Here is a 288358-nt window from a genome sequence, read left to right as displayed (position 1 = left end):
CTGATTGATTGATTGATTGGTTATTCTGAATCGTCCCTTTCTCCATTTCCCAGCAGTGGACTGACCTCCAATTCAGAGGGAGAGCAGTTACATGTTCTTAGTCCCACCTTGCAAGCAGCACATCCCGGATGATCTCTGGCTTTTCATACCCCTCACTATGATAAGTGCCCAAAATTGTTAGATTACAGATTTTTAAGAACACTGCGTAAATTCTAAGAATTGAATTTGAAATATCTCTATTTTGATTATTGCTTCCTAATTAGTTTTCAGGAGGAGGCTGTCCATATCTAAGTAGCAGACGACTGCAGAAATACTGAGTAGGCAGATGTAGCACTAAATGACCAATTTCAGCATCTTTGAATTCCATGCAGCTCTAATTGTCCTAATTGTTTTATTTTTAGGTCCATTGCTCAAGGTCAATGAAGATGAGTTACTGTAGACGATCCAGGAATCCATTGAACCCATAGATTGAGAAAATGAATGATTTTAAAGAGATGAAGCAGGGCAAAGTCAAACTGAACTACAATTCCATGTTCCACATACATGTCTGAAAGTTTTGTTTTGCTAAACACCACCTTAACTTATACTTTGCAACAACACAGAGCAAGTTGGAAAAGCTTGAAACCTTTTGAAAACATTCCCCTTATTGGTCACACCTCTCAGTGCTGGAAATATAAGACTGTTTGGGAAAACACAAGACGCTGTCCTGCCTAAACATAAAGTTCCATTATGCATTTCTGTTTTAGCTATTGGCATGACAGAAAATTACAGGGAAATTACTTAGGACATTTCCCTAAGGGCTGTAAATAAATAGAGCTGAAATCTGTTGGAGCAGGGTTCGTACTTCGTACATTCTTTTGTGAAATGTTAATAAACTGCTACCAAAGAAGGCCAACAGGATTAAATATATATACAAGTGTAACAGCCCTGCTACACAGTACTGTCTTAAAATGTCTGTAACCAGGAGCTACTTAATACTAAATGCATTTAGAGAAGATGTAAATAAACAAGTTATTTTTTCCATATTTGTTTCATATTACATCTTCTAAGTAATATTTTTATGCCAGATATGCTCAAGGTACAGTAGTTGTCAGTCAGCAAGCCCAGAACTTTACACAGGAGGTAGTTGAACAATATGGTGTTGGTGCAAAGAGTAAGGACCAAAAGAAAGTGGAAGGTAGATTACCTTTTACCAGAACAATACCTTGACTCACTAATTCAGGTATTAATAAGTAATGTTACTCTAAATAGTCTGTTTAAAACACATCAAATCATCTTATAAAGCTCTTAGGAGCTGACTTATGATTTTCTAAACTTTACTCTGTCAAACCTACTTTTAAATACACTTGATAGGTTTATTCCATGCTAAAAAGAGAAGAAAGAAAACACAACGTTTCAGCTGTGGAGCCTTCTTCAGGTGTGAGCTCACACCCGAAGAAGGCTCCACAGCCGAAACATTGTGTTTTCTTTCTTCTCTTTTCAGCATGGAATAAATCTATTACTTGTTCCATTGCAGCCTGCGCATGTTTATGCAGCTACCCACCTGAACTACTTTTAAATACTGTGAGATATACCGTATACAGTAAGTGGAGGTTCATTGGGTGAGAGTGGCTCTTTTATCTGTGGCAGAAGTGAGCTCAGCCATTAACCGGGAATTTGTTTAACTCTCTGCAGTCTTGTTACATAAGCAAGACAATTCCAACTGATACTTCACAGCTGTGGGTTTGTGTGCCAGAAAACTCTATTGAGCTATAGCTCATTATTCAGAGAAGTCAGTTTAATGGATGGCTAATGTATGTGAACTAAAAATCCTCAACAAGAGGAAGCTAGGTCTGTCTTTGACATGTGACCTAACGGAGATCTGTTTTATTAATATTTATAGTGGTTCATATTAGGAAAATGTATCTTGTCACAGCTGTTTCATTTGAAATGTCTAGGTCTGTAATTCTTTCAGAACAAAGCTTCAACTGCAAGTGATGGCAGGTGTCAGGTGCATCCCTGACCTCTTGAGATGATAAGGCTAAAATAAGTAGAAATAATTGAACTGCTCTTGATAATCATAAGTGGGGAAAAAATGTTGGGAATTTACATGTAAATTAAACAATTATGAATTAATATCAAAATCTGTGAGGATGAAATTGCAGTATTATATAGAAACAGCTGCAGGATCACAATCAAACATTCTGATCTACCCTTGTGAGTGTCACGATTGTAAACCCCTCCTCTGAAGGAGCCCAGCCCTTCCTTGTTTTATACTCATCTCCCGCAGCTGCCTCCGGTTCCAGCCCCCCGTGCTATATAAGCCAGACGTTCCTGCCTATCGGGGCTCAGCTTTCTGTCACGAAGCGTTCTTTCAGGACCCTACGCAGACAACACAACCTGGGGAGGAGTGAGGAAAACACGGGGAAAAAGGCATGCAAAGGGGCTGGAAGGAAAACAGGGGGCGTGTCCATGGTGCGCTGGTGTCCGGGGGAGGTGTGGCCGAGGCAAACAGTCCAAGGGAGTCCGAGGCAAATCCAAGAGTGTAGCAAATGTCCAAGACCAGGTAATCCATCCTGACAGACATACAGAGTTAAAAGCCGGAGTGGGATCCGGCTGAGGGTCAGGGGAATAAAAGGGGGTAACGGGACCAGACTCTCCCTAATCCTGGACTCTGTAGGTCAGGATGTTGTGATGAAGCCTATGCCGTCGAGTCACTCCTGGACTCACGGGTAGGCGGGCTTCCGGGCGTCCATCTTCCAAAGGTGAGCCCCGATAGGCAGGAACGTCTGGCTTATAACACGGGGGGCTGGAACCGGAGGCAGGTGCGGGAGATGAGTATAAAACAAGGAAGGGCTGGATCGTCCTTAAGAGGAGGGGTTTACGATCGTGACAGTGAGATATGCAAGCAATGTTAACCCAGTCTCTAAGTTCTTTATTATAATAATAATAATTGCTTACACTTATATAGCGCTTTTCTGGACACTCCACTTAAAGCGCTTTTTACAGGTAATGGGGATAATTCATAGATGGGGATTATTAGGAGGCCATGACTGGTAAGGGCCAATGGGAAATTTGGCCAGGGTGCCAGGGTCACACCCCTACTCTTTTCAAGAAATGCCCTGGTATTTTTAATAACCACAGAGAGTCAGGACCTCAGTTTTACGTCTCATCCGAAGGACGGCGCCTGTTTACAGTATAGCGTCCCTGTCACTATACTGGGGCATTAGGACCCACATGGACTGTAGGGTGAGCGCCCCCTGCTGGCCCCACTAACACCTCTTCCAGCAGCAACCTTAGTTTTTCCCAGGAGGTCTCCCATCCAGGTACTGACCAGGCTCATACCTGCTGAGCTACAGTGAGCAGCCAGTTGTGAGTTGCAGAGTAATATGGCTGCTGGCAGTCACTTTATAATGCACCCTTCTGTGGAATACAGCTCCCTGCCTCACAATGAATTTAGTAAACATGCCAATATTAAGGTGAAAATGAATTGTTTTTAGCATAATGTCTTAGAAAGACAGAGGACTTGGAATTTTGCATCATTTCCAACATCCATCTGTTGAAAAATGGGAAGTGGCACAGAATGACCAAGCCATAGGGAAGGATGAACTGTGAGAGGCTCATTTGCAATTAATTCAGAAATGTGCTTCTGAACAAAGTGTGGTAATTACATCAGCAAGGAGACTGAAGTGTACTATAGCTAACAAGCTAATGAAATATAGCTATTTATCTTTCTTTTCGTTTTTCAAGTGGTAGGAGTAGCTATCCATAATGTTTTAATTAGTGTCATTACTTTTCAAATACAATAATATGACACATAGAAATGTTTTCAAAATGTGATTTTCAAAATTGGAAAACTGCTTTGAATGATTTGTTGTGTACTTGTTCATTTCCATTGGAATTTCTTTCAAATTAACTACATACAGTACGTTTAAATGTGTAAATCCAGTAAAGAGACAATAAAACTGTGATATTGTTGAATTAGTACAAGACAAAGGAACTGGTGACTTTGATAAAATAGCATAACAAATCAAAATAAACTGATTTGAGTAAATAATCATAGATACTCAGTGCCAAAAGTAACTATGAAAACAGAAGTTTAGCATTGTTTGAGCTTGCTAACTGTATATAAAATATTAAATGATATTGATTAATCAATTCTCTTTAGTCTCTTTAAAGGGGTTTTCACATAAGTGGTTTACTAGAATAGTAAGTGGTAGGTTATTATTGGATCATCATCCATAGATAAAATAATAATTGTAAAGTATGGTTAAAAACTATTCTTTTGCGCTGGTGCACTGAAGATTGAACAAGCAAGAAATTGTTTAAAAATTTTATTGTAACATTTTACTAAATAAATATTCACAGAAAAAATACAGCATTGTTTATTTGCAGGTACAATGATAGCCATTATATCTTAAGCAGAGTAGTTATTTATAATCCTAATTATATGTCAGACTTTGCTAACAAATCTAATTCAATAATTATAGGAAAGAGTTTGATACCCCATTTAGGAATTTCTAGATGTTCTCTTTTAAAAGAACACAGAATTCATAAAAATCGCAGTAATGGGTGATGCAAAACTGGATTGGTATTTCTGCATAAAATTCAAATACAATAATATGGCACTTTCATAAAAAAATCATTTCAAAATTTGATTTTCAAAGTAGGAAAACTGCTTTGAAATTGGTTTTGTTCGTAAACCAGATTCATTTTTTTTCATACAGTAGATTTGCAGTTTATTTAAAAACACGAGCTTTTGCCAAACGTCTTATAGTACCATACATATCCACAGTTTCCAAGTGGTAATAATATTAATTAAATCTCTTTGCACCAAAGAACTTAAACATTGGTCCATGACTGTTCTAGGAAAGCCCCAGAAAAGACCGTTCTTCTACATACAGAACATTGGCACTGAAATGAATCCTAGAGTGCTTCAGCTGATAAAACAAGTCAAAAGCAGCACCACTAAAGACATCTGGTTATTTACTGTACATTGCATGAGGTACATTCTCATATTTAAAAGGCAATATATATTATTTTTTAATCATGCTTCCTTGAACTGTGTAAAAAAATTAAACACATTTAAAAACATGTATTCCATATTAAAGCATTGGACATAAAAAATAAGCATTTCCATTCCACAATTTTAAAACGTATTATGTATTAAGTCCTTGCATTTCTTATGTTATCATGCAAAAGGTGTCTAACGTGGTACTTAGTTTGTAACGTTTGCTGCAGTTATGGACACCAAGATTGGATCAAATCCAGAATACAGGACATTTAATTTAGTCATGCATCCCGGAAAGCCCTGCTTTTTGTGCAGACCTAGAATTGGTGTGAGTCATATTGTGAATCGTTTTGCTTGTGTAAATACAGTACATACTGTAGGTTACTGTTGCTGTAGGTTGGAAAAGTGCTCTGCAGTAATTTAATGTGGAATCACTGCCGTATCAGAAAATCATTAAAAACCTGCTGTACCGTAGCACTGTTTCAGAAAATGATTATGCTAGTACATGCAAGAACTAGTTTTGTTTTGGATTTTTGTATTATCTTAACACACTATTGTTGTTTTTGGCAAAGTAATAGCCTTGCTCCTACCGAAGGTTATTTATAAAAAGCAAAACTTCTGATGTGTCTCCCAAGTGATAGACCTTTTTCTAACTTATGGAATAAAAGGAACATTCAATATTCAGAATACCATTTTTGTCTATCCCAGATGGATAATATACGTATATAATGATATAATGCTACGTATTTCATTACGTTTCTGTTACTGTGAAAGAATAAATTAAAATAAACGCAGTCAGCTGCCATATTGTATTTGTAATAGGACTAAATTCAATATTCTACACAATACAGTTTTGTGTTCTTGCTGAACAATAAAGCATAAAATAACACAAAAAATAGTGCAAATAATTACTCCACTTAAATGATAAAGGTAATTGACACTTAATATTCTTGAAATAATAAAGACTTTGAAATGATTCCAAAGATGCTATTGAGCATTGTGCAGAAGAGAGGTGTTTCAGGGAAATTCAATGAACTTGAAGCAGTTTGTGGGTCTGGTGCTGCATTCATTATTTTTGACATTTTTCTTAATGTACCCACCTGCTTTAGTGACATCTTTGTGGGACTTTGTGAGAATTTTCCACCTGTTACCATCGCTAATACTATCTGGACTGGTGCAAAAATCCAAGGAAGGCCACCTACGAAACTGCCTCCCTCAATCACTAGGATTGATAACGTCCTCCTTATTTCTTCTTCATGTTTTGCTTTCTGTGGAGTGTGATGTTATTTCTAGAAGTTAACCCCCTACATCCCTTTGTCATCAGAGCCTAGTAGTGTCTGTGGAGGAGCGCTGCAGCTCTCTGTGACGGCACTGCAGGCTCACAAGCATCAGCAGGGCTCACTAACAGTGACAAATGTAACACATGGCAGGTCCAGAATACTCTGGCCCATCGAAACCATGTGATAACTGGAAAAGCTCAGACTCAAACCAGTCATGTCTGGATTCTAGGCCCAACCTTTAAAATGAACCATTTGTGGAGCTCTATTGCATTCATTTCCCTTGCATATGGCAACTTAGCTGTTCTCAGGAAGAAATATCAATATTTCAATCAATAATGGCTCTATGACTTAAAGCACTAAAAATGATCACTTATGGTAAATACCCCCTCACAACATCTGAGAATCAGCAGAAGTAAGGCAGTGTAGTTGTCACGATTATAGTTCCCCCTCCTTAAGGGTGCTCCAGCCCTTTCACTAGACTTTATTCTCTGCACCTGTTCCCTATTCCCAGCCCACCTTAAAAGCCAGGCGCTGACGCTCATCCGGGCTCTGCATCTGATTTCCATATCGTGCGAGTCCGGGACCTGGAAGCGCCTGGTCCCGTTAAGGTTTTAACCTCTGTTCCCGTTCCTGTTCCCCGTCCGCCGGTTCCGACCCGGCCTTCGTGGTTTTTATCTTGTTCTGATGGATCTCCTGGTTTTGGACTTACCCTTGCGTTTTGGATTATCCCTAAGGACTACTCTCTCGGATTGTTCGCCTCGGCCACACCTTCCCCGTGCACCAGCGCACCTTGGACACGCCCCCCCGTCTTCAGCCCCGTTTTCCTGCATGACATTTCCCTAGTGTTTCCCCCACTCCGTCGGACTGTGTCGTCCGCATAGGGTCCGGAAAGAACTGTTCGTTACAGTAGTGGTGCAAAACACTCATTTAAATCACAAAAGGAATGGGCATACAATCCATAATCAGTCAGGAATTTAATAAGAGCTTTCAGCAGGATGTTAATTTTATTACTGACTGGCACTTTACTCAATGAACACTAAAATACTAAACTGTCGTAAGCTGTTAACTTTTCACATTACATATTCTGTATACAATACCTATTTTCTTCAAAACAAATTTGAGCCAATTTTTAAAAAAAGTTAACTTTTCTTTTCTGAGTAAGCTGAGTAAAATCCACTGTGGGATTAATGGTTTTGAGATTGTTTTTTTCCTTTTAAAAATGCTTTTTTGTAGACAATAATATAGTACATTTCTGAGCCTTAACCCAGCACTTACTAGCAGAGTGCATCAGTTACCTGGTAAACTGATGCTTTATATATTATAACTCATATTATATCGGGGGCTTCACGCTTGGTCTGACTGAAGGCAACCCAGTGTTCTACACAGAGTTACTCCTACAGCTCAGCCTCAGTGATGTCTTGGACACCTCTGTGTGCATGGTGGACAGGGGAAAGTGCTCATAGTCCTCTTCCACAGGGCTACACTTGCAGTGCAGCACCACTGATTTCACCTCCTTTTTGAAGTTGTTGTTCAGGAAGCCATAGATGATGGGGTTCACACAAGTAGAAACCATGGCCATCAGGTGGCAGAGGGAGAAGATGAGGTCATGGTGGCAGTACATGACCGCCTCATAGTTCCAGTCTGCCACCATGTTGAATGTGTTGAGAGGCAGCCAGCACACTGCAAAGACAGTGACCAGAGACACCAGCATGACATTTATCCTCTTGCTGTGGGTCATACGTCGGTTGTCTTCACAGGTTCTGTCCAGCATGTCCTTGCGCTTACGTAGACGGGCATAGATCCTCACGTAGCACACCAGGATGAAGAGCAGAGGGGCACAGTACTGAAAGACCAGTAGCCACATAGTGTAGATCAGCTTTTGCTGATGGGAGGGCCAGTTTTCCTTGCAAACTGCCTTGTCTTCCAAAGAGGCAGTGAAAAGCGACAGCATCTTGAAGGGCTCATCGGTCAAAATGTGGAAGGCCAAGAATGGCAATGAAATGAAGCAAGCGAGCATCCATATGATGACGACAGCAAGGTACGCTTGAGGCACTGTGGGCTTCCAGCCAGCCGGGTTTATGATGAGCTGGTGCCGCTCCAAAGCAATTAGAACAAGGGACAGGATGGAGACAGTCACGGACATGCACTGCACAAATGGCATCATCTTACAGAGAACCTCGCCGAAAATCCAGTAGTCCATTAGGGTGTAGACCACTGTGAAGGGCAAACAGAATGCACACACCATGATGTCTGAGAATGAGAGGTTGGCAATGAAGATACTGGTGACATTGGCCTTCTCTTTCTGCTTGGCTATAACGCAAATCAAGCACACATTTCCCACCAGCCCCACGGCCATGACACTGCAATAGGAGGCCACCAGGAAGACAGTGACCCCAGGTGAGACGTTACAAGGCTCTTCCAAAAATGGAGGCAATGCATTAGTTGAATTGTTGAAAAAGAATGACTTATTTGTGGAGAAACCTGGAGGGACCTCATCCAGGCCAGGGAATCTGGTCCTGTTCATGGCACCCATCAGGAAAATTTCAGAAGACACAAAACCGCTTCCTCATTTCAAAGACCAGTGCAGAAAGGGAATGTCAGGGTGCAGGAAAGAAAGCATCTGCAGGCGGAGAAAGAAATAATGGATTAAAATGTAACTAAAATATTTTTAGGTTGTAAACACAGTTTTAAGGTTAAATTTGTGCTTTTAACATTTTTAGCATTGTTTTGTTCTGAGAGGTTTTGTGCTCACTCAGTTTTGTTCTTCCTTGACCAATTCCATAATATTTTCGATAATTTAATCTGCCTTAATATTGTTTTGCTTGTCAAGTACAGCAAACTTTTAGTAGATGGATGTCTACCAAATATCACTCACAAAAGGCAGAGAACAATATTGATTTTGTATGCGTGATGTCAAATGTACAACCTTTAAGTCATATTTATTTGATGATAGGTTGTCTTTATCAAAGACATTACAATATCTTTTACGATTGACATAAAAGAATACAGTAGGTTGCCACAGAAACTGCAGCTACTGTATCATGCCTTTTATTTTTGTATTTTATTTTTTTAACTTACTGGACTGTACGTTACTTTAAGTTACTATTTTTTAACTTTAAGTTACTACAATATGAAAGTTTTTGGAAGATTTGCAGAGGAGTTCTGGAAGAAATTGTTTAAACCCTCCATTGTAATGACTTTCACATGTTAAAGATGTTAAATGTCAAAAGTCATGTTTCCCTAGAAATAAAAGCCGGAATGTCAGCAATGTTTAAGGTTAAGAAGTGAGCCAAGAACTGTGGAAGGAAGGGAAAACAGGCTTCAAAATTTCATCATGTTATTGGGGGCTGTTGAATCGGAATGATGTAACTGTATTTTAGATACAATTAAAAAAATACAGACTGTCAATAATGTTGTAGTGCAAGTAGTTCAAAAATGAATATGAGGCCAAAGGTATTATAAACCTTCCAATAAATGAATCACTGGATTACAACTTAATTATTTAATTAATCCAGATGCATAAGATGAGTTGGATAATTATAAATTAGCTGGAGCAAAAACATAAAATGCAATGGAAGTGCCAAGGTTTACCGCTTCTGTCACAGGCCATTAGAGGGACACTGCAAATAACCAGCTGGAATTTCCAAAGAGAAATGAAACGACTTGCAGCTCTCTCTGTGAAGGAACTGTTCCAAGAGAGAGTTAACAGTTTTGGGTGAATAATTAATAACTTTAAAAGGCACTTCTTCCCATCCAGTTTACAAACTCACTGATGGATTGTATGTATTTTTTCCCCAGTCATTTTTTTTCTTGGTAGTTCAGGTGGGTAGCTGCGTCAGCAGGTGTAGGCTGCAAAGGAACAAGTAATAGGTTTATTCCACGCTGAAAAGAAGAAGAAAGAAAACACAACGTTTCGGCCATGGAGCCTTCTTCAGGTGTGAGCCTCACACCTGAAGAAGGCTCCACGGCTGAAACGTTGTGTTTTCTTTCAGCATGGAATAAACCTATTACTTGTATTTTTTTTCTTGGTACTTCTTGCCAAATACACATTATAGATTGATTATGACTCTTTTACAAAATACTGCATAGCCTTATTACCTCACAGGCACCATAGTTTATGAAAAGAAGATTCAAGTTTGTAAATGGGGTTGCATTATGACTTCAGCTCATTTTTCTGACTTCATTGTACTTAGTGAATTTATTGACCTTAAAGCATCAACATTATCGTCAAGCACATAACGTAAAATCCCGGCCATTAAAAACTTTTGTATTCCCTGTACAATGTTTCTTTATTTTTAATGGTACTGATGATACTTATGTTTACTAATGATACTTATTTGTATGTTTAAATTTCTTTAAACTTCTACTGCGAGTCCATTAAATTATATTTTAGCTTGCTAGAAGTACTCTGCCTAGATATCAACTGTTTTATCACTTGAGCCTAAAATATATTGAAAACAACTGATAAACCATTAATTAAGGTCCTTCAGTTTGAAGCATGTTTTTTTTTTTTAAATGGGCAGTAAATTACAGTCTCAAGCCAAAAATCTCAGAGTACTACTGCAAAGCCATACTATGAACATTCATACCCTGGAGGCTTCTAGAGTAGGCAGTAATCATATTTACAGAATAACAAATGTGATTTTTTTCACATTTTTATGAACATGCCAGGCATTGGAGCACAGTGGATTATTCTACCGCCCTGCTGGCAGCTGTAGTTCAGTAATTCCAAATATAAATATGAATATAACATTACTTCACACCTGACTATTTTATTTATTAGCTTTTAGCTTAACACATCAGCTTGCAGATGCAACTATTGTTCATGTTATTGAAATAAAAAATATACTGTCATAAACTATCCAAAGGCTAGTGCAACATAAGTTTGTCATTTGCAGTCTATTATCCTGATTTCTAAGCACTGCATAAATAAATCTGTTACAGCCTCTGTTTTGATTTGTAAACATAGTATTAAGAACAATCACAGTTCGAAATCATACTGTGTTCTCAAGCTGTGTGACGTAATGCTGTTTGGAGAGTATTTGTTTTGAAATGTGTGTGCATTATTCTTTGTATTCACAGGTCTTTGCCCAAATATTTTAAACTATTCTAATTTACAGCTAAATCTGAGTGCAATGCATCTTGTGAAAAACCATAATTATATTAACTGTAATTAATAGTAATAATTTTGTATTGTGCAAATTATTGTCCATATACAGTAAATAAGATACGAACTGCTCAACACATTTGTAATGCAGAAGACAGGAGCTACACTACATGAATTGATGTTTAAGGAATTTGTCATTTATAATATGACATGAAATGTGGGTGATTTCTTGTCATTATTATACATAAGTCACTTGGATATAAAATCAATAACAAGTCTAAGACCGAACTGCCAGATTGAATTATTTTCTTACATATAAGAAAATGATAACTTAAACTTAATGATAACAACAGGCACTGGGAACACATACAGTACAGTAAGTTCATCCCGCAAACCTGTCAGGGGATGCAATACATATTTCACATACACATGGTTAAATAAACCTTCTTTGCATGTTAAATTGCAGTACAACGTAGTGAATGGTGTATATACTGTAGGGTATAATAAACATATAAGATAAAAAAAATGGGAAAACATCACAAAACAAAGTAGGAGGATGGTATAAGCATAGTAAATCCGCAAAATCCTGTAAAAATGTTGTGATAAGCTTTCCATTTAGCTTTTTAATATAGCTTATGTACTATGTTGTCTAGTTCTGCCGTTCGCAAGGTGACTTGTTGATTCTGGAAAGTGATGTTGCATGTCTCTGCTCAGATACATAGATGCAAATGTCACAGAATCACAGTAAATGTAGTAAATGCAGTAAATGTAGTTTATTATTTGGTTTTCCTGCAGTTTATTTATGACCAAGAATTAAAAACATCAAACCAATTTAGTTATGCTGGGTGTATTGTTTCTGGGGCATACAATACTAACACCTAATTTCTGTTGTTTTTTTTGTAAACTCTTAATGATATCCGATTGAAAGATTTTAATAGGGCAGCTATGGAGAACTCATTTATCATTTAATGAAGGCAGATGTGGAGGTGAGATTAAGTTCAATTGAAAATTCCAGTAACCCTCTTTTTTGAGTAGAAAATACTCCCCCCTAACCATAATTGAACTTTGCCAAATGGATATGACATTTCCTTTATCTGAATATAGCATTTTTCCTTTCACCCTTGATTTGTTACGGCCTTTTTCCAAAATACATTTGATCACATTGACATTGTATCACTGAAAGATCACCAACACAAGGATTCAGACAGAAGTTTTATTTCAATAACACCATCTTATTTGTGTAACTAACGTCTTGTTCTTGTAATCTACAGTATGCGTCCTCTGTGAGGCATATTTCTCTTAAAAGAGCACAGGAAGAGGAATAGTATCCAAATTAGTGTCAAACCAACAGATTTTTTTTTCCTGGTGCCTGACTCCTTTTCTCACACATGACTCCAAAGAATCTTGAAAGAGGGCAAGGAAACAACAAACACTTTCAGCATTAATCCAGGTTACTGTCTCAAAGCTTAAATAATTCTCTGCCTGTAACCATAATGGAATATAAGTTTGTGTCATCAAAGTCCCACTTTGACAGCTGTCATTCAAATTATGATCACACTCATGTATTTATTTCCTGATAAGGACAGAAAATGTTCAATTCATTTTTGGGTCCTAGATACACAAACAAGAGACTTAACCAAAACAAATATAGAAGATGAAAAGCTGTTCTTTGTTTGAATTGTCCTGTGCTGATCGTTCAGATTTTCTAATGATAAATTGATATTCTGTAAATGCTCTGTACTTGTTTTTGTCCTGTTTTTGTTAAATGCAAATTTAGATGGAAAAATAACCTTTTCGTTTAGACAGGAAAAAGGCAGCACAAATATTTAACTTTGATTTTTAATTAATATAGATAGATACTTTATTGATCCCATGAGGGAAATTGCATATAATTATTACTACCATTTTAATAAGTAAAAAAATAAAGTATTTTCCATTGTTATTTCTTTTTGTGAGCTGTATACTGTATATCTTACACATCCTATTTTGGTTCAGAAATAACTCCCCCTCCTCATTTTATTGCCCCTATTGATGCACTAGGCTGTAAGAGACGGACTTGAGTCTGCCCTGCCAACATAGACGGTAGTAAATAAGTAGACAGACAGCCACATCCACAAAAATACTCAGTATATGACATATTTGATTTTCAAGACATTCCTTTCTGACATAAAGCTTAAGTTCAGCAGAGAAATAAAACTTACCTGGAAATGGTTGAAAGATCATGTTATCACAAAGCTTGAATATTCATTAATTTGTTTCAATATTGCCAAAATAATGCTGAGGCAGGGGAATCAGATGTAGTGCAGTTCTGTGAAGACTGCTCTGTTGATACAACCAGTCTCTTTTTGTGCGCATTGCATATTGGAACACTCCTGGATAGTGAAGTGTTCAGGCAGCAGCATGGAGCAGTATTCAGAGAAGAATTAGACTTTCACTAGAGCTCCACTGCCTTCTAGTGGTGTCACAAGTATTAAAAAATACTGTACACAGCTACTGTATAATACTGTATGTCGTGGGAGCAAAAGAACACTTTTTTCTAATAGAAGGAAAAGGTTAATTTTGAAATGATCTTGTTTGAAAGCAATCTGAGGAGGGAGAATTAGAGACTAAGGTTTATTGTTTTCTTTCTTTCTCCTTTTCATTGTATTTGTATCTGCCAGACAAAGGCAACCCCAGGTGATAACCATTTATCACGGATAAATTACTGTACATTGCTTTCCCGTTAATATTGCACAATGGTAGTAATAATGGTTTGTATGCAAATTAGCACTGCCACCTCAAAGCTCTTGGCCCCTGGGCTTGATTCTTGACGGAAGCCTCCTGTGTTTCCCTGGGTGCTCTGGTTTTATTAAACCACAACGTTTCTATGTTTAAACAACAAATATTTGTTGTAAACGCACTCAATTTTTATCACCAATGTCTTCTTTAGTAGTAATCATGCATGACCTGCAACCCGCAACCCAGAAGATCTATACAGTAGTTGTATATATATAACACGTGCTAGCTTGGTTATTTGGTGTCTCTAAATCTGCATGTAATTTTTGCGTGAACATGCTGTGGACTGGAAATGCAGTTTTCTCTGAATGGAGAATTGTGTAACTCAATGTTTCTCGGGTGTAACGTTTCAAACTTTATCTGCAGACACAGCACCAAAACTGCATTGTCTGAGATGCGGCTCTAGTGGTTCCTCTTTCCATGGCTGGGATGTTTTGACACAGGAGAAATATAAGCAACACGGGCATTTTCCTTCCATACTGTTACAAAAGAAGACAAAGGTTGCTTAGCCCTGGTCTTAGACATCTGTTTGCTGCCTTGTTCCTCTCTTCTCAAGAATCTTGCACAGTGATGAATGTTTGTTCACATTTACATACAGACCCATGTCCAATCCTGATTGAAGACGTATGAACTAGTCTGAGCGTGCCTATGTGATGTGAACCTTCATTTAATTAATTATCCCATTGTAGTATTGGAGAAATTAACAAAGCTGTGTAAATGATAAGGAAAACATTAATCATGCAAATTGCATTTTAGCATTGACTACTCAGGAAACCAATTCCAAGAATTATTCTAAACATTCTTTTGTGTTTCTTCTTTTGAACTAATTTGATTGTGCAAGCTTGTTGGTTTATTACCATCTCGAAGTCTGGAGAGGATTCTATTGCTGCAATAATCCTAAAAGAGACAGCACACAGTATATTTTTTGAAACCGTAAAGAATTACCTTTAAAACTGTTACTTACAATTTTAGTTTAGCAGATGGTTTATTGTATAAGAAGAAACAGGCTTATTAAAAATTGGTTAGTACTGAAAGTATCTAGACTTCTAGCATGTTACCTGCCTGTATTTAATCAGACCTTTATTTAATAACAGGGACATACAGTATTGGATGCAAATTGATTTCTTTCTAAATTTCATTGAAACACATTAAAAAACTCAATCTCATTTTACAGGTCATTTGTTTAGATGAGACGTTATCTGTCACTTGATATATTCCAAAAAATTAATAGAGAATTAGATGTTGCAGTTTCATAAATACAAAGCTACACACTAGCAGGACCGGGGAAGAACGTTATGACACTGAACAAGACACAGAAGCTTATTAGTGCTTTGCCTTTAGAACAAAAGCTTGTTTCTAGTCTTAAGGTATCATCTGCTGCTGATGAAAGCTGATGTGTGGTGATTGTACTGGTGCACTATAGCTGCTGTCGCATCATCCAGATAGGGCTGCACATTGGTGGTGGTGGAGGGGAGTCCACATTACCTGTAAAGCGCTTTGAGTGTCCAGAAAAGCGCTATATAAGTGTAAGCAATTTATTATTATTACCCTTCACAACAAAGCCCAGGTTAAATCCAGACTACCAGCCAGCCACCCACGAGAGCAGAGCAAAGAGCGGGCTCCCCAGGCGGAGAGGTCAGGATACAGGCAGCCGACAGGGAAGTCCGGGCAAGCAGGGAAACACAAGTGAACAGAGAACTGAGGGAATAGAAGCAGACCGGGAACGATAGGAAGGCAGGAAGAACTCCGCTGGGACACCGCCGGCTGGTGGTCTGTAAGGGAAGGGAAAGGGCTGAACATCGCCAGACAGAATTTAAATAATCCGCAGCACCTGACTGACTGACTACCCACCCATTGTATTCGGACGCTACGAGTGTACAGTATTTGCGTCTTCAGCAACCAGTGCAGGGCGGGCAGGAGGGAGGAGGCGTGGCACCTGACCCGCAGCTTCACAGCGGAGTGGTGATGACAACAGACTTCAATATTCTTTCCCTGTCCATGGAAAAGATTAAGAAAAATATTTCAGAAATTGAAAGAAAGGGCTTCAAAGCTAATTGTACTAGGATATACTGCAAATGTGAATGTAGAAAATTGGTAGAAAAAATGAGTTCGTTGCCGTGCATAGCATAATGTGACCTTCGGATGTAACATCTCCAGAGATGACAGGCTTGACAACGTATTAGGCACACAACCTGAAGAGTTAATATCGTGCTTTGATCCTTATTGGTCGTAGTGTGCAGTCATTTACTGCACTCGCTGGCTGAATCGCTAGATCTGCTTTCGCGGATATGTTTACAGAACAAGGAACTCAAAATAGTTGGGTGTGCCCTGATTCCTCTGCTAATATTGACTGTAAGCGTCAATCCGTCTCCAAATAAAACTGGTGTTCTATTCAAGTCATTCAAGTCAATATATTTAAAAAGACAAAGTTCTGAAGGAGAGAGAAAGGCAGACCAGGTACAGAGACAAGGAGAGGCCTCAGCTACAGAACTGCGAATCTTAGAAAACCCAAATCACAGAACATAGCTGTGCATGTCTTCCATCAATATGAGACGCATTCATATGATAGTTTTGTATAAACGTGGTATTTAAATTATTACACTGCCAAATACATAAATTAGAAGGACTTTTGACACAAATTAGTTCAATGTATATTTATTGACAAAAAGGAATAATTACAGTCCCCTTGAGTTTGAGAACTCATATACTGTAGATAAAAATACTGTGATCATGTGTAATTTGTCAAAATCAAATAGTGAACACGTTTTAGAGAAAGATTATTAAATGTTATTTGAGGTCATTAAAGAAACACATGATAGTCAAATAAGGGACTATACTAGGTATAAGACAACAGTTTGTGATCAATATAGACAGCAGTAAAGAATTAATGTTGTAGCAGAAAATACAGAGGAATATATTGTAACTCTTGTGGAAAAACAGACTTCATTGCTGAGAGGTTGTTGCCTTTGATACCATAAAGAATGCTCAAAAAAGCAGCAGTCATATCATTTCGTTTCTGAGAGACAGGGCTGCCTGCCTCCCAACCAGAAAATCAAAATGTCACACGGTTAAGTAAATATCACACCAATAAACAGATCTAAATTAAGTAGATCATGTTCTGTGGTGCTGTTTCTTTTTTTTTAAATTAATTGATTCTGTTGCAAGAACAGCACAAAAAGCACATTTAAAGCCAGTTAACAAAATACTAATATATTGGGTGAATTTAAGTCAATTCATGAAACACATCTAAATATGTACATATAAATGGGCAACTGACTTCGATAATACGTATTTGTGCAATAGTAATATGACATGAAACTAATATCTTTCTTTTTATATCATAGCACAATTATTACATATAGAGATAACAAAGTAACATCATATGCCATCCTAATATCTGATATCATTCCCAGTGGTTATTGCTAATTTTCCAACTTAAATTAATGATAACATTCTGTAGTTAAACGTACATTACCCATTTCCGCACCATTCTTTGCTATTTGTTGTAAATGTATTTTGGGCATAGCAACTATTTAAGAAAACAAAGTTTGCAATATACAGTACACATAAGGTGTATTACATAAGTCACACTTGTACATAACACATTAATTCTTACATCCCTATTCAAAGATTTTTTGATGGTGCTAAGAAATGTTTTGTCCTTACCCTTGTGACGTCTGAGCTTTTTATGATTCCACAGTAAATGGGTATTGCCTTGAGAAGGATGAATAATTTATATTATTTTAAGTACCACACAAAGGGTCGGCATCCCAGATAAGATTTTTAGAGCACTGCCCTGTTGTGAACACTGGTCAGTAGATATACTGTATACAGCACTTTAAAAATATTGAAATAAGCTTGATGTAATTGGGGGGGACTTCAGTGGCCCCATGCAATTGCAGCAGATTTGCCTTCAACAGGAAAAATTCAAATTTAAAAAATACAATAAAAATAATGTTGTCATCCAGACAGGGTTGAAAACAGATTGGACACATGGAACTGGAACTAAATAATGTTCTAATTTTGTTTTTCAAAGTCAAACAACTTTTACAGTGTGTTTTGTACCAGATATAGAAAAGCTACTTATTTATTTTCCTATTGAAAATACATTTAAAATATTTTGTAAACGAATTGGAATTACTGGTTTTCCCCTGAAAATTAACTAGTGTTTCATGCTTTTTGGAGTTTAAGTTAACATACGATATCTAACCCATTTGTTCCCATATTTTTCCCAGACATGCAAGTACACAAAGTTCAGTCTATTGAGGGCATTGTTAAACATTCAATTTAAATTTCCAGAAAAAAGCGAGGGAAAGTTTGTGAAATATAGTGTTTTATTTGTGGTCACAATTGTGACCAACGGGAACATACAGGGACTCTACCATAGGAGCTAAACAAAGAACAGGAACCTGGAATGGCCATAACATGAAAACATCCTTGTAGCTTACAATGATTCATTTGAGCTTAATATATCTCACAATTTTGTGAAACTCTTAAAACGCTGAACTCTGTTTAACCTCTGACCCAGGGAAAAGTGTGGTGTGGATGGTTGAGGTGAGAACGAAGGCTCGTGCTGTGTCGATTATTCTTTTTTCTTTTTTTGGTCTGCTAGTTTGATAATTGGTCAGTGAAAGCTCTGTTTTCCTGCATATGAATGCCTAATACCCTAAACCGAACCAAGGATTTTACATATGTTTTATTACTTGTACCCTAAAAAATGACAGAAAAATGCTGTGCTCACAGTTGTGGCCTGTGAGACTTAAGGCAGCTGGTCAGTTAGTCTGGCTTTGTTCAGGAAGATTTTTACATGATGAGGATCATAACAATTGCTTTTATTTCAGGTGTGCTCCTCCTCCTTAATCTGTTCTATATTGCATGCTGCTTAGATGTACTTGAAAAGAACATCTTTTGAGTCTTAATTGAATTATAGTACAGTAGATCCCAGGAAATAGAAAACACCTTCATAACTCCTCAAAGGCTCAAGCAGTAATCTCAGCATTATTGCAATTTAAAAAAGGTTTCAGTCATAAATAAAGCCAGAAATGTTTTTATAAAACTAACAAAAACACAGTGATAAAAAATTGGGCCTCTTTATTGTTATGTGACTGATATACAGTAACCCCTACTTCAGACATTTTTCTGGCTATTTAGTACCAAAATGAACCCAAGAGACATTGGCAATGAGTAACATGAAGTGAAATAGACTTCATCTCATAATTAACTTTTGAAACTTTAAGTCAGCACACAAGTCAGGAGCAGAACTACATTGTTTGTTTTACAACCAGATTTCATAATACAGTATATCTGAACGTCTCTGGGCATCGGATTTTGACATGTTCCCCAAACCAAAAAGAATGAGTGGGAAACGAGCAAGACATTTGATCAGAGCTCTTGCAAATGAACGGGGTTCAAAAAAGCTTGGTTACAACTTTGGATCCGACCAACTCACCTTTGGGATACAATTACCACACGGTGCACCGTGCCATCCAGGCCCCAGAGAGTTTTAAACTTGTCCTAAACTGAGCTGGCACCCAAAATTCAGCACTGAGCTTAAAATTGTCTAAGTAGTGTGTGAATGGTAACCGTAACCCTACCTGGGGTGTCAACTGAGCATTTCCGCAATCTATTTCTGAATTTCTTAGGGAATTGGACTGACTGTGGGTATTTTGTTCACTTGAATCATTCTGTTACAATGGTATTGAAATGAGGATGCAGTTCAGGCCACACTAGGGTTAGGGGTACGAGACCCAGACAATTCTGACATCTATTATACTTTTTTTTCGACTTGAAATGACAGTCTTGAGAGAGGAAGCCCAATAACATTCATATTCTTCACAGTTTTATTTTGAAGTACTTTTGTATGACAATTCCTGCACTGTCTAGTCCAGAAGTAATCCAGCACTAAGGATGTGAAAAACAAAAATAATGTTGGGCGAAAAGTATCACTGTTTCTAAACTTTACTTGAGCCCCAAAGTATAGCAATGAGGATAGAAATATTCAAGTACTAGCAGAATCCTAACCCTAACCCTAGCTGGGGTTTAAACTCAGTAATTCTGCAATGTGTCTCTGAAGCCCTACATTTAACAGAAGTAAAAAAATGTTCCTCAAACTATAAAACAGGAACTTATAAGATCAAATCCCTTCATCAAATCTCTTTTAAAGCCATCTTCTTTAATAGTGAACAAAATCTGAGTATCTATTTTTTAACTTGAAACATTCTGTTACAATGGTATTGAAATGAGGATGCAGTTCATGCCAGACTAGGGTTAGGTTTACGAGACCCAGACAATTCTGACATCTATTATACTTCTTTTTCCACTTGAAATGACAGTCTTGAGAGAGGAAGCGAAATAGCATTCATTTTCTTGACAGTTTTATTTTGACGTCCTTTTGTATGACAATTCCTGCACTATCTAGTCCAGCAGTAAACGTGCAGTAAGTATGTGAAAAACAAAAATAATGTTGTGCATAAAGTATCACTGTTTCTTAACTTTACTTGAGCCCGAAAGTATAGCAATGAGGTTAAAAATATTCAAGTACTAACAGAATCCTAACCCTTACCTTAGCTGGAGTTTAAACTGAGTAGTTCTGCAAATTGTCTCTGAAGCCCTCCATTTCAAAGATGTAAAAAAATGTTCCTCAAACTATAAAACAGTAACTTATACGATCAAATTCCTTCATCAAATCTCTTTTAAAGCCATCGTTTTTAATACTTAACCATATCTGAGTATTTCTTTTTTCACTTGAAAAATTCTGTTAAAATGGAATTGAAATGAGGATGCAGTTCAGGCCAGACTAGGGTTAGGTTTACGAGACCCAGACAATTCTGACATCTAATAGACTTCTTTTTCCACTTGAAATGACAGTCTTGAGAGAGGAAGCACAATAGCATTCATTTTCTTCACAGTTTAATTTTGACGTACAGTACTTTTGTATGACAATTCCTGCACTATCTAGTCCAGCAGTAAACCAACACTAAGGATGTGAAAAACAAAAATAATGTTGGGCAAAAACTATCACTGTTTCTAAAGTTTACTTTTGCCCCAAAGTATAGCAATGAGGTTAAAAATATTCAAGTACTAGCAGAATCCTAACCCTAACCCTAGCTGGGGTTTAAACTGAGTAATTCTGCAATGTTTCTCTGAAGCCGTCCATTTCACAGAAGTAAAAAAATGTTCCTCAAAATATAAAACAGTAACTTATATGATCAAATCCCTTCATCAAATCTCTTTTAAAGCCATCTTTTTCAATAATGAACCAAATCTGAGTATTTCTTTTTTCACTTGAATCATTCTATTACAATGGTATTGAAATGAGGATGAAGTTCAGGCCACACTACAGTTAGGGTTACGAGACACAGACAATTCTGACATCTATTAGACTTCATTATCCACTTGAAATGACAGTCTTGAGACAGGAAGCACAATAGCATTCATTTTAGATAGATAGATAGATAGATACTTTATTGATCCCGTGAGGGAAATTGCAGTGCAACAGCAGCTTAACACACACAACACAGCCACAGTGTAATGAATTATATAATAATAGTACAATCCATACAATACAATACAAGAGTTACTCACAGTCCGGACACACAAGAACAAACTAGAACAGAACAGTACACAGAAAATCGTATCACACATATGAATATAAATATAGATGTAACTATAGATATAAATATAAATGTATTGCACAGGTCCCTGGCATATATTGCACAAAAAGTGGTTGTAAACGGGAAAAAGAAAAAGAAAGAGAACAGATGTAGCAGTAGATGTGTAGATGCGTTTAGTCCAGAAACAGGTCACTGTCGATGTTGCCTCTGCCCAGACGCAAGGTGGATGCGTTGTACAGTCTTATGGCAGACGGCAAGAATGACCTCCTGTAGCACTCCCTGTCGCACCGTGGATGAATCAGTCTATTGCTGTACGTGCTCTTCATTCCTGCAAGCCTGTCATAGAGGGGATGGGAGAAGTTGTCCATGATGGCCTCTAGTTTGGACATCATTCTCCTCTCAGCCACTACCTCCAAAGAGTCCAGGTCAGACCCAATGACAGAGCTTGCTCTCCTGATGAGCTTGTTCAGCCTTTTGGTCTACTGCTCTAATCCCAGAGCCCTAGCACACCACTGCGTAGAAAATGGCACTCGCTACCACCGACTGATAGAACATGTGTAGCATCTTACTACACACATTGAAGGACCTGAGCCTCCTCAAGAAGTAAAGTCGGCTCTGTCCCTTCTTATAGATGGCCTCGATGTTCTTAGACCATTCCAGTCTATCGTCGATGTGCACTCCCAGGTACTTGTACGAGTCCACCATCTCCACGCCACTCCCATGGATGTAGACAGGAATAGGTTTGACCTTTTTCCTCCTGAAATCTACCACCAGTTCCTTTGTCTTTGTAACATTCAGTTCCAAGTGGTTCACCCTACACCACTCCACAAAGCTGCTGACCAGTCCTCTGTACTCCTCCTCCTGCTCACCCTTGATACATCCCACAATTGCAGAGTCACCTGAGAACTTCTGCAGGTGGCATGACTTTGAGTTGTACTTAAAGTCCGAAGTATAGAGGGTGAAGAGGAATGGAGAAAGAACTGTCCCTTGAGGTGCCCCTGTGTTACTCACTACCTGTTCAGACACACAGTTCTGAAGTCTCACAGACTGTGGTCTGCCTGTCAGGTAGTCAGTGATCCACGAGGTCGTGGAGGCATCGACTTGCATCTCCTCCAGCTTCCTCCTTAGAAGTAAGGGCTGGATGGTATTGAAGGCACTGGAGAAGTCGAAAAACATGATCCTTACAGTGTTGCCAGCCCTGTCCAGGTGTGAGTAGGCCCTTTGCAGCATGTAGATGATCGCATCCTCCACACCAACACTGGGCTGGTAGGCAAACTGTAGGGTGTCCAGTGATGAGTTGACCAGGGGTCTCAGGTGGGATAAGACCAGCCTCTCCAGTATCTTCATGATGTGAGAAGTCAGTGCAACTGGTCTGTAGTCGTTGAGGACAGAGGGGCGCCCTTTCTTTGGTACCGGGACCAGGCATGATGTCTTCCAGAGCACCGGGACTCTCTCCAAGCACAGGCTCAGGTTGAACAGTCGCTGGAGCACTCCGCTCAGCTGATCAGCACAGGCCCTCAGAACTCTGGGACAGATGTTATTTTCTTCACAGTTTTATTTTGACGTACTTTTGTATGACAATTCCTGCACTATCCAGTCCAGTAGCAAACCAGCACTAAGTACTGTATGTGAAAAACAAAAATAATGTTGGGCAAAAAGTATCACTGTTTCTAAAATTTAATTGGGCCCCAAAGTATAGGAATGAGGTTAAAAATATTCAAGTGCTAACAGAATCCTAAACCTAACCCTAGCTGGGGTTTAAACTGAGTAATTCTGCAGTGTCACTGAAGCCCTCCATTTCACAGATGTAAAAAAACTCTTCCTATAACCAAGAAATAGGAACTTAAAATTTCACATCTCTTCATAAAATCTATTTTAAAGCTATCTACTTCAATAATGAACAAAATCTGAGTATTTCTTTTATCACTTGAATCATTCTGTTACAATGGTATTGAAATGAGGATGCAGTTCAGGCCACACTAGGGTTAGGGTTACAAGACCCAGACAATTCTGACATCTATTAGACTTCTTTTTCCACTTGAAATGACAGTCTTGAGAGAGGAAGCGCAATAGCATTCATTTTCTTCACAGTTTTATTTTGACGTACTTTTGTATGACAATTCCTGCACTATCTAGTCCAGTAGTAAACCAGCACTAAGTATGTGAAAAACAAAAATAATGCTGGGCAAAAAGTATCACTGTTTCTAAACTATACTTGGACCCCAAAGTATAGCAATAAGGTTAAAAATATTCAATTACTAACAGAATCCTAACCCCTAACCCTAGCTGGGGTTTAAACTGAGCAGTTCTGCAGTGTCACTGAAGCCCTCCATTTCACAGATGTAAAAAAAGTGTTCCTAAAACCAAGATATAGGAACTTAAAATTTCACATCTTTTCATAAAATCTCTTTTAAAGCTATCTACTTCAATAATGAACAAAATCTGAGTATTTATTTTTTCTCTTGAAAAATTCTGTTACAATGGTATTGAAATGAAGATGCAGTTCAGGCCACACTAGGGTTAGGTTACAAGACCCAGACAATTCTGACATCTATTAGACTTCTTTTTCCACTTGAAATGACAGTTTTGAGAGAGGAAGCGCAATAGCATTCATTTTCTTCACAGTTTTATTTTGACGTACTTTTGTATGACAATTCCTGCACTGTCTAGTCCAGCTGTAAACCAGCACTAACTATGTGAAAAACAAAAATAATAATGGGCAAAAAGTATCACTGTTTCTAAACTTAACTTGAGCCCCAAAGTATAGCAATGAGGTTAAAACTATTCAAGTACTAGCAGAACCCTAACCCTAACCCTAGCTGGGGTTTAAACTGAGTAATTCTGTAATGTGTCTCTAAAGTCCTCCATTGCACAGATGTAAAAAAATGTTTCTCAAGCTATAAAACAGGAACTTATATGATCAAATACCTTCATCAAATCTCTTTTAAAGCCATCTTTATCAATAATGAACCAAATCTGAGTATTTATTTTTTCTCTTGAAAAATTCTGTTACAATGGTATTGAAATGAAGATGCAGTTCAGGCCACACTAGGGTTAGAGTTAGAAGACCCAGACAATTCTGACATCGATTAGACTTCTTTTTCCACTTGAAATGACAGTCTTGACAGAGGAAGCGCTATAGCATTCATTTTCTTCACAGTTTTATTTTGACGTACTTTTGTATGACAATTCCTACACTGTCTAGTCCAGCATTAAACCAGTACTAGGGATGTGAAAAACAAAAATAATGATGGGCAAAAAGTATCACTATTTCTAAACTTTACTTGGACCCCAAAGTATAGCAATGAGGTTAAAAATATTCAAGTACTAGCAGAATCCTATCCCTAACCCTAGCTTGGGTTTAAACTGAGTAGTTCTGCAGTGTCATTGAAGCCCTCCATTTCACAGATGTAAAAAACTCTTCCTATAACCAAGAAATAGGAACTTAAAAATTCAAATCTTTTCATAACATCTCTTTTAAAGCTATCTTCTTCAATAACGAACCAAATCTGAGTATTTCTTTTTTCACTTGAATCATTCTGTTACAACGGTATTGAAATGAGGATGCAGTTCAGGCCACACTAGGGTTAGGGTTACAAGACCCAGACAATTCTGACATCTATTAGACTTCTTTTTCCACTTGAAATGACAGTCTTGAGAGAGGAAGCGCAATAGCATTCATTTTCTTCACAGTTTTATTTTGACATACTTTTGTATGACAATTCCTGCACTATCTAGTCCAGTAGTAAACCAGCACTAAGTATGTGAAAAACAAAAATAATGTTGGGCAAAAAGTATCACTGTTTCTAAACTATACATGGACCCCAAAGTATAGCAATAAGGTTAAAAATATTCAATTACTAACAGAATCCTAACCCCTAACCCTAGCTGGGGTTTAAACTGAGCAGTTCTGCAGTGTCACTGAAGCCCTCCATTTCACAGATGTAAAAAAAGTGTTCCTAAAACCAAGATATAGGAACTTAAAATTTCACATCTTTTCATAAAATCTCTTTTAAAGCTATCTACTTCAATAATGAACAAAATCTGAGTATTTATTTTTTCTCTTGAAAAATTCTGTTACAATGGTATTGAAATGAAGATGCAGTTCAGGCCACACTAGGGTTAGGTTACAAGACCCAGACAATTCTGACATCTATTAGACTTCTTTTTCCACTTGAAATGACAGTCTTGAGAGAGGAAGCGCAATAGCATTCATTTTCTTCACAGTTTTATTTTGACGTACTTTTGTATGACAATTCCTGCACTATCTACTCCAGTAGTAAACCAGCACTAAGTATGTGAAAAACAAAAATAATGTTGGGCAAAAAGTATCACTGTTTCTAAACTATACTTGGACCCCAAAGTATAGCAATAAGGTTAAAAATATTCAAGTACTAACAGAATCCTAACCCCTAACCCTAGCTGGGGTTTAAACTGAGCAGTTCTGCAGTGTCACTGAAGCCCTCCATTTCACAGATGTAAAAAAATGTTCCTCAAGCTATAAAACAGGAACTTATATGATCAAATACGTTCATCAAATCTCTTTTAAAGCCATCTTTTTCAAAAATGAACCAAATCTGAGTATTTCTTTTTTCACCTGAAACATTCTGTTGCAATGGTATTGAAATGAGGATGCAGTTCAGGCCACACTAGGGTTAGGGTTACGAGACCCAGGCAATTCTGACATCTATTAGACTTCTTTTTCCACTTGAAATGACAGTCTTGAGAGAGGAAGCGCAATAGCATTCATTTTCTTCACAGTTTTATTTTGACGTACTTTTGTATGACAATTCCTGCACTATCTAGTCCAGTAGTAAACCAGCACTAAGTATGTGAAAAACAAAAATAATGTTGGGCAAAAAGTATCACTGTTTCTAAACTATACTTGGACCCCAAAGTATAGCAATAAGGTTAAAAATATTCAATTACTAACAGAATCCTAACCCCTTACCCTAGCTGGGGTTTAAACTGAGCAGTTCTGCAGTGTCACTGAAGCCCTCCATTTCACAGATGTAAAAAAAGTGTTCCTAAAACCAAGATATAGGAACTTAAAATTTCACATCTTTTCATAAAATCTCTTTTAAAGCTATCTACTTCAATAATGAACAAAATCTGAGTATTTATTTTTTCTCTTGAAAAATTCTGTTACAATGGTATTGAAATGAAGATGCAGTTCAGGCCACACTAGGGTTAGGTTACAAGACCCAGACAATTCTGACATCTATTAGACTTCTTTTTCCACTTGAAATGACAGTCTTGAGAGAGGAAGCGCAATAGCATTCATTTTCTTCACAGTTTTATTTTGACGTACTTTTGTATGGCAATTCCTGCACTATCTAGTCCAGTAGTAAACCAGCACTAAGTATGTGAAAAACAAAAATAATGTTGGGCAAAAAGTATCACTGTTTCTAAACTATACTTGGACCCCAAAGTATAGCAATAAGGTTAAAAATATTCAAGTACTAACAGAATCCTAACCCCTAACCCTAGCTGGGGTTTAAACTGAGCAGTTCTGCAGTGTCACTGAAGCCCTCCATTTCACAGATGTAAAAAAATGTTCCTCAAGCTATAAAACAGGAACTTATATGATCAAATACGTTCATCAAATCTCTTTTAAAGCCATCTTTTTCAAAAATGAACCAAATCTGAGTATTTCTTTTTTCACCTGAAACATTCTGTTACAATGGTATTGAAATGAGGATGCAGTTCAGGCCACACTAGGGTTAGGGTTACGAGACCCAGACTATTCTGACATCTAATAGACTTCTTTTTCCACTTGAAATGACAGTCTTGAGAGAGGAAGCGCAATAGCATTCATTTTCTTGACAGTTTTATCTTGATGTACTTTTGTATGATTATTCCTGCACTATCTAGTCCAGGAGCAAACCAGCACTAAGTATGTGAAAAAGAAAAATAATGTTGGGCAAAAATTATCACTGTTTCTAAACTTTACTTGGGCCCCAAAGTATAGCAATGAGGTTAAAAATATTCAAGTACTAGCAGAATCCTAACCCTAACCCTAGCTGGGGTTTAAACTGACTAATTTAGCAAATTGTCTCTGAAGCCCTCCATTTCACAGATGTAAAAAAAAAATCCTCAAACTATAAAACAGTAACTTATATGATCAAATCCCATCATCAAATCTCTTATAAAGCCATCCTTTGCAATAATGAACCAAATCTGAGTATTTCTTTTTTCACTTGAAAAACTCTGTTACAATGGTATTGAAATGAGGATGCAGTTCAGACCACACTAGGGTTAGGGTTACGAGACCCAGACTATTCTGACATCTAATAGACTTCTTTTTGCACTTGAAATGACAGTTTTGAGAGAGGAAGCGCAATAGCATTCATTTTCTTCACAGTTTAATTTTGACGTACTTTTGTATGACAATTCCTGCACTATCTAGTCCAGCTGTAAACCAGCACTAAGTATTTAAAAAACAAAAATAGTGTTGGGCAAAAAGTATCACTGTTTCTAAAATTTTCTTGAGCCCGAAAGTATAGCAATGAGGTTAAAAATATTCAAGTACTACCAGAATCCTAACCCTAACCCTAGCTGGGGTTTAAACTGAGCAGTTCTGCAGTGTCACTGAAGCCCTCCATTTCACAGATGTAAAAAAAGTGTTCCTAAAACCAAGAAATAGGTACTTAAAATTTCTATCTTTTCATAAAATCTCTTTTAAAGCTATCTTCTTCAATAATGAACAAAATCTGAGTATTTCTTTTTTCACTTGAATCATTCTGTTACAATGGTATTGAAATGAGGATGCAGTTCAGGCCACACTAGGGTTAGGGTTACAAGACCCAGACAATTCTGACATCTAATAGACTTCTTTTTCCACTTGAAATGACAGTCTTGAGAGAGGAAGCGCAATAGCATTCATTTTCTTCACAGTTTTATTTTGACGTACTTTTGTATGACAATTCCTGCACTATCTAGTCCAGCTGTAAACCAGCACTAAGTAAGTGAAAAACAAAAATAATGTTGGGCAATAAGTATCACTGTTTCTAAAATTTACTTGGACCCCAAAGTATAGCAATGAGGTTAAAAATATTCAAGTACTAGCAGAATCCTAACCCTAACCCTAGCTGGGGTTTAAACTGAGTAATTCATCAAATTGTCTCTGAAGCCCTCCATTTCACAGATGTAAAAAACATGTCCTCAAACTATAAAACAGTAACTTATATGATAAAATCCCTTCCTCAAATCTCTTATAAAGCCATCTTTTTCAATAATGAACCAAATCTGAGTATTTCGTTTTTCACTTTAAAAATTCTGTTACAATGGTATTGAAATGAGGATGCAGTTCAGACCACACTAGGGTTAGGGTTACGAGACCCAGACAATTCTGACATCTATTAGACTTCTTTTTGCACTTGAAATGACAGTTTTGAGAGAGGAAGCGCAATAGCATTCATTTTCTTCACAGTTTTATTTTGACGTACTTTTGTATGATAATTCCTGCACTGTCTAGTCCAGCTGTAAACCAGCACTAACTATGTGAAAAACAAAAATAATAATGGGCAAAAAGTATCACTGTTTCTAAACTTAACTTGAGCCCCAAAGTATAGCAATGAGGTTAAAACTATTCAAGTACTAGCAGAACCCTAACCCTAACCCTAGCTGGGGTTTAAACTGAGTAATTCTGTAATGTGTCTCTAAAGTCCTCCATTGCACAGATGTAAAAAAATGTTTCTCAAGCTATAAAACAGGAACTTATATGATCAAATACCTTCATCAAATCTCTTTTAAAGCCATCTTTATCAATAATGAACCAAATCTGAGTATTTATTTTTTCTCTTGAAAAATTCTGTTACAATGGTATTGAAATGAAGATGCAGTTCAGGCCACACTAGGGTTAGAGTTAGAAGACCCAGACAATTCTGACATCTATTAGACTTCTTTTTCCACTTGAAATGACAGTCTTGACAGAGGAAGCGCTATAGCATTCATTTTCTTCACAGTTTTATTTTGAAGTACTTTTGTATGACAATTCCTACACTGTCTAGTCCAGCATTAAACCAGTACTAAGGATGTGAAAAACAAAAATAATGATGGGCAAGCAGTATCACTATTTCTAAACTTTACTTGGACCCCAAAGTATAGCAATGAGGTTAAAAATATTCAAGTACTAGCAGAATCCTATCCCTAACCCTAGTTGGGGTTTAAACTGAGTAGTTCTGCAGTGTCACTGAAGCCCTCCATTTCACAGATGTAAAAAACTCTTCCTATAACCAAGAAATAGGAACTTAAAAATTCAAATCTTTTCATAACATCTCTTTTAAAGCTATCTTCTTCAATAACGAACCAAATCTGAGTATTTCTTTTTTCACTTGAATCATTCTGTTACAACGGTATTGAAATGAGGATGCAGTTCAGGCCACACTAGGGTTAGGGTTACAAGACCCAGACAATTCTGACATCTATTAGACATCTTTTTCCACTTGAAATGACAGTCTTGAGAGAGGAAGCGCAATAGCATTCATTTTCTTCACAGTTTTATTTTGACGTACTTTTGTATGACAATTCCTGCACTATCTAGTCCAGTAGTAAACCAACACTAAGTATGTGAAAAACAAAAATAATGTTGGGCAAAAAGTATCACTGTTTCTAAACTATACTTGGACCCCAAAGTATAGCAATAAGGTTAAAAATATTCAATTACTAACAGAATCCTAACCCCTTACCCTAGCTGGGGTTTAAACTGAGCAGTTCTGCAGTGTCACTGAAGCCCTCCATTTCACAGATGTAAAAAAAGTGTTCCTAAAACCAAGATATAGGAACTTAAAATTTCACATCTTTTCATAAAATCTCTTTTAAAGCTATCTACTTCAATAATGAACAAAATCTGAGTATTTATTTTTTCTCTTGAAAAATTCTGTTACAATGGTATTGAAATGAAGATGCAGTTCAGGCCACACTAGGGTTAGGTTACAAGACCCAGACAATTCTGACATCTATTAGACTTCTTTTTCCACTTGAAATGACAGTCTTGAGAGAGGAAGCGCAATAGCATTCATTTTCTTCACAGTTTTATTTTGACGTACTTTTGTATGGCAATTCCTGCACTATCTAGTCCAGTAGTAAACCAGCACTAAGTATGTGAAAAACAAAAATAATGTTGGGCAAAAAGTATCACTGTTTCTAAACTATACTTGGACCCCAAAGTATAGCAATAAGGTTAAAAATATTCAAGTACTAACAGAATCCTAACCCCTAACCCTAGCTGGGGTTTAAACTGAGCAGTTCTGCAGTGTCACTGAAGCCCTCCATTTCACAGATGTAAAAAAATGTTCCTCAAGCTATAAAACAGGAACTTATATGATCAAATACGTTCATCAAATCTCTTTTAAAGCCATCTTTTTCAAAAATGAACCAAATCTGAGTATTTCTTTTTTCACCTGAAACATTCTGTTACAATGGTATTGAAATGAGGATGCAGTTCAGGCCACACTAGGGTTAGGGTTACGAGACCCAGGCAATTCTGACATCTATTAGACTTCTTTTTCCACTTGAAATGACAGTCTTGAGAGAGGAAGCGCAATAGCATTCATTTTCTTGACAGTTTTATCTTGATGTACTTTTGTATGATTATTCCTGCACTATCTAGTCCAGGAGCAAACCAGCACTAAGTATGTGAAAAAGAAAAATAATGTTGGGCAAAAATTATCACTGTTTCTAAACTTTACTTGGGCCCCAAAGTATAGCAATGAGGTTAAAAATATTCAAGTACTAGCAGAATCCTAACCCTAACCCTAGCTGGGGTTTAAACTGACTAATTTAGCAAATTGTCTCTGAAGCCCTCCATTTCACAGATGTAAAAAAAAAATCCTCAAACTATAAAACAGTAACTTATATGATCAAATCCCATCATCAAATCTCTTATAAAGCCATCCTTTGCAATAATGAACCAAATCTGAGTATTTCTTTTTTCACTTGAAAAACTCTGTTACAATGGTATTGAAATGAGGATGCAGTTCAGACCACACTAGGGTTAGGGTTACGAGACCCAGACTATTCTGACATCTAATAGACTTCTTTTTGCACTTGAAATGACAGTTTTGAGAGAGGAAGCGCAATAGCATTCATTTTCTTCACAGTTTAATTTTGACGTACTTTTGTATGACAATTCCTGCACTATCTAGTCCAGCTGTAAACCAGCACTAAGTATTTAAAAAACAAAAATAGTGTTGGGCAAAAAGTATCACTGTTTCTAAAATTTTCTTGAGCCCGAAAGTATAGCAATGAGGTTAAAAATATTCAAGTACTACCAGAATCCTAACCCTAACCCTAGCTGGGGTTTAAACTGAGCAGTTCTGCAGTGTCACTGAAGCCCTCCATTTCACAGATGTAAAAAAAGTGTTCCTAAAACCAAGAAATAGGTACTTAAAATTTCTATCTTTTCATAAAATCTCTTTTAAAGCTATCTTCTTCAATAATGAACAAAATCTGAGTATTTCTTTTTTCACTTGAATCATTCTGTTACAATGGTATTGAAATGAGGATGCAGTTCAGGCCACACTAGGGTTAGGGTTACAAGACCCAGACAATTCTGACATCTAATAGACTTCTTTTTCCACTTGAAATGACAGTCTTGAGAGAGGAAGCGCAATAGCATTCATTTTCTTCACAGTTTTATTTTGACGTACTTTTGTATGACAATTCCTGCACTATCTAGTCCAGCTGTAAACCAGCACTAAGTAAGTGAAAAACAAAAATAATGTTGGGCAATAAGTATCACTGTTTCTAAAATTTACTTGGACCCCAAAGTATAGCAATGAGGTTAAAAATATTCAAGTACTAGCAGAATCCTAACCCTAACCCTAGCTGGGGTTTAAACTGAGTAATTCATCAAATTGTCTCTGAAGCCCTCCATTTCACAGATGTAAAAAACATGTCCTCAAACTATAAAACAGTAACTTATATGATAAAATCCCTTCCTCAAATCTCTTATAAAGCCATCTTTTTCAATAATGAACCAAATCTGAGTATTTCGTTTTTCACTTTAAAAATTCTGTTACAATGGTATTGAAATGAGGATGCAGTTCAGACCACACTAGGGTTAGGGTTACGAGACCCAGACAATTCTGACATCTATTAGACTTCTTTTTGCACTTGAAATGACAGTTTTGAGAGAGGAAGCGCAATAGCATTCATTTTCTTCACAGTTTTATTTTGACGTACTTTTGTATGACAATTCCTGCACTGTCTAGTCCAGCTGTAAACCAGCACTAACTATGTGAAAAACAAAAATAATAATGGGCAAAAAGTATCACTGTTTCTAAACTTAACTTGAGCCCCAAAGTATAGCAATGAGGTTAAAACTATTCAAGTACTAGCAGAACCCTAACCCTAACCCTAGCTGGGGTTTAAACTGAGTAATTCTGTAATGTGTCTCTAAAGTCCTCCATTGCACAGATGTAAAAAAATGTTTCTCAAGCTATAAAACAGGAACTTATATGATCAAATACCTTCATCAAATCTCTTTTAAAGCCATCTTTATCAATAATGAACCAAATCTGAGTATTTATTTTTTCTCTTGAAAAATTCTGTTACAATGGTATTGAAATGAAGATGCAGTTCAGGCCACACTAGGGTTAGAGTTAGAAGACCCAGACAATTCTGACATCTATTAGACTTCTTTTTCCACTTGAAATGACAGTCTTGACAGAGGAAGCGCTATAGCATTCATTTTCTTCACAGTTTTATTTTGAAGTACTTTTGTATGACAATTCCTACACTGTCTAGTCCAGCATTAAACCAGTACTAAGGATGTGAAAAACAAAAATAATGATGGGCAAGCAGTATCACTATTTCTAAACTTTACTTGGACCCCAAAGTATAGCAATGAGGTTAAAAATATTCAAGTACTAGCAGAATCCTATCCCTAACCCTAGTTGGGGTTTAAACTGAGTAGTTCTGCAGTGTCACTGAAGCCCTCCATTTCACAGATGTAAAAAACTCTTCCTATAACCAAGAAATAGGAACTTAAAAATTCAAATCTTTTCATAACATCTCTTTTAAAGCTATCTTCTTCAATAACGAACCAAATCTGAATATTTCTTTTTTCATTTGAAAAATTCTGTTACAACGGTATTGAAATGAGGATGCAGTTCAGGCCACGCTTGGGTTAGGGTTACGAGACCCAGGCAATTCTGATATCTTTTAGACTTCTTTTTCCACTTGAAATGACAGTCTTGAGAGAGGAAGCGCAATAGCATGCATTTTCTTCACAGTTTTATTTTGACATACTTTTGTATGACAATTCCTGCACTATCTAGTCCAGCTGTAAACCAGCACTAAGTATTTAAAAAACAAAAATAATGTTGGGCAATAAGTATCACTGTTTCTAAAATTTACTTGGGCCCGAAAGTATAGCAATGAGGTTAAAAATAGTCAAGTACTAACAGAATCCTAACCCTAACCCTAGCTGGGGTTTAAACTGAGAAGTTCTGCACTGTCACGGAAGACCTCCATTTCACAGATGTAAAAAAAGTGTTCCTAAAACCAAGAAATAGGTACTTAAAATTTAAATCTTTTCATAAAATCTCTTTTAAAGCTATCTTCTTCAATAATGAACCAAATCTGAGTATTTCTTTTTTCACTTGAATCATTCTGTTACAATGGTATTGAAATGAGGATGCAGTTCAGGCCACACTAGGGTTAGGGTTACAAGACCCAGACAATTCTGACATCTATTAGACTTCTTTTCCCCCTTGAAATGACAGTCTTGAGAGAGGAAGCGCAATAGCATTCATTTTCTTCACAGTTTAATTTTGATGTACTTTTGTATGACAATTCCTGCATTGTCTAGTCCAGCTGTAAACCAGCACTAAGTATGTGAAAAACAAAAATAATGTTGGGCAAAAAGTATCACTGTTTCTAAACTTTACTTGGGCCCCAAAGTATAGAAATGAGGTTAAAAATATATAAGTACTAGCAGAATCCTAACCCTAACCCTAGCTGGGGTTTAAACTGAGTAATTCTGCAATATGTCTCTAAAGCCCTCCATTTCACAGATGTAAAAAAAAATTCCTCAAACTATAAAACAGGAACTTATATAATCAAATCCCTTCATCAAATCTCTTTTAAAGCTATCTTTTTCAAAAATGAACCAAATCTGAGTATTTCTTTTTTCACTTGAAACATTCTGCTACAATGGTATTGAAATGAGGATGCAGTTCAGGCCACACTAGGGTTAGGGTTACAAGACCCAGACAATTCTGACATCTATTAGACTTCTTTTTCCCCTTGAAATGACAGTCTTGAGAGAGGAAGCGCAATAGCAATCATTTTCTTCACAGCTTAATTTTGACATACTGTTTTATGACAATTCCTGCACTATCTAGTTCAGTAGTAAAACAGCACTAAGTATATGAAAAACAAAAATAATGTTGGGCAAAAAGTATCACTGTTTCTAAACTTTACTTGGGCCCCAAAGTATAGCAATGAGGTTAAAAATATTCAAGTACTAACAGAATCCTTACCCTAACCCTAGCTGGGGTTTAAACTGAGCAATTCTGCAGTGTCACTGAAGCCCTCCATTTCACAGTTTTAAAAAAAGTGTTCCTAAAACCAAAAAATAGGAACTTAAAATTTCACATCTTTTCATAAAATCTCTTTTAAAGCTATCTTCTTCAATAATTAACCAAATCTGAGTATTTCTTTTTTCACTTGAATCATTCTGTTACAATGGTATTGAAATGAGGATGCAGTTCAGGCCACACTAGGGTTAGGGTTACAAGACCCAGACAATTCTGACATCTATTAGACTTCTTTTTCCCCTTGAAATGACAGTCTTGAGAGAGGAAGCGCAATAGCATTCATTTTCTTCACAATTTTATTTTGACGTACTTTTGTATGACAATTCCTGCACTATCTAGTCCAGTAGCAAACCAGCACTAAGTATGTGAAAAACAAAAATAATGTTGGCCAAAAAGTATCACTGTTTCTAAATTTTAATTGGTCCAAAAAGTATGGAAATGAGGTTAAAAATATTCAAGTACAAGCAGAATCCTAACCCTATCTCTAGCTGGGGTTTAAACTTAGTAATTCTGCAATATGTCTCTGAAGCCCTCCATTTCACAGATGTAAAAAAATATTCCTCAAACTATAAAACAGGAACTTATATAATCAAATCCCTTCATCAAATCTCTTTTAAAGCCATCTTTTTCAAAAATGAACCAAATCTGAGTATTTCTTTTTGCACTTGAAAAATTCTGTGACAATGGTATTGAAATGAGGATGCAGTTCAGGCCAGACTAGGGTTAGGGTTACAAGACCCAGACAGTTCTGACATCAATTAGGCTTCTTTTTCCACTTGAAATGACAGTCTTGAGAGAGGAAGCGCAATAGCATTCACTTTCTTCACAGTTTTATTTTGACGTACTTTTGTATAACAATTCCTACACTATCTAGTCCAGTAGTAAACCAGCACCAAGTATGTGAAAAATAAAAATAATGTTGGGCAAGAAGTATCACTGTTTCTAAACTTTACTTGGGCCCCAAAGTATAGCAATGAGGTTAAAAATATTCAAGTACTAACAGAATCCTTACCCTAACCCTAGCTGGGGTTTAAACTGAGCAGTTCTGCAGTGTCATTGAAGCCCTCCATTTCACAGATGTAAAAAAACTCTTCCTATAACCAAGAAATAGGAACTTAAAAATTCAAATCTTTTCATAACATCTCTTTTAAAGCTATCTTCTTCAATAACGAACCAAATCTGAATATTTCTTTTTTCACTTGAAAAATTCTGTTACAACGGTATTGAAATGAGGATGCAGTTCAGGCCACGCTTGGGTTAGGGTTACGAGACCCAGGCAATTCTGATATCTATTAGACTTCTTTTTCCACTTGAAATGACAGTCTTGAGAGAGGAAGCGCAATAGCATGCATTTTCTTCACAGTTTTATTTTGACATACTTTTGTATGACAATTCCTGCACTATCTAGTCCAGCTGTAAACCAGCACTAAGTATTTAAAAAACAAAAATAGTGTTGGGCAATGAGTATCACTGTTTCTAAAATTTACTTGGGCCCGAAAGTATAGCAATGAGGTTAAAAATATTTAAGTACTAACATAATCCTAACCCTAACCCTAGCTGGGGTTTAAACTGAGCAGTTCTGCACTGTCACTGAAGACCTCCATTTCACAGATGTAAAAAAAGTGTTCCTAAAACCAAGAAATAGGTACTTAAAATTTAAATCTTTTCATAAAATCTCTTTTAAAGCTATCTTCTTCAATAATGAACCAAATCTGAGTATTTCTTTTTTCACTTGAATCATTCTGTTACAATGGTATTGAAATGAGGATGCAGTTCAGGCCACACTAGGGTTAGGGTTACAAGACCCAGACAATTCTGACATCTATTAGACTTCTTTTCCCCCTTGAAATGACAGTCTTGAGAGAGGAAGCGCAATAGCATTCATTTTCTTCACAGTTTAATTTTGATGTACTTTTGTATGACAATTCCTGCATTGTCTAGTCCAGCTGTAAACCAGCACTAAGTATGTGAAAAACAAAAATAATGTTGGGCAAAAAGTATCACTGTTTCTAAACTTTACTTTTGCCCCACAGCATAGCAATAAGGTTAAAAATATTCAAGTACTAACAGAATCCTAACCCTAACCCTAGCTGGGGTTTAAACTGAACAATTCTGCAATGTGTCTCTGAAGCCCTCCATTTCACAGATGTAAAAAAATGTTCCTCAAACTATAAAACATGAACTTATATGATCAAATCCTTTCATCAAATCTCTTTTCATGCCATCTTCTTCAATAATGTACAAAATTTGAGTATTTCTTTTTTCACTTGAAAAATTCTGTTACAATGGTATTGAAATGAGGATGCAGTTCAGGCCACACTAGGGTTAGGTTTACAAGACCCAGACAATTCTGACATCTATTAGACTTCTTTTTCCACTTGAAATGACAGACTTGAGAGAGGAAGCCCAATAGCATTCATTTTCTTCACAGTTTTAGTTTGATCTAGTTTTGTAACATAATTCCTGAATTGGTAATGCATTATAAGCATGTATATGCATCTGAAAAACAAGGTCATGTTATCTTCAGTAATCATTGAGAAGTCGTAACTCTTGACTGGCACGTTTGGGAAAATTGCTTGACAGTGATTTAAAATTTAATAGTATCTGTCTGCTTGTAAGTAAATACTATTTTTACAGCTCTCAAGGAGTATGTAGATGGGAAATGTAAAGCATATATAAATGCATTGCAGAAATATCTGCTTTTCTGCAAATAAAAATGTTAAATAAATAATTCTTCTTAACAGACCTTCTGTATTTAATTGTATGACAAATCAGATGTGCCCATAGCCACAGTTCAACAAGGCTGCGTAAGCCATTCCCATAATACAGAAATAGGCAGCAAGCTCAGCAGTCTCTCTACAGCAGTTTCAGTGGATTGTGAATGAGCCCAATTACCTGCTCCACTGGTATTTGTCATTCTAACAGTATGCCTTTCTTTCAGTAAAACTGGATTAACACGTGCTACAGTGAACATTACAAAACATGCACGTGTATCAGGTTTATAAAAATAAAGGTATTAGTATGGAAAAGCTATACTGTAATGTTTAATTATGATTACTAATGTACACTCAGCTTTATCCTTCTAGTTTCAATGACTTGTATATCCCTGGTCCCAGAGGATCCACCACTAGGAGAGTACCCTTGTGCCCCCCTGCTAATGAACAATCCTTTCAAGAGCAACACCTGTGCCTTTTGTCCCCTCCACAAGTTTGATAGCTCCTCCCATTGCCCAGACGGTGTTGCTTCACTGGGTCCAGGAATTCCAGCTGCCGATCTTGCGATCTTGTGTATGGTTTACAAGATCAATGTGCTCCCTTTTATATGCACACTGCCCAAGCTTGGCCCTTGGTTTAGATGTCTCACATCATTAGACGTTTGTCACTTAAGTGGGTGGGGGTATTGTCATGCTCATCCTCACTCAGGAGCAGCAGGGTGATCTAGCATTGATGTGACTAGCATTGGTTACCATGGAAACCTATTAACAGGAGACTTGGATCACCTGGAGATGATTTATGACCATTCTCTTTTCAGTTGTTTTATTCTCAACCTTGTTCCTGGTTCATCCCTGGCTTGTTACCTCTCCGTATTTACTTGGCTTTGATACCTGATAGCGTCTATGACTCCCACTTGTATAACCCTTGTGACTTACTGCAGTGCTTCCCTGGATGTGACTCTCCACTTGCTCTGACCACCTCTTGGATTCCCCTTTGTGCCGTGGACTGTGCTTATGATCTTAGTACTTAATGATCTTCAAGTATATTACACAGAATGGCTTTAGAATCAAAAGTAAAAACCTCGATCTAAATAAATTACCTTAGGCTTGTTTGTATTTGATTACTGCATATATTTTTTCTTTCTTCAAATTTATGTTTTATTTAAAATAACCAAGTTTTTGAAATATTTGAAATGTAATACAGATTTATTTATATTAAACACAATTGCATCAAAAGCAATTAGATATGGCCTTAGATATATATTAAACCATTAAATACCCAGATTGTGAATATAAATTCGCTGTTTGCTGTTACCAGGTTTGCTTTTAGACTGAGTTTCAGTTGAATATGAACAAGATTGTCATCACATTCATCAATACCTAGTGTCGTGTGTAGAGCCTGTTTCAGGTTTAAGGGAACTGTCTGGTGGATGTATAACTATCAATCAGTATGACATGTGTTTTGAAGTCTCTCGGCAAATATGTATGTCCATATTTTAGTACCTATTCTAGTTACATATTATTACTTCACTTTTGTAAGTAATTGTTTTACAGTCTTCCATTTGAAGATATCTACTTTATATCAACAAATATGCTTTATCTGATCTTATCAGCATCATCACACAACAAATATTAAAATTTACCGTTCATTTGGTGGGAATATGGAAACATTAGTCCATTAAGATATGAAATATGTTTGTGAAGCCTTACATTCTGTATTTAAAGACATCACAACAATGACTGTAAACTACTAAATTTTTACTGTTTCCTTTTCCAGTCACTGCACACTGAAGCAGTTACTAAATTACAGTATATTGCCAAAGTTCTCATATGAATTAGTATTCATGGATATCCAGTCTCTTATGGTTTAACATGGTTATGCACAGAAGAGAGAAGACAAATGTTAATGGACAATGCCAAGTAGAGTAAGGAGGACCTAGGAGAGAACAATGTTTATAGCCTGCTGAAAATTTATTTGATTTCTACTGTTTGGGTAGATTACAGCCCGTTTTCATTGAAACCATAAAGCTCACACAAGTGCACTGATTTGTGTGCAACAACCGCACATTGATTTGAAATACATGGAAGAAAGCGAAACTCTTGTGCAACAGAGAACCAACAGCTAAATATTAAAGCAGGTGGAAAAACTTTGGATAAAGGTCAAATCCACAACATTTAACTGCACTCCTTGGAGTGATCATTCTTCAGGACAATTTTCCAGGTGCAATCCTTCTTGTTCACAATCATCTCACATTGAGGTGGAATTTGAACTGGAGTTAGAATTCTGTAAGGGAAAAGAATCAATGATACAAACAGATGAAAATGAATTAATGAAAGAAATAAAGAGAGGAGCTCAAAGCAAAATTCTCCATGATGCCTTGTTCTGTTGTTCAGCTTTATGAAAAGCTAAGTTATCTTTGTGAGAAAAACAGAACACATCTTGAAACAAGTTGATTCTCTTTCAATAAGTAGTTAAATTATCTTAAATATTTTAGGATCTATATACTGTAGATCAGAACATCTTAGTGTTCCTTGAACAAACAAGCAACAGTAGTAACGAATACAAACAGAGCAAATTATATGGTACATTTAGATTATTAGAAGGCTTTAGAGAAAGCACCTCAGGCAGCAAGCAATCTACAAAATTCATGTATTTGAATTATGAACGAGTTAATGGTCAGGAAACAGTCCTTTACAGATAAGAGGTAATTAGTGGAATAATATGGAGATCTCTTCATTGATATGAATTATGTACTGTATATTCTGGCATAGAAAGTAAACTACTGAAGTTTGTGGATGATATCAAAATACAAGGTTCAGAAAGACAAGAATGTAGCAGGTGCAAAGGGAATTGAAAAAGAATTCCCTTTTGAAATTGAAAAAGACCGCTCAAACACCTGACAGTGTTTAATATAAACAAATGCAGATTGTTGAATGGCAGGCAAGACAAATACAGATTACAAATATAAAAGGGGAAATACTGAGCTTGAAAAACCAATTTATTGAAAATACTGAGACATTTATGTTATTAGTGTCTTCTAGACAGTGTGTGAATCTATACTATAATGGAATCCAGTACAAGTAAATCCTCGAAGAAATTGAGAAAGTCAACACAGTGGACTTTGTCCAGATGTTGTCCTCAAAATGAACAGTGAAACTAGAACTAGGGGACACAAGTGGAGCCCTTCTTTACCCAAGAGATTGAGTATGGAACAAGCTACCTAGCCGTGTGGTTGAAGTCAATAGCCTAGCATCTTTTCAAGAAAGTCTTGAAAAGAGACTATGAAAGGGTCCAATGAAAATATTCAAAATACTCAAATGCATTCACAAAGTTAATCAAGGCAATGCAGTCAACAGCGAAACATGAAGCAGGGTGCATGATAGAAACGATTTAAAAATGAGAACAGGAGGCATGGGAGGCTCTGGAACAAGCTACCTAGACATGTTTTTGTATGCAACACCATCGCTTTTTTCAAAAGGTGCTTAATTCTTAATATGTTCTCAACATATCTTTTCAACAACAGGAACCATGAGATACAAACATTAAATCTTTTATTAAGCTGTTAATTAATGTACAAAGTTAGTGAAGTCATGTGAATCATTGCAAAACAATTATTTAGGAATCAGGGGAAAGAGCAATGAGCACAGAGAAGAATGAAAATACCCACTTGTTACAACAGGAAATGCCGTATGTACTGCATTCACAGTCATAGCAATTCTTTATCCACTTGGAACCAAATTCATGAAAATCTCCATCCATTCCTTGACAACCTACAATTTACAGAAATTAATCATGTAATTCTTAAATGTGCAATTCTTTCTGCTGTATTCAGGTAATTGTTGGAAATAAAAATAATAAAAATTAAATAGAAAAAGAACTACGATTGGCTTTTAAGGCTTAAGGGCCATATAAAGCTCACCTTTTACAAAAGGCAAGAAACAACTCCATTTATTCTTTAAATCACTTCCTCCTGTTGAAGGCGTGGGCTTTAAAAGTCCAATGTAAACTATTCTTATTAGCTCTGGACAAATTTTTCTGGATTTTAACAAAAAAAAACTAGAGATGTAGCATTTAGTCTTTTACACTGTAAGACTGTCAAAGCCCAAGCTTTATAGCTCTGGTATTTGAATAAAAAGTCACTCAGTAATCCCTATGGGATTGTTTACATTGCTACACAGTGAGTGGTTATGAAATCAAAGTGTCAATATGTATATATGTTAAAATACCCAAAGTATAATACAGGAACATATTTCAATTTAAGATAGTTGGTGGGAATCTAACCTGGATTATCAAATTGCATTAAAGGTATTACTGTCTGCTTAGGTAAAAAGATAATGGATACTGTTTCATTGCTTTATTAAAGTTCACACTTCAATATACTGTATGCACTGAAGGCTTCACCTAAAATTAAAGAAAGACTTTAAAAACAAAATTTTCTAATCTTTACCTAGAACAAGTCTATCAGAATGATTGCTTTGATACTTTCTGTTGTCTTAATGTGACATCAAAGAGGAGATTTTTTTAAAGTGTACAGTACTTGCCCAATTTGGGTAGCTCCATGTAGCAGTCTGCTCTTGCCATGGCCACAATGGCAAGCAGTCCAGCGACAAAGCACAGCAGGTGTTTCTGTGCAGATGAATAAATACATAGGTGGAGTTAGTAATCCCTCAAAATATGCCAATTCATTTTCTTTTTAGCTAAAAAAAGAAATTCAAGACTGAAAAACATGCATGTCTGAATAAATGGTCATAATCTTCTTGCTAAATGGCTACTATAATAATTACTTTGGCAACAAAGATGATCTGTCTTAGACTCTCAGAACTGGACCTCAGTTACTGTATCTGTAGTTCAGGATTCACTTACTGTACCTAAACGAACACTAGGTAGTCCAGTATTACATGCTAGTCATCATTTGAGTATCTACTGCTTACTGCTGATTAACATCAAGCAACTCCCTGTTTCCACTGAAATAAATGAACAGGTCAGTGCTTTTCATCATACTGTGCAGTTATTGTGTACATATACTATTTTGTTATTTCATTTATTGAACCATTGTATTATTAAGCGTTCCATATCTATTACCCGTATTACCATTATTTACTAATGGTAATACAGAAACTGCTGTAAACTATATGTAATTTCTTTGTTATAGAACATAGTGGGATTTTATTTTTTATGTATGTAATCACGAAACAACACTATGAAAAATGATGAAGAATTACATTCTGAAAGGTGAATGTGTCGGAAGTTCATTTTAGTAGAAACAGAAAGTAAATTTGGTTTAACCAACTACAGAGACAGACAGGATTCTACACAATGCAACAATGGCAGAATACGTAATATAGAACATGGAAAAACTGGTGATTCATGAAAAGGCAGATGATAAAGCCAAATCTTTATCTGAGTTTTAACAATTGGTTTTGAACTGAGGATAATGTAAGGAGCTTCACCAGCTGTGTAAATAGAATGAAAAGCTCTGTCTCCCACAGTTCACAGTCTAGTCTCAGGGATGGTCATGCCTGCTGTTTTCTTTGATTTTTTAATTAAAAAACAAGCCCCAGCCAAGCTTTGAACTTACCATTCTGAAGTTCCAGGGTATGTTTTAAACTGTAGTAGCAAAAGGCTCTAGACACATTTATGCATACACCCCTCGCCCCAACCTTAATGACGTATTATACCGTATGTAAATAAATAGAACATTGCATCCTTGAATTTGCGGATCTCCTGAGTTAAAGTTAATATTTAATCACCTAGGGTGTTGTAAAATATATTTAATAGCTGCAAATACAGGCAAAACATTGCACATATCTTTATCTTTTTAAAAAGAAAATATTGCTCAACTGCAAACACAGCTGACTCTATTTTCATTCCTATTATGCACACTACCTTGTTGAAACATTTCCTTTTGGTAATTTATCATATGGACTAAAGAGATATTAAGTTTCCAATTTAAGATGTTATTCTGGGAGGTACAGCTACTAGTCAGGTGATGTGCCCTATCTTTTAAAACAAATTTATAGTGAGGCTAAGGTTGTTTAGAAATGAACCACATTCAGTTATTTTTTGCGAAATGCTTAGAAAAAGAAGAAACACTAGTTCACGCTGATCCATGACTCTCTAGAGTCTCTCCGGGCCAGGCAAGAGTGCCAAGCTTTGGTATTTGAGGGTATTTATTTAGTCTTTAAATCTCTAGTTTCTCAACAATAAGCAAAGGGTTTGACTTGTCCACTAATGTGAATAAAGAGCTCAATAATATAGGGCTCAGGTAGAAGGAATCCTGGACTCCCCTAGATGCCTTCTAACCCTACAGGACAGAAGGTATACCTCTCTCATCTGGATTATTCACCATGCTAATACTCCTATCATCTCCAGTGACCACAGCAGCTACCCTTTGATTTATCGCAGGGGGTTCCAACTTACCTGTCCTTATGACCTGTCTGTCATCCCTAAAATCAATATAAAATAAGCAATAATTGTTTTTAAATATAAGCAAGCCTGGGAAAAGACTAATGTTTCCAACTCAGAATGAAAACTCCAGTGACGTCAGATACAAGAATTAAGATATTTTGTCATTTAGAGCAAAACATGTTTTTTTAAACAAAACATTCTGGGAAGAATATTGCATTTCCGGTTTGTGATTACAATTTCGTTTTGTAATAGGTTTTAAAAGACCAAGCTCCAGGGTACAGCAGTACTGTAGGACAGACTGTGAATTAGAAAATAGAACTCAATTAAGCAGAAAGCTTTTGTTCTGAAAACTAGTTTTGTATTATTTCTGGACAGCTTCCGTCATTGCTTGTAACGATAAATTACTGTGTGATGTGAAAATTGAGCATTAGGGTTTCTGATGAAGTGTACAGCTGTAGTGAGACACAGGCTATAATATGTTAGTCATGCGTTTATTTTTGTTGCACAAATTACATTTTCTTCTGGAAGAGTAGAGCAGTACTATATTATATTATCCTCTTGTATACTCTGGTATTCGTCTATTCCACAATAATGTCCTATGCAACATCTCTTTATATGATAGCTGTGTCCTTTATTTAGATATCCCTTTACACGTCTTGGAATGGTCCTCCTTCAGCACAATATTACAAGTACAGGTTTCCATATCCAGCAATTCAAAACATTTCTCTGGAAGACGAGACAAAGGAGGGAACCTGATGAAACAAGAAATTATCATAAGATTTTTTCAAAATCTGCTATATAAACGAAGTATTCTTAAAATGCATAGTCACAAATCAAAAACATTGTTTACTTTTATTTTTTAAATTATTTTTATTAGCTTTGTTTATTTGTTTCACACTTCTGTACTTTTATTGCAGATACTGTATATTATCTATAGTATCAGGGGGCTATATTATCATGAAGCCTTATCTTGTCCAACAACATAAGGTGGGGCTTGGTTAACAATGATTTGAGGCATAAGGTGTCCTAATATATGCATTGTATGCAGCTAATACAGTATATACTGAAATTGAACCAATGAGTACTGGCACCCAAAGTATTTGTTTTCCATTTTTAATGCTTCTCAGTATATTTCCATCCCATTCATAAAATGAGTTTGACTTTCCATGTTTTACTTTGTTTGGAGATTTATTGCAATTAAACAGTAGTCAAAAGTATTTCAAATATAGACTGAGCATTGAACAAGGTTTTGCTGTATGTACAGTAGTTTCACTTAAATTGTGTGATCAGCCCCACCTGTTCTGTAAACATTTCCAGCTACATGTCTAAGTGGAGAAGAAACATCCTTTCATTACTCTGATGTACTGTATATAAGCTCCTGTTGGATGCACAACTTTAAATGTTCCGTTAAATGTTTTCCGTAAAATGAGTCAACATTTTTTCTGCAGACTAGAAATACTGTACGTGAAAGAATGATCATTTTGACTTCTGGAAAGTGTGTTCACAGTCAGTTTTTTTAAGAACTACAAAAAACCAAACAGAATCAAAAGGACACGCTAAAATAAATGAAAATACCATAGAAAGCTTACTCCATTAATGAATCTTTGAAAATGTGATTTAAATATTTGAGATTATTGCACTGCAAGATCCATTATGAGCACTTAAATTTCTACAGTGTGTACCTACAGTATATACTGTAGATCAATAACCTTTCTTTTCACCATCTGTTAATCAGTATGTGATGAATTTGACAGAAACACGTCTGTCTCCCACACAGTTCTCTTGGTTAGGGGTTCTCAGTTTGATTAAAAACATTTTAAAAGCAGTTCCTGAGTGCAGGATCTTTTGAAAAAGTGAGAATTGTTGAGAATGGTACAGTATGTAAGGGGATGGTGTAGAAGTGGGTCTTTTTATTTTTTTGTAAGATAATGGAATCCTGAACATGGATTTTGAGAACTTTAATCAAACATTGTGATTTCAATACACCCTTTTTTCTGAAGTGATGTGTCTTTCATATCCTGACTGTTGTTGATTAGGACTTGCTAGTGAAGAAACTAAACCAAGAAATAGGAACCTAAAAATTCAAATCTGTTCATAAAATCTCTTTTTAAGCTATCTTCTTCAATAATGAACCAAATCTGAGTATTTCTTTTTTCAATTGAAAAGTTCTGTTACAATGGTATTGAAATGAGGATGCAGTTCAGGCCAGACTAGGGTTAGGGTTACAAGACCCAGACAATTCTGACATCTATTATACTTCTTTTTCCACTTGAAATGACAGACTTGAGAGAGGAAGCCCAATAGACACTCAATTATCTTTTTGCATACCCCAGCTTGCTCTCCATGAGACACACAGATAAGGAGAGAGCACAGGGTCTGCCATTGTACAGCACCCCTGGAGCAGTTGGGGTTAAGGGCCTTACTCAGGAGCCCAACAGAGTAGGATTCTTCTGCCAGCTGCGGGATTTGAACCAGCAACCTTCCAACCACAGGCACAGATCCTTAGCCACAGAGCCACTGCTCCACTTTGAAGCTTTCTTCTTCAATAATGAACCAAATCTGAGTATTTCTTTTTTCACTTGAAAAATTCTGTTACAATGGTATTCAAATGAGGATGCAGTTCAGGCCAGACTAGGGTTAGGGTTACGAGACTCAGACAATTCTGACATCTATTATACTTCTTTTTCCACTTGAAATGACAGACTTGAGAGAGGAATCCCAGTGGAATAAATTGTCTTAACACTTTTATTTTGATTTAGTTTTGTAACACAATTCCTGAATTGATGATGAATTATAAGCATGTATATGCATCTGAAAAACAAAAATGAAGAATGGCAAAATATACGAATCTATAAATGTCTCTGATCGAATAAGTGCAAGATTGCAATTTAAGTAGGATTAGTTTTTCACTCTTGACTATGAAACACTCGTTGACAGTTTTGGATACGTATCAAAGGTCATGTTATCTTCAGTACTCATTGAGAAGTCGTAACTCTTGACTGGCACGTTTGGGAAAATTGCTTGACGGTGATTTAAAATTTAATAGTATCTGTCTGCTTGTAAGTAAATACTATTTTTACAGTGCTCAAGGAGTATGTAGATGGCAAATGTAAAGCATATATAAATGCATTGTAGAAATATCTGCTTTTCTGCAAATAAAAATGTTAAATAAATAATTCTTCTTAACAGACCTTCTGTATTTAATTGTATGACAAATCAGATGTGCCCAAGGCGACAGTTCAACAAGGCTGCGTAAGCCATTCCCATAATACAGAAATAGGCAGCAAGCTCAGCAGTCTCTCTACAGCAGTTTCAGTGGATTGTGAATGAGCCCAATTACCTGCTCCACTGGTATTTGTCATTCTAACAGTATGCCTTTCTTTCAGTAAAACTGGATTAACACGTGCTACAGTGAACATTACAAAACATGCACATGTGTCAGGTTTATAAAAATAAAGGTATTAGCATGGAAAAGCTAACTGTAAAAAAAAGACAATAGTGAACAGAAATAATCTCGCCAAGAGAAGGAAGTACAGGGTTATGTAATTACAGTATGTAATTAGTAGATCTCCTTGTTTTCATCGCTTAATTATTGCTACAGTATTATACTGTACATGGTTTTACAATTTAAACATGAATCATCTGCTTTTCTTGTCTAATACAATAATGTCTGTTCATAAGTGAAATGGGAAACATACAAATTCTGTTTGGAGGAGTAACAAATTTGTTTGTAAATAAGGACTGGACATTTAAATTCATGTCACCTGAACCAGACATCATTTGTTCTCAAGCACTACATCATTTTTATGATCATCATTATCATCAAGACAAGGCTATTAAAACCTTGAAACAAAACATACACAATGTTGTGGTGAAATGATATACTGTAATGTTTAATTATGATTACTAATGTACACTCAGCTTTGATCCTTCTAGTTTCAATGACTTGTATATCCCTGGTCCCAGAGGATCCACCACTAGGAGAGTACCCTTGTGCCCCCCTGCTAATGAACAATCCTTTCAAGAGCAACACCTGTGCCTTTTGTCCCCTCCACAAGTTTGATAGCTCCTCCCATTGCCCAGACGGTGTTGCTTCACTGGGTCCAGGAATTCCAGCTGCCGATCTTGCGATCTTGTGTATGGTTTACAAGATCAATGTGCTCCCTTTTATATGCACACTGCCCAAGCTTGGCCCTTGGTTTAGATGTCTCACATCATTAGAAGTTTGTCACTTAAGTGGGTGGGGGTATTGTCATGCTCATCCTCACTCAGGAGCAGCAGGGTGATCTAGCATTGATGTGACTAGCATTGGTTACCATGGAAACCTATTAACAGGAGACTTGGATCACCTGGAGATGATTTATGACCATTCCCTTTTCAGTTGTTTTATTCTCAACCTTGTTCCTGGTTCATCCCTGGCTTGTTACCTCTTCGGATTTACTTGGCTTTGATACCTGATAGCGTCTATGACACCCACTTGTATAACCCTTGTGACTTACTGCAGTGCTTCCCTGGATGTGACTCTCCACTTGCTCTGACCACCTCTTGGATTCCCCTTTGTGCCGTGGACTGTGCTTATGATCTTAGTACTTAATGATCTTCAAGTATATTACACAGAATGGCTTTAGAATCAAAAGTAAAAACCTCGATCTAAATAAATTACCTTAGGCTTGTTTGTATTTGATTACTGCATATATTTTTTCTTTCTTCAAATTTATGTTTTATTTAAAATAACCAAGTTTTTGAAATATTTGAAATGTAATACAGATTTATTTATATTAAACACAATTGCATCAAAAGCAATAAGAATGATAGATTTTTCTGGCCTTAGATATATATTAAACCATTAAATACCCAGATTTTGAATATAAATTCTCTGTTTGCTCTTACCAGGTTTGCTTTTAGACTGAGTTTCAGTTGAATATGAACAAGATTGTCATCACATTCATCAATACCTAGTGTCGTGTGTAGAGCCTGTTTCAGGTTTAAGGGAACTGTCTGGTGGATGTATAACTATCAATCAGTATGACGTGTGTTTTGAAGTCTCTAGACAAATATGTATGTCCATATTTTAGTACCTATTCTAGTTACATATTATTATTTCACTTTTGTAAGTAATTGTTTTACAGTCTTCCATTTGAAGATATCTACTTTATATCAACAAGTATGCTTTATCTGATTTTATCAGCATCATCACACAACAAATATTAAAATTTACCGTTCATTTGGTGGGAATATGGAAACATTAGTCCATTAAGATATGAAATATGTTTGTGAAGCCTTACATTCTGTATTTAAAGACATCACAACAATGACTGTAAACTACTAAATTTTTACTGTTTCCTTTTCCAGTCACTGCACACTGAAGCAGTTACTAAATTACAGTATATTACCAAAGTTCTCATATGAATTAGTATTCATGGATATCCAGTGTTGTACTCGTCTCTTATGGTTTAACATGGTTATGCACAGAAGAGAGAAGACAAATGTTAATGGACAATGCCAAGTAGAGTAAGGAGGACCTAGGAGAGAACAATGTTTATAGCCTGCTGAAAATTTATTTGATTTCTACTGTTTGGGTAGATTACAGCCCGTTTTCATTGAAACCATAAAGCTCACACAAGTGCACTGATTTGTGTGCAACAACCGCACATTGATTTGAAATACATGGAAGAAAGCGAAACTCTTGTGCAACAGAGAACCAACAGCTAAATATTAAAGCAGGCGGAAAAACTTTGGATAAAGGTCAAATCCACAACATTTAACTGCACTCCTTGGAGTGATCATTCTTCAGGACAATTTTCCAGGTGCAATCCTTCTTGTTCACAATCATCTCACATTTAGGTGGAGTTTTTACTGGAGTTAGAATTCTGTAAGGGAAAAGAATCAATAATACAAACAGATGAAAATGAATTAATGAAAGAAATAAAAAGAGGAGCTCAAAGCAAAATTCTCCATGATGCCTTGTTCTGTTGTTCAGCTTAATGAAAAGCTAAGTTATCTTTGTGAGACTCAATAATTTGAGATTATTGGACTGCAAAATCCATTATGAGCACTTAAATTTCTACTGTGTGTACCTACAGTATATAGATCAGTAACCTTTCTTTTCACCATCTGTTAATCAGTATGTGATGATTTTGACAGAAACACGTCTGTCTCCCACACAGTTCTCTTGGTTAGGGGTTCTCAGTTTGATTAAAAACATTTTAAAAGCAGTTCCTGAGTGCAGAATCTTTTGAAAAAGTGAGAATTATTGAGAATGGTACAGTATGTAAGGGGATGGTGTAAAAGTGGGTCTTTTTATTTTTTTGTAAGATAATGGAATCCTGAACATGGATTTTGAGAACTTTAATCAAACATAGTGATTTTAATACACCCTTTTTTCTGAAGTGATGTGTTTCATACCCTGACTGTTGTTGGTTAGGATTTGCTAGTGAAGAAACTATTAGACCTGACAGAGATTCATGTGTCTGCTGCTGTAGATATTCTACTGTTGTTTAATCTTCTTCGCAAATAAAAAATATTGACTGACTGGACATTAATTTTAAAATATTTAAAGATATATGTGCAACAAGGAGATGACAGAATACTGCTTCCCTTACTACTTACATACTGCAACAGTCAATCCCATATTCAGTGCAGGAGCACTTAAAGCAGTCAGCAGTCTTCCATTCTGATCCAAATGCATGCAGGACTCCATTGGCGTCATTACAACCTGAAAAACAAAACCATATGGTATTGTTATTCTTGTATTTTCCCTTCATAAATTAAAATGTAATTGTTTAAAATGAAAGTTAACATTGGCAGTGAGCTCATTACAGCTTATTAGGTAATGCAGGTAGAAAAACAAATATACTGAGAGACATTAAAAATATTTATTTTAGTGTAATTTAAAGGAAATGCAATTAATGCAATACACAGCTTCTTCTTTTTCTTACTTCAATATTGCATTGAACATCTCTAGTTTTTTTTTTGTTGAAGAACAAAAATATAAAACATCTTAATTGAAAACCATCATGCAGTTTGTCATAGGAGACGCAGAGAGACATTATATTTTTGTACTTTGTGCACACAGTTTAGTGTTGTGTACCATGATCGAAACTGTAAAAATGTTTTATTGAGAAGCAGTCCTACATACCTGTTGGAAGGTTATATATGTCTTCAATGATCAGTGGCTCAAATGTGCAATAGCCATTGCACAGCAGAGCAGCGCTCAGGATTCCAAATGCGACATGGAGTGAATATTTCTGTAAAAGACAGTGTTATTCAGGAGTTGCCCTTCATTTTAAACAGCGAACTAAGTAAACAGTAAAAGGAAAGTAGCATTGTAGTGTTAGAGGAATTTAACCAGAAAAGGCAATTTTCAGTATTGACCATGGACGAATTAACAGTATGTTATTTTTTAGATCTCCTTCTTTCTAGTTTTGCTCTCATTCTGTGGGTTTAATGATGTGTAATGGATCTGTAAAGTCTAAAGTAGTCGTTCAAAATTCTGTTGTTGAGACAAAGTAGATTAAGGAACAACATCCTGTTGATGGAGAATATTATAACAGTATATTAATATATAAAAAACAACTCAGGTGGGTAGCTGTGTCAGCATGCGCAGGCTGCAAAGGAACAAGTAATAGGTTTATTCCATGCTGAAAAAGGAAGAAAGAAAACACAACGTTTCGGCTGTGGAGCCTTTTTCGGGTGTTATAAAAATAACTCTTTTTTTATTTACTTTGAAGATATTAGTTTTAACTTACCAGGAGCCATTATTTCTTTATGTTTAATTTTAACACTAAATTCAAGGACAGAAAGCTACCGTATGTTGTTTTAAAAGCTAAAGTTTGATCTTGACAAATCTGTTGTAGAGGAAAGCAGTAAAGAGAAACTTAATGTATGAAAATTCATAATCAACAGTGAAGTTAAGCCCTCCTGCTCTTTAGAATCAACACATTGTGTACAATATTAATACACTTACCATCTTGGCAGTCCTCAGCTTCTCTTTTTCTCAGGGCTATGAAGTATGATGATTCTATGCAATAAGAGCTGCTTATATACTTTTCAAAGTCAAAAGTTGTGGACGGCACCTCCCATCTTAAGTTAAAGTCAAAGAAATGTTATGTAAAATAATAAAGATGAGATCTTTTCTCAAGGATAAATGTCAATTCTGTCACAAATTAGTGAGGTCATAATAAGCATTTTCATTGTAGCTTCCTTTCTTTCTTTCTTATGAGTTAAGAAGCTTAGTTTTTTCAATTGTTTGAGAAAGTCCATTGTTCCTTAAATTCCCATGCAGAGCTTAGTGTCCTCCTCTCAAAAGTAAACCTTCTGTCTATTTTAATGGTGAGCATCCTAAGTGATTCCCATGCATTTGCTTTTCATGTTCAGCAGCTTCTACTGTGCTCCAGTTTGAGCCTGAGAAAAAGAATTGGTAAATGTTTACTACATTTTTTTTCTTTCAAATGTCAATAAAAGCTAACATAAGTATTCCCTTGATAAAGAAACTATTAAGATGTGTATATACTGTACAAAGGTCTTATACCTCATTCTCATGGTGGAGATAGAGAAAACATCTGAAGAATTAGCTAAGCAAACAGAACTGGTTAGGCTCCATTGTGTGCTAAACTCAGAACAGCCATATCCGTGAATGTGAACAACAGAAATGTGTATTTTCTTTAAGATTTGCACTGGCTTTAAGGCTTAACATATTTCTTTTAGTTTTTCCATCTTTCAACTGAAAATAGACCACATATCTAATAAATGTAATAATACCTGAATGAAACATCTACATTATATGTTTTTTTTTAAGATTTGCATTGGCTATAAGGCTTAAACAAGATTTATATTGTCTTTATTTATTTCTTTTAGTTTAATGAACTTTACAATGGACTGAATATCTAATGAATTGTGTGCAACGGTGGCCCAGTGATTAGCTGCCTTGCAGTGCTGGGGCCTTCAGTTCAATTTCTGACCTGGGGTGGCATCTGTGTGGAATTTGTACAATACGTTTATGTGGGATTCCTCTGGGTGCTCCGGTTTTCTCCCACAGTCCGAAGACATACTGGAAGGATAACTGGCTACTGGGAGATTTGGCCATGGTGTGAGTGTATGTGTTTGTATCTGTGAGTGCCCTGCCATGGACTGGTGTCTCACTCAAGGTGTATCCTGCCTTACGCCCATTGCATGCCAGCATTGGCAGGTAGAAAATGGATGGATGGATCTAATACGCTTAATAGCACTTGAATGAAAAGTAAAATTTCTGACTAAATGTTACTTTACAAAAAATTTACATAGGTACTGTATGTCACAATTTACGTGATACAGTATACAGCACACCAAAATAGCTATATAATTTTCATGTGCAATAAATGTACAAAGTTATTATAAAGAAAATAGCAAACAAATAGTATCAGGTGAACTGACATTTTATTGAACAGGTATGGCACAGAATAATTCATTATGTTAAATGGCTTTTTTGTTACATGAGCAGAAGGGTGTCTTGTCTTCAAGGACATATTTCTGAGATATCAAGACAAGGACACCTGGGTGAGCCCGCAGGATGGGCAGCAAGAGAGGTGTGAGGACTTTTTAACCAGTTTAGCACTCTTGCAGTCAGGTTACCATCAGCAGAGATCTATAAGATTAGACCTTTCTGATCAGAACATCAGACTTGAATGTCCTTGGTATCAAAATGACAAGCGGTCAATATTTTCTTTTAAAATAAATCCTTAAAAAATAGAATCCTAATTTTCATGTGAATGGAAAATGCATTTTATGGAAGCTGTAATACATCTTCAGAATTCTGACTGTACTATTATCTAGATTAGCGTATGGAAGATTAATTCTTCCCAGCTGCTAAACAGGTTAGAAATATTCAATACCTACCAAGTCTGGTATTGTTTAAACTGCAGCGATACTGTATGCTTCATGTCACATATACAGAGTTTATTCTTTGTTTGGTATCCATGTGTGCATTATGTGCATTACGTTTAATTCATGACAGTATTTTGTAAAACTGTAACTCTCAATGTTGCTTAAATGTAACGCTCTCTCTCTTCTCCTCTACCGTCTCCTCTCAGCTTTTATTCGATATCATACACAAAACTGGCTAAACAAAAAATTTTCAAAACATATATCCAGGGAAGATCAACATAGTATAAGTAGCTATAAAAATTATGCACATTGTTCAATTAGCAAAGCAATTAAAGATATTTTGCTTTAGAACTAAGATACTTAATTAATAACAGTGAAACAGTGGACAACTATGGTGCAATCTGCTTTTCACAGAGGTCAGTAGTGACCATCTGTGTATTGGCAAGTGTGATAATGTGTTTCACACGTGCAGTAAGAGATGGTTGATGTGCAATGAAGGTAGTTCAGTTCGGCTGAACTGGTAGTAGAGACTGAACTGTCATGTAATCTACTGGAATGCAGCCTGCATGAAAGGGGAAAGGGGACAAACTGGGTCAGTGCAGCAGCTGTATTTTAAAATGTTAAATATTTGGGAGCTGTCTCTGGTGGAAATGCTCCAGGCTAAGGTCTTTGCAACAGTTCACAAATCAATAGGAGAACAAAACCTTTAAAACAGCCTAGTAACGTCTACTTTTGTCAATCTTTAATAACATTATTTAAATGTTAAAAAATGTCGGATCATTTGTGGTAAAAATATTCAGCATTACAGTATTTATAAAAAGTTTCTAAAGAATCTTAGTATTCTTCCGCACAAAGAAAGAAAAAACAGTTCTACCAAACTTTAGGTTAGAATTTCTCACGTGGTCTCTTTATGGTTTGTCAGGTGACTCCAGTCAGCTGATGCAGAGACGTTCTGAACATGGCGGAACTGTCAGAGAGTCATTGAGAAAACAAGAGTGTTTATTTTCTTGTCAGATAAAGTACGAGGGACTTAAGAGAAATTCTAAATCAAGGTAAGCAAAATCACGCTGATATCAAAAGCTTAGCGGGAAGTGTTTGGCTTGTCTATGTTAAAATTCCTATTTTCCGCGGCCAAGCACCAGTTGTAAAATTACGTTTGTGTTGAAAGAATCTTTCATTTTGTTAGTGTTATTGAAATTACTAAAACGCCTGTTCTTAGTTAACGTATGTGCAAGTTAAGCAAAGAGTGTTATCACAGTTTTCATTAGAAATGCTGTAGATCTCTAAACCTGCTTCATTCGTTGCGATGATCTTTCAATCGGTTAAGTATGATCCATGATGACCTGCAAAAAAATATTATATCTTTCTTGATGGCTACGTCTGTAACTAGCACTTTTAAGGATTAAGCAATCGAAAGGAGTATAGCCAACTGAACTTCATCATGATAGGTAGTTTCAGGCTGAAGATGTTCAATGATCGTCATTGCCGTTTAATTTTAATAGTAATAATGATGATAATACATTTTGTAGTTATAGGAGATTATGTTTTACAAGATGCTTATGATTCTAAGTTACGTTTAGTTGAAATAATGAATTGCATTACGAAAAGCAGAACAAAACTATTGCAAGTTTTTTGCGTAATGTGTTAGGTGAAGAATTGATAGACGCACTTATTTTCCTTTAGTATTTTGAGCAAAGAATTCTTAAAGCGCCTGCGTATCCGTAAACAACCGCACGAACTTGGAAAACAGCATTTTATAAGTGAATGCCAAAAATGTCCCTAGCTCTTTTATTCATACATTATGCAAATCTTTATAATAGCTGATGTATGTGAGAAATGAGGATGATCAAACTCAAATCCTTTAATGGTTTAAACTACTTTGCATAGTCATGTGATACCACTTAGTTAAATGTTTATTTCTTAACATCCAGGTTTAACGCAGAGCAAAATTTAAAAACCTTACAGTCTGATTTGTAGATAGCATCGTTTGGGAGCTTGTTGTTAACCATGCAGTCTTTGCTGAATGATTCTGTAGATGAATGGGCCGACAGCGCCATTAGCCAATGGACCAACAGAACAAAATGGCACAGAGGGAGAACACATCTGGGAAAGGCCTTGGACTTTGGAGGAAATGCGCAAAACCAGTGCGAACTGGTCATTAGCAGCGGATTCTGGGGTAATTCAGTTTGGACCATGAGAAGTTGCTAAGCCAGAATTATATCAGCCATTAGGTGAAATTAAATATGCCTGTATATAGAAAGCAGCTATATCAGCCAACAACTCAACAACCCACTGTAGCTCAGCAGGTGTGAGCCTGGTCAGTACCTGGATGGAAGACCTCCTGGGGAAAAACTAAGGTTGCTGCTGAAAGAGGTATTAGTGGGGCCAGCAGGGGGCGCTCACCCTGCAGTTCATGTGGGTCCTAATGCCCCAGTATAGTGAGGGGGACAATACACTATAAAAAAGTGCCCCGTCCATTGGGTGAGACTAAAACTGAGGTCCTGACTCTCTGTGGTCATTAAAAATCCCAGGACAATTCTCAAAAAGAGGAGGGGTGTAACTCCGGCATCCTGGCCAAATTTCCCATTGGTCCTTACCAGTCATGGCCTCCTAATAATCCCCATCGCCATGAATTGGCTTCATCACTCTGCTCTCCTCCCCACTGATAGCTGATGTGTCATGAGCGTTCTGGCGCACTATGGCTGCCGTTGCATCATCCAGGTGGGGCTGCACATTGGTGGTGGTGGAGGGGAGTCCCCATTGCCTGTAAAGAGCTTTGAGTGGAGTGTCCAGAGAAGCACTGTATAAGTGTAAGCAATTATCATTATTATATTAAGGCAAGACTGGACCAATTTAACATTCTTTTCCACTACTTTTCCTCATCATTATTCACAAACCTAGAAAAGCTTCTGGATTTCAAACGTTTTAAGTATCAGTATCCTTGATTATGATCCATTTTTATATGTCATATGTTTGCTAATGAAAACAAATATAAATAAGAGCAGTGTATGTTTTATTTAATGACTTTATGGGCAAACATATCTTAATCCATCATGGGTATACAGTATGTCTATGTTTTTTGTGTTCGTAATGTAATAACGGACCTTTGTATCGGCTTACAACAGATTGTTGGTTGTTACGGAGGTGCAGTGTAGAATGTGCTTATTTCCTTTTTCATTGTCTTTGCAGCTTCTTCTGTTCCTCCAAGACTTCTCTCAGCGAATGCTGTCTAAGACCCATGAAATTGAAAAGCAGCTTGATGGCCTCATTCGTGACACAAAAGCAACAGACTGCTGCCTGCACACTGTCTTTAATGATTTCCTCATGCTCTCAAATACACAGTTCATAGAAAACGTATGTTTTCTCTTCATGATTCTTTATGTTTGCCTGTGCCAGGGATTTTTTAGCATTGTTCTTCACAATATAGTGGCAAAAATTATTAGTTATTAAAAACTGGAAATGGTATCCTATTTTTAACCAGTGAACTAATGTGATGTCTTGCATTCTACAGACTTTTCCATTAACATTATTGCAGCATTCCCACTGTGTTTATGTCAATTCAAATCCTGTCGTTTGGTGAAAGCAACGTGATTTTATGAAAAAATGAGTGCTTACAAAGAGAAAGCTTAAGTTGTTGCATTCTTCATTACAAGTATTATTTTTAGAAATGAAGTTATTAGATGACGGAAACCATTCTCGTTAGTTTTTATTATTTGTCCTTAAGATTCGATTAATAAAAAGTTAAGAGCCATGTATAACACAAATAGGAAACTCTTAGTCCCATTTGGTAAAATATTCACACTAAACTGGTCTTAACTGTCTAATACAGTAATTAACAATTTAAACATTGCATTTTCAAATGTTCTTATCACAATTTTAATGTCTGTGTATTTATTTTGTGTACCTTTGCCTTAAACTATTTACCTCTGCTTTTTTCTGATTATGTTCATATTTGTTTTTCTAATTTATCAGCGAGTTTATGACGAGGAGGTGGAGGAGCCAGTGTCTAAGTCAGAGCCCGTGGAAAAACAGCCTGAACAGGTACAACTTCCACACCTGCCCAGTTTTTATTGACATCTGCTTTTCTTTCCTCAAAATGGAAATGGTTCTACGTCATCACAGATCACTTCATTAGTCACTCTTCCTAACTAGGCTTCTTTCAAGAATGAGATCCACAGATCAATCAGTTTCTGGCTGCCAGATAAACAAGTTACAGTAGGTTAAATGGTCTCTTCTCTAACTTCTCTTATTGTCTTATCACACTTGTCAGCCTTAGGTATTCATTGGTTCTTTAGTGACATTGTGAGTATTTTTACACATCATTGAAGTATACTGACTTGAAAGTCCTTTAGGTTAGTGCCACAACTTTTTCCATATTAAATGACACTGCTAATGCTAAATCATTTTGAAATTATTTTTGTTGTTGCTGTCATCTCTGTAGGACAAAAGTCGAGAGCAGAAGGAGGCTGAGTTGATTCCAAAGATTCAGGAAGCAGTTAATTATGGATTGAGAGTTTTGGAGTCAGCATTTGAACAACTAGACATTAAAGCAGGAAACTCGGACTCAGAGGATGAAGAAGCCGCAGACAGAGTGGAGCCCATACTGGAACCCAAGGTAAGGCTTTCAATACAGAGAACAATTTATCATCCTTATCGGATGATATGCCTACATACTGTCTCATTCAAGAAGGCCGAAAAGTAGAAATTCACATCATTTGGGTAAAAACAACTGTGTGAAAAGAATGTAAAATGGTTACAAAGGTTATACTTGTCTTGTCCCATGATTCCTGAGGACTGTAAAATTATAGTAGATCAGAACTTTTCCTTCATATGCTGTGCTATGAGTAGAAAGGATATTGTAAATCATCTCATAAGATGAATGCTTTTTAGTGTGCATGTCACAGGTGCATTGCTGGAGGAAACAGCAGACCTGGCTAGTGTATCAATTTAGACAGCCTCATGAATTTGTAGGGAGTAATGGGAAGATACTGTAAAAACATCAATGGGAATCACAGTTTAGGCTACAAGAAGATGCTGAACTAACAGAACATAGAACAGATTACTGTATCCAGTATGTTTTTTGAGGAGAATGCTGATTGCTCCTAAGATAGATGTCTCTGAACCTTAGTGGAGCCAAGGTTGGGATGTGAAGTTACATTTGCTGCTAGGGGTGGATTGATCTGGTTTAAGGGATCTTCTATAATATTTTGGTCAATATGCTGTATATTAAAATTCAGGGGCACCGTTTTGTGACTCTCAGCAAATATCCTGCTGTACATATTGTACTTTTATGATAGTTTAATTGAAGACTTTTTGACAACAAAGCAATTATAATCTTTTTTTGACAATGTCTTAGTTAATACATCACAAAATAGCTTTTCTGTTTAATTTCTGAATATTTTAACCCTAGTTTATGTTTGACATGTGTTCTGTTTTCATTTTCATGTATCGTCAGGATCTGTATGTTGATAGACCATTACCTTACCTGATAGGCTCTCAACTGTTCATGGAGCAGGATGATGTGGGTCTTGGAGATCTTTCTAGCGAAGGTATTATCTTTTCTCCTGGATGAGTTCAAGTAAATCTTTATTTCTTTGTCTGCAAAATTCAGGCTTAAAATTTAAGTCTATTTAAGAAATACAGGCAAATTATTTAGATACCACATTGTGTAGGAATTTTTATGTTTGTCAGGGGTCTTTTAAATATTTTATTATCTGTCAGAATAGGTTGATTTTAGCAAATAAACACAGTAACTATATTAAATTGCTTGCAGTCAGCTAAACGTTCTGTATTAGGTACTTGTAACTGACTGTGTTTTTATAGTTTTGGGTTAGGCTGATAAATATAACTTTCAACATTGTTCAGATTGGATAGTAAACTTTTTTTTGTTGTAGGACTAATGTAAAATGTGCCCTCATCAAACAATAGCATTTTCCTTTGAATTATTTGCTTCACAATATACAACATATTGTGCCTTAAAGCAGCCACAATACATTGACAGGATTGTCTATTGGATTGTCTCCTTTGTGTTTTAGAAATGTCAATTGATAGCGACCGTGATAGTGTCATTGACAGTGAAGAGGACAAGGGCGAGGAGGTGAGATAGCCTGCTGGACTTTGGATTTATTAGATGCCTGTTAGAATGATGTAGTCGAATTCTAACCTTTGGCTGTTCTCTTAAAACTAACAGCAATCCGAGGATGAATTTGATCAGGATGATGAGTTACAAGGGAGGCTGAAAAAAGTAAGTCTACCGACTGGTGGATTTATTCTTAGTGTCACACTGACATTATTTGGTAGACATCCGATTTTCATTTCAAAATAGCAGACAGCAATTAAACCACCCCCAACTTGTAAGAAGAGCAAATTTCAAGATGTGAAAATGTCATTCGTTTTCAATAGAAGCCAATGGTCAGCGATGATGAAGAGGAGGAGGAAGATGAAGACTCAGACATATTTGGTGAATCAGACAAAGAAGATGAGGATAAGAAGGTAACTCTTAAGTAGAAAGAAGTCAATTCATTACTTAAATCGTGTCATTTCAATTGAAATGAGTCTGGTGCTGTTTCCTGCCTGCGCCAATTGTTCCCTCACAAGCTCTTGAAAATTCCTTATGACCCAGGGAAAAGCTTTCCTCATGTCATTTGATAAAAGAGTTGCCTGGAAGTTGTGGGAGCTCCAGTCTTGTTTGAATTATTATTTTTTATATAATTTTGTGTTTTTCAGAGAAGGTATTAGTACCATTTATTTCAGAATCCCAATGTATGATGTAAATTCCATGCACTTCGTATGTACATTTCATCATGTATTCCTAAACACAGTGACATCACCTTTGCCTGAATTGTTCCAGGGCTCCATGGGACAGTCCTCCTTTGCAGACGAACTGGCGGCTCGTATTAAAGGAGATGTGCCCAGCACGCAAGATGCAGATCAGTCTTGTGAGTTTATTCTGCGTTTGGGGGCTTTAAAGTGCTTTAAAATGCTAACGAACTGAATTAAGTTCAAAAAGTATAACCTGTTCAGCTCACTATCTTTGTTAGCATATTTTTTTTCTTTTATACCATTTAGTATAATAAAGCACAGTGGAGGATCTGTTTTAGTCAAAGATGGAAGAACTGTAAAGCGTACCTGCACAAAATGAAATATATTAAACATAAAACCCAAAAAGTAACGTAGGTCTATAGTTGTTGTTGGAGCAGGCCATTTAATCTCTCATAAGTATTAATTAATTTACTTTTTTAAAAATGCTTTGCTGCTATTTTACTAGCAACAGAGAAATTGCAATTGTGCAATGTCATGCTAGTTAAATTGATGTTGAGCTTTGTTTTTTCTGAAGTAGCAATATGTCAGTATACTGCAACACAAAGTGGCATGTGTTTGGTACATTCTATTCATTTCATTGATTAATTTCATCCATTCTGTTTTTAAGCATTGTCATCAGCTCCATCTGCATCAAAGAAGAAGGGAAAAGCAAAGAGAGAGTCCAAACCTGATAAAGCCCAGGGTAGGGTTAACTCACCCTCTAGCAGGAAAACATGATGATCGATCTTATTACTGATATTACTAGATCATGAATTCTTAGCTGGAAAACCAAAAGACACCCCCTGATATGACACGACTTTGGAGGCAGTTCTTTATAATTGTCATAGTAAAACATAAGCATACAAAACTAAAAAAAACCCATGAATTTAACTGAATCTCCTAAGATTCTCAAATAAGTTTTTTAAAAGGAGTTTTGCTCACAATATTAAAACTTTTTTTTTCAGAAATAAGATTTCATTTTTAGTGTTTGTAATGACATGTTATTCCAACCAATCTTAATCATCGTTTAATTACTAAGGGAAATAATCAGACAGACATGAGTGGCTGTGGGCTCTGTCACACGTCCAATTAGGCTGATTATGTTGTTCTTTCACTTGATCACCAGTGAAAAGAAGGGATTTATCAGTCTCTTTCAGATGAGTTCATGAAAGGTAGTCAGTACTTCAGAATCAGATTATTTAGCATTAATGAGGCCCTTCATTTTCTTCTAGACGCTAGTAGCAACATCTGCTGAGGAGAAGTGGTATCTTCACTTTTTTGGTCTGCACACTTATTATGTATATTCTGTACATCGTGTTCCTCCATTGTCTGGTTGAAGAGGTTAAAAGAATTCTGAAATTGTGTGTTCGCACCCCTACATGCTTGTTTACCCTTTTGTTTTCCCTTGATGCATTTGCCTTCAGTTAATGTGTTTTGTATAATTCTTTATCTACATTTTTTGGGGGAAGGGCTCTAGTCTGTATGTCAACGAATACAGTTAGTCTTACATCTTTCTTAGTTATGTGAACTTCTGCTAACCCCTACGATTACACTGAGAAACTAACTGCAAGAGGCTTGGCCAAAAGGAACCTATGTTGTTTTGCAGGAAACAAAGCTCTTTAATCCTTATAAAATCAAAAGGGGTCTGCTCAGGTTATTACAAAAGTAACCATAAGTGTCCTATTTAAAGTAAATAAGGGTTTAATTAAGATTTAATTGAAGATTCCGAGATTTTCTGTGATATAACTGTTCTGAAAAGCGATGTTCGTCTTCCCCGTACCTAGATGAGGAGGACAGTGATGAGCTGTTCAAACCTCCAAAAATGGAAGATGAGGATTTCTCTCCGTTTGGTGGTAAAGGAGGACTGTTTAGTGGAGGCAAGGGGCTGTTTGATGATGACGATGAAGTGAGTGATTGTTTAATAGCAGCTAATCATTTTGTTTTCAAATAGAGTAATGTTTCCTGTAGTCACTACTGATTGTAAATTAAATTAAACATAATTTGACTAAGTTTAGCTTGGTTAATTGCTACCTATTTGAAGATAACATAACGCTTGAAGAGGAACATCAGTATTGAAAGCGATGATATAATATTTCACTCTAACTTTATTTTTGGAATTGTATTAAGGTGATTGATTGCATAGGGAATGTAAAATAAAGTTTATAATGTTATTTTAAACCCTGCAGGGTGATCTGTTTGCTGAGGCGCCGAAACACGAGGCTGAAGATAAAACAAAAGAATTACCTGTCAGTAAAGGTTGGTACTGTGTGTCTGATGGGGGTTTCACATCTTACCAGTGGATACCAATAGAACAGACTTTTGGGAGGACTGATCTAACAGAATACAATGCAGTTTTTGTTTTATTTTCAGCTCTGGTTATTCTACACTATGAAGTTACTTTTGTGTACTTTGTGTCACTTTGTACGTGAACACTCAGGGTTGAAACTGTAATTGCAGCCCCGTAATTTATGAACCGTTTTGTACCAGCAGTGAAACAACTCTCCTCTACAGAGTAGAAATACAGAAGTGAGAGGTCAGTAAAGCACTGACAAGTAAGGGATATCAGTGTGATAAGATGGACGCAAGAATAGGGGAAAGAACAGGAAGCAAACCTGCATAGTTCTAAGCAAGGCAAAAGTGGAATTAGTTTTAGTTCTTCTAATATTTTAATAAGGCTTCATTAGGGTAATCTAGAGAAACTGTTACTTGGGCTGTAAGTGATGAAAAACAGTTACTTGATTAGTTAATTAAGTAATGTACATTTCCATCATTTCTGGCAAAACGTTTTAATCTTATTATTTCCGGTTTATGTTTATTAGAAAGATTGCTTCCATTCTTAAAATATACTGTACTGTATGTATTTGTCTCAGATTTCATCTGGGTCACATCACTGTGATAAATAGTTTAATGGCATTGACACAATTAAAACAACTTTTGTTTTTTGGCTTTAGATCCTACAGTGTCTAAAACCAACAAAAAAATCCCATCTGGTGCTGTCTCCATTTATCCAGGTGAGGTGTAAATGAGGTTACATAAATCTTTAACAAAGCATCACTTTATTAGCCCTATACAATTTCTTGCATTAGGAATTCGTCTTTTAGCATACCCCAGCTTGCTCTCCATGAGACACAGACAGGGAGAGAAGCTTGGGGTCAGAGTGCAGGGCAGGGTCAGCCATTGTACGGCGCCCTGGGGCAATTGGGGTTTCTCTGCCGGCTGTGGGATTTGAACCGGCAACCTTCCAGCCACAAGCGCATATCCTTAGCCACAGAGCCACCACTCCGCCCTCAAGACACAAGTACAAGTACAAGTAACAAGACACAAGAGCACTACAATATTTCGTGTATAGAGAAATTTTGTGTGTGGCACTCGGTAGTGTGGAAACTGGTTTTGGTTCACTGGATGGACTTTGTTGAGAGTTCAGTGGGAGATGGCATGATTCAGCAAGACCATTGAATGCAGTGTTTTTGTAGCAGATTCTAGCCAGCCAAGGACAGTCTTGGCAGGTATAACTTGTGCACTGCTTTCTGTGCTGTGGGGTTGTTTTTAAGTGGGGTCTGGAGGTTTTGTTCATTCAGAGTCTCTTCTGTGTAAAAAGTCCAGGTTCTACAAGTCTTATACTGTACTGTACTGTACTGAGAAATTAAAAGTCATGTACTGTGAACAATTGATAAAATGGTGTGTTCAGTTTTTTATTTTGTGAAGGACGTGAAGTTGTCTTTTATTCCTCAGGAAACACCTTCTTCAGTCCCACAAAAGACTCTGGATCCAGTGAAGGAAAAGAAAATGGGGTTCCCGTGGAAAACAAAGCCAAGTTGGCACCAAAGCAGACATCTCTGGGAGGGCTTTTTGATGATGACGAGGAAGAGGATGACATCTTCAGTGGAAGTAGTGTCAAAAAATCAGATCCTGGTAAATGCCCAATACATTCTGCAAACAAACGCACAGTTATATACAACTTAATTTTACTATTTCAACAAAAACTACTTATACACAAAATAGTAGATTAACATTAAATAGAATTTTAGTTTTTTCCTGATGTTCATCCCTATGATTTTAAATGATAAATGTGGATTGTTTTATGACTGAAATAAAAAAGGTGAGTAGTAATCATGCACTTAATGTACATACTTTACTTCAAGATTTATTGTCTGCCCTTCTAAGTAAATAAATTAACACTGATTGTCATTTCTTCATTTCTTCGTAGTGTACAGATTAACCTTACACAGTACTGTATGGCCTGTGTATTGTATACAGATGAGTAAATAATGCTAGATGCTGATTTGATGATCTGTAAAGAATGTACACTGGCACTTCTTCAATAACATTGAGTATGCATTCTCATACTTTTATTTACTTACTTTTACATACATACTACTTTTATTATCTTCTTGTAGGTTTGAAAAAGCCAAAGCAAAAGAAAACAGTGGATCTCTTTGGGGAAGATGAAGAAGATGATGGGGATAGTTCAGATGTTTTCATTAAGAACTCAGGTGCAGCAGCTCCCCATCAGAAAGATAAGGATGATGAGGAGGAGGTGGTCTCAGTACCTGAGAAAAAGGTAAATTCTGTCCTTTGCCCATGTTCTTTGCGCATCCAGTGTTTTTGTTTGCTCTTTCAGGACTATTTTGAGGTTAGAAAATCTTATCAGTTACACTGTTACATGCAATAGAAGAAATGTGTAGTTTGCTGTATTATTACTAAATCAGTAAAAATGTATTTCTCATATTTCTATATTCAGCCTATTCCAGAAGCAGCTTATTTTTTTAAAGTCTTTCAATAGTCTTTCTAAAGACAACGTGTTATGAAGACAAAGACAAAGATATGAAGATAAAGACAGAGAGAGAAGGGTGGGGTGTTTAGTTGTTTTACTCTTTTACAGATGCCTGCAGGAGCCGTTTCAATGTTTGGGCCAGGAACCAAAACTCTCCTGGTTGAAAGTCAGAGGAAACGACAGCCCTCCACCAGTGAAGACTCTGAAAAGTCTGAAGAGGTGATGTGAATGTTACTCTGCTGCCTGTGGCGGTTCCCGAATTTCTTTTGTTCTTTGGACCATTTGAACTTTTGTGTTATACCAGAAGAAAAGGTCTTAAATTTATTGACAAAACAAAGCATTTGCTTTACGTCTTTAAGGTATGATTACAGTAGTACTTTGGTTTGAAAGGGGGGAAATGAAAAATGCATTTCTTACCAACAGTCCATAAATTTTATTGAGCATAAAGAAATACTTTTTTATTGTCTCACGTACTGCACCTCACCTTTGAGGTTCAGCATTTCGCCAGAGAGAGCATCAGGAGCAACTCATAACGCCACATATGATAATTGAGAATAAGGCTGTCAAATGCAAGATCATATTAAAGGGGAACTGCAATGCTATTTTTACATTTCAGTGTTAGAAAGAATCAGCATTGATGAGTGTATTTCAAACCAAAATGAAAGTAAAATGTACACAGTAAGGTGTAAACCAAAATTTACAGGTATGTCCAAAGCCATATTCTGTGATTGCAGTGACTAGTGAGCAGGAAGGGCCACATCATGTCACAGTTTTTGTGAACTCTTGCTATCGCCCATGGTGAGACCAGGGGTTTACGACAACACACAGTACTTTCACAAGGTTCAGGATTTTGTGTTTAATTCGGAATTTGTAAACTTTTTCTATATAATGTCAATGAATTTATTTTGTTACTGAGATGTAATGACCGGTCTGAGAAATTGGGACAGCAGTTCCCCTTTAAAGTGATACTTAATGCATTAAAATTTGGACTGAACAATATTGTCTGGTTTACAGAATATATCTTCACAAGGCATTTTCAAGACAGCAGCCAAACCTGCTGAGAAGTCCCAATCCAAAAGTCTCTTCTCAGATGAGGAAGAGTCACAGGTATGCCATTTTAAAGTAGCTTTCCTCTTAAGAGGAGATAACTGTATTGTTTCTGTTTTCTTTTAGGTTTATTTTGATTTTGAAGCACCTTTTCAAATTGTCAGTGGACAATTTTAGTTGGCATGAAGTTTAGCATGAAATTTGTACAGCATGACATCTTTGGAAATATGTTTTTTATGATCTAAATCTTACATATTATTTATTACTCTGCTTTGAGAAAGATGTTTGTTTGTTGGCTAGAACACAAACTTAACAGTTACAACGTTTATTGCTGTTACTGTTTTTCCATGACCATATCACGAAAATGAAACCAGATCCACTAACAAATTATTTTATTTAAACATCACAGGATATATTTCCATCCAGTAAAAACACTAATAAAAATAAGTCAAAACCTGCACCTGTAACCAAGAGCCAAGCCAGCAAATCACCACTTTCCATTTTTGATGATGATGAGGAAGAGGTAAATCATTTAATCTGTCATTTAACTTCCTCTGATTGTTGCAGTTGTATATTAAGGAGCCTGTTGCCTACCTACTGGTTTATTTCGTGTTTCATGGTTAAATAAAAGCTTGTTCTGTCTATGCTGTAGTAGCATGCATGGTGATACTTCTGACCTTTGTTATGTGCTTTGTTATGAGATTCATTAGAAAAAAGGCTCGGGAGAATCTGAATTAACTTGGGCTTTAACTTTTTCAACTAGTCCCTGCCTTTCTGCCATTGTAGTTTGCTTAAATTCTCAAATTGAAAATTAAAAGCATAGCATAATAAGGAGTGAAAGTTTTCAATGCTAGAAATTTAACAAAAATTAAAGGGTTTTGATTTCGCAAAAGCATGTTGGGGAGAAAAAAAAGGTGAAAAAGTGCAACTTTTTGCTGTACTTTATCAGGATCTGTTTGCTTCTGCACCTCCAAAGTCAACCGTGAAAATATCTCAGGAAAAAAAGGCATCCCCACAAGAAACAAACAAACCCCATACCACTTCACTCTTCAGCGATGATGAGGTATTGTGTGGACTAGAAATGTCTCATTTATTTTATGTTCTTTACTTCGTTTATATTTGTAGTAAATTATGAAGTACATTTTACTGTCAAAGATCGCTTCGTTGCCCTTTAGCCTGGCCTTGTAAAACATGTCATAAATAACACTTTTTTTCCATCTAAATAGCTTGATAAGTTACGCACCCAACAGATTTAGAGTGTGGCTGCACTCCACAGCACACAATCTAAAGCAACACAGTGCTTTAATTAGCACCATTTTAATCTTGTGGTCTCTTCTGATTTCAATCTCCAATGTTAATTTTAACCTTAGCTTGTGTGCAGCCCACAATCTTTGTGATCATTTCAAAAGGGAATTGTTTTAAATAGGCTTTTTGTCTGAGTGCAGGTTGAACTCTCTAACTGCGGGTTCAAGCCTGGGTCATGTCACTGATGACTGTATCCTATGCCAGGGGTAGGATGGTTAATCAGGACCGTCTTGGCTCTCAGTGACACAGTAGCAACCCAGGCGTTTCCAGGCTAGTGGTCCCTCTCCTCCAATTGGTGCTAAACCCCAAATTTTATTTTGTTTTAAAGAGGTCTCAAGAGGTTGTAAAAGGAAACGTGTTTCATACTCGTATGGTGTTTATGGTTTTATATAAAATGGATAGAGGTAACTAAACTTTGTATTTGATTGTGTTACTGTTGCTGACTGAAGAGGTTGCTTTTGTTTGACATGTTACTCCATCATTTCAGGATCAGTGGGTAACTTCAAAAATGACACCAAGTACGGACAAGAGTGAGACAAAAACCAGAACTGCAACAGGTAAAGAGACCACCCCTTCCAGCCAGAAGAAGGCCAGCCTGTTTGACGATAATGAAGATGACGATCTGTTCCCTGCCACAAAGGGACCCAGGTAAGAACAGATCAGGAAAGCTTCAATAGTTTTAATAACTGGAGATGCAGCTGAAGGTTTAGCCTATAGGTTTTTTCTAGCTATTTCTCTTCATGGTTTTCATGCTGCATACTTTTGCTTTATTTCCTATAGTCAGAAGAAGCCTCAGAGAGTCTCTCTTCTGTTTGAGGATGAAAATGAGGATGATGGGGACAAGGGGTCACTGTTTAGTGCCAAACCAGCTACGGGTATCACTGCCCCTGATGCTAAGGTGGTAGGCAGATATTGCAACCTTATTAATGTGCATGTCTTCCTGTTAAATAAAGAGTCTTTTGTATTTGTGTTGCTGTTCTTTCTGTAAGCAGGATATGTAAGATATGAATTTTGATGCATGTATCATAATAAAGCTTTGAGACCTGTCTATTTTCTACAACTTGTCTATAAACTTGTATTTAATAGATAATAAATAAGATAAATAAATAAGACTGAAAATCACTGTAGGAAAATAGCTGAATTTGCCCAACTGTAAATTTTAAGATATTTAAATTTATTTTTTCCAGGGTATATTTACAGCATAAATTAAAGGACAGATCTATAGTCTGTACATTCTAAAATAACTATTCAAACGGAGTTAAAATTAACTCATACTTCATTCCCAAGTTTGTAAAAATGTACAGTACACAACATGAGGATTTTTTGTGGTTTGTAAGATTAAAATTAAGCTTTCACTCCTTTTTCTGGTAATGTATGAATGTTTCAAAATGGAGCAAAATGGAATATGAATGGAAAACTGTGATTCTCACTCAGAGCTTTATCTCACTGCTCTGCGCTATAGAAGTCGCCTGCAGACCCTCCAGCTCCCTCTCTGTTTGACAAAGATAAGACGGAAGACTTGTTTGAAACACCAACCGAAGCAAAACCTTCTGTGGAAAGCACAGGCCTCAGGAAGCCTCCTGTCGGAGCAGTTAGCTTATTTGGAGGAATTGATGTGTTTGGACAACAGAAGCCAGACGTTAAGGTAAAAATCCCACTTCATTTAGAAAGTTGTGTAAAATTGAAATAATATTTCTTCCACAGAATTTTAAGATAAACATTATCGCAAGTGAAGATGCATTAACCTTCCATTCTGAAATATTTACCAGCAATGTGGATAAAAAAACAAAAGGAAACACGTGATTTGTTCACTTGGAGAGATGTTTATTGACCCATCCATCCATTTCCAAAAACTTCTTCCTATACAAGGTCTTGAGAAGTTGGAGCGTAACTGGCAGACAGTGGGTGCAGGAAACCCAAATGCCCAGACAAACATTCAGGGTTTAGTAGACATCAGGTCTTTGGACTGCGTGAAGAAACTGGAGCAGCTAGAGAAAACCCTCATGACTAAGGGTAGAACAGACTCCCCACAAAAAGCCTGAAACCCATGAGCTATGAGTCAAGAGGTCTTATCACCACGTGTCCATTCATATCCATTATTTAAAATAGATTCATCTGTTATATTTTGTCTTTAATATATGCCTGATTAGATAATTAAAGTGCAGTCCCATAAGTCATAGTGGTAAGTACTGCCTTTAAACCTTATTTAACAAAAGGATGAGTAAAACAAGTATTTTTTAATCATTGTTCATGAAAGTTTGGTGTTATGAATAAAAAATTATGTACTGCAAAATAAATTTGGGTTTTTTAACATTGGAAGGTCAATTATATTTTCTTCTAATGTAGGTCATATTATCAGTTATTGTATAACATGATAATATGATTGAATGTAATCTGTTAATGACATTTTCTTGCAAATAGAGTCCTTTGGAAGACCCTGAGGATGATGAGTTCCTGTATAAAGATGCCCCTCCACCAATGGAAGAGGAACCGAAAGGGAAAAAGAAAAATGTGCTGAGCCTGTTTGATGATGATGATGAAGAAGACGAAGGGCAAAATTCCACATTAATATCTGACAAGCCAACAATGAAAAATGAGTCTCAGAAGGTATGTGAAGAGAAAGAGAAACATGTTAACATTGATTGAAGTTATGGAAATTGCAGAAAAAGTCATTTGTCTTAATTTAATGACTAGCTTAATGTTCTGTGTGACCCAAGAGTATACTGTGGAAATTAAAGAATCATTTTATAAGGACAATTTTAATTACTTTAGGTGTGTTTCCTAAATAAACTTAGAATAATCGACTTTTAATAGGTGCTTCATGTTATGAACGAAACATTAGGTGCTGTTTTTATTGCATGTTTTTGAAAAGTGATGTACCCCGTATAGAGATGTTGTCTTGATATAGACTGTCAGCTTTGCTTAGCCTGTCATTTGAAAAAAATGGCTAAGGATTCTGATAAGCATGGATTTTAGTCCACTGAGCAGAGGCCTCGAACAAAGAGCACAGGGGTGTTCCAAGATGAAGAGCTGCTCTTCAGCCAGAAGCAACAGAAGGACAACGACCCTGATGTTGACCTCTTTGCCACAACAGGAAAGGCAGTGGTGAGATTCCAGACTGCTTAGCCTGCTTAAGATCTAGTAAAGCAACAAAAAATAAACCTGTCTTGGCCACTGCTGTATCAGTGTTGCATACAGATGGCCCATCATGTATGAAAAATGTTATTAAACTTACCTTGTTCTAGGAAGATACATTTCTCTTTTCTGCACATACAGACCTCCATATAGAACTGGATCAGCTTCCTCATTTACCTCACCACCTGTTTAAGTGTGAAGACGTGTAGTTATTCTGAGAATCAGTGGCCAGCTGAGTCATAGTTTTAAAGTTGTTTGAAGCATTAAAAAGTAATAATTGGAGCCTTTTTGTTACAATAACTACAGGAGATATTTCCATGAATATTTCCATATTTCCATGAACCTGAGTATTGTATGGGTATCATTTATATATGACTAACTTTCCAATACTTCTTTGTTGGTTTCTAGATAAAGGACAAGCCTGCTGCAAAACCTGTGGAAACTATCTCCCATTCTGCCCCGAAAGCACACTTTGGTGACACCTTGGGTGACGAGGAGGGTGATTTGTTTAGTAAAGCAGGGAAAGTAAGTGCAGATTATGTTTTTGAAACAAGATTCATAAATTATATTCTCTATTTTATATACAGTATGACTCTTATGCCTTTTACCTACTCTATTTCAGTGTTAGCTGTGACGTTTGTAAGACCATGTAGGCAACAATTTGACAATTAATAAAGAAAAGTCATGGAAATCAGAAACAGGTTTTTTTCAGAAGATTAATTTTGAGGTCGTAAGCTAATAAGAAAAACAGTGTCAGTGTGTCTCTGTACTCTGGGGACTTGTACTCAGTTCTGTGTTCTGTTTTTTGCATGCATATGAGTCTTCAAATAAAGAATTAACCTGTTTCTTTTTCACTAGCATATGGGATTTTTCATAAAGGTCATTTGTAGCCATTTGCTCAAAATAGTCACTTAATTTAAGGTGCAGTTAGCTAGAAAACACTTCAGAGCCTGGTCAAACTGGTTACAATTATTATTAATTACAATATTTTTGTTAATAATAATGAGTTAGTCCACCTCTGAAACTGAGAGAAACAAATAATAGAAGAGGCAGGGCCCTCCAGAAATTGAGCCCGCTGCTCTAGTCCATAGCCTTTTACTGTACTGTACTGTATGTACAGTATTTATCATCTTTTTTAAGTAATTGTGGTTGTTGATGTCAGGAGGACTGTTTAGAGCGGTGATTTCCTACTCTGATGCTGGGAAGCAGAATCAGCACTTTGTCTTGATTTGTCCAGATAAGTGTAGTTCGCCACTTCACTAACCAATAAGGACACCAGACAGAAGATAAAGGGGTTGCTCAGTGGGACTCGGTCCATGTATGACTAGGATTCCCCAGACTTCAATGTCTACTAGCAAGAGCACTGCTAAGGTTGTGGTTATGGTTGACACTGCTGGGCCAGGGCTCTTCGACGTCTTGATGGCTAGAGGCTTGCAGTGACAGCAGTAAGAAAGTAAGTAAAGAAGAAAGCACCACCGTTCCTGTCAACGTTAGACCTTCTGTCAGGTGCTGTGGAGCTGGAGCTACCAGCATATCAAATCATAAATGGCTTGACAGGTGGGCAGGTAGCAGGAGCTTGTGTGCTTCCTCATTCCTGCTGCGCTGTGCAGGAGTCCACGGTGTGAGTCGAGACAATTATGGGCGATTCAGAATGAAAAATGCAAAAAGCTCTGAATATAGAATGGAATAGGTTTGCATACCAACTGCTTTTGTGGTTACCAATCAGTTTTATAAAAAGCTTCATTAAGTATTCTGTTACTGTTTTTTTCTCATCCAATTTTTCACTGATGCTTTTGAGACCAACTCCAATGCTGCACCAGAGGTCAGCATGGTCACAAAATGACTAAGATTGCTTTCAGTGAAAATGATTTTTCCTCACAGAGCCCAAAGCCCACCTCTGTGAAGCCAGCTGCACCTGCTTTATTTGGTGATGACGATGAAGAAGATCTTTTTAGCTCTGTGAAGCCCAAACCTCCACAGGTACTGTATATTTCATAGTTTGTTAAATCAATCCTGATAATTCTTATGATATAATGACATATAATTAACATATTATAACATATAATTATAGTATTTTAAATAATCAAAATATAACATAAAAGGTTACCCTACAAATATGTTAAAAGAAACTTTTTTTGTGTGTTAACTTATATTTAACTTACATTGTAGAAACTGCCAGAGAAGAAGATAGCCAGATCCTCTAGAGACGATGATCTTTCAGGTGCAAAAAGGGAGAAAATCAGTAAAACTTCTTCCACACAACCCCCAAAACAAGGAAGCCCACCCAAGCCAGTGGAGATTGAGGTGAGTCTGTTGTAAGCCAGGCATTTTAGAATATGCATATTTTTCATAATTTTATGTTTACAGTTTTGTCAGAAAACTTGAAAATTTCAGCATTTTTTAAAATCCTGCTGTGATGTGTAGAAATCCAAAAAGCTTTAATGAACGTTAGAGTGGTCACGGTTTTTGGTATGGTACAATTTTTGGTATTTTTCAAGATATCCTTGACATCTGTATAATTAGCTGAATCCAGATCACCATGTTTTTTACATGTTATGAGAGGTGACTTTTAGCTTACCACCATGAGAGTTATTTCTCATAAGCTCTGGAAGCTTTGATGGACTCACAGTGGTGTAAAAGGTGATAAATATGGGTTTTAAAGAATATTGTCATCAATTTATATGTGTATCTTTGCGTATAGGTATTCTCTTAGTACAGTAAGAAAACAAATACTTTTACAAGTATGGAAGCCAATGTTGTTTTGAGAAAGAAATACTAAAAAAGCATACACAATTGCTACTGTATGTTATTGTAAGCTGTATGATCAATGTAACTTACTCTTATTTGATTGCACAGAAACCTGCAGGCTCATCTCCTGTTAAAAGTAAAGAGCCTTCCTCACGGATTGGAAAACTTCAAGTAAATTTTATTGCAATTTTCTTTTTCACTTCACTTCAGTGGCCTGTCTCAGTGGGTTCTTGTCTTCACAAACTTTGAAGCTTCCTCTTTTAAGCAAATAAAATCTCTTTCATTTTCACTAACCTTTTGATTTCTGTGTTCTGTATGTGACATACACATACAGGCAAAATTGCCTGAAGCTACATTTCTGAGACTATGCACAATCTTTTGGTCAAAATAAGAACTAGGTCATATTTTCAGGAAGTTGTTTGGACATACTAAAGTTTGCTAAAATAATCAGTTTCCAGGTTTGTTCATTAATGTTCATGGTTTTAATAAACTGGTTTTGAACCTAGTTCTTCTTATGACATTTTCAATCATTAAAAAAATCTTGCCTCCTTTTTTCTTGCACTATATGAAATTCAGCTATCTTTTTCTTGATACAGGATTTTCTTTGAGGCATGAGTATTAAGACAATGTGAGATTACAGCAATAATTGCCTATACTATGCATGGACTGACAGTCCCATCTGAACCCTAAACCAGTTTTAATCTTGTTCAGCAGTGTGGTATTATGGTTAGGCAGGGTTACAATTTTAACATTATTCAAGTTTCTGTCTTACATTGTGGTTAACAAATTGAAATGCTTCTGAGTTTCAACTGATACAGAGTCTCAGATGTGCACGTCAGACGTGTGTTAGGATATACTGCTTTTGGCAAATGATTACCTGAGCTGGAAAATATATGCAGTGCTTATATACACAGACCAATATGATCAGCTCAGTCATATATATACTGTATGATGGTTTTAATATGAAAATGTGATATTTGCCATAGTGGATTCTGAATGCTTAGTTTACAAAAAGATGCACCACCTAATTTGGATATTGAACATTATACTATACCTCATACCCACATCTTATTGAAACGTTGTGCTTAAAGCTTAGTGTAAATAAAACTGTGACATACTGTATTTCACTTTATTTTTATTCCTGTGCATTTTGGTATTTTATATTGTATTTTTCCTATCCACTACAACACTTGATCAGAACAAATATTAGCAAATGCATTTGATTTCAAATAAACTTGCCCCCAGCAGCATGAAGATAATATTTATAGTGATCTGTATTTTGAGTCTTGACCCTGCAGTTATAGTATAAAAAATAAAGACATTGCTGAATTCATTTATATAGCACCTTTCACAACAAGGTTGCTCCAAGGTGCTGACTGGTACAATGTGTGTTTTAGATTCTGGGGTTTGAAACCGCAGTATGTATGGGGATTGCTTCATCACTGATTGGGTTTGATATCCTGTGTAGGCTAACTTGGCCATCAATCCGGCTAGCCTCCTGCCTGGTGCCTCACCGCGGATCCCAGGTGCCTGGAGTGTAATCCCAGGCCCGGCACCTTCTCAGCCTTCTGCTCCAGACGGGCTGCCGAGCTCCACCCCTTCACACCCTCAGCCTGCAGGGGAGGGGGGGGTCAGCTTTGAAGCTCCAGCACAGGCCAGCACGCTGCAGAGCGCCAGCAAGGTCCGTCAAAGACAGCTCGCACAAAGTCTAATGTGAAATGGAAGATGGGTTCTTTTAGGATAATTTTTAAAGTAGAGTGAAGTGGATGATGCCTTCTGTACTCTTCTCTTACAGTACATACACTCTCCAGAGACATGATCTTTTCAGAAACAAATGCGAAGTCACTGAAAGACATCCTTTAGTTTTCAGACCATCCTATTTTCAATTTCTTTGAGGGATTATGATTATTGATAGGATTTTTCTTGAATTTGTATGAATTGTTGATTCAGTGTGGAAGATTTCTGCTAAATACCATTTTACCTGGTTTATTATTTTCATTAAAGGATTACAGTAACGTACCTTTGTTTTCATGAGACATGTTTGTGTGTAGGAAGTATACCTATCCAAAATGACAAAATGCTACATCATCATTCCTTTGTTCTGGCTGTCTGCTTTTCTTTCAAGAGAAAAGGCGAAAGCGAACAAACCTATTCTGTTGATTTCAACTGAATGATTTTGGGGTTTTTTTCACGCAAGGGTCGAGCCAGAGGAGCTGGCAATCGCAGACCACAGACGAGAGCTGCCAGGCACTTAGCAGCACAGCTGTCTGACGAGGTGAAGGACGAGGAGTACAGAATTGAAAGTGCCACAGGTGCCTGGTCCGGCTCTGCTATGCACACAGAATCCCCTCAAACCCCAGACATGATGTCGAGCTCCCAAAGTAAGCAGCCACCTCCAGAAGTGCCGGTATCATCCAAGCTGCCTGCAGGAGAGAAAGAGCCGGCCAAGTCAGAGGGGAGCAAGCCCGTGTTGCCCACAGTAGATGAGGACCTCTTTGGGTCAGATGACCTGTTTGCTCCCTCATTGACCAAAGAGAAACCCTCTCCTAACCCAAAATCCAAGATCCCTGAGGGCATGACAAGAACACAGGGGCACCTTCAAAAGAAGGAAGTGGTTCCTTCTATATTTGATGACCAAGAAGATGATCTGTTTCAATCTGCTAAACAGAAAACCTCGAAGAAAACGAAATCAGTCCCATTTCTAGAGGAGGATGACATTTTTAACATTGGGAAGAGCAGTGCTGTGTCAGTGAAGAAAGAAACCAATTCCTCTGCACAGAAAGAGCCTAAACTGCCCAAGCAAGACATTTTTCAGGTAGATTTTCTGATGTGCTTTCATATTCTTTTTTGGGAATTTCTGAAATGAAGGACCTAATGTTAAGGAAATGATTGTGATATTGAGCCACAGTTTATAGAGTTGCAAAAATTAAAACCAATAAAATAATTACAAGTTCATGTATAACAGGGAATTTCTTGCATTCTGTATATAACACAAAATCCCTACTTGTCATGACACAATATTTTCAATCCTTGCTGTTGTCTCTCCTTAGATTTTTTTGTTCTAATTTATTCCTCAAAACAAAATCTGCAATAAATTAAAATTCAGAAGTGTGAAGCTATTACTCCTCTTCAGGGTTTGCTGGTTGGTGAGTATAATGTAATGGTAAATCTCATTATTCTTATATTCTTGTACACCTAGGATGATATCTTTGAAGCAGAGGCAGATAAAGTTTCCAAAAAACCTAAAGAGAAGGCCCTGGACGTCAACTTGTTTGACGATAATGTTGATATATTTTCCGACTTAATGGCAACAAAACCGAAAGGAAAGGTGTCAAAGAAGAAAGTGGAGACCAAATCGATATTCGATGATGATATGGGTGAGTGACTGATTGTTGTACACAATGTTTTTTGCTTTTTGTGTTTTTTGTGGTCTAATCAGAAAATACATATGGCTAAAGGGTAGTTGGGGCCACTGCTGTCCTCTTGAGCAAGGTACTTCACTTGATTTGGTAAAAGGGGTAGTTGTTTAAATGGGTATAAATGTAAGTCAATGGGATAAATATGTCTGCAAAGTAAACTGGTACCTCTGACCTCTGTATACAGAAGACCATGAGATGATGAGAGACAGGATAGAGTACTGTTCTGTGGCATGCAGTATTAAGAAAATAAAAGCTGTTTTATACGGGCCTGTATTCACAAAGTGTTTGGAATCTTACTTATTTTGTGTCAGCCTTGTTGTATTGTATTTTTTTTTTACAATTTATGCTTATAGCAGCCAGTCTAGGTAGATGAGCTGAGTGGTGTCCTCTCATTTGTAAGCTTTTTTAGTGTTCTTGTTTACTTGATTGGATGCCTTTATTTATCCCCATATGGTGTTTGTCATAACTTTTGCAGGAAACCCTCCTTGTTTAATTTTTACTAATTCTTTCTTTCCTCAGTTGTAAGTAAAAAATGTAATTTGTCTTTATCAGGGAAACCTATAATAACACTTTTTTCTACTGTTTTTAAGATGACATCTTTTCGCCTGGTACTGCAAAAACCACAGTGAAGTCTAAGTCCAAAACCAAGAAAAGTCAACCTGTTCCTGAGACAAACATGGCAGAAGAAACAAGCCACAGCATTTTTGATGACCCCCTTAATGCTTTGGGTGGCAAATAAATTATTTTAAGATGTCTGGTGTGAATGTCTGAATATAAACCTGTACAATTTGAAAGATCCAGAAGGATATAGAGTTTGTTAACACTGTTAATAGTTTAATATTAAATGCATAGGACCACTGTAAAAAAAAGAAGAAAAATGTATGTTAAAATTATCATCCAATGGTGTTCTTGAAGACAGAAATGTTTTTTGGGGGGGAATTAACACTTAGTTCTTAACTCATTGTATGTCTTTCAGTACTTACAAATTATACATTATACATACAGTATTTCTCCAGACACATTTTTTATACAAGAATAAGTGACTAAATAAACATGGTAAAGACTCCTTTATGTATTCATCATATACCACACTATTTGACATCTGTTTTCTCTTAATGATGTTTAGTAACAGAATTGCAACTGTGTTTAAAGTTGACATTTTTCAGCACTGGAAAATGTTTTGCTGAGACGTATATGAACTGCCCAATATGTTAAACATCTTGGTTGCATGTCTTCATTGTAATTTTCATTTCTAAGAACTAAATGGCATTTGTTTAAATTTTGTTTGTGCTGTGAGGTTCATGTGTACGGAATGTCTTACCCTAAATCTGAGCTCCTGTCACTGTCTATTTATATACTAAAGCTTCAAATCTCCAACCTCCTCACCAACAGAACTGTGCAGTGTTATCATACCCCCTTGAAAAGAGTGGGGAGAAAATCAGCAGTCAGTCCTACAAGACTTACCTGTAGTCTGTGCATATTTACATTGGGATGGAGGCAGTTAGGCAAAGACTTTGTTTAAAGGTCTTTACAGGCTGGCAGATTTTTTATATTGTGTTAATCGTTTACTTTCAATTGAAACCTCTTAGTAAGTAGTAAGCCATTTGACTCAGTTGAACAAGGTTGAGTGGGGAGCTGTAGTAGTGTTCGTCGGCTGCAAAGGATCAAGTAAAGGTTAATTCCACACTGAAGAACTGAAGAAAAATGGTTTTGTTCTTCGGATGTACACTAAATGAAAGAGAGCAAGGTAGCAGGGTAAGGTGCTTTAGGCTCCTGCTACCTTACTCACTCTCCCTCAAACTGCAGAACAAAACATTGTTTCTTCTTTGTACTTTGCAGTGTGGAATTAACCTTAACTTGTCCATTTGACCCATTTCTTAATTTTTATTATCATTTTCAAAGTATATACGAATAACAGGATTGTATTGAGTGCATTTTGACCTATATTGGTTAGCTATTTAATTAGCTTTAAACAATCTTTTGTGAACACAGAAAATATTGATAGTAAAATTTGTTAAGTGTCTTTCACTCCTCCCACTGTCTTTAACTGTACCTTTTGTCCCCCAAGTAATATCAAATCTTACAAATGTAATCAGTTTTTAAAGAAAATATTCAAAGTTAGTTGTTCTTAGACTGTAGTTCTAAAGGTTTAATTGGGGGGTTCCATAAAACAGAAAAACAGTGTGAAGCAGTAGGCTGATTCCATAAACACAGCTGCTCTCATCTCTGCATAAAACAAGCCATAATGGATGATTTCACCGACTCGAGCTGACTTACAAAGCGTGTTGGAAATACAGTATTCGAATGTTGAAAGCCATTTTTTTTTCAGAAGACACCTTTATCTAAAGCAATTGATATAATCAAAGAATGTTACAATTTCACGGGTAACAGTGCAAGGTACAGTAGGTTAAGTGATGTGATTACTACAGGGATACATCATTCGAAAATGTACAGAATGTGTAAAACAGCGGATAGAAAGGAAAATACGATTGAACAAAAAATATTTTTCACTGGAAAAACGTCAAATTAAACTATAAAGGACTTATTTTGTTTGCTAGCCCGTTTTAATACCCAGGGTGTTCTCCATAGTCTCTTGGTTATCAGATACAGTATCACGCAGCGTCCGCGTCTCCAAGGTGCACAAATATCGGTCACGTGTTAATTGTTGTTGGAGATGAGGGTCAACATCCGGGAAACTATTAGAGCACAAAGAAAATAGCTCTGTTCACGCAACCAAACATTTCTATACCCGCCTCTAGAGGCTTTTTATTGGTTGTTTGGCGTCTCTATCTGAGTTTTTGTGGATGTCATTGGATATTGCTCTGTCAGTCAGAATGTGTCATAAAGGGTAGGTTTTTCTTTGAAATGTTGTGTTAAGCAGCACAGGAAGGTATTTGAGGGGAAGTTAGGAGATAATTGAACGATTGTGAAGGTTAAAACTATGGCTAATAAGAACTCAGGTGTGATAAAACGTTAAAAATATGATTTTGCTGCTGCTGCATTTTAGTGTCATTCAAGGCCGGTGAAGGTGAGCCTCACAGGCTTTCCTTTGAGGGCGAAACTGAGAAACAGGTCAGGGGATTTGATTGCTATATTCAGGTGTTGAGGTTATTACATCGTTGTGGTCACTGCCGGGTCGGCGCAGGCTTGGTTTATTTAAAAGAAATCTAGAATCTGATCCGTAAACGAGGATTACAAAAACCAGCAGCCGTTACTCGTGGGAGAGCTCTGGGATATTTGCCAGCTGTGACCCTGCTGCCTCTCCTGAGCGCCACGGGGATGATGATGATGATGTTACGGTAAGTCGGGTTGATCACGTTTCTAGTCCTGCTGAGCGGAGAGCCTGTTGGTCCCGACCGCGTAGCCGCGCCTAAGGTCAGACCATCCCTCCTGATCTTTCCGTGCCTGGAGAGGATTTCTAACAGGGTCTGATCCACTACGGTCGGACACGCACGGAAACCTTGATATTGCGTGAAATTTATATAGGGGTGGGTAGGACAAAATAACGTAGGTACAGTTTGTACAGTTCTGGACCGGGTTGAGTTTTGCAGGTAAGGTGCTGTGTAGTGTTACAATGTTGGGGAAAACGACCGTTCTTTCTTTTTGCAGACGGAAGACATGAAGTAGAAATGTCTGTAGCCGCTGTTCTAGGATGTGAAAAGACGGGCATTTAAAAAAAGAGAGCTGGGGATCCCGGGACAGGTCAGAATTGGATCTGATATGTATCTAGAGCTCGTTAGGCTGTCCTAAAAGTAAAATTTTCATTTTATTGTTCATGAGCCTTCGTACAAAAACACAATGTATCATTGTTGGGTGTGTGTGTGTGTGTGGTGGGGGGGAGGGTAGTTCCCAAATTTATAAGAACATAGAAATAAAGTGTTTTGTAGGTCTTCACAATATCGAAACTCCAGGTACTGTAGCTTGTTTTCTTCGATGAACGTAAGCGTCGAGGTAGACTGAGTGTCTTTAAATTGACACAGCCATCGACTCCAGTGCAGGCCGCTGTGATTTGTGATGCGCAGTGCTTCCTTGCTCTGATAAATGTAATTTTCCTGTTCCAAACTGCTCCAACATCGCTCTGCCGGAAATTTGTGTTATTAACCCTTTTCGGGTATAACTTTGAATGGATTCCTCAAATATTAGAATTTGCGGTAATTGGCGCAGCCCAATTTGTTGTAAAGAGCTGGGTGCTTTGCGATCACACTGTAAGGTATTCTTATTTTATTTCATTAAGGCTCCATTAAGTGTTGTCAATTACCAAGGACAAACGGAAGCTATGTTTCCGAGATACGGAGTGCAGTCTGTGATGGAAACGTGCATTCATAAGTCTGTGCGTGTAATATCAGCCACGGAGCGGCCTGGCCTCCTATTGCAAAATTGCTTTGAACCTGGAAAAACTGCTTGCTCACAAAATCACGTTGAATACACGTGCACTCATCTGTTGTTGGTATCACGCAACTAATTCTCGTCGTGATGGCCACTTGAATCTCTGGGCTGCTTCTTTTCCACTCGCTGTACTGGGGTTATAGCGCTCACAGTGGCAACGCAAGCTCGTAGTTAAATTAAAGCACCGGTGTGAATGTTGTAGTAGAAGGTTGCCGTTGAGGAGCAGCGTGTAGTGCGTTAACCTATCCCTGCTATATATCGCCTTGTACACTTCTCTAAATGCCAAATACAGAGCCGTTTCAGTTCCATAGAAGCCACTTCTGCTCTGGCAGCCCAGAATTAAATTGGACCGAGTATAAATGCAGTGTGCAGAATTGTCCATTCATGACAATTTAGCCCGGTGCTATATCGCCCTGCAACTCACAACTGGCAGCCCACTGTAGCTCTCAGCAGGTGTGAGCCTGCTCAGTTCCTGGATGGGAGACCTCCTGGGAAAGCTAAGGTTGCTGCTGGAAGTTAGTGGGATCAGTAGGGGGGTGCTCGCCCTGCGGTCTGTGTGGGTCCTAATGCCCCAGTATAGTGATGGGGACGCTATACTGTAAAAAGGCACCGTCCTTCAGATGAGATGTAAAACTGAGGCCCTGACTCTCTGTGATCATTAAAAATCCCAGGGTATTTCTTTAAAAGAGTAGGGGTGTTACCCCGGCATCCTGGCCAAATTTCCCATTGGCCTCCTACTAATTCCTATCTAATAACTGGTTTCATCACTCTGTTAATCTGTATCATCACTGATCGCTGATGTGTGGTGAGTTTACTGGTGCATTATGACTGCCGTCACATCATCCAGGTGGGGCTGCACATTGGTGGTGGTGGAAGGGAGTCCCCATTACCTGTAAAGCGCTTTGAGTGGAGTTTCTAAAAGCGCTATATAAGTCTAAGGCATTATAAATTAGTTTATTCTTACAGGAGTCATACCATACCAGCAGTGACGCCTGTATGTATACCTTACAGATGACTCCTGTAATCCTCATACCAGAGGATTATACTTTCTGATGTTCTGTTTTCTCCATTTTCTTCTAAGTAATTCCCGTTTGTAATACTCCATATGTTTGATTTGGGGGGGGGGGGGTTAAAATAAGTCAGGAATCTGTAGGAATACACTATTGAAGGTTCTTGCAATTGTAGAAAAGCACTATATTTGTATATCCTTCCAGGAGCACTTAAATGTAAGCTCTGTAGAACTGCATTATTTTGGTTCAGTGATTTACACCAGTTTACAAGAGTGTATATGTGGACACTGGGGTAGACGAGGCCGCCCGAATTGTCTCGGGCAGATTATGTTCTGTAGTTTACCTCAAGGATCCTTTTGATCCGCAGGTTGTTTACTTACTTGGCATTATTTTTGTAGGTAGCAATTAACAAAAGCTTCCAAGGAGATTAGACTAGTTTCATTAACAGCAAGGCTTTCGAAAGACTGGAGAATACAGAGCCTTTGACTTGGTCTCCTTTCCCTCCATATTTGGAATTGAAGCTTACGCATACATTCTCAGCAGGAGACAAAATACATGAACAGGATCCTGCCAAGTTAATTACGGTCTCCACTGTAACGAGGAGACATGATACGCCCGAGGAGGGGGGATCACCCCAGCAACAGGCTGCCGTGAAAACCCCCTGTCAGTTCTGAAATAGTTTCAAGTGTGTGGCAAAAGAGTCCACAGAACAAACAACCTGCTGCATAAACCCACAGCGTGTATTGTTCTCTAATACACGCCAGACCGGTTTAGGGCCCGGACATTGCCCGATTTCCGAAGCCATGGCGTGTGACGTCGGGAACTGAGCTCGAGTGGTTTCACTGGGTCTCGCAGGTGAGCGCTGTCCTTTGTGCCAGACACAATATGGTCTGGGTTTCATGTTATGGTGCCCGACTCCTCTTGGGTTTGAAATGTCTCCCATCGATTTGTTTTTCACTGGGGCATGACGGGTATTGTTGGGTCTCCTGGGTCCGATTCGGGACCAGGACTCCTTGCATGTGCGTAACCCCTCTGGGTTTTCTTTGGGTGCTCTGGTTTCCTCCCATCATCCGAGAGCCTGCAGAGTAGGTCAACTGGTTGTCCTTTAGTCCTGCTCCCTTGTCTGTCTGCCGTGTGGTGGATTTCTGGCCTGTGCTTCCGGGTCGTGTTCCTGATCCCCACAACCCTTGCCGGGAATGAGGATTGCCGTCCGGGTTTGGTTTGCATTTGCCTTGGATTAGAAGTAATGGGGCTTCATGGATTTTGCCGCAAGTCTTTGTGGTCTCAGTCTTGACTCACAGGGATGTGGAAGTTTTGGAGTACAGGCAATCAGTCAATTTAACCCTCCGTGAGAAAGGTCAGGTAAAACAGAAAAGATTATCATTCAATTCCATTACATTGTAGGGGCAATAAGTTAATTAAAAATTAAAAATTATTTATGGATCCTTCCGATCTCATTTCATGGGACATATAACTATAGACCTTATTGAATATTTCATTGCTTATCTTTGCAAGATTTTTGCAGAAACAATCTGCTGCTTAATCGGTTTCCCTTTCCAGTGTTTAAAATGTCCAGTAGTCAAGTAATTGCACGTTTTAACCTGACACAAAGCTTTGCAGCCTATTCTGAAGTGTCTTGCACTCCACCTTTTTACTTAATAGAAAGCAAACCAAGCTGAAAAGTGTTGTGTAAGTTTTAAAGGATGCTAATGTAACAGTAATCGAATGTAGTTTGAATGTTTTTTTAATCAGTAATCTTTGGACTTTTTATGTTTAATAAAAGGGGTGGTAATCTGAACTAGATTCAACTTGCAGAAGATGATCTCTTTGAGGCTTTGCTCTTTTAATACTGACATAATGACAATTTCAAATATTGAAATACAGAACATACTGAAGAACTGAAAGGAATAAAAAAGACTTGTCAGGGAAGCTTGACAAAATGCGTGTAGAAATGGCACTGGTTTTATTTTGACATCCTGAATACTTGAGTCCTCAGCCTTCAGCGGGCTAATGAATTATGATGTACAAGGCCAAAGCAGTTACCTCCATATGTGTGAACTCACTCTGGTCTGTGTTATCTGCGATGTTCACAAACTGATCTGCCTAAGGGTAGGAATTGGAACATCGGCATCCAGGTTGCCAGGGCTTCTGTTGGTTTTCAGATTGCAAAAATAGAACAAGCACCTCTTGGATTATTGAACTACAAGTGGGAAAGGGATGAGTGTGGGGAGTCTGTGACCGAGGTGCAAGATTTCACTCCTTCTTACCTATGCATGGAGTAAATGTTTCAGACATGAGATCACTCTTTGTGTGCTAAAAGGTCTCCTCAGTACTTGTACGAGGGTTAAGTATCATTGCACAATTGTAGTGGTGTTTGTCAGAAAAGGTGCTATAGGTGTTTTTAAGGATAGAATTTTCTCTTTTAGCAAAATGTAACGGTAAAGCTTGTATACCGTTATAAACATAAATGTGCATGTTGAATAAAGATATAGAAGTGATGGGATATAAGATAGGATTTAAGCCCTTGACACTTTAGTAGGAAAGGTATTGTGCAGTTTGTAGAGCAATATATTAAATACGTCTTTTTACTTTTTGTCTTACAGTGTTTGTGTTACATTGGTTTATCTTCGGGGAAAACCCTCAGGGGGTACCACTGACATGGTTCTAGCCCACATAGTTCAATTCCGATTCTTCGACAAGCTTTCCTCTTTTGCCAGCTGCTGTGAGTCGGGTCAGGCAGAGCAGTTATGAGGCCAGCCCTGGCTGTAGTAGGGCTGGCACAGGGCTGTGCTTGTTTTTCAGTCTTGGCTTAGATACATGCTCTTCATTTGGAATACTGGAGGAGAATTTTCTACAGTCACTGACGCATGAGTGTGTGAACTCACTGGTGATTTGATAGACAGTTCAGGCTGTTTTTATTTACTTTGGTAAATAAAAATGAGAATTTTTACTTTGTTTTCCCCCTTCAGAGAACGGGTCTTATCTTTAATTGACAGGAATTCTGAGTTTTGGTGTGATCTCGCTGTTTGTAAAGCTGTATGAATGCTACCTTTAAAGGTAAACTTTATCTTGAAGAGCTTTTAGAATATACTCGCCTTGTAAAATGAATGTTAAATTGTTGTTTCTAGGTGCAGCTTCACAGCATCATGACCAGCCTCTCTGACTGCAAGTGTCCCGTGCTCCTGCCCTTGTCCCTTCTGCTAGTGGGTCACCCTTCTCCCTTGCCTTGAAGCTGTGCTGGAAAGACCAGAAATGGCCCACAAGAAGGAGCCTCCCTTCTTCAATGAGGACAATGTAGGACCATTCCACTACAAGCTTCCTTTCTATGAGACGATGGAGCTGTTCATTGAAACCCTCACTGGCACGTGTTTTGAACTACGCGTGTCACCTTTTGAGACGGTGATTTCAGTAAAGGCCAAAATTCAAAGACTAGAGGGTACTGATCTTTTTCATTAACTCCTCTTTCTCTGTCTCTCTCTGTATCCATGCCTGTTCATTACAGATTGAAAGGCAGGTCAGCAACCAGAAATAAAAATTATTTTTATTTCTGGTTGCTGACCTGCCTTTCAATTTTGAATCTAGTCATAGTCAAGATCTTACATCAACAGCTTAGATGTGCAGTTATTTATTATTCACAGTATAGAGTACAGATCTACAGCAGCACCTGATCTTCACTACATTTATAATGCATATTAGCAGTTAATTCTGTGATGCAGCTTTCTAATGATTTCTGTTTTACCCCAGATTTTACATGGTCTAGATAGGAGCAAGTGTGAATTCTTTCATTACTGAGCCACAGAGAGGCTTACAACTAAATCAAGATCTTAATAGGAATTCTGAAGGAATAACTGACCTTGCTGCACTTGTCACTTAGTGCAGTGAACTTGCAATTTGAGCTGAATAAAGAATATCCATGGCCCTTTGGGATATGCTTTTGAACTTTCAACTGTTCTGTTGAATGTGCTGCAGGGGTCTGGTACTGAGCATCTGCATGGTCTTGCCTGCCTGTCTGCTGCTTTTGATTTGCAGGGCATTGAGGCATCCTCATATCATATCTTCTGTTACCAGATATTTTCAAAGGCTGGTTTGTGCTTTCCTTCACCTGTAGCTACAATGACTGTTTAGTGACAGAGATGCAATCTTTTCTTTTTGTTGTTGTCCCTTGAAATCTTATCTGCTTTACATTTGAGCACATCGGGATATGTTTCAGATATATTGCAACCAGTCTGTCTAGAGCTGGGATCTCCAAGCCTGGTCTTGGAGAGCATCCAATTGTATTTTAAAATCTGTTGTAAGGGATATTGACAGTTTTCTGGTTTATAATGTGTTTATATATAGGTTATATATATATAACTACCCTCAAATTATATTTTAGAAATGAAGCCAACATTACTTTAACATGAACAAGTGTAGCAACTTCCTAACACTATAAAAAAAAAATGAAGATGTCAACAATGAACTCACTTTGTCTTCATGCGTTGATGTCGGAAAGCTGAAGTTAAAACCAAATATTTAATTGTATTATTGTAGGGGGCAACAAATCAACAACAGTACTTTTGTTATCAGAGATTCATTACAAGGAATGGTCTTAGCTGTTGGTAAGCATGGACCTGTGTCTTCACAGTATTACCATTTGTGTAGAATTTGACTCTCATTTCCCTGCATAGTATTCAGCATACTGAAAATAAACTAGTCTTCTAACTGCTGTGTTTTTTTTGTTTCCCTTCTGAAAAGGGATACCTGTTGCACAGCAGCATTTGATCTGGAACAACGTGGAACTAGAAGATGAGTACTGCTTAAATGATTACAGGTAAAATCATTGGCTGTTCTAACATGTACATTGTACTGTTAAATAGTTGTCTGCAGTTACCTTGTAAATTGTTGTTGGTTTTGGTTGTCAATTCGAAAGGATCAAGTAAAGGTTAATTCCATGCTGGAAAGACAAACGGCTTTTCAGCAGTCAGACTATCTTTAGGACTGTGAAGAAGGCACACATTCCTGAAAAAGGTCTCAACAACCAAAACATTTTTCTTACTGCTTTTAGCATGGAATTAACCTTTACTTTTCCTTTGCAGTCAATGCACTCTCAAAGCTTTTTGCTTAATCGATATGAATGTTAAGACTGATTAGGCAGTTTCTGACCTCTAAGGCTATTGCTGTAATGACATGTCACTGAATAATACATTTTCACGTTTCACACAAAACTGCTGCTTTTTCAGGCTGCTAGCTATGGCTGTTGATCAAGATAGCCTAACCTTTTGATCTCCAGGCTCTTTGACTAATCCTACTCTCCTGGCAAAGGCTTTATACTGTGTAAAATGCCTGGGAACTCCTACAACATTTTATTTCTGATGGATTTTTGCTGGATCATCAAAAATAATTCAGCTGTAGCAGTTACCTTTATCATTAATCCTGAAATCTGGACTCTGTCTCCAGGACTGCTTTTTTTTTCATCAAGCTAGTACATTTACGTAAGGATTTACTAAGGCAGGTGATTTCAGACTGATTTTACCTGTAGTGTTTTAACTTAAACCCTTTGTTACACCTCCAGTTCCTTTTTTGTTTCCAGTAAAATCTTCTCTGACAAGGTTGGGCTCTTCCAGTCTTTTCATTCTTCACTGCTGTGTACCTGAGGTGCATTCTTGCTGTTCTTGGATGGGTTTCGAAATTGAAAGGGTTCAAGCAAGACGAGAAATTTTCATGAAGCAGGCAAGCACATGGGTTCAAGCTCAAATTCCACCAGATCTCCAAACTGCCTTTCCTCATTTCCAGTCTTGCTGTGCTGCTTACTCTGTTTATATTGTCTGTTCAGCATTACAGAAGGGTGCACTTTGAAATTGGTGCTCGCTATGAGAGGGGGACCCATCAATACCAGGAGAGGTGTGTATTTATTTTGTTTAAAGTGAACATAATAACAGCGTACTCTTTATTAAGCAGCTCATAACTACAGGCATGTTTAATCTGAGAATATTCTCTTCAGGCCATAATTTAGATTGAGGATTAGCAGTAGAAGAAGGATGCTGTTCGAACGTATGGATGCACTTTTTTGTTGCCATTTGATCATTTGAGGTGTGCCACGTTTTGCAAAACAACATGGTGATGCTCCATTATAAGGGTGTGTAGTAGTTTCTAAGTAATCTGTATAATATTAACAGATGAATTGTGGACTATGAAAGTACAGTTCTTGTAGTTCTAAACATTCATTTATATCTCCCAGGAAACTGAATGTGAGTGAACTCAAAAGGCAACTTGTTTCATGTATTAAATTGAATTCATTATAATTGGAAACAAGATGTCGTAGTGATCAGACAGCAAATCTGCAGTTTTGATGTTCAATCAGGTCTTCCTAAGAGCATATACTGCATACAGCATCATAACAGAAGTTGAACAATTCCATGAGTAGTAGCAGATAATTTAAAAATACTTTCATGTATTTATCTAATGGTATTATGGATATATCTACAATAGATAATTATAGATTATAACATTTGGCACCTTTTGATGGTGTGCAGCCTCTTGATTTAGTTTTTGTTTTGTATTTTATCCACTGCAGTTCCAATGGATGACCCTGTAAAGGAATTTGCGGAGTACATGGATTCAAATCGGGATGATGTTTTGGAGAAAGCTTCACCCAATAAGCAGGTCACCTTTCTTGTGTACCAGGAGGGAGACCAGCTCAATTTCTTCCGAGTTGTGGATCGAGGAGATGGCACCTTAACACCAGTTTCTGAATCAATAAGGTGTGTAAAGAAAGGCTGAATTTTGAAATAAACATTTAAACGTTTTATTACATTGAATTCATTATAAATGAAAATAGATAATGATGAAACTCTTATCGAAGCTTGCACTTTAATTGTTTTAAGTAGGTTTGTGTGATAATTTAAATTACTATTATGCTTGGGGTTTAAATAGTATTTTTTTCTAGCTATAAACAAGCTCAAAAAATCTTTTTAAACATGTTATTTGAACTTGTTAAAACACCATATTGTAGTAACTCACCCTCTCCCAGTTTTTTGGGAGCTATGTGATAAAACGTTCTGTTATGGTACAAGAATATATGGTAGGGCATAACAGGCCATCCATTTTTTTAAATAGAAATTATAAGAATATTTACATTCTGGATAACACTGTGGTCTAATAAACATTTTGTTAAAGTTTGCAAATAGTCAGAAATACTCGTCTGTGGGTCTAAATACCAGAATGATCTCCTCTGCAAGTTGATGATGCATATTTCCAGTAGCTGAGTAGCCAGTTCTATCCTCTGTTGTAGCGGAGGCTCGGTGTATAACTTGTACACTGAGGAGGAAGAAGAAAGTGAGCCCTCACCCTCAGGCCAGCAGATCATGGAGAACTCCATCACCATGAATAAGATGAAGCTGCTGAAGGCCAAGATGGAAAACATGAACCTCAGTAAGAAGGTACTGCTGCCATAACACCCTATGGGGAAATATCCTTCACTTTGATTATATTAGCTGCCAAGCTCCTTTGTCAGTAGATGCTCTAGAATTCGATCATTGTTGGAGCGAGATGGCAAAGTAGGTGAAAGACTCGCTCATAAACTACATCAACCATGTCAGGAGGGGTATCGTCAGCAGTTCTGCAGCATGTGCATGTGAAACTTTGGTTTACCCTGTTGTATGTGTACTTGGAAACATAAGGAAATCATATTCTCATTCCTGAAGAAATGTCATTTTCATCCTTTACTTGCATGCAGTTACAATATAAATTACATACTTAAGAAAACTGGGGAAAAAATAGTACGTTGCCATTACAGTCTTCATTTTGCCTGTCATTGACTAAAAGTGTATACATTTAGCCAATCTTTAAGAATGGTATGACACAAACAGCTGTTTTTTCACAATTTATGTATTTGTTTCTCAGATTTTCTACGCTCCAAGACACCTGACAACTAGTTAACAATAAATGAATGCTCTATACATTTGTGAAGAATTTCAGTTTAGTGTCCAGTGTTTTTCTTTTGCAGCCTAAGAAGACTGCCAAGGTGAAACCCAGGCCTCCCATCTGCGCTCGGCCCTGCACCGACTCATTGAATACAGCCCGTCATCAAAGACTGTTCCGGGTTCTGCCTCAGATTGGACACTCTCTGAACCCTTCAACATGCCTACCTCCTGTCAGGGACCAGCATTCCTCAGCTACTCCTCCTGTTCCTGCACCCCCGAGCGGCTTGTCCTCTGTCACCCCCGCCAGCCAGGCAGTGCTGTCGTCCACATGTTACTCTGTGAAGGAAGACGAGTCCTGGGAGTGCCCAGTCATGACTGCTTCCTTAAGCAAAATCAGGTCTCCACCTAAAGTCTCCCGGGTCAAAGTAGAGAACTCTCATCTGTCAAAAGTTGCAGTTCTTCCACCACTTTCTGTGTTGCCCAGTCGGGAGTCTCAGGATGGCTCTATGGAACAAGTGAGATCTAACATCGAGGGAACGGTGAGGACGGAGGACACTGTACTTGTGGGCGCCCACCCGGATGCTTTTCTTGTGCTTGATGAAGAGCAGGCTAATGCAAGTGTCAACGCGGAACCAGCACAGGGTAAAGACAGCGGTCCCGAAACGGTAGAAGAAGCTACTGAGCGGTCTGTAGCAGCATTACTTTCCAAAGCAGTAAGTTCTGAATCCATGGACACCTGGGCCCTGAGCACTGAGCGTTTATCTCAAAGGGCTAACAAAGCACTCAGTCCTCTGCAGTTCCCTGCTCAGTTGGCCTCCAACCCTTTAGTGATTGGGAAGCCCCAGAGGCTGCCCAAGTCTCTCGGTTACGGCAGTCTGAGACCCACAGCTTCCAGGGCTCTCCTGAAGTCTGAGGAGTACTCTGGTGCCGCCGAGGCCTCTCCTGCACGAACTCCAAAGTTTCGGGGTGTGAAGGTGGACTCCCCTGGTAAGCATCCTGAGATCATATCGAGAACAGAGGCACGGGACATTACAGAAATGGTGAACAAAGCCTCTAAGGAACCCCTGGGCTCTGTCAGCAATTTAGGAATCCTGGCTTCGCTGGCACGAAGCACAAGCAAAGAAAGCAGCCTACCAGGGAGCTGTGGGCTGGGAAGACCGCACCCAGCTGCATTGCCTCTTCCCACCAACATCCACCTCTTTCAGGACGACCTCCTTAGAAAAGTGTCCCCACCAGAGGGAGCTGGTACTTCATGCATGGTAGAGTACATGGTGCAATTCCTGTGCATTGTTACCCACTAAGAGACCTTGGTGATTGTCTCAGCTTCAAGTTGTACCTAGCTACTAGTATTGTATTTTTCCATTCTGCTTGTTCAGGATTTTCTTAGGGCTGTAAGTAAGGAAAGAACGGCCACATTAACACTAAACATTAATATTCTGTTCTAGCGGCTTTGGTGAGACCGGGGTCACGTTGTCACATTGTAGAATGAGTATACTGGACTAGTTAAAATTTATTTTACTCTGTTTTTCATCTAACTGAAAGCCTCTCTTTGATCCTGAAAAGAGCCTCGCTGTTCACACAGACATTTTTTATTTGCAGTGGTCATTTGGTTATCAGTAATCATCGAAATCTGTAACCTGTTCAGATTAACCAATGCTGTTCAATTTTGTCCCTGAAAGTATAACTGTCTCATTTCAGCCTGCTAACCCTCTTGGCTCAAGTGGAGGCTCTTCCAACACAATTAGGCGAATAGGTGAGTGATGTGATCATTTCCTGCAGGCCTCAATGGTTGTTGCAAGTCCTGCAAGAGCCTCTTTCTTACTTCTTCATGTTGGTCTGTATGCCTTCTTATCCTTGTCCCTTCAGCCTGCTCTTTTATCACCTGTGTGTTTCCTGCCTTCTCTCAGCCACTCTGGTGAAAGTCTCTCTGCAAACACAGTTGAGACTCCTATCACCTTCCATTCCCTCATGTTGAGGACTAGATTGATAGACCATTTTCTAACCACTTCTTCCGATTCAGGGGGCACGCACGCACGCACGCACGCACGCACGAGGGCCACTTAGCCTGCCAGCATGGACTGTGGGCAGAAACCGGAGCACCTGGAGGAAATCCGTGTAAACGCACAAAGAACATACAAACCCCAGACCAAGCCTTTACATTTTTGACACTTGAAGAAGACTCCACAGCCGAAACGTTGTCTCTTTTCCCTTTCAGCATTGAATCAACCTTTACCTGTTTCTTTGCAGCCTACGCATGCTGATGCAGCTACATATTTGAACATCTAAATTTTAAAGCGAAAACCCTTACAATTCTTTATAGCACTTATACCTAAACACTGTGGTCATCTTCATTTTGCGTGTTTTACTGACTGAGGAACTCCTACAGACATTGTTGTTTATCCTGCAGTTGGAATTTTAAATTGAAATTCTGTCTTGTGTATGCTGGTTTACTCATAATTTTTCCTGCTGTGTTTTTGTATTCTCCACTTAATAATGTACCGTGTTTTCTTGCACTAAATATTTTAGTTTGAATCATTAATGGTTTCATTGTTTAATGTCTTGTTTCTTAGTCTATAACTGGCAAACAAATATATAGAAGGTCTAAATATGGTAAAAAGCTTATTGTAGCACAATAAAATGTTCAAAAGTCTTTTTTTCATTCTTATCAGAGCATTTAACACTTTAAATGTTAATTATTGATGTATTTTTGTGTGAGAAGTTCAGCCGATTTGTGATACAGTTGCTTGTAATTGTGGTTGAGAAAAACACCCTTACTGATGCATACAGGAAAGAACTGGGAAATGCAGGCAGACTCTTCCAACCTGCCCAAGCCCTTTGCCTTTAACATGTCACAGGCAGTTTAGCCTTAATTGCACGAGAGGGGTGTCCCTCGTTGGCCTGCGAGCCCTAGGAAGCCACAGGTTTTTCAGTGTAGCTGGCGGACTAATCCCAGCTTTCCCTCCGCCGTTGCTTGAGGGATCCCAGTCAAACTGCCTGTAGCTCACGCAAACCTACAGTGCCTGGATCATGGTGTTCAGCCTTTGTTTGAGCCCCCTCAAGTGCAAGATTTTTGAATATAATTTGTGTTTAAGGTGAATAATGGCAATATTATTACATCTAAATATCATCTGCAACATGAAGAGAGAGAAACCCTAGAAGTGACTATTCCTCCTGCAAATGTTGTTTCTGCACCAAAATAAGCTTCCATTTTTTTTCCCAGAAAATAATGTTCAGGAACTCAGGGGTATATTTTTGTAGGGCCTTACACAATTATCCGGTGTTTTCCCACATGTTAATTTATGTAACAATTCTTTTTAGGTACTCCAACATATCACCTTCCTCCTGTGAAGGCCCCTGTCCCTCCTAAAAAGAAAAGTTCTAAGCACTGTTTCCTGTGTGGAAAGAAAACCGGCCTGGCCACAAGCTATGAGTGCAGGTAAAACTGCAGGGATTCTTTATTCAGGGAGGATTCTTTGTCAGGCATACAGCCGTGGATAACAGTTAGCTCATGCTTGGAAAGTCTGCATGTAATTGTAAGTTGTAATGATTCTTAACAGTCGTTGTCGACGGTGGATAGTCTACATTCTCTTGACATCATCGTGATTCATTATTTCATGGTTCCTAGTCTCGAAGGAGCCGTGGAGTCAGAGTGGATCCTTCTGAGACTTGTAAGCCAGACCCTGGGGGCCAGTATCAACAGACTTGTGTATCTCTTGCAGGATAGACAGCATAGTTAAAAGCAGGAGATCACTGCCACTACAGGAAAAAAATATTCATACTGTATGAATCTGTTGTGTACATTTTGAATGTCATGTGCAGTTGTGTTGCTGTTCTGTAATACTGGACTGTAGCATTACTACATTTGAAAACCCATGATGTGGAGGTATCCTAATTAAATTGTTAATACATCAGGGTACATTCAGACTTGTTCTTCTTTGGAAATTATTGGGTTTAAATGAAAAGGAAAAAGGATGAAGTAAAGAATCTTGCTTCATCTTCCTAATGATAGATATTGTACTGTCACTTTTGCATTCAAAGATGTTCCAAAGTTTCTCATCAATAAGAAGTTTCACCTTTTAAATCTTCAGAATTTTTTTTTCTTTGTGACCCACTCAAACTGAGACCGTTACAGAAGGTTTAAGATTGAGAAAACAATCATCACTTTGAAACTAAAGCTCTTCTCTCCATCTTTATTATATGGAGCACCTAGATACATACACTTATGAACCTAGAATTTGAATTTTCTTCTTGAAGTGGTTGCAAGCAACAGCCAAAGTGTTTGTATCACTGACTAATTTGACAGGAAGGCGAAGAGCAATGCTTAGTGCTTTGGTGAGGCACTAGAGGGCTGCTACCTCATACCATTAAGTAGTGTGGGGCCTTTTTAGCTTTCACAGGTACTCATCAAAGGGGCCATCACTGGAATGACCTGGCTACATACTGGTCTTGCTTTCATTTCAGATGCCGAAACAACTTTTGTGCTACACATCGCTATGCAGAAACTCACGACTGCACCTATGACTACAAGACGGCAGGCCGGAGGTACTTGCAGGAGTCGAACCCAATAATCAGCGCACCAAAGCTTCCCAAAATCTGACCGTTCAAGTGTTGCATGTAGCAATTTTTTTTTTAAATTGAGCAAGGGAATGCGACTACCGCTATGTGTTTTACACCAACTTTGCTCTGAAACTTTTAAATGCCAAGCAACACAACAAAATAAAAGCACATGCAAGTCTAATAGTCTAATATTTATGAATAATGTGAAAACTACTGTAGTGTGCATTTTCATTTGTAGCAAAATAAACAGTCAAATCTGTGTAAATAAGTAGTTTTTAAAGATATTAGAATGGTTTTAACTTGGACATTGCACGTTATATCTGTTTTTTTATAGGTCTGAAGATAACTCTTCACAAGACAAGTCTTTAAAAGATGCACTTTAATGATTAATCTTTACCATGTAGCCTGTTCTGAGGGAGGTTGCTGTGTCCTTGTCCTGTTTTGTCCTTCTATTGAAGTGTTTTTTTTCCCCCCTTGTCTGTCACGTTTCCAATATTCCTCACCTTCCCCTTCCACCGCCCTCACATATTTCAAGCCTCACTGCTAGAAAACTGGGCTTGTTGGTGGCACGTGGGTTACACATCTTGTTGAAATTCAGCAGTGTGAGTTTAAAGAAATTCCATATCACCTTGAGGAAAAGTTTAGGATGCAATGTAATATTTTATATACAAATATCTACTAGATATATATGGCCATCAAGCATACAGTTTTTGGGATACAACGAGAATATTGTTTGTTGCCATAAAAGATCATTTTAACTACTTTTTTTGTAATGCCAGGATTTTTTTTAATAATTGCACAATGCTGTTTGCTGTTTTGCTAAAATTTTGAGTGCTGTTAACAGGAAAAAATCTAATAAAAAAATGTCTGTCTTTTATTACATTTCTGAGTGTTCTTCATTGCCTATTGTGGTACAGAACTGAAAAAAGGACCTGCTCAGTATTGAGATTATTTCAATTGATGAATGAAGGATTTGAACTTCAAATAACTAATCGTGGACCATGGATATTGTATAGGGGAAATTATTTACAGTGCTGTGACACATTTTCCCTCCTATTTACTAGCTTTTTAGAATGTGTAATAACCTCTTGGCTTAAGATTTGCAAGACATTATAAGTGATTAACACATCCTCTGAGATGATGTCTTTATGCCTCATAGACTGATTTAAAATAGCTCATCATTAAATTATTGAAGCTTGTGTATTTTAAACTTGTATTAGTTAACAGGATGATTGGTTGTGGCTGCATTGTGAACTAATTCAGAGCCAGCACAGGTATGAGTTCAGTATAAAATTTCCATTTTCAGCACTGCTATGAATGCATTTAGTAGCATGGAAGCCCATGCACATTAGTTTATCTGATATTTGTACTTTAAATACTTCAGAAACATGGTTTTTGTGTTTGTCACTGTTTAGAATAGGACCAAGTAAGTAATTTGTGCATACTGTACATGTTTTCATAAGTTGAATACTTAAGAACATACCAATTGTCTTTTTTTTTTAAAAAAAAAGAGGCAATTGAAATTAATGAACTAGATGGAAAATTAATTGCACAGTGCTGATTTTCCTTCCAGGAGGTCTATGCCACATTTCCTTTGTTTGAGAAACATCCACAGGGTATAATAGGTATTAACCTTTGCATTAACAAGAGCCTGACTCGTTATTACTCAAATATAACATCAAATTGAATATTATAATTAAAGAAGAAAAGCTGTGCAAATAACACCATTTTCACATCAGTCTGCTTTGGTTTGGAATGAGTGGAGAAATTAGTTCTTTTGATTTCTACTTGATTGTTAGTCTCAGTTCTATGAATTAATTCTGGAATGCCTGTTGTGAATCTTTTTTTATTAATGCACAGTCTGCAGATGTAATCCACTGCAGCATCCCGGGTGTAATGCTCAAAGCATCTAAGATCTTAAAAAGCCATTGGTATAGACTCCTAAAATATGAGAAGTCAAGAGTCTGTAAAGAAATATCTACTGAAAGACAAACATGCCATTGGCATCAGGGCCTAAACAGAAAAAATCAAAAGGTATTTTTTTAGACTCCATATTACAGTACAAGACTCCTGCTACAGGTGGTGCAGCTAAGCTAAAATTGGGAGTTGCAAGACTAATGATAGTTGGCTTTGGTACAGGGTATAAACAAAATGCCATTAGCGTATAGTAAGTCTTATCTTAAATGGTGTGCTTTCCAAGTAAGATATCTAGACAGGAAGAAATACTGTTTTGCATGGTCATGATTGTGCTAAAAATATTTTGAAGGAAGTAAGGCAAAAATTCACCTCCAGCAGAATGGTTTTCATCACCATATTTATGATCTTTACACACCGCATTTCAGTGTCTGTGAATTTTACTGACACTGAGTTTTTCTAACTTCTTCCTGGTCATGTTCAAACCACTACACAGTTTTGCAGAGCTGATCAAATCACGTAGCTAGTATCATGTAGAATGGGGGACAGAAATTTAATTATAACCATGCAAACAGTTTTACAGAATCTTATTATACAGGCTTTTCTATCCTAGGCACCACTGAGTCATAAGACAGACGGCACTTCCACACATTCAACCTGTCATGGGAGTGGAGATGGGGCATTGCTGTATTAAAAAGACAAATAAAACAATTCCACAAAACTGAAATATTCCATAGTGGTTTAAACTGCGTATATTTGTTTTAAAAATAAAAATGTCCTTACTAAATTTGCTTAAATTGATTCCCTGTAGAAAATCTATTGTAAATCTGTTCATGAAACAGAGTGTAGCTTAGCTTTTGGCTATTGGAGAGCAAAGTGAGGAGCCTAGCCTTGGCATTGATTTTTGGGGGAGGGACATGTGTTTTGGAAGAACGGAAGGCTTGTGATACATTACAATAAACCCTGAGCCTGTAGTCCTGTCCAGCAGTATGGGCTTGACTTGTAAAACACTATAGGAAATAAGGAAACAGCTGCTGGGTGTGTTCCTTTAACTAATCATGTAAAAATGGATGTCAAACATCTGGGTGTTTGGAGCAACCTAATGGACATTAATGAATTTTTGAAAATAGTAGATACAACTGTTAAAGTTCTGTAAGACATAAAATACTAAGAAAAAATAGACTTTTCTAATGCTGCTGAACTGGGCTACAGATTTGTTTTGTTTCAGCTAAGAGTTGGGACTAAATCATTGTGATATTGACAGGCTTTTGTCATGCTGTTTTTTTCCCAAATTGTCATCATTGTACATGAGATTTTTTTTAACTGACTGCATTAATTTAAAAGAATCCTGTCAAGATAGCATGCACCCTTACAATAGAAATGAAATGTCAATGTACTTGGTTTCATCCTGACATACAGTATACAAATTTGTTCCATTTAAGAACTGAATGCTTGATTTTTTAAATGAGTAGTAGTTAAGATGGCCACATTGGAGAAGACGGTTTGCTTAGTGTTATTATAGTAAAGCCCATACTTTGGCATGCTCTCCTCTTTCTTATCTGTTCACTGTTATTCTTATAGGGAGGGCACTTCCATTACCACGCACATGAACTCAGAAGGGCCGGTCAGTGAAATTCCAGGAGGCAGGTTAAAGAGGTTCAGAAGATAAGCACAACCAGTAAAGTAGTTAACGGCCACACAATATTTTCATATCCATATACAGTATGTCACACCTGAAGAAGGCTCCACGGCCTAAACGGTGTTTTCTTTCTTCTTTTTTTCAGCATGGAATAAACCTGTGACTTGTGTATATATACTGATAGAAAAAAGAAACACAACATTTTCTGGAATGAGAATACTATAGGTATAGCTTCTGTACTTTCACACAAAGTTGGATTTTTTTTTTTTGCTTCAGGAGCCAGACATGTAGAGATGTCTTCTGTAACCCACTGAGTGGAACACAAGTTCCATGCTGTGTTTTATAGATCTCTTTAAATTTAATATTTACACAGAGAATGTCAATGTGTATTTGGAGTGAATTCCCTGCAGTCCTAACCGCGCTGTGGAGAGGCAGTAAATGTAAACTTTTACATTGAACATACCAATGGGCTGGCAAATATGATGCTCATGAAACGTTTCGTTAGTGAAGTGGTTATCACTCTCACCTCACATGTGACAGGTATTTGATTCAAAACTGGTCTGAAATGTATTTCTTTTGTAAATGCTTTTAAAAACAAGAGGCAGAAGAGGTATGAAACAAGCTACCCCTGTCAATACAAAACATCTTGAAGCCAATACCATTGATTCTTTCTAGAAATGACTGGATGAGACTGTTGGATTAATTAGCTTTGAATGATCAAAATGACTCAATAGATAGAATGGGCATCTGTAATCTGTGATGTCGTTTGTAATCTTTCTTGTGTATGGAAAATGGAATGCGATCAAATCCCGCATGGAACATGTAGGATCTTCCTCTAGGCCAAGGGGGGGAATTTGGCCCAGACACCGGGATAACTCCCTACTGTTATCGAGAAGTGCCCGGGGATCTTCAGTGACCACTGAGAGTAAGTACCTCTGTTTTACGTCTCGTCCAAAAGACGGGCCTTATAAATGTCTTGATGTATATTGAAAGATTGCTTCAGGTGACTTCAGTACAGTACAGTGGTCATGTGACGAGAGGGGGGCGTGTCCCCACATTTCTTAAAGATGAGCAACGTGCAGTTTCATTTTTACAGTTTCTTCCTGCATCATCAGAGTCTTTCCCTTATCAGTGAACACTAGCAGTAATAAAAGAGATTTTAGTTAAAAAGTATATGTAGACTGTAGGAGCAGGTTACCAAAGGACACATCAGATTACTGAACTGTATGAACTACTTTTCAATGGCTGCTGAATGAAGATGTACAATCTCCTTTCAATTATGGCAATACCGGGATTTGAGTTTAGATTTTCGATCAACTTCAAAAGAATGCTAAATCTTTTTGCAGAATTCTGACATGTAAAATTACAAATTAAAGAGTTTATGTAAAACACTCCCTGGCCTGACCCACTGTAACACAGAGCCCAATATGTTCACTCTGGGACTTAAGTGTTCTGATCCCCTACGGCTCAAAACACAGGAATTTACTTTTTCGGTGGCCTTAGTATTAGCACTCAAATTCCACCTGTTAGGAGGTTCAGCTGGTAAAGTATAACTAAAACGCAAGACATATGTCCGAGATTCACATCTGTTTTCTTCCTCCACAGCTAATGCAATGATCATTTCATCCTTTGCTATCCTCCAAGAGGTTCCAACCATTGGAATCTGTTCAACTCAGAATCAAGGCTGAGATCACACAAACAGAGGACTGTGATTGTTCAGCTTTAAGTGCACAGTACCTTATTATATGACAGGGCCTTTAAAAGATGTTTCCAAAATAGTTGTGTATCACAATAAAACTGGTTGAAAAAGTAAACTAAACATGATAAATTAACCGTATACATTTTTTTTTTAAGGAACCTGTGAAATAATTGCAAATAAAATAAAAACTTGTTTTGTCTATTTTCTAACTGCTTTAACCAATACAGGGTCACAGGGGAGCTGGAGCCTATCCCAGCAATCAATGAGTGTAAGGCTGGATACACCTTCAACAGGACACCAGTCCATCTCAGAGCACACATAGGCACAAACACGGACAGGAACACACTCGCACAAGGGGCAGTTTTCCCAGAAGCCAATTAACCTGCCAGGATCTGTTTGCACTAGTGGACAAAACTCACACGATCCAGGGAAGAACATACCAGCTCCACTCAGATAGCACCCCAGGTCTTTGATTGAACCCAGGGCTCCAGCACTGTGAGGTAGCAATGCTAACTACTGTGCCACTGTGCTGTCTCTAAGAACTTACAAATACATTGAATTGTGCCAGACTTTCTTGAATTCTTTTATTAATGAGTGAATAAATATTTTAAGATTTGATTCTTGAATTAACAATCCTGTAGATTCCACAGCACCCAGCTCTCTAGTGACTCCATTTGTAGGTGTCTCTAGACAGATGTAGCTTAATGTTATTGAAAGCCTGCATGATGCCAACCTAGCGTGCTCTAAAATTAGTGGAACACAGGTCTGTCTGACACCAGCTGTAAACTCAAGAAAATTATAGTCTGTAAGATGTAGAACTTGCCAGCACCTGACTCTTGTCTCACAGCTTTAAAGAGATGATACTAATGTCAGCACAAAATAGGTTGACTGATAGAGAAGCACAGCCAGAAAAACCTTCCAATGTAAAAGCTGATGTTGGCTGCCTGCAGAAAGATGACTGGAGAAACAGCTAGTGAAAACACTTCTGAAACTTTGTACAACGTTCATGATGCGACTGTGATTTAAATAGAAGAGCAACTTTCTTTCTGGTGCTTAAGATCAACTGCAGAACCTGAATTAATCAATCATTATTGGCAAGCCAATCTCGTAAGGGTCAAGGCAATCCAAAGCCTATGCTGGAGGCACAGAGCACAAAGTGGGACTTCATCCTGAACAGGGGCACAAGTCCATCACTGGTTTAGCACTTGTGCACAAGCACCAGGACACAGAAACAATCGGTTCACCTGGTATAACCTGGCATAACCTGCAGAAAACCCTAAAGGCTAAAGTCCTAAAGACTTGATGTAATTAAGGTTGTGGAGGAGACGGAGCCTATTCTGGCAAGCAAAGGGCACAAGGCAGGGTACACCCTCGACGAGATGCCAGTCAATCGCAGGGCACACACAGACACACACACATTCACACCAGGGGCAATTTTGCAAGCTGGATATTGTTTGCTAAATGAAAGATGTTGTTTAACACCAGGCAGAGTAATTAGAATTATTTTATTTAGTTGCTCTTAGTTTGTACTTAACCCCAATTATTTACTTGTTTTTGCCCTCTGTACGTGCATACAGTACATCTTCAATTTCGCACTTTGCAAGACGTCAGTGATGCTGATCAGCTGTTCTGACCATGTGACCACTGGAAGCTTTGATCAAAAAGAGAATACACCAATGATGTAATCCCTATTAGTCTGCGAGTTAATTTGTTTTAAATTAGAGCTAATATGTAAGACCCATCCTACGTATCCAGTTGATGTGGGGCCATTTGGCCACCCTGTTCTAAAACTGAAATGCTCTTTATACCAATAAAATGAGAGAGAAAAAAAGCATGTGGAATATGTGTTGTTGTACACTACAAACACTAATTAACTAATCGTCTCCCGATGTCTCCGCCTTCCTTGGACCCGGCTATCCCGAGCAGCTAGTTTCCCCGCAGTGGCTAGTTTTCCTCAGCATCTGTCTCCTTAAATCGCTGCCAGAGATTTATAACCCACCGAGCCCGTCTCCCAACGCGCATGACTTCTTTCCTTTCTGCTAACACGGAAGTTGGTGACGCACAATTTCATGGGGACTAGGAAATAAACAAAAACATCGCCATCGCGTCTGTGACAAAAAAAATAAAATAAGGGGTGAGTGTGCAAATTTCGGGTTGATATAAAACATTTTATGGGGATGAATTGCATGCATGTCTACAGTCGCCGAGAGAAAATAGAATTCGCAATCCAGACGAAACCTGTGCCACCGACGAGCAGCGAAAAGATTTGCTCTTCCTTTGCTCCCCGGACGGCAGCTTTTGTAACGCGATAAAAGGGGTTAGTAGTCCTTATTTTTAAGATTTCAGCGACGTCGGTGTGAAGATGCGTATAAGAAAGGGGGTGACAGTCTTCTTAAATGCGACGAACGAGATCTTTTAATAAGAGCTGTCACAAGCTGCGGGCTGAGCTACCCTTGAATCAGGCTGAATGGGAAGACGGAGAAAAGCAGGGTTAAAGAGACTATAGTCTGAGTACCAGCTCATGGCAGTCGGTGCGGTGCTCCGTTTTTGAGAGAATGTATCAAATCGCTATCTTATCATGAGTGCCGCCACTATATTCTCAAAGTATTCGGAATGTATGAATGTTTTATGTCGGTGTAGTATCATATCTTGAAGTCTTGGTTTATTGCATGAGAAATCACTGTCTTGCGTGGTACTGGATACCGGTTTTTCTTGCTAATCCTTAACAACCACCTCCGTCCGGTATCACTGTAGTACGTCTCTGATAAAGCACTGTGTGGAAGTTTTTTGTTAACTGCACAGAGTGATTGAGGTAGCTATTTGTATTGTTACCCCCTTTTTATGTTTGATTCGTCCAGTATTTAGTTATTGACGCCACGAAGTAACGTGGTGATTTGCAGTAGCTCGATAATGTTTTTCGTGCCTGAAGCACACACCCATACACAGTGAAATAAATTGTTCAAAGGCTTTTATAAAAGGCTATGTGCATATGCCTGTATAACATGTTTGAAACAGGGAGTGTACACTGTAAGAAAGGAACATGATTTTATTTAAAAAGTTATTGGAATATGCAGCTGTATGGAAGTACAATACCCATGTAATGTTTAACCTACATTATAAAGAAATGTCGGTTTTATTGAAAATGTGTTCACTATTTACTTAACCTTCACAAACAGTTTATATACGTTATGTAATCTGAAAAATACCACTATCTACATTTGTGCTGACCTACAGTACAAACTGACATACAGTGCCTCCCAAATTTATTCAAACCCTGATTAAATAAGAACAATAACCAAAAAATAATGAAAATATATACAGATAGGCTAATATTTCTAAAATGTTAGATAGTAAGTTATATTTGTCATAATTTGAAGTCCAGAAAAATGATATAATTATTTACACTGTATTTAGTATGTTTGTAAATTGTCCTCGGGCAACAGACACCTCCTGTAGTGGGCTGTGCGATTCTGGAGTCTCAGAGGTTAATTCATGGCATCCTTCAGACCCTTTGGTTACCATTAGTGAACTGCCATCCTGAATCTCAGGTTCAAATGGACTTGGAGAACATTTATTTTGTGTGCAGTTTATCATTCTTTTGTTGCTTTGGATGTGTGCTTTGTACCAATGTCTTGCTAGAATGTCCATTTTTGGCCAAGCTTCTTGAAAGGAAGAACCAGGTGTCTGCCCAGAATGTCCCACTGTGTGTTGGAGTTCATGATTCTTCCTTTCTTGACACGAGTTCCAGGACCTGTAGATGTAAAACATAATAGTCCCCACCACCGCAATATTGCACAGTGGGCAACACCCAAAAAGCCTGGTTTTCATTTCATCTGACCGTAAGACATTGACAGCATTGTACAACTATCAGATGGTGTTTGGCAAAAGTAATTCACCAGTAGCCTTCAATTTATTATTAATGGACACTACAGTAGAAACTGGTATATGAATATTTTTCTATAGCAAAGCCCCAACCTGCAGAGATCAATGACCATTTGCTTGCAATATACTGTCTGAAGAGCTTTCTGACCTTAACCATGATGATGCTACTGAATGTCTTCAGTGTGCTGCCTCTTTTAATATCCCAGGGAACCTTTGGGTCCTCTGTATTGTTCTGAAGACTTCCATTGCCTTCCAAAGAGCAGAATGCCATTGTAGGTTTGTTTTTCTTTAACTTTATTGAAAGGCATACTTTAAGGTTTGAGTCTTAATGTGTCTCGTACTGTTTTCTGGAATTTAGATCTTATCTTACTCTGTGCAATGCTGCTATGATTACAGTATGTCATTAGAAAGATTTAAGTGAGACGCATTATCCCATCCTAAACGCATTCTGCTAAATGCTGTTTTTGTTCTTATATCATTGGTGGTATGAATAAATCTGAAGGGCAGTGTATAATATAACATCAGTTTCCCAAACCACAATAACAACCTAATTAGATTCACAAAAGAGAAACCCCATGAATGTGATATGCTGCAAAAAAAGTCAAAGTTGTTTAGGGGTGGCAGAAATATTTCAGAAGTAGTGCAATATCAATGGAACAGTAATAGCTACAACAAATCCTCTCCTAACCTCGGAGTCCAATTATCATACCAGAAATAACCAAAAAACACAGATTGTTTGAAAAATCCAGACCCAAGACAGCCGCGTTTAGAAGAGGGCAGTAGAAACACGGCTTCATACGTGGCTTCAGTGCAAACTTCTCCTGAAGAGAAGTGGCAAATCGGAGTATGTGTACAGTAAACTGCCAACATGTGAAGACAAGCCTGGGTTTTTAATAGTGTCCTGTAGTCTGGTGTGGTAAGAATGGGGACCATTTGCAAAGACGAGAGTTTATATGGAGACGAAAAGGACAGATCAACAGTGACAGTACTGCCTCTGCCGCATCTTGCCAGTCGGGGTGTGGCTTTAGGTCTTCAGGGATGGAGCACCTTGTGGAGGTTGAGAAGAATTTAAATGCAGCAAGCCCACTCATAGACATAGACTTCATCAGAGGAGGACAGCGACTGCCCACTTCATCGGATCAGCGATCCTGAGGACACAACCAAGGCAGCATCCAAAGCTCATTAAAACCTGGAGTGAGGTGTGCTGCCTGTTCCCTTAGGACTTGATCTGCTGCCCTCACCCCTTTAAAGTCCTGCTGATGCCCCCGCAGGCTCAGTAGCAGATGGGGATCTGCCTTGGTAGCCCGAGTGTCCGGACCAGTGATACATGTGTGACTCAGCACGCATTGTAGGGTGAACGACACCCCCCAGGATCTCTCGGGGCACCAAAGCCGCACCGCACACAAGCAGGCAAACAGATGCGCTGAGCTGACACCTTTCAAGCACCAGGGGTTTGTTGCTTTAGCTGGCTCCCACCGAGCGCATATTTCACGTGGGTACTTTTTGTTTAAAAATGACAAATGAACACACTGTGGCTTAGATATTTTTTGTTTCTTACAGCTTCTTTGTGAAAGTGTTATTTTCATGTTTATGCTGCATTCCAGGTTTGGTATAGTTTGTTCAGGTTAATAAGTACTTTCATCTCTAAAAAGAGATCAGCTGAGCAGTCTGAGTGAAGTACCTTGCTCAAGGGTACAAGAACAGAGGGCTCGATATCCCAGGTGGGGCGCCAGCTCCAATGCTCACTGACTGCAGTAGGAAAGCTGCTTTCTTTTGTGTTTTTTTTTTTTTAGTACCAATGACATTACACAACCATCCTTTGACAATACGAATTTGCAAATATACATCAAACAGGAGAATTTAGTCTATTCTTATCAGTTTCATTAGTATTTCATAATAATCGTACTCACTTCTAATTAGACCATTTACATTCAAAATAAGGAAGATGGGTATGTTTTTATAATTAGAATTTAGAATGTACATTTCCATACTGTACCCTTCTCCCTCTCCCTAGTTTCAGTTACTGTGTATCTCAATATATTGAGGATGGATTGTTTTTTTGTTAAGAAGGAGTGAATGTTCCTTTTAGAGAATCCCCTCCTGGGAGCACATTCTTAGGTTATACAATCTCCAGAGGATTCGGGTTGCTGGAACCTTTACACTAGCATTGGTGATTTAGCTCGGTAATGTTTTATTAAAACAGCACTCTGACTTACTGTCCAGTATCTTGAATGTATGGGTGAAGGGAAAAGTAGGAGACGAGTAGAGGATGCCTCGACAGAAGTCTTTCAAAGCTTAATAACCTGAAAGCCTCCAGAGATTAGGGCGGATCCGTTTTAGCAGTGTGATCTGAGGACAGCGGGCTTTCTCCTGAACTCACAAGACATTTGCAAAGGTGAGGTGTGAAAGTGAATTGAAGAGCACAGTCATGGAGCGAATCAGCCTTACTTTCTGCTTTGTGCTGTTCAGTGCAAGCTTGTCAATGACTGCGAGAGTTCTTCGTAAAATCAGCAGAGAAGCTGGAAAACTCTTAAACATCAAAGTGAAAAATGCAAGCTAAGATGGCAGGGGTGGCAACACATCACATTTTGATTGTGTCACAGGTAGTGTTCTCTAACTAGCAGCTTCCATATGTCTCTGTATTTCCTAAGAAGTGTATGTTGAAATGTGTGCACAAATCTTTTTTTTTTGTGTGTGTGTGTGGTGGTGTTGGGAAGAGCCTTATGTGTGTTCAGCCCAGTGTGGTAACTAAAAATAGCACCGTTAGAGCCCAAGAAGATTACTCTGTATACTAAAACTCCTGATATCCAAACCAACAAAAATGTAACAATAAATTACTGGGGTTTTTTCCTTTCCATTTTTGGTGCTTTACTGTAAGTACATTACTGTCTAACTATAATGTGTAATAGCAGAAATATATCAGCATTAGTGTAACAAATTGTCACTTCTGAGTTTTACAATTTCCTTAGATTTCTGATAAATCTGATATCTGTATCTGATTAATTCAAAAGGCTTGTTTTGTGCCTTAATACTTTCATATACTGAAGATGAACAACTAATTCCTTAGAATAATTGTATCCTGCTGCATTACTCACCTTCCAGATATAGAGTAATATTGAATTGCAGTATGTTTTGTGTTAATACAGTTTTTTTGGAGTCCCTTCATAAACAGGCTTTAATTAAGTTGTTTGTTTAAAACTGATTTTTAGCTTAAACCACTGATTAAAATCCAAATTAGCCAAGTGCAAAGTCAATTCAGTTTAGCACGCTAATTGACAAAAATTGCTTTTCAGGCACTTCAGAATTTGAGAGAATGTGTTTCTGAACTGTGGCAAATTAACTTTTAATCTTGCATAAGAGATGCATTTTAAATCAGGTCATTGACATGGGAACCTATTGATCCAATCATACAGCACTTTGAAACATAGTTTACTTTAATGCTGTATATTGTATAATTTATAAATGTTTCTTTTGAAAATTAAAATAGGCATGCATTTGCAGTGAAAACAAATTAAATTAAGCAAGACCATGCACACTATAAAGGTATCGGTTTGTCAAGCAAAAGCTATTTAAAAACTATCCTCTGTATCAGGGGCTGGACAGTATCGCTAGTGTATCGGACATTTCTGAAGGTATGTACAGTAGACTCCATCATAAGAATTAACAGATGGATGGGGGGGGGGGGAAATGTCAGTTATCATTTATATTTTGCTTTCCTTTTTGTCATTCAGTTCAGGTAGGTCTAAGCTAAAATGCTAACAGTATTGTTGATTGAAAGGGATAAGGATGTGGTGAGCTTGGCTGCTAGCACTGAATTACCTGATGGGGGTTGTTGGTGTACAGCACAGCAGTGCCTCTATGAGGTTCTAGAGTGTACAGGGATGTGTATTTCTTGAATTAAGTAATTATTACTCGCTGATCCCTCAGTTTGGAACCAACAGCTGTATAAAGCTTTCCTACAGCGGCTTCTGCACAGGGGGAGGAACAGGACCAGTAGACGCGCCCACCTGCCAGACCCCTTTCATCGGTTGACACCCTGTCAGTTCCACCATGCCTTACAGGAGGGGTAGTACTAGATGGACAAGCGCCATGTCTCACGAGTGTTGCTGTTATAAGCTGCCCTATACACAGTAAGCTGTAGAAATCCCTCTGTTGCCAAAGGTCAGAAGGACCCTGGCTTGGCAAATTAACGCCCCACCATATCCTGGTGGTATTCTGGCACTTGTGAGGCATGGGATTGGGTTAATCGCAGTCTCAGTCAGCTGCAGCACAGCCCAGGCTCAGACTCATGATGCCTGGCCCACAGTGCTCAACCTGCACTTTAAGATGTCACTCAGGAGGAAAAATGTACTGCACACACAACTTCAAAAGTAACTAATTAGCCTAAAGATTTTTACAGATTTGTTTTCTTTTAGTTCTAGGGCTATGGCCCCAGGGAGCAGAATGCATTTTCTTACTTTCTAACAATCCGTACATTTCCAAGCCAGGTATAACTGAGGATGTTACCAGCAGAGGACAGGAAGGAACCAGATTCAGATTATGCAAATAGTAATAGGCAATCGTGTTTGAACATGAACCTCTTCATGGGAAAAGTATACAATGTGTTCAATAGAAATATGTATTTAAATGTAAATAAAGCATTTCTGTTTTTGTTTACCAGTTATTAAACTGTAGTTTCTGTCGCTGTAATATCTGTGAAATAAATTGAGAGGTACAGTGTTCTACAACATAGATGAAACGTAACAGGCCCATTTTGGGGAAATTCTCTGTGTGACAGTCCTGATTATGGTAGTTCGTGCACATTTATTATTGACATTTTACCCTTCACAATCAATGATTAGGTCAGAAATTATACTAGCGATTTCATATAGTTTAATACTCTACATCAGGCATCGTTCTGGGGGACCACTGTGTCTTGTTTTTGATCTGTCTGATTCTTAACCACCAGAAGCTAATTGATTGCAATTTTCTGTCCTTGGCATGTATTAAAATTTTGCGTTCAGCTCTTAAAAGGTTTGAGTGGGATTTATAATAGGTACAGGTATCAACCCTGTACCAATTTTCTGAGTTCCATATCTGCCCTCATTCAGATGTGCTGCCTGAAATTTAAGCAGCTGGACTTCTGCAGAAAAATAAAAATCACTTTATGTGGGAGTGTCTGATACGTGTCTGTTCATCATCTTATGGCATAATGAGTTGGCATATTGTAGGACAGGGTTGCACAATCTTGGTCCTACGTGATCCTGTGTCTGCTGGTTTTCATTTATTTCATTAACTTATTTGTTTAACAACTGATGATGAACAGATCCAGTTACAGTAGGTACACACTTCTGCAGTTTGTTGCATTAAGCCAACATTTCAGGTATTTTCAACATAGTACAAACCTTGTACTCGATCATTTGTGTACAGTAATATACAGTTGAACACAATTTATGCTGTTTAGAAACAGTAATGCAACCAGAAATATTAAGCTAAGAATTGCATCTGAAGTTGTAACAGTGAGTTACTGTGAAACAAAATGGAAAAGCTTTTGAAAAGCCTTTCATACAAAAAGCCCATTTCAAATTTAAAGAGTCACCGAAGGAGCCTAGGGTTTTAGAATGAACTGTAGACCCATAATGCCTAGAATCGGGTTCAGGTTTTGTTCTGTGACCAAGATTAGCATACTCAAAACTACTATTGTTTCAGAAGTATGTGAGGGATCCACTTCATCCACCCATGAACTGCATCATTAACATGCTGCCATTCTGTAAGGTCCTGGAGTTGAACCAGGAGCTTACAGTAACACCCCTACTCTTATGAGCAGGTCCATGGGTTAACCAAGTAGTCAGTACATCGACGCAGTCAGTGGACAGTGTGTCTCTGGTTGCCATGCTGGGACATTGGATTTTTAGAATTGCTTGTTCAGAGGTAAGAGCTCCACCTACTTTTCTACCAGCCTGGTTTTTACCTAGAGGCGTCTTATCGCAGTAGTACCTAGGCCCAACAGTTCTGAAGAGATCAAGTAAGAAGTATTTATGGTTCAATCAAATAATCAAATGAATCTGTCCATGATTTACAAAACTGTGGCCTGGCATGTTTTCTTTGTGACTTAAATTCTACCAGGTTCAGCAGTATTCGAGAAAAAATCACAAAGGATTCTTTTGCTTATCATTTAAGCCAAGACTTCTTGCTTTAGCATGCTTGGTGGATGCTCCCGCTTCCTCCTATAGGCCAAAGATGTGCTGTCTAGGTTAATTGGCGTCTCTGCATTGTCCCCAGGGTGTGCAGGCCCATTGTTAGATTATTCTTCATTTCATATAATCTGCTGTATTGAATTAAGCAGCAATTGAAAACGGAGGCAGTTTATGGATCTATAGGCAACTAGGGACTGAGCTAGTGGCCTCCAGGGGATTCCTATTACACAGCCAACCGCGCGCTGTGCTATTAGATATGTATGGAGCTGACTTCTGTTTGTATTTGTTCCCTTTGATACACCTGTGTATTGTGGAGCACCTTTCTCCAGGGTATGCCATCTTTAACCCCACCTGGGATTAGAGCTCACCGTCTTCCTGTTCTGAGTCTGATACCCTAACTGCCATGTCACACCACTGCCTGATGCCAGAGCTGTGTTCAGAGCAGTTTCTCTGAACCCTGCTGTTGGGGATGTGAACAGTCTCCCTGAACGCTGGTGTTGAGGATGTGCTGTGGCCTGTGAGGCTACATTGAGGTCCCACTTTAAGCCCTCTAGAAAAAACAAAATCAACTAATCTATTAACGTTGCTCACATAGATGTTTATTATCAGTTGCATTTTTTTTCCTACAAAATAGCTGTGGATATTTGATTGTTCAAGACATGGTAAAAATGAGTCCACTGGGCTGATGTCTCCTAGATGAAATTTAATTAAATGTCGAAGTACCTCCGAGGTGAACTGGTACCTGTGTACTGAACGGGTTAGGGAGCACAGGAAATTTAAAAGTCTCTAAAAGCCTTAGAGTATAATCCACCCTGAAGCCATCCAAAGGTGCAATACAAAAAAAGCTATCTAAATGCCTTTTCTTAGCTTTGTAAGTACTCTTTATCCAAGAATATTTCTGGGATACCAAGTTGTGATTACTGACTTCAGGAAGTAAAAGGCCAGGACACAATTGTGATTTTAATAGTTTATACATTATCAGCATTATGAAATTGTCAATAAACATCCATATAATTTACTGGTAGGAATATGTGCAGGAGTATTCTTAAGTAAACTTATGTAGCATTGCAATCAATGGTTTAGTCCTGCACCCTTTAAAACTATTTAGTGATCATAGATTTTTTATTTATGGGCACTGTAACCCGTATGATGAAAGGTACAATGTCGCATTGGTTGTCATGGAGCAAATGCTAAACGAGGACATGGTTAACTCTGCGTCATGTCTGTAATCTGTGGAGGTAAGCCAAGAACATTGATTAGAATGGTTTGGATCTTAGCTGGCTTTTCTTTTCATTTCTTTCAAAATGTGATTTTGATTGAATGTGCTCTGTTGCCCTTCAATGAAAGGTCTTCCCTTCTGTGTCTGATCTGGCCTCTGATCAACTAAAACAGTGTCAATGTGATCAATGTCGTAGCAGGACGTTCTTACACCACTGCCCCTTATGCAATGCTGAATCCTTTTCCATTATTTTCTGAAAGTTGACAAAGTCATTTGATATCGCAGTTCTTTTTCATAGGCTGACCTTGGTTGTTAAATTAGCAGCCAATCCCAAAATCGAAGAGGTTGCAATCTCCTTGGAAGCAACAATTAAATTAATAGAAGCTTATACAAAATTCAAGACTGGGCCAACATCATTCAAGTAAAAATCTACACTAAAAATAAGAGACGGGTACGCATAGATTGAAGAAGCTACCTATGGGTAGCTTTTCACAGACCCAATGCTACGCTTCTTTAGAAAATGTGGGGAAGCAAAATCAATGTAATCATTATTGTTAAAAGCATAGAACTTGAGGAAAGCTGGGTCTGGTTTGTAAAACAGATGGGTAAGACCTCATGTAAAGCGATGTGCACTTTTGTAGTTGCGACCTTACAAAAGATAAACTCTGCAATTGTAAGGGGGGCATGGTGCATACAATATAGTGTATTTACAAGACTTATGAAAAAGCGCCCTATAAAAGAATAACTCTCATATTACAGGCAGTAGGAATTTGGGGAAAATGTTGAAACACAATTTTGAATTGAACTGGTAAATGGATAAAAGAATACAGATAAGGAGTGAATGCTAAAAGTGTGTTGATTTAATTAGTGGAGTTCCACAGGTATCTGTATAAGGGACACGGTTCTTCCTAATTTATATCAATGACCTAGATTTAGTACAGTTGGTAAGCTCATCTAGTTTGCAGATGATACCGCAATAGGAGGATTTACAGTTAAAGTTGAAGAAGCACATGAAATTCTAAACATTTTAGGTAAAATTCAGGATTGGGTACAAATGTGGTAGATGATGTTTGATGTAGGTGGGCGCAGAATATTGTGTCCAGGTAGCAAAAACAAACTACGGATGCAAATTGGAAATGCCTTGATAAATTCAGCTGCCTTATAAGAAAGCCTTGGGTGTTAATGTTGACACTGTATCCTCCAGACAATGCGGAGAAGCTCTAAAAAAAGCAAACAAAATATTAGACTACAGTTTTAAAGCACATAATTTAAATCAAGGGATGTTGTGTTTAACTTGTACAATGTAGTAGTAAGACTTCATTTAGAGTACTGTGTACTTTTTTTGGTCAAAACGGTATAAGTAAGGTATGGCTGTTCTAGAATCGGTCAAAGAAGAGTAACCAGATACTTTACAGATCTTCAAGGAATGTCCTGCTCACTGGTTAAAAGTTCGAACTTTTTAGTCTTGGATCAGGTTCCCTCAGTCTTCTCTGTTCAAGTATTCAAACTCTTCAAAGGCCTTTGACAGCCGGCACTTTAAAAATTCTTAACAAGATCTTTGAATTTGTTAGCTACTACCACATGCCATCCGCTCATCTAGAAAATCCTATGTTTTTGTAAATCTGCTCATAGAAGAATGACTAGGTTCATTATCATGCTCAAAGAAATGTTGTCAATCAGCCTGAATCTCTTTATTTAGGAACAGAGAAGACTACAAGGGCTTTGTACTTCTGCTAGAACTCTGCAGATTTTTATTCAGCCAAGTACAGGCCGAAACAGAACTGGTGTGGGAATTTTCTTTTGAATCTGTAAGAAATAAGCAGCAATAAGTGAATGAGTCCAATATCTTGAATATTGTGAGTAAGATCAATATCTCCACACCACAAATAATCACCACAAACATATGGAGCAACTATTTATAAAATGCAGTAGCTCATGTTTCCAATTAATGAACACCCGTGACCAGTTTATTTTTCTAACAAGCGCATTTTTGCTGCAATTAATCAGTGGACCTTTAATGCAAGTGTAGGGTTAGGTCTGTCGGTTGTTTTATTGTTCATTCTGCATATACATTACTTTAAATATGAATGTTTTAATTTTCTTATTTTACTTTTTAACAAGACATGTTAGTTAAAAAATCCAAGTATTTGCTATCAACTTCAGTCAGTTTAAGTCCGGATTCAAATGCCATTTTTTCTCTATGCAGGAATTGAACTGAGAACAGTAGATCGAAATTCACCAGTCAAGAGGATGTTATTTAAATGTATTAAATATCCTGAGAGGTTTTAAGTGTGGATCCAGATGATTCATTCCAGATCAATAAGGTAACACAGATCCCAGGACCCACTTGGAAGCAAAAGGAATGGGCTTTTAAAATTAACAACAGGTATCGCTTATTAGCACAGCAGGTTTGTGGAACCTGATCTTTCAGGAAAGGTTGTATGCAGTCCTCCTCAATTACCTACTAGCAGTGTAACTGTTACAGTTAACACAACAATTTAAATTGGGAAGAATGGCCACCTCTTGTTTCTAATAATCTTTGGGATAAGTAATGCTTTTATCCCTAAGGATCACAAAGCACTTTACATATGGGAATCGGCCCACCACAGTGAAGCACAGAAACCACTCTGCTCCAGCAGCCCCACTACACACAGCAGGTCAGGTGAATAAATTGCTCCACGTTTTTAGTTTATAGTCTTGCGATCTTGAATACATTGGAAATAGGTGGATTGAATTATCCCCTCTTGTACTTGTCTTTTTGGGCTCTGTGGATTATAACATCAGCAGCGGAAGACTGAAAATCCTGTGCTGTTTCTGAAATGTAGGGATGTCATACTGCAGCAGAGGAACTAAAACAAGTCTAATTCATGAAAAACGTCTGCACTTTTCAGGTTCCTAATTAAAATGTTTTGTACGGTTGGGTTTCTTTCGTAAAAGCCTCCGATTGTTTTTTCCTCTTGATCATTCACAGTTGCTGTTTGCGCCGTCTTGTTTATATCAGCTAGAGTGGTTAATGAAGTGACTTCTCAAAGCAGATTACCAGGGTTTGCAGAGGGAAAACAAATGAGCGTTGCATAGCCCTGTTGGTGAACAGTGTGGAAAAACTACCTTACTTTTGTCTTGTCTTATCACCATTTTACCCACCTGCACTGATTTTAAGGAAAAAGATGCTTTTCAGAGTTGTGTATTTTATATATAGTGTAAAAAAGGTAAATCCATTTTTCTGTATTTGGAGAATACAAGCAGACAGACTGATCCGGTGAACAACAACTTTTCTACTTACAAATTGAAAATGCAGTTAGCCACATTAGGATGCCCAATGAGGCTAGTGGATAATTGACCAACTCCAGCCTTAAATCATCATTTATTGTGTTATGACAACAAAGCCTATAGACGTGGGAAGCTTCACACAGGGAAACAAAACAATAGATGCCCTTTGTGCTATCTTTCTCATGTTTGTGTTGAGCTGATTATCGGTTTCAGGCATTCCTGAAGCTTGCTAGTAAGTCAGGCTCCACAGCATGGTCTTGAATAGTTTCTCAGTCTTTCCAAATCTGGTGGAATTTTTTTTCTTTGAAGGTGTGTTTCTGACTGGAGGGTTTTTTGTGTTGTATGGCATATATAGTATGTGCTTTCACATTGACTTCTGTAAGAAATCTTAAAGGGGAACTGCTGTCCCAGTGTTTCAGACCAGTTATTAAATCTTGGTTCACCAAATACTTGCTGGTATTGCAAAATTTTACAAATTCTGAATTAAGCACAAAATCATGAATTTAAGTACATGAAGTAGAGCATGGTTGCTGTGTTGTTGTAAACCGCTGCTCTCGGCACGGGCAAGAGCAAGAGTTAGTGAGAATCGTGATGTGAGGCGGCCCTTCCTGCTCACTAGTCACTGAAATGCGATGTACGAGCAAAGTGCAGGTTGTGCAGCAGACATTTCGCCACAGAAATGTTCCAACGTAATCTAAATGCAGAATGAACAATTAAGTAGTATTTATTGGTAAACCTCTCGAAGTTGAGATGAATATTTGTGTAAAAGAGATGTATTCACAAGCCTAATTGTTTACAGTGTAATAGGGCTGCATCATGTCACTGGAAGTGTTGTTGCCGCATTCTGAATCGCAGACAATGATGGCAATATGATGCGGTGCATAACTGGAAATGTAGTCCATTTTGTGATGCATGTTGGAGGTTTTACACATTACTGTGTATATTTTACTTTCATTGTGGTTTGAAATGCACTCATCAAAGGCGACTCTTTCTAACCCTTAATATATGCCGTTATTTTTATATTTGGGAAGCTCCTTTAAGGATTCCTGCAGTGTGCCATAACACTGTATGTTCTAAGAGGACTGTCTTTGGTTACCCAAATATAAATTTCTGGCAGTCCTTGAGCTGAAAATTAAGCTGAAATTAAGCTCAAACTGTAAATCATATTTATGCAGTACCTGAATTCAAATTTTTTGTTTAAAGGGTTTTTTTCCCATTTAACTGGAGTGTGAGAGCTAAGGCTTATGTTTTGCACCACAACATTTTTTTTAAAAGAAAAAAACAAAACAGGTTTTATGCTATTGTTATACTGTGGTCATTAGGTATTGAAATTGTCACAGGGTTCAGCTTTACAGTTAATTTAAATAGTTTAACAAATAAGCAATTAGCAGATCTCATTAAACAATATGGGCACATTGCTGTGTTGTGTTTTTCACGTTAATAGTTATCTAATTAGTGGTGATTTGCTTGGAGTGAACCTTTCCACACAACAATGCACTATAGGACCATTGAAATGATTACACTTTGGAGAGGCCATATAGCTTGTTTGGCTCCTGTGGAGCTCAAAGAATCACATTTTTCTTAAGTCCTAGTGAGTCAGCTTCCATAATGTGAATAACTCCTTTATTGGAACCGGCCACAACTCCTTTGTGTGCTATACTTTTTTAAAATAATCTTGAGAATACATGTGGAAAATAACTGCAAACCTATTCAGGACTGAAACTGTTAGGTGACGGGTTACTTCTTCACATGAAGGATTTCAAGGGGTGGATACTTGAGTCATAATGTTTAATGAGCATTCAAGCAGACACTAAGTCTGTTACTGTTTTTCTCTTTGTCAGCTGTGCCGACGTTTTCTTCTCTATTGGAAGATGCTATATGGTAATTACTGTACATAGTCAGTCTTATCACTACACTAAACATGCTTGTGTTGTGCCAAGGTGAGCTAGAGCTCACTGCCCTCTATCTCCTTGGAAACCAGGCACATCTGCACAAAGAGTCGAACACCTCCCAGGACTGTTCAGACACACTTGGGCAGATTGCTCCAACTACCTGCCTCCAATTAACGGGTGCTAATTCCATCAAGTATATGTAGACCCTAATCTGCCACAAATCTGGTGCTCTGTCATTTAGGTAATTTCCATATCAGGAAGTGCTCCCAACATGACTAACCTGTGTCTTAGAAGGACACTCTGCCTGAGTCCTACCTGAAAGAGTCCCCTTCTGTCCCGACCCTGCTGTGCCTGTCTGCACCCTGTTGCTTTTTCCGAGTAGCGGACCACTGGCACATTCCCGAACTTCCAGCCTGTAATCCCGCAAACCGGCTCAAGTGCCCTTCCTGGATCAGGATTGAAGGCATGTTCACCTTCCTTCTCTGTTCTACCTTGGCAATGTCCATCAGTCCTTATCAGTCTTCAAGCCTTCATTGGGCTCAGCTACTGGATTCATCAGCCTGTTGTCAAGGCGTTTACCACATCATAACAGCCAGTTAGCGAAGCATTATTAGATTTTTTTTTTTCAAAAGTCCCCCTTTAAGGGTCAGTATTGAAACTACCAAAACACGTTTTGTGGAATTTGTTCTGTTAAATTTGAAGTTCCTGGATTAACTTTCATGGGTATGATTTCTAATGGAACATAATTACTAGTGTTGAGAGATAAATGGATTTGTGCACATTACACCTAAGGTTGTTTTTGGAGAATGGTACTGTGAAAATATAAGCCAGTGTTTATGAAACCTTAATGAGCGGTAATTTGGAGTTGCGCAAATCCTTAGGGAAAAGGGAAAATGAAGTCAATTAACGCTGCCAGCTCTGGATCCTGTACATCTGTTTCATTCCTGACACTTCTTCCCTTCTTTGCTGGAAACAGGGCGATTCAGTAAAAATTACATGGCCTGCTTTCATATTTCCATTCAACAAGCTAACTTTACTGGTCGATCACATGTTTTTGGGTGGAACTTAAATTTCCTGTAAAGTAGTTTTCTGCACACAATATCAGTGGTAGTATGTCATTCTGAAACTTAACGTGAGGACACCAGTCACTGAAACCTGTCTTTCTGTACTGTGTGTAACAATTCTTTAGTTTCTCTTACCCGTTTCATAGCCAGGTAGCAATATGGAGTAGTGGTTAGGGCTCTGGACTTAACCAGAGGGTTGTGGATTAAAATACCACATGGAGAATAGCTGTTGTTCCCTGGAGAAGAGTAGTTTATCTAGAGAGCTCCGATAATCCCGGCTGTGTAAATGTGTACCAAAATCTGTATGTCAAAAAAACAACTCTGTAAGTCACTTTGGATAAAGGCATGAGACAAATAAATGTTATACTGATTGCAGCTCTTACTAGTATACATGCTTTTGATTTTTAAAATGTTTATTATTGTACCTTTTTTACAGTCATGTACATACAGTATGAAGAACTACGAATACAGAACATTAGCCTTCCTCCAAAAGGCGAGAAATGTATTGATTGTAAAGTAAATAGTAAGCAAAAAGATTCACTAAGGTGGTTTCATGTTGATTTTTATCTTTCTTAGTTGTTTACCGTATCCCTGGGAGATTTTGTTTTACTTTTCTCAAGTACTTGGAGTGCTGGTTGCTTTGACATTAACGCAAACAACAAAGTCATTGCTAGAGATTAGTCAAAATGGTGCCTTGAAATCCTAGGATTTATCCAAATGATAATCTTGGTCTTGTTAATTCGGCTTTTTTTTAAAAAAAAGTTTGATGTGACTGAAATATAAAAAAACAATTATTTTATTAACTCTCAGAAGTGTTTGCTTTCAATGTGTAAAATTCCCTGACAAAATACCAGTTTGCAGACTTAGCAATTAGCAAGTGGTACTAATAATTTGATTGCAAATGACACATCTTTAATTTGTTACATTTCAAAGAAATTGAAAAATGTCAGAATTTAAAAAATGAATCCATCAAGTATTCAAAAATAAAGCTTTTAGCAGCAATTTGTTTGGACACAACTGATTCATTTACATTATCCTTCATCTAAATCTGACAATCGCTGACTTAATAAAACCAGTTTAACAGCTTCTCTCCACTGCTGGTGCTTTAAAGAGACATGGAAAACCTATAGATAGACATACCCTCCAGGAACAGGATTGAACTGCCTTGACTTAGATCATACACAGTCTCCGCATGATGTGCATAGCGATAAGAAAAATTACCTTTGTGTGCCAATTTAGAATTCTTCTTTTATTCAGTATCGCAGAAAAGATCCCAACTGGTGAAAGGAGGGTTAGTGGGGAGTTCTTGAAACTGATTGGATTAAGATGAATCCCTGATTTAGGGGGGGTTAAGGTTGGCTGTACAGGAACTAAAGCATTGTAATCTACAAAGTGCTAAAGCAGAGAATGAACACTTTATAAAACATAATAAAAGTGGGTCACCCAAATATTTAATCAGTACAATTTATTGCTATTGCATTTTCCATGATGTACAACAGCTCCTTACCTTGCTTCAGGAAATGTAATTACAGTCAACAGAACAGAATGCAGTAGGAGACCTGTGTGCCTTGACTAACAAGAAAAGGTTCTCCAAAGCCATTTCTCTTTCCTGGGGGGTGCTATCAGTTTAACCAGTACTACTAGTTATAGGACTGTTGTGAAACGGAACCAAATGAGCACAGTTCGTTGAGTGTGTCCTCTCCCTGGTGGCCTTTCTGACGAGGAGTTGTGGAAGAGTGTTCCCATCTCGCTGCTCTGGGAATGGGTGGCCTGGTGGCTAAGCTGTCCCCACTGCTGCCTCACACGTTCTGGGCTCTAGCTCTGATTGTGTGTGGCACTAGCCTGTCCTCCACGTGTCTGTGTGGGTTTGCTCCGGCTGCTCCGCTGTTCTTCTACAGACCAAAGACCACGCTGTCCATCTTAGTTTTGTGTCTCCAGATTGTTGTAATGAGAATGTGAACAGAGATAATTCAACAGTCTGGTGAGACATTGTGAGCATACAGTACGTAATGGTACGTAAGACCAATCCTTGTACAGTAGTTTTCTAATAGTTGGAATTGGGCAAAATCCTTTTCCATTACTATCCAAAGGCTTTCCTTATAAAGATCTCCCTTTTCAGTATGTGACGTCTATAGTACGGAATGTCTTTTGTGATCCGCTGGATTTGTGTATCCTGCCGTTATCAGACAGCATGATTTCCCTCTTTGGAATGGCCTTTTTCATGCAGTGCCTGGCATTGATCAGTCACCTATTCCTTGTGTAAATACAGCAATGGCACAACAAGTAATGCCAAACCCTTTACTAGCTGAAATCCCCTCTATAATCCCTAATACACCTCTGACATCACCAGGTGCTACATTTACTTATAAAACAGAAACTTTAATGACAATCAGTTGACTGAGTTATGTTTTGGAAAATACCAAATAATAGAAATGCTGGCATCATATTTGGCACTAGCACAGTAAGGTGCTGGGACTGATAATGTGTTACAGATTATTCAGTGCACTGATGCCCCTCCTTGAGAGTAGATGTGGCGTCTAAATAACACTCAGTGAACTTCCTCTTCATGTAGCTCTAATACTTTCTCTTTCCTTTTTAGCTCCACAGTTAGGATGAAGCACTGAATCCCTTGATTAAAACCAGTATTATCTCTGTCATGTCGGTGAACCTGTAGGTTGTTTAAATCAAGCCGGTACAGTTAAATCGTGCTTTTTTTTCCATGAGAGTACTGCTACTGTAAGGCACCACTATCACAATAAATCAAGGTACATCCAAAGGTACTCTGTCTGGGGCCTCAGATTAGTTTTGGTCAACAGAACTTTTTCTACACTCCAAAATGACTTTTTTTTTTCTTGATGAGCCACTGGGAGTTTCCAATTGTAAATTCTTCAGTAATGTATATCAAACTTGCACTGGAGTTAAAATGAGGATGACGAATCTTCTGTGCCACCTGATTTCTTTCATCATCCTTTTAGTTAAAAACTGTTAATTATCTGGCAGTCTCAGTGGTATCACATGTTCCCACAAAGCCCTGCACAGTCTGGACAAATGCCAGAGCTGAATTAGTGAGATCTCTACCAAAATTTCTAAGAAGCTACAAAAAAAAATGGAAGATCCTAATAACATTTGTGTTCTTACTTTGTTCTATAACAATTTTTCATAGAGTGATGAAGCCAATTCATAGATGGGGATTATTAGGAGGCCATGATTGGTAAGGGCTAATGGGAAATTTGGCCAGGACACCGGGGTTACACCCTACTCTTTTTGAGAGATGCCCTGGGATTTTTAATGACCACAGAGTCAGGGCCTCAGTTTTACGTCTGATCCGAAGGCTGGCGCCTTTTTACAGTATAGTGTCCCCGTCACTATACTGGGGCATTAGGACCCACACAGACTGCAGGGTGAGCGCCCCCTGCTGGCCCCACTAACACCTCTTCCAGCAGCAACCTTAGTTTTTTCCAGGAGGTCTCTCATCCAGGTTCTGACCAGGCTCACACCTGCTGCAGTGGGTTGCAGGGTGATATGGCTGCTGGCTAAAAAGTATTATTTCAAAAATACCTAGAAGAAATACAGGAGAATTTGACTGTCATACTATGCACATGGTAAGTCTCTTTGCAAGACTTTGTCAGATAATGTACTGTGCTGTATTGAATGAATGGTGCCCTCTTATCTATAACATTTTTTCTGTTCTCTAGCTGCCCCTGCATATTTTAAGTCACAGGACTCCACCTTTGGATAATATAATAGAAGTACTTTTGCTATCCCTGGGATTTTACACAGAATCTATTTTTTAGAAAGGCTTGCACAATGCAGTAAAACAAATTTTACAGGTATCACTCTCTATACAGGTACACTAATATCCTCTTTAGCTTTGAATAAAAAAGCCTTGTTTCTTTTATGAATTCAGAACTGGAAAGAAGCAAAGGCCTGCCTTTTAGAATTTTGAGAAACTAATTTCAGTGCATGCATATTTTTGTATTGGAAATGTCCTACCAGCTTATTTTTAGAGTTATACAGAAGTAATTATCACTTCTTAATTAATACCGTAAATCTGTGAATCACATTTCGGCACTGTTTTTACAAATGGTAACAGCTGGAGGTTATTCTTAAGGATTATAATTGAACATTTCGAAAGAACAGGTAATTGTGTGCAATCCGATTTTTCTAGTAATAGTATGTAAATCATACCTGGGATTTACTTCTCAATTGTGATTTGAGAATAAATCAAATACCCTTTTGTGCACTTTCAAGCACACTGCCAGAAAGTTTTTTTTCAGCTATAACCTTGCTTAGAAAGTTGTAATTGGTGTAATTATGACATTTTAGGTTGTGAAAAAGCTAGATGTTTCAACATTCTGCAAAATTAAGTTTAGAAATTAGAAACTTAGTTTTTCCCCTTGGCAGTCCACTGTTTTTTCACTCTCTACTTTTGTGAGGACCTGGAACATTCACATTAACATGGTCAAGCACTTAAAGATTGTACTGACCAAAAAAAGATTTAATAGAGTAGATATTTTGGAATGAAATCTGTACAATGAGGGAGTTGCTGTACACCTACATTTATTCAACCAATCTGAGAAAGTGACGATACCTGTTGACCACAATGTTGTGGTGCATCTAAAGAGCAACAGCAATCGATAAACACAGTACCAGGGCCACTTCATAAAGTTAAAAAAAACGCTTGCTGACATTCAGGAGCCTCATTACAGTTTATCAGTGAAGATATCCTATATCACCATAACTTGTAATAACATACAGTATTCAAGACCTAGATTCTCTCAGTTCTCCTCTTCAGTCCAGTACAGAATATTAGGAGACACTGGTATTGCCTAATATCAAGAGGGAGTGCAAAACTGCAGTATGTGCTTTCCATTGCATTTTATATTGTTGTCAAACTCATGACGGTGAATTTGGATGTTGTTTGTGTAATGATTAACACTCTGACACTGTCTAATGTCCACATTTGGTTTAGTTCTTACCATTTTGTTCTGTGCAGCACGTGCGTCAAGCTAACAGCTTGTTATTTTATTGCCGTCATGTACAGTACAATGTATTGCAATCTGTTTTTCAGTTACTAGAACATTCTTCGAGACATTTTGTCATGGAGCAGAGAACAGATTTCTATTGTGGTTCATATAGCAACAGCTGACCACCTGAGATTGGAGGAGAGGAAAACAAGAACTCCCAGTGGGAACAAATAAACCTCTGGGTGGGGGGGAGTTAGAGTAATGATTTTGATATTTTTTTATTTTTATTGTCAGTGTAAAGTGGCCTTCCCTGTTGAGGGTCACTTCTGTTTCAATGAGGGTTCCTCAAAGGCCTTGTGAAGTCTTTTTATTCATGTGTATTTCTGTTAACTGCAGGATAATAAAATACACAGCATTATCACAATTCTGTACATTACAATGTGATCATGAATACTTCATCTAAACACCAATATTATACATTTTTATTTATTTTTAGCCTGGGAGTATTACTGTTAAAAGCAACTGTTTGAAATGTGGTACCCCATCTGGGAATCCCTGATTTATTAGACAAAATCTGTTTTCCATTATCACTTTCTGATATCTAATTTCTAATTTAGGTTCTCTCTACTTGATTTCTAATTCCTAGATTGTGTATATACTGTACTGTCACAGATGAGTTTATATCATCTCCTTACTTGTCACAACATCAGATTCTGCTTGGTTTTGTTGATCTTGCTGTCAGGGTTGTGGAAGTGAGGTCTGAAAGCACTAAAGTGAAAGAAGACAATCCGTCTGTCTCCAAGGAGATACTGTAACCAAACCATGATTCTGTAATGAGTCCATAGTGGCCCCTGTTAATCTTAGAAGGATAAGAAAGCAAATTAATCTGTAGAACATGTCTGGTCTCCTATTTGCATCTTCTTTTTCTTGCATATTTTGAAAAAATGTTTACAAAAACAGATAAACACTAAGAATACATACCCGGAATAAAAAGGGAAGAATTGTTTTTTGTCTTGCATCCTTCGAGGACTTGAATTCTTTTTTTAATGCTGTGTGCAAACAGTCATTACAACAGCTCCTGCTTCCTGTCTCACCTGTGTTCTGACCTAGTGCAGAGCTTGGGTTCCTCTGAGTAACAAATACAGCCTGACTTTGCACTGAGGTGAAGACAGCCATTTGGATTCCCTTTGTTTTAGTTTGGAAGATTAAAACAGACAAGCTACAATAGTGATGGAAGAAATCTGTAGTCCAGTTTCACCCAAAAACAGAAAGCACTGTTGTATGCCAATAGATCTTAAATTTCAAACAGCATGGAGAAAAGAACACCACTGTCTGACCTTAAACGAAGCACTGTTGCTAGGTAACTGAAACATCTTTAAAAAGTCTGCTCATAGAATAAGACCTTGGATATTGCATAGGCTGTATTAAAAAGCAAATGTTTAAGAAATTTGAAATCACTAAGAAAAAAAAAACCCAAAATATATGTAAGAAAAAGTCTTAATGGCAATGAATGTTAAATGCAGAATACTTAATGTTGATTCAACCTTAAATCTTTCACCATTTTAGCTCCTTAATTAAGCTTTCAAAGAAAGTGGTCCTAACTTCCTGTCTTTTCAAGATGAATTTAGTGTTATTATAAAAGTTTAAATAAGCCATCAAGGATGAGTGAACCTAGATATTTAATGTGGGTAGCTGCGTCAGCATGCTTAGGCTGCAAAGGAACAAGTAATAGGTTTATTCCATGCTGAAAAAAAGAAGAAAGAGAACACAACGTTTCGGCCGTGGAGCCTTCTTCACACCTGAAGAAGGCTCCACGGCCGAAACGTTGTGTTCTCTTTCTTCTTTTTTTCAGCATGGAATAAACCTATTACTTGTTCCTAGATATTTAATATCTAGGTTCACACATTGCTCACACCTGAATAAGGCCTCACGGCCGAAACGTTGTGTTCTCTTTCTTCTTTTTCAGCATGGAATAAACCTATTACTTGTTAGATATTTAATATGCTTGATGTGTTTTGTAAAACAAGGGAGTTAGTTTCCTTTTTGCAGAAAATGGAACAACATCTTTCAGCTTTTTGATACTTACACAATGTATTTCTGGATACTGTAGGTACTGTAGATTTAGGAAATTTAGGAAATGGAGTAGGTTAAAATGCCTTTAAGGATTGTTCACAGAATGTGTAAATTCTGTTAAGTAGCAGCTGAGTGTTAAATAAATTTGTAAAAGAAAAGGCAGTGAAAGGAAATTGTTATTGGTTAAAGGATTAGATGTCAAATATTAAGACATTAATGTGCAATGTCATTAATTTATACAGCTCAGATCTCCCTGAAACATCACTGTGATTGCAATAAGTATTTCCTTAATTCAAATTTTATATTGATTTTAGTCATTGTAACGTCACTGTGATAAAATAATATAGATGTGGTGTATGATACTGTATATGATGTAGACTGCAGCTGTATCGCCCTGCAACTCACAAGTGGCAACTCACTGAAACTCAGCAGGTGTGAGCCTGGTCAGTACCTGGATGGGAGACCTCTTGGAAAAGCTAAGGTTGCTGCTGGAAGAGGTGTTAGTGGGACCTGTAGGGGCACTCACCCTGCAGTCTTTCTGGATCCTAACCCCCCAGTATAGTGATGGGGATACTATACTGCAAAAAAGGTACCGTCCTTTGCTTGAGATATAAAACTGAGCTCCTGAGTCTCTGTGGTCATTAAAAATCCCAGGGTGTTTCTCTAAAAGAGTAGGTGTGTTACCCCAGTACCCCAAATTTCTCTTTCGCCTTTACCAGTCACAGCCTCCTAATAATCCCCATCTATGAATTGGCTTCATTACTCTGCTCTCCTCCCCACTGATAGCTGGTGTGTGGTGAGCGTTCTGGCGCACTATGGCTGCCGTCGCATCATCCAGGTGGGGCTGCACATTGGTGGTGGTGGAGGGGAGTCCCCATTACCCGTAAAGCGCTTTGAGTGGAGAGTCCAAAAAAGTGCTATATAAGCGTAAGGAATTACTATAATCATATTATTAATAATAATTGTATGTTTGTGATTAAGTAGATAACACTGGGGAGCTGGGCCAAAGCTGTGTTTTCAAGGACCTTGCCTGCGCCTTATTTATAACTCTAAATTTAATCTGTAAACAAAACACAATGCTGAGGGCACAGAGTATTAAAGAAGGATTTGGCATCTCAATTTCTTGCCCAATGAAGAACTTCTGACCCACTAGAATGCTATAAAAATTATTGGAAGGAAAAAATGTCCTTCCTTCAAAGAAAATTAAGTGAAGCCATACCAAGCTTTACATATTCTCACCGAGCCTTTTAGGTTTCTACTTTAGAGTGGTCGGGGGGTATGACCAGCATGCTTCTGACAGTCTGTAATTCAAATGATCACATTTTCAACAGCTCATTAGAATGAATAGGAAAAGAGAGAGGCTTTAGTAGGGTAAGGGAGTAATGTCATGTAACTGATTTACAATAGACATTGGTTGCAAAAATAACTTGAGATTGTCAGGAATTTTATCACAGTAAGTCAGAAAAGCATTCGACTGTGACTTAGTTTCGTAGTTCCTGCTTATTGTATTCACTCTTGCATACTGAAGCTGCTCTGTGATGTGCAGTTTTCAAAGAAATATGAAGGGATGCATTTCTGCTTTCAAGGTACTCGTCCTAAATGGAAACCCTATGAGTGATGTTCAGTAGTTATTTAATAGTGTCTTTTCCAAACACTTTGCCTTCTATGAAAAATACTTCTTGTTGTTGCTTATAATGGCACTGTAGTTGTAACTGGAACGGATATCCATCACTTGGCAATCACAGAACATAGAGAACATTTTTGTGTACATAATGAATCCCCTGCACTTTGCTAAAGCACCTCATACCTGTTGAGAGGCCATCTCTCCCAGTGACATGGTGAAGCTTGGATTGCTTATCAGTCCTTCACTGGGCAACTCGTGATAACTGTGATGCAGAGCTCTAACATGGTCTGGGATTTTGGGGACAAGACCCTTCTGTGCCATTCTGTGAGTGTATCAAAGTAGCATGACTGTTTCATTCTGTATTAATACTGAAGAACATAAAGATTATAATAATAATAATAATTGCTTACACTTATATAGCGCTTTTCTGGACACTCCACTCAAAGCGCTTTACAGGTAATGGGGACTCCCCTCCACCACCACCAATGTGCAGCCCCACCTGGATGATGTAATGTCAGCCATAGTGCGCCAGAACACTCCACACATGAGCTATCAGTGGGGAGGAGAGCAGAGTAATGAAGCCAAACATTGTTTTAATCTACTTAAGTATTATTATATTCAGGTGTGGCCTGTTTTTTTTTCTAGTCAGTTTTCTAGTCTAGATTGAAATAAACACAACAGAATAGCCAGCGAAATGCACTGCATATGTTTTTATATATATATAAAAGTGTGTCGAATGCGTCTTCTTTTGATTATGGTTTGATTTTGGTTAATATCTTTCTATTAAATCTGGGCTTCAAAATATTTAATTTAACTTATTGGGGTTGTAATGTCATGCAGCACTATCATTCCAGCTATTTATGAAGAACTTGTTGTCAAAATAACTGCTGCAGTTATTGTTATTGGTCATTGAATTTGCTTTTGCTCATCCTGGGAAAATGAAAAATGTGTAGTAAGTATCACTTTGCTGTACAGCACAGTTATAGTTGTGGATTACAGGACTTAAAATCTATGCTTACCATGCTTCAATCACACCAGATTCTGCAGACAGCAACTCATCTCCAATTTCCTGAATCGGATTAAGACCAAATTCTCCTGCCTTAAATCCTGACTGAAAAATGGGTGTTGATATGACCACTAATGCTTTTTCAGACAATACAATACATAGATTGACATGCTACGTCTATATTAAACTGTGGAAATGCTCAAACAATGTGTTTTCAAACACGAGACCTAAGTTTTGATTGCGAGAAAAACAGGAGTAACAACCAATATTTTGTTATCAATGATCATGTACAGCTTGTGTTCCTGTGTGGTCAACATGATACATACTCACTGCAGTGAGCTTTGATCTTTCTTTTTTTAGCATTAATTTGCATTTTTCTAATGCGTCTTTTAAAATGTCCAAAACTGATGCAATGTTTAATCTTGAATACGTCTGCAAATAGGGTTGGTATGGAGGCCCGACGGTTCGTGTGGGGCCCTGGGTCAGTTCCTCGGGTGCTCTCCCTGTGTTCACATGGGCTTCCTCCCACATTCTGAAGACAAGCTGGGAGTGTGTGTCTGGGGTCCCGTCCAGGATGTGCCCCTGAATTGGATACGTAGGGATTGAAAATTATGTGATGTCTGCAAGTACAGTGGTCCTTGCGTTTCATTTTCACAGGCTTCATGTTAAAAAAAAAAAGTTTTTCGGATGCCATTAGTTCACAAAATCAGGTGACAGTCGGGCACACCAAAGGAAATGAGTCTGCAGAGCTGAGCCACTTAGCAGAATAGGGAAGTGAAAAACATGAATTACTCCTACAAAGTCTTTCGGTGATTGAAGGGGTAAAGATCAGGATTTACAGAAAACCTGGTTTGCAAGGTTCACTCTTTCTTGCATTGTGCTTCACAGTGATAAGGAGAAGTTGACTCAGCTGTGGTGTAGATTTATAGTTCCAAGGATTAAGGGTGCAGAAGGGCAGTGAGTTATGTTGTACAGTAACAAAAAAATCTATTGTGCAAGCAGAAGTTAAGCCTTTTTTAGGAAAATTCTTAGGAGAGTTCCTTCTTTTATTATTAATTTTCTGATTTGGTATTTTTTAAATTGTGTTCTGTGTAGAAAGCTTTCAGTTGGGATTCTGAAATCTGACATAGAATTCCTGAAATCTGTCTTTGATTTTTATTAATAATCTGTCTTTGCACTCTGCATTTTAAAATGTAAGTACATTGGTTCTTTTTACAAGTTTCACTTTTTGTGATATCCTGAATTCTGTCTTCTTTCCAGTTGTCCTTTCTGAGATTTACTGCTGTGTTCTCGGTCTTGATTTGGATTTAAAACCTTGTGGGGTTTTCGATTCTTGCATTGCATGCTCTAATCTGTGCGTGTTAAAGCCCTAAGTGTGAAGAGATATAACAGAGGGATGTAATTTGAGAGACTGTCGAATTCACAAGGCAGTCTTTTCATAACCTTTGTAGACTGCCTCATACCATAGCTGGGTCTGAAGTGTGAAATCCTCCTCTGCTGTTGGGAATGGTCCAGCAGAATGGAGGAGCTTTTTTTCTGGAGAAACAGAATGCATGCAAGAAGCAGACACTTTGGCAGGCTGCTGAGCACACATTGTCAGAACATGATGCAACATGTGCCAGCTCCTTCTGGATCTGATACCTTCTGCAGTGTGCTGCTTTTTTTTTTTACAGTGTTTTGTGTTTCCAACATTCAATTTAAATCATTCCGTTTTTCAAAATTGTTTCTTGATTTGAACTACATCTATGCTTTTTCTGCATTTAGCTTCTGCGTTTTGTCTACCTTCTGCTACTTAGTGCCACAGCTTGAACATGTACTGTTGTTCATGAGACTGATAATGTAATGGTGGCAATATGTCGGGGCTAATACACTTGCAATGATCACTTAAATTCTAGATCAGTTCCTTAAAGGTACATTAAGTCTGTCTCCTGATGTGCCTGTAAAAACATCTGGTTATATATGTTCATGCATTTTATTTTGGAATATTTGTTTGTGTTAAAAACCTCTTACACCAAATGCATGGGTTATGTTGTCTAGCCATGTACAAAAGAATGGCTATTACAACAGCCGTTAATTTTAGATGAACTATGAACTACATTCAAATCCAATATCCACACAAATTTGCTTTTTTTAAAAAAATATTCTGCATGACAAATACTACAAGGAAACTGTGTTGGAGTAAGCCCTGCATCACGAAAGAGTTGGCCAAAATATTAGTTTTTAAACCGTTTCCCCATGTAAAATCTTTCTTCTAAACATTCAGTTGATTATCTTGTGGGAATAACTTTTGCAGGGTGTTTGCCATATGGTAATGGCTTTTGGCAACCATAAAACAAGCCTTCAGGATGTGGAGCTATATACTGCACAGTATAATGTGAATATATGAATTGGCCAGCGTTTGAAATGTATCCTCTCTGCTATAATACTTAAGTGGGATTCAACAGACCTCTTTTGTACAACTTCACTTTGGCCATAGTTTCTTCTCTCCTACCACCTTCACAATAAGCCCATTATGCTGTGTAATAGCTGAGTCACCTATTTGCAAAAACATCTTCATCTAGATGCTTTGTTCTAACGGGAAGGAACATTTAAGAGTCACTTAGTTTAAGGTGGTTTCTGTTTTCACGGTTTGGTTCTGATCTTTTCTTTCGTGTGGGAATTGACAAAAAGGGTTTCACAAATTGCAGTGTGGCGTGACCTTTTTTGTTTTGCTCTGTGGTCCTGATTGTCACAGAGAGGTTTCAAAGGTAGCTTTGAGGAATGTTTGTATTTATACAATACTCTACCTCTTTCGCCAGGCTGCGTTGGTGTTTGGCATTTCTCCGTTCTGTTTGTGCCCCAGATGTGCACCCCAGCAGACATGTGCTGGGAGATGGTGGAGCTGAGCAGTGTGCATTGTGGAGAGCGTACAGTAGCATCAGTAACTCTGTACAAACCCTCGGCAGTGATGGCGCTGTCAAAGGGAATGAAAAAAGAAATACCCAGGAAGTCCAAAATGGAATAGAAAAAGACTACAGGGACAGAATTAAAAAATATTTTTTTAGATTTTTTTTTTTCTTCAGAGGAGATCTCTCCTTTATACATCATGACCAGTTAGGCAGTTATTCACTACATTGTGCATTCAAAACAGAAGAAAATACAGACATGGACTGCAGTTAAAAAAATTCTCAGTGTTGAATCTGAAAAAGTATAATGATTTTAAGGAATGTACATTGTAAATGAGTGTAGATTCACACTGACAAAACTATAAGCTTTGATTTTCAGCACTAACTCAATGGACACCTGAGGAAAGACAGATGTCAGTTTATCTTCTAACACACAAATTGTGCTATTGCTATGTTTTGTGTCTTCCGGGCTATTTCTATGAGCTGCTTATGACAATTGGGGAAAAAAAAGGGTTTTCTATTTTTAAACTGCCTATTGCAATTTACCAGCATGGGTGTCTGAGAAACTACTTCCCTTTTGATAATTCTCTGATACTAGTGTGTTGGCGAAAAAAACCCTAAATGTTTCTCTTTGTGCATTCTTTTCAGACTGTGCGGGGATCACAATAGGACCCAACATGACGGTGTTTCTGAAAAAGGCTCTGTTTGTTTAAGAACCTCCAGTCGGCTGTGATGAACATGCCACTGCATCAAATCTCTGTCATTCCACGGGATGTGAATTCATCAAGAGGCTCAAGTGGGAAATCAAAGGAGAAGGACAGGGAAAAACAGGTAGGACCCAGAGCTCTGCTTGGGTAAATTCTATCGACGGCAAATAGCAGTCCCATGCTCTTTGACCCATTGGCTGAAAATGGCAGATTTTGTATGACGCGTGTCTTTTCCCTGCCTTTGTCTTACATACAGTATGTGATCAGCAGCCTGCAGTCCCTGGAGATTATAAATGTGGCCTGCAGGGGGATCAATTCTAAACAAACGAAGCTATCCATTTACTAGTGCTAGTTTTTTTTGAAAAATTGGTTTTCCCACAAGAAATACTTAAATTAATAACGCTCATGGTTTTGCAGTTTCTTCTGCATTGTGTGGCTGTGGGCACACTGTGTCCCGTGAGACACAAATATGGTTTTAGGTTGCCCACCACTAACTTATGCATTCTGAGTGCATATCTGTTGTGCTTCAGAGCAGATTTCAATTTGATGCTCTGCCTCTATAGAAGAATTTATTTTTGAAGGGTAGCAGGCAGGAAGAAGTCAATATGTTAAAGCAAGGGGCTTTACACTTGAGGTTCTGTGGGAAAGGCTGTGAGGACGGTGTTATTTTTACTTGTTGGTTTCTTAAAGAGATATTGTTTATTGTCATAATACAGGACAAAACTCCTTGAAAATGCAGACAATAAACCAAGACCTTTTTGAAAGTATGTTTCCTTAGTATTTTTCTTGTGGCTCAACAGCTGAAAGCATGAAACATCTCATATTTCTAATGATCTGTGTGTGTGGCATACCCTTCTCTCTTAATGGTCCCTACAAAAACTTTACATTTTTAAAATCTTAAAATATTTCTAGTCTTCCTGAAAGATAGAAAAAGACGTGTGTTCTCAATAGTTGCTCTATAGTTCAAACTCTTCTCAGTTGAGCCTGTTCCATAAGTCATTATTGCTCTAGCTGTCAAGTTAAATGGAAACTTAATAGTTATTGTAATATCTCTGTTGGATTTATAACATTAGATGTATTAAAAGGTTATAGTGAGGGTTGTGTCCATGATATTGGTGTTGAAAATGACCAAATTTCCACAGCTTGGGAGAGTATGATGAGGGATTTAGCCTGGCAGGCTTATCTGTGCACCTGACAGTTGTTGGTGAAACAGTTTGTTCTGTCAGTTTGTGAAAATGTATTTTAGAGTCCAGGCTGAGGTTATTATAACACATTGTGGGACAACTAATCTCACGTTCAGAGTTAATTAGTGCTAGTGCTGCCTTTCTCCACAAATGAAGTAAGTGCTAGCAGACCACACGTGTTGGGAATGAAGTGGTTTCATTCGGTCAGCTTCCTACATATGTGCAGTTAATATGTTTAACTCCAGCACTGTAGACTTTTTTTAATAAGAGAGAAAAGTGAGCCATAAAATAAAATGTGAAATTTAAAAACTGAAAAAATAGGAAGAAAGGGTAAGGAAACCTAACTTGTCAGTTTAGTTCATCTTGTGTAGCATATAGAGCAGTACACTGTTTGATATAGGTTAAAAAAACATGTTGAGGCAAAATGTACAGTATAAAATAAACATCAAAAGAAAAACTGGTTGTCTAGTCATTGGAACTGTGTATTATTGTGCAACTTTGATCGAAATTAGAGAAATGTAATATTATAGGTGAACTTAAGCAGTAAGTAATCTTTGGAAGTTCTGGTTTTACATCTGAAGATATGAGATTGGAAAATTCTCCTCTGCAGCCTCCATCACCTTGCACTCCAGATCTAAGGGTCAAAGCCGTAGAGAATGCTTTCTAATTGATAGCCTTGAAAACCTCAGATCCAGTGAAGCCAGAGGAGGATATGCACAAGCTCCCAACATACCAGCGTGCCCAGTCCGTCTAAGAGGGATTATGTACGCCTTTTATGTACAAAGTTTTAAATGAAGCATTCGTACATTTAATTTATATTATCACATCAGATTTCTTCCTCTGCAAATCTCTGCAGTTTTAAGATTGAAACAACAAAGGAGTTCTGGCCCAGCAGGTACACCGTTGGCACATTCTGCAGAACGAAGGTGCAAGTAAAAAAGAGAAAGAAGAACCTGGTCACTCGTACTGAGATTGTTAGTCCTGAATTGTGCAAATAAAAATATCTGTTAGAAATATTATTTAAAAAATAGTCAGAACAGGGATCCTTGTATCACTCTGAAGTGAAGGGGAGAAATGATAATTGTGTGTAAGGAGTTTGGGATTACAGAAAATCTGAGAGTGAGAATACCATGTTTTCTGGGTCTTCTGATAGACCAAAAATTATAGTTATAGAGCAAAGTTGCAGTCTACAGTGTCTGAGGGAAACACAAGCATAAATGGAATCTTAGAGGCTGCATGTAAAGAACTGACTATTCCAGTGGAAACTGAGGTACAGAAACATTAGGATTTAGGCAGATGAACAATTGAAACACAGAAGAACCAATATCAGACAATATTACATAATTAAGATTTTGGTCAAAGATTAATGATTTTTCACCCAATGTCTTGAGCAACAACAGCAGTGTAGTCTTGATGTAGGACTTCTACTACAAACAATTTTTTCCTGCTTTTGAGAGATTCAGTCTCTTTGTTTTATAACTCTGGAGCTACTGTATTTTTTCATGTTTCCCTTAATTTCTAAGTCCATACAAAGCTATTTCACTTTCCACACTTGAAGAGCTGTAAACAAAATTGTTTATTACAATTTAAAAAGTATTGTGTAAAAATTAGTAGGAAATTCAAAAGTACTGGGACAGTCTCTGGGAGTTACTGTACTGCTCCCTCTTAAAGCACAAATTACAATAAATATACTGCACTGCTACAGTAAGTAGAGAATAATTTCTCTAAATCGACTTTAGCAAGAAAAAGCAGTGGTCTAGTCCTAAGCACTCAATTTACTTGATGTTTCCTCATATTTTTAAATTTTTCTATTTCCCATTAATTTTGATTTGGCAGTATTTTGGAGTAAGTCTCTCACAACGACTGTGTTTTTGTGCACATACTGTACTTGTGAGTGTTTCTTATATAACCAAATGACAAAAACAAAAGGTGTGCTAAGGCAATCTGTGGTCAAGTCCTTGCTTTTCATTGAATGACAATACCCTTTGTGCTCGAAGTGCTCAAGTAGATAATCCCAGCTGTTTTAAAGAGGTCTTGTTGCATATGGCAAATGGTATGTTTTAAGTCACCGACTTCATTTTGTTTTGAGGCAGTATTTTATTGTAACCTAGCATATTTCCATAAATGGTACATAAATGGTAGGAACCGGAGGAAAAATTGATGTATGCGTGCAGGGTCACCAACACAATTGGTTGACCCTTAAAGTACAAACATTTTTAAGACCTTATATCATAGGTATAACATCTTATTCCTGTAGAGAAGTCTCCAGAATGTTTGGAGCTTCATTTAGTGTAGAGAATGCAGATCTAATTAATGTTTGGGGGAGGACTTTGGCTGTTCAAGCCTATCTATTGAATGGCATAGTATCAGTGGGGAAGTAAGTCATATCCACGGTTGAATCTTAGTCTGCAGTTTCCCTCCTAGAATCACAGTTTTTAAAGAGAAACAAACAATTTGAATCCACTTCTGTTCAGTACTTTCAGCCAGAGTACTGTCGTGGTTGAGCACCTGGCGACTTCAGATTGTATAGGAAAAATTAGATATTAGGTTTTAATAAAGACTTCACAGAGTCAGTGCAGACACTTTTATACAGTCTTAACATACTTTAAATTTTAAGCCTTCCCAGACTTTGAAGAATGAGTGCCTAAAATGTCACTAGAGGAAAAGAAAAATTGCTGTATGCAGGGACTATGTTCAGTCTCATTTTATGTTATTCCTCTTCTCATGAAAGATCTGATCAGTTTGTAATTCCAAGAGCAAACACCTTTCAACACCTCAATAACTTTTGTCAAATATATTCCTACATAACCGTAAGATATTAATGAAAATGTTTTTTCTTCTATTCTAAACTGATATGCTGGATTTATAAAATACCCAGATGCAAGGCTATGCAAATGCAAGAATGATGAAGTAATGCCTTTTCTGAATTTTCCATCACATCTGCAGCAGTTAGCATTCCTTCAACTATTTTAATGAGGAAAATTGACAAAAATATTCCTTTGAATATACTAGGTTAAGGTTTTCTGTTTAGGTTTGTCTGATGGAAACTTAACAGAGAAATAAAATACACTGTGATAGAGGAATTTATTTTTACGAGCAAAAGAGACCAAATGCAGTAATTCCAAAACAGTCTTGGCATGACTCAGCTGGTTGTTGACTCATACTCTTCTCTTGTTTAGGGTTATGTAAAATGAAAAAAAATGGTTAAACCATTTACCTTGAGGTACGGCTATTAACTTTCAGGAGAAACATTAATACAATTTGAAAAAAAAAAGTAAAGGGCAATCTCCCTGTAAGCATTTTATTTTATTTTTTTAAATCAAATGCTTTTTGACGAGTTAACCATTCAAAATGTTGTTTTTTTTATTCTAGCCTGCAATGAAGAGTACAGTAAGTAAAATTGATTATGTGGTTTTACATCTGTGAAAATGGGGGGCTGTAGTAACAATACTGTAGAAAATTCCTGTTACATGAGGAGGCTGTAAAATAGCCGGATATAGGTTTGTAGTCTACAATCTAAAGTGCTGTACATGTCTAAAAACCTTCCTGTCAATTCTTGGTGTTTTTCAGATAATACTCACCCTGTTCCAAATGAAACAAGTGATATTTAGTAAGATTAATTTATTTTTTAATGTTTCTCTGATCTTGATTTCAGCAGTACAAGTTTGTTGATGTTCTATTGTGAGAAGTGTACAAAATACTGCTTCTTCAACAAAAAGCACTGGTAAAAATTAAATTCGTATATAAGTACTATAATAGAACAGCAGGATTCTGTAACAGAAATCTGCAGAACAGTTTCACAGAGTCTATATTTTCCAAAAGGTACTGCAGTTTTTACTTATTCACTTATAAAGGCAACCATTTAAAAAAATAACTCTTGGTCAGAAAGCAGTGATGCAAGTGGATGAACAGAATAAAATATTTAAATTCTAAATGGGAGTGTAAATCACCAAGATATAAATGGTTTAGTCTTTACTGAACAGGATGGATTATTGTCCCCAGTGGGGCTCAGACCCAGCTCCTTTTTACTATGAGAGTGAGATCCAGGGCTGTATAGTTGAAGATACATCAAAAGCACTGTACTGTAATTGATGTCTCAAGGCACAGTATCTTTATAACTTTAAAAGATAACTTATGATTAAAGGTTATGAGGCTGTCTTGTTTTGCTAATATGATACACAGTATTATGTTTCCACAAGTGGAGGAAGGTTAATTAGATGTTCTCATTTTCTGTGCAAATGGTTTTGACATTGTGACCTGAAACAGTCACATGACACTTCCACATGTAGTACTTTATTTTCACATTGGACCAGTAAATAAGAGGATTTAATCTAGAAGACCACTGCTAGGCCCTGTGACCTTGCTTTCAAGGGTGTGTTATTAACCAAAGGAAAATAAAGATCAACTGAACACGCAGAGTACAGCAAAACAACAATAAGAATAATTTACTCCTCAATATGGATACAGTATCTATCCAATATTGGATGATGAGCTGTGTTGTCTTTGCACCAAACATCTTTTAGAATCAAGGCCAAAAAATTCAACCTTTGTCTCATCAGACCGTAAAACATTTTCCCACATGGTTTGGGGTCATTGTATTTTTGTGTGTGCAAAATTTAGACGGGTTTGGATGTTCTTTTTTTTGTGACAAATGGCTTCCGTCTTGCCACCCTACCCCATAGCCCAGACAGAATACAGGAGATTGTTGTCACATGCAAGGAGTGACCAGTACCTGCTAGAAATTCATGCAGCTCCTTAAATGTTGCTGTAGGCCTCTTGGTAGCCTCCCTGATAAGTTTTCTCCTCAACTTTGGAGGGTTGTCCTGATCTTGGCAATGTCCCTGTCGTGCCACATTTTCTCCATTTATTGATGATAGTCTTCACAGTGCACCATGGTACATCCAATGCCTTTGATATTCTTTTTATACCCCTCGCCTGATCGGTACCTTTCAACAGTAAGATCCCGTAGATGTCTTGTCAGCTCCTTGTGGACCATGGTTATCCCACGAAACCACGAAAGTTTCAAGGAAATCCTACAGGAATAGCTGATTTTTATTGGGGGTTAATCAGAATCACTTTCATTGATGGCAGGTGCATGCTACTTACTTTTGGACATGATTTTGAATGTGATTGGTTAACTCTGAACACAGCTACAGCTCCCATTATAAAAGGGTGTGCAGACATATGCAGCCAGGGTGTTGTAGGTTTTTTAGTTTTAATTATTTTTCCCCAAAATTATCTGTTTGTCTTTCTCTTGAATTTTGTTGGTTCCAAGGTCACATTAAAGATGGAAAAATGTCTGACATGGTTTATCTTGATTTCTGGCTTTACATCACAAAAACCTGCAATTTCAATAAGAGTGTGTAGACTTTTTATATCCACTGTACATTTTAAATTTCATTTCACATGAAGGATTAATTCTGCATCAATTCATCAAAATTTGTTTCCTCTTTGATAATGTCACGGGGCTACATAATGGTTTGGTCCTTTTGTGATATCTAGATGTCAGAATGACCTCTACATTTAGCAGAGGTACCTGCTGCTTTGAAACACAGAATCTCGGCGTTATTTCCCACTGGTAAGGCGCACAATCTTTGAACTGTGAAACACCAGTCTCCATTGGTGAATAAACATGTCGGGAAGACTGTGTATGTCCCGACAGCATTAGTTTAGCATCAAACTTACTAAATAAAAAAGACTGATTTATGTCCACAGGGCACATTTATGTTCAAAACCTTTGAGATCAAAGAAGGTTAAGAGGATACCATGGGAGTCCATTTTTTCCTTGAATGAGTTCAGTATTTCGTCTTTGTTCCATTTGCACCTAGCAAAGCTCCTGCCTGTTGTGACTTCGACGCGACAAGAACACTCCTTTCTCTCTGAGTAGTGTTCATAGCTCAAGCCAATGTATGTGGTTTAGGCTCTGGATGACGTGTAGGACCAGTGCATCCCAGAGGTGCACTACTGGGTTAATCCCAGTGCATTTTGTGCAGTGCCTGGAAAGTCTGAAAGATGCGTGCTATGTTGATGGGGCCCTGGACCGTCAATGCATAAAGGCAAGGGCATATCTTTGAACAAACTAAGGTGCAATGTGTGAGGTATAACTTTGCGTATTAACTATTAATAAACACTGTGCATGATATTTCATACTTTATTACAATCCATACCATCATTCCTCCACCTTCGAATTGGTGCACTTGTGCAATGCAACATGGAAACTACCTCTCGCCATGTCTCTGCACACCATCGTGCCAGATGGATCTGTGACTCCTGCTGAACACAGCATTGCGCCAGTTTCCATGTGGTCAGTTTCTGTAGGAATGCCGATGTGCCCTGGCATAAGATATTGCCTTATGCTGGTTATCCAGGACCACACCAGCATGTAGGTGGGCTCTGATGCCTCCATCCTCGAAATGCCGTCTACTGTTGAGGAGCTGATGTGGCCAGGTGTTGCTGCAGCAGTTTTGGATAGAGGGCTTCAGACTAACCCCACAGCTTTCCTTTGTTTTAAGAAATATTAAGTGCTGAAAAGAGAAGTGTTAATTTGCCCTTTCATGTGGGGGGTTGTAAACTGACAATCTGAAAAAAGAGAGAACATGCACACTGATGCTTTTCAGAACAAAAAATGCACCCAAGCAGTTTTTGTCAGCTTTTTTTCTGCATTTTACCACATGGATCTTATTACTTGTGTTAGTCTGGTTTTACCCAGAGTGCCAACAGTTTTGGGGAATTGTTTGGGTTTGCAGCTGCCGTTGAGTGGAAATGTAATACTAGAGAAAACTTTTACAATCAATAATATTAGTGATTTAATTTCTAACCTCCCAAGGCAATACAAGCCAGGCCGAGCCTTGTCACTTTTGATGGGAGTAGTTTTGAAATTCAAAAATCTTCCAATATCTCTTTAACTTACGGTATGATGTACCTTCCATGAGAAGCACCTGAAACTCTGCCCAGCAAGAGAAAGCAAAAATATTTGTTTAATCAAATGGTATTCATTCTTGATAAAAAGCAAAGGCCAAAAAAAAGGGTCTCTGGCTCTCATTGTGTGCGGTCTGGTCCTGGAAGTTACACACTAAGCCACCATCATAAAACCACATGTTCTGACCAGAACAGTAAGTTACAGTATGTGCCGAATGTTTGTGAACCAAGTTGTGGCTTAAATCTTTTTCAGAATGTCCACTGGCAGCACGTGAAGTTGCATAATTATGTGCTGTGGATTTAGCAAAAACAGGAGTAGGTCAACAATTTATAATTTATAACCGCTTTGTTTTGCTTTATTGACTATGGGTTTTTTTTTATTTCAGCGATGCATTCCAACTCACCTGCGTAAACCTGTCAACATTTTCTCAGTTGACGCATGTGGCCAAGCAAAGATTTTTCAGTGATCTGTGTGAGAAACTGCGAGCACAAGCAATGTGTGCACAAATATTTTTTTATACTAGACTACCCTTTTAATGATGAATTGAAGAGGGTAAAAGTTGTATTTTTTAGTTTACTGTTTTCTCTACATAACTAGTCACTAAACACAGCATACTTTTCTGTTGAAGGCATTACATGGCTGTAGACTCAAATCATGCAAATATGCAAGAAATTACAATTTAAAAAATGCTTAAGAAACACCCTGCTTTTTTTCTAATCTTGGATCTGGGCTTTGCCAAGGTTCGTGTCTCAATGACAAATGTGAGATAAACAGGAAACAGCTGTTAAACAGGAGCATGTGACTTCCAAAATATTTAAATTAGTTCTTTAGCTCTCACACATAGAAATGCTGTATGCATGAGCTGGCTAAAGCTCTTGATACTATTTAAGACAAATGCTTGAAACAATCATACAGAAATGCCTGGTTAAGGAGGAGGAGGTTTAAGAAAATGTAGTGTTTCTAATGGCCTTTGTAAGTGTGTTAATCACATCTACAGTACTTTTTGACAAAATATGATTCTGAATGCTCAGTTGAAGAATAAAAACTTAAGCCTCGTGTTTGAAATCTGACAGTGGAGGGAGAGACACCAAACATTGTTTCTCTTATTAGACACAGCTGCCCCATATTTAACTTTACCTTGCTGGAAACAACTGTGGTGATCTGTTGTAACCGTTAAAATGAATGTCCCTATGATATCTGCCTGAAGTGCCTAAGAATTAAATGAGCATTACAACATTTTGTATGTTCTATTTAAAAGAAACACCTCAGTCCTAAAAATTACTATCATGCTTGTTAATAGCCTGAACTCTTGTAATTGCCTTACTTAAAAAAAACAGTGATTTTGATTTCTGACTCATTTCACAGTTGCATTTCAAGTGCATTTGCTGAGTATAAAAAATTGTAGCAGGTCCCCAGGGCGTTCCCTATCCTTATACGAAAACATCCACAGATTAATTTTTGCAATATGTTCTTAATGTGTTTATAACTAGTTTAAGACAGTAAGGTGTTTACCAATCTGTCTGTCAAGCCTGCAGGCTGTTACACAAATCAGTCTAAGTTCACTTTCTTAAGTTATAACATTAGTATCAGTGGCTGTATAGCATTTCAACTACAGTCTTTTTCAAAAACTGATTTTTAATACTCCATGCCGATTCAATGAATCTGAACTTATATTAATTAATTATGTCCTAAAGGAAGTAAAAAAAGTTATAAAATGCAAGTTCTTATCCCAATTTTCGCTAGTTCGTATTTTCATCTTTAACTAGTACATTGAAAAATATTCTATTCATGACATTTTGTATCTGAAGCTATTTTGAAAATGTACTTAATTATAAAACAAGTCTTTCCCCAGCTTCCCCAAACACATTTACAGTAATGATATTGTATAGCTCAGAATGAAAAAAGTTCAGATTCTCAGTATGAGTCAGTAAAAAGATTGTACTGAAATAATTGGCATGGAAGTGGATATATAATTTGTGAAATTTGATGATATAGTAATAAATTGTAAGACATTGCGAGACAAAATGAGAAAATCTAATCTTTGAAAAGATATGTTGCTGCTCTTGATTCAGTCCAAAGAAGAACAATATATTACGTTCTGGGGCTTAAAGGAATTTTCCCCAGCAAGAAGCTGAGGGAACTGAACTCCCAAAATATTTAAATTATAAAAACAAGAAGCAAACCATGTGTTTTTTTTATTTTTTGTGTTTGTTTGCTGTATCCTTTACAAGCTAGGACAAAATACAACAGATTGTCCTTAATTCAGTATGTATAGATTGATTGAAAGGATACAGTTGAAGAACAGTTTGAAAGGAAACAGTTGAAGCATGATTTATAAAACACGTACCTGTACATGTGTGGAGAAGATTGGTCTCAAGTCCCTGTGTCCAAATTCTGTAACAATACACCGGCCTTGAGTGACAGTCAGAACAAAAGGCATTTTTTATGTATGTTCAATGAATGAAACACCACTACAATTAAGTTTAATATATTTAACTACATACAGACAAAAACCCCATATAGTCAGGGATAAAAGATAGGATAAAGACGAGAAACTGCAGTAAAATAAATGATCATACTGTACACTAAAGTGCTGCCACCTATGGGATTAAACTTGAACTGGATCCCTTACAGCTGCAGAGTACACTACAGAGGGAGGGTACACCAGAGTACATCTTGACCTCCATACTTGTTAGAAATGAGTGGGCTAAAAATGCATCTTTGGTGGAGGCCTGTTCTTTGTCTCTGTAGCCTGTGTACTTAACCTTCAGTAACAACTCATCATAGCAGAAAAGCTGCAGCTCTTGTGGCAGTCAACACTTCTGACCTAATTTCTCTCAATAGCAGGCTTGGAAAAAATAATGTAGGGCCAAAAACTTTATTCTTTTTAAATTATGTCTTATCCATTCTCAATGTTGTTGGCAGCTATTACAATGTTGATGGCTGGGCTCCGATGGATTTAGGTTCAGTCGACATAATTCCTGCTATGTGTTTACAGTTGAGTAAACAGTTAGTGTTTTGTATCTCTTTATAAAATTACTAAATTAGCTCAGCAGCACAATGTAGATTATGTAGCACTTCTGTTTTGTAACTGAATGCATCTATACCTTTTAATGAAGAAAGGTTTTTATATTTTACGGTTTTATACAAATTTTTATAAAAATACAGTAAATATGTTTTATGTGTACAATGGTAAAGAAGTGGTATAATAGTTTTGCCTAAATGCCAAAAATTAGATGAGAAGATCAATGAGCTAGATCTGTCTATCCGTCTCTTCAGATTACCATGTACACAGTTGCTGATGTATGTTATGATTGGGAGTCAATGTAAGGCTATTCTTTATAAGACTATAATCAACTTTATGAAACAGTTGCTTCCAGAGGGATAAGCTAGACTGCGGCTGGAGCCCTATAAAAGGGTTGAGCATTTTTAGAAGCAGGTTTAATGCTGACTTGAAAGATCACACAGGGGGAAAAAATGTGGATTACCTGCGTCAGGACAGCACATGTGCCTTCAAGACACGAGGGGCCTTTCTTTTCCAACTGGGAAGGAAAGAAACAAAAGAGACAAAGCACATAGAAACCTAGCTGTGGGGTTGCTGAAGGCTGCCCAACAGAAAATTTCAACACTCGAGAAAGTGTAGCTTTCTCTCAGACAGCTGGGGGTAGTAAAAATACCCCTGGAGCCATTGTTAACTGCTAGGAGATGCCTCTAAGGCAGTTTGCTGAACTAGAGAGGAACTGTCAGTTGAACCAAAGAAATTGTGTTCCTGTGTGGTATGGGGGTGTTCTCTGAGTTTTGGCAGCAAACACTTGATGAAGAAAAGCAACTGCAGATAATCTCTTCTAATTAACCCCAAGATTCTGTTTTTTTGGCAGCGTCTTCTACGACGGGGCAAGACTAAGGAAATACCGACTGATGTGTGTTCAAATGGTTTTTAGAGTAAAGAAAAAGGAGAGCCCACTATGTCTGGGAGATGAATGGATCTTTGGGAACCTTACAACTGTGAAAACAAGGTTCATAGATACCACTTTGTATGTGTAAAGTAGAGCAAGTTAATAGTGTTCCTACAGATACCTTTGGAGCCAGAGTAATTATTAGTGACATTTACTGTAATTCCATACTCCCACAGTCGAGATGATTTCTTCTCTGAAGGCTGCAGTAGCAGCCTGCTCGTGACAAAGCCTCAGCATGATTGCATGCATTTCAGGTGTGGTTAAAACAGTCACAAATAACAACCCACTGTGCTGTTAATAAAGTTCTTTATCAGGAATATAAACTGTTGGCAGCAATCCCCTCACTGGGTTGGTTTTTATGCACTTAATTGATTCTTCAGTGGGTCATCTGAGATTGAACAGTATTTCTTTGGGAGTTTTAAGGGAAGACCCTTGGAGTGGACAGTATACTTTTTTTTTTCTTTATGCAAGATGTTTTAATGAAATGTGCCTATCTGTTTTGAAATGAAGGGTGTATGAAAAATTGCAGTGGTTGCTGGCTGGCCTGGTAGCTTATTCTTGGTTGCTAAAGAGGTCTGCTGTTATTGTGTTCTTCTGGCTTTAAGCAGTCTTTGTCACTTGTATTTGTGAATACAGGCCCTGAGGTCTTGTCCTTGGTGAGATCACCAATATACTGTACTAAAACAATATTTTAGTTTAACCAAAGCTGTTAAACATGATTTTCTAAATTAGATTTGTAAATCTATGCCGCCTTAGTCAAATGAGCATTGTATAAAATTAGCCAAATTAACCACAAAGATATTCTAACCACTTAATTATAGAATGTAAGCAACAGGCAAAAAAAGTTCCATTATTATGTACCAGTACAATCAGCTGTACTGTAATTGGTGCAATATTTTCTTAAACGTATTGCTCTCCTTTCTAATTGGTAACAAAAATAAAGATGTAAGTTTACACATGAGAGGAGACCACTCAAGCAATTTCTTCAAAGAAGACATTGTATTGCCCCTCTAGCAAAGTAGAAGCAACAATTTCAATTTCTTATTAAAAGATAAAATGTTAATGTATAGGATATTAGATTTTTTTGGGTCTTGCTGGTACAGTACTGCAAAGAATCGTGGGAGGTGTGGACATTTTAGGGTTATTTTTTTATTCATTGTTATTGATGGTGAGAAATGTTATCCCTAGTCTGCAACTAAAAGGACAGATAAAATAGTGTGAAATATACTATTTCAAAGACCTATTCAATCTTGAGACATTATTCCATTAACTGAATTGCACTATTCAATGTGCAACTTAAGTGAAAGTGAAGTTGTCGTCATTAAGTCATTAAACTGTCTTTATGATACGAAGTATGACCTGCTTTCTGTCAATATCGGAGCCTTCTGAAGAGTTTGGATATATTGATACTTAAAATGCAAGATTTTCATAGGTGCGACATTGCCATTACATTAGGTTTTGTAAATAATGGGAAAGGCTCGGGGAAGTTTCCCTACCTGCTTTGATTAAAATGAATCGGGAATCTGTATTCTTGCTGAAATTGTTTTACTACCACATTGAACTTTTCAATTCATTGTGGCACCAGGCAACACTACCAGGGTCCTTCATTACAGGATCAAAATCAGCTCTACAGTATGTTTCCTCTACAGCCTGCTTTTACAAGACTGCTAGATCCCTGATTAGAGTTGGAGTAGCTGATCTTCTGATCATTGGGATTTAGCATTGTGGAAGGGATTAACTAAGGTTTATTGAGGACACTTCCACACTTGTAATTATAGAATACAGTAAATGGTTCGATTTGTACTAATTGTCCAGAGTTGAAGCTTCCAGTACTCCTGGAAGCGATTCATTTTCCGCAAATGAAAGCAGCGTTGAATTAAATATGTCCACAGGGATTATTACAATAATATAATATAGATCACATTCTTTAAATGGCAATATTCTTCTGATTGGGGTCCATACAAAACCTTTATTATTATTTAGTATTTTGTTTAGTAAACCTTTAATATTATTTATTATTATTATAAACTTTAATATTTGGGAAACATCTCCACCCTCCACCTCTGGTTCTGTTACTGCCAGTATGTTTTATTATTTGGTACAAATCCAGGCAAGTATATTAAATTGTTTGTTATGGCTCCTAATCTGTGCAATTCTAACACCAGTCTGCACATTGCGGGTAACCTGTCAGTTCTGCTAGGTTTCAAATTGAGACCCAGTGGTAACGTAGTCCTTCTCATGTTTGCTGTAACAGCTGGGAGCATACTTGTGTTCATATCGGTCGCCTGCCGATGGCATCAAAGATATTCTGCTACATTAAGCACTGTAGGGCCTTAATCATTTGGCTTTAACTTAATTTAGTCTGGATTTGTTGTTCGGGATACTGTATCTTCCTTCCATTCTTTGTGAATGTTATTAATAACAGCTAATTCAATCAGAGTATATCCAGCAGGTGATAAAATGTCAAAATGTTAATTAGTTGATGGTAAATTTGTGATTCCTTTCATTTCTGCATAGAGCTGCACTGTAATACACATTGGCCCTCCATGCAGATGTTTGATAGTGCTGTAGCTTCATTTAATTTAAATGAGGCTTTCCTCACTGCTCTTTTTGTTTTGCAAAGAGCTTTTTTTATGAGTTTTGTAATGATAAGGTAAAAACTAAGTTGGGTAGGTTTTGTTGGAAAGATGAGATCACTAGTAATGGACAAGGCCATTTCTGAAACAAAAGATGTCCTCATAAATATAATGTCTGTATTAACTGATGTTCTAACAGTAAGTGGAAAACCGTATCATGATTGTTAAGATTTCATCTTTAAAAAAAACTTGAAAAAGTGTCTGCAGTAATTATAGCAAAATCGCTATGCCTGTGTGTTTAAGAATTAAGAAGAAAAGGATGATTACAATCCTGTTCAGTTTGGAGGAACTCAAATCCCAACCCATCAAACGTCATCCTGGTACTTAAAAGTTCTGAGAATATGTATTGTTTCTATTGAAGTAAAAAGGCAGAGTAGTTTAAGCTGTATTGTAGCTATTCCTTGAAAATGGGGATAATTTGTCACTCACTTTTAGAAATCCCTTAATTCGTACTGTATTGTATTCTGTTGCAACATGCCCTTTTCTCTACATTAATAGAGATATTAATGCCTTTCTCTGCCTCAGAAAACACTCTGGCCTGATCTTAAAATGATTTCCAGGCCTGTGTTTCTCTTGTGGAAATATACAAAGGGAAATGATCAAGTGGTCTGCGGTAGAGATGAAGCTTTTCTCTTTTCATATTTTAAAAGGAAGAAGACAGAGTATTGCAGGCTTTCTCTCCAAAACAATGAAGTTTTTGATTTAATTTTTAATAAGATGTGTATTGCAGAAATAAATATCCATTGTGAAGCTGGGGTCATCATCTAATTGCAGGTGCAGGCGAGAAAGAAACTCTTCTGCTGAGACACCGTGGTATAAGAAACAATTTCTTATTGTTTGTGCCTTTCATTAGAATCTTATCATACTGTATGCAGTATGTTTCCCTACTGTTTATTACTTATCAACATTTTAATTTGCTTCAAGATTTGATTTTAAATAAGAGAAATATTAGCTGGGGAAGAAATATACTGCCACTGATCTCAATTCTAGAGCTATGTGCTCTTATAGGTTTACTTGACAGAAAATGCATTTCCTTTTCCTTTAATATAAATAGTATCAGATATGTCCTTCCAATCCTCAATGATTCACCATCCATAATGAAAGGTATCACAAGATCGCTCATTTAAAGTGAAGGTATGAATTCAATGTATTTTTCGTGAAGGCAGTAATGAAGTAAGTGTGAAAAGCAGTGTAAAATGGACAGGAATTATACCACTTGAGGAACCAACAAGTGCAATGCAAAATGTACAGTACAGTTGTCAGTTCTAATATATATTATTGTCATTTAATACAACAGTATGTGACAGCCAGTGCTGTAATAATACAGATATTAATGCTAATCCTGTCAGCTGTAGTGATAATGTGATGTGAATAATGTGGGTGAAGCTTGATAAGGGCAGCAAGACTCTCTGTTGTCTCTTTGTCTGTGGAGAGCCCTGCTGGTGTAATAAAAATGGAACCAAACATGTCTTGTGGCCTAATGCCATGTAAGCAGTAGTTCTTCCCTTCACTTCTTAAAATGCAGTTCTGCAAATACTGCATACTGCATTTTAGAGAAAAAAATTCTAATCCTCCACAAAATGCTGAGAAAGAAGAAAGCAAAAACTCTGAGATCTGAAGGCATTTTTAAGAAATGTAGAAATGTGTTGGTGACTGTTGGATTTTATGATAAAACAGAACTAAAAAAAGCATGTTTTCAGTCGCTAATGCTAAACTCTGTTGGCTTGAAGGACTACAAGCATGCTAATAATTTTGGGAGAGGTTGCTTGACAGTTGCTAATTGTGACTTTAAGAGGGATTTTGGAACTTTTGTACCAAATGTTTTGTTGCCTTTTTTAAAGACTTTCCATATCTCTGTTCCCAATTGTGTTGCTGTCACAATTAAGCAACAGCCAAAACCTCTTCCTCTGTGGTCCGTACTGCATCATGCACTTTACAAGGGAGGGCTCATTGATGTGTATTCTGCTCTTGAATAGCTGCTTGAAAAAATCCATGGTTTTCAGAGTTATTTCAGCCTACCCACATACAGAGACGTGAGCTCATCCGGGATCAGCCATTAGGCTACAGAAAAGGCCAGTGAATTGTGTACGCTTTTTCTGAAAGCCGAGTGAGGTGAAAGGCATTGCTGGTTACCCAGGAAACTGTGCCAGAGATTAATAGTGTAAGCAAGACTGGCAACTCCCTGTGCTGCAGTGCACAGCACGTCCTGGCTGTGCTTCAGCAAGTGGTGTTCCTTATCCAGAGAAGCACAGCTATGAAATAAGGTCCGTAGGAGTCTTGAATGAGTCCATCTCTTTTATCAGCAAGCCAAATGGTCTAATGGACACTGAAGGAATACATGGAGACAAAGAAACATTGTGTTCTAGATACTGTAGCACATTACTAAATACCCAAAATAATATTAATGAAAATTGGCTACATCTAGTTGAAGCTAAAGCTTCTTTATATGCATTCACTGTAAGAAAAAAAAATGGTTTCCCCTGATCATGGGAATCTGGGGACAAAAGGGATTTAAGAAAACCAAGGCATTAAAACAGGAAAATCTACTGCTTCTTTTAAATTCAGTTATTAAAATATTACATCCAAGAAAGGAAGACATCTCTATCTAAACCTGTTTTGGAATTATACTAGCATATACAGGTAATGAACCAAAAAATGGAAACACCTTCATAAATGAGGGTCATCAAGTATGTTCAAAGCTGGAGCTTCCACACCAGTCAGCTCGTGCGTTAAGTAAACAAAAAACATCCCTGAAAGTTCAAGGTCATGTATAAAAGTGCTGAACAGGCCTGGGTGACTATAATCAAGGCTAGCATGCCTGCATGCCTCAATGGGTTTGAAAGAGGGTTGTTGTGTGTTTGGCAGGAGCTTCAGTGGCCAAGACGGCTAAACTTGCTGATCTTGCACTCGCAGCACTCCGAGGTAAAGCCATCAGCAGAAAAGGCCAGCAGGGGGAAGAAGCACACACTCTGAGATATCTGTGCAATAATAAGTGTAAGGCAAGCACAGGGAGCATCTGCCACTTCGGCTCCAGATTTCAGTCTGGAGCAGGATCAGCCAGCTGCTTCGAAAACAGTCCGTCACAAGCTCCACAGAGCGGGATGCTGTAGTTGAGGTGCAGTGCGCAAGTTGTACTTCACACCTGGCAATGCACGGGTCTACTGGTCTACAGAGCACAGGCAATGTACTACCAATCCGTGAAAGAATGTGATATGGTCAGATGAATCATCCTTCTCCACGTCCTCAACAAACGTACAAGTGCACCCATGGTGTCATTATGGAGCCACCAGAACCTTTCACTGTTGGAACCAAGCACTCGGGCAGTAGAGTTCTTTAGGTTGACACCATGTGTGCACTCGTATCGCTTGCTCGTGTTCCATAATCGTCCTTCTCCACGTTCTCCACAAACGCATGAGCGCGCACATGGTGTCAACCTAAGGAACTCCATTACCCTGAGTGTTTGGTTCCAACAGTGAAAGGTTCTGGTGGCTCCATAATGTTTTGGGGCACATTTTGCTGGTGTCGTTTGGGTGCATTTATTCCCTTAAAAAGCCAGGTCAATGCTAATTGCAGTGTAATGGTACCGAGTGATCGTTTTCACCTCATGCTGCAGCATTTCCTTTCTGCAGCAAGGGCTTTCTTCCAGGATAACGAAGCCCCCAGCCACAGAGCACGTGTGGTTGCCCAGTAGTTTAGGTAATATGACCCTGCTGTTTTCCACACGTCATGGCCTTCTCAGTCGCCAGTTCTGAACCCAGTCCAGCATTTATGAGATATTTAGGAACAACACCTAACAGAACAATTTCCATCTCCTGCAGAATTCCAGGATAAATGATAATAGGGCACAAACGGGTTGTACTGGTCATACATGGTGGCTGTTACATCCCCGTGTGAGTGTCCATATTTTTTTTTTTTCCCCACTTCCTGTGTTATGTCCCGAAATAGTTTTTGGATGCAGGTGGGTTTCTGGTGAGGGACTAGGAAGAGTGACAAGTTTTGGTGCAAAAGTGATTATTTTAAGGTGAATAAGTGACTGGTACGTAATAGAACACAATAACACACAGGGAGAGGGAGCTAGAGCGGTGCCAAAGAAAAGAAAATAACAAACAAGATGGAGCTGGCTAAGAAAGTGAGGGAAAGCTAACCTGACTACAATAGAAAACCCGAAACACTCGGTCTTCGGCGTCTTCAAACACCCTAGCTAAAACACACATGGACCACACACTCAGTATAACATCCTGTATTCAGCTTCCCCCCCCACCTCCCCCATTGGTCCATCACTGCACCATCTTTGCCATGGTGACATCATCGTCAGTCAGCTCTCGACCAATCAGAACTCAGGAATGGGCAGGAGAACCAAAACTTTCTAAAAAGGTAAATAAAAAGGTTTTATTTGCTTTTCGAGAGTCTATACAGGAATCTCTGAGTTTTAGTCCCGCAGAGCTTGTATTTGGGCATACCGTTCGAGGTCCATTAAAGGCTTTAAAGGAGAACATTTTAAACATTGAATCAAGTCCTAAGACTAATGTGCTAACTTATGTTAGTCAATTCCGAGAGCGCCTACATAACCCTTGCTCTCTGGCAAAGAAATCACTAGGAGTTGTACAGAAAGGCATGAAATTTCGTCATGATAAGAAAGCTGTTCATATCAATCTGGTGACAAAGTTTTGGTTCTCCTGCCCATTCCTGAGTTCTGATTGGTCGAGAGTTGATTGACAATGATGTCACCAAGGCAAAGATGGTGTAGTAATGGACCAATGGGGGGGGTAGCTGAATACAGGAAGTGGGGGGGAAAAAAACCCAAAACATACGGACACACACGTGAGGACGTAACAGTGGCCCAACACCATATGTCGGCATGACCATTTTACCACCACCTTTACATTTCATGTACATTTTGCATAATTTTATCACAAGCTGGAATTATTTCACTGTAATATTTTTGCGTGGAATCTATGATGCTGAAATAAACCCGCAAAAACAATTTCCGTGCAGCTTTACGAGACTTAAGTCTTTTATGGACTGAAAAAAGAGAATTAGTGACTGGTCCTTGAACTGATGAAATTGCTTAAAATCTTGAATTTTGTTTTTTTTTTCTGTACATTACTGATTCAGGTGTTTTATTCTTTACATTTTTTATCTTATATCTTTCTTTGATAATTTAAAGAACTAGTTTATCAACTGACTCAGTTTGACCATTTTCCTTAATGGGAACAATATTAGAACAAGGTTTATAAGGAGATTATACCTAAAATGGCTCTTCTGGTTCTTCTAATGGACTTGAGTAGGGAGAGCAGAAAATGTGGAAATTTAATGCATGAATAGAATTTAAGATGCATGAAGCTTTGATTCCAGGAATGCTGAACTAGGCCAACCACAGGTGTGTTAATTGAAAGATACATTGCCATAGAAACCCTCATGAAAGTTATTGTTTGCTCTCTGTGCAGATGTCTTTTTTTCCATGAAAAGGGCAACGTGGATTAGATTCCGTGTCCTCATTAGAAAGAGCTGTCACAGATTAATTTGCAACAGGACCGGAATGGATCGGAGCAGTTCTGCATCTGTATGTGATCTTTAACTTCTGAAACGCACATATGAAATCTATCATCACAGCCAGACTCAGCCAGAGTGGGCTGTTGGCTGATTTTCAAAGGCACAAGACCAGCGTCATCATATAAAAGTGGGATATTGAAGTTGTAGCATCCCAATTAGCAGTGTAATATGGAGGTTTTATTATTTTAATGCTCTGCTTTTTCACATGCTTAAAGAGATAATTAAAAAAACCTGCACAGAGGCTCTTTGCCATTGTTTTCACTTTTTACATTTAGTAACTTTTTCTGTTAAGTGTTCTGTCAAAATGCTGTACAAACAAAAGGCTACAATAGGTCACAGAAAGTAAATACTCTTAAATAGCAAAGCTATGATTCAAGAGTAATTTGGGAAGTTCAATTAACCATAAAGTCATTAGTCTTATTGATTCTGAACAAAAATGACAAAAAAAGGTGCTAAAACTAGATAAGAGTAATTGTAATGGACAAAGGAGCAGTCATACATTTTACACTTATAGTATTTTCATAATGTCTTCTCTTTTTAAACCCCTAATGACCTTTAATACATTTCAGAAATTGTAATTTTCTTAATTTGTTTCTTAGAATATTGCATTGTCCAATAAAATTACACAAGGGAGGTAGTCCCATAACATGACAATATGAAATCCTAGTTTTAGTTGGTTACAATGCAAAAGATATTTTACAGAGGTTTAAGTTAAATTGAATATGGACTCATTTTATATTAACAGTATAAATGTTTTATCTGCATAGTAGCAAAGATGTTTTCAGCTCATCCCCTAAGAAAACAGCAGGTATGAACTTAGTGCAGTATGAAGCTATTTGTGGCATCTCTTGTATTGATCTTTCACATGCGACCAAAGCTATTTTAGGAGTGATTTCAGTACCTCTTACTGAGGACTCCTTTTGATTATACTAGGGAAATAGAATTTTATCACACAGGGTGCCTTGGTATGGAGTGATTGCTGGTTACCATGATTGAAGAGCAGAATCCGGTTTAAATATAAAAGAGTACAAGCCGTTGAAATGGAAATCCTCCCTTGCACTTCCAGTTGAGTACAATATCCTGAGACTATCAGCAAATCTACAAATAAAACAGACGTGTTTATTCACTCCTCACCATTGCTTAATTTATTACAAACAAATGGTCCTCCCTGGGGGATGTAAAGTACAGTATGTGTTGTGTGTCTGGGATAATTGTGTAAAAAATGGTTCGTGTCTAATATAACGGCTTGAGAACTAGTGCTACAGGAGAGCCTGCAGTACCACATCAGCCTTATCTTGGTAGCCTTTCACAGTGAAGGTAGCTGACAGTATTTAGATTAATATATTTCAAAAATGGAAGGAACAAAACTTCATACACAGGAAATGTGGAATGTTAGGCCCACTGTTATTTAAAAAATGCCGCAGAATATTTATGTTAGACACTTTATTTTCGCTACAAAAATAAGATGTCATCGTGGCAGGCACTTACTGTAGTCGCACTTTGAGGTGTAATCCAAATAATTCTTTGTTTTCTTCTTTTCCAATGTCTCGAGAAGGTCTTCTGTCCTTCCTTATACTAGAATCACAAAGGAAGAATTTGTTAGTTCAGACAGCATTTTATGTAGCAAGGTCTGTCTGTGTCAGTTTTCCGAAAGCATACAGTATGTTAGGTTTGGAAAGGCAGAAAGTCCAAGGTCTAGGCTTGCCCGTAAGTCTGGTGTCTCCCTTCATCACAGGCATATTAGGAGCAGACATCTGTTTGCTGTCCTCTGACCAGTGAGATTATAAAGCAAAGTACTGTCAATGTTTCTGTTGTAGTATGTCCTTCTCAGTAAACCATGAGAGCTATTGAAAGTTGCAATTTGGGTAATTTCAATCTCTCCCATATCTTTTCATGCTTAACCCAATTTCTTTGCTTCATTTTACATCGTGACCAAGATTCTGTAGATGAAAATGTTGTATAAGATTATATAAATATATAGATTATAAAAAGCCCATCTTCCCTTCACATTGAATAGATCTGATTCTTAGATGTCCTCTCTTGTAGCCATTTTTACCAGTGTGGCATACCTGAGAACCCAGCCTTCTTTAATGCATAAGCAGTAAAAAATGTGTTAAGTTCATTCTATGTAACAGATCTCATCTGGTGGCACAAGAATCAGAATGGGTGTATCAAAAACTATTTATCTTGTTTTTTTTCCAAATATCACTCACCTCTCTAGTAGTCTCGCCAGTGAGGAATCTGAATGACACTGTTGTCTAAATTGTCTTATAAAAAATATTCAGTCTTATATGTTTACTCGTCAGAGTACAATGTGTAATTGAAGCAACTTTTTTATTATTCTACAAATGCATGTGTATAAAGTGGTTTTAAAGACGACCAAACATTCCTTTTAGTTATTTATCTACACCTTTTTTGCAAGCTCTTCTCTGTTCAGCTGCGTGTAAATCCTGTGCACTCCTATGACTCATTCATGTATTCTATAATGTAAGTATTTTTCAGTCCTCAGTTAAAATATGCTCTAACATCAGTAAGATTGTAGATGAAATAAAAATAAATCTACTCTTTAGATTTTGTTATATATATATAGAGAGAGAGAAGATAAAAGGTTATTTTACATTTAGGCCTTGAGGGAACTGAGAAATTTCTAATATGACTAAAAACACTGTCTCAAACAGCAGGTGGTTCTTTAAGGACTGAATTTAATTAAGATTTGAAGCCCTCATCCTGATATTGCACACTTGGAGGTATTCAGAACATATTTAATTGCCATTGAATCAGCTTACCTGTTCAACTGCAAAAATACACATCTGATTACTGATAACGCCATTATGTCTCTATATCTGTAAGCAGGCTGTTTTTTCTGCCGTTAGGTCAAGGTTTGCGCTAAAGGTCTATCATTATTTTTCAGTGCATTTTCTTTAATGGTGTGCTGCTAGTTAGGTTTCACCTTTCTTTCACCCACCAGTTCTTCATACTGTTAACATGGTGCTTTAAAATTGTGTTGCAAAAAGTCTGGTCCAAACTTTTTGTGACACACCAAGTGATTTTTGAAATAACCGACACCGATGCTGCAAGAAATAATTTATTTTGAACTGAAACAATAGACAACGATTAGGAGTATTTGACTTCACTTTTCGAGCTAGAATTTCAGTGTGAAACGTGAGCTTGTTTTAACTAACAGAACTGTTTAATAGAATGTTCAGTGCTGGGAAGCAGCTACAGAAGCTTCTAATCGTCACCTTGTAAACACAATCGCTTCTCGTTCTTCGGCACACTGGAGACCGTGCACTTTTCAGGACCATCATGTTACAAATGTAGGCTCGAATTATAAAACCAATGCTTTTCGCAGCATGAGTGATCAGTAGGGGACTTTCTGAATGTTTATCCAGCATGGTCACTGCACCTGTGCGTACAGTATCTAGTAATGAGGCTGTCTGAAGAAGCTGCTGTACCGTGACTGTGCAAACAGCGACCTACTGTATATAAAAAATACTTTTGAATTTTGCCATCCTCAATTATAAATGTCGTGACAATAACCTTGAATAACTCCCAATGTTGTCAAAGATTTATTCAGAGAAAGTTAGATGGGTCAGTTATGTGTGGCACTGTATGATAAGCTGTTATCATTTATCAAGAATAAAAGGTGGGTAGTGTGCATGCAAGGAAGCTTGCCTGTAAAGCTGTGCACTATCCTATCCTGCAGTGTAATTTGTTGATGTTTTAGATGTATTGTATACCTGTGGACTCTCAGCTTACAACAGCTGCATTCTTCAGTAAGTTAACATTGTACTGCAAAATGTATTTGATGACGTGCAGTACATACCAAACCATAGTGTACAGTATGAAAGACCTTTCAGGTCTTGTAACAGCTACTGTACGTTTTTCATGTTTAGTAAGCAGAGCAAGTTAGCAGACATCATTTGTTCCCTTTTTTGCCAGACAGGCAAAATCCTGTTCTAGCTAATGAACTGTATTACTCTCTTTACTCTGATGATTAGAGAACCATCTTTGCCTTGGAGGAAATCCAGTCATTTCACTACAGTACATTACAGGTAAAACTGAAGTACTAGTTGCATATAGGGATCATAGAAAATAAAGTGGGGGGAAATCTCATTGATCTAGCTGTTTTCTTTATGTCATGTGAACAGGATGTAATAAATTCCTTGAAAACTTCCCTTTCTAATAAATGCTGTCGGTATTAAACGATCTTCTAGTTTGTCTGCTGGGGATCCTCTAACCCAGCAGTAAATAGAAAGCTATGCCAAAAATGTACATCGTCAAGCAGATGGAAGCCTATGGACTTTCGAGGCATGCGTGACCTCAGTCCAATCTGCACTTTTTCCAAGCTTGTCTGAGAAGCAGACATCTGTTGAGACTGAGAGAATGCATCTGTGCTCTTTGGAGGGAATTGCACTGAATGGCAGAAGCAAATGTTTTCTAGAGAACTGAATTTGGAGCTATTTTCCTACAGAAGGGATTTTAAGTGTTAACTATTGTCTATCATTCTGTGCATCCCTCTAGAACTGAAAGTTCTATTTTCCCCATATTGAGCAACCAGTTACTCTATGCTCATCAACAGTGGGCTCAGGAGTGCTGACATGAACATACCCTCAGCCTGTGACGTTTGAATAGCCAGGGTATCTTTTCTGTTGATGCTGCAGGACAGAAATGCAAACATTTGTTCCTTTTGGGCAGGACAGACATGGTTCTCATTTCTCATATCTAAGTCCAGGTTCATGTACAGTTTAAATAAATTAGACATTCCCAAACATGGTGTTTTGCTAAAGGTATGCAAAGCCTCATTCATAGCTTCACTTAGTGGTGGACACGTTTTTAGTAAAAATGTATTTACATATTTTGTCAAACGTTGCTAAGTAATTTCTCTTTTTGATTCAATGTTTAACATCTCTATAGCCTATGAAATCCTTTGATCGAGTAGTGAAAAGACATATACTATCTATCATTTTCCCTTGCTGCATTACTAGAGTTTCAATTCTTTTATATTGGTCTCCAGCCAGTGTTGCTTTGAATTGGATTATGCTTCTATATCCGTAAGACAAGGGTTGTTCTGGTTTACTGTAGCCAGTAGCAAACCTTGAATTGTCAGAAGTGATATTTGTGTTTGTGATGAAAATTATTCCTGGCATTTGCTCTGAAACTACCACCATGCTGACAGACCTTCCCAAAATGGGCATGGTTAGAAACCATGATTTCTACATTTTCATCAAAGCTAGATCACATAGTGGCCTTGCTTTTTTGATTGTTGTATCATTCATGTTCCTTCGATAACATTCAGTATGGGAATCTTTAGAACTGCAAGCTACTGCTCCTTGCCTTAGCTTTATAATAGCTAGATAACTGCAAATAGGTTTTTGAGTTCATATATCCTATAACATTTTAGTGTTATAGGATATAGGTTTTGTCACGCAGGTGATGATTCATGCTCACTGCAACATGTGAGGTGTAAATGGGATTTTAGTGTGGTAAAACCTGACCAGTTTCAAATCAATCAATATAGCAGTATCTACAGTATCTGGCAGCGGTTAAGTAAACATGTTGGTGGTCTTACAGCCATATCAGCACCACAGTTATGTCTGCCAAGCTTGGAGTTGGAAGTTTTGAGGAGGTGTAGACAGCATTACCGGTAGCATTTACCGGTGCATGTGAAGTGCTGTCTTGATGCAGGTCTGGCTGTGATGAAAGCTACAAGTGTCAAGTTAAATCATACAGCAGTTTCCAACACCGTGACGTTTTGACTCTTGTGAACAAAATGGTAGTCAGGCGGACATTGGGCTTGATGCAGGACCTCCATTTAGCCACATGTAAATTATATTGTCACCAGAATGATACAGATCGAGTACAATTGCCCAGACAGTGTTTGCTCAAGAACACCTTGCTTTACAGCATGTGTAGAAACAAGAAACGAATGACAGTACAACAGCCTACTGATTTTCTGTTGACTTTCAATTCAATTGCTATCATAGTTCCCAAGACAGAAGCAGCTTGAGTAGTGAGAATAAAATCCTCACTAGAATGATACCATCTTAGGAGTTAATTGGCCAAATATTTTTTTAAACATCAGGAATTAGTTACAGATTATGCATCTGTTGTGAAGGAATATAAGTCAGGCATCTATTTTGGTTTATGCAGGAACCCTGTTTTCATATAATTAGGGTTACCCTAGAAACACAGCTGTGAAGTTGATACTGTACATGTACATTTGACAAAACCATTTTATTAGACATGTACTGGAAAGCTTCAATTATTTATATTAAGGTTGCTGCTGGAAGATGTGTTAGTGGGGCCAGTAGGGGGCGCTCACCCTGCAGTCTGTGTGGGTCCTAATGCCCCAGTATAGTGACGGGGACACTGGACTGTAAACAGGCGCCGTCCTTGGATGAGACGTAAAACCGAGGCCCTGACTCTCTGTAGTCATTAAAAATCCCAGGGCGTTTCTCGAAAAGAGTAGGGGTGTAACCCCGGCTTCCTGGCCAAATTTCCCATTGGCCCTTACCAATCGTGGTGCTGGAGAGGAGTCCCCATTACCTGTAAAGCACTTTGAGTGGAGTGTCCAGAAAAGTGCTATAGAAGTGTAAGCAATTATTATAATTATTATTATTTTATTCACTAGAACAATATGGTCACAACATGCTAGGATGAAAATGTGCAGTAAACTTACAAGAGAGTTTAAAAAAGAGTTTAATAAAATCTTTAATGTTCTTAATTAGTGAATAACCTCATGTCAGATAAGAGGGGTTAGCACTCATATCTGTAATTCCATTGATTCACTTTGTGTAGTTAAAGGTCCTAGAAACACCCCATCTTTTTTATGTTTTTATTTGATTTTGCCTCAGCTCTTTCTCCACTTGGTGTTCTCTGGCAGTTTTATGGGAAAAGCTGCTAATTTATTTGAGCACCGTGGGACAAGTGGCGTACCATGTTTATTTTTTAAACAGCAGATCCAACAATCAGGCACTGCCTGCAGGAGAGAGGAGGGTGTTGGGGGTGGAAGATAGACGCCCTAGAAAAAAAAGGGGGGGGATAGAAATTGCCATGTGGCCCTTCTTCATTCTTCAAGTGCCTGTTCATAGCAACAAATGGCTGGCTGTCCTTTCGGGACAGGAAAGCTGATTCCCTCTGGGACAAAGAGAAGGGGTGGGGACAGAGTGGATTCACCCAGGCCTCATGAATTATTCAGCAGATGCCGCTTTGATTGGAATCAGCTGGAGGAAGCAGCTTGTCCAATGTAATCACAGACTGGTGTGGTGCTCTGGAGCTGCAAGCAAGCCCAGACAAGTCGCAACTCCGCTCTGCAAGCTCAGGCGAATGTAGGGCAGGCTGCGGCTGCCGCCGGCACCGCTGCTACAGCAACGCTTCCATATCTGCCAACCGGTTCTGCAAGGAAAACAGGAGACATGTAACCTTTGGGGGAATCTCTGTGAGTGTGCGTGGAGGGGACTTCCACATTTAAGGATATACAAATGCATTCCTGTTGGAAAATGAAGCTTCAGGTAAGAGTGCTCACCAGTGTTATTGACAGCAGGGAATTGAGCCGTGTGCCTACAGGAACAAGACTTGCATCCTCAAGTGCCGTGGAATATGAATGTACTGTACTGTAACCGTGGATGCTGTGCAAGGGCCTGCCTGTTCCATCTGTCACTTACAGTACCGACGAGCACAGCTCGCCGTTCGAGGCTTGGTTACTTTTTTTTGCAAAAGTCAATTGTTCAAAATGATTAATCGAGTGAGAATACTAGTCATCTGTGAAATTATCTGTATTATTTGTGAGGTCAAACAAAAAGGTTTGGTCCATTCTGACCTAAGGTCCCATAAACGTTTTGCGTTTGCTCTGTGACTGGCTGTTTTGTTTGTGGGTCCAGATTAGCACAGCATCTGTTAACAGAGACATGCAAAACATTGACCCACTTCTTTTTTTTCCCCTTTCTGTGGTTGTTTTTTTATTGTTAGACTTAAAACCCCAGACCTGGTGAAATGATGCATGAAACCTTTGAAACGAGATAAAAGTATTTGTGCTGATATAAAAGAGAAGCTTTTGTGTGGCAGACTATCATGAGCGGTCATAGAGAGGGACCGATCATACTTTTTACTACTCTTGTGATCTGAAAAAAAATATTATTTTCATTCGGAAGCATAAAAATGTGGGTGCTGTCTGATTTTTTTTCCGAAAGTAATGTGGTCATTTATACCAGAAATCTGTCCAGTATTGTTTATTCCAATCCTGTTTAAAAATGAAGTTTGAATTGTCTGTGGTATTCTGACATGAATTGACATTAATGATATCTGCATTACACTCACTTTATTCTGTTGTCTTCCTACGATTCGAATATTGCTTCAAGGTCTGTCACTGGGGCTCCTCGAATCTTCTTAAGTGCGAATGTTATTCTGAGCTTTCGGTGACAGATAATCAGCTTTTAGCCTGAAACGCTACTGAGCTGTCTGAGAAAGAAACATCCGAACAAGAGGAGAGCCGAAGGAGCAGAATACATCACAAAGGGCACAACTTATGCCTTTGCCTCTGCTCTTGTTTTTTTTTCCAAGAGGAAAGGAGGTAGCGGAGCTTAGAGATTGATTTGTAATTTCAATCCAAGTTTTAGCAAATCACTGCTCAAAATCGGTGGCTTTGTGTGAAATCCCTTGGCATAAGATTAATGGTCACGTGCAAGACTGGGATTTAAATGTAAAATCTGCCAGAATGGTGGCAATAGGGGACAGTACTCCAGATGGGATCTCCAGTATCCTAGGTTTATCTGTATTTATTAACTTTGCATTGTAAACTTACAAAAATTAGCATACTGAGATGAAGCTTCATAGGAATTTGTTTGCCCATTTTCTTCCTAGTATTCTTGTACCTGTGATTACTAGGACCTAGTAAATAGATTCTGAATACACTCCGTTTACAGCACTTTTAAACAAGTTGCTACCTATAGTAAGGGCAAACTCCTGCCTGCCACCCTGTGGTATTGAAATATTTACAACAAATACAGTAGGCTGAACACAACACATTTCCCCAGTTTCAATGCCAGTATTGAATGTTTTTTGACTGAAACAAACAATTCCAAAAAAAACATCTCTCAAGAATATTTACTTGTGTTAGTTCAAAATTGATACCTTTTTTTAAAGGGATAAACTAGTTCACATCTTTTGAAATTGGCTCTTAGAAGTTTTATTTTTAAAGTAATGTTTGTTTAAAATTCTTAATCTTTCTTCAACTTATTTTACTTTAAAAATAACTAACTATTATACATATTTAAACCAAGGCTTTAGACTTATTTCATACACTCAACACAGAGTTTCTAAAGCAATTTTAAAGTGACATACGTGACCAGACAATTGTTATAATGCAAAAGAGACCACCTGTACTCTGAAACAGTACAAAATGTTGGTAAAGACCTTTTTGATTAAAAATTGACATCCAACTCAAAGTTTAAGAATGTATTAGATTTAGTTAATATACTGTAGTGTGTTTGTGTGTCAATATACATTGTAGTTCAGGTGGGGAGCTGCGTCAGCATGCGTAGGCTGCAAAGGAACAAGTAGTAATAAACCTGAAGAAGGCTCCATGGCCGAAACGTTGTGTTTTCTCTCTTCTTTTTTTCAGCGTGGAATAAACCTATTACTTGTTCCTTTGCAATATACATTGTATATTACTACTACTACATTGTAGATCTGCATTTTTATGACTATCTGCAAATAATGGAGTTGTCCATTTTCATTAATAGTACATCTACACATGGCATAAATATCAGCCACACTGATGCTGTGTTGTGCGTAATACTTTGTTATACACTGTTATGTACTCTGCACACCTAGAATTAAAAATGGAGAAAATCTGTTTTCAAGTACAAGGATAATTTTGTGTGGTATAATATAAAATTCAAATCAAATCAAAACAGGATATGCCTGTTAAAAGCAATGTACATGACAAGTTTGCACTACACAGCCCTTTTACAAAATACAATGGTTTCCATCATCGCTGGAGTAGCATGTTGCTTTTGACTCAAAATTATCACTCCGCTTCCCAAGGTCTAATGTACCGACTAGCAATCACGGAGGTTTTTCCATGCTAGTGCAATTTAACATTCTTTTCAGAGAAATAAATATTTGTATATTTAGGAGTGTTTGTAATATCGCTGCATTAAAGGTCAGGTAATTGAACCTTGTGATCTTCATTCAGTGCAACGAAACATTAAGGCTCCAGGACCTTCTGTGTTTATATTGAAATAGCTTAACACCCAGAAGTGAAAATGTGTGCTCTTTATTTAGGATTGTCTTTTTCACTGTACTTTTCAGTAGTAAATGAGTGAGGCGTTCTTGAGAGGCCAGATAATGCACAACCTTAACTTATTGGGCCTCCTTCAACCCAGCCTTCCTGATTTACAGGTCAGCAATATACTGTTTAGGTTAGAAACAACAACAGACCTTGCAGCTTCTGTATTAGAAGCAAGTACAGTATAACAAAACTTCTCAATAAGTGTTTGATTTTGCATCTGTTTATTGCTAATGTTTTCAATCACCACGTCCATACACACAAGCCTTCGTATTGAACCCTTTTAATATTATTCTCTTTTTGGATTCACATTAACAGGCAAAGAAAATGCTTTAGAAGCCACCTGTCATCTCTTTGTATATTACTACACTCTTGTCACTCTTGTGACAATGTCAAGATCATTACAAGCTTCACTTTCTGTGATTCTTGAAGAGAAAAAAGATATGATAATATTGTACAGTTCATTTTGAGGCAAGGAATATAAAAAACATGTTTTGAGATTCGTTTTTGCTGAGCTTTGAATTCTGATGTAAAACCAGAAAGCGCAGTAAAAAATATTGTATGTGCTTACTGTTGCTACTTCTGCATTTTTGTCTACTTCTGTGGTAAGTACAGCAGTCTGTAAAATGTCAGAAGATGCCTCTTTTCTGGACCACAAGAACATTACTAAGACTTAATGTAATGGATTGCAACATGCTAATAGCACAGTTCCTCGGAGCCCTGCGTCCTTCACAGCAGGATTCATTCTTTTTTCTGTTTTAAAATGCTGCTCTGCAAATGAATCTTTTAAACGTTTGAAATAGTGTCTCTTATTATCAATACACTTTCTCTCCTACAAGCTGTTCAATGAGTAGAGATCCACCCATGTTTTTAAAAAAAAAACATAACCTGACTTCCATTTCTTGAAGATTGCAGGTGCAGTTCTAGCCTTAATTATACAGTAGGTACTGCATTTTGGCAGTTTCCTGTGCAACATGTGGATGCAATCTGTTGTGGTAGTTGACCACGGATTTTTCAGATAGCTGAAGCCCATGTGTGGTGTTCCTGCTGATGAAAAGAGAAGGATTTCCTGCAGTGTGCTGAAGGGTATTTATGGTATGATTTGGTGGATGTGTGGTTTGCTGAGTTAATGGCTGTCGTACAATTTGAACACTCTGCTAAAACAACTGCATACTGTGTTCATTTGCTTTAATGAGGCTATGGGACCCAAATAGGTGTTGTTTGAAAAAGTCTTTGCAGCTTTATTATAATATTTAATTATATAATTATAATAACTTAAAGTAGTTAGAACTCCCTTTTAGTGACTTTCCCTCCTTTTACTCCCCAATGTGAGGTACCGGATTAGAGTTCAGACACATCTGTACGCTATCAGTAGAAGACAAAATCCCTGGAAGCTAATGACATCCATGCTCCAATGATGTCTAGACTGTAGGACGCTACATGCTTTCCTTTTCTGGTCAAACCGCTTGGGAGCCTGTGAGTAGGCTTTGTAGTGTTATTGTGTCTCAAGACTGTTTGCTGTAGACAATAAGTGTCACAATTCCTGCACATTAGGCTCTAGCCTTTTGCTATGTGAACCATGCAGGACCCCTGCTCTCCAATAAGCAATAAAGAATATTTTAAAGAAGACCATTACCCATAAAAACCACAGTTTCTAGAATCGGTTTCCTCATCTCCATTGCTTTTATAATCATTTAAATGTCAGTAATTAACCTAAACACCATGCCAGATCTAATGTAGTCCTGATGAACAGCTTAAAAACAAAGCTGGTTACTTTATATCGAATATGTTTAAAATAATATGAATCTAAATAATATAATCCCAATTTGCATACTCTGTGGTACTCTGCAGTTTTATCACTATCAATTCTGTTTCAAAAGACAATCCAACAGCAACAACAAAATGATTGTGCTGCCATGAAGGGAAATGTTATTAAATGAAAAGTAAGACCACATTCAAACACAATTATCTCTTGCCACAAATTTTATTTGATTTAGCTCAGAAACATTTTGGTGTAAAGCTCAGCAATATCTCATTATTACATATACTGTATATGCCCAACATGGAGTTTATTCAGACTTCCTCATTTGACATGTTGCAAACTCCATAGTTTGTGACAGGTGATTTAAAGATTGGAGGAATAGCATGTTTCTCATTGACATCACTGCCAGCCTGCAGCTGCCTAGCAAGTTACTGGAGTCACTTTTTACTGGGAAGTTCAGAGAGCATTGGCCATCTATTTCCATCTTTATCCTGGTGACCTAAGAACTGCTACAAAGGAGAGGAGGCCATTCTGCTTATTGAGTTAATTGGTTAGTTGATCCAGCAACCTCACCCTCCCATTTCTTGAAAAAAGCCGGGGTATCAGCTTCAGCAACATGACTAGATAGCTTATTCCATATCCCCACAACCCCATGGGAATAAGGATTGACATTCTGATAGCCAATCTGCATTTTTAATAAGCTTATGGGATTGGTTTGGATACTGTAGATACAGTATGTCTGGGGGACCCTTAATGTAGCGTTGTCTGCCCTCCCCAAGGCAGCAAAGCGTCATTTATGTTTCTCACAGGAGAACTGGTTAGAAAAGGAAGCATTCTGGTGTGGATTCTGGGTTGGCCAATTCATAAAACCCCTCACAGATGTCAGGCATTTACTTTCAGGATATGTTTTACCAATAAATCAAATTGTATTACAAAAATAACTTGGAAATTACTATTTTTTAATGCCTGTAATGACGTTTATACAACTTGATGTGCTGTGCTTAAAGCATACTTATTTGTATGTAGGCTAGAGTTTCTTTGTATGGAATGCATGTATGGAAGTACAAAAACATCCATTATAAATATAACCACTTTATGAAAAATGTTGAATGCACAGAGTGTGAAACTAAACCGCAGACAACACAATCACATTCTCTACCTATAGCTATAAAAAAAGTATCTACCAAAATAACATGAGAGGTAAGAAAGGAATTACACATGATGTCTATATAATATTCTAGAGTAGAAAAAAATTGAAGGAAAATTGGAAGGAAATAGGCACATATTGATAGTCTGAAGTCTAAACATATGACTGCTTAAAATGTGAAATTATATAGTAAATGCGAGCAATAACAAATAAAAACAAGTTAGTGGCAAATCAAGGTGAAATACACATCTTTCACTAAAATGAAATAGTACAATGGTAGAATATATTAAAATAAGTTAAATGTGAACCACAGCTGCATAGCAAAATAATGTAGTGGCCTTGTTCCCGACTGTGGTGTGACATAGGTGCTAAATTATTCCAGCATGCTAAATCAAGATCTTCAGTTCCACTAATGGTAGCAGGCTAATGAAATTCCACCAGAAAATTAATCCACTACAAGTGGAAAGTGCAGTGTAGGTGTGTACACTTTTTTTCTGTAACTGAATTAAATTTTCATCAATTGCTCATGTCTGTCAAAAAAACATCTAATGTACACTCCTACAACTGCAAGTTCATCAGGAGACATTTAATCAATAGTTTATTTCTCCAAAAGATTGCATTTTCATATTTTTAATAACACCATAAAGAGGCTGGGTAACTGTGTAAATAGTGGAGCCCAAACTAAGTGGAAGAAGATAACTATATCTCAAGAGTCTTTAAACTTCTAGTGCAGAAAACATAGTAGCAGTTTTAGGCCTTATGATAGATAGTCTGTAGTCCATAGTCTAAGGCATTATTTCACATTATATTAAAATATTTTATGCAGCATTTTCAATTATAGCATTTTTCTTTTTTTAAGAAATGCAAAATCTAAAAACTTCTTGTTAGAAGTTGATGATGCAAAGAGATTCTTATGACATGATACCTTTGTTTCTACCAGGATAGTGAGAGTGCTGTTGATCTATAATAGCTGTTTAAATTGTGTGACAATAAGAAGGCAATGTTGGCAGTTACAAAAAGAGAAGCATGGATGTAACCAGTGAAAACCAAAAAATAAACAGAATATTTTCTGTATTTAAAAAAAACACACCAAGGGAGAGAATGTGATGATTTGACTTCTGTTGGCCACAGAGATTGCAATTGCTAGATTTGAGGATATGGGACTAAAATGTGTATTTTAGTTGTTTTGTTAGGAATTATCAGGAAGGGTTGACTAAAAAACTGTAAACTGTAAAAAATCCTGTTTTGTAAGCTTAAACTTCTTTGTGATTCCAGAACACAATATTTCAAATTCTTTGTAATGCTGGTGTTTGTTTGACCCAGTGAAGATAAGTTTGTTTGACTTATGTGATGCAGCTTAGTGTATGTGCAGACCTACATTTGGGGTGTAAGTTCTGATAGAATTTTCATAATTATCTGTGGCAGGTGTACATATATCCGAAAACTTAACATTCATTTATTACATCATTTTGTCTTTATCTCATTTTAAATTTTAGAGATTGTTTTTGTCCTTAATCAGTCCTGCTACAGAAAGCACATTTATATATTGAGTCACACAATCCATAAAAAAGATGAATGATGGAAGCTAAATGTGGTTTTATTTTAAGAAGGGGAGTGGGTGGATTCTTAGAGCAACGGAAAGCGACAAGGGGGATGAGAAGATGCACGTTGTATCGGAGACATGATTTATGGATGGCCCTAGACCTGGACCAGAGACTCCCAGAAGGGGCTTTCATTGTGTTTTGCAAGGAGATGACATGAAGGACTACATATGGTGAGCAAGGTAAAAAGCAAGACCTTCAGACAGATGTAAAGCTTTTCTAGTTTTCTTCCAACGTTGTAACGTGCCAGGCAGCCTCAATGAAAGGACTCTTCTTCCAGGAAAATGGTGTGCTGTTTTTAACTTGGATCGCTTTTTTTGTACAGGCAGAAGGTCATCCTCAAGAAGAAGATCCATCAAGGAGATTTACCGTCTTTGTACCCTGCAGCAGGTGTGGCTCCTCCATAGTCTATGTGGACAGTCACTGGAAATAAATATTATTAGAGTCATGGTGGATCTGTGACCACGGTCTGTAGTAGTACATGGATTAGTCATCTGTTTACAGAAATAGTCACCAGGAATGACATGGAGTTCTTCATTTACACATTTCTGAAAAAAGGGATCTCTATGAATTTGTTCTATGAACTCAATGTAAAGTATGCATGTATATAATCCATCAGCCTAAACATTGTCCTTAGCTCCTGAGTGCAATGTCATTTGGCAGATTTTATATGTGCCATAGAACGTGTTTTATGCAAGTGTTTGGCACTTTACTCTGAGCATGGTCTTAACTGAAAGTGCTTTAAATTGGAGTGCATAGTTTTATTAGTGTTTGCAATAAGTTATCAGAGCTGATTGCAGAGCTGTTTATCTTTGGGGACATCCTCCATAAGGACTTTTATTAAGTGCATTCCTCTGAGTCCTCTTTAAAACAAGAAGCTTTTTCTCCTTTGTCTTCAAGTTTATGCTCGTCTCCATGCAAATTGTTTTTTGATTGGTATTTATTTTACAATTGCAATATTTGTCAAAGGAGGTCTGTAATTGAAGAAGTATATTGGTATAGTTTGTTTCAAATATTTCATTTTGCTGTAGAAATTGTCTGCTGTTTGCAGTTGCTTTTTTATTGTTGTTTCCTCTACAAAATAGTTTCTGAAAGAACATTAAAACTGAGTGCATTTTCCCCGTACACAGCCACTTGAAGGATTAATGTACAGCCATGAAAGATAAAACCAGCTCTTTGGGCATGCTGTAGTTGTTGACTTTGGCACACACAAGCCTGGCTCTTCTGATGGCTTACTGAGAAATGTGATGCCACTGTGCATTTTGCATATCTTTCAAAACTACTGGCCTTCTGGCATCAGTGCCAGATTATAATGTGATTAATAGCTGACGCTCTGTACACTGACAGTTAAGTCACCGAGACTGACCCTTTTCAGCATGTTTTGACTACATGACCTAAGAGGCCTTAACTGTAGGTGGAGTAAAACAATATACCAGCATGTTGTCATAACCTTAATCTAAAACTATTAGTAATAATTATTTTACTCCATGAGACTTGAACATAGTTTTGCTTTCTGAATTAAATCTAACACACTTTGAGTGTCATAATGTTGTTGTTTATAAGCAATGAATGATTTCCTAGGGTCAAAATTATTTGTATTTATGTTATGCCAATCATATTATTAAACAATAAACTGTAGTTAATTCACTTATTACTTATTTAATTATCCCTTATGTGTGTAATTTTATAATGGGAGAGGGTCATTTCATAATGGACAACAGTCACAAATATCATCCATTGATTTTGTTTTGCATTTTGACATCAACCATCAACAGTTCCACAGGTCTGAGTGGTCAGTTAGAGCACATCCCTAATGGCAGTCAATATAAGCAGTCATGTGTATCTGTGGATCTGTTCTTCTGTGACTGGCTTCTCAGAAAACAGCCTAACTAAAATGCTCAAAAGAAGTGTTAGATCTTGACTAACCAATTTTGCTTGCTCTTAGTGGTCGTATTATAGTTGACTTATAGTAGTATTTCGTAGTTGTACAGCAAATGGTTTTGTTTCTTTTTCAAACAATGCTGTTGAGGTTTTGGGACGAAACAGAATATAGCTTACGGTCTTGTTACTGAACATTGATATAACTGCTTTTCACAACTGTCTTATGCTGTGTGTGACACCAGTGATGCTGACCTAGATATTTTGATCATGTCTTATACTTGTTACTAATCCTGGACTATTTAAATTCTCACACAGGAAGACAAAACATTGCTTAGCTCCTGTATAGTTGGCTACTATAAAGACATGTAGCCTTATAGGAAATTAATAGATATAAATAGGAAGTATAGACCCTGGGTGAAAGTACCACTCTTGATTATAAAGATCTGTGTAAAATGTATAAGTGTAAGCCCTGGATGATGTACATACTGTAGTTTTGGAGACAGAGCACCCTTGCCTTTGTTTCTCCTAACCATTAGTGTTTCACTACAGAGTTGGAGAACAGTGCATCTAGTTGAATTTTTTGGAAAGTACTGACTAACGTGATGTACAGTAGGCTGACATTTTCCATTTTTAATTCAAAGAGCTTTATGACTGAATGTTTGGTACTTATTAGAGAATCAGATGTATCTGTCAGAGGTATCCTGACAGAGGAGCAGGTAAGTGTATAAATATCTTTAAGGACAACCTAAAGCCTTCCATAAAATAAAGAATGATGGTTTATATTAAACATCGCTGTTGTTTCCATGCTGGCTTATAATACTTTATTGCTTTATTTAATGGATATTTCTTGAATTGATGGTGATGAAATGTTTTGTTTTTCAATCCCGATATCCAGTGTTTTGAAGCATTACACATTTATAAGTTAGTTTTAACTTAACTTAAAACAGTTTTAAGTTTTCAGAAAGAGCTGTTGAAACTTCAGGGTACTCACAAGAACCTTTCACATATTTTCTTGCCAATTTATTGAATTAGTGTGGTTATTTGACATTGTACAGATTCCTACATGTGTGCAACAGGCTCTTTGTCAAATATTGCTGGGAGGATTTTTATACCACTGTCCTCTGAAAGTTGCCAGAAAACGTTCTGCATGATCGGGTCCAAATAGCATTGACAAATGGTAAACATTTAAAAGACAGCTGCTGTCAGCATGAATGCAGGTTCCTCTGCCTTTATGTTCCCATTTTAGAACTGACTCTTAAAACCTGGGTTCATACCTTCTCTAAATTTGTCAGACAGTTCAGGTTTTTTCTCAAAATCAAGGCTTGCATTATATTTTCTGAAAGAAACATCATGATAGAGGTGTTGCTTTAGCGCTTTGGAAATGGATATCTCCATGTTTAACATGAAAAGAGTTTATTTTACTAGTGTTAATCTAGTATCCCCAAAATTGGAAATTGAAAAGTCTTGACGTATGGTGTTTCCATTCAGTCTCCTGTCCTGAAATCAATTAGTAGACCTAATTATTTATTTAATGGCACATAAAGCAATGAACCATTTTTCAAAGTCTTATGTTTTACTTTGCTTGAAAGATTAATTTAGTTTGAGACTGTAAGAAAATCTAAAGGATTTAAATTATTTTTTACGCATGTACAGTAAGTAAATGAGGTATTTAATAAAAGGAAATCGCTGAATCTCTCAAGGAATAGTGTTAAGCACTCGCAAAGACTTGTAACTTACATAAACCTGGTTTATCTAAACCATTAATTGTCAATTTTCTAATAACTAAAATCTTAGGTGATTATCTGGGGACTGATTTCTACTTATCCTGTTCAGAAAGTAATGTTTTTAATACTCTAAACATCTAAACAACATATGTCAATGAATGGATAAGAGTCATCAACTCCCATCAGTTCCAGTGCATTCCCAATAACATGATACATTTCACATGCTGAAAGACCCATGTGGACACAAGTACAGTACTTGTAACACTGAGGTTCCTGTTTGTGTCTACTAATAGCGTTTTATCTTTCAGCTGCACAGGGTTTAATTGGTTGTTGGTAATGGTGTCCTAATTGGAAGGAAAGCCTGTTTTTTATTATCTTGGCCATTGGTGTTCCATCCACCATGCTTACTGGCTGACCTTCTTATGTTCCTACCATCTGCTGTTTGTTTTCCATAACTCCTTGGCTTGTGATGTGCGTGTTGCTTAAATACCTTGTTTATTTTATAATAAAAACAAATTAAGTGTTTATTGTATCAGATGAGCTGTTGCCTCTCAGACACTGCCGTTCATTGAAATTGCTTTATTAAATGTTGTTGTAGATGTGAACCTTGGTTGTTTTATGCTAATTACAATTCATTATCGGTTAATAAAATCTAAATTGCATTTCCTTGATTAATCACCATACAATATTTATAACTATAGGGAGACATGTGCAATAATGTATTTATTGATATTTTTAAACAGAAATGTATTTTTGAAAAAGAAAGAACAGATGCTGATTAAATGATAAGATAAACCATATGGCTTTGTGCTTCATTTTGGTTTCTGGCACTAGATATCACTTTAGATGACAATCTTTGTGTCCAAGTTTGGGTTCACCAGCAGTTTAAACTGATGAAGTTTAGTTGGTATAAAGCCACAGAATTTAGCCTTGCATTTACTTCTTTGTTAGTCCTTGAATTTGAAAGTCTGGAATGTTTTTCCTCTGTCTAACCCCTTAGCCATTCAAATACAGAATCATCAAAATGCAAAGCAGATATAGTTTGTATCAGAGAAGCCCACTCACAAGTATCAAGGAAAACACATCTATTAGGTAAAACTGCATACATGCGGTGTCCTCTGATTTATGACCATAATATGGATAGAAATGCTGAAAAAATGGTGGCATCTTTAATTTGAGAACAAAAAACAAGGTTAAAGGTTCTGAAAGCTTGCACATTATTCAATTGCTGCTTTTTCTTTTAGAGAAAAGGCCCTTGAGCTATGGCTGGAATAGCTGTATTTTTAAGCCCTTTATTTACAGGGCTAAATGAGGATGTGTACTAGTTTTTCAGATAATATTCTCAGATATTGCAGAGCTTTGAAGTAAATGGCAAAAATATGCAAATTAATGAAAGCATTCAGATTAATTTACAAAATTGCACTCGAGATTTATAGTCATGACTGCTCTGAAAAGATTGAAAGACCAAAATCATTACATGCACATGGAATGCTTTGAAAATAGGTATTTAAAATCCTTCTCCAGAGAAATCTGCAGTGAAGAGCAGGTAACAGTGTTTGTCTGTCCGGGGAAAACAAAGTGAAAGTAAATGTATAGATTGTAAACTAAGAAAAAAGCCTAGTTTGTATGAAACCAACCTGAAATGAGGGTTAGCAGAAGAATAGAGGGCTTTAAATTGAAGAAGGAACCAAGTTAGTTTCATGTGAAAGCAGAAAGACTACTGAGCACAGCCTATAGATGTAGAATAAAGACCTGTTATTATGTAAGCACTAAATACTTTGCATTTGGACAGACCATCCTTTTAATTTCTTGATCAATTCTTGTTTTGTGTTTCAGGCATTTAGGACCATAGGTTTGTCTTCATAAAGGGAAGAGATTGGGCAAAATTAGTTTAACAAAATATAAAACTGCCTAATTGGATATAAACATTTTCATTTGACTTCTTACTTTAAAACATTTAGAATATTTGCTATTAAAAAGTAAAATATTCATTTTTTTCCCATTATTTTAGGCTTCCTAGACTTGTGTCTTTTAACTTTTTCTATGCATTCACATTGTCCTAGCAGTAATATTTCAGTTGGAAGAAAACAATTCCTCATCTTACCCCTTTCTCTTACAGAATGAGAAGCAGCTGGGACACTCTGCAAGCCGGTCAAGTAATATTTCAAAGGTAGGTAACCTTTAAATAGGCACAACTCAAAAACAGTACATGTAATGTTTAAGTCTGTAAGAACTGTAATCCAATTACTGTGTAGGCCTCTTAAAGTGATCAAAGAATAAAACCTTGGAAAAGTGCTATATTGGTCTCATTCATCAAATAAGTGGTCAGTTATTACTTGACAATTAAGCTGAAGGGAAAATCCTGAGAGTTATTACTGGGTGCTCCAGTTTTCACCCATAGTCCAAAAACACGCTGGTAGGCTTTTTGGCTTCTAGGAAAATTGGCAATGATGTGAGATAGGGGAGTTTGTTTGCCATATGTACATATACAATGGGATTCTTACTCACACTGTTCTCTCAGGACATGCACAGTACAGCAGACAACTCAGTACAACAGATAACACCACGCACAGTGGTGTGAGTGTGTGCCTGTAAGTGTCTGTCCTACAATGGGGCTATATCTGTCCAGGCTACAGTATATCATTTGCCCCTTGCTTGCTGGGATAGGCTATGGCTCTATTACGACCCTGCACTGACTAAAGGGATAAGAAGGTGGATGGTTGAAAAAACCCCAACACCTTCTGCAAAGACTAATTTTTTTTTGGTGAGGAATCGGATCTCCCAGATAATTGGGCTTTCGTTGAATAAATGTTGTCACATTTCTTTACATTTGAGTTGGGAAAAGCAAAGGAATTTGCAGCAAAGCAGTAAATACTGTTTCCACAGTTAAAAACTAAATGTAATACATTTGATTGGCAATATGGAGGGTAAATTTTGTCTGTAGTCCTGGTTTGTGTGGTTTGCTTTACAATTTAATTTAAAATGTATTCATGCTTATGAATGCTTTGAAGTCTATATTTAGTCTACAAGACTGGAGCCCACTCTCAAGGTAACACCTTTGTTTTCATAGTATATCAGTGCCTTTTTAGTAAATGTGCAATATGTCTTAGGACCATGAGCCAGACGCAATAAAAATACACTTCAGTGGCTTGGTTTTAGCATAATAAAAGGCCTAGTGAAAAAGTTGCCTCTAACCTTCTACTTTATTTTTGTTTTTCATATCGAGGTTCCTTTATTCTCAAATGCCAGCTTTTAATGCCTCCCTTTCATGATTAAAAATAACCTTTAACAGCATGGGAAAAATCAAAAGAGCTGAAAAAGGAAAATGTGATAAGAAGAGACTTTCCCTCAAGGCTACATCTGTCTCCTAAGGCAGCTTTAGCGAAGTCCATTTCGGTGTATGTGTGAGCCTCTTAGCAGATAAACCATTTACTTGATATTAGAGTCACCCTCACTAGTAATAGTTTTCTGCACTTCCACTGGTGCTTATGTACAGTGTAGTGACATTATGCACTAAGTACCTGTTAGAACAGTGTTGTGCTGTGTATTTCATCCAGACCTTGGCAGAGGATTGAGCAGTTTGGCAGGCTATGGCTGGTAATCACTGTGGCTGACAGTCAAAGATAAACAGCAGGTCTGTATAGTCTTTGCCAGAAAACATTGATACATTGTAAACCTCAAGAGAGAAGTATAAATTTAGATGAAAAATTAAAGTTTTGCTGGGGGGTGGGAGTTTTTTTTTCCCCCATATTTTAGAGTTATTTATTTTTTCTGAATGGGTTTTAAAAGAAATGGACCCCTTAAACTCGTTTTTCAGAGTGGACTATAAAATTAATTGTTGTGGAAGTTGATTTTTTTAGTTGAAATGAATGTATGGCCTTCATGGTCTCAGGACGGTGATTTTGCTCTGCATGTTTGCACCACTTCATACTCTGCAGTTGACCTTGTCTGTGGGAAATTGGCTAGTTTAAAAAAATAAAGCTGTTGCAGTTGTTATCCGTTTAGTGTTGGTTTCAGAACTGACTTCAACTATTTACTTTTGCAGTAAGCTCTTAGGTCAGTTGTCTTCTTAATTTTAATCTTGATATCTGACAACGAATACTGTATATCCCAATGACAGGCAGCACTGAAACCATTGATATGAAGAGGCTGAGATCTCTCTCTGGTTTTGTACCAAGGACTTAATGCATTTTTCTCTGCTTTTTTAAACCACATAAAGAGAGATTTGAGGGTTTAAGTCACTCTTGCCCTCCAATGCATTCTGGGCAATGTGGATGTATTGTCAGGGGGCTGACGTTAACCTGTGTAGAGATATATTTTCAAATAATATATCATATAATATAATAAAATGTGCTTGAGGATATTAAAAAATGAATGAGTGACATATTTTAGGTTTGGAAGTAATTAATAATTGAGACATTAATGTTATTAATGTAATTAATAAAGCTTTTAAAGTTACATAGATGTCATTTAACCTTTAGGCTGGTTGGGCCAAGTCATTTAAATGTTGCTATACTGTATTAAGAAACCAAAGAGAAAAGCATTTGATCGGTCATACAGAAGAAAATGTATTAGAAAACTGAAATTTCTTGTGTTTGTAGACACACCTGACAATGGCATTTCAGGCATGGAAATAGTACCCCAGTTCCATAGTATTGAGATCCATTCACTCATTACTAACAGTGTGCTATTTTATACAGGCCAACAAAACCTGCTACATATTTTGTATTATCCTATTTCAGAATGTTTGCAGAAATATTGGGTTACAACAATGAGTCTTATTTTCCTTTTCAGTGTGACATAAAAAATGTAAACTCTATTGAGCTATTAGGAAAACAGATATTTTGAAACTCTGCATTTCTTTTGCAGTGAAATAGTCATTTGCAGTGTCTTAGGACTGGGTATGTGATGTTATCGGTGCTCTGTTGGAGTTTTTTTAATAATAAAGATCCGTGCCATTTCATAATCTTTGGTTTCTTTTGTTGTTGATTTTTACAGTCTTTACATTTGTGAGTTTATACAGATGAGTGGGTATAGTACAGTCCTGTATGTGTAGATGCGTGACTGAAAGAAGGTACTCGCAACTATTTACTTAGACTTTTATTCCAACAGGCTTTTTGTCATTTAAATTTGAGTGAAAAATGACAACATGCTTCTGATTTGTGAAATGTCTTTTGTGGAACATTCTCTTTCCTTTTCAGGGAGCAGATGCATAAAAATGAAATGCTTATCTGAGAGATGTCAAGAGGAAATAGGTTGTCCCAGTGATACCTCTGTATGTGTCTTTCCCACCAATTCAAGGTTTAGCAAAGACATTGCTGACAGACAGTCATACGGTTTAATGCCTCCGAACAGACAGAGATTTACAGACATGTAATAGACATTACAGTTTGTACTGTACAGTATGTTTTCACAAACATGCTTCTTTGAATGACAGTGATGTTGAAGGGCAAAACTACAAGGCCATTCAACGCTACTGGAATGAAAACCTCTGCTGCAATAAAGCATCAAGAAGTACTATAATGTAATGTTTTATTTATAAAACTACATGTTAGGAAGTTTATAGAGATACTATGGTAACTCAGTCTTTGGCCACATCAAGAGAAAGCTGAACAGTGAAGGTAAAGATATACTGTAAGATACAGCACACCCATGATTTCTTCAGTGATTTGTGAATTTCACCCCAGCAGGGTACTCGGAGCTAAAATAGCTAGACTAAAAGGGTAGACTTCAGTGAATAAAGAGCCTTATGAAAGACTGTCATTTGCTTTCCTTGGTTTGAAGTGGATTAAAGAACTTTTCTCACATTAGCACTGATGCAGCTGTGATAACGAGATGGAAGGAGCTGTCAGACTATGCCTCGGGGAAGGAGGAGGCCTTCAAAGCACATGTTTTCACCCTGAGGTGTAAATGCAGCCACTCAGAGACATGACCCAGATTGTCTGAGTCCAGCCCTTCCCTCAATCTGTGTCTCCAATGTTGCTGACTTATTTATATATATATATCCATTCTTTATCGATAAATGATTAATCATTTATTCATGGCCAAATGTTTGGATCGATTGGGGAAAAAAATCTACAATCAATTAATTCCAGTGTACACGTGCAAAGTATCAAAAACATATTGCATAGGAGAAAAGGTCCAGTATGTCTCAGGACAAATGATGGATTAAAGTCCATGTCAGTGAAAGCTGGGTGGTGACCCCTTTGATTTACCAGTCCAGATGAACTTTGCACAAACTAAGGAAACACACTGGCTTTTCTTTCATGGCATTGCTGTAAGCAAGTTAATCTTGTCCAGTTAAATATTTAGTAGTTCAGTGTCTTTGTTTGTTTGTACATGGCTTTCCTTTAAATTGCTCGCTTTCCTGTAGTGTTCTTTGCATGCCATGATGCAGATATTTCATCACAGATTTGTGCCGATTCTCTACACGTCACTGCAGTTCTGAAACATAATAATAATAATAATTGCTTACAGTTATAAAGCGCTTTTCTGGACACTCCACTCAAAGCACTTTACAGGTTATGGGGACTCCCCTCCACCACCACCAATGTGCAGTATCCACCTGGATGATGCGACGGCAGCCATAGTGCGCCAGAACGCTCACCCCACATCAGCTGTCAGTGGGGAGGAGAGCAGAGTAATGAAGCCAATTCATAGATGGGGATTATTAGGAGGCCATGATTGGTAAGGGCCAATGGGAAATTTGGCCAGGACACCGGGGTTACACCCCTACTCTTTTCGAGAAATGCCCTGGGATTTTTAATGACCACAGAGAGTCAGGACCTCGGTTTTACGTCTCATCCGAAGGACGGCGCCTGTTTACAGTATAGTGTCCCCGTCACTATACTGGGGCATTAGGACCCACAGGGGCCGCAGGGACCGCAGGGTGAGCACCCCCTGCTGGCCCCACTAACACCTCTTCCAGCAGCAGCCTTAGTTTTTCCCAGGAGGTCTCCCATCCAGGTACTGACCAGGCTCACACCTGCTTAGCTTCAGTGGTGCTAGTTGTGAGTTGCAGGGTTATATGGCTGCTGGCTGCTCCCAAACATAGTCGTGGGAGCGACTTTACAGTACATCAGTTTGCCATTGTTAATTTTGTTTTATACCAACGTGGTTCCAGCATTTCCAAGTTGACATTGAACATTGTACAGTAAAATCTGCAAATGATGCTGTTCTAGTAGAGGCTGCGAGTGACTTCTTGTAGCCAAAAGTGTGTGCAGCTTTTCTCACGGCAAACACTCTGAGTGGGAAGTAACTGGGAAAAACTCCCTGTCCACCTGTGTGACCACAGACCCATATTTCCCTCCCAGCAAGCGGCTGTCTCTGGTGGTGGCTACCCATGTCTGTATCTCCCATATCTCATGCAGCAGGGTTAGAGGAACACAAGGTGTCACAGATCTTAAAGGTTAAAACCTTAGAATAAGCTTAATATGATTAAAAGTGACAGGAAATAAAAACAATGGATTGTGACAATTACAGTGCTGAATGATGAACATCTAACCAAGGCTGAAACTGTGGTGGGGGGACTTGAGACCATCTGAAAATATCACTTGGTTTTTGTTGTATGAAAATGTAAGAATAGAATTTTACTTCCAGACAGAACTGCTTGATTATAAACTACCTGGAGTTACCTAATTACCTAATTGAAAAGGCATTCTGCAAAAATAGATATTGCAAACATAGATAAACAGGTCCTTGCAGATAACCTATTAAAATTAAATATCTAAATGACCTAAATATTATGCACTTTACTGTTTATAAGTGAAAAGATTAAGGTAGGTATAGATTTGTGTAGGAACCAAAAAGCTTGTTGATGCCTGTTTCACATTTCTTAAATAGCTGTGCCTTGAGAGCTATGGTGGAATACTTCCAATTACTTCCAATGTATCTTACAATTGCATCTCACTGCAGAAATAATGGATTCTGCCACCAAATTGCGCAATTTGTGTTATGTGAGCTTTCCCCTGACATTTTTTTGTCGTTTGTAAGCAGGGTATGTTTTACATTTTGTTGAACATGAGGAGCTGACTGCAGAAGTCTTATAGCTTTACGATATATAAAGGGGGTATAACACTGACTGTCCTTCATTTCACAACATGGGGAAATAGATGATTGTATGTGGCTTTGAGAGTGATAGGTCAGTGAAAGCTAATGTGTGGCAGTGCTGTAGCTCAAAAAGCACTTTACTCACAGGGAATGCTTGTTAGATCTCCTTTAGATTTTAGGTAGCAGGGAAAATGTTCAGCCTGAAATAAAAACTGGCTCAGTGTTTAGAGGCTGATAACATATTACTCATGATCGCTGAGTGAAAATCTATAGCACATGACCATATTTGAGTTTAGTGCCTCGAAAGATAGAAACCATCTGATAGAGGAGAAAACTGGTCCAATAACCTCGGAAATTTGTTTTTGGAAGAGCATTTTAGAGAAGAAATTCAACTTAATACCTGTATATTAACCTTGAATAGAAGTGAAGATGGTCTCAAATGGTATCATATTTGTATATTTGTGACAAGCCTTTCCTTTTTTCACTTATTTGTGCAATCTTTGCAATTCAAGATTATTTACTTTATGCAATTTCTTTGTCTATCTCCAGTAAAAGAGGTTTAATAATAGCTTATGAATTCACAATGAATTTCATTGTTATTTCCTGATCATTTGTACATATTTCTGTGATTTCCTTCAGTTGATAGTTGCTGTTCAGAAAACAGTTTGTTTCCTTGGTGGAGTGCTGCAACACAACAAGTGAATAATGCTCTCAGTGCACACAGACTGAAGAGTCCTAATTTTACGTGATGGAACTGAATATACAACAAATCCACTTTGCTCACCAGACACATGACGTGCTTTGGAACCACCTCCTGTTTCTAGCATTTTGAGTCAATATTCTGCAGATGACTCTCTCAAATTAAAATCTCAGTCACGTTTTTACCCTTTTACCTTGCCAACAAGTTTTCCTCTGAGAAAAAAAACTTTTCTGAAATTTCTTTGTGCACGGGATTCTAATTGGACCCCCCCTTTTCAAAAAATACATGCGATACATGCAAATGTGTTTAAAAAATGTGTTTGTGTCATTCTACACTCATACTATTTCCTGTACTCCTTGTTTTTAATTTGAACTAAATAATAAATAATATGCAAGTGTATATTTTTGATAGAACATACTCCTTAAGTTTTGCTCTCAGTGTTTTATGTTATTTCCATTATGTAACTGATTTCAAATTAAAACTAGCTTTTCGTTTACATGTTTTTAGTCTGTCCTCATTGGTTTATTGATATTCAATAACCCTGCCTCATAGTTGTTCAGCATAGTGCTGTGAAGCTGTTTTTTAGATCAACTGTCCTGTCTGTAATGAACAACTTTCAAAACAAACATCTTATGTACTTGTTTGCATTCATGATGTATTGATAACTGCTGAGCCTACAGCCACAAACTATTGGCTTCATTTATTTGTAGATTAAATCAATGAATAATTTGAGGCTTTAAAGAAAACACAAGATAAAAGATCAATGTAAACCAAAACCATAGTACAAGAGAGGAGGTTTTCAGTGTTTTCTTCTAATTAACTGAGATCTAACAAAGAAAAAAGATGAATAAAGATGCCACTGTACAGATCACAGTGTTACATATGAAACAAGCTGGATAAGATACTAAGTTTTTCTTCACATTGTCCCTGTTTGTCCTGTTTTTTAAACCGCACAGTGAAATGAGGAGATTAATGCCATTTATCAGGATTCAGACAGGGGGGAAAGAAGGAACATCTATGACAGGAATCTCAAACTTTTTTTCTTAGGGGGCCTAATATTTTCTGTTTTCTGTTCTAGCCTCAAAAGTCAATTAAAAAAAAATTAACCCAGTTATTTTCTTAGTAGTTATATACAATTTTTAAAGACAGTTTAATGTCTTTTACGGTTACTGAAAACATTGACTTAACTGATGGTACAGTCACCTCATCAAAGATGCAGTTAAAGAGCTATGAAACCGAAATGTCAGGTGTCATAACCAAAAGACACTCTAGGAATTGTTAACAACCCCTGATCAAATTGACTTTGTATTGTGACAGATATATCCCTGAGAATGAAGTCTTAACTGTGGGATAAAAAAGGCTCTGTAGATCGTTCACCTACTGTGTGTAATAAATTGCAGAATTTTTTGTCTGTGAATACCCCCATTATCGCAGGGAGACTCCCCAGAGGACTCCAGTCTAGAATCAAACACAGGACCCAAGAGATGTTGTAAATCACCTTTAGTTATTACTCTTTTCAATGATATTTTTATTTCTTTTAGGCAGGAAGCCCAACCTCCGTAAATGCCCCTTGCGGCTTCTCACGGACATCTGTCACGCCATCCAACCAGGATATCTGCAGGTAAAGAGATTTTCACAGGAGATCACAAGGTTCTTACTCTGGGCTTCGCTTATGACCAGCTGCAATCTCAGGATATATTAGGTTCTAAATATTGCTGTGCTTTATAAATCCTCACTATTTTTTATGCATGCTTTCCTTTTTGTTTCATTTACACTTTTTTCTGCCTTTTTTTGTTTTTCTTTGCTTGATTCATTTAACCCTGCATGCAGTTCTGATGTGGTGGTTGGGGATCAGGGCCCACACTGCCCTGTACAGACAGCCGTGGTCCTGGTGAGTTCTAGCAGCAAGAATTCCACGGCTCAGGGTGTCACCGTGACAGCCGTCTGCCAGGATGCTGCCCAAAAGGCCAAAAGGAGCAATCCTTTTGGGCAGGATTGGATGCATTTGCTGAAGCCTCCTCTAAACATCAAGTCAGATGGTGGTTCTTTGAAATTCTCCAAATCCCTCAACGACGTGGGCCCAAAGATGGATAACCTTTCCAGCGGATTGAATTTCATCGATAGGACATGCTCTGAGGGAGAGCTGGCACCTGTCCCGTTGAACGGCTCAGGTATTCATCAGTTTCAGATGAGCAAAGCCAAAGGGCACAACGGCAAACCTCACCATTTCAACTTCCCTTTCTCGGCTCGTGTCCCCTCCTTTTCCACCAACTACAAATACATCAGCGGTCCAGGAAGCGAGTATTACGCCATTCCAATCCCGCCACATGAAGGGAAGCTGGTGCACGATGCGCAGAAGAGCACAAACATCCTTCGCCTCTTGTTTCCTTTTTCCCGTTCCTCCACGGCCGGGAGCCTTCACAGGCTCTCGGAGCTGGACAGTTACGCTACGCGCTTGCACATGGCCAAGTCCTCCAGTGTACTGATGGAAGGCAATGAGTCCTACTGTACCGATGACATCGGAGATGACGAGGTGTTTGAAGACGACGGCGGTACCGCCAGGTCGCACGGAAAAGCGGACGATGTGCGCGCCCCCCTCTGCTCGCTGGAGGAGGACAGTGACCTGGATTGCTGCTCATCCCCCCTGTCTGAGAAAATGGTCCCACAGTCTCCATATTCAATGTCAGGGGACGTCTGCAGGTTGGTGCCAAACCCCAACCACCCTTGTCACACCCCTTCAGACCCTTATCAACCCTCCTTCCTGCTCCGCCTTGACTTCCTTTCCTCTGTGTTTTGTCCTTTTGTTAGAAATCTGTGAAAGGTATTTTTTTTGTAAAGCAAGATCTGCAGAGCTATTTTTATCACATGGCTTGCTTGATTGTAGTTCTGTCTTTTTTGGCAGCTGTTAAGATACAGAATTAAGTAATAGTGTTTTTCAACATTTCTAGATGTTTGTGATTTTTAACTCTAAAGACAGGTAACTCGCACCACTATGATTCTGGATTCTACGATTTGGCCAAGTACGCCCGGCTCTCTCTCAAACCCCGTGCTTGATATTTAACCTGCTAACGCATAGGGTCCAGTTTTACATACATTTTTGGCCATCGTGCCGTTACAGACTGGAACATTTGTTCACACAGAAATCCAAGCCAGGATTTAGGGAATGATTTAAGAATGAGCTACACATGTTATATAAACACGCTATATGAAGCACAATGCAAATGAAAATGTATTCTAAACAATTAAAAATACCAAAGGCTGTGAAATAAGTGTCTCCTGTATATATTAACTGAGAATTACAAGTATTGTGTGTACTTTTCCTCTTGTGTGTGAAAATATTAGAAAAAATATACCATTTTCCTTCCTGAGTGCTTGTTTTGAAAGCAGTTACTGTCGTATACATGTATATCCATCAGTAAAAAAGCTTCATGATGGATTGCATATTCCCTTAATCTATCACTTGTGTGCTGTGCATTGAGGCTTTTAAAAGCTCCTGACTTTATGCAGAGTAACTGACAGTAACATTGACAGCTCAGTACAAACTAAAAAGGACATGCTGAAAGGAAATATTAAATGTTCTAACATCACATCTTCAAAAACTGAAGATTGGCCATTTTTCTCTTTCTTCACAAACAGATTAGGAATTACTTTGCTGTAAATTGTGTATTTTAAAACTGCCTAGTACACGTTAACTACCAGGCAGGAACATATTATTCTTGTACTTGCCCCTTAAGCAGCAGTTTCTACGAGAACACATCTCCAGCAATTCTGTACATTAACAGGCAGTTGCCTAATGTCATCAAATATAATAGGTTTTTGGCATACAGCATGCTGCACTGCTACGCAATGTGTTTTTAAAACGTTTTCTGTTTTTTAAAGATATAGATATGCGTGCAAAATTCCACAACTTAGGAAAATAAAAAGGACATCACTCACTATCATAAATAATTCTGAGGCTGTGAGTAGAATGAAGTAGGACTGAATGTGTATTTAGGAAAGTATGTTGCCTCAGAGGGGTGCCCCAGTTTGTCGCCTCGTGGAGAATCCTTATAAGACCATAAGAAGCAGCCTTGGTTTTGGGGACTTGAATGGCGATGAGATAACAGCCTGTAAATACATAAGTGAAGAGGCTAACGGTCTGTAGTATTTTGAGTAGAGAATTGGGGAAGTTGGATTGATGATGATTTTGGGGTGTCTGCCAGATGTCTAGGATTTTTCTGAACAAGGACTCTGGTTGCAGAATCAAGCGAACAATACAAGACCCTAAATCATGGAGCAACAGAAATCACGATAACATCACTTAAATATTGATTCATGCAAATGCATCCATTTCAGGTGCACCAAATAAAGTGTTACAGGGAGTAGCGCTGATGTGGTCATCTTATGTGAATAAGAACGACTGCTCCTTCATGTAACGTTTACATTAGCGAACCGCTGTACTAGTGAAGCTGCACTGGCTTTAGTCACAACATGCTTCTCATTGGACTGGGAACACCGAGTTCTTTTTCACAGCCAAGGTCCCAATGTCTTTGTTCTGTGTAGTGCTGCTATCAGTGTGAGGGTCATCTTGGGGCATTTGTTCCTCACTCGGTGGAGGTATGCATGAGCACACTCTCGTCAAGCTATCCCACACGTTTGTACAAAATGTCATGGTGTGGGAAGCGACAGCTTTCAAAATGAACTGCGATTAATAATATCTCAAGTGCCGGGGATCAGTAATGAAAGAGCAACAGCTTAAAATAACTTCAAGCATTGTGTGATGTTATCATTTTAGGGATTGCATGAGCAATCCATCTTTTCCAGACACCGGACTGATGCCCTTTTTTTCCAGACCCTGCTAATATCTAGTTTGAACTCTCTTGACTGGGCTCAGCAGTGCAAGATTATTGGGGCCGTTCCTGATTTAAATAAATCAAGGCAAGGTTTAGAGATTTAAATTAAATAGAAATGTATCAGCGATGAGAGTTAATTATAAAGATCAACTCAGTAGACTGATGGAGGCATATGAGGAGGCCATAGTTGGTGTCCAAGCATGTAAAAATGGTAATCTCAATTTGTTGGTCTTAATTAGCATTAAATGTTTCTCAAGAAGTAGCCTGGAATTTTTTTTTTATTTTTGTTCGAAGTAAAATTAGGACTTATTTTCTTTTGTTTCATCCAAGCTTGACTTTATTCCTGACTTTTTCAGATATTGTATATAAAATAGTAATTGCTTAAATTACTAAATATACCGATCATCAGTTATGTTCTAAGGACATGATATATCCTTCAGTTGCCCGACAGCCTCTGATTGACATTGAGATGCACTTGTGAGCATCCATCCATTTTCAGTACCTACATTATTTAAGCCAGCAGTCACTGGGCACAAGGCGGGACTGCGCCCTGTACAGGATGCCAGTCCATTGTAGGGGACACACTTACAATCAGAAGAACATAAAAACACTCACGAACGAGAGGTAGCCATCTGGCACGTTGAGCTCATTTGGTTTTTAAGTAGAGCTCATCCAGACATTGGCAGCGGCCAGAGGATCCGATTTAAAAGCGTGGTTGGGTAGCTTGTTCCAGACTCCCTCAACATTTTCCAAAAAGAAGTTTCCCTGTTCTCAGTTTTAAACGCACTTCACTGTAGTTTTCGCTTGCGTCCTCTAGTTCGTGTGTCGCTGCTCATTCTGAAGAAGTCCTCTAGGTTAACTTTGTCAATGCATGATGTTTAGATAAGATCAGTATAGGATAAGATCACTTTATTAGCCATATACAATTTCTTGCATTAGGAATTTCTTTTCGCATACCCCAGCTTGCTCTCCATGAGACACACAGGCACACAGACGGAGAGAGAGAAGCTTGGGGTCAGAGTGCAGGGTCAGCCATACAGTATATACGGCGCCCCTGGAGCAGCTGGGGTTAAGGGCCTTGCTCAGGGGCCCAACAGAGTAGGATTCCTCTGCCGTTCCCAGAATACGAACCGGCAACCTTCCAGCCACAGACGCAGATCCTTAGCCACAGAGCCACCGCACCGCCCCTGGGTGGCCCTGGGTTTATTGGGTGCCCTCGTAGTCTTTTCTGTTCTAAGCTAAAATTGTTCCCTACTTTTTGTCTGTCAGTGTAGGATATTCATTTGAGCCCAGTAATGTACCTTCTCGGTCACTCTTCTCTGGACTGATTTCAGAGTAGCAATAGGTTTTGTATATCATATTAACTAGCATTGAATATGGTTTTCCAAATGAGATCTTACTTGTGCATTGCACAATTTTAACATTGAAGATTTTAAATCAAAGCAACTTATTTGAACTATGTGGTACATCCCAACCTTCTACTTACCTTTTTTATAGCTTCCCAAGAGTCTAGATGTGTCTACATCAATAAATAACTCTTCTTCATAAGTAGCGACATCAAGCTCAGTGTTTCCTATTTTATGTACTGAGCATCAGCATAGTGATGCTGAGTTTGTAGCTCGTACTCCAATGTTCTTGTGGTTGTGCTCATACAGTATGTGCATTTGCCTGTAAATCAGGCTGGCATTGTGTTGGACAGGGCAAAGAAACCAGATAACCAGATAAACAGAATCACCAGATTAAGTGATTCTGGTAATCTGGTAATGATTCTGGGACAAATACTATCTGTGGTTATTATTTTTATTTTGTTGGATTTTTTTTTTAATCCTTTGCTCTCTGGTTGCAATCTAGAAACTAGACGTATGAGACCTAACACAAAAGCCCAGGCAATAACACCTGTTTTTTTGTGGGGGTAAAAAATGTCTTATTTGCAGTCCTAAAGCTGTCATCATATCTGTGACATTAAATTGCATTCAGCACAAGCAGACATTCCATCCCTGCTATCCACTAGACAAGAGGATTCAATTAGTCTGCTTTTAAGCGCAAGCCCTTAATTTATTCTTTTTAATGTAATGCCATTAAATGTAGAATGGCTTCTATCGTTTGTGGCATTCTCTGTGCCTTTTCCTCCTCATGCTGAAAGCTTTCAATTGGTGTTCCTGTGAAATACACAGCAATTCCCTGAAACACATCCTTAAAGGGTAAAAATGTTTCTCTGGAGGTCAGTTCAGACAGTTGAAATGTGACCTCGGTTTTAATAGTTGTGAGATGTGGCTTGTTGAAACCCTATGGTGGCTTTGCTGTGCATTAGCATCATTAGAAAATACAAGAAATACCCTTGAACCTTTAGCTACCAGCTTCAGTTTCCTCAGGCATCTTTAGATGAAAGAACCACTTCATTAGGGTTAAAGGCCACAAGCAATTAGCACCTCAAGAGATATATCTGGCTGTGGCTGAAACTAGCAATTCAAGCTGTTACACAGGTATTAATTATCGATTAAAAGTTTTGAATACAGAAGTATAAAGTTTAATGGGTGAGTTTTGTGTAGCACACACCTTTTATTTCACACTTGGAATTACAGCTCATGTAAAGATCCAAAGTCTATTTTTGAATTCTGACACTTCATCTTTCACTTTATCTTGATTATAACACCTGATGAATTCTCTTGTCAGTATTACAGAAAAAAATCATTTTGAAATTAAAACGGATATTGAAGAACCAACTCTACAGAAAGGAAAAATCAGCAAGAGGTGGTGGTTTCCATGCCATGATTGTGGCTGAACAATATTAGGTGAACTGCATTGTTAGCTTACTACAATATGTACTTCTGTGCTTAAATTGAACTGGATATAAATAAATTCAGTTTACTTCAGTATTACTTATGATGGTTTAAAACCTGTAAAAACAGATAATCATGGTCACTGAAATGTAAAATGAGGCTTCGTGGAGATACAACTACTTTGCTTGCATTCAAATTTCTTTAACAATTTTTTCACTGGTACCATTCTTTCATTTACTCACAACACAACTATAGTCTGCATCAAATCATACAAAACAGGAAAAATATGAATGGATTGTTTTTATGAAGAATTACATAGGTATCTATAGGGAGTACTTAGTGAGCTTAAAGTCTGTCAGATGATGTACTTTCTGCATGTGTTAATTGAAAGCAAAAGTTAAGCTCTGACCTCAATTATTCCCATCATTCAGCAAGCAGTATAAAAAGATAAGTGAGCCATATTTTAAAGCAACTGTCTCTACATAGAATGCTCAATATTGATGTGTTTTTGGCATTTATTTACAGTTACCTGTAGGCATTCAGAAATTTAACTTCTGTGGTTAATCCATATGGTGCAAGCACAGCTTGAACAACACCTGAGCAGCAGAACTAATCCCATTTCAGCAGGTCTATCCCTTCATCCTTAAAACCTCTCTTATCTTACACTGGAAGCACTCCACTTTTCCCTGGAGATGAGATAGTGTGTTTGAACACACGTTCCTCAAGAAATGTTTACTGTGTACCTACAGGTGATTTGGCAGAGGCTGCTTATACAAACCAAAAATATATTTGGATTTAAAGGTGCAGACAAGACATCCCACAGTATCTATGCAGCAATGATCTGTTCCATCAAAGTGCCTGGTCCTGCAAAAAATTGTTGTGTTCAAGTGTACATGAGAGGGTTATTGCAAGTACTTTTATATTTTGTGTTGCTGAAGAAATGATTCAGCTTTGTTTCCACCTTCTTTAGCCTTTTCATTTCCCTTCCCCCTGCTACACCCTCATTGGCAACATCTTGAGAGTAAACCCTATTCAGCAATGTGCATTGCTATTAGTAGATGTACTGCTCTCAAAGTAATGCACTGCAGTTTGGTGTAAAACTAAGATCTGGTCAAGTCGAAAAAGAAACAATAATTCCATCTCCAGCTGACATTAACGGTGAGGACTTGATTTATTTATGCCACAACTCTTTCCAAAATATTTTACCACACACTGGATTATAGTAATGAGAAATCCAAATTCTGCATAAAAAATAAGGCTATGTGGCAATGTCAGATTTAATTTCAGTTCCATTATGCTTTAGAAACCTTGCTGATGTGGAGCATGATCTTTTCAAGGAGACTTAAGCATAATGGAACATCACAACAAAAGTGAAAGTAGAGTATTTTTCTATAGCATCACAGAAGTGACAGATTCAGAACTCAAGAAACAGAATTCAGCTTCAGGTTAAACATGCAGTATAAATACAGTGCAATAGTTAAAGGTTGTAAAACTCCCCCGCAAATTTACATATTAAATACACTGATTTCTGTATCGGGCGTTTTGCTTGTTTTCATTTTTGTTTGTCCCATATTGCCTGTGCAGCCTTTTCCATTCTGGGACTTAATTTTGTTTAATTTCATGGTGAAATGCACAAAAAATACGTAAATGATTGTGTGTCCACAGGTACCTCTTGAGTAGAACAAATCGGTCAGATGTCAGACAGCTTTCAGGCATAATCTCTGTTTGAGAATGATGGGAGGGTGGTGATACCTGCTGTTTTTCACAAAGTTGCAACATCCATCTTAACTCATAGCTTACATGATTTCTACATATAAACTGAGTCCCAATGTGTGGTAAATTGAACCAGTTCAGGGTCTGAAGACAAACCAAGTTCTGTTTTGTCGTTTGGAGGAAAGAGCCAAAAACCCTGAACGCTTGATGGTCCCCAGTGTTGGCTTGCTGAGAACATGTTGGTACTGCTGTCCTCCCCCAGGATCTGTCACTGTGAAGGAGATGACGAGAGCCCCCTGATCACCCCCTGTCACTGCACGGGCAGCCTGCGCTTCGTACACCAGGCCTGCCTGCAGCAGTGGATCAAGAGCTCGGACACGCGCTGCTGCGAGCTCTGCAAGTACGAGTTCATCATGGAGACCAAATTAAAACCTTTACGGAAAGTAAGTAAAAGTCTGGGGGGGGGGGGAACTCCCAGAATTTCTCGGGAGAGCTGTGGTCTAACACTTTGCTTATCATTTTAGAATTTAACATTTTAATGATTTTTTTTTGTTCGTTAACGACATGCAGAAGGAAGTCTGATAAGGGGCTTCCTTTTAATAGCCTGTGTGTCCCAGCGGAGTATGTTCCGTTTAATGAACATGCCCTCCTGCCAGATCTGTGGAAGTGAACTTTATAGTCATCGCTTAAAGACTCAGCACTTCAAAATGGTGTTGCTGGTTATCTGATGGCTCCTGCTGCTGGAGAAAATCAGACCAATCTGTTGCCCCTTAAGGTCTTCCCTGTTCCTGGCTTTTCCAGCTGTGTAATGAGACCAGATGTTTTCTGTATGGTGTGCATGGATCTGCAAGACCCTTTGCATCTGACATATGATATCTGCTTGAATGAGGTTGTCTGCTTTTTTTAGTGCTGTCTGAATTGCATTTGATAGCATAATTATTTGAATGTAGCAAGTTTACTTTCAGAAGTTTAAGAAAGGTTTTGATGAAAGTAATTTGATTGAAATCAATCTGTATTACCTTTGTGCATTACGGGAATCCATCTGAACAAAGATAAGTACTGCACAAAAACAGACCATGGACACGATTATAGGAAGAGCTAAGGGAGGTGCCAAGTGTAAAATCAAAATTCAAAATGAATTAAATATTTTTAGAATGAATTCCTATCTTAGGCTCAGTAGAAAAAATCCTCTAAGTACTGTATGTGATTTATATCATTGGTCATGTCAGTTTCTCATGCCTCTGTCAAAGTCTCCTCCCAGAGCTTTCACTCTTCTTTACATCTAATACATTAAGAATGCAAAATGCATGGTGAATCAAAGTTTTATAAATGTATAAATATATATTTCACAGTTATTAGAGTGCATTGAGAGAAACCCAACTCTAAAATGGTGGAAAAAATCCACCGTTTCAGAGTCAGGCAGTTGAGCAGCTCTTCTCCTTTATTCTTGTTTCAAATGTTCAAAATTTGTCTTTTGGTGGTTCAACCTTGGTCCTGGTTCTGTGGCTTTCTCCAAGACCAGGTGTGCGGTGAAAACTCTTTTTATGATTCTCTCGCACACCTGATGAGTTAGAAGCACTGGTTTAAATCTAGGAGTCCAGCTGACAGGGACTGGGAAGTTAATGACTGGCAGCTGGTTCCCCTTAGGTGATTATCTAGGCTGAGTGCCTGTCACAAGCACATTTATCTCTCCTTCAATGTATTGAATCAAAAGAAGACTTTTATGTCTCTGCATATCATGGCACTTGTGTTAAAGGGGTATTTCAGAATGTAATCCGTTTAACTATATTTACAACACAGCTCTGCGATATCCAGCTGTTAATATTTTCTTAAATAAGATCGCAGTTTAGGAAACGTTTATAACCTCATAAGTTTGCTGTAGGTTATGACTTTCTGATCATTGCAATAATTCAGATTTCTGTATCTGGTTCTGTTTATTATTCTCTTTTTACTTTTTCACTCTGATCCTGACAAAAGAATATTTATGTTGAAATGAAGTAAATAACCCAAACTTCCCCTTTTCCTTGAATGTTCTAGTGCTGGGTGGGTCGGGTGTTTATACTTCCTAGTAAGTGTTGATATGGTGAATGCTGTTTGTGGTTTACAAAGAGTACATGAAACGTAAGACTTACTACGTTTTCTTAATTATATAGTGCTTTGTCAAATGTTCAACAGATAGTAAAAAAATTCCAGCATTGCAAAATGCCTTCTAAGAATATTTGCTTTAATTGTAACCCTTTTAAGAATGCTCTTGTAAGTGGCATAGTGAATAATACATTACCACTGTAAAATAAATACAGTAGGTAATCATCAGCACTGATTCACATTTTTTGAATCGCATGGTCATGTGTTGTCAGATTGGTAGATTTAGCTGAGGCATTCGTCCAGTCTCCTCGGCATCTGCAGTTTAAATGCCATCGACAGGCTTTTCTGTTGCTGCTGAGGGTGCACGCGAGAGTGCTGGTTGGTTAAGGGGATTGTTAACGGGGCTGTCTGGCCGATCCTCACAGTGGGAGAAGCTACAGATGACGTCCAGCGAGAGGAGGAAGATCATGTGCTCTGTGACGTTCCACATCATCGCCATCACCTGCGTGGTGTGGTCTCTCTACGTGCTCATCGACCGCACCGCCGAGGAAATAAAACAAGGTCAGACCAGTGGTATGTACAGTCTGGTGCCTTTTGCCAAACCAGTCTCGCTGTCCATGCGTGAAAAGTGTGAAGAACCTGTAACCTCTGCATTGAGCTTTGTTAGCCACTGCACCTAAACCCTGCATGCTTGGTGCGCACTGTCCCTTTCCTTACATAATGCCCAAACACGTTTTTAAAGTGGAGTTTCTTATTCAGTGGTAGCTACTGTAAAGACAAAATTGAGAGGTTTTATTTTAAAAAATTAGGTATTCCTTTGATTGTAAAGTAAGATGAATAGAGATGTTCTCTACAGAATAACTTGCCTCAGAAAATAACGAACCCCCCTTAGCTCTGAAGTCAAAATAAAGGTGATTGTGGTGAGTTTCAGCTCGGGCTGTCTTGTGATGTTGCAGTGACCAGAGTGACACGTGTTTGATGTGCATCTAAAAAAGCAGTGTTTGAGAGGTTTTAAAACCTCCTTCAAAGCTCCATGGTCCATTTTAATTTCTGTCTGTGCCGCATGGACCATTTTAAGCTGCACGTGATCTTAATATTGTAGCTCCCCTCGAAACAAAGGTCAGCACAAAAAAATGATACGAGACTGTTCTGTTTTTTTTTTGGTTTAGACAATGTCAATACAAATTCCAAGGTGAAACATTTGAATCCCAGTTGGAAGTTGCACCATTGTGGATTCTTTGGTTAACATCTTTCCACATTAATCAATCCCAGAGTCTCAGAGAGGAGGTTGTGTCTTCGGACTAAGGGGGAAAGAAGACTGGTTAATGTTTTTTTTAGTAATACCCTTAAAAGGTTTTGAGTATGGTATACCAGTGTAAGACACCCTTCTGGTAAAGAAAGATGTACTGCTTAGTGTTGTGTGCTAAAGTAAAGGGAAAGTTGATATAGACACACAGGGCCTCATTCACAAAGATTTTGTAAATGTTCACAAAAAACATGTGGATTCTTATCTAATGAGATACTGATTATACAAGTTAGTTTGTATTCATGGGGGTAAGTGCCTATTGTTCATGCATGAATTGGAAATTTTGATATAATTAGCATAGCTCCACCTGTGTGTTAGGCAGAGGTCTTTTGTGAAGATGGTCCTTATCAGAAGGCTACCTGTAAATTGTGTTTTAAGTGCAATAATGATCTACCTCTGATTATAAAGGACTGGGCAGAAATTGAGACCATGTGAAAGTGTAGTAGAGTGGGCAGGTGGAAGTGATCTCTTTTTAGGAGAATATAAAATAGATATTTTTTAATTTTATAATACATCATGTAATCTGGGTGCCGCTGTTCTTCTGCTACCAGAACTATCTTCTTCATCTCTGCTTTGATAATGGTGCCTTTTCCTTCCCTAAATGCTTGCCTATTCATATAAACCATTCATTCTGCATGTCACATTTTTGTAAGAATTATCTCAGCCCGTTATATCTGTATATTATATATTATAGCTTTCCCTAGTTCAAATGTGTGCATGTGCAAATTGGGCAGATCTCACAGCTGGGACATGTTTGTGGATACCATGTGCTCATCATTCCACATTTCTTCTGTCTTTCCATATTTACATAAACCTAGATCTGTTTAGCATGTTCAACATGTTAAAGTTTACATTGATGTTCTTTCATAGGTAAGACAGACGGCTTTCCATGGTTGATAAAGTTATTCATTAAGTGGCACTTACATGCTTATTATCACTTCCAACCTTCTGTGAACAAGGCCGTGTGAACTTAAAAGGTTGATAAGATGAATTGTTTCATTTGGGTAAATTAATCTTTTAAGAATAACAATTGAATCTGCAAAGATTTTTTTTTTAATACCACCTGAGTTGGAATATCCAATGCTGGCTGTTCATGTCTTCCAAAACCCATGATCGCACACGGGAGAATGAGGAAGAATAGGCAGGTACTGACCCACTTCAAGCCACCTGTCTTTTAGCTCCTCTGAGTAACAACGCCCCTGACCGGAGGTTCAGTGCACAAAATTGCCTCGGAGACGGAAGGGGTCTGACTGCAAGATTTTGTTGATACTGACATTTGAGTCGGTGCTTAACCTTGATCTGACCAGGTATTTCCATGATTTCCAAAGACTGGAAAAATCAGGTTGCTGTGGATATTGGAAATTCCTCAGCACAAACTAAAGGTGTTAATAGTTAAGTTTACATTAGTCATATCAATAATCATAAAGAGGAGCACATTATGTATCAGACTGTATTCTTATGGTCACAATGTTTCTTTGGTAATACATTATAACTAAAACTTTTTTTAACCATGCAGCCGGAAGAATCCCAGGTAATTCTTTTCAACTTAAATCTTTACTTTGAGTATAAAACTTGAAAAACAGTTTCAGTTTGAAATATGGTGAGCTTGTACAAGGATTTTTTCATACATGCACATTTAATTGGCATAGCTGAGAATATAGTGTAATCAATATATTGGTGTTTTTTGCAAAAATAATGCAAAAAATAAATACCATTTTGGCATGTTGCTCATGTGTCACAGAGGATCCCGAAAGCAGTCACTCAGGAAAGACAAAAACAGAATTTTAAAACTTCATAACCGAGCCTTTATGTAGTTCTTTGTCTTATTTAGAGACAATGTTAATATCAGTGGTAACAGGTAATGGCAGGGTTAAAGAAAATATCTACCAATTAAGTATACTGTAAACAGAAAATATATATGAACCACCATGATTATCTGAAATGGGAGCTTTGTTAATATCACAATTGTGTTGCTCTCGCAGAGTTTCATTGATTTGCAGTAGCTGGAATATTAAAATCAGTTGTAACAAGCCACCCAGATTTGGGTGTTATCATGCACTGTTATAGTCCCCTGACTTAGACATACAATATGTCTCAGTTAGACATGGATGAAATGGCTCATTAAACCATGTAAGCTGGATTTGCGACATCTTGTATCAGTGTCATTTGGTTAAACAATTTTTGGCACTGGGGTTTCAAAAATATTTGAAAGCTCATTTTAAAAAAATACTGAAACTGAGATTTTTTTTCTTACATCAAAGCAGTGTTATTTAAACAACCTGTCATTACCTGAATAAAACAATATGTTGAGGTATTGTATAGGTCATTGGACGGGTCAAGATCTAGGCCTGCTGAGGATTATAAGATGCTTTTACCAGATCAGACTGTTGGGATTCAGATATTCTAATGCTTCAGGTATCTGGGAAGGCTTATGGCAATGTCCAGACCACTGTTATCTCATTAGCAGGGCAGGGCCTGAGTGTGAGCTAACAGCCCTTTTCTGTCTTTTCTGCTCTTTTCTGTTGTTCCAATAGCATTTGTATCATCTTACTTGTTCTTGCACATAATTAACCATCTATTCTATATGGTTAATAATATAGTGCCATTATAAGTCAAATAAACCTCTTTTTGTTGTTAGTTGTGATATCCACAGATCACGAAAGGCTAGTTTTTTGTCATTACTTGTTTTGGACCTTATTCTAGTGGTCCCACACATTTTTGTCCATTGGAAAGATTTTTTAATCTAAACATATTGAAGTAAATCTAGTTTCTGTATCATTTGGCCCTTCGTGGGCATTACATGGCATGTTTGTCCTCCACTTGTCAAGCCAGGCCTTTTGAGAAAATGTTTTCAAGTGTGCATACAAGGTGCAATTGAAATTACATGCGTCACCATTGCTCACATACCGTACATCCGTTGCAGCTCAAATCAGTCTTATTTGTTTGTAGAGGCTCCCAGTTTTTAACTTTTACCTCTGAACTTTTATTGCAGGTATTTTGGAATGGCCCTTTTGGACAAAATTGGTGGTGGTAGCAATCGGTTTCACTGGAGGACTGGTGTTTATGTACGTACAGTGCAAGGTGTACGTCCAACTGTGGAGAAGACTGAAAGCATACAATAGAGTAATATATGTGCAGAATCGCCCAGAGACTTGTAAAAAGATAGTTTTCGAGAAGCCTGCACTAATGGAGCCAAACTTTGAGAACAAAGAGGCCCTGGCTCCACACCTGTCAGACACAAACTCTTCCCAGTACACAGAGCCAGAGGACTACAGTGTGGAAATACTACATGTCTGAACAGTTACGGTGACCTAACCTCTCATTCCTGATGGAACAACTGTTCCTTATGCTTGGGTGGACATTCTGTGGCTCACAGTCTTGTACAAAATTGACCAGGTTCTTTTTTGTTCCTGTTTATCTGCGTCAGCTAGTGTGAATCAGTACACCAGATCTTGAACACAATTAACTACTGCCATCTAACTGCTGTTGTCTGAACTTTAAATTCTGAGATGCTCTTGCTCAAGTTCTGGTTAAGTCTGTGACAACGCATACAAGCATTGTTCTGGCCATTCCTCTACGCGATACTTGTGTTCTCTAAAAATGGAAAAAGAAACTTGAGAAAGGGTTTCAGTTTCAAAATTCTCCTTTTATACCATGATTTTTGTAACTCAGCATTGTAGAAGTCTGATGAATTCTTGATTTTTTTTTTAAAAAAAAGGGAGCAGGTAGGTAATTTTACACTAAGATAAGCATTCCACATTTTTTTTAAAAAAAAGGTTTAGCCCTTAAAAGCAGGTTGTGGTCTGTGTATTCCGAAAAGCAAATAAACTAGTGGAAAAACAAACATTTTGAAGTTGAAAGAATGTAAACTTTTTACACTCATTTTTCTACTGATTTAACAAGTTAAAGCTTTTCTGCTCCAATTCTCTCCATCAGTATCATGCAAACTTGTAGATGAAATCAGTCCTGTTTTATACTGTATGATTGACAACTCTTGTATTAAATGTCTTGCTTTTTCATTTGTGCGATTGTTTAATTATTAGTGGTGGGGTTTAAGTCTGAATTGTAAGCACTAAATAGGTGCAAAGGAATCGCGGCTAGCTGTATGGTAAACTTGCCAACCCCAACTAAAAAATAAGAACTTCAAGGTGTCTTTGTCAGCAGGATAATACATACTTGAAAGTACAGTACATTCCAGATGGTGACAACTAACAAAATTCCCATTTTGAATTTTTGGTGTTTTACACGAAGACTGTATAGATAGAAGTGGAGATCAGTGATGCAATAGCAGATGCATGACATTTGATCCAGATGTATTTTGTAATTTCATAGATCAGAGTGTAATGATCTTCCCATTTGTTGAAAAGGTAGGAATATGATTGTGATCTGGGCCTTAGACCTGAAACAGTTGTCTACAAAAATGCTTCGGGCAGTTAGACTACATGCATCTTAAAAGTGCAATTACCCTTTTGTTAAACTGATCATATAGCTAAATGTTTTGTATTTCACTGTGTATTGTGTACAGGTGGACTGGATACATATTTTTTTATAACTTTTGTTGTATTTATTGAGAAAATAATTTTGAAAGCGCACAGATTTTGTGTATATACGGCACTCGTCCAAGTTACCTGAAGTTTATGCAACTAACACTTAGCAATCGAAATCACAGGAGTATCATATGTAATGTTGCTTTTGTACATTCCCACCCATTGACATGCTCTTCAGCATCCTGCGACGTGCTTTGCATACTTGGACACTTGGAGAAGACGCAAGGGCTTTGCCCTTATTGTCCTTTTCAAATGTTATTGTTGTGTAGCGTGGTAGGTAACAACTGAGTGAAGTATAACACAGTGCCGTACAATCCAAAAAGAGGGGCGAAGCTTAGATAGATATGTATGGAAAAACATTACAAACAATGGAAAACCATGGGAAAAAGGGAGCAAATCCTCTCCTTTTGTGAGGGTGCACTGTTTAGGTATGACACATGACACATGACACAATGTTGAAAGAAAATAAAGGCTTTGTTATAATCAAGAAAGAAACTCAAAGTTAGGTCTTTCATTTGTTTTTTTTATTTGTAAGAACCATGATTTCTGTCTTTCTTTTATCCTATGCTAGTTATTTTTAATGAACTGTAGGATCTTCCAAGGTAAATGTACTTTAACGTGCTCCTAGGATGTCTAACATTAACATGTTACAGTGGGAAGTATACTGAAAATATAATATATGAATATCATCCAGATTGATTTTCTGTTAATCTGTCTGTGAGGGACTGGCTTATATTAAGTGCTGTCTAGGATTTCAAACTGATGTGTTATTGTTAGGAACAGTAGATACAAGGGCAGTCACCAGCTGGTTTTGTTTTAGCTTGTACTGTCTATGTATTAACACCAAGTATAGTCCAAAGACAGTCAAGAGTAACTTTTCTATGTATTAAAGCTTTTAGTTTTCTTAAATTAGATCATTTAAAATGTACACACAAGTTAGCTTGATGATCTGAAGGGGACATTAAGGGTATTTTGCACAGTTAACTCATCGTTCAAATGACTAAACAACTTAATAGAGGAGTTTGAGATAAGAAATGACTTGGAAGCCCAGAGTCAACTTGTTTACAGTCATTTGCTACCAGGCCTCCGTTTTTAATTTTTTCATAAGAAGGTGTTACTTGCATAAAATGAATTGCTGACTGCTTGCAGGCATTGAACTGATCCTGAAATACTGCTCTAGTTCTTTTTGATTGTGTATTCCTTTTCCACACCACTGAATGTGAATTATGTTTGATGTGTATGTATTCATTTGGATATCTGTGCTTTTTTAAAAAAGGAGGTTTTTTTTTATTATTTCCATTTCTCGCTTTATGTTGCAAAAAAATGAATAAAGTGGTTGTGTAATATAAATATTTTCTATTTCAACCTACCTTTCACTTTAAGTCACATTTCCCTGGCTGGTCCTACAAAACGGAGCTGCCTGTTGTTTTAGGCCTCATGTGATACAGGAGAAGGGTTACTTAACCTCAGTTACATTAAGCCTTTCAGCAGTGGTTCCACTTCACAGCATTGAACAGAGGTAAAACTGAAAAGTACATGGACAAATAACAGATGACATCACAGTGGCATTCCTTTTGGTGTAGATTGTTCACTGTTCTCAGAGGCTTTTACAAAACAGAGTGTCCAACAAAGAAAATTGAAGAATAAACTTGAAGTCTTCATTGCTTTTATAGCAGCTAAATATGATTGTTGGTAAACAAAAAAAAATGTTGTAATTTAAGTGTATAGTTTTGTATTATTTTAGGTATGTTTATATACTTTTCTCAGTATTATCTCACTTTTAGCAGGTTGGCTCTTTAGTTTCCTATTGAAATGTATGTGATTATGTTTGTGTCGTGGTTTTGAGGGATTGTTGATTGCAGCAATAAACTTTTGTAAAACAGAAAGAAAAATGACCAGAGGGACGAAGATCATTTTTATTGTTATGTTGATGAATTGCCCTGCACAAGTATGTGTATAAATGTACCTGCTTTTGTCATATGAATGCTTGGTGCCCATGCTAGAAGGAGACTGATATGTGATGCAAAACGGGTGTAAGCGTTTTTTCCCACATAAACATTCTCCAGTATTTTTGTTTTAAAGAAAAATGCTGTCTTTTAAGATGATGAATGAAATATCATCTTTATGATGCATCACTGTGTATACAGTATTTAAGAAGACACAATTTCACATTTAGAAGCACAGTAGGAAGGAATTTCCTTACTTATGACTTAAGTGGAGATTACCAACCTCTAAGGCCCCTTCCACCCGTGTCGTCAAGTTTTTCTTTCCATTTGAAATCTAATTTACTTAATTGACCTGATTATTTGCTCAATCTTATAGTTCCTAAGGTGTTTTACAGTTTTCCTGATTAGAAAGACATATTTGATCCCAAGTCCTGTTACCTACAGTACGTGGAAAAATATCACACTTCTCCATTTTAACACTAATGAAACCATTTAGACCTGTAATTAACTGTAGCATCTGGGTAAAACAAATCCAAGAAGGCACTTAAATCCGCAATGACTAACCCTGTTTTTCTAGTGCACAATTGTGCAGGTTCTGTGCAATGTGTCATTGAAATTGGACGAGACTAAGGATCTTAAGGGCAGGAAAAGGCCCCCTCAAGAAAAAGCAGTCTGTGATTAAGGTCCTCCTGTACTTCATCTGAAGTCAATCATTATAAGCAATTTGATCCAGCTTATAATAAACAGCTACAGGAGTAAAATAAATAACCACTCTTCCATTGTCCTCACTGTAAATATTTCGCACCTTTGTCAAAAACCTTTCGATTCACCATTACAGCCACTGTGTCTGCATCTTTAAATTTTAACATCATTGAAATACATCTAAAAATACCTTGCAGCAACACCTCCAATTTTGATATAATATGAAATGATATGAACAGATCAATTTGAAAGTCTCCTTAGTACTTTCCAAATATGTGATTTCAACCTGTGAATTTTGAACATGTGCCATTTCTTCTCATTTACATATAAGAAGTCCTTAGAGAAGCTTGTTTTTCTGTGCAACAGCTATCAAGCGTAGTTGACAATCTGTCAGGATCCATCAGCACAAAGAGCATCGATGTGTAACAGTCTGGGATATAGGACAGGAGTGACTGGTCTTCAACAAGTTACAACTTTAACACAATTACAAGACACTTAGATGAGGTTGGGGTGAAAAATGACAGCGCATACTGGAACCAGAAGAGACTGCATCAAATTGTTCCCCATAGCTCCTATCACTATTTACAAACATATAAACCTCAGTTTAAAGTGTTTTCTTTATGAATACAATTTTGAATGATATAATTTATGGCTGTCAATTTTAAAAATGTGATATTGTTTTGGAAGTCCTTACTGAGTAGTATGTACAATATTAAAAACAAAACAATGAATAGCACGTTAAAAACATCTCAAAATGCATTTTAGTCTTTTTCTAAAAACATCAGCTTATACTTGAATTTATACTTAAATTAATAATACTTCAAATGCATTAGAATTTTTGTCCTGCACTTATATACCAGGATAATATCTGTTTGGCAGTGTTCTGGAAATCACTGGGTAATGTAAAATGACTTCAGCATACTGAAATTAGTTGATGCTGCATAGGATGCTGACAGCATTCATGTGCTGAAATTTTGTAAAATTAAAGGATTGAATTCTCAAAAATAGAAATATTTGTTTCTTAAATGATAAGTATTGCCAAAATGTTGTATCGTCTTGGATGACTAAAAATAAAACTGGAATAAATAAGATCATGCATGCAAGTTAGTGGCAGCCCTTTATATTCTGAATCAAAACTGGCCCAGTGAGACCACAAGGACTGAATTAGGAATGTGTTTGCCCACAGTAAATGAAGAACACAGGCCTGTCCTGGACACATCCTGTGGTGGGAGGGAAGGATGTGAATGCACATGACTATCGTCTCCACATCTATGAAGACAGGAGTAGCAGTTTTAAAGTTCAATAAACTTGTGCTGTCTGCTGCTAATTTTTTTTTCTGCTTTTCTTGCATTGTCCATTCTAAATGTTCTCCACAGATGCCATTCTGAACCTGTATATCAACTGCACATTGTCCTTTTCCACTTTGAGAGTGAAGAAGTGGAGAGGAATGGATGTTGCACCTTACAACACTAGAGGGCTCCAGAGCACAGCCATGGTCATGGAACTTTTCCACCCCACCCTTATAATGAAAACTGTCTAATTCAGTGCTGTTATAGGTGCAGTCAGTAAATTCTGCAGTTAGTATGAAATCTTTCTCTACAGCAATTTGTAAGTCATAATATTCATAATGCTTAAAAAATCCATCACATTTACCCTTCAAGTCTATTTGACTCATTGTCATGTGTTCGTTATCATTAACATCTCTTATTCCTTTCTGCAGACCAATAAAGCTGCTCTGTGTATGATACAAGAACTAGCAAGACAAACTGTTAGCTTAAAACAAAATGGCTGAAATTTCAGTAGAATATCATCCCAGTGTTGTTTCTACATAAAGGAGAAAAAAACATTAAGAAGTACATCTTAATCATTTTCACAGTAGTGCATTCTTGCCAAATTAGTTTTCAGCCACACAGAACATAGTGTTTGATGTTGCTATTATGAATACGAAAGGTGAGTGTCAGAAAAAAAATGTAACACTTAAAATCTAATTCCATTTAAGAAGAGCCAAATACTAGAAATAAGGAAGCATCACATTAGTGAGGTCCACATTCATTAAAACACCTCCCTTGTTGTTTGCTAATAGGCAATTACAGAAAGAGGTAAGTGCAAGTGCCTATTTAAAGTGAGTCTTTTTGTGTAGAGCATTTTTTGTTTTGTGTTTCTGAATTAAATTGAATATTTGATGAGTTTGACTACAATAAAGACCCCCTTTTCATTATATACTGTATATGTCACTATAAACACCTGCAACTCTGTTTATTAGTTGGAGGTAACAAAGTATGGATACATTGTCATAAATTCAATGCAATTCTAGAATTTACTATTAAGTCTGATGTATGGCAGGTTGTAAGTTAGTTAATTGAATAATTGACATCTGCTGTTAGAACCAATAACACTGCATTATCTTATGCTTTGCTAATTTGCAGGGAGAATTGGAAACATCTGGATTTTGAAAGTGGGGGAGGAATAGTTGCTTCATGTTGAAGTCAGTGGGAAGTAAGTTTATTGCATGAGTGCGCTTTAATAGGAAACGTTTATGAAGGTAAATTGTATTCATTTTTTTTTCATTTTTGATTTGATATGGGCATCAAATCAGACTGAGCCTGTTTATTAGTGTTCCTGTGGTACTTAATTTGTGTCCCTGAAGCATTTGTACAAACAGCATGTTTTCACCTGAAAGAGTAAATTTTGTTATGCTCTAAACACATAAAAAGCTTTTTGGTGTACTCTAAGGTGGAAAGTTGATTTTTAATATATGAAAACTTCATTATTTTCCTGTCACTACTTTGGAAGGTAGATTTTCTAAATGAAGTCTCATTGGAGACAAGTGACTTTAATGTTTACATGTGGAACCACTATGCTGTGTTTAGAAGCAAAACCAGAGCCTCCAGGAGTTATGGAGAATCCACATGATGCCAAGGAGGAGTATAAAAACACAATTAAAAACTGGGTGAGTAGGACTTTATGTTTTTTTGCACATTTAGACATATTTCAGAATTTCAAACACTAGAAAGCACATTGTGTTTATTTTGTAAGATTTTTTTTCCTTCTAGGAGTAAATGGATTGTTCTCATTTGGAAATAAGAATACTTTATTCATTTATGATGGCTAAAAATTAAAAAGTCAATCAAAAATATTTTTTTTTGCTGTGTACATGGAAAAAATAAACCTTACAAAATGATTAAACTCTTAAAATTACCAAACATTACTTTCTATTTTGATCTTGGTTCGTGCGTTGTTTTTGAGGAGCTGCCTTAAAAATGAAAAGTTTTCAAAATGTTGAAGGTACTGTACTGCCACAGGTTTTCAGGTTTTGTAGAATGATTCATTGCTCATTTTTCAGCTGACCTGTATCTGTAGTAACAACAGCTGTACAAAAATAAAAACTGACATTTCCAATTGTTTCATTCTTAGGATTCTGAAACATGACCAGACATGTTCCCTTCATGCCTTTATCTGTTTGTGGCTGGCGAACATGTTGCAGGTGCTCAAATCACAGAGATTGATTGGCATTCCATGGAGAGAGTACTGTATATTGCACAAGCAATCTGTTCAAGATAGGAAGGCCTTCTAATACGTCTACATGGCTTCACAGCAGGGTGAAATTCAAGTCTTTCCAGGGCTTGGACCACTGTTAAGTTATAAAATAATCCATGATATTCATATATGCTACTTTGAGGAGCATTTCAATTTCTGCTGTTAACGTAATTGTAGGTATGTAATTCTGTTGGCCGATTAGAGAGGAGCCTGTGCACCTGAGTCTTTAGTCATATGTCTTTGGCAAATGGAAACATTCAGGACCTACAAGCCCTAAGTCTGCTGCTTCAGCAGAAGAATGCATGAAGTTTAGAATGTGTTTCTGTCAATAAAAAGCAGTTTTAATGTAAAAAGACCAACTACAAAAAAAAGGTTCTAAAAAGTGGGTGGTTACATCAAATATGCTAAATCTGAAGTTTGTCATATCTGAATTAGTTTATTTATACTGAGATAAAGCATTTGGACCTTTATTATCCCAAATATCAATTTATGTTTGCATAAATTGTTCTACAGACATTATTGTAATAGTTTTTTTCATGTATCAAAGAACAATAGATTAACTTGCACTTTGTTACTTCCTTTATAGCTCTCTTGGTTGTTAGTTGTTACATGGAATAATATAAATATATATATACTGTATAAAGACGTGAAATTTCCCCTAATCTAAAATTATCAAAATTCACAGTAATTGGCAGAAGGCTTATACTGTATATAGGAAGGAAAGAGCAAAACACATCAGGCTATAAAGGCATTGTAAATGACTGCTGCACTTTTGGTAAACAGAGATTAAAGTACGTTATAATCTCTTGCCCTTTTTGGGGTGGTTAGTATGACTTAATGACTTTCTGTAATGAAAATCTCTTTGAGGAAAACCATTAAACTATTTTAATATCTCAAATGCCATTTGAAAGCAAAGACTGTAGGTTGAAGTTTTATTAGGACAAATCTGAACATGAAGCTAATTTACTCCAAGGCACCATTATGTATTCTTCTTTTGAACTCTGACTGGGGAATAGTACTGGGATTTCAAGATCTCTGACCTGCACAATTATTTTTTGTACTGTAGGTAACAACTACATCTGAAATAAACAGCCTTTATTGAACATGTAACTCTAATAAATGCTTTCAGCTTGTGTCCTAGAAAAGAAAATGATCTTTAGACCCAAAAACCATGATGCTTTGGTGGTCTCCTGCTCTTGCTTTCTTGTTTAGGATTCCTGCTATTGAATACATGTTGCAAGAGAATTAAAATATATACTGAACGTCTAAAGAAATATCCCCTTATTACTGCAACTAATTCAGTTATTCAGAAAAATGATTTGAAACAAAATCTGTTCTGTAACAGGTGCACTAATATGTTATCAACCAGGCATGACAGCAAGTATTATGCTGATGAACATTTGTAACTAACAGGGTTGTTTTACAAAATGTCATCTGAGAAAGTCACGTGAGCAGTTTGCATGTGTCTGGTCACCGCTGAAAGCAAGACAAGCCTGAAATCTGTAATGCAAGCTCTGTTGTGCAAACTCGGTTCCTGTGCTCTTGCAGAGCCTGGGCCAGCTTGTGTCTGTCCATTGGTCTCTAGATGCTGCACGACATGCTGTATCATCACACAGATGTTCAATGGTCAAGTTGGGAAAGTAGTGCAACCACAGCACAATTGTCACTTGCTCATAAACTGTTGTTACTCAAATAGTAACAGGATGTGTGCTGGACTCTGCTGTAATGATATTGTCAGGATTAGGTTCCAAGAAGGGCAGCAGGTGAGGTCCCAGATCTTGATCGGTATAGCACCGTTCAGTCAGATGGCCATCAATCTACTAGCGGAGTTACAGTATGTACCAACTATCCACTCCTTGCCAGATCATCACACTTGGATCTTCACATCGATTAGTCTGCTGTACATGACAATAAGCATGTCCTCCTTAACTGTGCCATGTCACTGACGTCTTTAGGGGTGGTCTATACAAGACCTTAATTAATCATTAAAGAGGGCTTGGCTTCAGTGCTGGTAAGTCCATTAGAGGTGGTGCAGCAGCATGCCAGTGTCTGGAAGGCATTGTTCTCTTGATAAGTAAAGTAGAATACAGTATGTAGGTTCTCTTCTGTTTTTCTTTCTTGAGTTTTCTCCTGGCTTGACATTGAATGGGATAATCCACCTCAGCACCTTCTCCCAATCAATCTGCTTAAAAATATGGCAATTTAGTACACATGCAACAAAGTCATATGAGTGCCTCAGTCATTTGATCATGAACAATTAATCAGAACACTGCCAGAGACTTCTAAATAAAGCCCATTACATGTATAATGTTATTTGTACACTTTGTACACATGCATAAATAGTGCTAGATTTTTTTTTAATAACAGGGTAATTGATTAAGTAAAAGTTCATTAGCCCAAATGACTTTCAGTTTAGACAGCAGTTAAGTGACATTCTCATCAATAGCCTTAATTCTCATAGCTACCCTGTTTTACAGAGGTACTGTACCGTGATATGTGATCTTTTTTCTTTTGTTTTTTTCTTAATTACTCTACGCTGGGAGAATTTTTCAAAAGAAATCTAAAAGGAGTAAAACTGGCCGATGCTCAAATGATAAGAGTTAATTTCTGGGGATTCTCTCCTACACTTTATCATGACTCTTTCTCCAGAACAGCTCAGCTTGTTATAAAATAGCAAATCTATCTAAAAATATTTTTTGTTTGGCCAGCAGATGACGGTAGAACTTAATAAAAACAAATGCTTTATTGTTTTATCAAGTATATCGCAAAGCACATACTGTACAAAAACAAACTAGGATTCGCCTACTGATATTTGCCACTACCATTTTTCTCTTTCATTCTCCTGTCCTTTTTTTCGCACAACAGTGCAACACTTGCAACAATGATGTTAAACTTTTTTTCATAAACAGGTCTGTGTGGTAACTCTTTGACTAAGAGGGGCATCTTCGGGCTCTGCTTGTTTCTTAGGACAGATTTCTGATTGCAGAAGGGCTTCCTGTGCACTGAGGCATTGAGGAACCAGCTGAATGAATTCTGTGACCTGGCAGGCAGGTTTGAGCAAGAACGGACTTTGCAGCATGTGCAAGATTCGCGGCAGTGTGAAATATTGCGTTGTGGGGCGGTGTAGAGTACTGCTTTGGGTGCTGTGCTCTTAACTGGAAGGTCGTAGGTTTGAGTTCCCTCTTCAAACATAGCTGGTGCATTCTTGATCAAGGTAACAAGCTCGTTACAACTCGTGCGTACCAATAAGCCTTAGCACTGGTTTTCAATGGGTTAATGGCCTTTCCAGGAGGGAGTTGCACGCTCTCCATTGGCTTAATTCCAGAGAATTGAATCTCAAACAAGCATAAGGAGCATCTAGGCTCAAGGGTGGACATTTTTCAATTGAAAAAATGTTATTCTCTCTCATTATTTTTGTGCTCACCCGGTTTGGAATGACCAGCTGGGCATTTTTAACATACCGGCTCCCGAACCCCGAGCACGCATGGGAAAGTAAGCGCGGACTCCACCCACCTGCCCACCTTCAAGTCCTGCGGGTTCAGTGCTGACCAGAGGAGAGGCACCTTCCTCCCTGGCTGCACCTCGGGCCTGCAGGCACCCAGGAGGCCGCAGTGGTCTCTGTGTTGCTGAGAGACAAGATCCTTGATCAGATGATCTTGCCCTATTCAACTGATGGTTAGCGAATCTGCAGCGGAGTCACTAGGGAGGCCAGCACCCGACACGCCTATGCAAATTCTCCATAAAAATGGCTGCAAAATGAGAGCAGGGCATTCAGCCCATCTAGTTCATTAGGTACTGTAGTAGCTAATTTATCCAAGGGTCTCACCCTGGCTGCTGTTTCTTTCAAGAACTGGCTGGATACAACCCTTTGTTGCCTTCTGCTCTTAGACTTCCACGTAGCTTCTTCTCGTGCCCTCTGGTTTGTGTTTTACTGTTTGTTGTAAGGAAATCTTCTCTGCGAACTTGTCAGTGCCTCTTGGGATTTTGAAGACTTGTCAGGTCCCCGTGTAATCTTCTCTGTTTCAAGATGAAAAATTTGTTTCCTTCTGTCTGTCGGTGTAGGACATTCCTTTAAGCCCCCAAGTGCTTCTGGTTCTTCTTCTCTGGATTGATTCCAAAGTGACAATATCCTTTCTAGTTCATCGTGCCCAGGATTCTATATCAGGCCTCTCTAGAGCTTTATAAATTGACAACACAGCATTCCTTGATTTAAAAACTGACCTGTTTAACATTGTGTTTGCCTTTTTAAAGGTTTCCACACATTGTCTAGGAGATGTAAATACTGTGCTAACCGTTTGTCTGAGTTTCCCTTTGCTTTGTGTTGTCTTCACTGAGGAGGTACTCAGTCAGTCTACCATTGCTTTTCTAACATCCAGATAACTGCTGTATTTATTCTGTACTTTTAAGTCCCTTTCTTCCAACAGGACAGCTAACTTTGTTAAAGGCATAATGATTCTGAGAGGTGCATAGAATAATGGTTAAATAAAAAGCATTATTAAGATTGTGTTTTATAATGTTAAAGTGAATAACACTTTAATGTGCTGGATTATACTGTAGCTTGCACGCAGCATTTTATGTAATAGTAAATAGTAATAAAAAGATTACTATTATATGAAAATGCCTGTTCTAGCTAAAGTTTTCTTTATGTTCAAAAAACAGGTTTCATTAACTTCAGTCAGGGCTCTGTATAGTGAGCCAGACTATTTTGAAGCTGCACCAGGTCATGTAGCTTCTGTTTTACAACAAGATGGTGAGAGATTAAAATTACTCTTTAACCAAACCCATAAACACTTTTGAACAGCCTGCTCAAATGCATATTTTTTTATTTATATAAAAGATATTTAACATAGAATTCGACCTCACTTGTTCCAGACTCAGCAGTGGCAATACCAGCAAAGTTTTACTTGGTACAATTTTCTTCTTCATTTTTCCTTAATCTTTTCTATGCGGTATGGTCTAGGATATAAGAGAAACTCACAAATTGAAGATAAATTTTGCCTGCTGAACAAAATGGATTTAACATTACATACTTTGTAGATGGTCTCCTTGGGCAAAGGGTTTAATATTATTACTGCCCTGTCTTTCTCACACCTGAAGAAGTCTCCACGGCCGAAATGTTGTGTTTTCTTTCTTCTCTTTTCAGCATGGAATAAACCTATTACTTGTTCCTTATTAATAAATAGCCCAACAATAAAGAATAAGCTGCACTTTTGATAAACGTATAACCCTAATTTGTAACCAATCTAATATGATTATCTGTAAAAAGAACAACATACATTTGATTACTTAACCTGCAGGCTGTGCAAAATAGGACAATATTACAAAGATAATGCAAATGTTCCCTTTTTTAGTACAGATAACACTGACTGACCAGTAGATTCAAATTAAACTGGAAAAAAATCATTTATAAAATAAATATAATACTATCAGGTATAAATAAAGGGTTGCCATACATGGTACATACATATCCAATGACAAAATACTATTCTCTGTGTAATTATGGGGCCAGGATGCAGCTCTATAGATCATGAATACGAAAACTGCATGTTTTTTCCCCTTGTCACGTTGTTACACTAAAGATAGAAGCAGAGGCATAAAAATGATCACTTTCAGTAACTGGGGGGACAATACATTTGTTTTGAGACATCCTGAAAGCAACTTTATCCCCTGGAAATACAGTATGTACAGTAGCTTCTGACTTCCTCAATATGTTAACAATACAAAATTGTCCAAAATAAAGGGAACAGTAAACAAATGTATGTGCACTGTATATGAAATGCTCGTTGAATAAAACAGGTCTGTATATTAAACACACCCATTCCCCTGGTGCTCCTGGAGTCCTCTGGGCTACGTGTTAACAGAATGAACGAGTGTGACTGGATTGTAATATTGGCCATATCGCATGAGGGCTTGCATTTGGTACTGTAGTATAAAGTTGATAATATTTGTTCTTGTTAATTGTTTGTGTTATTTTCCCACATGTTTGTAATCCCACTGTGAGCGTATGAGTAAACGTAGGCTTGTTTGGACTGCGTGTTAGAGTGAAAGGAGTGAGATATTTCCTCCTTTTATGGGCATGCTAAGTCATGTGCTTCTTTCTGAGCAAAAATACAATTTTATTCCGAAGAAATTTCACCAATTATTAGTGCTGCAGTTAAGATGTATTTTTGTGTAAATTTCCCATTTTTAAATATTTCAGAGGTGTACCCTTCATTTAATATACAGTACAGTACAAGCACCTATTTCAGTTATAGCTGGAGTTTGATATGAGCTACTTTTCAGTGTAGGTAGGCTGTTTTACATTTTAATAATGTTTTAATATTAGAGTGTGCATTTATGGAATCTGTCAGTCTTTGCCCACATTCATCAGGATAGCATTCTGCGTATCCTATTGTAGTTCCTCACCCCTCTTTTAGCCAATATAGTCTCATTGTAATAGCAATGTGTGTCTTTCACTTGATGTACATTATTTCTTTATTATTTGTGTGCAAATTGGTATATGTTTTGTAATTGTAACTGTTGCTGACCTATACAGTACATAATGGAATGAATATCATGTTGTTTAGGACTGCAACAGCAATACTAGGGAGGCTGACTGCAATAATATGAAAACTTACAGAACTGCAGCTGGAGATAGAGATCAATAATGGAGAAAATGCTGTACTGTTCAATTTAGAATGCCTCTCATTTATTTTACATTTTAATTAATTTCAAGGCCAATGGAATTCTCAATGTTATGTTTTAATAATCATATCTAAAACCCAGTTAAATTGCTATAAGGTAGGTGAAGTAAGTGGTTTGTGTGACAGATATTATACATTCATGGCTCTGTAGGAAGACAAATATGCTGTAGAACAATTTACCAAATTGTTTAGCTTTTGCAGAATGTGGCTCTTAAGCAGTACAGATTGCAAATGGTTTTGGGCTAATTCAGTAACCATTATGCGGAGGTTTTTGCAAGAGAAGGCACTCTCATGAGGTTAGTTTACTTCAACCATGATTCATTTAACCACAATCCTCTGTCTTAAATTGACCTTAAACCAGAGGTGTCCAAATCTGGTCCTAGACAGTCAACTTGTCTGCATTGTTTTTCAGGTTTTTTTAAAGTCTCCTGCATGTGGGTCAGTACCTTAATGGGAGACCTCCTGGGAAAAACTAAGGCTGCTGCTGGAAGAGGTGTTAGTGGGGCCAGCAGGGGGGTGCTCACCCTGCGGTCCATGTGGGTCCTAATGCCCCAGTATAGTGATGGGGACACAATACTGTAAAAAGGCGCCGTCCTTTGGACGAGACATAAAACCGAGGTCCTGACTCTCAGTGATCATTAAAAATCCAGGGTGTTTCTCGAAAAGAGTAGGATTGTAACCCTGGCATCCTGGTCAAATTTCCCATTGGCCCTTACCAATCATGGCCTCCTAATAATCCCCATCTATGAATTGGCTTCATCACTCTGCTCTCCTCCCCACTGATAGCTGATGTGTGGTGAGCGTACTGGCGCACTATGGCTGCCGTCGCATCATCCAGGTGGTGGAGGGGAGTCCCCATTACCTGTAAAGCGCTTTGAGTGGAGTGTCCAGAAAAGCGCTAAATAAGTGTAAGCAATTATTATTATTGTTATTATTATAATTTTATGAAGTTAAACTGATAACAACTAAACCAATAATGGGCTTTTTAGGTTGAAATAAAAACCAGGAGAGACACTGGCCATCCAGGATTAGAATTGGTCACCCCTACAGTACCTAATTTCCACTTGTGTCCCCTGATCCTTGCTAATATGGTCAATGTTTTTTGAAAACTTTTTGATTTGTTTCCTGTACATTTGATTAAAAAATAACTTAATACTACATGTCAAAGCTAGCTGTGTGTGACACCCATTTGACAAAATCTTTTTTGAACTGAGTTGACAGGTGACATGACAGTTTTAACATTCACTTCTAATTGTTTTTTACTCACGCTCATTAAAGTTGAGCATAACTGATCCTTGGGTTGCTCGTTCCTGTTTCAAAACCTAATATTTTAAGGTTGTATTGTAAAACGATTTTGTATCAGAAACAGTTCATATACATTAGTACAAACATACCTCAGTCTTTCTTAATCATCTGCTTTTCCATATGCAATAAAATATAGCCCTCTTATCTGCATTATGCTATAAATAAATATATATGAGCACACTGTAAGAAAAAACTGTGTGTGGTCTGATTGCAGATCAAGTTGTGTAATCATGATTTAGTACCAATAGATTGCAGCTTCATGTGGTTTCAGAAATATTCTGCTGAGGGAAGTGTTTGCAATATTTACACTACTTTCGTGCACTCAAATGAGTGATCTAAAAAGTACGTACCGCTTTTCACCAAACCCCTGGTTGTGGGGTATTTACACAGGGCTAGCAGGGTAAGCATTATGAGCCACAAATATGCTGCATGTTTCCTTCAGGGTGATACAGCAACTTGCCCTCCTTCAGACAATTTTAGAGACAGTCACACTACAGGGAAGTGGTTGGAGTTTGTGCAACAAGAATGAGGCAAGTGATGTGTTAAGATGGAAAACAAATTATTTGTTTAGTAAAGCATGGACCAAGGGCCTTCACCCCTTGAGGAATCTATTGTATTTATTGTCGTAGCAACCCAAGTCATTTTGGAAACTCACAGGCAAGTGTAAAGGTCTCCGCACAGAGGCGATGTGATGAGATAGGCATTCCGAACAAGCCGAAGCCTTTTTATTTTGTTAGGCAAACCAGCAAATACTGTAGTTACGATTATCAAGACAACTTCAAAACATGGACCAGCATCTCTGTGGCCTTCCTGTTCAGACAGCTATCATATCTACTATGAGTTCTTGCCAATTTTTCCTGAATTATTGTACAACTAAATTGATAAATTGATTGAGATTGTTTAGAATATACTGTCTCTCACAGGTATTGCTGCTTGGGGTTCCCTGTCTGCCTTCATAAACTCTGTAAACTGCATCTTCTGCAATGGATAAAATTCCCATCAGCAGATCTATTTCTATTTCAGCTGGATCAGAGGTGTATTAGTCTTCAGTCCCCATACGAAGGTATGGTGTTGGTTTAAGCTGTAAACCATCGCATTTGGTTGGAAACTGTGTCTCTAAGTCAATATACTGTATGCTACATGTGTTGTAACATGAGAGTTTACAAATTGCCATCTTGTTAATTTCATTCATTGTCTGAAGGAGAGCAACTTATCCTCTACACTTTCATTGGAAAGCGTGTGATGTAACACTGATGTTGTATGGATGACATAACAAAGATATCTAGCAGCTGTGTACAAGTTCAGGTTTGCTTGTCTGGAATTTGGCCTTGAAACTATTATATTGTTGCTTAATTGTCCAAGGTCGTGTTTCTTTAGTATGCAGCAAAACTGTCTGTACTTGTTTAACAGTTAGGATGGTACCTAAACATCTGAGATTTAATGTTTTGTGTGTTTTAAATGCTGCGTCATTCACTAATTAATTATGCTCATTATAGTTTTACTTGGGTGTCAAGTTTGATTTGCTTGTACGTGCACTGCAGCATGACTTGTGGCAGTTAGCATCTGATGTTTTGAGATTAATGCCTGTGATAAACATATCCCTCAGTGTCTTCTTGAAGTGTAGTGGGTCAATTATGAAGACCAATACTCTTGTCTGTTCTCTAGAATCTATCTTTTCAATTTAAATTACAAATTAAAACTTGGGTAAAGGTAAAGGAAAACGTAGGTTTCCTTGAACTTTTTGGTAAGGGTTAAAATTTTAATCTTTTACTTATAAATTAGATATTTACATTGTAGCCATGAATTGAAAAGGAAAGTAAGAGGAATACATTAGTCTTCAAAGAGATTATAATTTTCCTCCAACAAGGAAGTTAGAGGTACTGTACATAACGGCCGGAATAATACTGCGGTAAATTTCTCTAGCCTTTTCAAAAGCTCTTGTTTCTAGTTTTGCAAATTACCCCAAGACATGCAAAATGGCTCATCTTGAATCCACATCCAGGCAAATGAGGAGAGTGTGGAAACTAGATCTGCTGTGTTCTTTGTAAGCACGACAATATGCTACTCTTCAAAGCAAATTCTATGCAAATTAATTGTGTACTGCTGGCACAAAATGAGGTTAATCATGGTTTAGAGCTAGATATTTGTATTCGCTGTATTAGCTGCGTAATAAGGTAGTTTCAGTAACTTAATTTTGCATTGTTTTTTAAACAAAAATGGCTCATTTCTTTTCTGTTCCCAAATCCATTCTTTTTTACAGTCTATTGACTCTTAAAGCTTCAGTACCCTGCACCGTTTCAATCTTTTATTATTTTTTTTAAAGAATCTTGCAATTCCCAAACAACTTTACAAATAACTGGGACAAAAAAAGACAATACGCATCCTACACTCCAAAGAAAGTCGGTATAAACAGGTTTAAAAATTAGATTTGAATTGTCTCTGTCTGTTAAGTATTCCCGTTTACAGTGGAAGGTGTGCCTCAGGTACACTGCTGGAGAAGATCTCATCTCAACACGCACGCTCCATAGTCTTGTTTAGGGGACAAGCAGGAGACTGGAGTCGGAGAACCTACATCTGCAGCTAGAAGCTCAAGAGGGGTATTCTGAAGTCTGCACATAGATTAACAGCAAGGCAGTACAGAGATACAGTAACAAGACAGAATCTATACAGTATGTTCATCATAACGACACCTAGCCGATCCTCTAGCTGCTCAGTTTTAAGCATGTTGAAGTTGAAGTTAAGTGCGAAGCGGGTGGAGCAATACAGTAGTTGTGTATTTTTGTTTTTTTATCATCCAGATTAGTTTGCCTGCTGTGGGCAAAGACAAGACAAGACAGGAAGGGATGTAACCAAGCAATGCTCCTAAAATGAAAGATGGGCATTAATAGCCATGATTAGAAAAGTGGATTTTTGCTGTGGAAAGCTAAGATGATGCAATGAAATGGTTTGTGCAAGTTCACCATCATCTATATAATTCAGAAGCCTCCTGATCTTTAAGCACACAGTAAGAAGGTAATTAAATTCAACTTAACTATGAAATTAAATTGTATTAGTATATATTTGGCTTTCAGTTTACACTGTTTCAGTTTTGCACTGTGTAGATTTAGTTCAACTGGCATGAAATCCAACAGTCCCCCAGGACCTGAGTTAGGAACACTGGTTTAGAAGAAATGTATTTATCTGACAGAAATATGAAAAGTAGAGGTAAAGGAATGGCATCTGTAACCTAAACCTGATTAATGAGATGTCAGCACCACTGAGCATTGACACGTACCTGTTTCAAGAGCTCTTCCCTGCTGGACTTCATATCTAAGTTTTTTTTTATTCAGCGGCACCAAGTGAAAACTGTTACAAAAAGAAGGCATTTGATTGACATTTTTCTGAACTCGCACAAACTGATGTTTTTTCTCAGTGTGTATTTGTTGTATTATTGTGTATTGTGAAACCTGTCCATTCAAATTGGATAAACCTTTAAAAGAATAGTAGTTCAATAGCACTTTGATTCTTCTACATGCTTCTTGCTACACTTGCCTTTCTATCATTGCTGTATTTTGCTTAATTTCTGCATTAAAATTATGCTGCAACCTACATTCTTATTTTAAAACTTGATATATTAGACTGTAGCCTTTATTATGCTGTCTGTCAAATGAAAATAGAAATGACGATTAAAAAGATCATTCCTTCCTCTTACTGATAATCAAAAGGCAGTTTTATTCTGACTGAAAGTAAAGTATGAAAACGGCCAATGGTTTCTTTTAGATGCTGTTGAAAATATTTGGGAAAAGCTTTTTGGAAATGCTGTGTATAAAAGCTATACTATAAATATAAAGAAGTGAAACAGTAGTTACCATAAAAGATATATTGAGTACTACAATCTCAGTATTAGATTGTAGCCTTAGTTATTGTTACAAAATCTTCAAAATTTGAACTGGAAGGGAAGAATTGGTTTCAAAACTGCAATTCTCTAAAAAGTGCTGAATTGAATTTATTGGAAATACATTATAATAAAAGAGAGAGATAAAATGTACATTTCAACAATTGTTTTATGTTAATACATTGGTTTTTAGGAACAAGACACTGCAAAGCATACAAATCACTGATCACTGCACCAATAATCGAATACAATTCTTCACTTGTAAACATATCTGAGTGAGACTAAATGGCTATGCATGCAGGGTTAAGTTTTTATTAATTTATACATGTATTTTGTTAACCTGTGGTGTTTGCCGAAACATTTCTCCACAACTGACTAATGCCTTTCTAGGGGTTAATAGCATTTTAAATGCGTCTCATAGACAATCGCATACAATTCCATTCGCTTTCAAAGCCATGTAAAAAACAGATATAGAGCCAAATGCGCATCACACTTGCAGTACCAATGAATCTCAGACTTAAGATTATATTGAATTGCTATCACTAATCCTCCTTTCTAGCAAATTGTACATGAGCATTACTTTGAAAGAATTAAAAAAAAAGATCTTGGGAACAGACCACCTGAGTTCTATGCTGATGGTATTCTGTTCCAATTTCTCAAGACAGTAAGTGTTATAAACAAACTGTTCAAGCCTAACTCTAAGCCAAACAGTTCAAGGAAAGCAGGACTGCTGTAAGACACCAGAAAACAGCTCAGTGCATCCCTGTACCCACAAAAACTGGATTGTTTAGAAAGAGAAATGTGAGAAAATCTTGTAATTTTGGTTTCCCTCAGGATATAAAGCAAGCTTTATGTATGTGAAGTGGAGGAATATCTCCATTTTAGTCCTTGGTATATCGCAGTTCTAAACATTTTCCCCTTGAGAACTTGTGCCCAGTGGAGTAAATTTTAGTTGCTGTTCCATAGTAAAACACAAGGAAAAAACACTTCCGGTGAGTAGTACCCACTATTCACATACCTATGAATCGTTTATTTTGCAGTCTTGGACTGGTGAATTATGGTTGGTTTATACTGAAACTGAAAGATTTACGTGACAGAATCTCATTCTATACCAGGCATTAACCATTGTAATACTAATAATGAAATAAAGAGGGCTTGTAACAAAAATTTAATTTATGCATAGATCTTTTTTTTAACCCAGTAGGAAGCTATAAACTTTCCAATGAAAAAATCCCACTCTTCATCATTAAAGATCAATAAAGAATAAATTACAAGAGTCTCCTGATTACCTTTTAAAATATATATGATGAAAACAATCCTTTGAAAAAGCAAGACAAGGATTTTGTTTTTTCCAAACATAATATTAAGCTCTTTTACTCAACTGGAATCGCCAAGCCCTGGGTTCTCTTCGGGAAGTTAAACCGCAACACTGTTTGGGACCCTGTCAGGTGAAAAGTAATAGTAGGGCAGTTTCTTGTTTTTGTTTCTTTCCTTGATGATGCTGGCAACCTCGTCCAAGTTCTTCCGGAATCTCTGCATGGCCTGCTTCACCGGTTTCTCAATAAAGTGTTCATCCGGGTACATGCCTAAAAATAACTGACAATAGGAGTGAAGGTAATTTCAGGAAAAAGGACTAGAAACCCTTAACTTGAGGGTTGATAGTCAAAGCTCACAGCTTCCTTTTTTTTTCACGGCTGTTAAATAGAAATTCAGTCCTGATATGAGCAAAGGAGATTTCTGATCTTAAGCCACAGATGAACAGTTCCATAATTCAATTGTATTTAAATAAGAAGACAGATTGCTTGTTTTTTTTCTTAGTTAGTTGGGAATTGAAGAATAACTGTAAAACCTGTGGGAGTCCCTTTCTTATGTACTAGACTTGGCCATCTATACCTATATATACTGTTTAAGTCTGAAAACTGTACCACTTTACTATCCACCAAAATAAGTCTTTCATGTTTAAAATCCTGTGCTGGAGTTTTTAAGGAGCAGGTAGAGGCTTCCATGCCTCTGAACTTTGCATTGAAAGCAGTGAATGAGATTTAAACCAGGAATGATGGTCCTCTGCAGGAGATCTGTGGAATGTGACGCATCTGCTAGTACTTCGGGTTTCCAAGTCTCAGAGTTTTAATGATAAACTACACGGCCTGTAGAAAACAAATGTATGTACTGTACGTGGAGGCACTCACAGTCCTACTTACTTCATTTTCCTGAAACTGGCTGAGGGCCCAGACAGCCCCTAGATGCCAGCAGGATCGGCCACGGTCAGGAAGAGACTCGATGATAAACTCAATCGTCGTGACGCCCTTCTCGGTGGGTGGCGGGCGGCGCATGGTGGGGGGGGAATTCGGAATCCAGGAGCACCAGTCGTACTGTAAAAGTGCGTTGGAGTTGCAATCAAGATGGAGAGCAGGAGGTGCTTCATATCACAAAGAGCTGTGGTAGCTAGAGCGAGCCACCCAGCCACTGTTCAAGATGATGCCCTTCAACAAACAGCTGCAAGAGATCCTTGCATTGACTGTTTACAGGCAACCCAACCTCCCTGAAGGGTTTAATAGCCTCCCTTAGTTTGTATGCTCACTTATGTTCTATACCGTTCACAGAAGTAGATCATTCTACATCTCAGAGCCCAGAACATGCAGTCTCCATTGCATTCAAGATCTTTATAACTCCTGACCCAGCCACCACCATCTCTTACATAAGAAAGAAACCTTCATGTGTGGAATTCAAGGAGGCAAATTCAACATTCACAGGAGTTAAGGCATGACTAGTGGCATGATTTACTGTAGATCAGGAATGACCATTTGAAGCCTTTGGGACACAGCAGAAACATTGTAAGCATTGCTAAAATTAGATTGTGGAAGGAATGTTAAAATAAATGTTCCCATTATTATTTTTTGCCGTTCTCCCTATTAATGATGCAACAGTTATTATAATTATATAATGAGTATTATGAACAATTCATTGTTATGCAAATCGTGCGATGATATAGTAAATTAAATAGTTCCCAAGGTTGGGCTTGGCTGATAAAATTCTGAAGCTTAGCCAGATTGAAACATAGAATACTATTACCTCAGTCTGTTGTTTTTTCAGATAAGGAGTGCTTAGGACTGATCACTGTATTGTGTGTTAAGCACATCAAGACAATTTGATTTGATTAAATTGGGGTCCTTTAAATGTACAGCAGGCTTTTGCAGATCTGCAGTTCAAATATGAGCTTTTCTTTCCTTATTGTGTTTCACTGCAAAGCTTTGCCAAAAGTGAATGAGGGGGGAAAATAACTTTTCAGGAACACCTTTCTCCTGCTGTAAGAACAAACTCCAGGTATGTACAGTAACAGTGGTGCATCTCTACCTATTTCTAACTCTGGAGCTCCAGCCTTTCAAGCTAGTGTTCACTATGGAGGAGGTAGTGCCTATCATCATCCACTGAAGATGATGTATGTATGCATGATGGGTATGTATTTCCCAGGAACTCATCCTGCTGTTTTTTTTAAAGCAGCAAGCCTGGTAGCTTGTTCCATGCTCCCATAACCCGTAGCATAAGGAAATGTTTCCCAAAACCTATTGCGTTAAAATGAATTAAATTAGATTTTTTTCTGGTAAGGTTGGACCATTAAAGATTAAGACTTGCTAAAGCAATGAAGAGTAGAATGTGGCTGTCCTTCATGCTTAGTTTTAACAGTTTGTGTGTCCTTATTGAATTTCCCTGAATAGTTGCATACAGTACCTGCCCAAAATTGACAGCAGCATGCTGTGCTGAGGCGGTGAAGATCACAACGGTCAAATACTCGATCAGTTTCTCCAGTGTCTTAATGGTCTTTGGGAACCCTGAGAGGAACAGATCACATCATCACCAAAAAATACTGCAGATCATCTTTTTTCATTTCTCACTAGTTTTATATCCACCGTTCTGTATTCTGTGATTCCTTTCTCCTTGGTACTGACAAACTAAGACTTATGAGATTTAATGCTTTGCATGTTCAGTTTAATTAAGACCTCTGGCTGAATGAATGCGAATGCTCTGTGGCAAACCAAGTCTTGGAGTTGATATTACTGGTTCTGAACTTCCATCTTCAAAGAAATATTTTGGCATAAGCAACTCTTAAAAGACTTTAATTACCCAGGGGTATGTGCTGAGAAAAGCCATGGGGAACTGAATGAGTCCCCATGAGTAAACATTGTACTCACAGCCATATACAGTACAACAACTGGTGCCCAGTGGTTCTGCAGAAAAGGCATATTTTAACAGCTTCACTTGATTGATTGACAGAATTAAATTACTCTTACTATGGTTAAAGGTTAAATCCTTTCCTATGGTCTTCATCTCTAAGTGGTTTGTACAAGAAAATCTGACCTATTGCAATCATTCTGGGTCAGGACTGTGTAACTATTGTTTATGTAGAAACAATGAAGGCAGTTTTGTAGCTAAGCTTTAAATAATAGAAGAAATAATTGCACAAGCAGTATTCTCTGTAAGTTGGCATATTTTTTATACTGTTTTACAGTGTATTTGTTATTTCATCACTATCTACTCTGCTGCCAGACTGTAGCCTTCTTTAACTCTCACTACCCCCACCCTGGCTTCGAGGAAGTCTACTTCCTGTCAGGAAATAGAGGAAGTTTCTGTTTTGGAAACAAAACAGCTGGCATTGGATTTAGTTTTAGCTTCTACTGTAGCTAGTTTATTCTTCAGAGCCTGAACTTACTTCTTTCTTTTTCTTACTTAGTTCTCAAAACATTGGCGTTCTTTTTTCACTAGACTATTACAGTACAAACAATAACTGCAATGGGCAGTAACTGTTATGTAATTTGCTATGAGGTTTGTTACATTGCATGAACATGGCAAGGTTTTGCTTGCAGGCTGAGATTTAGTCAAGCAGATATTTTGGTTAGTTCAGAATGCCGATTTAAGGGCGATTTTCTTTCCTAACAATCTCATAATTATACTTTGTTACACTGCTATCAGCATTTTGAAGAGTGGGGACAGTGTTGTGTTTAAGTCTGCGTGTGCTATACAGTATATATGTTGGCAGAAAATTAATTATCAGTTGCATATATTTAATGTGCATGTTCTCTACTGAAACACCTTACTAAAAAACGTTTTTATTCAGGGGCCAGCATTGTATACACAGCAAGATATTCATGTGTGAGGGATTATACAGTATTGCTTTACAGTTATTTTCATGTCCTCTTTTTTTTCAGGCTATGCATTACACATACAGCAATAAATGCATGGTCTTCATGTACTGTATCACTGATACAGTATATACATGAAGCAAGATATCCAACACTCACATTTATGTGAGTGGTTATATTGTCTTACAAGTGTTATTTTCATCTCCTTTCTATTTTTTATTGAACAGACCATGGTAAATTTATTAACATTAATACTATAAATATGCAGTATATGTATCTTACTCTGTTAGTTCCAGTTTTGTTTAGGATATTTTTGCTTTCGCGCCTTCCTGAAAATGTTCACAAAATAACATATGCTAAATTTGGATTTTTTTAGCAGAAACTGCACTAAACACTAACCTGAATTTTCAGTGTCTTGCATCCCAAAGACGCTGACATCCTTCACAAAGGCTTGTATCTCCTCATCATTCTGAACTGACTCATCGCTGTCATAGTAGATGTTCACAACATCCGTCACAAATCTGTTCAGAGCACAGAATACGTGTTGCTCAGACATTATTTGACTTAAAACAAAAGTGCTTTTGATACATCGTTCCATACAATGACAAGACAAGAGAGCTTGTAATGATTTGAGATGGTAATTTATCTAGTAATGGCTTTCGTATTTTTCTCTAAAATCTTTTAACATTACAGTTCACTGCTCTTTGTTAAAGTGTCTCAATCCATCGGCGAATGTCTTGTGTCAAGTTGCTCCTAAACAAATCGGATCATTTATTATGTATTCATGGGGGAGGGAGCTCATTCCTTAGATAAGTTTCTATCTTTAGGAAATCAATAATCTTGATTTTGTCATTCAACTACGTTGGGCTTAATAACATAATTTCACTAAAATGTTTGTAGTAGGATATTATTCGTTGATAAAGTTGCACAGGTACTGAAATATTTGCCCGCTTAAGAAATGCACCATCTTGACAAAAGGTTGACAATCACTGTACCTCTTGACTACTTCCCAGACTCTCATCCCATCGTCTCGGTAAAAGAAATAGGGGAGCTCTTCCTGACTTTCCATTCCTCTGAGTTTTATGGCTTCAGGGAAGATCATGGATTGATACGTGAAATCCTTCATGGCCCTCTGCACCAGCTGGACATGGCCCCCTCCACCTGTAGCATTGGCCTACAGAGTAAGTCAATGTGTATAGTAAACAATATAATAATCACATTTTCAATTGATGGAAGAAACAAAAAAGTTTCTTTACTAAAAGTCTCTAAACATTTGTATTGGAGAAATGAGTAGTCCTGGACGTAAATCAGAATAGAGGTTTCACTATCGGTAACTGAGATCTGCACGGGAAATTGAACTCATCTAAAACTCATCCATCCTCAGAAGATGCCAGTGTAGTGGCCAAATTCTACTGGCCAACTCAACACGTGGATTTACTGGGAAATTCCTGGTTAGATGTACCCCACAAGATTACACGGAACTAACACACTTCTTAGTGTTCCTGTCTATATTTGTACGTGTTTCTCTGCTTGGGGTGTGGTCCACACATATGCTAAAAGCTTGAGAAAGCATGGGTGAGTTCTGGTGTGACACCAGAATGGAGTTGTGAGGCTTCGCAGCATTTTCATAAATTGCAGCTAAGTTCCTTAATACTGTCTCTCAGAATCCTGAAAGTGCTCCGCCGTGGAAGACTTATAAACACAAGAGGGTGTAAATGAGAGGAGGCCATTCAACCCACCTAGGCTGTTGGGTAGTTAGTAATTTCCAGAGTCGCACAACCCTGTGGGTAAAAAAGCACCGCATGTTCTCAGTGCTAAACGCACGTCTAAGTAGTTTCCATTTCTGCCCTCTGGTTCATGTTTTACTTATTGTTTCAACAATTTGTCCCAAATTGCAGTATTTGATGTTTGACTCAGTCAACTTATTAGATGTTTTAAAATACATCTTAAGCCTCCTTAAGTAACACTTTACATTGAGGTGCTGCTTTTAATGTGTATACCTGTTGGATGATTGCTAGAGAATTTATGAAGAAAAACTCTAATGACAGCCTTTGAAAGATACAAGAATGCGTGCTGCAATCCATCTCAAACTGAGACAAGTGCTGGCAGTTATCATCGGAAAGGGAAACTTTGTGTTCAGAACTCTTGACCTATTTAGAGAAATCGTGAGAACAACTTCAGCACCAATTATTTGAAGGAATTCTTTTGGTGCTATAGAAGCGTTAAAGTTGTAAATAGAATCATAAAATCTGTGTTGTGAAATTTTTTTTTTATATTTTATTTTAAAAACATTAAAATTCTGTTAATGAAGTTTAGGTGAACCAAGCAATTCTTAGAGCTGCAGCTGTCCTTACAAATATGATAATCTGCAGTTTACTGTAAAAATATGTTACTTAATTATCTTATACTGCTATATTCTATAATAAATATGTAAATGGAATTATATGTCCAATATTTAGTAAAATGGTTAGGAATAAGGAAGTATTACGATTGTCTGAATTACCGCAAAAAAAGTATTTGTGTTTTGTGGTTATTGTGGTAAAAATATTAAACCTATAAACTGCAGTTGGAAAACATTCGTAAGAAAGCTAAAAAAATATTTTCTCCATCTTCTCAGATTTGGGAAGATCAAAGTCTTAGGCAGTCAACTGAGTAATACTGATGAAGCAGCACAATGATGAACAGAGCTGTTTTCATCAATTAATAGTTCTCATTTAAAACTAGTTGTGGAGTTGACACACATACCAAAAGCTTAAATTAGCGATCAAACTGTCAAATGTGGCATTTTTGCTGACCTGGGATTAAGAGTGCAAAAGTGTTGAAGGTGTGAACAGAAAATGTAAAAATAAGACCTTGTGGCATTCTGCTCATAAGTGGAAGAACCTTTTGTAAAGAAAACAGGAAACGGGGTAGCATTCTTGTTAGATACTGATGACCTGCATATTCTTGTTGGCAGCCAAAAGCAATATCAAAAGACTCTAAATCTTATCTAAAATAGTCCTCTCAGTTTTACTGTTAATGAAAAACATATGTAACACTGAAAGATGTTTCTTTTTCTTCATCTCCTACTTTATGATTTTACAGTCAAGCTTGTAAAAGTTCACAGAAACCATTTCTCGGCAACCATGTGAATATGATGAGGTTTGAGCTTCATTATTGTGCTTGATGTTTATTGAATGTGAGCTGAACATTTATTTGTAGTTTGCATGCTACGGTGTCCATGCAAAACTAGTAAGAGGGCTTAGCAACAATCTATGTAATCAAAGGTCTCTGCCATTGGCACAAGAGTACCCTTCCACTTTGGATAAAGGTGTCAGCAAAATAATTAATAGTAAAACTGCCTCAAGGTCACAGATCCGGGTTCAGGATGTTCAGCTGTTATTCCTGGTGGCAACTAAAAATGCAGCACCTGCAACGCCAAGCAGTCCACACTGAATCTACCATGTGGAAGAAGACTGGACATGTTTCCTCTAGACCAGTGTTTCCCAGTCTGGGTACTGGGTTACCCCAGGGTCTTTAGCTCATCACATTCTTAAATGTAACTGTTTGCTGGTATTTATAAACCATTTCAGATCCTGAGGTTCAGCTCTCACTTAGGTTTGTTACAGGTCAATTTCTTGGTTAGATATAACCAATGGGCCCTTGCGGCACTAAGAACACTTCTATCTGGACAACTGAGAGGAAATAAGATAGATAAGACTTTACTGAAATAGGAGCTGTTAATGAAATTGTAGGAGAAAAAAAAAACTTTCAGCTGAAGCAAAGTTCTCCTTCTTATATTTCTTGGAACTGACATACACAAGGCGTTACTTGAAGCCCTGAGTGCAGAAAACAGTTAAAACTGTATCAAATATTTGCTCAAAGGTTCAGTACGTTTAATTCAGTAAGAATTCAGAATGACATCCTGAAGAGACAGTGGCCCTCCAGGAGTAGGCCTGGGAAACACCTCGCCGGAGCAGGAGAGCAGTGAGGAACTGGGCTAAACAGAAAGTGAAGATCTTACGTTTGACTCCTCGAGGAAAGAAAGTTAAGGCTAGATGTGAGTGTGAGGCAGTCCTTACCTTATCAAAGAGTCCGCACTCGCAGATGAGCTGCTCTCGGGCCTTGGTGTTGATGGCAATGGTGAAGCGCACATGGGGGATGAGAAGCTGTGAAGGCAGTCATTTAATAAAATCGCCATTTTAGCATTATAAGCATGATTGATACGATTTATTTTTCACCGAGAATGAATGCTAGAAAGAATACTACTGCTGTAGCAACATAAACCACCTTGAAGGCCTGGAGCTGTCATAAAACACAACAGCTGGGTATTTTTGAGCATGCTTCAAGAAAGAAGAGTCAAGAGCAGAAGGGACAGACGGAGCCCACGTTGAGTTTGCGGTGAAAAATTGTAGACAAGCACCTTGAAGATGGGGTGGACAGCAGGAAGCTGGCGAAACATGGCGATTCCGAAAACTTCTGAAATGAGATGTGTCCGGAGGAGATGTGTGACAGTTTGGTGAATGTGGAAATCGGAAGATCGCACCCAGATCTTTGCCAGAATCCAGTCATATTTAGCATCACTTGGTAGGAAAATGGGATTGTTTTCCCCTGGAATTTGACCCAGCTGTTGAGAAATGAAAGGTTTAATTATCATCAAAAACTCTTTTTGCAGTTCATTCCACTGGTGTGCTTTTTTTGTGGACAGAAGTAGTTTTACTGTATGACACACAGATAACTATTTTGAGGGCAGTAATTCAATTTGTACAGTATTTTGAATTTTGGTTTGGTTTTGGTTTTAAAAATGTATCTCTCATAAATAGTTATGTCATATTTTATTAAGATTACTTTATTAATATAAATGTATCTGTTTTGAAGTTGTTATTGAATATTGTATTTTAATACAATGTAAGATCTTTTCTTTCAACAGCAATACTATTGTATTGTGTTGATGACAACCAAAAACAAGTTACCATTCACTTCAAGCATAGATTGTGAGTTTAGAAAAAGCATGACCTGATTCTCACAAAGCACTACTTAAACTCCAGAGCAATAAACCACCAAATCTGAAGTTTCAGTGAGCATCATACTTCACTGGAACACTTTTATCTGCTGGTAATTCTAAATGAGACTGTAAACAAGTAACATCACAGTACGATAATAAAAACAATAAACACTTAAACTATTGTTCTCTGTAAATTTAATGAATGGAGAAGGGTAAGAGTTAGATTCTGCCATCAGTTTTCATCATTCATGTCCAACTTATATTTGGAAGTGTTATTTTCAGCATTTTGACATTATTAAATTGCATTTATATTCCTAACTAAACTCGAGCAGTGTTTTTAGACAAAGTGACAGTGTTTAAGTATTACTCCGTTATCAGTTGAGGATCTTGTATTCGAGACAGTAATGCAAAAAAATACTGTGCATGGAGCGTACTAGATGTAATCATAATTTCTCAGTTTAGAACTGTTTGAAATATAGACGTTTAACTGACATGCTTACTGATAGTATTTAAATATAAATAGCAAATGGCTCTGTAGGCTTTTGTTAAAACATAATGCTTTGTCAGTGATCTGGTAGTGTAGAGGTATTTGGATGCTTTTTAAAAAGTTATGAATAAATGCTAAATTGAGAACTAGCTGATGGAGTGTGGTTTATTATACTGTAAATACTATTAATCGTCGGCCATAATTTTCTCATACAGACAAACCTGGTCACTGGATCAAGATTTTTGATATACAGTATTTGCTTATCCTACTCGGTCTGGGGGACAGAAGGCAGGGAGTCAGAATGCTCTATAATAAAGGGCTGCACTGCCTTGCCCGTGGCGATAGTAACGGTGATGGGGAGATGACAAAGAAAGAAATATGTGCAATTAGCAAATTGGTGCTGGTTACACGTGGCAGGCTGGTTTCCTTTTGTTCAGCAAGTGCCCTTCTCAATGCATCAGGAAAAAAGGTTTGCACGTTCCCCTGAGCCTTCATTATGAATGCCACATTGCCCCACGTAAAGTCCCTAAATATTGTTGCATAAAGTACTCTTCCAGGTTTCTGTGCTGAATCTACTGTACATGCACTGAAATTCCATTGTCTGAACTTAATCCATGCTGTCCACTTGAAGGACACATTTTTAATACCACTGATGCTTTAAACTTGTTTCATACTGGACATTTATAAAGTTAAGAAAAAGTATTAAAAATATTCTGACTTCAGCTTCTTTCTTGAAATATCGGTTAAAGAGGATAAACTCCTAACAGAAGGCTTTGCATATTAGCAGTGTGTGGGACTTTCTTCTCATTAATAACCACTTATTATTGATATTACAAGCAAATACTCTTTTTATAGTATTTTTAATCCCAGAGGGTTTTATATCAAAGAGGGGATCCACCATCCAATACGGTCCCAACCTGTGAGCAAACCAACTGGAGACATGAGAAATTACTTCACCTATTGAATCAAGGGGGAATGTTAGATAGGTTAAGCCTAAGGTGCAATTTAGCCAGCACACCAAGGTATTGCCCTTATGCTTATAAATTGTACCATGGGTTCTTATACCAAATAATCAAAGATCACATTTCCACATCTGAAGGACAACACCTCCTGTATCACAGTGTCACAACCACCATCAAACTGGGGCATTATATTGTTCAGAAAGGAAATGCGCCACCTATCTCAGTCAACCAGCACCACCGGCAACCTGGTCTTTCCATCACCATACTAACTAGGTCCAACCCAGTCCAAACTTAGCCTCTGATGTCTTCTGAGATGCTGTTTTTTATCTATCTGTGGTTAATTTTTAAGATTACTGTTACTATAATCAACTTACCACAGAGATAAGCATTTAAGAAAAATAAGAACAATAATCCCCAACACAGAATTTTGCAGCGCTCAAGAATTTGAACTGACAGAAGTGTAAGCCCCTCATTACTTACGTGACAGGAAGTTACAAGAATTAACAGTCACTGTGAAGATGTAAGGAATATGCATTGTCAAGATATCCACTTGTTTTCACAGTGAAAATATCACATGACTACAGGATGATAGACATCGCCCCAACTGACAAAGCCATCAGATCGTGGGTTAGTGACCACTGATGTGCTGGTGGTAAACCATTATTTCCAGTCTATTCCAGCCCTTTGGTAACTGTGTGTGGAACCACCTCAGTGAGTAGAAACTAACCAAATTGAGTGGAAATTTAAATATTTGGTGTACTCTGCTTTAAAGCAGTCTGGAGGAGTCCTTAGGTGTCTAGTCTTGTAACTGGAAGGTTGTGGACGTTGTTTTACCTGTGACTACAAGATATTTCACTCATCTTGCTCTAGTAAAATTCACTAAATAAAATAAATAAATAAATAAAATATGAACAGCTACAGTATAAATGTAAGTCGCTTTGGATAAAACATCAGCAGGTCTTGAAGAGGAAGGGCAGTGAAAACTTGCAAGGATTCCTATCTTGACGCATGAGATCACAGATCATTTGAATTCACATACCTGAATGGCGATTGGAAGAACTTTGTTCTCGGAATTCTTGTAAAGTAGGCAAATGGGAGCCGCCAAATACTGAATGGTGCAGGGATCTGTAGAGTTCGGTGTTACATCTTCCAGCATTTCATAATCAGCAATGTAAACATTGCCTTCCTGCAAAGAAATAATATTTAAATGTGATTTTTAATCCTCTCAATGGAATGCAGAAGTCATTTTCTCTACCATTTCAGTTTATCTGAAGAAGTTGTATGGTACATGGGCTTATGCCTCAGTGCACACTGACCTACTGGAATGTTAAATGCGTCTTATGTTTAAACAGTACAAGGTTTCTATCTTTAAAATGCTTTATTGCTTGTTCTGCAAAAATGCATACACTTTTGACCTGTTGAATTTCATAACTGCTTCTTGTGCAAAACCCTTTTGGTTAGACTAACAAAATAAAAAAGTTAGTCTTTCGAAAGCTAGGTTTAGGGGGCTTAGAGGTGTGCTAGAGACAGAAGTTTAAATCCATTGCCCACTCACAGTGGCACTGCTGGCTCAGCAACTGACAGAAGAGAAGTTGCTTTGGTTGCAGCAGAGTTTGGATTTAAAAGAATATTCATGTACAACAAACCAGAAATTAGTAAATATATCCTGTCAATATTAATCCCCAGCTAGCGAGGACGCTTAGACAGATGAACCTGAGGTGCTTCAAACTGAGAGTCCTTCTATGTAGGATGCTGTTAAATTGAAAATAAGGCGATGTTGCAATTGCTCGAAAAGAGGGATATTATGCGCTAGACTTCTTAGCGTGGTCTAGTTATATTAATTTTTTTCCAATACACATAATTTGTCTCATCATGAATGAGCCAGAGAGAAACTGACCTTTATCTCCTCCTCCAGAGTGAGGTTTCGCTCCAGGCAGAGCTCAACCATTTCATGCGTGACAGGGAACTTTTCTGGCAGTGCTGTGCATTTTTTGATGATGACAGGATTGCAGCCATTCAGGAACTGGTATCCGAACATGAAGTCCTCCTGCCAGTGCTGCATGACATACTCTACAAAAGCAAGAAAGGATTTTCATGTTCCCCCTAGTTTGGCATTTTGCCAAAAGGTAGATGATCAAGATGCTTTCAGCTGGGACTTTCAGGACTTATCTTATACCCCTACTACTTCAAGCAACTCTGCAAGATACTGTATTTGCAAAAAAACAGAGGAATAGCCATAAAACAATTAACAGCAGAACTAGAGGACATTTCGTTCTATCTTGTGAATAATTCTGTATAGTTGCAGAATTAGTATGCTCTTTTTATTCAAATAATTCTCGACCATGAATCATCCATCCACTTTCTAGCTTCTCATTTTCATCCCACTCAGGCTCATGGGGGAGCCGGATGCTACTCTGGCAAGCAGCAGCCTCAACGTGGTATACACCCCGGATGTGATGCCAGCCCATCGTAAGGCACACTCTGACACAAACATGCACACCCCCACACCAGGGCCAGTTTGCATGGCAGTCAGAGATGTCATTCCCCACTGCTTTGTCTTGACTGTTCCCCACTGCCTGATAACTTGGGTTTGGACCAGCAGGTTCCAGGATGCAGTGTTCGTCCTTCACTCTTCACCCAGAGAAACATTTTGATACCCCGTGGTGTTTCAGAGGTTTTCTCAACTGTGATGACTGTATCAGAACAAAGTACATTTCAGATCACGTTTTCTGTGATATGTATAGCATAGTGTTTTTACACCTGTGGCAGCTTAGATTTGTTTTCTATTTAGATCTTCAGTTACAAATACCGCAGTAGCTGTACTGTACGTGTTTTATTTTGAAAGGGAGGCTCTGATAGGACCTCTGCAACACAATGGAAAAGATCTGCCCTGAAACAGATTTTGGTAGAAAGGGAGTGGAGGGCATTTTTATGTTATGCCTAAACAACATTTTCAGCCAATGGCAAATCACGTTATAAAGAAAGATATGAGAAAGCCCAGTATCATTTACTGCTATGTGCACACATTTGCAATGCGTATTGTTAGATGGATTATTGCAAGTTGCAAGTGCTGACACACAAACACAACTTATATATATAAATGAACAAGTAATAGGTTTATTCCATGCTGAAAAAAAGAAGAAAGAGAACACAACGTTTCGGCCGTGGAGCCTTCTTCAGGTGTAATATAAATGAATGCATGAATAAATAAAAGCATTGGAAGATCTTAATTTGGATAAAAAGCAGTGTCATTTATTAAGAGTTGCCAGGCTATTTACTACTAAACACAATCATAACCTTGCTAATACCTTTCCAAGGTATCCCGCAAGCAAAGTCTTACCAACCTGAGATTGTGTTGCTAATCCTCACAAAGATCCGCTCAAAGTCTGCAAAGTCACTCCAAGAAGACTGGAACATATGCATGAACCGATTCACATAGAGGTTCTCAATCCTGGGGACAGGGATGGAGAAAGGGCTATCAGACAACCTGGAATTGAAGTCACTTCAAGTCACTGTCACTTTAAACTCTCAGTAATTTGATAACACTTTTAACATTTCCCTTCAAAGTTAAAGGGATAACGCTCCTTCCTGATACAAACCTAGTCGTAATGGAGTTTCAGCACTTCTGAAACTGTGGTGCATTGAAGTTCTGCATAGATACTACAGTCATTCTTACTTAATGTGTAACTGTTGCATCCTGTCGTAAAAGGTTAAGTTAAATTCATTTGATGTCAGAGTGCAGCTCAGCTGTTAGGGTGTTCTCCTCTCTGTTTGATGCCTCAGCAGATTGCATTTGTATAAGGGAGTCACATATCACACTTGCTCTGTGCAGTGGCGGATAGCTGAGCTGATAAGAATGCAGATGAGGGTCTGTACATTTCTAAATACAAATATGGTCAGAAATAGTTACTTCTTATTTCCAGACATACCACCAGTTCAGTTCCAGTAATAAAACTCAAACTTAGTGCATCACACAGTTCAGAAATGATCCCACACCTATCATGACTAAAAACAAAATTGAAGCTTCTAAAACACACTACATTCTGTACTGATTCATACTTTCAGTTACAACAGTAGACTAGTCATATTGTATGCAATAAGTATGTATGACCTTTTGCAGCTTTTATATAGTAGCTCATACATACTGTGTGAATCAGGGTTGACCAACCGTGGGCTGGGTGAGAGACAATCCTGCAGGCTTTTTGGTTCACTCTCAAATCATATGTTCCTCAACACTTTGAACCATTTTGTTTTGCCCACTTAAATAAATGAATTGTGAAAATTCTAATTTGGAGATTATTAGAAATGAAAATATGAATATTGTGTAGCTTTCAATAACTACAACCAGTCACTCCTGATTTAAACAAGTAAAGAAATTAATTCAATTGATTGAAACTCACATATTGAGTACTTTCAGATAGACCCCACCATAAAAATGTACTATGTAATGGATGAATTTCACAGCACTCTTCCTCTTAGAATATATATAATGTGAGGCACACATTTAACAATAATATTAACCATGTTTTATGCTGTAAAAATATAAGGAAAGTGCAGTTTAGCAATCTGTAGCATCTGTGAAAACCTATGCTAATATAAAAAATATCAAAGTATATTTTCTAATAGACATGCACATTTCTAAATCATTCAAATAAACCAAAATATCTAAGTCCTCTACATGTACATGTGTACAAAATATGAAAATGAGAAAACAGAAAATATCTTCATGTTGTTTCAGTTGTCATTTTCACTTTTTAAGGATTTTAAAGGCCACTCAAATGTTCCTTCTTTCAGTTTAGTTTCTATGTTACATGTATGTGGTTTATAAATGCTACAAACTTTGATGATAAAAAAAACCTAGAGGCTGTGAAACCAACTTCATTTCAGGGACACACCTAGTCTCCTAACAGATCGGAAAAGACTCAGCCTGAGGTGTCGAAAGAGCTGGAGTCCCTTCATGGATCTGAGCAGATTAAGCTGGTGTGACGATACTTACGCCTTTGTGTAGTTAAGGATGAAGTCTACTCCCTTCTCACTATCAAACTGAATGTCACGAGGAAGCTCCTTGTGCGCATTGGCATCTATACTCATAGGGAAACCTGGGTGCCATTCTTTCCACCTTCAAAAGAGAACAGAATTACAGAATGTAGTCATTTAATTAACCAATAGGTCTGAACATGAGGGCATGTTCACTATAAAACCACATCAGAAGCAGAAACTAAAAAGGAAGAACGGACATTTGACTGAGAGAGAGTTTCTCCCTCTCTCAATGAAATGGTGAATCATTCCACAGCTGAGGTTTCCTGTGAGTTTCTTTTTATTTCAGTATTTCGACAGAATTTGCATAGGCTATTCTTAGCTGACAGTTGAGGTACTTTATCAGATACTTCTAGTCTAGTGTCAGAGAAGAAGTGGGATATCATGATTCCTCTTCCAGACTGTGGTCATTCTCAGCGTGATCTGTAGCAACATGCTGAGGAACAGTGCAATCTGTCAGTACAATGTTCAAGATGTACTAATGTTTAAGTTCCTTGCAAAACTTAAGTCCCAAAGTCTATCTTTATGGTGCGCCTAATAGTTGCTGCTCATTCTACACCACTACTGCCTCTTTATTTGACTTCTAGGCCAAACAACAATATCAGGGACCAGAGGTCTTCATTCCTACTATTTGTCACAATATTCTTGCTCACCTGAAATTGAGGGGGATTGAACACAACAAATGAAATTTTACATATATGGTTCATCATATATGCACAAAAATATCCAGAAATAAGTTAACATTCTGAATTTTTATCTCACTATCTTTGGACCTGAAATACAATTTTTTATTACCATACTGAAAAAAATGCACTTGCCACACATATCTTTACAAACCTTAAATGTTGATCCAATTTTACAGAAAATGTATATCGTCTCTAGACAATTGGATCTAAATCACTTTGACCCATTTTAGACTATTATTTGTCAGAAAAGCAACGTCAACCTAATCACTGAAAGGACAGAGCAAAGACATTTTTCTGTGGGGCTAAACTGGTGAAGTCCTTCAATATTTCTCTGCTGCAAGGAAAATGTTCACCTCTATAAAATAAATATAATAATAAAATATTGTATATATTATATAATAATAAAATGAAAAAATATATATTTTGGGATTTTAGAGGATCCAAAATAGTATAGTATTTGTTACTGACACTGATTACGTATGAGAACAGAGAGTTGTAAAGTGTTACAGAAAGATGAAACCAGTATTCCACACATCTCTATTTAACATTGAGAGATTACATTAAATCCTTGTTTTCTTGTTCTTACTGTAACAAAAACTTAAAGGAGATACTAAGAATTTTGCTATATAAACTTTTACAGTAAATTCTAGTATTGCGTGGCAATTTTGCAAAAATAAGTTTCATCTTTTGAAATGTGAAGTGTTTGGTTTATGGTGAAATGTTCTTCCTGTTAACCTACAAATTCACAATTTACATTCACTCGTATCTTTTATTAATGCACACAAGACATTTGTGGGTTCTGCTTCAACGTTCAATAAGACAAACTCATCAGCACAACAACCCACAAAGCTTTTAATTGACTTTAAAAAATATTTCTTAGGTTTTGCAACTGGCAATGCAGCAAAATGAGAGGAGGAGCCATTCAGCCCATCTACTGTAGCTCATGTGGTAGTTAGTAGCTCACTGATCCAAGGATCTCATCCAGCTGTTTCTTGAAACATGACTGGATGGCTGGATAGCTGGCTCCACACTCCCACAGTCCTTTGGGTTAAGAAGCACCTCCTGTTCTCAGTTTTAAATGCACTTCCAGGTTGTGTCCATTTGTGTCCTTTGGTTTGTGTTTCACTGTTAATCTTGAAGGATTGGCTGTCAATGCTCTTGATGATTATGCATGGTTGTATCAAGTCCCCTCAGAGCCTGTGTTTGTGTTAATAGTAGTGTGTTAATACCCTAAGCAATTCAATTGCCTCTTGTTCTTTTGTGATGAGTAATAATTTACAAAACACACCCTTTTAAAAAAACTAAAACTTGAGTTCTTCTTTTGCTTTGCTATGCAAAGTTGCCTCATTATGCTATACAATCTATCCATCTATATTTCACATGAGCATAGAATAGCAGCAAAGAATTGCTGCTTATTTGGCTATTCATATTGTTTAGAAAGTAACATCAGTAAAGGAGCTTCAATAAACAAAACGGATTTATATGCAATAAGTAACCAATAATTGCTAATAATTATTTAAGGGACTTTGCTGTTGCTTTGCATTGCATTTTCTGATGCATATCTTACATATAATGTGATGCAAGACTGTCTGCATTTTTTTCTTAGATTATTTTTCTGGCAATTTCCTGACTCTGCAGAACTTGCTTCTGAAATGAGCTTCTGGTTGCTTGGATATGCATGAGGGAGGCAAAGTACTCTTGTACAGCTTGTGAAACATTAGGCCAGAGACGTCCAAGTCTGTGAGGTTTTATTCCAGCTCAAGCCTTGAAACCAGCTGGTTTACTGGATGTACAGGACCGATTTAACAGCATCTCCCAGCTCTCCAGGTGTTGCTAATTTAAAGAGACCTTGAAAACCAACAGACAGATAGGCTTGCCAGAACTAGGACTGGACACTCCTGGATTAGGCCCTTTCTCTTGGGAAAGGTCTAATCCACTGTGCCATTCCTGCCATTCACCTGTGAGTGGCCTTTCACAGAATTTATTAAAGTAAATGCAGAGACAACATCAGAGCGTCATGCAAAATACCATGGGAAATACTCGTGTGGTTTAGGTAATGAAATAATTAAATGTAGATGATTCGAGTTACTGCTTTAATGTTTCTAGTTTTAAATGTGCAGAATTTCAATTATAAAAAAATGACTTATTTCAACAGCGAGACACATGCCAATTAAATGTTTTTAAACTCGTTAAAAGTGGGTTACCTTCCTGGTATCCTTTAGCAAACATCTTCACCTTTATCTAAACATCTACAATAGTTTGACTGTGATCTGTGGTTTAGTGTTCAATATCTGGAATCACTCATATTTTACGTCGCAGTACGCTTATCTGTCCTCAGACGAAGACTTGAAGTTTCCCTTCAACGTCGTGAGCTGCTAAATAGCAGCTTTCAATGTGAAAGCATAACAAATAATTCACTTAAGATGCACAAAAAGAAGAGCTTGCAGTTAATGCAGTCTTTGCAGATTTGTTCAAATGTTAAGAGTCTATTTACTCTTCCATGCTGGATAATTGGGTATGTTATTTGGTGAGAACGGGTGAAAGAGACATCATTGTTTATGTTCAAGTATTTTAAACATTTTCAAATTTTAAATACTGTTTATAGTCAAAACACCATATCAGAACTCTTTAACAAGAAAGAATAACGACTTCAACTACTAATGGTCATAATTAGTCAAGTGAATGGAACTGTTTTAAGCTACAATTCTATTGGATTGAAAGAATCCAAAAGCTCATTCTTTCTTAGAAAAACACATTGCAGTTTTGGCGGGAGTAAAAGGGGTATTTTGTATAGTAAAGTATTTTGTATTTGTAAAGAAAGAACCTTTGATGCTCATCTTCCAGAAACCAGCTTGAAGGTCAGTGCTCACTGTGAAAGGAAAAGCTGTTGAAGTCCTACCTGTACAACTTTTGTCTTGTTTCAAGTTCTTTGCGTCTGTGCTGCTTGGCCAGTCGTGTTTTATCATTCTGGGGTAATCGTGCTGCCAACAGAGAAGAAATAAAATTAAAATGAGCAAAACGGTCGGCTTTCCTTTTTACCATTACACAGCTTTGGCGACATAGTGAAAGCACTCGTGTCAAAATGTTGAAAATACAGAAACATTGCACTGCTCATGAGTATCCGATTTTCTGTACATGTTATTCTGTGAGATTTTTTTGCTGGTAAAAGTATGCATTTTTCTGGGTCTCCCACTTGGCTGTCAATGGAGTTTAAGTGAAGGCTGCTGGATGTGCTCATGAATCATCAGCTTCTTTGAATCTCAGCAATAGTGCTTGTTATATTAGAATTGTTTTACACTAGTAATTCAAGTAGGTAGCTGCGTCAGCATGCGTAGGCTGCAAAGGAACACGTAAAGGTTTATTCCATGCTGAAAAGAGAAGAAAAGAGACACAATGTTTCGGCTGTGGAGCCTTCTTCGGGCTATAGTATAGTGTAGTTTTACACGATACACAATTACGTCATATTACTGTCTTGTTCCTGCATTTCATGTGATCAACACAAGGCCACAGTTTAAAAAAAAGCTTCTGTCCTAACTTTTAAAGTTGAGCAATAGATTGCTCTATTTATGGTTTACCCCATTTTAATGCCTGCTGTTTCATCTGCCACGAAATCCTGCTTTTTTCTGTTTGCATCTAAAGCCTTCCTGATTCATTTTACAATCCCTTTCATTGTGTAGGACTGCATTTTTCGATTATGTTTTCCTATCACTATTGGAACGCATGTGCCCACCTTTTCCATCTCTGAGGACGATCTCTTTGTCATCGGTAACCCATCTGTAGCAGGGGAACTCCACGTACTCCCCACCTGGGGTTTTGACAGTGATGTATTTGCAATACCAGTCATCCTGCACCCAGTACTTGCGTTTCTCAATCTTTACCAGCTGAATTTCACCCAGGTCCTCTGTCACATTCACATCGTAGGAATCAACCTGGGAAGCAAGAAAAAAGAACTAAGTTGAGGTCTTGAGTTATAGGGAGTTTCATGAGTCCGCCACCAAGACATAATGTGAAATAAACAAATTACCCAGACCTCCCATTGGTTTGGCTTGCGGAAGCCATGCTTTTAAGGTAGCAGCTTGTCATGAACAATATGGATAGACAACATGACATCTTTATATGTACTGTACCTAGTTCTGCATTGAGTCTCAAGGATTTTGAGAAGTAGCCACTGATATGTTTTTTTTTTTGCCAATTAGAAGATGGTGGCAAAATTATGTTACCAATCACCTTGTCATAAGCACAATTTTATTTTCCCAACTTTCAAACCACCCCCCCCATGTTGGGATTCAGAGAACAGCAATTTGCTGAATTCATAAAATGTCATCACAAATCCAATGTGGCTCCCAAACAATGTGACCAGCAGCTGTAACGTCCCATGGGTAAATCCCCTGGGTTCTCATCTTGTAGTGTGGATTTTACAGGTATCTGTGTTGCATCTTCCTATGATGTTTGACTTTATTGGCCATATACAATTTTCTTGTATTAGGAATTTGTCTTTTTTCGCATACCCCAATTTGCTCTCCATGAGACACACAGGCGGGGAGAGAGAAGCTTGGGGTCAGAGCGCAGGGTCAGCCATTTATATGGCGCCCCTGGAGCAGTTGGGGTTAAGGGCCTTGCTCAGGGGCCCAACAGAGTAGGATTCCTCTGCCGGCCGCGGGATACGAACCGGCAACCTTCCAGCCACTGGTGCAGTTCCTTAACCACAGAGACACCGCACCGCCAGGAAGTCAGGGAAAGTCAGTTAATAAAGACAATTTATCATTTTTTATACCTTTCAGGTTTTGGAATGAACATAATGTTATATAAAACTATAATTGTGCATTTCTATAACAATTCATGATATTTCAACAATGTAAAACCAGTTTACAAATATAAAATGCTTCAGTATATGACATGCCAGTACAGATGTTTTAGAAACAGTCCTCTAGGTTTACTCTCCCTTTGGAAATAGTTCAGGAGTGCCCCCAGGAAATATCAGTCACACTGCACCAAGAAAGGAGCTATTGCACATTTCAAAATATTTTCTTAGTGAACACTGCTGAACAGCAATATCTTATGAAATGTAGTTTATATTACTTAACTGCAAGAAACCATGCTTGTAATGCATGGTAAAAAGCAATTCTGTTATTCCCTGCTATATACTGTAGTGCATTCTGTTTTATCTGGGTACTGATTTGTAATGCAAACAGAGAGGAATTGATAAGCAATGCAAAGATGATACTAGGTTATGCAAAATACTGTATGATATAAAAAGTTATGATATATGTGTGGATTTGATTCTGACTTTTATCTTCAATCTAAGGTATGTATCAGGAAATCAAGATGAAAGGACAGAACTATCACCAAGAGAACAAAAATTATTACATTTTCAGGAAATGTGCTTCGTTATCTCACTGCATTTCCTGGGGGCAAAACTCTTTTAAGAGATGCCGAACTAACCTTCCTTTGACAGACCAGTCACAGTGTAACTATCTCATGCACAATGGTACCTTAACTTCATTATGCTACATTATTAAAATTAGGAAGCAAGGGTATAAATAGCAAGTCATAAGACTAACAGAATTTCTGCCATAGGTAAATGCATTGAATTAGCAATTAGTGTAATTAGAAAAATTTAACAAGGCCATGATGCTTATTCTTTCAGAATGCAGCATTCAAAACTGACAAAAGCAATGAAAGTCTGCAATATCTTTCAGAAATGTGATTCATTCCTCACAATTCTAACAGGTTGGAAAAAGGTTTGCTAAGAAATGTTCAACTTCTGAGCTTTTTTAGAACCTCGGCATAAATACTGAAATTGCAATGAAATGCATGTCATGAAATGAAGAGTTCTCCATCTATATTTTAGCAACTATAATTATCTTTTCTGATTTTTATTTATTTGGTTGTTTTTATCCTTGACATTTATGCTTTTCTGTTTCCGTTTTGTGTTTAATGTCTCCCTGAACAATTCTAGAGCGCCAATATACTTTTTCATGCAATGCAGTGAAACCCTAACTTTTTAAAGTACTAAGAAGTGACAGATAAGAAGTAGCAACAGTCACCACTGTCACTGTCGCTGTGGTTATGAATGGTATCCTCTTTTCAAATTTAAAAATGTTTCATCACCATTCTGTACTTTCGGCAACATCCAATTTTATCCTGCTTGGCTTTGCACATTACTGCTGACAGATTGATTTCCCCTTTTCTCAGCACACATATCTCTTTTTTGTTTCAAATGACCCCAGCCAAGGCATGTTTTTGAGTTGTGTTCGTGCTTAGCTAAATTTTCTATTTTAGTAAATGAGCACATTAATCTGTGATAATTTATCATGATATGGCCTGGCATGTACACACATATATGAATCATGGTGTTACTCTGATCACTTAATGGCAAAATTTATATTCAGGAGCATGTATGTGTTTTTTTTTACGTTTGTTCTTTAGTTGTTTTACAGTTATCAGTAAATTTAAAAAATGTATGAACTGCAATACAATGGAGCAAAGGTCTATGATTTATTTCCCCGAGCCTTTAGGGAGCTAGCAAATTCCATATGTTCTGTGCACTGCAAACAGGTGTTATGTGAAGCTAGGTTCTGTAACTGCGTATACTTCTAACAAAAGGAGAATTCAAGTATTTTAAGCTTTGAAAGAAAATAGTCTCATTTAAAAGCTGATCTAAGAATTTCATATTTTTTTTATAATAAGCAAATAATGTCACATGAAAAACAAGCCTAAATGCACTTTTGCTTTAGCACACAAATAGCCAGTAGCGATTCTAATGCACAATGTAAGCCCCAAGTATCTTGGCTTAGTTTACTGTCTTTGAGTTTTAGTAGCTGTCACTTGCTAAACTTTGCTAAAAGTTTTTAATCATATTTTCACTATAAACAGCTAGAAAGAAATGTAAAACTGATAAATGAACACTTACAGCCCCTCTTTCAAAGTCATTATAGAGTGGTTTATCCAGCAAAGTCTTCTCGCTGCATCCTTCAGTTCCCACAAGAGTCAGATAAATATAATCATCTGTACCAGCAAACCACTGGCTACCGGTTGCCACAGTCACAGTGTAGGAAGGCATCACAAAATCGAAATGAAAGTCACTCTCTCAGTGGAGACTTTTTCAGACAGACTCAATATTTGGGGTTTTAAACTGACCTCCTCTATTCCCCTGAAGCTGTCCAATTGACTGTGCTGTCTAGTACAAAATGATTTCCCCTTTTCTTCAGAGAAACTATCTTACTCTCTCCCTCCCTCTCTCTCTTCCTCCCTTCACCACTCTCTATCCCTCTTTTTTGCATTGAAACCACAGGTCATGCAAATAGATGATGGTCTGATAAAATTGCGCTATACTGTGATGCATGTATACAGACCTAGAACCCACTGGTGCTAATGCTATTCTTAAAAGCTAATGTCAAATATACAGCTCACCAAGATAGCAGCATAATTGTGATTGCCACGAAGCCCAATGTTCAGTCTCACCAACAGCACACAGGATGCAAAAAGTTGTAGTTATCAGGATACAAAGAAGTTCTGCATCTCTACACTCATGCATGGAATAGTTTGCCCCATGTTGTTAACTCCCCACGGGTAACATGTTCTTCTCAACTAATGAACCAAGACTTTGCATTGAAATATTTTAATAGCGTACCCATGAGAAGACAATATATATATATCACTAGAAATACTACTTTTTGTGTAAAATCCCAGCACTCGTTACTTAGTAGCACCACTAAAATATATGTATAGAGAGGTGTTCCAAGTAGCAGTTGATGGAATTTCCGTATCTAAGCCACACTGGTACATCAGGCTTATCCTGGTTTTCAAAGCGTTAAGTGGTTAGAGTACGTGGCTGTTAACAGGCTCGGCCAAGTCAGAAATGGTCAACTGTGGTCCTTGAGAACTATTACTGTAGATGTTACTGTTTTCACTGCAAGTGATCTCTAAAGTAATGTAATATAATACATGGAATAGGTCTGAATAGATGATCACCTAATTTAAATATCAGAAATACTGTGACTAAGTTGTCCAAGTTAGGAAACTGCAAACACCAATTTTCTTGGACAATCAAAGGCACCCTGACCATACTTTCTGTAAAGTACAAATGGAAGCATTTTGTAGATGAACGTTTTCAAAATAATTTTATATATCGGTTTTTTCATCTTTTTAGACTTTTAACACTTTTCAGAAAAAGTAGCAATCTAATGAAGTACAGTGGGGGAAAAATAGGTTGATCAAAGCTTTTTATTCAATGTCACATTTAAATACAATCATGTCTGGACTGCTTGGACAGATGAAAGCTATTCACAGAAGAGACAGTCCTAGACCTTACAACAGTTGTTTTTTTAATCAGAATTGTTAAATTAAATAATAAATTAATCATTTTTGAGACACCCATTCGATTTGGAGTAGCCAATTGTGCGCTTTTCACATCTCACATCGGTTTGCAAGCACAAACCCTACAACCGCACACGGGGAATGAGGAAGTGTAGGCAGAGCTGTCCGACTTGCTGGTCGTGGCACCGCAGCCCAGTAACAGAGGTTCAGCCATGACTTGGCGGAGAAACTCGTCCAGTATGAGATGGTATAAAATATCAGAGATGGTGCATGGTGCCAATGGCCTAGTATGCGTTAGGAAGACTGATCCTCTCCCACCCTGTCATTGACAATGGCCTCAGCCATGTTCCAGCTAGTTAGACACCATGAAGACAAAAGCTGGCTCCCTACTGCATTCACCATAGCAGGCCGCTTGAGTGAATCCTGGCCAGATTGATCCCACAAGACCCTTTAGTGGCACTCGGCAAGTTGCCCACCAGCACTTAAGGAAGGCTGGTCACTTTTGGATAGTGACACAAGCCTGCCTAGAACATTCTAGAGCGCAACTAGCACTGGGGAGGAGTGTCTTTAATGGTGAAGCCACTTCTGAGGCCAGTCATGTTTTTGGAAATAATTTTACAATATTTAATGTATTACATACCACACTACAAATATATACATTCCTGTTTTCACACAATCCAAAAGCCTGATATAGTGATGCCATTTTCTTTTCAGAAAACACCAGTACATAGTGGTTCACACATACAGCACATACATCAAATTTGTGACATAGGTCAGAAAGGAACACATCTAAATAGTATTGTTTCATAACAGAGAACAGAGATAAGTATTTCATTTGAGAAAGTCATAAGCTGTAAAGGATACTCAATTATGTCAACTTGCTTTGATTGAACATTAAAAAACAAGTGGAGTTTTGCTACTGTGGTTACAGATACAACTAAGCTCATACTGCATTTAAAACAGACATAGAATGTCTTCAAAATCAATATGCTCCTTTAGAAAAGAAGAATAATCAAGGACTGCAATAAAATCTAAATTTAACCGCTACTCTTACACCTCATGATTTGGAAAATAGTGCAAAGAAGTACCAATACTGTCCTCTAGTGGGCAACAAGAATATCATCCTAAGGTAAAAACAATGACTTCTCCATTACAAATAAAAAAAATCTGTGAAAAGTGTCATGTGTTCACTCAGCTGAAGCAAGAAGCCTCTAACAAGAAAATGCTGATCATTAAATACTTAAACTGTAATACGTGATTGTTTTTAGTTTAATTTATTTCTGACCTATATTAGGCCTTCCATAGTATACTAGTCACTTTTCACCAACATTAAATTGATAAATCACTCAATGACAGTTAATTTGAAGCTCACTATATAACAGTACAATATCATTGTGATGACACCTGTAATTGAATCCTGAGCCTATAGCTATCCTTAAGCACTTTGTATTGTTCGTTAGAATGTTGTTCGTCAAAGTATGGAAAAGACAGAACTGTTCTATGGAAATATATAAAACTTTCCATACAGGACAATGTAATATCTTCAAACTTTGAAAAACTGATTCTGCTGTATAAGACTATAGCCAAACGGTGCTGACACCTTCCAAGATTTACATTAATTTATTAACTTACAGTTTTTGAAGGTGTCTTTGGTCTGGGGTATTAATGTTTTCCATGCCTTGATTTAAGAACAGAATTCTTGAGGAAGGACAGTAATTGACAGAAATCAATGTTTCATATAACAATACAAATATTATTCAAAGACAAGTAAGGCTATCTGGGCTTAATGTGACTGAAAGGACAAAATATTTAGAGCTTTTATGTGTAAATAAAATATTAATTACAGTTACAAAGTCATGGCAATTCACATGAAATATCTATGTAAACAAACAGTTAACTGTTACTTTGCTCAGGTTTTGCAAAGGCAAGTAATCGTACTAATCTAAAAGTAGTCAGACATCAGTCTGTACTTTCTGTCAATTAATGATTGAGACCACTGCTCCCGTTTCAAGTGTCTGTAGTTTGTTTCTGAAAGACATATCAGCTGTAGCACAAAAGATATAAACAAATGGGAAAATAAAGAAGGTTTTAAAGGAGTTATATCTGTGACTACAGAAGGCACTAAAACAGTGTCCCATTAAATAAGTCTTACACAGAAGTAAAAGACATTAACAGGCAATGAGTCCAATGTTGGTTCTGTTGGTGTAAAACGTATTACATTTGGAGATCATGAAAAAAAAAAAATTGGAACACTGAAACTTTACTAATGCCAGGTTTCTTATCATTGATTGCATAAGCCAGTTTTGATTTTGTTTCCACTTTGAATGGTGTTTTCTTGCTTATACAAAAATAAATAGGGAAGGGAAAAAGGTTGAAGTAAAATCCCACATCTGCAAAAACTTATCAGTTACCTACAGTGCAAGTCCAGCTGTGCTCTTCAAAACAGGGCAGGTGTGCCTGGTACCCAGTGGTTCTAAAGCTGCATTCGATAGTGTTAGAACAGTCGTTCTGCTTTGCTGGAAGAAATTAGTACATGTTTTCTCCATGTTTGTAAGAGCCAGTGCTCAGTTGAGGTGCAGTATTTGTTTCATGAGCTCATACGTGGTGAAGGCCACTGCCTGAGAGGGCACACAGCGAATGTAGTTCAGTGACAGGCCACGGTACAGTCCTCTTTTAATTCCATATTGTTTGTACACGTGCTTTAGGGTGTTGGTCAAAGTACTGGAAAAAACAAAACAGGTCTCAGTTTCAGAGCAACTTGCTGCCTGTCCCGGTATCAAAAGCATCACAGGAATAGGAAACAACTGTATGTTGTGTACAAAGCAGGTAAATCATACATTTTGCTTTCTCATTTTCCTTGGGGTGTGTGATAGTATTCCCATTTTATAACTGGAGGTTAAAGATACACGTTAATTGGAAAAACATGCCAGGCAGCAACACCACAGGTGCAGGACAAGCTCTGAAATCAATATAACTGCAGAAAGAGAAACATGAACCTGTCTTTTGATTTTTAGTCAACTTCTGACTGCCAGAATTTCAACCAGTGAACTGCACAGAAAGAATTATTGTACAAGACTAATAAAGTACAATATAATATACCTGCAGAGCTAGATCACTTTATTACAGTACTGCATATTTTACAAATGCATGAAAGATAGAGGCTACTTACAGACATTTGTCAGAATCAGGGAGGACTATTCCTAACTGCATCCTACGGCGAACCACATCCAGGGGATACCTACAAAAGATGTCTGGTTAAAGACAAGCGTGTTCTGAAATAATGCATGTCTGCCTCCAGGCAAAGCTGCATCCGTGTTGCACTTAGTACATACAGTAGGTTGTACTCTGGCTGTATCTCTAACACAAACAGGAAGTAAACCCACTACCTCCTCTCCTGTACCCTAGTTTTCTGCCTGGTGTTTTTGTAACACCCCAGCCTACACTGTTCTACAACAGATGCCAAAACTACACAACAGAACAAAGATGAAGCGCAAGACTCACGAGATTGTCTGTGCTATGGCTCCGGCTATCCCCCCACAGAGAAGGTTCACGTGCGTTTTCAAAACCAAGACATCGGGGTTGTCCAAGGATGGTTTTCCCAAGAGCTCTGGAGCATGGATGAGTCCCAAGCTTTTCAGCGTGCCAAAGGTGAAAAAGGAGAAGCCTGGAGAGGAAATGGCATTACAGAAAGAGTTGGCTTCTAAGCTCTGACGGTCCCTGCTGTAACTCCAAATATGAAAATACGCTCACCTGCATAAGGGGCCATGCCTATGATAGTAGGTGTTAGACCTCTGTAAAACCCTAAGACACCCCCTTCCTTCAAAAAAACAAATAACACATTCACGTTTCAACAAATCATCATCATGTGTCTAACCTGTTCCAGTGTGAAAGGCAACGAGACACAGCGCGACCTTCATCAAGTTCAAAATGTCTATCTTGTAAATACATAGGGTCATACACAACACATAGGCACTGCTTCCTACAGAGAACACATGATGTTTCATGTTATACATGCTTTTTGCATGACTAAGGTAAAGTACTGAAGCTCCAAAGTTTTAAATGACTGGATATACTAGAGACAGGACACAGATAAGCTCAAAACATTTGAAACGCCAGTGCCACTCAACTAATCCTTAAAAAGGTGCTTTGTGTAGCACATTTTATTTCCCCAGGGCTTACCTGTCTGTAGATGGTCTGGAAAGCGTGGGCGATTCCAGTATACCTGTGCTCCCCCTTTACCTGAAAGGCAAGTCGGGCTCGGACGACATCCAGTGGGTAAGTGCAAATAACTGCTGTCATGCCTGCAGCGCATTACAGAAAAGAATGATTAAAAGACACAGAAATATGCTTACAGGCATGTAACAGAGATAGAAATGTACTTTAAAGTCAGTCTCTTTGTGAGATGACTTGGAAACAACACTCACTATGTCATGTTATTCTAATTCAAAAAGAGCATGGTGACGCAATAACATCTCCACTCATCAGTTCTCATTAAGTGAAAAGATCAGAATCAAACCAGGTGACTTGAGTCCAAAAGGTTCTCACTCACGTACATGCAGAGGACAGCACTTGCATAAAATTGAACACAAAGTTTTTTACCTGCCATAGATCCCGCCATTAACCGATGAACGTGTCCCGAGATGCCTAACTTTTTGCTCAGAAACTGTGGAGAATCAAATTATGCATTTGTTGTGAATGTCGTTGTGGACAAATATTTAAAATGTTTCATTAAATTTTAAAAAAACAGATAATTATCCTTTCATATTTATTAGATTAAAGTTATAAAGCTAATTATTTTTCCATCAAATCAGTGCTAAACCATCATACAAAATAGTACTGTGACAAAAGCATCAGTACTATAACTACATACCTGTTTGTAATGGTCAAAGGCCATGAACTGAATGGCTCCATAAGGAAATATTCTGACCATCATAGCTCCATTTCCTTTGTATAAGCCAAGGAACCCCTCTTTCTTTGGCACAGCACAAAGTGTCTCAAATACTCCTGAGCAAGACAGTCAGACACAGTCTTCGAATACGTTCAATAAATTTATCATTGCAAAGCACTACATACGATATTGATATTGCAACGTACAGTAACTGTTAATAGTCCCTTTTATAGAGTTGCATTTAGGATTTTATTATGCATGGCTTCTTGAACACAATTACCTTAACCAATATTTTAACAAATGAGAGCTTACATTTGTCTCTAAAAATTTCCACAACTTTAGTGAATCAGGTGTACTCTTACTGCAGTGATCATCAACACAACACAGTGATTTAGGTCTAATTTGTAGATGCAGTGTTTGACAACAGAAGTTGCTGTACTGTCAGTCTTATGTAGTAAAGTCATATAAACATCATAAAAAGAAGTTAAATTTTTTGCTAAAAGCATTATGAAATTTTAGGCATGCAACCTAGTTTCTGGAAATTAATTTGCAGGGACTAGTAAGGCTACATGAGCTCAACAACATATCCCATAGATCTGAGATTAACTGAGTACAGTCATGCAGTTCAGACCCTGCCTTCAGATATTCTAGAAAAAAAACAAACTATATACAAAGGAGTCATCTAAGGACCTGCCAGAGTTCTGTCAGTACAAGTGAATTTGAATGCCAGGAGTGAAAAAAGGCCCCATGGTATTTACAGCTGTTACCTCACAGCTCCTGGTCTCTGGATTCAATTCCACACCGGGATTGGGAGTTTTCCTGTTCCCACACATCTTTTTGTGGGGGTTTTCACCAGGTGCTCTGGCTCTGGTTGGGTTAAACTAGTGTTCCTTCACTGTGTCTAGTGTGCTTGTGCGTGACTCTGTAAGGGCACTATGGTTGGCCTGTCATCCTACCCAGGGCAAAGTACTCTCATAGAACTCAGGAAGGGCTCTCAGTTGTCACAAATCATACCAAGAATAAGCAGCTTTCTGATAATGGATTGGTGGATAAAAATTTGCTGACATACAAGAAAGGTTCATTTTGTATGTTGCCCTGAATAACAACAGTGCTAAAAAAACTGATCTTAAAATGAACTACACATTCTCTTTAGATCTTAATCGACAAAAATTCCAATATGCCATTAAGTCATCGGATAATCACTCACCTAGATGTTTATAGTGAGGGTTTTGAGCTTGTAATAAAATTTTCACTCTGTCAAGAGGCGCAATGGTTGTTTTGGCACAGCATCCTGCTACACCTGTGAACATTATGGAGTAGAAAAACATCATATGTTAAAATTGAATAATATATATTAAAAATAGAGAAAAAAAAAGATAGCAGTCATAAAAATTAAAGACAATGCAAAATATCAACAGTTAGTTGTGTAGTGTCAAACAAATGACAAAGTTCAGGTGTCTGTGAACCAGAAGTCTCTTTATTCATATGCATATGGAAGTCCAGCTTGCAACCACCAGACTTAAAAAATAAGTAGCTGAAGATGGTCTTTTATACCTTAAAACAAATGGAGTTACTATGACACATTCTAAACAAATGATAAGACAGCAACACATGCCAATTAATTATATCTAAGTTGCAGACTAGACAACAGTTAGTTCTTTTCATGTTCTGGGAGTACAGCCAGGTTACCAAATACATGCCCCTTATCTTACTGACCAAGGACAGGCAGCATCTTTATATATATTTGAGCACAAAGCCTACTTCAAGCCACTAGACTGCATAGTTTGCAAAAAAAACTGCAAAAACAAGAAATGATATTATTATCTCACTTCCCGGGCGGCTCTCTTATCTTCTTCAGTTGTCTTAACAGTCTAATATCTACAACAACATCCAGAGATCACTTAAACTGTTGGATAAACATTTGCAACAAATGATGGGAAAAAATAAATCTGGATCCTACAATATAAATCTGCTTTGGTAAAGACATTTTTTTCTATAATAATTTCTCAATTTTCTCGTTTTCTGCAATGAGGAATGCCCTGAGAAATGTGATGCACGGAGGAGGCAGAACAGAGCAGCCTGGAATTCCAGCCCTGCGGTATACGTGTACACAGCTGTGACTAAGATTTTAAAAACACATGCACTTGTCCCTCTATAAAGGTGCATTTTGTGCATGGATACAATTTGCAGGGGAGATTTTTGCATGCTGACATGTGACAGCCAATATGAGGCTTTTCTTTTTCTGCTGGCCGCGGGATACGAACCAGCAATCTTCCAGCCACAGGCGCAGATCCTTAGCCACAAGAGTCACCACATCGCCCCAATTTATTTTAATTTTATGACACCATATATCACAGTCATTTTCTCATCAACTACTTCACTTATTATATTACAATCATCAGATCCCAAAATTTAAACTTTTGTAATAGTGCTGCGACTGATTTTCACTTGATGATTATCAGTATTTAGGTAGTTAAATCATCAGTAACCTTCTGTTTTTTGTGTAAGCACCTACAGAAGACAGTAGTTCATTGCAGGGCCAAAGAGAAAAGGACACGTTTAAGAATAGCCAATCAAACCTGGTCGGCATGTTTTCAGGTGGGAGAAAACCTTGGAGAACACTGCAATCACAGTGAAAACATGCAAACCCCACACGTAACGCTGCCGCCTGCTATACCCTGCAGAAATATTCTGAAAAATAAATTATTTTACCTCCTGAAATGAAGGAGCGGATCCAGTAATAGTCTGTCCGAGCCGGGCTGGGCAGCCCAGACTGGGCTGTGGCTGAAACAGATGCCTCAGTAGTCATTGCTGCAATAGTTCAGGATGTACAGAAATCCATGTCCTCCACAATTCCTAAAGCGACAACAGCAAAAGACATTCCACTTCAGCCAAACAGACTGCGGCTGAATGAGCCAACATCTGTACTTGTAAAGACTGACTTTGTAGCATCTTCTCAAAAATAATCATAGGTCACTTATAAGTGCAGAGGATTTAAGAAATATGGTTCAGTGAGGCCTATCTGGAAAAAAAAAATGCAACCTTCACAGGACCTTATCTAATTACAAATACACATGACAAGGTTGTGGCCTTGTTGTTCATATTTTTTCATACTTTGGCAACCAATACAAGCTCTCCTCGCTTTAAAATAACAATCAGATTCAAAGTACACCATATTATACTTGTGAGGAGACAAGTAAAGTTGCTGAATTGCTGAAGGCTACTGTGTGGGTGTGTTGAACATACTGTACACCTCTCTGCCGCAGCAGAAATTCTTATGGCTCAGCTCCACGCTTCAAAATCCTGTGCTTGGAAAACAGACCACAAAGCTCTGATAATTTTTCAGGCCGCATACTAAAAATGCTTTGAGTGAAATTGCTGGTTAAGTGTCTTTAACTAGTTTCTACAGGATTGCAATGACTTCTACCATTGTTTTATTTTGTATTTTTTCTGTGGAGTTACTCAGTTTTACCTTGGTAATGGTTAACATGTTTAGAGAAGTGTCTGCAGTAAGACGGATATCATAAAATTGGATTTCACTGTAAATTCATGGATCCATACTGTATTACCTGATCTGTAACCAGTTACTCAATTTCAACCCGTTTGCTTTTCAAGAATCTCTGCTTACTTGTTTACATACACAACATTGCTCTAAGAATACGTAAGGCGAAAATAAAATATGAAGTGCCAGTTCGTTTCATTTTTGTGCAATAATGCATGCAACGTTAGCCATGTCGTCTCGTAAATACTTGTACTACACTGGTCCGATGTAAGCAATCATTTTAAACGTAGACTGCTGCATGCTCGATCACAATCACGAATGGCCTGGACAAAAGGCAGAACTTAAGAAAAATAGAGCGTACCGTTTTCCAAAGACAGTTCTCCTGTAATACTCGGACTGCTGAGATATTTACAAAATGCCAGTGCCGTACGGTACACCTCTTCGTTGCTGTAGCTGTGCAACGCAAGGTCAGTTCTCAACAACACGAAGTTACACAACGTGTTACCTTCTTCCTCTTTCTGTGCATCGTCACAAACTAGGGATAGCAGTATAAGCAGGTCTTTTATGAACCCATTCCGCTGATCTATTGTAAACTCCGTCCTATTCTAGTCTTTTTAAATAAATACCATGTGAGTTTCACAAACAGCTATATGCCCTTCGTTCGTCAAGTCGCATTTTTAATGCGCAACCACGGTTTCCGTTTTCATTTCCGCAAAGCATGAGAGGAGACGCCGAAAGCAACGTGAGAGCTTTAATTGTTTGAATTTTTGTAGCTGGTATTTTTAACATATTAACTCTAGACTAGTGTTTTAACACAACTATTTTAAACCATAGCGTTTTTTCTTCATTTTTCTGAAGATGTTAATCATTTACCGCCTTTCTGCTTAGAAAGTCCGAAATCGTGATTGCTGGAGGATAGCCCATATAAAGCTGACACCGTATCTGTCATAACACCGTCACAATGATGGCGAGTTAGTCATTTTTAACAAGGACAGCAGTTCATTCACGTCCGTTCCTTTTCAATCAAACAAAAAAACAGAAAAATCTTCTGTTCATTTTTCTCCGAACCTTTTCTGACCTTTTGAGATTTTTTCCACTTTCATAAACTGATATTTTTTCATCGAATCACCTTGAAATAACCCAATTTTGAAAAGATGATAGAGTGTACTTTATTAAGACCTAAGACTGTACTAACTAGCCCCACAGAAGGCGATTCTGTACTTACTTTTTAGAGTTAGTTCGTAAATGGTTAGTTTCCTTTTAGTTTTATAAGTTTAACTGCGCTTGTACCAGCAGATGAAATATGCGTGACATAATAGCCATACAGTATATTGTTAAAATACATATCCATACCTGTTCAATAGTTGAAATTGTAATACCTAATACAACTAAATGCAGCTGTACTCTAAAAGTGTGTTTGAAATGTTCTCTGAAAATCTTCTGGATGTTTTAAATGGGAAGATAACAGGAATAAACACTATGTTTTTATCATTTTATATTTTATACAGATGATGAACATTTTGCTTTGAGCAAAGCGGAGGAAATATGAAGCACTGTACTGGATAAAGATAAAGAAATGGGACATTTTTTCTTACGTCATCCTACAAAAATAGATGCTTTGTTCTGTGAAAAGACCTCCTTGACATATATATTGAAATATCCGACAATGTCATATAATTACCAGTTAATAATCCGAAAGTGTATAATTTAATGTGCAATATGAGTTGTGTTCTGTGTGCGTTCATAGATATGCTATAAACCCCAATTTGTATATCAATAAAAGAAATTGTGTGCACTGAAAAATTGTGATCGAATATAGAGTAAAAATGTACGGTGTACCTATTGTTTAATGATTTTTTGTTAATTGCTTGGACTATATATTTTTATACGATTGCTTAAACGGAAAAGCAGCAACTTGTCAGATTCTGTGGCTTGTAGAGGGAAATGTTAGATCTGGTCAACCTTTGTACAACTTCCTCGCAGTAGCTGAATGTTATACCCGTTTAAGTTAATTAGAAGTAACCTGCTTCTCCGTGATTCAGCAACCTTGTAGTGATATAAAGGGACACACTACTGCATTAAGTGTTTGAAATCAGTGCTATCGATTCATATTTATTCGCACCGATACTGCCTCCAGCCCACTTAACGTGTAAGGGGTTTCAGATTAATAATGCTACAGCAGCAGCACATTGGACTTTGTGAAGAACGCAGGGGACACAAGACAGAAACCACCTTCTCAACATTTTGCCCCCAGAGGATTCTTCGTATACAGAAAGACTAGATTGTTTTGTTTACGAAATAAACTTCAATAAAATATTTACTTAATATAAAAATCATTATAACACTTCAGATTTAAAAACAGAGAATTGTTTTTAAAAACAACATAATATAACCTGTTGCATATATACCATTAGAGCGCCTGCGACAGCCCTGACTAATAAAATGTTTTGTAATTTTTTCAGTTAAATTCGGACAAGGGCAAGAGTTGTTGTCCTGCTGTACTCTGTCCGCCTTAGCCTAGTTCAGAAAATGCGGTCCTCGGTGCCCCGTTTGCGGCAGGAAAATCGGAGGTCTTTGGGATATAGGGTAACCCTCTTGGTGTGGGTTGAACGCAGGTACAGTAGGCGTCTTGAACAACCGGGCTACAGGACAGACAGCAACGCCTGTAATCCAGTATAAACATTTGTTGACACATCTCATTCACCACTCTGGGGAAGGGCGCCTTGCATAACAGCAGTTCTGTAGACCTCTGGTACCGCCGGATCTCAACCAAAGCCGGGCCTGTGGATTGAACCGGCGCCTTTTTTACCTCTCACCCCTGAGAGGGGAAGCTCTCAGATAAGGTTTGAAGGGTTTGGCCTTCTTTTTTATGCGCAGTCGACTTGCTCCTGACTTGCTGCTCTTAAAAAAAAATAACATGCTGTCTTTCAAGGGACCAGATGGTAACTTTGTTGTATTCCCTGCAACTGACAATGCACCACTTAAGCTACAAAATGAAATGTTACAGTCCTGTAACTTATTGATTTTCCAGGCAAGAACACTGACAGAAGGGCATTACCAAAATTAAAGTTAAGACCAGAAGTTAGACGTTCATCATTACATGCTTATCTCAATACAAGCACTGTCTAGTGACGGATAACAACTGCTGAACATGGTTCTACCAGTCGGTGAACACATGGACTACTCCAGTTATATGTATCATTTCATCATTTCCCTGCCTAGAGACATTGTACAATACTCAACTGGAGATATCCATATTGCACCATGGAGTATGTTTTAAATCGTTCTCTGTAATGTCACAACGGTGTGATGTGGCACATAATATTTTACAAAACTACTACACTTTTTCTTCCATTGTGTATACCTGAACTAATATTATACATATGTCCTAACATACTGTATCTTTATATGGCATGCTATAATTCTTTATTATAATGGTGTAAAAATGTGGCTTGCCAGTCAGCTGAGTGTGAAATCATTTGTTGAAACTTATTCTAGCTATTACTCATCATTTTATAAAAAAGGAGAAAACATTCGAACAAAAACATTGTTCATACATATTATTAGACATACTGTCAATCAAAAGTGGCAAAGTGTTATTCTTCAAGATTACTGTACGTTCAGGTGCATTTTTCTTGTCTCAGAAAACGATGGACTGTTGGATAGGTTCTGCGTAGTTGTCACGAATATATGCAAATTATATTTAAAAAGTATTTATGAGCATGTACTCGCATTGCTTGATATTGAAAAAAAAACATTACTTTAAAAAGAAATGTAATATCTGTTTGTGGCCCCCTCCCTGTTAAATGTTCAAGAATATAAATATGGGTCTGGGCATTTGGAATCTGCACACAGACATCTACATGCATTTGTGAGCCTTTAGGAGTCTGTTTATTGGGAGAAAATTGCTTTTAAATAATGGTGCGGTAGTGGTTTCACGATTCCGTTCCAGGTTTTCTCTCTTTCCCTCAAGCGTCCATTAAAGAGCCGAGTCGACTCGAGACTATAGGTCTTGTCTGGGAGAGGGGCTGCCTTGAAGAGACTGGTTATTGGGAGAATTTACGTTTTTTATCAATGGTTTTTACTCACATTTTGGCTGTATGTTCGGTCTTATTGCAAGAATCACCTTAGTTACACAGTATCGCAGGTTTGCATTCATGTATTATTTTATCCAAGTGGTGCTGCCAACTATATTTGAAAAGGAAAAAAAAATACAAGGATCAACCGTATCTTGCAAGACGGGAGTATTATTAGCAATACAGGCAGTGCAACTGCCCTTCTGGTATGTAACTTATTTGATCTCTCTTTTCTAACAAAACAAAAAAATAAGTACAAAGCGTATGTCACAATTCACAACAACTCCGTATGGCTGTCAGAACGGCTTAAGGTTTAGTTTCAAGTACAGGAACTGTGTACCACGCAGTGCCTCAGATGTCAGACGTGGTGCTAAAAAACTTGTGAACTGCAACGGCGTGAAACCCTCTCCAAAAGTTGTCTATGCGCAGAATCGCTGGGCTTAAATGCTGTAGAAGGAAAACCTGTTTTAACCGCTTGTTAGTGTTCTAAAAGTGAGTTTATCGAACAAAAAAAAGTAGTTGGACGTAAAGTCTTCCAGTACACGAGGCACAGTTTCGTACTTGACGTCAGCTGAATGTTCCTATTTATACAGGGGTCGAGCGTGTCTTTTCTTCACGGGTCAGCGCTCTGACAGGGTGTGCAGCGTTGTGACCGTTTGGAGGGTGAATACCCACATTACACGGTCCATCTCCATTCCGTTTCTTAAAGCAACATGCACACTCTGCCTGCTGCATTACATTGTCTCTTTAGCCCTGGTTTGTACAAATGTGAGACGAATATAAATAATTCCTATTTAAAGTGAGATTGGTTTTGTAGCGCTTACGAAACGTGGAGGATTCATGATAAAATTTGATTAAATGTATAACTTTTCTACAATTCAAAAGGTAGGCAATTAAAAGGTTGCGATCACCTAGTTTAAGTTATAGTTCTCTTTGCTTATCGAAAAAGCTGAAACGTCTAAATACGTAAGCATTATCGATAGAGTTTAAGAGTAAATCCCATAGCTTTTATTTAAAAAGTCATCTGCAGTATTTCCTTCATTTGTGTTAAACAAAAGCTAAGGAAGCAAAATATTTACATAATGTTGACTATTAGTAGTTTTTGCTGTCAGTTAATATTTCAGTTGAAATGCACTGAACTCCGTTTTGAAAATGACAGTGTGTATTTCACACTACTGACATTTTGTGCAACAGTAGTGGATGTTAATGGACAGAAACAAGGTGAATGTGAGTGTGTTAATACGTATATGGGTTTGTGAACACATACTGTTTAGTATTAAGTTAGTCCAAACACACATTCTCTTAAACCACTTTTTTTTTGCATTCTTTCCTCCAGAATTCTCACCAAAGTGCAGAGATGAAACAGGCCCTGTAATTTCAGAGAAAAAATCCAACCTGGGAAGCTAAACCCGACTCTTGAAATCATATCTAATTTCATGCTCATGCCTGCTTTCTCATTAAATCGTCTTTCCTTTCTCCCGAAGTCCAGCTATGCCTCGTTCCTCCAAATCCACCAAGAAAGCGCCGCCTAGAGGCCAAGCTAGCAATGGGAAAAAGAAAAACATTCTCGCTGCCAGAAGACAAACTTTTAACTCTAACAAGACGAGGGGAAAGCCCTCGAAGAGAAAGACAGAGGATGCTGAGAGGTCTAAAAATATCAGCCGGAAAAGACAGCAGACCGCCAAGGAGCTAAGAAGTGCTAAGGTTAGCAAGTCTGGCAGTGGAGGCTCACGAGGATCCCAGAACAGCATTAAGAATCCCCCTCGTGTAATAGGATCAATGAAGCTTAGGCAACAGGGTAATTCCCTGCCTCAGCAAGCTTTGTCTGAAGACTCTCCCAGCCGCAGAAAGTCTCTTCGAGGCATACCACTCTCCCAAAGCCTGCCTCAAGCTCCTCAGCCGAACAGAAACACACAGACGTCAGACTCTAGGTGCCGTCTCCCAGCAAGTCCAGAGCACAGGAGCACAGGAGCTCCTGAAGATGTCCCAGACCCGCACCATCCCATTGAGCTTGGGAAGGAAGATGCCACGGGGCAGGGCGTGTCGTGCCCCAGCTCCGGGGACTGCTCTGTCAGTAGAGACCCAGGTCAAATAGAAACGGAAGTGACAGAGAGAGGATGTGTCGAAACATTGCCTTCTATGGTAGAGGAAACGGAGCCTGTGACGAGCTCCCAGAGCCAAGAAACCAAACTGAGCCATGTGGATCTTGAGCCCCCCAAATCGCCAAATTCCGACAGTACTGTAATACCGCATTCTTGTCCAACGAACCTTAACGAGGCCTTGAATTTAGGCACTGACTTGTACCAAATGAAATCGGCTGATTCTGCCATAAGTGTTTCAGACCCTTTAAAAAATGCTGAAGATAATAATGTAGTAGCTGAGAGCCAACGAGAGGTTTCTTCCAGTTTGGGTCCTGGACTGGACATGGAACCTGAACCCGATGCAATCAACCCAAAGTCGCCTGATGTCTCCATTCCTTCCTGGAACATTCTCAATGAACATCCGCAGGGCTGTGTGCTTGAGGTTTCCACAGCCACCGCGCTGCCAAGCTCCGTTTTGTCAGTTTCGGGGCCTCCATGTAAAGAGGACACCAAAGAATGTGCTAGAAGTCCAGAGCCAAGACAGGAGCCACATTGTAAGACCCCAGTGCCACATTGCAACATCATTTCAGATATTTCAGAGTCAGCAACGGCTTTGGATTCAGGATTTAGAACAGATGTTAGCACAGACGATAAATCCCTCTACAGCTCAGAAAGCAATCCCCCATTTGATATGGGCCAAGAGCTGCGGTGCTTAGATCTGACCATACCTGGGGTGTCGACCTCTCGGCCCAGTTCCGAGGTCGGTAGCCAGTATGTGTCGTCCGACCAGGAGAAGAGGGACAAGAAGAAAAGGAGGCGCTGTGGAGTCTGTGAGCCATGCCTTAGGAAGATCAACTGTGGGGAGTGCAGCTGCTGCAGGAACCGCAAGACAGGCCACCAGATCTGCAAGCTGAGAAAATGCATGGAGCTGAGGAAGAAGCCATCTTTGTTGTCAAGTTCTCAGGTAAGACAGTCCGTGGGGATTTACCGTATGTCAGTAAGAACTGGCAAAGCTGACGCTGTGTGCTGCAATTCCAATGATCCGCTAAAAACCCAACATTAAAGTGTTAATTTCCTCAGCCATTGTGGAAGCTTCTTGTGCAAATTTCAATATTTTACCAGTATCGAAAATTTCGTGCCAGCAGCCATGTCACCCTGCATCTTACAATTAGCAGCCCACTGAAGCTAAGCAGGTATGAGCCTGGTCAGTACCTGGATGGGAGACCTCCTGGGAAAAATTAAGGTTGCTGCTGGAAGAGGTGTTAGTGGGGCCAGCAGGGGGCGCTCACCCTGTGGTCCAGGTGGGTCCTAATGCCCCAGTATAGTGACAGGGACACTATACTGTAAACAAGTGCCGTCTTTTGGATGAGATGTTAAACCAAGGTCCTGACTCTCTGTGGTCATTAAAAATCCCAGGGTGTTTCTCGAAAAGAGTAGGGGTGTAACCCTGGCGTCCTGGCCAAATTTCCCATGCCTCCTAATAATCCCCCTCTATGAATTGGCTACATTATTTTTTTCTCCTCCCCCCCTGACGGCAGGCGGCGCAACGCGCCGGTTGGGATATTCTTGGTCGCATTTAAAGGCAACGTCAGCTCAAAGACAGCTCCACCAAATGGAGACGGGCGTGCTGACAAGCGGACCCTGCTGATGCGGGATTAATGCTAGGATGAGAGAGACCAGTATCGAAAATTTCAAACAATACTGAACATTAAAATAAACCACTCTATGTTTGCATCTTTTTTAGAAAAATAAAATTTGGAGCTTGGGTATTGAATAAATGTTTTTTTTTACATCCGTTTGATTAATTGAACATAACTGACTGCAGTACACTCTAGAGACTCTTACTGTTGCATACGTACTAAATCACTTTATTCATAGGAGAATGATTAGGCACAGGTGGTAAGGTGATTTAACCTGTTGAATATCAATCCTGGTGAAAATCAAAAAGACAACACACAAATGAACCGTTAATCCTTGCCTATCAAGAAAATAATGCCATTGATGTGTTAGAGCAGTGCCTCAGATGGCCTTGCCAGTGGAGTCAAGTCATCTTTAACGACGAATCAAGGTTTTGTGAAGACCACATGATGCTACAGTGAACAGTGTAGATGTGCAGAAAAATATACAGTTCGAGTGTGATGAACCATTGATGCGAGGCTCAAGTGTGATGGGCTGAGTATAAGTATCTAGTTGTTTGAAAGCGCCACTTGTAGTGATTGATAGCAGCCTGTTTGCACGGTGCTCCTTCAAGATCAAGTTCTGGAACCTCACTTGCTGCTCTCCCTGACATGACACTTACTGCTCATGTAACAAGATCTTTAATGTGAGGTAGGAATGGAACAGTTAAACCATGGTTTTTCCACTCACCAGACATGAGCTCCATTAACACTTGTAGGATGAGCTGGGATGACAAGTGGCATCTAAGGCTCATAAACTAGTGAACAGGCACATGCCTGTCCAGTCTTTACAAGAGGAATGGGAAAATATCCCACAAGACAGAAAAGATAAGATCACTTTATTAGCCATATGCAATTTCTTGTATTAGGAATTTGTCTTTTCGCATATCCCAACTTGCTCTGAGAGACAGCATCTGAAACGTGGCGTGAAGCATGCATTGCAGATGTATAACTTGATTTGCTTGCAGCATTAAACATGGACACTATTAGCTTGTGATTTTCACAGTGGACTCCCTAACAATCAACCCTGTTAATGACAACTATAATTAATATTACCCACGCCATTTCTGTTCATTATAATGTCAATATACCTGTTACAAATACAGCTGTAATTTTCCACATCATAACCTGTGATGGGGGCAGAGCAGTGGGACTGTGGCTAAGTTGACGCCGATTCAAATCCCGTGGCTGGCAGAGGAATCCTCCGTTGGGTCCCTGAGCAAGGCACTTAACCCCAACTGCTCCAGGGGCACTGTACGATGGCTGACCCTGTGCTCTGACCCCAGCTTCTCTCCCTGTCTGTGTGTCTCATTGTGAGTAAGTTGGGGTATGCGAAAAGACAAATTCCTAATTCAAGAAATTGTATAGGGCTAATAAAGTGATCTTATCTTATCTAACCTGCAGATTTGTTGCTATCAGAAGTTTCTTCAGATGCTCAGTATATATTTCAAGTAGACTTGCTACTAAGAACAGCGTATACTGAATCCAGCCTTGTCGACTGAAATACAATTATATCTAAAGTAATAGTTAATTGTAACCTGTAGCATTTTTTAATGCAACAGATAAATCCATTATAATATTTCAGGAGTATTTATGAATGCATTTTTTTATCTAAAATAAGATTGATCACACTAAATTAATTCAAGACCTAATTCTAAGTAATTCTCCAGTTATGCTATGTGTGATATTTAGATAGAAGATAGAACTTTCAGGCTCTGTGAATATCTTAACTTAATCTTAAAAAACATATCATAACCTGTCTTTATTTTTATTGTGTAAATTGTTTTATGGAGAGTTACGTAAATGTGAAAGCGTAACGTAAAGTATTAAAAGAGGAGATTGCAGGCTCAGCTCGTGGCTTTGTGCTGAATTACCTGTTGCAGTATATGAAATACTTCCTTCATCACAGACATTACAGTACTGGTGGTGTAATTGTTGATCATGCAAGAGCTCACACCACAACACTTATGCATATATAGAAAGAATAATGAAAAAACACTGAGCATCTTTTATTATAAACTCTTTAGTTTAACAACTAAAACCATAGTGAGTAAAAGATGGAAACCTTTTCGAGCACTGCATGTTATTTAGTTTTACAGTCAGTGTAAATAGCAGCTTTGGAAGACTGGCATATGGTGTAAAACAAGCTCCATTTCATTTTTTTTTCAGACTTAAGATGATCTACAGGACTCTGAACAGAGAGTTTCTCAGTCTTACATGGCTAGTCTGCTGCATAAGTATGTTTTTTAAACATGATGATGATTCTTAATATTACTTGTGAATAAAGGCAGTGAGTCTACTGTTTTTAGTAGGCCTATTTCATGAGATAGAGCTAGAAAAGACAAGCAGCCATTGATAATGAATTCAGATTCAGAACGTTTTTTCCTAACAGTATTTTAAAACACAGTATCTTCAGTGAGAAACTATTCAGTAAGCTTGCTATAATTTGTATGGGTCGCAAGATGGCTTTAAAGGTCCATCATTAATAGATAAATGAGGATGTAGGAGAACAAAGGAAAACAGTAAAACAGTTTGGCTTGCTGTAGGACGGTTGTTCACGGTTTGTGGGTCAGTGTTTCCACACTTGTCTTTTAACATTAGAAGAAGACTATAAGAGAGTCTAAAAAGAAGAAGAGGCCTGTTTGGTGGCTGTTTGGTGTCTAAAAGCTAATTGATTTGAGGATCTCATCCAGCCATTTCCTGAAACGGTATCGATTTTGACAACAAAGCAGGATAGCTTGATACAGACCTCCACGTCCCTTTGTGTAAAGAAGTGCATCTTTTTCTGGTTTTAAAAGCACGTGCTCTTTGTTGCATCTGTGTGCATGGGATTATATTTCTTTGTTAATTTTAAAGAAGCAGCAAGGAGAAGTCATTAAGCTGCCGATTTCTTCCACTGTTATTTTTTAATAGTAATTATTTTCATTTCATCTGTAAACTGTATAGTTTAAAGACTTTTATATTGTGACATAGCTAAATGCAGAGCATTAGAGTACAAAGTAAATACTCTTGTAGCATGCTTTGCTACAGTTCTCCAGATCTGCTCTACACAACAAAAAAGAGTTTACCTTAATTTTTTCTTAGAGAAAGATAGGAATCACCCATTGAGTGAGTTTTCACAAATTTTATCAGTGTTGTGTGTATTTGTTTCGTAATATTTTAATTACACCTCCCTCAACATCTCTGTATCCATTTCCACTTTATATTCAGCGGATACAGTCTAAATTGGTATGACACTCAAAACCCAGCCTGGGCAATCTCCTTTTGGCCAAGTGTATTTACTTGATAGGGGCCAGTGTAACACTATTAACTCAGCCCATCCGGTTCCCTGGGTACAAGCTTATAACCTGTGGCACATATCACACTGCTTTGGTGAACCATGTTTCTTTGCCTTTCACTTTCTTTTTTTAATTTTTTTTGCTTTTGTAAGAAACGTTTATGGCCAGATTGCGGGTCAGCTATCTACAACTATCTTTGGCTGTTGGATTCTTCTGATGTTTTTTGTGACTATCAGAGAGCTCAGCTGCCCTAGCAGAGCAACGGTATGCTTTAATGATTCTGTGTTCCAGGAAGGGAGCAGGAATGAGATATTTTTTAATGTATTGAAGGGAAAGAGAGGGAAAAGTAATTCAATTAACATGTTTGCATGATTTTTTTTTATTTTTTGGAAGACTGCTTATTTTATTGGAGTATTTAAAGAGCGATTTAATTTGTTTAAGTTGGTTCCCTACATGTATTACTTTCATGAGCTATGATAGAAATAAACTTCTCACACAATAATATACTATTGAGTTGACATTGCTCAATAGTAACTGAGAAATAATAGGTTACAACAGCTTTAAATCTGCACTGGCTTAAAGGGTATAAAGATAGGGGAATTATCAAAGTTAGTGTTAGTAAAAATGATTTTGTCAAGGTAGAATTCTACATGGTAGAATGAAACAACTTTAAATTTTTCAAAGCCTCTCACTTTAAAGATGTTGGATGTTACAATGTTGAATTTTATTTCTAGCTTTGTTTTAAAATACATACCCCCCACACCTTTATTTTGCTATTAACATTTTGGTTGCCAGGGTAATGCTCTTGAATGATTTCTAATCTATTTTTGCTGTTTGTAGCTTATGGTATTTTTCTACTGTTTGGAAAATGACTTTACTTGTCAAAAAGGCAAGAGACAGGAGAGTGTGGGTTTTCTGTAGTTGTGAGCTTTTATCCAACCCATGCCACATTTAATTGCTTCTGGGTTTTAATATAGTATAGCCACTTCTATTGTGCTAATACATAGTCAAATGGGAACAGCCATTAGTGTGTTTTTCCCCCACCTCACCTCAATACAACAAACCCCGAAACCGCACACGGGGGAGAGAAGGAGGGAGTGCAGGCAGACTCTACCCGCCCACCTTCCTGACACTCGTCTTGATGCGCTTCAAGCCGCACCATCTCTTTTTTCAGGAGACCACAGGGTTCAGTCACTCTGCTGCTTGAGTGCTGAGACACCTCTGCCTGACGGATGCCGCTCTGCCCTCAACTGGCTGAGTGCCACTGCTGGGGAAATCCTGGCCGCAGTTGAGTAGTGACGCGACCCTGGCTCGAACCCTTGATCCTAGCCTGCACTTGGACGTGTGCCTCTACCAGTTGATCTACTCAGGAGGCCCCTTCCTTTAAAGCATTTAACACCAGCGTGTAAATGCTTACACGTATCCTCTGGAGCCAGTACAAAACCATCCCAGTGTTCCTGATATTCCACACCAGGTGGAGCTTGTTATACTACATCAAAGATAGAAAGCCATCAGTAAGTGAATGAAGATGTATATTAATTTTCAAATACTGCAGACAAGGTTTCTTTTCCGGATATTCTGGTAAGAAGCCTCCTGGTACACAGATTCTTCCACCATGGCATTAATGAATATAATCATTAATACCATTTTAATAAACTAAACAGCTTTTGTTTGTAAAGTATTCTTTTACAGACTTAAATGATTGCACTTTTTTTTTACCTTCATGAGTTTTGTCTTCATTGTGGCTGTACTGTGGTTTATTTGAAGCTTTCCTGTCTGAATGTTTGCTAACTGTTCGTAATACTTTTAACAGTTTGTGGGACTACATGCAGAGTCAAAAAAAATAGCTGACGAGATTCTTCTCTATTACATAACAGTTGTACTACTGCAACTCCTCTGCTCTAGGATGCAGGATTTTTCATTTGTAATAGAACTGATGTACATTTTACCTGCTTTTTCAATTCCCCCTAAGAAAAAAGTTCTTAATTTTGAACTGAAAAGGGAGTCAAAGAAAGGGGTGTCAGGGTAATGAAAATGTTAAAGCTTTAAAGCTTAGATATTAGGCAGCCTCATTTATATGATTACACATTTCAGTCATATGATTTTGACCATATTCTTAGACAGCATAATACTTAGCTTGCCTTTCTGGACTAAACTGCATATAGTATGCAGAGCCCCAGGTCAGTAATCCTGTTTGAACATGCATTGTTCAGCTATTCATTTTCTCACCTGGATGTGACTGGAGTGTGTGTGTAAGGTGACCGGGGGTTGTGTAATATAATGCAGAAGTACTTACAATCACTTACATGCAGCATTGTACAGCTGTGGCAGTGCAGTGCAGTGAAACCTGACCCCGAATACTGTAGGTCCCACTTATAAAAAACTGAAGTTGTGATAATGTATTATTTTAAAGGGGGAAAAACAGCTACAGTATCTATTCATAATCATATTAACCTTAAAAACTTCAGTAAACTTTAAAAATGAGCAACCTGAAGAACACAAGCAATATATATGGACCTACTTTGACAACTCAACCATCTGTGTCCCATCTTTGGAAAGTGCCATCCTTATACAGTACCTCCCACTGGCATTACTTAGACACAAAGGAAACGCCAAAACATCAAAGCTATCTCTGCAGACCCTGCTGTGAACCCCAAATTCACATTTTGCTCAGAAGTTGCTTTTCTCCCAATCAAGATAGCTCTCACTAGGCTTTTTCTTGAAATAAATTCAAACCATAGCCTTTTGTCCCAAAACCTGATTTTTCACTGATGCTTCCCATTTCCCACTGTCTTCACGACCCTGGTGTTCTGGAATACTAGGGGTGTGTAAATTCTCTAGGTTGCTTGGATGCTGGAGTGATAGTCAGTTTGAAACTGTGGCTCTTTGTGGTTGGTACAGTTGAAGCTGAAACTAAATCAGAGTAAATGGATAAGAAGAAGATGAAAATGAGACATCATCCAGCCCGTCTAGCTCATTTTATTTTTCATAACCAATTGATCAGAGGAATTTAACCAGATGTTTGTTGAAAGAAGCGATAGTGTCAGCTTCCACCACATGCCAGGACAGCCTGTTCCATATTGCCATAACTCTGTGTAAAAGAAGTGCCTCCTGTTCTCAGTTTTAAATGCACATTTCACTTTGGATTCTGAGTATGTACATTGGACTGACTTTGTCAATGCATTTAAGAATTTGAATGTTTAAATTAAGTCTTCTTGTAATCTGCTCTGATTAAGAAGATTCAGCTCCTTTAGCCTGTCAGAGTAGGACATGAGCTTGGAAATATACCTGGTCACTCTTCCCTGAATTGTTTCCAGATGTTTTTGTAATGCGGTATAAATATTGCATTATTTCCATAAACTACCATTTTAAATTATATGTCAGTTCATATATAGAATATGTATCATCCTGTTTGCTTATATATCCCATATTCTTTTTCATTGCTTCCCATCCTTGTCTAGAAGATGAAAATGGCAAAATACACAGCTGAGTCTTTTTCAAATTTAAGTTCCTCAAGCACAGTATTGCCCATCTTATAATTATATTTATATTTTTAAACATATTTTTTCTGTCTGTATTTAACTCTCAACACTTGTCTGTCATTTAAATGTCATCTGCAAGGTGTTTTCCCAGACTAAAACCATTATATTTATATGGTTGTTCCATGCTGAAAAAAAGAAGAAAGAAAACACCTGAAGTGTGACACCTGAAGAAGGCTCCACGGCCGAAACGTTGTGTTCTCTTTCTTCTTTTTTTCAGCATGGAATAAACCTATTACTTGTTCCTTTGCAGCCTACGCATGCTGACGCAGCTACCCACCTGAACTACTTCATTTTATTTATATGTCTATATTGATTTTTCTCTCTACGAGAAGAAAATCCTACTACGTGCTAATCCTAATATTTTATCCTCATTTGTGTTTCATCTACAAACTTGACTAGTTTACTAGCTAAACCAACATCTAAATTATTGATCCAAATTAGGAAGCCCAGTGGTCCTAAGACCGATTTGTGTGGTACTCCGTCTGAGCAGTACCCCTTCATCTGTACTCTCGGGTGAGCAATGTCTTTCTTTATGTACACAAGATAAATTTTGTGGGGAAGTAAAAAATATAAAAATAAACATAAAATTGTGACCTTCCTAGAGACATGTAAAAAAAATGTAAAGACATGTAAAAGAAATGTAAAAAAATGTGAAGATGGATAAAGGGAGGATGTTGTTCATAAGCTTGTTATAGAAATTAAGGGGATATTCTGCTAATGCGACCAGCTCAGGTACTATTGACTGGACTGCTGTGTTAAATTGAACAATTATGTGTTAATGAGCTTATCTTGGTACAGTTGCTGTTTCACATGTTCAGATGCCAGATGTCTGGTTTATCTCATTTTGTGGGCTTGACTGACGCCCAGGTACACCCCTGGAAAGGCATGAGCTTTTCAACTAAAATCCCTTACAATAAGGAATTACACATCTTGTGGAAAAACTTGAATTTCTTAAATTTCTTAAATGTGACCAAACGTTTTAGTGTTTCACATCCAGGTTTACTGAAATCCATCCAGCAGCTCCCAAGAATTGGCACCAAGCTTCATTAAGGGTTGGGTGACTGGAGGAAGTGTGATTTCCTGTAGTTTTTTTTTCATGTTTTGTTGAAGTGGTTGAAGTCATAGAAGACAGATCTGTAAGTACTCTGTAAGTCCTGAAGCAGAGTCTTTAAAAACTGATGTAAGAGTACAGTGATCAAGATTTTCCAGTGTCCATCTCGGTTCATCACTGAGGCAAGCACAGAAGGAAAATCGGTATGACCTCTTGTGACCCAAAATTAGGCAATCAATACAGATTCAAGCAGCCTTCTGTCAGTAAATTAGCCACAGTTGTGCCATCCAACACCATTAATTCAAATGTAGAAATCAGCTTAAGTAGCTCTGGTCATTATAATGCAGCCTCTATAAATAAAGTAAGACCTAATTAGGTTGGTAAAAAGCTGAAGAGAGAAAAATGTCTAAGGCTTTGAAAGTCCAGCTTATCAGAAGAAATGTTTATGCTGTATTATTTTGTAGACACATTACGCAGAACTTCATTCAAGTGCCTAGATGGTGCTTTTAAAAATGTGTTCAAAGAAACATTTCAACCTCAGGAATAGCTGCTTTCATTTTAACAATGAGCTGTCTCTGAGGAGGATGAATGCAGGGAAAGAGAGAGGCTCACAGAAAGGGCAAGGCCAGCAAAGCTTGGGAGGAGTGAGTCTCTGCAGTGCTGTGGGAGGAAGGGGAAGTGGGAATGCAAGAATCGTGAAAAGTCAGAGGTGTCATGAGGACATTCACAGCCGTGTGTGATGCGACTGTTCCAGAATGATGAGTCGCTTTGGATAGCTACCAAAGTTTTTGGCACATGCTTGCAAACACCTTTTTTTTATGGTCTGCAAGTGGCTTAGCCTACATATGACTCAGTTATGTACTGAGAAAGGCCCAGTGTTTTTGTTAGGAACTTCAACACATGTGGTATTAATATTATACCCTACTGTAATCTGTGCCTTTTCTAAATAGATGCTTGAGATTGTAGTGTTTCCTCAATCGGAACACTTAGCCCAATCGAAAGGCAAATGGGCTTTCAAACCAGCTGTCCTATGATTAGAACACATTGTTCTGATCATAGGACAGCAGAAAAAAGAAAATGTCAAAATCCTTTCTGTTCTGTTTGCTGTAAGTAAGACTAGCCTTTTTGGAATATTCTTGCAGCTAAAGAAATAGTGTGTTACAGCATTTCAAACTTAAATAAAAAGAAAATGACCATTCCCAATATCCATTTAGGAATCCAGAAGAGATAATCATTTATTGATTCTTGGATATCGAACACCACTGTAACATTGTGAGGGCCTTTAAGGCAACTATGTTTCACCTGCTTATTCCTTTTTAATTGTGTTTCATTGTCAGTGGATAATTTTCTGTGTTTACAGCATATTTATTATCTTGTGTGGAGTATAACTACTCAAACATAATTTATTTAGATGGTCGTTGTGAGGCTGAATAATGGAAAACAAGACAGTTGTGAGTCAATTATAACACTGAGAGAGATGCCAAAGACCGATCCTTTTGAAACTGTGACCCTCAATAAAACTTGAAAGTGGTGTATGGAGAGTTCAGATCTCTTATTCTGTGTTTATTCTGAAAAGACCCTGCTTTTACGGTGCAAAAGGGTGACATACTGTATATTCAAGTTATCACGTCTTCTGTAGCCCAAGATTATGTACTTAACCAGAAGAAGAAAAAAATAGGTATACCAGTGAAGTAGAGAAGAAAGCTAATTGTTATAAGCAAAAAGTCATTGACTGACGTTTTAGGCATGTCAGTTGAAGGGGAAAAATCTTGATAAATCTGAGCCCATTGAAGTTCTTAAACACATATATATATATAGTTTGTAGCCTATGTAAATCACTTTCATTTCAGAAGTCAGAAAATAAATTGTATTATGTGCAAGATCTAGAAGTAAATAAGGGCTTCCTGGAAAGCTGGAAAGTGTGCATCTTGTATACTCTGTGGAGTCCCAGGCCAGTGTAGTCACAAGCCCTCGGTGCCTCAGAGGTCATGGGCACTCTTCATGCTCGCAATGCCTCTGATCCTGTGCAGATACCTGGGTCTTCAGGCATGGTTTCATCAGTCTGATGATGTCTCCCGCGAGCAGAGGCTTTGTATTCTTGTATTGTATTCTATATAAATATTACATTATTAGTAGTGTGTTTCAGGGGCAAGACAGAAGGGGGTGAATTTATGAGAAAAGAGTAAATTGTAGAAAACAAAAAACTCAATGTCTGTGCTACAGTTTAATGGAAACACAGAAGAAGGCATTTATGTGTTTTAATTTTGTTCTTTGTTAATACAAATAGTACATTCTGTGTAGAGCACGAAAGACACATGACAGGAATAATTAGTGGAAATAGCAGGTTCATTTTGTCTGAAAACAGTAATGAAATCTGTGCGAGTCTCTTTCACCTCAGGCTAATGTAAACATTGCCTGCTGTTAATAGTAGTGGCTGGCTGACTCTTGATGTACACAGAGGCTGGGGCGTGTTGCTGAGCCCTGCAGTTCATCCTGGGGGATTTGCCTATGTGCTACACAAAAGGCATTGCTGTATACCTGCGGCCTCAGGCAAGAACTTGTTCTTCCTCAAATTAATATAGACTTCATGCTTCAGATATTACCAATCAAATTAATTGGCAAAGTTAAGTTTACGGAGGCATGCCCTGGTACAGTACATGCCAGGTAGTGTGAAATCTGTGAAATTGCATTCACACACAAACACTGGTAAAAAAACTAAAAGAAAGGCTGGACCCTCTGAAGTACAAATAAAGGAAAGAAGCAGCATGTTCCCTGAAGATCTTTGTGGTTGTTAGTTGCTCTAGCCCTCGGTGCCTCAGTGATCATGGGCCCTCTCATGCTCGCCATGCCTCTGATGCTGTGCAGATACTGGGGCCTTCTGTCATGGTTTCACCAGTCTGGTGTCTCCCATTAGCAAAGGCATTGTATTCTTGTATTTAGCATAAGTAAGTCTCATCGTGTATGCACAAATTAGGTTATTGTGTAACCGAAAGAAATCAAGACAAAAGGATGTGCTTCTAAGGGCGTCTTCTAGTAAAAGCCTCCATTCACAGTGCAGATTGAGTCCTGTGGATTGGAAATACAGTAAGTGGTTTCAATCTGGAATACAGTTTAAGATCTAGCTTAATCATTTTCCTCTCTAGGACAGTGAATCCCAACCCTGGTTTAGGGAGACATCTGTGTCCTCCATTTTTTCTCTCTCACACACATAGGCTTTCAGCTCTTAAACCTTTAAATATGGTGTGTAACTGGTATTGACCTTGTACCAATTACTAAATTTTGGAAATGCCCTAATTCAGGTGAGCTGCCTGAAATATAAGCACCTCTGCAAAAGGCAAAAAAAGCTCATTGTGTGTGATACATCATCATACCATACCTACTTGTCTGTTCATCACAAATGAATCGTGCATTAATAGGTGGTGTTGGAAACAATTCACTTGAATTTGGCTAGTTTTGAAACTCAGGACTGAGTGCAGCATCAAGCAAAGCAAAATTCTGAACAAGCAAGTACAGTAGATCAGTTAAAAGCACCCATTAGTACTGGACAGATAGAGCTCAGCTACTGCTCTACACAATGTGGGGAAGCACTGAAAACAGTGGTTTATTATACTGTATTCTTAGAAGTAGAGAGAATTAGAGATGTTATAATAAAATTGTATAATGCATTACACATTATTTCAAGTATTGTGTACAATTGTGGTCAGCACATTACAAAGAAAGATATTGCTGCTGTTGAATTCTTCCAAAGTCGTGTTCATTTCTGGGTTTAAAGGCAAATCCTACATTGACAAAGAAGACTGTGAGGAACCTGATTGAAGTATTCGAAATCCTCAAGGGCGTTGACAAAGTCAACCCAAATCACTTATTCAGAATCCACAGTGAATCATGAACCAGAGGACACAAGTGGAAACTACAGGGAGGTAGGAGACACCATTGTTATAACACATAGGGTGTGGGGGTCCAGAACAAGCTGCCCGGTCTAGTTGAGAAGTCAATACCATACCATACCCTTGCCATTTATGAATTTAGGCATTAGCAGGCAGGGCAGTGTTTGTGCTTCCCTTGGTGTTTCAAATCTGGGTTTAACACCAAGATTGCCTGGTAATTTGGGTAACGGAGGACTTGCATATTGTCTTGAACTCTCCTTAGCTGGAGCAGGATTTGCAGCTGAGAGTTAGACTGAATAATAATAATAATAATTGCTTATACTTATATAGTGCTTTTCTGGACACTCCAGTCAAAGCGCTTTATAGGCAATGGGGACTCCCCTCCACCACCACCACCAATGTGCAGCCCCACCTGGACGATGCAACAGCAGCCATAGCGTACCAGAACACTCACCACACGTCAGCTATCAGTGGGGAGGAGAATAGAGTGATGAAGCCAATTCATAGATGGGGGTAATTAGGAAGCCATGATTGGTAAGGGCCTATGGGAAATTTGGCCAGGACATTGGCGTAACACCACTTCTCTTTTCGAGAAATACACTGGGATTTTTAATGACCACAGAAAGTCAGGATCGCGGTTTTATGTCTCATCCAAAGGAGGGTGCCTTTTTTTCTTCCACTTCCAGCAGCAACCTTAGTTTTTCCCAGGATGTCTCCCATTCAGGTGCTGGCCAGGCTCACACCTGCGGAGCTTCAGCGTGTTGCCAGTTGTGAGCTGTAGGGTGATGTGGCTGCTGGCGATATCATATAGAATAGCTGGCTTCTCATATTACGGGACAGAAGCTGAAGTTATAAATGAAAAAATATGAGCCGGACAGAACAGAGTGTTGTCTGAATCCCAGAGTTGAAGAAGGATACATTTTACACCACAGCCCAGTCCAGTTTTAATGACATAATACTGTACTTTATTATAACTAGAAAAACAGAACCATTTCTACACCTGGATACTCATCAGATCAATGCAGAACTCCCATCCTTTTGCTACACATAGACATTTTGAGGTCTGCTGCATGAAAGTCCCTTCTTCCTTCCAAATGTGGGCTTAAATTCTATGGTTTTTGAGGGTCTGGAAAGTTGCGAAGATTTACCAGGTTATTTGAGGATGGTTGAGCAAACAATGATTTAGAGTCTCTTAAAGAAAAGGAACAGAAGCCAAGCTGTGTGTAGTGCCAGACCAAGATTCCAGGAACAGTGCCACAGACTCCTAAGTTTGGTTATTTTAAAATAAACCTCTGCTGAAAAGAAACACTGGAAAAGCTTTGATTAAGAAAGAAACAGGTGCTTCTGTATTGGCTCCAGAAAGAGATATTTTATGGAAAATAGACATTTTTTCCCCTTAATAAAGTCTTTTCCTTTCTCTATTAGAGAACTTTTATGTGAAATGGAAGGGAACATGCTCATCAGTGGCCATTATGCATGGAACTCAACACTAGTAGTTTGTTCCAAAGTTGCATTTATTATTCGCATGTAAATGGTAAAGCAAGCCAAGTACTATTATTTACTTATATTAAAAGGCAGTTACATTTGTATTTAAAAGATTTTAACCAAACCATTCTACATATACAGTGGGTGGACAAAATAATAGGAACACCTAATTTAAAAAGGACTTTTATTTTGAAGTAGCTAAATCACAATTAAAAAGGTTTCTACATGTGTTTCATATTAATTTCAGTACTAATTACCAATATGTTTCCACTATAAAAGTTGTCATAAAATCAACACTTTAATATTTAAGTTCTAAAGCAACATGAGAGATCTAACAGTTTTTGAAGGAGGTCACATAGTTGATATCCAAAGAGGTGGTGCGTCAGTCAGAAACAGCAAAATGATTTAGTGTGTCAAGGGGAACCGTGTCAAAAATAATGACGGCAGAAAACAAACAAGGGAAAACAGCATCAGGGAAGAGGAACAGTGGTCACAATTCGAAGATCACTGACAGGGATAGACAGTTCGTGGGATAGTTACTAAATATCACAAAACAATGGCCTGAAAAGTTCCCACAGGGCTGAATCTATACTTCTGTGACCCAGTCTCAACAAAAACTGAATTTCATGAGCTTCACAAAGCTGATATTTATTATAGGGCTGCCATTCAGAAACCAGTGTGCAGCAATGCATAGCCCTGTGTAGTGAGTGTGAAACCTGGAGGTCTGAGCAGTGGAAGAAATTAATATGGTCTAATGAGTTGTCTTTTACTCTTTTTCCTACATGGACGGGTTTATGTGTGAGGAAAGCAAAAGAAAGCCTTCAACCAGCCTTACCTGTTCCCAGCTCATACCCCTGGGGATGGATCCGTTATGGTTTGAGTGCCATCTCGTGGGAGTCATGGGGTCCGATGATTACACGATTATTATTAATACAAAGCAGTCTTTGGCAACCAGGTGCACTGTACAGTGCAAACTTCAAGATATTGCGCGACGTTAACTCCAATGTCCATGCCACCAATCTTAAGATATTCAGGAACGTTGTTTGAGACCACGTTTTCCATCTCCATCAACCAGGAGAGAGCTAATTGACTTTTCCATTCAAGAATGGTGCCACATCACTCCTGCAGAATTCCAGACGCTGGTTGACTCTATGCCACAGCACTTATAGGCTGTACTGGCCATGCAGGTGCCCCAGCGCCCTGTTAGGTGACTCAACAATGGTGTTTTCATTCTTTTGGCCGCTACACTTATATTGTCCATGACAGTCATCTGGGAGTATATTATTTTGGATGATTTTTTATTTTATTGCTGCTTAATTAAGGGTGAATTTACTAACATCTGAAGCACAAAAAGCTTTTCTAATGGAGTCACTTAGCTGAAAAAAAATGATTTAAATGGTCATTGGCACACATTTTTTCTCACACTGGACCCACTGCCATGAATTCATCAGTCCTAATGAACTGGCAAGAAAACACAAACCATACAGGTGTTAGTCTGGAGCCATTCTTTTCTCAGGTAATGTTTGTAATTCAGTGATATTTCCATCTGCAAACCAAATCACATTTGGCTCTAGTTTCGCTGTCAGAGCTCTGGTCTCAAGAGTTACATCTGGTTCTCATCAGAAATCTCTCATTTTGAACCTGTGTGTTTTGCAAATTGAAATGGATATCTTATAAAAAAAGATTTACTTGAATATATGTAGTTTGCAAAGAGGAACACAACATTACTTTCCCCTGCTGCTGCAGAAGAAACTCTGTATATGGCCTCACATAGTTTCTGTTTATGTATACATTCTGCTACTTTCTCCTGACTCTGCAGTTTAAGTCACACAAACTTGAGCAAGCTGTTTCCTGGGAAAACCTGGGCCTCCAGGACTTCAGCTGCCACAAAACAGTTGGAAGGAGTGGTCTGTGTTGGAATTGAGGATGTAGGGCTGACTCTAGGCTTGGCTTCTTTGTGCCTTGACTCTGCATAAGGCAGATAAAAAAACACAAGTAAAAGGTAGAGGGGCATGTTACTGTTGCCTTTCTAGAGATGTGTAAGCGGTTCATCCAGCAGAGACATTTGGCGAAGACTTTCTGTTCTGTAGTCCAGACATCACTTGTTCACGACTATGCTGTCATTATCTGACTGTGACTGAAATTCACCAAGCAGCACACAGTTGGTCAAGTGCCCCTGGACTGGAGTGGGCTTGACTTGGGGAGAGGTATTCTTGGGTTGCCATGCAACAGCAACGTCTGGGACATGCTTGCTCCCTGTGAGCTTGCAGAGCTGTCAGTGAGACTTTGCTGAACAATGTCGAGTCTGCTGAAGACACCGGGTGATGGCAGTGTAATGATGAAGCACATGGCTCTGACCATTTTGGACAGAAGGATGTGTAATCCTCATTCTTCCTCTACTGGAACTACTGGAGCAGTAACTGATTAGTTACTGCTGGATATGATGAGAAATAAAGTTGTCTGTTCCAGATCTTAACGTTTAATACAGTGAATGTGATCGCCTAGAAGGGAGTTGTTCAACGCTGTTAGCTCCCTGCCTGCTTAGCATCGTAAAACACCCAATTTGTAGAGCTCTGGAGTTCTAACTGTGGCCTTTAAATCAGATTGTGCTCTTTTCAGATGATCATATAGATTTGTTTTGAATGACAGGAGTTTTATTGTGAAACGAAAGCAAATAAAATGCAGGAGAATATTAAATGAATGATGATTCTTTATTTAGGGGATGTTGGCAAGAGAAATGTAACGGGGAGTGCTTTGAATTTGCATGGCTATGTGACAAAACAGAATGCCTGAAACAGTTGACCAGAGCATGTGCAACACATAAAGCAGGCCCCTCTTTTGAAGTTCACTTAGAAGGGCCTCTGAAAAGAAGCAGCAATGCAGTGAATAATGAAAACAGTCTCAGATCTGCACTGGCTCATATTACCGCTTGCAGAGGTTTTTGTTTTTGTTGCCTTTGTACAGGAAGGTGAAGCAGTCGTTTGCTTACAATTACAGACAGCTTTGTTGAGTTTGCACCAGATGCCTGGCGTGTGTCAGAGATGTGGTCAAAGCCCAGAGTGTTGTGCTCCACGGGCCAGTAGTCTGAATGCTATTGGCAGATTTCAGGTGAAACAGATCAGTGTGGGTCAAGGTTGTGGACGCCAACGTGGCCAGCTCATGTCATGAGTAAGACAAGGTAGGCTTTTCAGTACTTTATCAAATGAGAAATGTTTCAGTCCAAATATTTGGTCTGTTAGTTGTGTGAACTGACAGGACTCAGTTATTGTTGAAGGAGGTATGAGCAACATTTTTCTCCCACTCTCAGTGTACGAATCTCTAGAAAAAGTACATAGTTCTTAATGCTTCATGTACATGAAGTACATTTTTAGCACAATGGGGAACATTGTGAGTATGTACAGTATGTGGGATGAATTCATCTGAAGAGCTTTTTTTTATGATGGTCTTAACTTGTACTGTGTACAAGCAAGTTAAATTCCTTTTAACTTAGTTTGTTCCTCACATTTTACAAGATCTTGTTGCCAGAATTTCTCTTAACATCTTGGATCTAACAAGGGCAGAGGTTCTGTGTTTCACTGGTGCATGATGGAGGAACAGACATGAATAAATCTGAAGTGTGCCTGAGAATTATACTTGGAAAGCATGTGTGGTTTCAAATGGGATTTCACTAATTTAAGAATGTGCGTAATAAAATGGATTATGATAGATTATCATAATCTATTTAAGCATTGATAACCCGGGTTTCCAGCCTCATGCCAGTGATAAATCATGCAGCTGACCCAGGAAAATGGAGAAGAGGCCCTAAGCTTTATTCATGCAAAAAACTAACCACCCTGCTGAGTTTCCACCTGTCGTTTATCCTCATAATACAGCAACACAGTAGATCAGTAAACTGGCACTGAAGTCTAAATTTGTCTGGATGCTAATTTTAGACTCTCCATAGGCAGTTAAATGTTTCTTCTTGAATTTCAAACATGAAAAATTAGTTATTTGCTAATGCAGTAAATTTAGCATGGCAGAAATTATATGAAGGCTAAATGAAGGCTGGTCTCCTTTTCCTGTTTCGAAAAGCAGAACCAAACCAAATGACTCATTTACATTGTTGGAGAATCACATTTTGATGCTTTTTTAGAAAGCTCCTAATTAAGCAAACTATAGAAATGCTTGTTGTTGGTTGAAAAACAGGACTAATGAAATAGATAAAGCTGGAATTTCAATGTTATGTCTGTAACTCTTTTAATGGAAGTAGATTAATATCAGTCTAAATTCTCATCAGCAAACAACAACTAGATTTAGTTACTGCTCCTGCAGACTGACAAGATGAACATAGTTTACATTCACAACCATAAGACCACTCATGTTCATGTGTGAACATGAAAATTAGCTCTTTACAGCTCATTGCCAATTAAACTGCACAATATACTACAATTTTCAAATCAAAACTGTGGAAGTATTCAAGACTTTTTCTTTCCCTGCAGCTTTTACAATATTTGAAGGCAGGCTGGTGCAAGTCTGTTTTTACAAGGTACCCATGAGCTGCTGGGCCAATATCAGAAGCCACTTGTATTTAAGAAAACATAGCAATGTCATAGCTAGTATCCAGAACAGAGAATTGTACTGTGAAAGCGCTTCTTTTTATGAATATATAGTAATTCATTATAGGAGTTGGTTCAAATATGCTGATTGGTAAAGTAGGCATCTTATTAAAAGAACAAGTAATAGGTTTATTCCATGCTGAAAAAAAGAAGAAAGAGAACACAATGTTTCGGCCGTGGAGCCTTCTTCAGGTGTAAGAGAGACAGGGCAGCAGGCAAAGGTAAAGTAGTGGGAGAACAAAGCTTGGGAGGAAGGAGGAGTGAGAGGCGGGAGCAGGGGACAGAAAGAGAGGCCAATCAAGAGGTGTGAAGTCAGAATGGGTGCAGAGAGGTGTGAAATGAAACTTCCAATGAATGGAGAAAATTTAAAAGAACAGTAGTCTGTCGTTAAGAGAAGGGAGAATGTGTGATCCTAGCTGCAGAATTATTTTGGTTTCGGTGGTCTTTCTGATGTATGAGTTCGGAAAACCGTCTTTGAGAACACAGACGGAGAGATTAGAGTGGTCATGGCCGTCAGAGGTGAAATGAGAAACAGTGGGCTTGGAGAGATCTTTAATCTTCACAGCCCTAACATGTTCTCTGAAGCGATCTCTTAGTCTCCTTCCTGTTTCTCCAATGTAGATGGCTGGGCATTTACTGCAAGAGATACAGTAAATAAGGTTGCTGGAGGTACAAGATGCTGTCTGGGTGATCCGGAATTTTCCTGAGGGGCCTTGAATGAGTGTGGTGGTGGATGTGTACTTGCAGGTGATACAGCGAGCTCTGTTGTAATCTTATTAAAAGAGACTAGTTTACACATTTACATTTTTAATAGTAGACATCGATATGAGTCCATTTCAGAAAATGACTGCAATGCCAGTTTCTATGCCAGTACTTCTCAGATAAAAATGTTTCCGTTTCAGGTAGGAGATGGTGATTTCACAGAAAAAAAAAAACAGCTTAAAGCAGTAAGGCCAAAAAACCTCTGCTTTTCTCCTCTAGAATGGAACAGTTAAGTTACATATCATTTACTGCTAATCAAAGCATTTCATTTCTCTTAGAAACTTGCTTCAAATCAAAGTGCATACATCTGCACACTGTTTGCTTTATATCACAGGAGTCTAGATATATTCTTGGTTTCCCCGATACAGTCAAAACTCTTTCCAAAAAGCAGCTAACATGTCAACAACATTTTCTGTAACATTTTTTTACACTCCTGAGCCCACACCGTATATTGCACTTCTGGTTGAAGCCCATCTTTCTTGATGGTGGCATGGTTTGAGGCTCCTGATCCACTGCCTTTGGTTGAAAATTCATTGACAGATTGCGGAGTGGGATTGATAATGCTTTATCTGAATGATCACAGGACTGAACATTTCATTAAATCATAGAATCGTGAGACATTATCCAAGAAGGTGGTTAGGCAAGTTGCTAAGGGTCAAAGGGAGACGGCATCACCTGCTCTTTTGCACTCTTCGTCCTGCTGTGTTGCTGGGCTGTATCTGTTCTACAGCACAGACAGATGCGATCTGGGGAATTGCAGCAGAGTTGCACTTGTTGCTAGCTGAGGGTACTGTGCCTTAACAACTGTAGGTGTGGCCAGGGAAACACGAAAACACACTGCTGACAGAGCTCAGGGCTTGCACTTCTGGGTGTCTTTTCTCACATCTTTGCTTTCCTCCATCATCCATGTCTTTCCCAAACCTTTGGAAAGGAGGGCACCATTGACTTTTTTAAAACTTTTTTAGTGCATCTGGCCTATGGGATGAGAAAGGTACATTAATAAAGACCAGTCTGAAAAACCTATTTGAAACACCAGGAAATACATAAAAAATCTAGCTTGAAAAACAGGCTGCGATCTTGGTATTGAATCTCGGAACTGCAAACAGAAGGGGAGCTCTTCACTTTCTCTGAGGTCAGGACAGGTCTACAGTCAAGAGACAGGTCTTCGATGACCCAGGGTAACCTCGTTCTCCAGGGGGCTGACTTCCCAGACTTTGTGCTGTAAGTGATTTGTGCTTTGTAGTTTGTTTTTGAGTCTGTATGCAGTAGCACCTCTGTTAATTCAATCAGTTAGTTAAGTGCTTCCTAAAGTTTTACAGCTGAAAGTAAGTTTGTAACGTACCACACTTTTCATGACACACCAGATGATGTTAAGATGAACTGCACCAATATTGTAAGAAATAACATTTTTTTAACTGAAACATGCAATGCAATTTAAATGAGAAATAAATGGCTTCACTTTTTGACTAGAAATTATATGTGAAATATAGGCTTGTTTCAGTGAGCATCGCAAATTTAATATTTGGTTCAGGGCTGAGAGGGACTACAGAAACCCCTGATCTGCGCTTTTTAAAACCTGATCTCTTCTGATTCCACAGCACACCAGCGTAGTACCGCACCACACAGGAAAGCGCTGAATTAATGTTCATAAACTGGTCTGTCAGGTTGAGTTGTTTTCTTTAGGAATTGCTTTAACATGTCAGCATATCAGTGATACAATATGTGACTACACTGTTAGTAATGCCTCAAGAGCTGTTTATTTTAAGTGTTGCTGTACTCGTTTAGAACTGGTTGTGCCAGCAGAAGAAAAAAATAAATGAGTGAGTACCATAATTACTCTGCAGTAGTGTTGTACTTGTTTATTGTAAAGTGCTTTAAATAAAAAACTTTATTCTGTAATTGTTATATGAAATTAATTTTGCTGAACATCAGTGGAGATTGTATTATTTTACCCCCCACTTACACATTTACATTTACATGGTCAAAAGAATTGCATTAACAGTTGTCTTTAATTCCTTCACATTACCAAAAATGCCTAAATCTGCTGTTGTGAAAAGACATTTTTCAAGGACTGTATGTATCCACTCTAATTCTCTACAATATGATCAAGTTGCTGGGGTTTCATACTCAACAGAAGCAAAACCGTCGAGTAGCTAATTGTGTAATAAGACGGTGTATGTGAGCAGGTACTGAATATATAAAGTTCTGCTACAGTGCGGGCAGAGAAGCACAAGTTGTTCGCTTCACAAGCCTTTTGTTTCCTCTTTGAGGTGAGTTGTGTACACTCTGTTAGAGACTGTTGACACAAAGCATGACAGAAAGCTGCAGCGTGCCGATTTTGATCTTGGTCAAACGAACTTGCCTCACGGGGAACTCGAGGCTGGGTACATTGAATGAGAGCGGCGTGCTGCTGTTGTCATGATTTGAAAGCCGTGGAAGGTGAATCGTGCCTCCGGAGTCGGCGGATCTTCAGCTGCACCTATAAAATCCCGTGTAGCGGCAGGAGCGGGACATGGCGCGCGTGAATGCGGGGGTGTGCGAGTGTGAATAGAGGTCGTGATTTCAGCGCTTGAGTCGGCAAACGTCGGGGGATCTTGAGGGTTGTCGTTTTACGTAGAGCCGAGTGAGCTAGAGGAGAGGGAGAGGGAGGCGAGCCAAATCACTACACAGCTGAAGGTTAACCCTTTAAGGGCTGTTGGGGCTGCCAGTGATCCTGCTCGTACTGGAAGTGCTGATTTTTCCTAGACTAAACATGTGAATGAAAAACATTTTTTTGTAGGATTTAAAATGAACTTAGTCATCACACGGGTTGTACTTTTACTGAGTCTTGACTTGTTTGTTTGTTTTTTGTTGTTGTTGCTTTTTGTAGTGGAAGTCTTAATTAAGATCTGCAGTACTAGTCTAAAGCCATGTCAAATTTCAGTCGTTAGCCAAGTTAGTGTAGTTTAACACCTTAGGTGAATTTTCGGTTATTTAACAGATTTATTTCACTTAGAGAGTACCCAGCTTATTTTCTGAAGTTATAAATGTAACAAAATCAGGTAAGGTAGGATGGTCTTGTTTTTACAGTTTCAAGGCTGAAACAATAACACTCTGATAACCATATTTTTCAATATTGAATGCCATAGACGCTTAGTGGTACATGCTGCTCTTGCTGAGCGTGTCTCTCCTGTCTTCAGATTAAGAAGATCTCCCTTATTTTGCAGGTAATGCAATATATGCATTTAAATAAAGACTGAAACAAAGGGCTTCAGTCTACAATAATAAATTATTTCAATAACAAGGTTCCCTCAACCTTAAATTAAAATCTAGAGACAGGATACACTGTACCTGTTACAGTATATGTTCTCAACTGTGTTGTTAGAATAAACTCCTGGATTCAAGTCTGATGATGGGCTTCCTAACTATGTGTGTTTAAAAGCAGCCAGTTCAGGCAGTTGAGTGTGTATAAGACACACCCATGGTCTTATTATAATTGCACATAGAGGGATGACAAAATACATACTTGACAGCACATTCAGCTCATTTCAGACAACACCTTGGTTTGAAGGACAGCCTGTTGTGAGCTTGCAAAACATGAAGTTTATTTAATCAGAATCAGCATGCAAATGTAGACCAAATGTTGAATACTTATGCATGTCAGGTAAATTATATTCATTTATTCTGATACCCTCTGGTTCTATCAATTCTTTCTACTTTTTCCTTGTTACACTTGCACTCCGTGTGTTTGCCACGAGTAGTAGTTTTCCTTAAGTATATCCTGGATGACGAGACAGACATAACTACAGTTCGATTTTGAGCAGCAGAGACACTTCAGCTCCAATGCCCTTGTCGGTTGCAGAGCGTCTTGCTGCTGCCACAGGTTTAAGGAGCATGATAGAAGGGCTGTCTGGATGGTGTAGCGCATAACAGAGTTTGAAAACGGCAGTAATATGGAATCCGACATGCTGACAGCTGGAGGTAGCTCGCTGCTGTCCTCACATGACCTTCAGCACCACATGTTTAGCTTTAGTATTACAGCATGCGGAATTTAATTAAAAACCCCTCAGTTGGCTTTTTTTTGTCAAAAAAAAACAGCATGGCATTTTGCTGCAGAACTCCAGTATGCCTTCAATAGGCAAGGAGTTAGTTTTGAGCTTCTGAAAAAATCCCAGAGGGCAAGGGAGAGCTCCACAACATCCCCTGTGTTTCCACATCTATCGCTGCCATTAATAAAAAACAGGGCTGTTTACTCCACTCGCTTTTCTTTGTGACGGGGAAATAAAATTCCCAGAGAAACCAAGTCATCACAGTAGCAGACCTGGGAGGTTCTTGGGGATTTCGTAGCATTAAAAATCATTTGTTTTCTATTAAAAGGCTTGCATTTTTGCAAGAGAGGTCACACTTTTCCCTGTTCCTTTCGGCAAGATAAATGTTGCCATAAAGTTTCATCAGCCATCTTCATCACACTAACATTGACAGGTATTAAGCTTGTGTTGCGGTAATCACAGGTTGTCTTTGTATGATCCTGCCGTAGTCTAATCACAAATGGGAAACGTGTCTTAAAAGTTCTCAAACTGCTGGGGAATACTGCTGGTGTTTGAAGGGTCTAGTTTTAGTTATAACACAGTCATAATCACAGGGAAATGTCTGATAAAATATGGTAGTTTTCACTTCTCTGTGGCACAGTTCCCTTATCAAATCCATCATTTGTCTTATGCCCAAAATATTTGAGGTTCTTACCAGGCTCTCATTGAGTCATACAAAATCTGTGTAAACTGTAGGAATTATAGTCTGGTTTCATACATTTTTCTGTTATGTATGGGATCATTTTACAGACTAATCACATCAATCCATGGCCAAGCTTTAATATGGGAATTTACGTCTTTGAATACAGAAATTCTGGTTAAAGTGATGCTCCTCTCAAGTATGTCCTAGAAGTTGTTTTATGAATGTCAGATTAAATGTTAAATAAGCAATTGGGTCAAGTGTTTTAACGAGGACATTCTGTTTTGTTCTGGCAAGATTCGAAAATGTCTGAATTCAGTTTTGTTGATGTGGGTGTAAACCTTCCCATGAATGCCTGTTAATTCAGAACTTGAAGACTCTTAACCAGCAAGGTCGTGTTTATCCAGGGCAGCAGATCCCAGCGTGGAGGTCTGGACCTAACAAGGTGGCACTGAATGGGTCACCGAAGGGAATATTATTTTTAACTAGCTGGAGTCTTGCATTTTTAAAAGAACTTCTGTCCTGATAATTGTGTAGTTTCTTTTTTAAATACGTATTAAAAACGTACTTTTACAGTGCATGACCATGTATTGTAAGTGTTGAGTTGATTTATAGACTTGCTGAGCTAGGTTTAGGCATTCTGTATGATCACAATAAAGATATACAGACATTGAAACTTTCTTAGGGCTTTTCATGTCCCATGGATTGTACGTGAATGTCAGTGAACAAGGCATATGTTTTATTTCTTTGAAAACTGAAAGTTTGAAAACGGGAAAAAAAAGAACCCGCCAGGATTTTTCGCTCTGGATTTGAAGTCTGGCGTCGTGTCTGCGTGAGGGTGTCAGCTCCAGTCCAGGCTTCTGCAGTCTCCGTGTCACAGATTGTATCTCTCCCTCGTGCGTAGTTGTAGAGTAAAAGCCCACATAGGGGATCCTTTGTTTAGGAGGGTCTAGGCATGGAAGATCATTTACAAGCCGCTAAACTCTTCACGCTATTGGCTGCTCTGGCCTTGGCTGCTTCTGCGAAAAGGCATGCCCAGCACGTCTGCAGCACCAGCAGCCAGCAACTGCTCTCCAGCGCTATGATAATGATACCAGAGGCTCTCTGAAGAATGAGGTACTGTAGCCAGTTATTCTTTTGAAGCTGAAGGAAGCAAGATGGCTACCTTATAGGATATGTTGCCCATAATTGAGGGTTTCCTTTTGGGGAAAAGAAAGGTAAAACAACAGTTCTTTTCAATTTGCCTGAATTGTGAAAATCATTTAGGTTTTCCTCAATTCTGTTTGAGCCTATTTTACTGTATTAGGATCCTAATATGTTCTCATGTCTTTTCGCAGGTGGGGAGCAAGGATACAACCAAGCCACCGAGAAAAACGCGAGTTTCCAAGGTAACGGATGCCTAATTTTACATCTTTAGTCATGCCATTGGTTCACAGAGTGCTTTACCGTGTTCATAATGGTAAGGTAAAGAAGGTGTAAGCACCTGCTTTTGTTAATGGAAATGAAATAAAGAATATCTGAATATGGGGAGACAAATTTTATGTCTGTGGTATTATTAGAAATGTGCTCCTGTGAGATACTATTTTCAGTTGTTGTTTTATTTGGTTCAGTGCAGTCTGGAGCTGAAACAGGAAAGGTAAGCTCTGTGAATGAAAACACACAGGACTTCAGAGAAATGCACTTGAATCAGGAAGGAAGTTTTTTTTTTTCTTCTAGCTTTAAAAAACTCAGCCTCACAATATTATCGTACCTGACAGTTTGCACAATTTTTTTTGCTTTGAAGTTTGTAAGTCCTTTTATTTTAAATGAAAAAGTATAGACAATTCAAATAAAAGCAACTGAAATTCTTAATTTAAAACAAATGCATGAAAGGAAAGAAGGATTTAGGCATCTGCTTTTTTTAAATACAGTAACTTGTAAATTCAGAGAAGAAGGGAGGTTTGGCAGCATTAAACTAATTCACATATTGTAAAGAGCATGTGATGTTTGATTGAGTTTTTTTAGCTGTTGTAGTTTTTCTCTAGGTGCACTTGTTTTCTGCCACTTTGGCCAAAGACATACTGGCTAACTTAGCCGTTGTCCTTCAATGTGTCCCTGTGTGTGTGCACCCTGTGATGTCCTGGTGTCCTGTTCAGAGTGTAGACCTCCTTATGCCCTATGCTGCCTAGTTAGGCTCTGGGTTATTATTGTGCTAATCAGGAATAAATTACATTCTAGTTATAGATAGATCATCGTTAATGTAATGGCTTTTAAATTTTTAGATGCACTGTTCTTGAAATGAAGTAATGTTTATGAGGAAAACTAACTCAAATCTGTAAGTGCTGAAACAGAAACAGCACATCTCCAAGTTTTCTGTTCAGGCCACCTGTTGTATTTTCCAGTAGAGACAAGAGCAGTTCCGTGTTATTACTGTATGGATTTTCATACAGTTAGAGACAAATACTCTGCAATGAAATAGCTTCCTTCTGCAGGCCAACATCTTAGCGAAAGATTCATAAGATGTTGATTAAAGAAGCATCTTATCTCTGTTGGTAAAGTTGAAGCTAATGTGAATGACCATTACAAGAGACAAAATCTACAGATCTCCTGTCATAGACTCAGTCACAACAGAGCACACCTGCTTCAGGAATGCATACTTCAAAACTGTTAATATGGTGGATTACTAAGTTATAAGTGTTCTAAAGAATTTTGTTTTATGCAAACATGAAAACTTGAACTGTAAGCTATCTACTTATATACTTCTTTATTTTGTGCAGATCTTGTCTGTTGTATAAGGAAAGGAATTGCTCATTTGTTCTTGGTGTGAAAATCTAACAACTGCCTAATCAGTATATAAATACAGTATCTGCTGCCTCCTGCCTGGGCAGTGCTGTTTTGATCAGCAAGACACAGAACACCAATGGCCACTGGCCAGTATTGAAGACGCCGGAATCTGTTCTGATGTCAATAGTATTAACCTATGAAGTTGGTGAGCTGTTCCTTGAGTGATAGGTACTGTTCTGCTTCTTCAAAACCACCCACCTTGAGAATATGTATGTACACTGAGCATCAGAAGAAACAGAACAGGGACACTCTATGCATTTGTGTTCTTAGAAAAATAAAGTTTATGGATTTGGACATTTGGACATAAGTGATGCTGAGCACCTTTTGAATGTCAAGCCTGGTTAAAATCTGGTACATGCTTGTCCACTGTCTACAATGAGACAGAGTCACATAAGACAGTATCAACAACCTGGTGCAAATCATGTGACACAGAATTCCAGCTTGTATTGTTTCAGACAGGGGCCACCCATGCTACAAGTCTGTGCATTGTTTTTTTTTCATTATTTCATTTTTTTATAATTACTGTGAAATTTGTTGCCATTCCAGATGGATGCTTTTAATGCTCAGTAAACATAAATAACCTTGATTGTACTGGTGTCTTTTTATTTTTTTGTCATTTATATTTGAGACCTAAGGGGGTCTCAACTGCTTTGTATACAGTAACCACTAGACCAGAAGTGCACTATAAATGTTGTAATACGTGCTGAAAATCCTGGGTAAGGTAGTGTAACTCGTAAGAGCTATAATTTCTACTTCAAAGAGTCTTCACAGACTACTGGGATGGACTAAAGCTTTCAAATTGTCTCAGAAGTCAAGGAGCTGAATAATTACAAAGGCTTTTCAAGAGTCATAGACAGGTCTGCAGGTCTGCGCATAGGGAAACAACATCTAGCTGTTGAGTGTGCATGTAATATCATAGTTAAGCTCCATAAAAACTCTCTTTTCTCAGTGGTCTACAAAGCATCATGCACATAAATATTAATAGAATGACCTATGAGACACATAGACTAGATGGGAAAAGTGCAGGCTAGACTTAAATGCAGGAAATACCCATTCAACAACACCCTTCTTTACCTTAATCTTTTTGCTAACTAAAATAGCACTCTGTGTGCTTAGCCAGTGATGATATGGAGCGCATTGCTTGTGATTGTTAAATATTAAATTCAAAAGTCATTTTACCAACTGGAACATCCACTTTAAATGTCCCAGTTTTATTTTTACTTGTGTAAGTAATGAATGTGCAAGATTTTTTTATCTTGCTTGTCTTTGTAAATAGAAGAGTTGCAACACCTTGTTGCTTTGAAAGAAAACAGTTTGGAGTGTGAGTTGGCCGGTCCTTGTAATCACTGTTTAGCAGCAGTTGCAATTGCTGTTGAATTTACAATTGGAATCTGTGTTTTCAAGAAACCTGGTGAGGGAAAATAGTGCTGGCAACCAGTCTGACTCCAGGCTCCAGTTTGAAGAGAAGACCTGTGTGATAGTTCTGTTGTGCATAGAAATGGGGAGAACCAGGGTACTTAGCCATGGCTTAATTACTTAGTTACTGATACAAATGGATGTCTGACACACATGTTACACTGGAACCTTCAGGGCACAGCTCTGTAGTTTAACATCTAATTACCACAATGATTATATACTTTGCAGACTTTGTTTTGTGGTAATTGTTGAAATAGTATTTTGTATGGCAGATGTGATTTCAAACTATATGTCTGACTCTATTTGGTAATATTTATTTTACTATGCATTATACCACAAAAACCACAAGGCTTATAAAAAAGTCATATTTGTTGTTGCCATAGTCATATTAGTATATGGTTTTGTAATTAAGTGTAATATGAGTTTTTATTTTAGTAACATAAGGCTTCTAATTTTGTTAGAGTAAATATAGTGCAGACAGCTTAGTTCTGGGGATATTGCTGTTAAACCGTACAATAGTCCATATTGCAGTGTCACAGAAATTAAAATGATTCTTTTGATTTTAACTACTACTTTTACCCCAGGATAAAGAGCAAAGACATCAACAGCTGCTTCTGGTGATGCACATAAAAGATTTTGTGTGATTATTTTCTTATGCTGTTCAAATGTAATGAAAGCCACAAGAAAAAAAAACACTTTCCAACCATGATTTATTTTAAGTATTGAACACTAGGTTCATTGTTCATTGGGACTTAATGCTCTGTGGTGCTTTCCTATGTCATTTCTTTTAATATGTCTCAGCTGAAATGAGATTGTGCTGGAGATCAACAATTAATTTTGTTGATTAAGTTCTACAATACAAAGAACTCAAACTGTTGATGCTATTGCAAGTTTATATGAAAGACAAACAAAATTGAACTATAGTTGAATCGTCATTATAGCACAACATAAATTTCATGATTCGCACTCGAAAGACAACTTAGGTTTTTACTCTTAAAATTCCTAGAATCCTTCTTAAATCTAAAAATGGAGAATATATTTTAATGGACTATTTTATTAGAATGACTGTGTCATAAAAAGCAAAAATAGTTTTCCTTTTATATAATAGTAGCAAACAAGGCAGTTTTCTACTCACACATCTGTGGTGTTTCAGTAGTGTACATGTCTCTTCTCATCTTTGGTTTGGGGCTTCCTCTGTGTGTGTAATTAGAACACTGCTAGAAATGTCGAGAACAGAAAAACCACATCTTTTTCTCTAAGCATTCGACAGCTTATTCAGAACTTCCCAGTGCTGATTTTTTTTTTTATTAAGAACATCAAAAAAAGTTGCGAATTAGTCAAGATCATTTGGCCCTTCTTGCGTGTTTGGTATTTTGGTAGCTGCATGACCACTGTTATTGACACTGACTTCTTGACTGGCGCATTCTTTTCAACAAAATGGTTCCTCACCATGTTGTAGATATCGACACCTTTGATTGTTGTTTTAAGAGACAACAATGTCAAAACCCCCTCTTTGATGGTGAAGTCTTCATACGTTGTATGAAAAAAACATCAGCTGAGCAATATCACTTGAGTCTACTGATTAATCTAACTGAATTGAGAACCATTGACAAGCACCTACAGTATATCCTGCTCCAGCTACTCCTGTATGTCCGCCAAGAGCACAAAAACTCTTTTTGATGTCTGATGTTTGCTCCCAGCTGCATCTCTGAAATAGAAGACATGTTTGGGGCCTGTATTTGTCATTCCTTCCTGACTTCTTGGTCTTTATCAAATAATGAGCTACTTTGAAAGATGCTATTCTTTCCACATGGGCTTTCTTTATGGTTGTGATGCACAAGGATTGCTGCCTTTGCAGTGCAGCCTTTAGTTCATTTACATTTTCAATCAGCAGACTATATCCATGAAAATCTCATTTGAAGTTTGTATGAACCGTAGGGAAGTGTTTCTGTGTATTTCTTCTTTTCCTGATGACAATGCTCACATTGCAGAATAAGCAATGACGTTGCTTCTGATGCTTATTGAAAAAAATAGTCTTCCTCTCCTGATGGAAAAAGCAGATCTTTTGCTTTGGCTTTGATGGACCTGCCACAGTGTGCATGCGATTCAAATGGGTGAAAATACATAACTTTGGAATTCTACTCCTAACAGACCAGCCAACAGACAACATTTATCTTTTCAAATTTCCATAGTATAGCTGAACTTTGATCTTGCTTAGCATTTGCTGTAACGTAATCGGCAGATTTTTAGTTCTATTTGTGAAAACCAAAAATAAAATGATGTTGAACTAAGGTGGGTTGATGGTGTCTGGGAGCTCAGTGTTATGTCTAATAGAAGTGAGCTTATGACCGCTTGTGTTGGAAATAGTAACACAAGTTGGATAACGTAATATTAACGGTGTTTTTTAGAATCATATTATGAGTTACTCATTGACAGGTGGTAAGCGAGGTGTTGGCAACCATTGGTTATCAACAAACATGCAGTAAAATAACTCCTCTGCAGCAGGCTACTTCCTGTCTGTTGCACAGACAAATTCAAACACAAATCTGAATAATTTCAATGAATCTTTGACTCTCGGTGTGTCCATATAACTGTAGAGAGACAATCTGCTTTGTAGAGTTATTTTGTTGCTTCTACAGTGCAAACCAAAACACTACATACATAATGTTTTTGATGATGATGGTGTTCTTGTATTGACGATTATGGTGATCTTGCCTGCTTTTTGCTCACTTTTGTTTTCATGTTTTGTTGATCTAAAGGTTGAGTCACATGGACATTCGGTAAATGGCACAAAGTCAAGTCAGATGGAAGAATCCTTTTCTATGCAAGAGGAGGATCTCGCCTTGCAGATTTACCCCATCCCACCAGTGGTCAAAGAAGAGCAGGACGCACACCCCATTCTGGAAAAGGAGCAGGTGGGAGATGGTGCACAGCAACCTTCTCACCTCTGTGTTTCTGGGGACAATCCCGAAAACTGGAACCACAATGGAGAAAGAAAAACAAGTTGTCTGGAATCTCCACCTAACTTCCAAGAATCTTTCCCATGGCATCCCAGAAACAGCCCTAAATCCAAGGCTGAGTCACTCTTGGAAGATACCGTGCCACTAAAAAAGATTAAGCTAGAAGAGAACTGTGTGGGAATTCATCATCAGATCTCTTTGGCACAGTTAGAAAGCGATGGAGACTATGAGGATGGATTAACCACTTTGGCTGCTGTTGTTTGCTACTCAATATCTAAAAGGCAGGCAGTAAGTGACGGTATTACAAAACCCATCTCCCCCTTTTCAAGAAATGAGACTTGCAAACTAGAGGAAACAGAGGTCACCACAGATGATGCTTGTTCTACAAGTGGTGCTACAAACGGTGCTACAAGTCTAGAAAACATAGATGCCTCCTTTTGCAGAAACTCTTTGGTGCTCTCTCATCCAAGTCTCCAGTCATTGGTTGAGAAAAGAAACATAAGCATTGAACAGGCCATAGCTATCGAGGCTCTGACGGAACTTTCAGTAATTCCACTGCAAAACCTTGCACAAACCGCTGAAACCTGTCATAGCCCAGAGGTAAGTACACCTCCACCAGGCAAAGCTGAACTTCCAAATGACAAGAATTCAGCATCAGACTCTTGCCTAAGAGACACCCTCACAGTCGGTTCACTGCAGCATGAGAATGCCACTCTTCCTGCTTTACTGCATAATCAAGGCAGCATTAATAATTCTCAAACCTTATTGTCAACAGGCAAACTTTCCTTACAGGATCTTTTAGAAGCCAGTTCTTTAACAGATAAGATCCAAACTCATGTAAGTCCTGAAAAACAGTGTTCTTACATTGAACAAAGCCTCAGTGTCCACAGAGACCACACAATATTTAGAACACAAGGGTTAGATGGTCGAGGTACCCCCTTTGAAGGACATAAGCAATCCCCTCATTCAGATGGGTCTCTCCTACCTAATAAAAGGGTCAGGAATAAGGATGAGGAAGATGTGGCAGCTCAGCTGGCCCAGCTTGCATTCATTATTGAATCAAGTCACAAAAAAGGCCAAGTGAATTCCTCAGGAGTCGATGAAACTTCCACTGCCCATCTGGCCCCACACCCTCCCCAGGGATTACCCCTTCAGCCCATCAAGAACAATCATCACTCACTGCTGCAAGGCCTGAGCACGTCCCCACTGAAGAAGACCAGAACACCACCTTCCAAGCAGAGAACTAAAAAAGCACAGTTGCAAAAGCTTGCAGACACCAACGGACACCTTTGGGGACAGTCACCGGTGAATCATGTTGGACATTTTCCCAAAAGAGGTGCAAACACCAAGGCACCCCAAAGAACCAAAGTCCAAAAGGTGTTCCCACAAAGACAAATGGTGCAGAACCACAAATCACCCCTGTTTCCTCCACAGACTCAAATAGACCTGAAAAGTTATCTTGCAGAGGTGTCTCAGGACAAACAGGCTCTTATTTACCAGAATAATCCTCAAGATGGTGTTAAGTCTGAACTTTTAGAACATAATTCTCTTTTACAGTCTGTTTCTTGTAAAAACTCTGGGCTTCCACCTTCAAATGACTCCTCTGAACTTCATCCTGATTGGAACACTGATGGGCATTTAACACAGAAAAGTGAACACCTGGAAGGTTCACTGAGGCAAAAAACAGAATGTGACTCAAATACTCAGGTAGCTCAATCATTAGATGGGCAGCAACATGGTGCTAATTTAGACACAGGCTCTGCTAAGGTCCAATTCCATGTTCAAGCCTCTCAAGACAGAAATGAACCTCCAAGCAGCAAAATGTATTCCAACGAATCAAAAATCAGCTCTCTAGGTCACCTGCCACCTGCCTCAACAACAGAGGGATGTATCAAGATAGAAACATCC

The 288358-nt window shown here is 37.9% G+C and overlaps 9 protein-coding genes across 20 annotated transcripts in view; 4 read left to right on the top strand and 5 right to left on the bottom strand.

The window, feature by feature from the left end:
• Positions 1 to 7230: 7230 nt before the first annotated feature.
• Positions 7231 to 8803, bottom strand: npy4r (neuropeptide Y receptor Y4). The gene has a single exon (XM_088917159.1). It carries the CDS (start codon positions 8801 to 8803, stop codon positions 7649 to 7651), a length of 1155 nt encoding a protein of 384 aa, XP_088773285.1. The 3' UTR covers positions 7231 to 7648.
• A 31304-nt stretch (positions 8804 to 40107) lies between these two features.
• LOC148834906 (beta-microseminoprotein-like) lies at positions 40108 to 43645 on the bottom strand. The gene is made up of 4 exons (XM_088916417.1): positions 43605 to 43645; positions 42568 to 42652; positions 41694 to 41796; positions 40108 to 40309 (listed from the first exon to the last, which is right to left on the bottom strand). The coding sequence occupies exons 1-4, from the start codon at positions 43605 to 43607 to the stop codon at positions 40201 to 40203; spliced, it is 300 nt and encodes a 99-aa protein (XP_088772543.1). The 5' UTR covers positions 43608 to 43645; the 3' UTR covers positions 40108 to 40200.
• Positions 43646 to 49570: 5925 nt separating this feature from the next.
• Positions 49571 to 52839, bottom strand: LOC148834905 (beta-microseminoprotein-like). The gene is made up of 4 exons (XM_088917027.1): positions 52401 to 52839; positions 51573 to 51681; positions 51044 to 51149; positions 49571 to 50304 (listed from the first exon to the last, which is right to left on the bottom strand). The coding sequence occupies exons 1-4, from the start codon at positions 52401 to 52403 to the stop codon at positions 50196 to 50198; spliced, it is 327 nt and encodes a 108-aa protein (XP_088773153.1). The 5' UTR covers positions 52404 to 52839; the 3' UTR covers positions 49571 to 50195.
• A 2386-nt stretch (positions 52840 to 55225) lies between these two features.
• On the top strand, positions 55226 to 78803 carry washc2c (WASH complex subunit 2C). 7 transcript variants are annotated; one of them, XM_088915578.1, is made up of 33 exons: positions 55226 to 55347; positions 56331 to 56471; positions 57485 to 57649; positions 58268 to 58336; positions 58737 to 58910; positions 59751 to 59844; positions 60331 to 60392; positions 60486 to 60539; positions 60698 to 60787; positions 61146 to 61233; positions 61725 to 61799; positions 62881 to 63002; positions 63283 to 63352; positions 64048 to 64107; positions 64829 to 65008; positions 65494 to 65657; positions 65979 to 66089; positions 66885 to 66977; positions 67327 to 67440; positions 67867 to 67980; positions 68710 to 68870; positions 69003 to 69120; positions 69685 to 69867; positions 70644 to 70829; positions 71199 to 71327; positions 71766 to 71882; positions 73239 to 73337; positions 73527 to 73661; positions 74214 to 74276; positions 75574 to 75786; positions 76303 to 76920; positions 77305 to 77482; positions 78115 to 78803. In XM_088915578.1, the coding sequence occupies exons 2-33, from the start codon at positions 56331 to 56333 to the stop codon at positions 78261 to 78263; spliced, it is 4389 nt and encodes a 1462-aa protein (XP_088771704.1). In that variant the 5' UTR covers positions 55226 to 55347; the 3' UTR covers positions 78264 to 78803. The 7 variants fall into 7 exon arrangements, with proteins under 7 accessions (XP_088771704.1, XP_088771708.1, XP_088771707.1 ...); XM_088915577.1 differs by having other exon boundaries at positions 55228 to 55347; positions 69003 to 69123; XM_088915582.1 differs by lacking the exon at positions 67327 to 67440.
• A 1578-nt stretch (positions 78804 to 80381) lies between these two features.
• Positions 80382 to 96255, top strand: zfand4 (zinc finger, AN1-type domain 4). 3 transcript variants are annotated; one of them, XM_088916986.1, is made up of 11 exons: positions 80404 to 80823; positions 81134 to 81226; positions 86049 to 86356; positions 87655 to 87730; positions 88733 to 88800; positions 89474 to 89660; positions 90191 to 90338; positions 90905 to 92080; positions 92520 to 92574; positions 94140 to 94257; positions 95283 to 96255. In XM_088916986.1, the coding sequence occupies exons 3-11, from the start codon at positions 86173 to 86175 to the stop codon at positions 95416 to 95418; spliced, it is 2148 nt and encodes a 715-aa protein (XP_088773112.1). In that variant the 5' UTR covers positions 80404 to 80823; positions 81134 to 81226; positions 86049 to 86172; the 3' UTR covers positions 95419 to 96255. The 3 variants fall into 3 exon arrangements, with proteins under 3 accessions (XP_088773111.1, XP_088773112.1, XP_088773113.1); XM_088916985.1 differs by lacking the exon at positions 81134 to 81226 and having other exon boundaries at positions 80382 to 80823; XM_088916987.1 differs by lacking the exons at positions 80404 to 80823; positions 81134 to 81226; positions 86049 to 86356; positions 87655 to 87730 and adding an exon at positions 88571 to 88629.
• Positions 96256 to 102667: 6412 nt separating this feature from the next.
• On the top strand, positions 102668 to 197956 carry marchf8 (membrane-associated ring finger (C3HC4) 8). Of its 3 annotated transcripts, XM_088915610.1 has the most exons (9): positions 102690 to 102764; positions 131337 to 131519; positions 172169 to 172219; positions 180340 to 180419; positions 180629 to 181498; positions 188386 to 188566; positions 190634 to 190769; positions 193031 to 193045; positions 194507 to 195533. In XM_088915610.1, exons 2-9 carry the CDS (start codon positions 131421 to 131423, stop codon positions 194809 to 194811), a joined length of 1737 nt encoding a protein of 578 aa, XP_088771736.1. In that variant the 5' UTR covers positions 102690 to 102764; positions 131337 to 131420; the 3' UTR covers positions 194812 to 195533. The 3 variants fall into 3 exon arrangements, with proteins under 3 accessions (XP_088771734.1, XP_088771735.1, XP_088771736.1); XM_088915608.1 differs by lacking the exon at positions 180629 to 181498 and having other exon boundaries at positions 102668 to 102764; positions 194507 to 197956; XM_088915609.1 differs by lacking the exons at positions 180629 to 181498; positions 193031 to 193045 and having other exon boundaries at positions 102668 to 102764; positions 194507 to 197956.
• A 16257-nt stretch (positions 197957 to 214213) lies between these two features.
• Positions 214214 to 238568, bottom strand: alox5a (arachidonate 5-lipoxygenase a). Its single transcript, XM_088916604.1, has 14 exons — positions 238316 to 238568; positions 235133 to 235331; positions 234302 to 234383; positions 230676 to 230798; positions 229024 to 229130; positions 227577 to 227749; positions 226719 to 226865; positions 223649 to 223852; positions 223308 to 223394; positions 220242 to 220420; positions 219646 to 219767; positions 217838 to 217938; positions 216310 to 216480; positions 214214 to 215704 (listed from the first exon to the last, which is right to left on the bottom strand). Exons 1-14 carry the CDS (start codon positions 238463 to 238465, stop codon positions 215525 to 215527), a joined length of 2025 nt encoding a protein of 674 aa, XP_088772730.1. The 5' UTR covers positions 238466 to 238568; the 3' UTR covers positions 214214 to 215524.
• A 1042-nt stretch (positions 238569 to 239610) lies between these two features.
• Positions 239611 to 248825, bottom strand: slc25a16 (solute carrier family 25 member 16). Of its 2 annotated transcripts, none has more exons than XM_088915606.1 (10): positions 248473 to 248825; positions 247322 to 247465; positions 245817 to 245909; positions 244592 to 244725; positions 244321 to 244384; positions 243901 to 244022; positions 243472 to 243538; positions 243223 to 243385; positions 242891 to 242959; positions 239611 to 242442 (listed from the first exon to the last, which is right to left on the bottom strand). In XM_088915606.1, exons 2-10 carry the CDS (start codon positions 247416 to 247418, stop codon positions 242286 to 242288), a joined length of 966 nt encoding a protein of 321 aa, XP_088771732.1. In that variant the 5' UTR covers positions 247419 to 247465; positions 248473 to 248825; the 3' UTR covers positions 239611 to 242285. The 2 variants fall into 2 exon arrangements, with proteins under 2 accessions (XP_088771732.1, XP_088771733.1); XM_088915607.1 differs by having other exon boundaries at positions 248617 to 248790.
• A 37469-nt stretch (positions 248826 to 286294) lies between these two features.
• The window catches only part of tet1 (tet methylcytosine dioxygenase 1), a 12732-nt gene continuing 10668 nt past the window's right edge, over positions 286295 to 288358 (top strand). Inside the window, exon 1 of the mRNA XM_088915780.1 lies at positions 286295 to 288358. This exon is cut by the window's right edge and continues 199 nt beyond it. Within this exon, the coding sequence (XP_088771906.1) occupies positions 286295 to 288358 (2064 nt within the window).

Source organism: Atractosteus spatula, chromosome 5 (assembly GCF_055471065.1).
Source record: "Atractosteus spatula isolate fAtrSpa1 chromosome 5, fAtrSpa1.hap1, whole genome shotgun sequence".
NCBI lineage: Eukaryota > Metazoa > Chordata > Actinopteri > Semionotiformes > Lepisosteidae > Atractosteus > Atractosteus spatula.
This window is presented reverse-complemented; position numbering and strand designations above follow the sequence as displayed.

What these genes read in the sequence shown, in the direction of transcription:
- npy4r (XM_088917159.1), bottom strand. Translation starts at nt 8,803, where the DNA reads ATGGGTGCCATGAACAGGACCAGATTCCCTGGCCTGGATGAGGTCCCT.
- LOC148834906 (XM_088916417.1), bottom strand. An exon ending in CATGGAGCTACCCAAATTGG is followed by an intron (nt 41,797 to 42,567) that starts GCAAGTACTGTA and finishes TGTAAATTGTAG; the next exon opens with GTTGTCAAGGAATGGATGGA. An exon ending in GGCATTTCCTGTTGTAACAA is followed by an intron (nt 40,310 to 41,693) that starts GTGGGTATTTTC and finishes TTTCCCTTACAG; the next exon opens with AATTCTAACTCCAGTTCAAA.
- LOC148834905 (XM_088917027.1), bottom strand. An exon ending in CATATATAACCTTCCAACAG is followed by an intron (nt 51,150 to 51,572) that starts GTATGTAGGACT and finishes TTTGTTTTTCAG; the next exon opens with GTTGTAATGACGCCAATGGA. An exon ending in GGGATTGACTGTTGCAGTAT is followed by an intron (nt 50,305 to 51,043) that starts GTAAGTAGTAAG and finishes TTTCCCTTACAG; the next exon opens with AATTCTAACTCCAGTAAAAA.
- washc2c (XM_088915577.1), top strand. Translation starts at nt 56,331, where the DNA reads ATGAATGGGCCGACAGCGCCATTAGCCAATGGACCAACAGAACAAAAT. An exon ending in TCTCAGTACCTGAGAAAAAG is followed by an intron (nt 65,658 to 65,978) that starts GTAAATTCTGTC and finishes ACTCTTTTACAG; the next exon opens with ATGCCTGCAGGAGCCGTTTC. An exon ending in ACTCTGAAAAGTCTGAAGAG is followed by an intron (nt 66,090 to 66,884) that starts GTGATGTGAATG and finishes TCTGGTTTACAG; the next exon opens with AATATATCTTCACAAGGCAT.
- zfand4 (XM_088916985.1), top strand. Translation starts at nt 86,173, where the DNA reads ATGGCCCACAAGAAGGAGCCTCCCTTCTTCAATGAGGACAATGTAGGA. An exon ending in CCAGTTTCTGAATCAATAAG is followed by an intron (nt 89,661 to 90,190) that starts GTGTGTAAAGAA and finishes CCTCTGTTGTAG; the next exon opens with CGGAGGCTCGGTGTATAACT. An exon ending in ACATGAACCTCAGTAAGAAG is followed by an intron (nt 90,339 to 90,904) that starts GTACTGCTGCCA and finishes TTTCTTTTGCAG; the next exon opens with CCTAAGAAGACTGCCAAGGT.
- marchf8 (XM_088915610.1), top strand. Translation starts at nt 131,421, where the DNA reads ATGAACATGCCACTGCATCAAATCTCTGTCATTCCACGGGATGTGAAT. An exon ending in AGAAGGACAGGGAAAAACAG is followed by an intron (nt 131,520 to 172,168) that starts GTAGGACCCAGA and finishes TTTCTCTTACAG; the next exon opens with AATGAGAAGCAGCTGGGACA. An exon ending in TCCAACCAGGATATCTGCAG is followed by an intron (nt 180,420 to 180,628) that starts GTAAAGAGATTT and finishes CCCTGCATGCAG; the next exon opens with TTCTGATGTGGTGGTTGGGG.
- alox5a (XM_088916604.1), bottom strand. Translation starts at nt 238,465, where the DNA reads ATGCCTTCCTACACTGTGACTGTGGCAACCGGTAGCCAGTGGTTTGCT. An exon ending in ATGACTTTGAAAGAGGGGCT is followed by an intron (nt 235,332 to 238,315) that starts GTAAGTGTTCAT and finishes CTTGCTTCCCAG; the next exon opens with GTTGATTCCTACGATGTGAA. An exon ending in GATTAGCAACACAATCTCAG is followed by an intron (nt 227,750 to 229,023) that starts GTTGGTAAGACT and finishes TTGCTTTTGTAG; the next exon opens with AGTATGTCATGCAGCACTGG.
- slc25a16 (XM_088915606.1), bottom strand. Translation starts at nt 247,418, where the DNA reads ATGACTACTGAGGCATCTGTTTCAGCCACAGCCCAGTCTGGGCTGCCC. An exon ending in GCCATAGCACAGACAATCTC is followed by an intron (nt 242,960 to 243,222) that starts GTGAGTCTTGCG and finishes CATCTTTTGTAG; the next exon opens with GTATCCCCTGGATGTGGTTC. An exon ending in CCTGATTCTGACAAATGTCT is followed by an intron (nt 242,443 to 242,890) that starts GTAAGTAGCCTC and finishes TGTTTTTTCCAG; the next exon opens with TACTTTGACCAACACCCTAA.